General features: G+C 50.5%; 7 protein-coding genes and 4 long non-coding RNA genes across 35 annotated transcripts in view; 5 read left to right on the plus strand and 6 right to left on the minus strand.

Moving 5' to 3' along the window:
• The window catches only part of FCHSD2 (FCH and double SH3 domains 2), a 118,245-nt gene extending 99,095 nt beyond the window's left edge, over positions 1-19,150 (minus strand). The window contains exons 1-2 of one of the 3 annotated variants that reach the window (XM_064728403.1): positions 19,063-19,150; positions 15,478-15,575 (exon numbers count right to left, since the gene is read on the minus strand). In XM_064728403.1, coding sequence (XP_064584473.1) covers positions 15,478-15,533 — 56 coding nt within the window. In that variant the 5' untranslated portion in view covers positions 15,534-15,575; positions 19,063-19,150. Of the gene's footprint in view, positions 1-15,477; positions 15,576-17,756; positions 17,945-19,062 lie in introns of those variants that run through there. The other 2 variants (XM_064728395.1, XM_064728413.1) reach the window with 2 other exon arrangements.
• A 696-nt stretch (positions 19,151-19,846) lies between these two features.
• LOC135443604 (uncharacterized) lies at positions 19,847-27,082 on the minus strand. 2 transcript variants are annotated; one of them, XR_010439080.1, is made up of 4 exons: positions 27,010-27,082; positions 23,011-23,144; positions 22,328-22,509; positions 19,848-20,514 (listed from the first exon to the last, which is right to left on the minus strand). It is a non-coding gene; the product is annotated as an uncharacterized LOC135443604 (long non-coding RNA). The 2 variants fall into 2 exon arrangements; XR_010439079.1 differs by lacking the exon at positions 27,010-27,082 and having other exon boundaries at positions 19,847-20,514; positions 23,011-23,276.
• Positions 27,083-30,915: 3,833 nt separating this feature from the next.
• On the minus strand, positions 30,916-39,188 carry LOC135455310 (uncharacterized). Of its 2 annotated transcripts, none has more exons than XR_010442306.1 (3): positions 39,046-39,188; positions 36,440-37,756; positions 30,916-35,049 (listed from the first exon to the last, which is right to left on the minus strand). It is a non-coding gene; the product is annotated as an uncharacterized LOC135455310 (long non-coding RNA). The 2 variants fall into 2 exon arrangements; XR_010442305.1 differs by having other exon boundaries at positions 36,436-37,756.
• On the plus strand, positions 35,909-45,803 carry P2RY2 (purinergic receptor P2Y2). Its single transcript, XM_064728424.1, has 2 exons — positions 35,909-36,100; positions 42,651-45,803. The coding sequence occupies exon 2, from the start codon at positions 42,655-42,657 to the stop codon at positions 43,732-43,734; it is 1,080 nt and encodes a 359-aa protein (XP_064584494.1). The 5' UTR covers positions 35,909-36,100; positions 42,651-42,654; the 3' UTR covers positions 43,735-45,803.
• Positions 45,804-56,650: 10,847 nt separating this feature from the next.
• On the minus strand, positions 56,651-68,802 carry LOC135455345 (uncharacterized). 3 transcript variants are annotated; one of them, XR_010442311.1, is made up of 6 exons: positions 68,723-68,802; positions 67,032-67,132; positions 64,550-64,677; positions 62,641-63,158; positions 61,258-61,932; positions 56,651-58,214 (listed from the first exon to the last, which is right to left on the minus strand). It is a non-coding gene; the product is annotated as an uncharacterized LOC135455345 (long non-coding RNA). The 3 variants fall into 3 exon arrangements; XR_010442312.1 differs by having other exon boundaries at positions 56,651-57,378; positions 58,010-58,214; positions 61,258-63,158; XR_010442310.1 differs by having other exon boundaries at positions 61,258-63,158.
• Positions 63,687-71,675, plus strand: P2RY6 (pyrimidinergic receptor P2Y6). Of its 5 annotated transcripts, none has more exons than XM_064728457.1 (2): positions 63,687-63,737; positions 69,430-71,675. In XM_064728457.1, exon 2 carries the CDS (start codon positions 69,488-69,490, stop codon positions 70,475-70,477), a length of 990 nt encoding a protein of 329 aa, XP_064584527.1. In that variant the 5' UTR covers positions 63,687-63,737; positions 69,430-69,487; the 3' UTR covers positions 70,478-71,675. The 5 variants fall into 5 exon arrangements, with proteins under 5 accessions (XP_064584527.1, XP_064584553.1, XP_064584536.1 ...); XM_064728483.1 differs by lacking the exon at positions 63,687-63,737 and adding an exon at positions 63,768-63,815 and having other exon boundaries at positions 69,430-71,646; XM_064728466.1 differs by lacking the exon at positions 63,687-63,737 and adding an exon at positions 63,882-63,945 and having other exon boundaries at positions 69,430-71,646.
• A 2,536-nt stretch (positions 71,676-74,211) lies between these two features.
• ARHGEF17 (Rho guanine nucleotide exchange factor 17) lies at positions 74,212-103,703 on the plus strand. 4 transcript variants are annotated; one of them, XM_064728528.1, is made up of 21 exons: positions 74,212-77,149; positions 93,905-93,982; positions 96,145-96,327; positions 96,695-96,811; positions 97,070-97,162; positions 97,495-97,671; positions 97,932-97,982; positions 98,210-98,319; positions 98,428-98,513; positions 98,624-98,742; positions 98,969-99,182; positions 99,284-99,357; positions 99,464-99,657; positions 99,761-100,017; positions 100,337-100,583; positions 100,665-100,751; positions 100,835-100,902; positions 101,196-101,344; positions 101,425-101,599; positions 102,225-102,467; positions 102,906-103,703. In XM_064728528.1, exons 1-21 carry the CDS (start codon positions 74,219-74,221, stop codon positions 103,130-103,132), a joined length of 5,880 nt encoding a protein of 1,959 aa, XP_064584598.1. In that variant the 5' UTR covers positions 74,212-74,218; the 3' UTR covers positions 103,133-103,703. The 4 variants fall into 4 exon arrangements, with proteins under 4 accessions (XP_064584598.1, XP_064584613.1, XP_064584605.1 ...); XM_064728543.1 differs by having other exon boundaries at positions 102,942-103,703; XM_064728535.1 differs by having other exon boundaries at positions 99,764-100,017.
• On the minus strand, positions 78,258-86,964 carry LOC135455446 (uncharacterized). Of its 2 annotated transcripts, XR_010442323.1 has the most exons (5): positions 86,907-86,964; positions 86,430-86,651; positions 86,047-86,308; positions 82,490-82,654; positions 78,258-79,926 (listed from the first exon to the last, which is right to left on the minus strand). It is a non-coding gene; the product is annotated as an uncharacterized LOC135455446 (long non-coding RNA). The 2 variants fall into 2 exon arrangements; XR_010442322.1 differs by having other exon boundaries at positions 78,258-82,654.
• Positions 103,704-104,904: 1,201 nt separating the features above from the next.
• RELT (RELT TNF receptor) lies at positions 104,905-117,152 on the plus strand. 4 transcript variants are annotated; one of them, XM_064728583.1, is made up of 11 exons: positions 104,905-105,090; positions 107,183-107,258; positions 107,469-107,558; positions 107,643-107,797; positions 107,871-107,956; positions 108,125-108,358; positions 108,498-108,578; positions 108,661-108,742; positions 108,812-108,997; positions 109,066-109,186; positions 110,056-113,762. In XM_064728583.1, exons 2-10 carry the CDS (start codon positions 107,214-107,216, stop codon positions 109,151-109,153), a joined length of 1,047 nt encoding a protein of 348 aa, XP_064584653.1. In that variant the 5' UTR covers positions 104,905-105,090; positions 107,183-107,213; the 3' UTR covers positions 109,154-109,186; positions 110,056-113,762. The 4 variants fall into 4 exon arrangements, with proteins under 4 accessions (XP_064584653.1, XP_064584633.1, XP_064584643.1 ...); XM_064728573.1 differs by lacking the exons at positions 104,905-105,090; positions 109,066-109,186; positions 110,056-113,762 and adding an exon at positions 116,720-117,152 and having other exon boundaries at positions 107,089-107,258; XM_064728563.1 differs by lacking the exons at positions 104,905-105,090; positions 109,066-109,186; positions 110,056-113,762 and adding an exon at positions 116,720-117,152 and having other exon boundaries at positions 107,086-107,558.
• Positions 110,825-231,459, minus strand: FAM168A (family with sequence similarity 168 member A). Of its 7 annotated transcripts, none has more exons than XM_064728602.1 (9): positions 231,354-231,459; positions 195,203-195,286; positions 170,829-170,916; positions 126,622-126,702; positions 121,734-121,859; positions 119,352-119,494; positions 118,130-118,304; positions 116,298-116,427; positions 110,825-115,647 (listed from the first exon to the last, which is right to left on the minus strand). In XM_064728602.1, the coding sequence occupies exons 3-8, from the start codon at positions 170,896-170,898 to the stop codon at positions 116,315-116,317; spliced, it is 708 nt and encodes a 235-aa protein (XP_064584672.1). In that variant the 5' UTR covers positions 170,899-170,916; positions 195,203-195,286; positions 231,354-231,459; the 3' UTR covers positions 110,825-115,647; positions 116,298-116,314. The 7 variants fall into 7 exon arrangements, with proteins under 7 accessions (XP_064584672.1, XP_064584680.1, XP_064584689.1 ...); XM_064728610.1 differs by lacking the exon at positions 231,354-231,459 and adding an exon at positions 202,348-202,438; XM_064728619.1 differs by lacking the exon at positions 231,354-231,459 and adding an exon at positions 195,383-195,509.
• A 2,377-nt stretch (positions 231,460-233,836) lies between these two features.
• On the plus strand, positions 233,837-239,489 carry PLEKHB1 (pleckstrin homology domain containing B1). 2 transcript variants are annotated; one of them, XM_064728509.1, is made up of 7 exons: positions 233,837-233,931; positions 234,895-234,957; positions 235,399-235,551; positions 236,423-236,525; positions 237,314-237,353; positions 238,086-238,191; positions 238,265-239,489. In XM_064728509.1, exons 2-7 carry the CDS (start codon positions 234,921-234,923, stop codon positions 238,399-238,401), a joined length of 576 nt encoding a protein of 191 aa, XP_064584579.1. In that variant the 5' UTR covers positions 233,837-233,931; positions 234,895-234,920; the 3' UTR covers positions 238,402-239,489. The 2 variants fall into 2 exon arrangements, with proteins under 2 accessions (XP_064584579.1, XP_064584587.1); XM_064728517.1 differs by having other exon boundaries at positions 233,853-233,931; positions 234,898-234,957.
• The last annotated feature ends 5,760 nt before the right edge of the window (positions 239,490-245,249 follow it).

Below are 245,249 nucleotides of genomic sequence, written 5' to 3' on the forward strand. Positions count from 1 at the left end.
GATACAAACATGGAACTCTACCCCAGCTCTTGTTAATGAACATATTCCTACATCAGAGCATCACCTTGGCTCTTCTTTCCAAATTACATGTTAAGGTTTTCCTTGAGATGAGTAAAGGGAAGGATTTCCCTGGAAAAGGTTGAGTGGGGGAAATAAAGCTGCTGAGCACTGCAACCCTTCCCTAGAGCCCATCCCTTGGAAGAGCCTTCATGCAGAAGATGTCGTGCTGCTCCCATTCCCAGAGCATCCCTCTTTCCACCCCTCCTGTCCCTGCTCAGGTGGAGGTGTCACTGATACTATCCTGGAGCAGCCAAGCAAAGCCTTCACACTCCTCCCTTGCTGCCCAGGGACCTTGCAAGCTTTCCCTGCTCCAACTCCTGACCTTCCCACACACCGGGATTGGGTGCTCCTTGGCTCTCTGCCAGTCCTGCTCAGGAAAACAAAGCTGAACCCATCACTCCTGGCTGCCTCCCAGGAGACTCTGCCCACCACTGAACTCTGCTCTGATGACAGTGCATCTCCAGGTCCTGAAGGCCATTTGTGGTCACAGAAGCCCAAGCCACCACCAGGCTGGACAGGATTCCAACACCAGCCTCCCCTCCCACGGCAAGCACGGACAACGTGGAGCTCTCACACCACAAACATCCCAACGTGGGGCGAACGTGGCCTCCAGGCCAAGATTTTTAACAAGAACCTTGCTGGGCAGGCCGAGGTCCCACCAGCTGTGAAAGCACACGAGGCAGCAGAACAAACTCAAACCACCCTGGCGAGGTCACCCACAGCCTCAAGCTCTGCCCACAAAGAAGCTCTCTGAGAAGCCAGGGACGTTTCCTGCTTGTGCACCCACTTGAGGTCTGCCTGATCTCAGCAGACGTGTGAAGGGCATCTTTACAGCTCGGGAAGCACAAATATTTGTAACATCAGGAAACTCTCTCTGCTTGCTGAGTCAAGGAATTCAGCTCTCCTTCCTGCAGCTCGCTGGCAGCCCTCGCTTTCTGCTTACCTCAGTGCACTGCTCCAGTTCCCTGGCATGCACAAAAGAAACAAAGAAGTGGCCTGTTTTTAAACTTGACTTTAATGTACATACTCTGTACTGTCTCCTCTTTAGTCTTAAAATAGTTCTGAACAGAGCTTCATAAATTCCTGCAGAAAGGGAGTAGCTGGCCATTCAAACATCCTGTACCACAGCAGAGCTCTTCTCTCCTCTACAAATTTCTTTCCACTACACATTTCACAAATTTCTAGCAGTTTTTCCCCGAGCAAACAGCAGCTCAAATATCCACCTTTTATAGCCAAGCACACAGCAATCCCTTGTTGATTCAGCTACTACAGAACATTTTACCACCCTGAGGAGCCCTGCTCCATCCTCCTGCTGCACTGAGATTTTACACTAACTCACACCTGCACTGGATTCTCCATCTCTGCCCTGCAATTAGAAGCCTGCTCGTCTCACACCTAAAACTAATCAGCTGTGACAGCTTTGCTACCATTTGTCCTTTGGAATGCTTACCCTTTAAATCTCCACTTATCCTCAACGAAGATAAAAGTACACGGAAGGGAAATTCTCCTGAGTGTAAACAGAGGTATTAAAGCTGAAAATATTTCAACCAATATTTCAGTGTATCAGGATACAGCCAGCTATACAATCAAGGAGTCAAAGCTGGGCACAATATTTTTGGGACAAAAGGAGTCTCCTGCCTGTCCTGCCAGCATCCATCCACCTACAATTGTTTTTACTCCAGTTTTCATACAATTTTCAGAACCTGGATCATCCCCCCAGCAAGTGAAGGCACTACTGCTCAACTCAAAGGAGTAATAACTCTGCCTTCCATGCCCACAGAGAGCAGATAAATGAGCTCCTGCTTTGAAAAACAAAAGCCACAAAGTCTAACTTTGAACATCTTGACTTCACAAGTTCTCACACAGAGAACAGTTCGGGTGGGAAAAGACCTTGATGATCATCAGGGCCAACCATGAATGATTTCCTGCTTTTAGAAAATGTCCCTTCCTAAAAAGCCCATTTGGGTTTTCAAGACAGCATTGCTTACAGTGCTCACAGTAGTTTAAAAGATGCACTTCAAACCTGAAACTTCCCCACACAGTGTGTCATAAATTCACTATTTTTTTAAGCAGGATATTTAGAGGTCAGTCCCAACTGGCACGGGCCAATTTAAAAGCTCTTTACAACATACAGAACATATTAGAACATACATATCTTGGCAACATTTCTAACTGAAGCATTTTAATGCTCAGTAAAATTTATTTGATTTAAACAAAAAATGTTAACATGTATGCAAAATTCTTGGTGTGAAAGTACCCACAAGCAAATTTGGCCTTCAACAGGAGATAGCTGTGATTTTTATCAGCACAAGCTCCCAATTAATACGAAATTTCTTCTCCATAAATCCATCAAAAACAACAAAGCGGTTTCTCCCCAAATGCACTTGTGAGCTATAAATTTATTCATAATTTTAAATGTTTTCTAATGCCCACAGCCTATGATAAACCATGAAATACCTTCACCTCATGCCTGAACAGTGGCCCTGTAGCAATGCACAGAGAAAAAAATTCCAGACAACATTCACTAGCGAGCAATGTACTCTCCATAAATCACATTACTGTACAGTTTGGGATTAGGATGAGTTGCCACTAGCAACAGAGCCAAAAAAATCAATTCTGTCACTATATATAGAGAATTCTTGCAAGCTCAAACGTAGGCAATGTTTTCAGCAATTTGTCTCAGAGAAGTATTAGCAGTCCTGCATGTGATCAGAGGAACATGACACCCAGACACAAAACAATGCTAAAACAATCGTTTTTCCTTCAGTAGAATAAAAAAAGAAAACAAAAAAGAACCGCCAGAAAGCTGCTGGTGAGTGTGAGCATTTCATTCACCCTTTTCAAAATAAAAGCGTGCCCTCTTTAGAGCATTAACATTCACAACAAATACAAGGATTGGTTTCAGAGCTTAAGTGTATTTAAAATGATCACTAATGAGTTTTTGTTTTAAAATGGGAAACTAAGCAAACATTAGGGAGAGATACAATTTATACAAATACAAGGGTATTTTTCTATAGCTTCCCCAGACCTGATTCATCATATCCAAGGCATTTCCCTTTGAGAAAAAAAACCAACAACCTAGGATGTTATAATTCAGACTGTCTATGTCTACCAGGAGCTTTTAGAAAACAGGAATATGAGGAGTTTCTTTGATCCCCGTTTGCTTAACAGCAAGAAGCCAAGGCACATTTCATCATCCACGCTTCTTATTTCATCCTGGATCTGCAAAAGGTTTTGTAGCAGGCAACAACCACCTTGGAGCTCTTACTTTCCTCCTCTGTCACATTTTAGGAATCTTGACAGTGCCACCCAGGTTTATCACAAAGACTTCTCTCCTTTCTTTTCCTACAGTCTTAATATGAGCATTTCAATTTTAAATGATGCCCTTCACAAGGTTTCATTGTCACTAACACTGACGTAAGTCAAATTCTGTGTTCTAATGGATTCCACAGGTAATAATAATTACTATAATGGATTTTTTCCTCAAAGCACAAGCACCCTGTTTTAGAAGAGTTCAGTACTGTTATTTTTTTAAGTCAGTAAAATGTAACAGTTCACTGAAAACATGTGGCACAATTTCTGAAATCCATCTGTAGATATGTGTCAGAATCACAGAATCATTTAGGTTGGAGAAGACCTCTGAGATCACTGAGCCCAAGTTCTGACTGATTACTACCTTGCCACCACTGAGTGCCATGTCCAGTCATTCCCTGAACACCAATATTCCTCACAAGCTTTTCCCCAAAAGGAGAAATTTCAGTCTATTGCCAACCAAAAAAAGATAGGGAAAAGATTTCTGAAATGGATCAAGGCATCCTGTCTTCTTGCCACTGACAAGAATATTGATCTTGCTTACTACCTGCAGCACCACTGCCTGCTCCAATCACATACAGGACTACAATGCAGTTAAAACCATTGTTCCTGAGCTCCAGCCAAACCAGAACAGGGGTGTCAATGAAGGTTTGTCATAGAATCACAGGCTTGCAGCATGGTTTGGGTGGGAAGGGACTTGAAACATCATTAGTCCCATGGGCAGGGACACAGGGACACCTTCCACTTTCCCAGGGTGCTCCAAGCCCCATCCAACCTGGCCTTGGACACTTCAGGGATGCAGGGGCAGCCACAGCTGCTCTGGGAACCTGTGCCAGGGCCTGCCCACCCTCCCAGGGAAGAACTTGCCCCCAAAACCCAAGTACCCCTGCTCTTTAGCAGCCAGAATCATGCCCCTTATCCTGGCGTTCCATGCCCTTGTCTCAGGTCCCTCTCCATCTTTTTATGGGCTCCTTTCAAGGCCTGCAAGGGGCAATTAGGTCACCCCAAATCTTCTCTTTTCCAGGCTGAACAACCCCAACTCTCCCAGCCTTTCCCATACTGCCAGTTCAGCAGCACAGCTGGGTGCAGAGAAGGCAAAAGGCATTTCAAACATCCACTGAGCTGTGTCAACAAAAGGGCCCAGCCCTCCTCTAGCACAGTATCGAGCTAACCTGCTAAATTTAGAACAAAAAAAAAAAAAAAAATCACAACTCCGATGGACAAACTCCTCCAGCAGAGAGACCCATTTGCTCCCTGAGAGTAAAGAAGCGTTGGATGCATGGAGAGATGAGGTCTTGGTTCTTAACTGGACAGCATCTCTGGGCTGCACCTCCAGCAGAAGGAGCTGGCAGCGAGCAGAGAACATCAAAGCACCCCCACCAACTCAAAGGAACTTCTCAGGGCAGATCAAAGCTCCAGGCACTTCACAAGCCGGGCCTGGGGTGCTCCAAGCACCCCCGAAGGAGCCGGGAACAAAGAGCAGCGAGGCCGTGCGGCCGCATTCCTGCAGAGCCCCGGGGACGGACAGACAGACAGCCAGCCAGCCCCAGGGCCAGGACCCCCCAGGAAAGGGGAATAACAACACGGCCATGCTCGGTTCCAGGGAAAAGAAACGTGCCTTTGCTCCTCCTTGTGCTGCTCTTTGTTAGGATGGACAGAAGGAGAGCAGGCGCTTGCCAAAAGGAGAGGGAGCGCACAGGGAAGCAAGTGCAGACAAGCAAAGGACATTTTCATCAGGGACACATTAGAGGATGATCGAAGTCTTTACACAGGTTTTTAAAACTATTTCTTGGGGACCTGAGGCCAAATGCCCAACAGACAGAAGATTCAGCTCCTCAGGCATCAGGGATCAAGTTCAGCTTCCTTCCACCAACAACAGGCAGACTGCATCACCTCAGACTGCACTTCAACCATTCTTTGGATACTACAACCAAAATTCTGCATATTTCCAAATGAAAAACTCCTGTAATCACAAAGATTACCTTCACCTCCTCAGCAGAAAAGCCTAAGCTCCAAATGCTTAGAAAAGCTAGAATATAGGGCCTTCTTTGTTTTCTATGCAGCTGATTAGCTCATAACAATTAGCTTTCACATCAATTAGTATAAATATGGATGAACAATGTCTACAAAAATTTTGTTTGCACTTTTAACCTATTTGAACATAATGCACATCATTCAAGCTCTGCATATATTCAGCCAGATCAGAAGGTTTCAGGCAGATGCTCCCCTGAAAGCCTGTACATGACAGGGGAAGAGAAATGAGATTCCCAAGGAGAACTAGTGCACTTCCCAAGCTTCCCCAAGTCCTCTCAAGTCTGCCACTATTTATAGTGATTCGAGAGACTCAACACCTCCCACACTGTTACAATTCTGAGCCATTGCTTTGATTTGAAACACACAGAAAAGAGCTAAGAAGGAGGTACAAACCAGTCTTACTGCAACTGCAGAAATTACTTTTCTCTCATCTCTCTCCTACTACTGTGTGGGAAATGTGGGATACAAGGAATAGCTGCAATCCCAAAGACACTAGTCGTACAAGTACCCCAAAAATACAAATGTTTGCTAATACTACAGAGAACTGATGTTCTTTTAACTGCAAAGAAAAGATGAGATTGCTCAGAGATCCAGAGGAAATCACATCATGAGCCTTGAACCTTCTGCTCCCAAATTGCCACATTTTAGAAAGAGCATTAGTCTCTGGAACAAACTCCCAAGAGATGCATGGAGTCCCCATTGTGGAGGTTTTCAAAATACAGATGTGAGGTCACTTTTGAGGTGTGCCCTGGAGGCAAATTTACTTCTAGAGAGCATCCTGGTATTGTTGGTACAGTGAGGTATCTTAAGCTTACCACCTTCAACCAATGCCACAGGAGACAGTTCAATAAACAGCTCTGAGAAGGTTCTCTGTCATCTCACAGCAGTTTTTCCCCTCATATCCAAGGGGAACTTCCTGCATTCCAGTTGGTGCCCGTTGCCCCTTGTCCTGTCACTGGACAGAGTCTGGCCCCATCCCCTTGGCAGCTGGCCTGAAATGCTTGCATGCATTGATAAGATCCTCTCTCAGCTGTCTGTTCTCCAGGCTGAACAGCCCAGTTCCCTCAGCCTTTCCCCAGAACCGAGGTGCTCCTGCTCATCATCTTTGTATCCTCTGCTGGATGCTCTCCAGTCATTCCCTGTCCTGGCTCTCTTCGCACAACTCTGGCTCAACAGCGTTGAGAAGAACAGAGGAAGAACGAGAAGACAAAGAGGAATTTCAAAAGCAGGACCTCTTTCTTAATTAGGCAGTGATATGTACTTGTCCTCTTAGCCAGCTCAGATCACAGAGAGATAATTAGAAACAATCACACAAAATCAATTAACATGAAAGAAAACTTCATAAACAACAAGCACATTAAAATAACATGGGAAACCACTGCCATCTACTCCCTTTCTCACCAGTGGCAACACAGCTGAAAACGAGCAAAGTACATTTAGAGATAAGACAGGCTAAAACCAGCCTGGGAACACACCAGGACTATGAAAAGCAGGTGCTAGAAATAAAGACACTGTAACACGGCCTATTATTGCTTTTCTGAATATTCTTTTTAATTCACAAGGCAATCTAGCCTGCTTTAGGATGGGAATGCAATGCTTTTCAGGTCAAACATTTACAGAAATTCAGCAGCCCAACACATGGCAATGTTTCAAGACAGAAATTCCCAATTATGTCAGGAGATCACAACCACTTCACTCCCTGCTGAAAGACTGAAAAATAGAGGTCAATTTTACTTCATTCTTCAAGAACTTCAGCCCCTCATCTCTGCCACTCTGAAATAAGAGCAAAGTAATTCCACCTTTCACACAGTTAAGTGATTTCTCAAATTCCCAGTTTGCAGGCGATGCCAAGCTGAGCAGCGCAGTTGACACAAGGGAAGGATGGAGCCATCCAGAGGGAAGGAATAAATGGGATATTGGGAAGGAATAAATGGGATATTGGGAAGGAATTCCTCCCTGTGAGGGTGGGCAGGCCCTGGCACAGGGTGCCCAGAGCAGCTGTGGCTGCCCCTGGATCCCTGGCAGTGCCCAAGGCCAGGCTGGAAGGGGCTTGGAGCAGCCTGGGACAGTGAAGGTGTCCCTGCCATGGCAAGAGGGTGGGAATGGATGAGTTTTAACATCCCCCTCCCACCCAAAACCATTGCACAAATCTATGATTCATTCTTGCATTCAAAGCTCTTTAAAGGCACTTCTGATCTGAGCTCATCTCAGAGTATCATACCCTCAAGAAAAATTGTGGCTTGCTCAGTTTTTTTGCCTCCTCCCTTTTTTTTTTTTTTTCCCTTTCTCCTTCAAAAATGCAAACAGAACACAGCAGAGCCCCCTCAAAAAAAAAATCTTATTTGTGCTCAGGATTGTATGTATTTAAACATGGCCTAAGTGCCAACATTTTCCCCACTAAGATTGGCCTGCATCTGGCTAGAAATAACTCAGCTCAGTGGCTCTACCACCATAAATCTTCGAAAGTCTTCTGCGTGGCTGAGCCCTGCTCATAAACTCAGACACCGGCGCGTTTTGTGTGTCCCACTAAAGGGATGTTTGGTGGAGGAAGGAGGAGTGTGTGAACAACCTTCCCAGAGCCACTGGGGATCGGCCCAAACCGCTCTCACAGCGCCACAAAGAAAGGAACGCTCAAAATAACCCCAAAGGCTCTCACAGGAGCGGCTCCCAAGGTTAGGAATCGTTTCAGAAGTCTGAGAATGGAATCTCCGTGCTTACAGTAGCACACAGCAAAAAAAAAAAAATACCAACCCTAGATTTCAACAGATTATTTTCGTAGTTACTCTCTTTCCTCAAGTTTCAATTGGAAATATTCCATTTGCTTCCTAAATAAACACAAGCCAAGGCTTACAGCCATTAATTCCCTACTTTCCCTTCTCTTTCCTCAAGTTTTAATTGGAAATATTGCATTTACTCCATAAATAAATATAATCCAACACTTACAAGCTTAAAGTCAATAACAAGCCCCCAACTTAATATAGTCCTACTGTGCATTTAGGAAAAATGTTATTAAATTTTAAAACCTACTATAAAAACCAGTCAGAAAAGTACCACATTGAGCCATTATAAACCAGTTTATACTGCAAACATTTGACCAGAGCAGCTTGGGTTTGATAAGGTTTTAGCCTTTTTTTAACTGCCAGTGTTTAAAAGTATAAATGCAGTGTAAGTATCTATTTTCTGTGCGCTTTCATATGCAAAAAGCAATCAAGATGATTAAACAAGGTCAATGATTTTACTAAGCAAAAAAAAAAAAGTTTAAAAATCAGATGCATATTCATCAGAAAACCAAATTCACCACATGTAAGATAAGATATTAGTTGGGTCAAAAGTTCACTGGGAGCAGGAGAGGCTGATTTCAAGGACCAGCTGGGAATGAAAAATAAGGACACCAAGTTCTCTGCAGCCAAGATAACCATGGTACATCAGCCCTTTTCAGGGAAAAAAAAAAAAAAAAAAAACCAATAAAACAAACCCACAATGTCTTTTTTACCTCTGCCACCCCTACAGGAATATTTACACGGTGTAGGATTTGGTAATCCCACTCCCATCATTTTCAGGATGCTGGAATTGCCAAGGCACAAGGTTTCTGAGCTCTCCTGATGGGATACTGGCAAAGGCAGCAAAACCTGCAAAATAAACCTTTGGGCACCAAACTAAACAGAGCCAGAGGGTGAGGCTGGGGGTGGGCAGGCACCGGCCAGGGAATGGTGACAGCACCAAGCCTGACTTCAGGAACCTTCTGGACAATGCTCTAAGGCACAAGAGGGGTTTTGGGGTGTTTGTGCAGGGCCAGGAGTTGGACTGGATGATCCTGATGGGCCCATTCCATATCCACCAGGATATTCCATGACTCTAACACAGCACCACCACAGGAAATCAGGCCAGGCCACCCTGATTGTGCCTGGAATGGGAAGAATGCTCTTCCTCTCTCCAGCACAGCCCATCCTGACCTCTGTGGGATGTCCCCTGCAATTCCCCTTACACAGGGATTTCCAACAAGAGCTGGGATGAAAAGCCTCGAGGGAAAGCCTTCACCACACAAGTGATGTGATGGAGAAGAAAGCAAACCCAAGAAGCACCTGGAGTTTGAACAAGTGGATCAAAAGAATAAATTGCTGTTCCTTGAGAACCACCCTGTGCCATGTATTTTAACACACATTGCAATTGTCCCCATGAAAATCTGTACCAAAGGCAACTCTGCAGAACTCCATGGCAGCTGCTGGTTGCCCAGAGCTCTGCCAAGGAACACCGTGGTGAAAAACAAGAGCTGGGTCCAGGAAAAGCCATGCTCGGATGAAATTCAGGGAAAAACAAGAAATCAAACCCACAGGACTTTCTGCAAACTAAAGAGTTCCTTCTTGAAAAACGGGGCATGAGTCAAAAGTGAAAATGCAATTTTTGGCAAGGAGTACTCAAAACCCAAATCCTCTTGTTATGTCTTGGAAGGCAAACTCACACGAAAGCCACAGCTTAACAGAACAAGCCCAGGGTCTCCTGAAAGTCCTTAAAAATCAGATTTCCAGAGCGTGTGTTGGAATTGCTTGAAGAAAAAAAAAACAAAACACTCATTCAAATGCAAACCTCAGAGAAAAAAAAATGGGGAAAAAAAAGAATTTTTGTTCTGATATGAGAAACGGTTTTTTGGGCCTTTTTTGCACTATTCTGCTATAAAAAAGCAAACAAAAAAAATCTTTTGATTATTTAACTTTCATCAGTTGAAAGCTACTCAGAAATACTAAACCAGGAGATCCATTAATTTTTGTCTGTCATGGATGAAAAAAGCAGAAGGAATGTGGTCCATTCCTCAATTCCACTGTGCCAAGACAGGCCTGAATCATTACACTGTGGCCATGTTTATATAAAACTCTTCTTTTTTTGCTCAGAACTTGGATTTCCACACCCAGTAGGCAACAGCTTTTTTCAAAGTACATTCCAAGCTTCCCTCAAACAGTTCCAGTCAAAACATCACCAGATTTTAATTCCGTCAAGAATGTGAGCATCTCATTAAAGCCCTGCCTAATTATAGGTAACGTGCCCAGACCACAGATTCTGTGGTATCTTTGTATGGAATATTATTCCAAAGTAACTGCACCAACTTCTCTCAAAATTTCTGAAATTTCTGCTTATTTAGTGTTACAGCAAAGAATTGTGTGTCCTCAACTAATTAGCAGAGCCTGGGAAAAAAAAAAAAGAAAGTACAAAACAAAGTCACAATAATCACTAGTGGTGAGAAAGATCAACCCAGGAGGAAAGAAATGTCATCAGCTCGTAAGAAGATTGGAAGTTTTAAAGAAATAAATATTCCAGTCACACAAAGGAAAGCCTCAAGTGTGAGTCAAACCCAGGAAAAATAACGTTCTGCACATTGTTTTGGGGAATTTTTCTGATTTTTCTGCTGCCTTCCTCTTTGGCAGGTTGCAGGCTTCAGAACCTGTAAGCACAGCAAATCACTCTGCTCCTACTGAAATAAAGCCCCGAACACCAGAGGCAAGGATTGCATCTGCTGAATGCAGGGAATGACCTTGAGGGGAAAAGGAAGGACACATTTCTCAGCAGGATAAAGGGAAAAGAGAGGTGGAGCTGCTCGTGGAGAGATGAATTTTTTAAAAAGGGGCTTTATCAGACACCACTGGCCAGAGGCAAACATGCTCTGCAGCCCAGGTTCAGGAATACCCAAATAAATTGCATTCCCTGCAGCTGGAGACTGGAAAGAACAGGAAGAAAGGTAAACTCCTCACCACCACCATGCCTGGGGGCAGGAAAAGCAGAGATTTCTCCAAATTATTCAGAATCTCCTACGGATTCTAATACACATGGCTGCACACACATGTAAATACGTATTATTTGACAGCTTTTTTTCTCCATCTGCTCCTCCTTGCACAGCTCCACAAGGCTCTTCCCTAACACAGAATCTTTTAAGGGATCTCGTGGATTTGCAGTATTTAAAATGGAAGTGCTGCTGGTCTCTGCTCCAGACTCAGCCCCAGCTGCCATAAACCTTATCAGGAACCTGCCAACACAGCCAGCCAGATTCCAGGAGCACAAATTCCACCGGGGAGTACAAAGTGTATCCAACAGCAAAAGCTTCCACGGAGCATAATTGAGCACAGAAAACGACATGTTAAAACGAGCAGGAACTGGCTGGCTACAGATGTAAATTCATTCATACTTTTACTTTCTTTTTTTAAAGATCCGTGCTGCTCGCTCTGGCTTGTTATGACAGGCTGAGGAGTTAAAGGAGTTCTCTGTCCTCATCCTGGGCACAGGAACACAAATCCTGCCCTGGAATTGCTGCTTCCCTCCCAGCCTGCAGCAGGGACAGCCCAGCGACAGCATCCAAAACAGGGAAGGGCCACAACATCTCCCCACTTGGCTTAACACATCTTCAGTGGCCCTGCTGCTCATTAAACAGCAAAGAATCTCAGGAATAGAGAACTAATTAAAATTCACAAGGTCAGAACTGGATAAAGAAAGGGAGGAGATGAAGCACCTGGGAGGAAAAAAAGCAGAAAAAAAAAGAAGTTGACGAATTGGAAGGGAGAAGGAATTGTCAGGAGGCAGAGCTTTGGAGGAGAGGGTGGAAGGTAGAAAATCACAGAATATTCTGAGCTGGAAGGGACCCACAAGGACACCCCACAAAAGCAAGGCAGCAGCAGAAGAAAGGTGAAAAACACAGAGAAATGCAGCTTTATCAGAAAGAACGTGTCAGGAGGCAGGAACCACAAGCACAGAAGAGGGAAGGAAGCAGAAGGAAGTATTTGTACATAGAATCTCATCTCTGTCAGTTGCACAAGTGGATGGTGAGCCTCTCTTTTTGGCAATTCCTTTTCAATAATGAATGAGGAAAAAAAAAACCTGAAAAAAACTAAAATCAGGAGCCAACAAATGAAAGGACTGTATTGTTACTCCTTCTCAGCCAGAAATCAGGCAATCTTTACATCTCATTTCAAATGACTTAAAAGGATGAGGCAACGTAGATCAGCACATGCAGACAGCCAAAACGAGTTAAGACTTAAATGAGGTGAATTTTCCAGAGCTGTAACTCACAAAGCAGCAGCTGTGCCTTCCACAGGGGCATCAGGCCGGGCTTACACGGTGACTTTAAACCCGTGTGAAGCTGGGCTGCTGCTGAGCAGCTTTGCCTTCCCTCTGCTCCCTCAGGTGCTCACCATCCCTGCCACACTGGACAGGGACTGGGTTTATCCAAAAACCTGGGAGAAAAGCCAGGGAAGGCTTGATTTCAGGTGAGGGAGCTCCCTGATCCACAGAATTCACCCACCCTGTGCTGAATCAGCTGGGCCAGCAGACCCAGCCCTACGTCTTTAGTCCAGACTAAAATTAAAACAGGCACGTAAACCCAACTTCATTCTCTCCAGCAAAACACAAACGTGAACAAGTTTTAGAAAGGACATCTTAGGATACCTCAGCAAAAGCTGAAAAGGCACCACAAGTGCTTTGGAAAAGCAGACCCCAAGCCTTTGAAAAAGCAAGGCCCGGTGTTTAATGTAAAGCAATTACCACTTAATGAGTTTATAAAGTCTGTAGCACATAAATACCTCACAGAAATGCCAAGTTGAATTAAAATGTGAATCATACAGAGTTCTTTGCAATTCTGCAGGCACTGGTACACACACAAAAGGAAAGCATCCCTGTGTCCCAGCAAACCAAGAGCATTTGCAGACCCTGGCTGTGACTTAGTTACTACCATCAGTCAAATAAGGCAATCTTAAAACCAAAACAAAATACATGAATATTGCTTATACCTCTGATAAATTCAGCCATTCACAGGCCAGCAAAATAATTAATTCACTGCCTAAAAGCAGCCAGTGTGGATGGAGCGAAGGACTCCTTGCCATAAATGCTGAAGGGTTTCTAGATCACAGCAACAAAACCTACATTTACCTGTCAAGGAAAAACCCCTTTTTCTCCATCCCAGTGGCAGAAAGACAACCTTTTTTATGGTAATGCCAACATAGATGTCCCACATGAAGGCAGGAGATAGCTTTAGTGAGCTACAGAAGATAAACACATGTCATGCCTGAAAGTAAGCCAAAGACCCTAAAAGCATCCTGTATCACTTGTTCCCCTAATTCTCCAGTCACTGAGCATGAAGAAATGTAACAGAAGAGCCAAACAGAGATTGTAAACACAGAAATGTATTTTTAAATCTATTTGCTAACACATTTCAAACACAATCTTTATCAGAGTCTTGTCAAGTCATGGAAAGAGACTTCAGCTTTAGTGCTACTGAGCTTCCACAGAGGAACAACACAGTTTGTTAAGAATGAAATGGATATTTGGTATTTTTTAAAATAAATACTAGAATTTTACATAGTGTCAAAAGCCATCCAAAAAAAAAAAAGTAGTTACACACATAAACCTCAACCCTGACCAAGAATCCTCAGTTTTGCATAAAGATATCAAAGCTGCTGGTACTGCAAGCATGCTTTATGGGCTGGTAGGCTGCCAAAAATCATCTGCTAATACACCAGACAATAGATGTATTCTGCTGGAGAACTTTCTGATCTTTTCCTCCTATCACTTCTCTTTAGCTGCACGATACAAAAAATGTGATTTGAATGCTTGCGTTTGTGTGCCAACAAACCAAGCAATTATTCACAATAAAGTTACTTTTTCAAACATGCATTTTCAATCACTGGACTGCAAGCCCTGATTCAGTGTTTCCTGTTGCCATTGCAGCACTCCAGTTTCTGGAATTCCGAGCACAAATCTGCGTTCCTGCAGTGCCCAAAAGCTCCAAAAACGCCACCAAATGAAAGATCTGTAAATCCACACAGCAGTTCTGCAACCAGAGTGCTGCACACACTCAGTGACCACGGGAGTGAATTAAACATATTAACCCAGCCTCCTAATCCCCAACATTAAAATTCAGAAATTTAATTAACTGCAGAAATTAAATTACGTTAAAAGAAGATATTTTAAGCTGGCATTTTCACGTTTTCCTGGGTTTGTATCCACAGGCTTATGACATCTTTCAGCAGAATACAGGCTGAAGTGATCATAAGCTCCTGAAAAACAGCAAATGCTAACAAAACCTGGGCTATGGCAGCAGTACCCAGCCTAGATGCTCTAAAAATAAGTTTCCATCTAAGGGGGAGAAATTCCTTGGATCAGTCTGTTACTTATTACTCAGCATTTGCGTGTTACGCACTCCCCAGAATAATCTTAATCTGAGGAAACGAACGCTGTGATCTTTCCCATAGGGAGAAAAAAAGTGTTTCAACACCCAAAAACACAAGGGGGAGAAAAGGCTCCGGCCTTGACACTCTGATTTATGGAGGACACTGATAAACAGAACTTCATCTGTCAAAGCCAAACACTTGCATTCAATACACAAACATCAAGCAGGAAATCTCATTTAAATAATTAACATGTGGACCATCCACTGCCAAAAAGAGCAGGGCAGCCATGGACTTCTGCTGAATATTTTACAGGAAATGGAATGATTAATCCTCCATATAATGCCAGGTACCCACTCCCACCATATTTTGTTAAAAGCAAACCCTTAATTTCAGAAGAAGCAAATCCCATTAAGTAAAAGGAAAAATGAAACCCCCACAACCGATGTTGTGTGGATTTTCTCTATTGTTTTGAACCCATGCAGAGTTTTAAATTATAAATGCAGATATCTTCTTGTAACTTTCTGGTAAAAAAATGCAATCTGCTTGAAAGTGCTTTTCAAAGCTATCTCCAGAGAGACATAAATCATCAGTGGCTTTAAAATATTTTAGTAATTTTAGCAGCCTTTTACAACTGGCAAATCAAAGTCTCAGTATATTATGTAAATAAATATTGCTGAAAAGACCAATGCTTTTTGGATGTTGTTTGTGAGTTTCTTTTAACATTTCCCCCATTGAAGAGAAGAAAAAAAGGGTTTGCATTGTGTTAGCTCCAGTTATAATTTCCAGCTGTGTCAAAACTTTAACAGCCTAAAAGCAGGAAATCCAAAGAGGAAATTCCATCGTCAGTTCCTGAATTTTGTAACTCAAATGTTCTTCCAAAAACTGGACCTTAAAGGAATTTTGGTAACATTTTCTGTAGCCTTACCTGATATCTTCCAGTAGGTCGCATTCTGCCTGATGCTTGGCCTGAAGTTTTGTCATCTGCTCCACCTGAATGTTTTTCAGCTCTTGTGTAACTTTCACCTACAAAAAACCCAAACAAACCCAAGGACCACTTATATTTTCTGCAGTTCAAGTCACATTTCAGCAAGAAAACAAACAAACAAGCCCAAGGACCACTTATATTTCCTGTCGTTTAAGTCACATTTCATCCGGGAAACAAACAAACCAACCCAATGACCATGTATATTTTCTGTAGTTTAAGTCACATTTCAACAAGAAAACAAACAAACAAAGTGGTAAAGGCTTAGAAGGTGGGCTTTACATTTTTTAGTACTGTTATAGCTTTCCTTTCAGCCTTGGGATCCTGCACAGCCAAAATTCCAGTACTTTGGGAACCTGCTTGGTAATTGGCAAGGAGCACCAATGGCCCAGGTATTGGGAAGGATTTGATTTTGGAAGGGAACCTTGGAATGGTTTTGTTCTTGTTTTTTATTCAAAAAGAGGTCTTGGTATTTAAGCCCTCTAGTGATCACAGGGAATCCACATATCGGCCTAAAAAATGATCACCAATATCTCTGAGCACATTATGCATTCATGAGGACAGAAATGCCAAACTGTTACTGCAGAGGGAAGAGAAATTCACAGAGGTAGAGGGCACCCATCTCTTCTTCACTAGCCAGGCAAAAAAAAAATAAAATTCTAGATCTTATCAGCTTCCCTATTTTAACTCTGAAAACCATGCCCCAGCAACAAGCACCCTTTAATCACAACATCACATAAAGACAAGTTTTTCACATGACACCAGAAAAATAAATCACAGGTACGCCCCTGAATTCAAGCAGAAAAAGTGACTATTTTTAACGTGAACTTCCAGCATTTTTGGTTTTACCTGTATATTAAAAAAGCCCAACTCAAAATAAATAAACCCATGCGACACAATGGAAATAAGCTCAAATGAAATAGTACAGGCAAAGAAAATGAATAAAGTATAAGTGAAATAATTGAAATGAAATTGGTTTTGTTTGACAAAAGCAGAGTCAGCCCCTGAAATAAGAGGCCGGGAGGCAGGAATGGGAGCCCTTCACTGCAGCTGCCTGCCAGGGCTGCTGGGGAGCTCTGGGCATGGCAAGGGAATCCTGGAATGCTGCTCCTCTCCCGCTCACTGTGGCACGGCTTTGCCAGGGGCAGAGCTGGGCACCCTCCTCTCCCCACGGAGAAATCCCACATCCAAAATCTCCATCACAGCCAGAGCAGGACAGGGAGCAGGCACAGCTCTCACTCAGCCCCACAGAACTGCTGCCCGCCCAGGAGCAGCCTCTCCATCCTCCGTACAACCCCCAGAAGGTGCCCAAAACCACCGCGGAGCAGCTGCAGGCAGCTCAGCTCTCAGATACCAACCTGCCTAGCCAGACAAGCCACACGGGGCACCGCGTTTATCCCAAATTTCCATCCCCGCTTGCCTCCAAGGCCACGCCAGTCCCCCCGGCGGGCAGCGCCCCACATGCCCACGGAGCGCAGGGTCGCCCGAAGAGCCCTCCCGGCGCATCTGCAGCTCGTTCCCATCGCACGTGGGAACCGGTGGGAAAACGCCGCACAATTCCCGCTGCCCCTGCTCATGTCTGTGCTCCTGTGTGCTCCTGGCACACGCCGGGACAGGCTGCGTCCCTGGATCAACTCCAGACGTGACCTTCTTCCCCAAGACAACCAACCCCTCGCTGCTGGCACCGACGCGCCGCACGAACCCCCAAATTTCCAGTGGCAGCCCCCCACAAGCAGCACGACCTCCGCGCCGCCGTGCAGCCGAGCCCGCCGCAGCCAGGGCCCCCCTCCCAGCCCTCGGTCTCCCTTTGGAGAGCCCCCGCTGGAGATGGGGGTCCCTCACGGAGCGCTGCCCCCCTGCGCCTCCATCCGCGCCACCGCGTCCCCATCGCTGCCCGGTTCTACCTCCCATCCCACCGCACCCCTCCGTGCCCCGTCCCCAGCACCCCCCGGCATCTCCGCAGGACCCACCTTGCAGGGCCACCCTGGCCAAAGCCCCCCCGGCCCCCAGCTCGCCGTGCACCCCCCGCTCCCTTCCCAACACTCGCGTTCCCTCTCCGAACCTCCCGCAGCCTCCCCCAGCGCACAGCCCACCCTGCGCCCCCTCCCCGGGCCTCGGAGCCCCGCATCCCCCCGGAGCCCACACCCAGCCCCCCCAGACCCCCGCTGAGCCGCCCCCCGGCCCCTCCGGCACAGCCCCCCTGCGCCGGGCGGGGGTCGCACCTTCCTCGGCGGCGGCTGCATGGTGGTGGCGGTGGTGCTGCGCTGGGTATCCACATCAATTCCCTCCCCCCCGGCAGCAGGATGCGGCCCCCGCTGCAGGAGGAGGAGCGGCGGGAGGAGGAGGAGCGGGCAGCGACCGTCTCCCTGCCGGTTCGGGGCGAGTCCCGGTCGGCGGGAGGAGCGGGGAAGGAAGGGAGGGAGGGAGGCGGGGAGGGGCGGTGGGGGGAGGCCGCCTCTTCCTCACGGGCAGCGGAGCGGCGTCCCGGCGCTGGGCAGCGGCGAGGGAAACGAGGCGGCGGAGGGAGAGACTTCGGGAAAAGACGCGGTGGGGAGGGGGAGAAAAAGAGAAAAATAAAAGGAGGAAGGAAAAAAAAAAAAAAAAAAAAAAGCAGAGAAAAAAAAAAATCCCGACGCAGCGAGAGGAGCGCGGCGGCCGCGGGCGCCCCCCAGCGGCCTCCCCGGGGCCTGCGCCGCCCCCGGCGGCCGCCATGGGCAGAGGCGGGGCGGGAACGCCCCCGGCGCGCGCGGCGGCCGCGAGGGGGCGCCAGGGGGCGGCGGCGGGAGCGGAGGGAGGGGGCGCAAGGGGGACACAATGGGGGCGTTTGGGGTGTGCGAGGGTGTGCACAATGGGATTTGTATCGGGTGTGTATGGGTGTGCAAAGCTGGGCACAATGGGGTGTTCTAAGGGGGGTTGTGCGGTGTGGAAGGGTCTGCACAATGGGATGTGTATGGGGGTTATGGGGTGCACAAGGGTGTGCACAATGGGGTGTGTAAGGGGGGTTGTGGTGTGTACGCAGTGGGGGTGTGTATGGGTGCACACAATGGGGTTTGCACAACAGGGATGTAAAGGGGGTTATGGGGTGTCCACAATGGGATGTGTCTGGGGTGCACAAGGGCGTACACAAAAGATCTGGGGTTTGCACAGTGGGGTACATGAAGAATTTGGGGGTTGCACAAGGGAATACACACAAGGGGTTTAGGGTTTGCAGAAGGGGTGCACAGGGGTGAAGGGGTTTGCCCAGAAGGGGTGCAGGGTGTGCATGGGGCAGTGAAGGGGGGTGCACAGGGGCTGTGGTTGGGATGCTGTTGGGGTGCCCAGAGGAGTGCAGTGCCCTCCCTGCCCCATCCAGTGCAGGATCCACACACCAGGATTGGGATGCAGGAGGCAGCTGGTGGCACTCCAAGGGTGCTCCCCAGCACAAAGCAGCCATCCCCTCCCTTCCCAGACTGCCCTTGTTGTTATCCTGTTGTATTCCATATTTTTAGCGTCCCACACTGTCACAATCATATTTCTAAAGTCCCGTACCTTCTCAGCGATATTTCTTGGGGGCAATTCTTCACAGCACAGACTCCTTCCTCTGCCTGTTGCTGCTTCTTGGTCAGAACTCCTTCCAGGCTGTCCCTAACTGGCCAAGCCCACCCCCTTTTATCCCAATTATCTTCACTAGCTACAGCTGCAGCCCAATGAAGGCCATCACAGCTGCAGCCCATCTAGAACAACCGGGGCTCATCAGGGCAAGGCCTAGACACAGATATTATACAGATATTCAATGTACAATACAGATATTTTACTGGGACTCCTCCTATAGGTCCTAACAAACCTGGGCAGAAAGAGCTGGGCTTGAGCTGAAGCACGTGAGGGAGCATCACCCCTGACAGCAGCTGGAGAATCCCTTGATGGAGAATCCCAGATCCTGGTGCATCCCAAGGGCAGCACATGGAGAGCAGAGCACCCGGACACGAGCCTTTGCAGGGGGTTGGTTTTAACCAAAGGAAAATAAAACAAAGCTGAACCCTTGAGCATTGCGGATGCAGAGGGCCCACGAGGCAGAAGTGATGCTCCCAGCCCTGTCATGTTTTGCTGGGTGTGAATTAAACACCTCTGATCAGAAGCACTTTTGGCATTGTAACCCCTGTCCCCAGCACTGAAATAAATTCCTGGCCTTTGCTTATTCTGCTACAACAAAATCTTTGAAATATTAATGTGCATTTGGCTGCTTCCCTTAAGCAAATTACCGGGGCAGTTTGCAGAGCATCAGGCAATTCCCATAATTGCATTTTCCCAAGTGCTCCAGCGGTGCTGCCGCTGCTCCATCGCCGGCTCCTTCATTATTGATGAGCTGCTTTGCTCCAGCTCCCAGAAAGTGACCCCTCGCCTTTAAAGATGCTTTAACCACCTTTAAAACTGAAATGCAACTTCAATTCTGCTTTCCCCCTCCAGCTACTAGTTTATCTAGTGCTTCTAATTAGTCTTAACTCTTTTCTCCCTGGGAAATTTGAAATTATTAGTGAGACCTGGTGCAGCAGCAGATGCTGTGAAAAAATATTTCATCTCTCTATTAGGGCTGCAAGGGGACGGAATCTGCATGTGCAGCCCTTCATGGAATCATGGAAAGGGACCATTAAAACTCATCCAGTTCCACCCCCTGCCATGGGCAAGGACACCTTCCACCAGCCCAGGTTTTTAAAAAAATCCTGCCCAGACTTCTGCATGCAGAACTGAGAAGCATTTTAGGCACCAGGCCTGCAGGCAGATGTATCATCCTCCCTTATGATGCAGTTGTTTTCCCACTATTTGCTTGTATTCTTGCATGAATAATTATGTTTTATCTGTTTGACCACAGATTCCCTGAAGGCTGACTCATGGAGTGCTGCAGGTTCGACGTGAATCCTGGAGGGTTTTGCATCTGGGATGATAAATCCTGATGGAGCTGCCTCTTGTAGCTGCCCATGGCTCTTCCACATCTTAATAACAGTGCTGATAACAGGGGAGAAAAAGGATGTGAAATAAAGATTATCAAAAAGTCAATAGCATAAGTGTCTGAGTGTTGTATATTTTATCAAAATACTTGTTTTCACAGCATAATTGTAGTTCAGCTTATGCTGAACCTTTATCCCTTGATTTCTCCTTTCTTATTGCAGGACCTGAAGGCAGTTGAGTCTCATGGAACTGCAGAATGGTTTGGGTTGGAAGGGACTCTTAAGGATCATCCAGTTCCATCCCCTGCCATGGGCAGAAACACCTTCCACTAGACCAGTTATTATTTTATATTTTATTGACCTTTATTTTATCTCGTTTCATTTCATTTTTGCTTCATTTAATTTCATTTATTTTTATTTCATTTCATTCTATTTCACTTTAATTCATTTTGTATGAAGGAGGGTGCAGAATACAGCCCCAGAGCAACACACACCTCTCAGGGAACCCCAACAGAGATGAGACATCAAGGCTGGAAACCCCAAGAGCCAAATTCCAGCTGATGGTGACAACCCACAGCTGAAAACAGCAGCTTATTCCCTCACCCAGAAGAAAAAAAATTCAATAAATAAAGAAGAATTTAGCCATAAAAGCAAAATTTGGAGAGGAACCTTAGGGAACGGAGCTCCCTTGATTCCCATCCTCAGGCGAAGGCAGCGCGTTGGATCGCGGCTCCCAAGCGGCTGCTGCCTGCTCATTCTTCACACCTGAATTTAATCCCTGCAGGGCTTTAGACCTTTTCAAGCACAAAACCACGATGTGTTGGAGGGTTCTTGGCTGCCAGGACAAGCGGAATCCAGCGAGCTGGAACCTGCACTGGGCCCGTGATTAACGCGCGAGGCAGCTCCGGCTGCCGGGGCCTTGGCACAGCGGCTCCTCCACACATGGATTTTGGCCTCTGGGCTGGCAGGAGCGCTCCTGGCACAAGGGTTTGCTCCCTGATATTCTGGATTTTGCCCACTGGACTCACAGGAGTCTCCTGGCAGAAAGGTTTGCTCCCTGATATTGTGAATTTTGCCCACTGGGCTCATTGGAGTGCTCCTGGCAGAAGGGTTTGCTCACCAGTAGAGAATGTGGAGGGAGGGGACTGACAGCACAGGAGCTTTCTCCAGGGAAATCCAGGAATCTATGATACTTAATTGCAGAAAATATGGATGTTCAGGAATGTCCTAGAATCCCAGAATGGTTTAGTTGGAAGGAATCTGAAAAAAATATCTTGTTCCACCCCTGCCCATGGGCAGAGACACTTTCCACTAGCCCAGGCTGCTCCAAGACCTCATGTCCAACCTAGCCTTGGACACTTCCAGGGATCCACAACATCCCTGGACACCCCGTGCCAGGGCCTCCCCACCCTCATAGCCAGGAATCCCTTCCCAATATCCCATCCATTTCCTCTGGCAGTGGGAAGCCATTTCCCCTTGTCCTGTCCCTCCATCCCTTGTCCAAAGTCCCTCCCCAGCTCTCTTGTATAGGAATATTTATTTTGTGTTGTGTGTGGAAATATATAAATGTATAAAAACCTATTTTATACTTAAATGGATGTATAAGTAATGAAAAGCTTAATGGATATAATGATTGGGAGAGACACACACATAGAGATATTGAGAGAGAGACACACATAGAATCAAATTCAATTCTATTGGAAAATTCGTCTAAGATCATATCTAGATAAGAATAAAAAAATGAAAAGGAAAAAGTGAATAAAAGTATTAAAAAAATAAAGAAAGGACAAAATTATCTGGAAAAATTAACCATAATGTCACAATGTTTCAAATCACTGCCAGGAGCAGGCAAAGCCAAAAATTGAGTTTACCATTATCTGACATCCACAATTCTGTTCTGAGTGTTTCTTCAGGGCCTTCAAAGCTCATGGTGGCACTGAGGAGGTGTTTCCAGCCTTCCTTCCCTCCATGGAAAGGAGAACATCAGGCTGGGTCCGGAGGCTCCAGGCTTTCCCCACGTGGGGGTGCCATGGGGATGCAGATCACACTGATCCTACAGCCAGGGAATGGGGACAGGTGACAGCTCAGAGACTGGCATTGCTCACTGCCTTTTGCCAGGAAATAAACATTAAAAAGTATTAAAACATAAAGAGAAAGAGGAAAGAAAACACATGGGGGGGAAGGACAAGATTCATAAAGCATGCAGGAGTTCTATGGATGGGGGAGAATAAGTTTGACAGGGCACGATGGATGCATTTCCCCCCACGCACAGAATTCCTTGCTCCATGGGGCTTGCTTCATTCAACAGGCTGAGGAGCCCTGGAGGGAGCTGTCGGGGAGCCCAGGGGATGGATCAGCCTCCTCCAGGGGTGGGAGCACCCCTCGGGATGGCTGCGGGGGGCTGGATGCCCACCCAGGCTGGAAGGGAGCCCTGCCAACCCTGCCAGGGCCTGTTCCACCGCATTTCGGGAAGGCTGGTACACCCAGCCAGCTCTGTTCCCCTCTCCCTGCTGCCCTGGCCTCTCCCCATTCCTCATCCCCGTGTTTACCATACCTGCAGGGGTGAGCCTGGGATTAATTTCCATGAGAACACGTTGCGAGTGTAAATATCTCTGAGCAGGGACGCTTGGCAGCTTTATGGGCTTTGTCTTCCTCCAGGAACCGGCAGCTCTCCTGCTCTCTCCCTGGCTGCATGTGACCAGATGTGAGCACATCTGGAGCAGGACTCGGTGTCTGCCCTCTGTCCCATCCCAGTGGGGCTGTGTTTCCAAGGCTATCCAGGGGCTTCTTGGTGCTTTGAAGTGGATGTGATGATATAAAACTGCTGATATAAAACCATCCACTGTCCCAGGCTGCTCCAAGCCCCATCCAGCCTGGCTTGGGCACTGCCAGGGATCCAGGGGCAGCCACAGCTTCTCTGGGCACCCTGTGCCAGAACCTCTTCACCCTTTTTATCAAAACTTCTACCTGGTATCTAAACCAAATCTCCTCTCTTTTAGTTTAAAACCATCACAACAGGCCTTGCTTAAAGTTTGTCCCCATCTTTCTTACAGTCCCCATTTGATTTCCCACACTTTCCTTGGGAGTACAAGCTTGCCATGCTGACAAATCCTACTGCTAATTGGCTCTGGCCTTTTGGAGATGGCTCTGACCCCAAAATTCTCAGTGTGCCAGGTCCCAGAGAGCAGCTGCTGCTGCCAGGAGCACGTCAGGATGAGGCTGTCCACTGGGCAGCCCTGCTATAAATCCCCTGCCTGCGTCACCTTCAGCATTTTGCTCCCCCTTCTGTGTTAATGTGTAACCCAAAACTGGCCAGGGCACATTGCTGTGATCCCAGCATTATCTGTCCCCAGTTAGGGCCATCCCTGCCTGCTCCCATTTTTATCTGCAGGTGGATGGTATCGTGTGGAGGGCAGGATGGGGAGGGCTGAGTATCCTGGGTCCTTCCATTGGATCTCCTATAAGGTCTCCTCAATCTCCAGCCTGGAGAGGAGAAGGCTCCAGGGACACTTGAGAGCTTGTTCCAGTGCCTAAAGGGGCTCCAAGGGTGCTCCAGAGGGACTTTGGACAAGATTTGTAGTGATGGGACATGAGGGGATTGTTTCCCATTGCCAGAGGACAGGGATAGATGGGATTTTGGGCAGGAATTCCTCCCTGTGAGGGTGGTGAGACCCTGGCACAGAGTGCCCAGAGAAGCTGTGGCTGCCCCTGGATCCCTGGAAGTGTTCAGAGATGTGTAGATGTGGCACTTGGGGATGTGGTTTAAAGGTGAAAATGTGGTGCTGGGTAATGGCTGGACTTGTGGTCTAGCAGGTCCTTCCCAACCTTAGAAATTTTATATTTCTGAGGTCTCTTCCAGCATGACCCATTTTGTGATTCTGTGATCCCTCCAGGGCAGCTGAGAAAAAGTCTGCCTTGGACAGAGAGTGAACAAGCACCTGAAGGGAGTTCATTTTCCACAAAGATGTGTCTGAGAGCAGCTTTGGGGACCAGGAGTTTCACAGGGCTCAAGGCTCTTGTGTGGCTGGGAGAAAAGGTGGGGAGGGAAAGGGATTGCTGGATTGCTTTCTGCACCCATGCAGGATGTCAGCAAGGACAGGGCACATCCAGAGCAGCTGTGTGTGGGTCAGGAATGCTGTGGGAAGAGCTGGCTGAGCTCCAGGGCGGGAGGAGGATGGAGATGGAGTCCCTGGCTGCTCCCTGCCCTTATCAGAGCCCCTCTCTCCCTGGGGCTCAGCTGCACAGGGGCTGTATCAGCCCCCAGCTGCTGGGCTGGACAGGGATGGCTCCTTCCCTGTGCCACATCCCCACCAGCCCTGGTTATCAGCACCAGCCATCCCCTCCACCCTGGCACTGGGTTCCTCTGGGTGCTTCCTCATGCAGGCACCTCCATTCACCCCGGCCAGCCTCAAAAATCCCCTTTCCATCTCTCTCCCTGCAGCCAGGGGGGCAGCAGCTGAAGAAAAGCCCTTTCCAACCTCAAACACTCCCAGCTTTGGGGGCTGGTAGCTTTGCTATTGTTCTGCCAAGGGGAATTGCAAACCTCGGGATGTGGATGCAGCCTCAAACCATGGAATCACAAAATGCTTTGTGGAAAAGACCTTAAACCCCATCCAGTTCCACTCCCTTCCACTAAACCAAATTCCTCCAACCTGGCTGGCCTTGGAAACTTCCAGGGATCCAGGGCCAGGCACAGCTTCTATGTGCCATTCATGGTGAAGAATAAAGGTAAAAATCCTACACAGATTCCCTTTTCCCAAACAAAAGGTGTCTCTGTCAAGTCTTCCCTGACAATGGGTGCCTTTAAAGGGAACAGAGAGGAAGCTCCTGAGAAATCTCCTTTGGAAGGAGGCTGGACCTGGATGAGGAGGGAGCTCCTTGATGCAGACAGAAGGAGTTTTGTCCTACATCAGGAGATGAATGTGTGGCCTTAGAGGTCACCAGCCATGCAGATCTGGGAGTCACCCATCCTCTGCCAAGGCCAGGAAGGAAGTGAGACTGGACACAGTGTGGCATAAGCCAATTTCAGCACTTTTTTGCCCATTCTGTGCGTGGCCTGGCACGTTCCAGGGGGTGGGTGTGGGAGAAACGTGGGTTCAGAGCTGGATCTTCACCCACAAAGGGGAACCAAAACTTCCTGAATGAAGGAGAAGTGGTGGGGGCGATGTGCTGATGTAATTCCTATTCCTCTCTGTTTCCCAGAGATGATGCCCTGGGCTGCAGCATCCTGCTTGCTGAAGCAAGGTGACCACAGAGCTCCATCCTGAGGGCAGAACTGCTTTATCCCTGCTGTAAATGAGCAAAGGCACAAAAATGAGCCCCACTCCTGCCAGCTTGCCTCTTCTGATGCTTGTTTGTGCCAGTGAAATGATGTTATTTTGGAGGGTGGGGCTTTGAGAGGTGAAAAGCCCAAAATGTGAAAGAGAATAAGAAAGGGCCCCAGAGATTTTTATTCTGCTGGAGCATTATGGCTGTAATTACCACTCAAAGCATTTTAGCAACAAGTAATCCCCTAATTTAATATCCCAATGTAAAAATGGAGATCTGTTGAGTGGTTTGAGTTTCCTATGAGCCTGGATTGCTGTTTTCAGCCTGAGCACCAGAAAGCAGCAACAAGCCCCTCACAAATACAAATTCAGCGCTGATTTCTCATCAAAAGGCAGAGAAGAGCCTCATGATGCCCTCCCAAAAATGAATTTGTTCAACCCTAGCACATTATCAGCACTGAATTAGGGCACAAAACTTAGAGGTGAACACAAGAGGGTAAGGGTTAATGGTTGGCACGATGACCTTAGAGGGCTTTTCCAACATTAATGATTCCATGATTCTAAATAATCAGCTGATTATTTAGAATCACAGAATTATTTAGAATCTGCTGATTATTTAATCTAAATAATTCTAAATAATCTCACATGGGCTCGGCTGAGCTGGCAGCTAGGCTTATACATCACCTGCATAAAACCAGCCCCTCTCCATTATGGAGACCTGTGATTTTCCAGCCAAAATTGCTTTTCCTGCTTTGAGGGCATTGCTCCTGCCCTGGGAAAGGCTTCTTTTCCCCAGGAACAGCTGATGGGGAACAATGGCAAACACAAGAGCCATGCCAGGGAGTGAGTGTTCATCTCTGAGTCACAGGGGAAATGAAACAAGAATTTGTGCCGGCTTTGAACTCCATGAAATACTTAATCCTTTTGCTTTGCCCATCCACACAAATGCAGATCTCAAATCTGGAAAGTCCCAGCACTTGGAGGCATAAACATGAGCTTGGTTGAGCTTTATGCTGGCCCTTCAGAGAGAAGATGGCTATCTGGGAATGTGTGGCTTAAAAATGCTCAGGAGAAGGGCTCTGGAGCCAGGCTAGGAGAGAGCAGAAGGTTCTGGGGAGAGCTCAGAGCCCTTGCAGGGCCTAAAGGGGCTCCAGGAGAGCTGCAGAGGGACAAGGCCTGGAGGGACAGGACACAGGGAAGGGCTTCCCACTGGCAGAGAGCAGAGTTAACCGGGATATTGGGCAGGAATTGTTCCCTGTTGTTATCATATTTCTGAAGTCCCATACCTTCTCAGGGATATTCCTTGGGGGCAGTTCTTCACAACACAGACTTCTCCTTCTGCCTGTTGCTGCTTCTCAGCCAGGGCTCCTTCCAGGCTGTCCCCGACTGGCCAAGCCCACCCCCTTTTATCCCAGTTACCTTCACTGGCCACAGCTGCAGCCCAATGAAGGACATCACAGCTGCAGCCCATCAAGAGCAACCGGGGCTCATCAAGGCAAGGCCTATGCAGATATTCAAGCACAATACACATATTTTACTAGGAATCCTACTATAGTTCCCTGTGAGGATGTACAGGCCTGGCACAGGGTGCCCAGAGCAGCTGTGGCTGCCCCTGGATCCCTGGAATGTCCAAGGCCAGGCTGAACAGGGCTTGGAGCAGCCTGGGACAGTGGAAGGTGTCCCTGCTGTGGCAGGGGTGGCACTGGATGGGCTTTGAGGTCCCTTCCCACCCAAACCATTCCACGATTCCATGATCTGGCCAGCATTTGCAGGACCCAACCCACAGCACCAAGCCCCAGCTCTCCCAGGCGTGCCCTGGATGCACCTAAACCGTGCAAAACATGGATTTTCCACCCTTGCTGCTGCTGCTGGCTTGGCAGGCAGGCTGTGCTGCCCACATTAGCTGCTCTGCATGCCCAGACTGCCCGCAGTGCCAGGCAGGGCCGGCCGTGCTGCAGAGCCCTCTGAGTCACCGGCAGTGCCACGCTTGGCTGCCGGCCATGGCGTGCCCGGCTCGGGCTGGAACGCGGCACCACGCGGAGCCCTCGGAGCCGGGAACGCCCTGGGCAGCCCTGGGACAGCACCTGGGGGCACAGCAGGGTGGGCAGGATGGGGTAACCCCACAGCTGCAAAGCTGAGGGGAGCTTTGCTGGCACAGAGCGGCTCCGTGCCCCGGCTGAGACGGATCCGGCACCAAGGAAGCACTGTGCGGGAGTGCAGGATGTGGGAACATCTTTTGTCTCCTGAGCATCCCTTTTCCCTTACAAAAGGCATTTCCCAGGGGTAGGCTGTCCCTTGGGCCACCCTGCTTCTGATCTCGCTGAGCCCTTTGCCTTACCCATGTTTCTGTCAGCCCCCTGTGGCATCCCCTCATCCCACCTCTCCCTGAGGGTCTGCTCACTCCTCACTGGCATCCCGGGCACACCAGGTGACACCAGGATGTCGCAGGGACACGGCCCAAGTGCTGTCCTCACCCAGCAGGAGGTGACTGGCAGCTGGAGGAGGAGGGATGTGAAGGGTTAACCCCGGGCCTGGCTCTGGCCTGCTGGTCCCGCACAGGCCATGTCCCACTGAGGGAGATCCTCTCCTGCACGCTCCAGGGAGTCCTGCAGGGCCAGGGCAGGCTCAAGAGCTCCTTGAACAGCCCCCATCACTCCTGTAGCCACCTGCACGATGGAATGGGAGTGCTCAGGGAGTCTGGGAGCAGAACAAGCTTGGGGAACATGGATTGAGAGAGGCAGGGCTGGTGGAGGAGCTGGGAGGAGCAGGAAAATCTCCATCCTTGGAGGCCGCCAAACCTGTACTAGACAAAACCTGACCTCACTGAAGGTCAGGCTTGGAGCAGAGACTTCCCAGCCTCAGTTATTCTGAGGAGGCCAGGATGTGGTGCAGAGCTCATGCCCCAGCTCCTGTGGATGCTGGTGCCACAATCCTGCCCTGTATCCCCTGTCTGCCATGGGCAGGGACACCTTCCACCATCCCAGGCTGCTCCAAGCCCTGTCCTGGGCACTGCCAGGCATCCAGGGGCAGCCACAGCTGCTCTGGGCACCCTGTGCCCACTTTTCCCCCTGCTCCCAGCAGCTGCCATGGCTGCATAGCCACGGTGGGGCAGCAATCACAGAGCCAGGGTGCTGAGGAGGGTCCCCATTGTGCTGGGGATGCCCCAGCCCTCGCTGCTGGCCCTGAGGGACACGGGAAGAAGCAGAGCATTGTAGCATTGTATCCCAAAATAGAGGCCTCCTTACAAGGGAGAGGTCCATGGAGTGCCAATGCAGCCACAGGAAGGTGAGTGACTCACGGCTGCATGAGCTGGAGGCAATCCCTCTCCCTGGTGATTATCTATCTGCAGAGAAATCTCCATCCACTTCCCTTGGAAAATACCTGCTCCCGAAATTATCCCTGCCTGGGGTTTTCTTATCAGGTGATCTGTTTGTTCTAAAAATCCCCCAGAGCCCTGGGGGTTCCATCTGTGCCTCCAAACCTTGCTGTGGACACCCCACGGCTGACTCATGGAAAGGGACAGCTTGGGCTGTCCCCACGCTCGGAATCATCAGGAAACACCTGCAGGCTCTTGGCTGAGGGAAAGGTCCTCCTCAGAGGGTTCCCTAACCAAAGAAAAGGTAAATCCCAGTGACAGTGAGCTTCTCTTGGTGCTGCATGAGCCTGTGGTTCTGTTTTAACGACAGCTGCCATTAAATGTCACCAGCTGGAGGGTTCTGAGCCCAGACACACTGGATTTCATGGAATGTCTTGTGGAAGCCAAAACAAAGGGATCTGACCTTCTGCTGGCCCCATGACTCCCCCAGTCTGTGACAGAGACCCACAGCTCAGGGCACAGAGCCACAGGAGCCAGGCTGTGATGCTGCTCCATCACTGAAGTGTTTGGGATCCTTGGATCAGAGTAGGACAGGATAAGCTGGGCTGGAAAGGACCTCAGAAGGTCTCAGTCCAACCTCCTGGTCATGGCAGGGGCAGCTCAGGTTGTACAGGGCTTTATTCAGCATGGCCTTGAAAAGCCCTGAGGACAGAGGTCACACAAGCTGCCTGTGGTGGGACATTTTCCCTTCTCCCCAGCCTGGAATGTCAGTGCTGTCCGTGCCAGCAGTGCTGCCAGGATAGCCAAGGCTTCCTCAAAGAGGTGTCCCCACCACGAGGAGAGAACCAAGGCAGCAGTTCAGGGAGCAGCACCATCACCTCTCCTGGAAAACCCAGGAGCAGCCCTGGGAGATGGGACAGGAACCCTTGTGTTGTCCTGAGCTGCTCTGTGCACATTTGGATGCTGAGGTTTGCTCCATTTTCCAGCTGGGAAATGATGCTGGTGTGAGGGTTGGTCTCTGCAGAGGGAGGACACACAGCAGGTCTGTCTGTCCTTCCATCTCCTGGGCCACAGACTGATCCCCTCTGTCCCTGGGGATCATGGCATTCCTGTTCCCCTTGCCTCTCTCCTTGCCCACACATCTCTGCTCCTTAGGCACAACTTATCCTTCATTTAGAGAGAGCCTCACTGATTTCATCAAGCACCCAATCACTCTCCTCTTGTATTTAACTTGGAAACCCTTTCCTGTCATTCCAGGACTTGTTTGGACAAAAACCAAGTGCAGGACCAGCTGTGAGATCTGTCAAGCAAACTGGATGCCTCCAAAGCTTGTTGTGCAAACTTGGACTTCCCAGGAGGGCTGGGAGCACATTTTCATGGAATTAACCACTGGACGTGGGGAATTGGGTTCTGTTGAGCTCAGAACTGTCCACAGCTCCATGCCCAGCTCCTGGGGGACGTGCTGGTGCCAGGGGATGTCCAGGCCTGGAGTGCACACCCAGCATCCCAAGGCTTTCACTCCCAGCAGGGATCCCAAGCCAAGGAGGCGGCCTGGGAGACTCCGGATTAATCTCTGGAACGTGACCTTTCCATGCTGGGAGTGGTGGGAGAGATATTCTAACTGCAGTGGCACAGGTCCAGGGGAGCAACACCAGCCAGAACCTAGATAACAATATTGGCCTCCTGACAAGGACTCCTCAGGGCTGGGCTCCCTTTTCGGGCTGGGACAAATCCATGTGGGCACAATCATCTCCCACCTTCCCTCGCTGCTCCAGCCAGGAAAACTGGGGTTGGTCACAGAACTCTGCACTCCTGAGCCCACTTTGGGTCTAATTGGTGTGTTAAAAAAAATACAGGAAAACGCTATTTTAAAATAATGATGATGGAGGGGATTTTAAAACAGAGAAGATGAATTGCATCCATCCCGTGCAGGGAGGTTTTCCTGCCCAAGGCAGTGCTGGAATTCCCATCCCTGGAGGGATTTAAAGCCGTGTGGATGTGGCACCTGGGGACATGGGTCAGTGGTGGCCTTGGCAGTGCTGGGGGAATGGTGGCACCTGATGATCTTTAAGGTCTTTTCCAGCCTCTATGATTCCATTATTTGTATTGACAGTCAAAGCAGATCTAATGCTGTTTTTCTTCCAACAGGGTTTGTATCCATGGGGAAGCTGCTAAAGGATGGGCTGACCATAGGAGGATGTCACCAACCTTCTCCCAAAAGGCAAAAAGCAGGATGGGCGACCCAGAGACATTGGGACGGTGTGATGGTGCCCTCTCCATCCCCACCCATCCCTCCAATCCCCACATGATCAGTCTGGGCTCTGAGGAGACACTTGGTGTGATTCTTTCACCCATTTGAAGTGAATTTTGAATAAAATTGATGTGAATTTAATTTAGATGGACATCCAGGGGGCTCCAGGCAGGACTGGCCTCATGGGGCTGAGCTGGATAGGGATCTAAGGATCACCCCCCTTGTGTGGCGCTGAGGCTTTCTGGGGCCCAGGGCCATCCCTGGGGTGTCTCTGAGGGAATCTCCCCGAGGACACAAAGGTTCTTTGGAGCAGAAGGGGAAGGAAGTGATGTCAAAAGTCCCGTAGTGAGGACAAGTTTGTGTTTTGTTTTTTTTTTTAAACAAAGAGGCTCCAGGGTGGGACCCTGTGCTGGTCTCACTGCTGGGAGCTGGGAGCAAAAATAACAGCCCACAGAACTACTGGGAGATGGGTTTTTCTCCAGCACCAATGGGAACTTGCTCCTGAACCCTCTGGGGCTTTTCTTTGCTGTGGATGCCATGAGGATCAGGTGGAAAATGGGAGCCATGGGATGCCATGGGGGCCCTGCCACTCCATCCCTTGAAGCAATCTGCAGCTGGAGTTAACCCATCATGGGTTTGACCCCAGGCTGAGCTGCTGGTGGGTCAGCCAAGCTGTAACCCCACAAAATTTGGGGGTGATTGGACCCCAAATCCAGCTGCCCATGCCCATTGAATCCCAAGCTGCTGCCAGGGGTCCGGGCACAGCTGGGGCCACCCCTGCACAGCTCCCCAGCAGCTCTGCAAATAGAGAAAGGAGGAGAAAGGAGCCTTCTTTGGGAACCCCCAGCACTATTTTAGGCCAGGACCATTATGTGGATGCTGCTGGTTTTGGGAGGATTTGATTTGAGGAAATTTGTTTACTTGTGTTATTGAATGCCAGAATCACTGCAAAACCTCCCCCAGCAGCAAGTTCTGTCCTCCAGGACACCTCTTCCAGCAGCTCCTGCTGCTTCAGCTTGCTCAAACCCTCTTGAATGAGACCTTGAATGGGTTTGTTTGCCTTTTTTTTTTTTTTTTTAAATCTGCCTTATTTACTATTTTCAAGGCAGTCCCAGGGGAAGAGGAAGTGTCATGAAATCTGGCAGAAAACTCAGCATCTCTGCTCCTAAGAAAGCCATCAATGAGGCCAGCAAAAGCAGAGGTGACCCTGCCACAGCTGTCCTTGTTGAGTTTTGTGTCTTTTTTGTGACACCCCCTGTACAGGCTGCAGAGCAGAACCAAACCTGGGAACCCACAGCACACCCAGCCCCAGCCTATGGGTTAATTTTAATTTTAACACACCTGCCCTGGTGTGAGGTGCTTTATTTATTTATGGTCTTCCTAAAAGCACAAACACTTCTGGCCACAACAGGATGCTTGTGTTTAGGGCCTGGCAGGCAGCTCCTAATGCCTTGCCTCTTTGCAAGCATCATCTTGATGGGGGAAAATGCACTTGGAGCCTGAAAACCCCTCCAAAAACCTGGGTTGTGCAGGAGCTGGGAGGAAAAGTGAGTGGCAGCTCCATCACCTTCCTGATGGGGAGGAGGAGGAGGAGGAGGGGAGAGGCACCACATGCGCTCGGTGGGGAGGAAACGAAAGCTGGGCTGAAATAAAAAGCCCCAACCGCCGGTGGAGAAGAGAAAGTCCCCACCCAGATGGGCACAGCCACAGAGCAAAGCCCTCCCTGCACTGAGCAATGTGCTCAAGGCTCTCTGCCTGCGGCTGCTGGCCCCAGAGAGCCCCTTGCGCCTCAGGGCTCCCCCAATTCCCTGTTCCTCACGGAGCACCAGCCCCACACAGCAAAGGTTCCTCCCCCAGCTGCCTGGGCCTTTGCTGCCCCTATAAAATTGGTGGTCCTGAGTAGGAACATCCTGGAGGGACAATCCAGGCACCCTGGGAAGCTGCAAGGTCACATCAGCTCCCATGGATGTCCCTCCTGCCAGCCCAGTCACACAGGGCAGGGCTGCAGGCTCAGCCCAACACACCCCAACTGCCTTGCTTGCTGCACCTAAGGCTTTAAAAACAAAATAAAGCACAGAAAAGAAGGAGATTTGACACATGCCAGCACTCCCGCCGGTGTCTCTGTGTGTTTGAGCTGCACCCATGGGTGCAGTGCAGGCTCTGCTGTGGCCAGCCTGACCTCCCCGGTCCACCCATTCCTGTAGCACATTCCTGCCTGCTAGTCAACATGGGAATGTTTTGAAAGTGTCTTAGAAACCTGCTGGGCTGCCAAAAGGGTTGAAAAATGAAGCTGCAAAGGGAAACGTGGGGCTGCTTTCCAGGTCGGCTCGCCGCGTATTGCCTCTGTCTTCTGCATGCAGCTGCACAAACCAGTGGCTTTTCAACAGGATTTAAAACATCTGCCTCCTCCTTGGGCTGCTGTGGAGCTGGGAAAGGGAGATTTGGGGCAGGGGAGGCTCTGGTTTTGGGTGCCCTGGGTGATAGGACAGAAATGAGTAAGGTGGGTTAGGGTTGATGCCCTCCTTCCATCTCCCTCACGCCCAAACGAGAGGAGAAAAAGTAAAAAAGGGAAAGGAGAGGATTTTCCTTGCAGTGGGCAGTGAAGCTGGGAAGCTCCTGCCTGCTGGGACTTCAACCAGGCTGGGGAAAGGTCTGATGGGAAGAGGGCTCTCCAGGGGACACCTCCCTGCTCCAAAGAAGCTTTTAGAGAAACATCTCCTCAAGCAGCCCTCGCAGCCAGCCTGGCCATCAGTAATCACCCCTGCAGATGAGCCTGCCTCTTGTTTTTGAGCTGTTTGGCTCCATCCTGCAGAGGAAGAGCTGCAGGTGCTCAGACCTTGGAGGAGCAGGCTGGGGGAGATGGTGCCAGGCAAGGGATGCTGAGAGCAGCAGCATCATCCCACGGGTCACAGCTCCTGCACGGACAGCAACAGCTCCCTGGGCATCGTCCATCCCCTCTGGGCATCGTCCATCACCCCTGGGCATCGTCCATCCCCTCTGGGCATCGTCCATCCCCTCTGGGCATCGTCCACCACCCCTGGGCATCATCCATCCCTGGCAGGGGAAGGATTTGGAGGGCGAAACCAAGGTGCTGTGGCTGGGTGAGCCCAGCCTTTGCCCAGGAAGCGTTTCCAAACCCGGGAGGGATGGGCTGGGCAGGGCTCAGCAGCCAGGGCACCCGGCTGAGCCTCACTCAGGCATGTCCCTCCCTCTGGGCAGGCAGCAAGCCTGTCCTTCCTCCCTTATCAGCCCCAAATAGCTGCGATGTGATGTATTGTTTTCCCTCCTCAAACAAATTACATCAGAAGAAGGAAACAGGAATTTTTTTTTTTTTGCTCTTTTCTGGCATGGAGGTCCGTGAGCAAAAGCTCTGCAGCAGCGCTGTGTCCATGCCAGGAGTTCATATCCTCTCAAAGCCTCCTGAGCCAGCTGCCACCTTCTGCTGCTGAGTAATAGATGCCATTGGTGTCCTTCCCCTCCTCATCAGGGGCTTTGTGCCCTCCCAGCACAGCCAGGGGGCCCAAGGACCCCCAGATGGAATTAATCCAGCAGGGGAAGGAGGACCTGGCTGTCACCCAGGGACACAGATGGGGAATGCTCGGGGGAGCACTGGGGCTCGTGGTGGTGGAAAACAGCTGGGCCACCTGCACGTCATCCCCTGGGGCTGTGCCTGCTCCCCCAGCCCCAAAATCTCAAAGTTTCTCACCCAGATGAAGGAGGAAAGTTGGTCTGGACCTGGCCACTGCTTCCCTCGGGCACCTGCAGGAGAGGACAGGGTGTGAAGGTGCTGCTGGTGCTGGTGGCTCTCCTCAGCTTCCTGCAGGGCTCTGTGGGGACAGCAGGGCAAAGAGGGCACAGCAAGGAGCAAACCTCGAGCAAAGCTTCTGCCGTGTCCTCCTGGACACAGCAATGATGAAATGCCCCAACATCCCAGCCCTGGCATCAGTGGAAGTGAGTCCGGTCTCAGCCCCAGCTCCAGACCCATCCATGGTCCCATTCCCGGGCAGGAGGTAGGAGGGGTCCTGTCCTTGTCCTAACTCCGGCCCCATCCCCGGGGGAGGATTTGGGGGGCAATCACCTGTCTCCAATGTCAGTCCCAGTTCTGATGCTATCCATGCTCCCATTTCTGAAGGATTTGGGGGGCAATCACCTGTCTCCAGTGTCAGTCTCAGCTCTGATGCCATCCATGCTCCCATTTCTGGAGGATGGAGGGAGGGATATCTCCTATCCCAGCCCTAATCCCGGTCCCATTCCCGGGTGAGAAAGGGGAGAGCGGTCGGTGCCCAGCCCCGATCCCATCCACACTCTCACTCCGGGGCAGGGAGGGGGATCCCGCTCTGACCCGAATCCCGATCCCATCCACACTCCGGGCCAGGGAAGGGGATCCCGCTCTGTCCCTAATACCGCTCCCATCCACACTCCGGGGCAGGGAGGGGGATCCCGCTCGGACCCGAATCCCGACCCCATCCACAGCGCCATCCGGAGGGGAACAGAGGGGCGGCCGCACTGCGGTCCCGGTCCCACGCACGTTCCCATCCAGGGAGAAGAGAGCGCTCCTGTCCCGTCCCCGGGGGAAGGGGCGGTCCCGGCCCGGGCGGGGCAGCTCTGGCCCCGGTCCTGCCCCGTTCCAGCCCGGTTCCCAGCGCCGGGAGGGCGGCGCGGCCTCGGCCGGGCTCACACGCGGCACGGGCGGCACCGGGACAGGCGGCACCGGGGCGGGGGAAGGAGCAAAGCCGGGCATGGCACGGCCTCCCGAGCGGGGCCATCGGCGCTGAACCCCGGCACGGAGCCCCCGGCTCGGCATCGCCCGGTGAGCGCGGCTGCGGCGGGCGGGGGACAGCGGGGGGACCATGGTGGGGAGCATGGGGGGCATCCTGGGGGGATGCGGGGGTGCCCGCGACAAGGAAGGACGGGAGGCGACCTCCAGGGTGGTGTGGGAAACTCGTGAATGGGGTGGGAATGGGGACACGCACATGGGGGAGACGCGACACGCACGGGAGGTGGAAGGGGACACGCACACACATGGGTAGGGGACACCCACACACATGAATAGGGACACGCACACACATGAATAGGGACATGCTCACACGTGAACAGAGGACATGCACATACACGAATAGGGGGCACACACACACACGCACGTACTCACGGAGGTGGCGGTGGCACTTGTTGCTGTCTGGGTGACACAGCGCACCCAGCGCAGGGCGTGGGGCACGGCATGGACCGAGCCCAACCCCGGCTCTCCTCCTGTCACCCCCAGGTTCTGCCCGGAGTGCCACTAAAAAAGCCCCAAAGTGCCCCAAATGGGGCAGTGGGACCCGCAGCCGGCAGGGAGACGCTGGCCTGGGCGGGTGCTGGCACGAACGGGCATGCAGGGAAACCTCCTGCTCCTCTTCGCCTGAATTGTTGGGTTTTTTATGCATTAATTCACAATAATGTCTTTGCTGCTGAGTTTCTCCCTTCCCCGGGGAGTTCTCTGGCTGTTTGTCCGTGATTTCCTGCAGCTCAGGTTAAACCATGGAGCTGACTCCCTGCTTTGCTCCGTGTTTTTCCACCTCTTTGCATGCTGGGCTCCCTATGTAATTTCTCTGGGAGTGTTTTAATTTACACTGCAATGGTGACACTCTCATTTCAAACTGTTTGACTCCTTCTAGCAGCTCCTAACACCCCAAACACCCGTCTTCCCTGAGCTGGGCACTGGCTGACACCGCTGCAGGAACAACTTTTGGGGCAAAACATCCCATTTCTCTTTCTGTTCCAGTTTGCTTATCAGTTTATTGCAAAAGCCACTTGGCAACCCGCTGCCTTCCTGTGCACGAGGTGAGGAGCAGCAAACCCAGCTCTGGGGGCCACCAGCACTGGGGGATGGTCATTGCTGCCAAATTTGGGCCGTATCATTACTACCAAATTACTCTTGTTTTCCCTCAAACAACAGGTGGCTGATAGTTTGGGGGGCTCCATGCAAAGGGAGAGACCCCAAAACTCTCCGTTCCCCAAAGCACAGCCACATCCCGGGGCTTAGAGGGTTATAAAGGCCCCAAAAGGATTTCTGACGGGTCGTGGCACTGAGTGACTTTATCCTGTCTCTGCCCAGCGCGATTTTTATCTTGGGTTGTTGACAGGGAGCCAAAGCCACGAATAGTTCTCTGGCAGCCGAGCGTGCTGCCGGGCAGCCCCCACCAAAACCTGGCTGGGAACCACCCATGCAGCAAAGACGCTCCTGCCTCCATGGGACAAAAAATGCATCCCCCAAAGTCCTTTTTCTGCTGGTGCCACGGTGATTGCGTTGTCCTGGTTGTCCCCTGAGCGCCTTTGGTTTCTCCAGGGTGGTTGTGACTCCCTTGGTGTGGGCAGCAGGATGGGAGGTCTCCATGGAAATGTCCTTTCTCCCACATACGGAGCTTGTAGGGTCACCAAATCGGCCAGAAACTGGTGCCACACTCTTCCCTCTGACTGTTGCTTCCTCCTGTGGGCATTTAAAGGTCATGGAGGGCAAAACCAAAGTCAAACTCCTGACACAAACACCGCCTTGTACCTCCAGGAAGCCTAAAGGAGCCTAAGTGCTCAGGTTCCCCCATGGAATTAGTAAAACTGGAAGTTTGAGGGGTCAAATGGGATCTGCCCCTATCCCACAGCAGGGAAAAACAGGCAGGGAGCATCACCCTTGCTGAAGCAGGAAGGGAAGTGTTGGTGAAGGGATTAAATATTAAATATTGGCCAGGGTTGCTGTTTGCTTCCAGCAGGACCCATCCCCAGAGCTCTGCCGTGCTGGGAATTGAGTCAGGTTCTACTGAGTGAAGGTGGCCTTAATTACCATTGTCACTGCTGGTTTTAATGCTTTCTCAATTCACTGTAAAGCCACAGATTTGATTAATCTCAATTGGTTCCCCGTGGTGTGGAGCAAGGCAGGAGGCTTTGGTACCCCCAGGGAAGCAAAAGCTGGAAGGGAGATGGATTCAGGGAGGAATTCAGGGAGTTCCTTGGGGGAAACCAGAAATTCCCAGAGGAAGGGATTTCTCTCAAAGCAAAACCTTTTATTTGACCTTCAAACAAAGTCATGAAGTTCTTTTAAACTCGTTACATTTTTTTCTCCAGACTTTCTCTTCCCTTTTTAGCTTGGATCAAGTTACTGAAAAACCCTCTAGGAAACCAAAACACCCCCAGAAAAATATTTTTCACAGAGAAAACAAATTCAACTCTGCTGTTTCTCAGCCTGCTGACAAGAGGGGAAACTGAGGCAGCATTCCTGGAGTGGAGCTGCCCTCCAAAGCTGCTTTTTTGTAGGGACAGAAACAGAGATTCTTTGCAAGGTTTTGCTTTAATTGAGGCATTCTGGCTATTTTGGGGATGGAAGAAGGGGTAAACAGGGATAAAGGAGGGATGTTACCTGGCAGGGAGATGGACAAAGCCCCTTAAAGCTGGAAATGAATTTTGGGGTGCCTTGCCTTGGGATTGCGGGGGAGAAGCGCTGGGGATGATCCTCAGCCCACACTGGTGGATGGGGCCAGCCTGGAGGAGAAGGGCTCTGAAGGTCACTGTGGCAGAAAGGATCCAAGGGAAAGGGCAGATGGAAAGCAGCAGTTTGGGCAGGCTCAGATTTCGGATCCCATCTCACAGCTCCAAGCAGACAGGCTCGGGAGCACCCAAACACCTTCCCTGTTAGCTTTTGGTCACAAAGGCTCGGAACCACAGCCCCAGAGCAGTGAAAAACTGTTATTATCCTATTTTTGTTATCATATTTCTAGAGTCCCATACCTTCTGGGTGGTTTCCTCACACACAGCTCCTCACAGTAGTCCAGTTCCTGCTTCTCCATCAGGGCTCCTCCAAGACTCTCCCTGACCAGCCAACCACCCCCTTTTATCCCAGTTATCTTCACTGGCCACAGCTGCAGCCCATCTAGAACAACTAGGATTGGGGCAAGGCCACTTACACAATACAGAGATTTTACTGAGACTCATAGGCCACCTATACAATACATAGATTTCGCTATAACTCAAAGGCCACCTATACAATACATACTAAGATTCAATGGCCACCTACAATAAACGATCCCAGGTCGTTTTGCTTGCCAGAGTCTCGAGTGGTTCCTGGTCCTGAGCGAGGATTTTGATGAGTCCAGGCAATGCCTCAGAATGAGGGCAGGGAAAACACCCACATTCTCCACATGTCCTTTGGAAGGGAGTCAGGGAGAAGATGTGCTGAATGAAGGGATCGTGGTTTCAGCCTCAGCATTAAACAGTGGGAGCTGTGGCACCACCAAGGGCTGCTTCTGTGAGGTCCTGCTGGGAAATTAATCCACATTAATTATTTGGGAAGGCCAATTAAACCTCATCAGCCCCCTGTGAAAACGTATTAATCGCAGCCGTGACTTGGTTGCTCTTTGCTGTGTTCAGTGACTTTGCTGCTGCCTGGCAAATTCCAGCTGGGATGGCACTGGGAATGCTGGAAAATGGGGCAGAAATCAGGAGCCAAGGCCTTTACTTGGGATTTCAGTGCCCATCCCGTGGGCTCCCTGTGGAGTGCTGCCCATCCCTCAGCTGCCCGTGACCTTCTCCCATGACAGCCCCCTCCTCTCCCCTGCTGCCTGATCCAAGTATCCCTGCAGATCCAGTTACAGGAGCGTTTTGGGATGCTGACTTCACGTGCACGTGCCTGTGGGTGCTGTATTTGAGGGCAGTGATCTGCCCAGGCTGCTCTCCTGTGCTGCCCTCATCCTCTGGCACTGAGGTTTTCTGGGAATAAACTCATGGGATAAACGGGTCCACACTGCAGAGGGAGGGATGGCCCAGCCACTGCAGCCTGCACGTGGTTCAACACGGAGGAAACTGTGAGTGGATGGCACCCAAAAAGCTGTGCCTGGTCAATGCCAGAGGAAAAGCCTCCCACTGTGACCTCAGAAGGGGCCAGGAGATGAAGTGATGGGGCAGATGCAGGTGGTTCTCACCAAAGCATCGTGGTTTGTTTGCTTTTGGGCATCACAGAAGTGTTCATCCCGCTTGGCATGCTCAGGGATTGCTGGTTCCTCTCCCTCCCCTCATCCTGGGGCTGGGGGAGTCACAGCTGGCATTTGTGGCACCCGTGGGCACAGCAAAGGGCAGTGCCAGCTGCCAGCCCTTGTTCCCTCACGTGCCTTGGCTGGCCTGGCCTCTCCAGCTCGCTGCGGATGCAGTGATGGGGTGGACTGCAGCCACGGGCCCTGCACACACAGCACGTTTTGTCCTAGGGATTCTGGGCAAAACGAGGCTAAAAGAGAGAGAAAGAAAGGCTTTTGCATTGCCAGAAGGGAAAGGAGGGAGAGCACAGCAGCAAGGACAAGGCTGCATTCAAACTAAGCAGCAAACACCGTTTGCTCCTTGTCCGGAAGGTGGAGATGAGGGACCAGGCACAGGAGATTCCCCACCTTGGCTTAGGGATGGAGCATGGCTGGGTTTTCTCCCTGGGGTCTCAGGAGCCTGTGGGAAGCTGAGCTGGAATTCAGGGTGATCTCCCCCCATCAGTGCTCCGGAACCCTTCCCTGAGCCTTTGGGGCATCTTGTGTGGCTTCCCTCGGTCACGGTGGCCTGCCCAGCCTGTTTCATCAGCTGCCAGCTCTGTGGGCAACCTCTGTCTGCTTGGCCACAGAGCTGCACAGCTCAGAGGGAAGGAAGGAAGAAATTGCAGAGAACAGCAGCTGGAAAATGTTTTCCCATCTTCCAGAGCTCTGTTAACCCTCTCCATCCACAGCCACGCTGCTGAGGGCTCGGGGGGAGCAGGATGGGAGCAAAGCTGAGCTGAGTGCAGGAGAAGCAAAACCCCGAGGCCAGGACAGTGCTGGCTCCTGATTTTCATCACAGAGTGGTTCCCAAAGTTGTACTGGGGTTTTTCAGATATTGCAGATTAGCTGGGGGGTGAGTGTGGTTTCCACTCCTGTCCTTGGGAAGTGTGAGCCTCAGTCAGCCCTGTTCCTGCTCTGCTCCAAGGGGAAAGCAGCAGGATGGGGAAACATCATCAGGGATGGTGTCAGTGCACTTCTGGACAGGTTGTTTGATCCAGTCCCTGCAGCAAGGACTGAAATTATCCCCTGGTGATGGGCTGGAAGCATCACTTCATCCCCTCTCCCTCAGCAAGCAGTTGTCAAGGTGCTTTTTAGTACCAAAGTGCTTTACTTTGGTGAGAGACCACCCAGGCTGGCAGCTTTGCCTCCTTCCCTACAGCATCTGGGTTGGGATAGCTCTGGATGTGGTGTTTATTCTGCCAGAAAGGGCATGGCCACACTGTCCCTCAGCATGGTGGCACCAAGTTAGAGCTGAGCCCTTCACCCGAAAAGGCCAGGATTGCTCTTTCCCACCTGAAATCCTGGTGAGGTTTGGGCCAGGGTACATCCCACACGCTCATTCCAAGGGCACCTTTCCTCAGAGCCTTTCTCCTGCAGGAGCTTTTGCCTCCCTGTGACCCCCCATTCCCACGGGCTTCCCGTAAGGCAGGGAACAGCAGGGACACCAATCCGGCTCCTCTTACGGGAAGGGAGGAAATGCATTTTAATTTGATTCCTGACCCATGGGCTCGCTCAGAGATCGTGTGTCAGCAGAGCCCAGGGCACAAAAGGGCCCTTGTCCCTCCTCTCAGACAGGCCAGGCTCTGTGTGTCTGCAGAGACCCTTTCAAGGCCATTTTTCTCCTCCCAGCTAATCAGTCCCGTGCAGAAACCAGCTCTGCACAAGCAGGGCTCAAGGCCAGCGAGCAGGACTGTGACCTGGCCACTGTCAGCCCAACACTAAACCCATTAAAGACCCCTCGTCCTCATCAGCAGCCAAGCCAGAGCCCCTATGGTGGAGACCCTGCTCCTTTTGGCAAGGTTTGATTACAGGGTGTGATGAGGTTTGCCCTACCAGAAGGAGCTGAAGACCTCTGAAACGGTCACGAGGTTTGCGCGCTGAAATTCCACTTTCTAATCCTCTCTGCCTGGAATTTAGCAGGATGCATTTCTAGTGGTGCTCAGCTGAGTCACCCCTTGTGGCTGGTTAAACACAGAATGGAGCATCTTTCCTGTTCTGAGATGCAGGAGAGCAAATTTCTGTGTGAACCTGGTGGGAAGGGAGGTTTGGGACATTGTGCTGGGCTGCAGGAGCTCTGAGGTGGAGTCCCACATCTGGCCTGGGGTTTGTTGGTGCCTTTCAAGCAGCTCAGTTCTTCCTCTGTGCTCCAGATGCAAAAAGAGGTGGAATAAAACTCACCTCATCCACCTGACTGTAATTCCTCCATGCCAGGATCTGCTCAGTTGTGTCACCAACACCGTGAGGCCGTGGTGTCTGTGGCCAGTGATGTGCTGCCCTCTTGAGCCATTGTCTCCGTGTGCTTACAGCCTCTTTGCTTTCCCCCAGGGTGATGGAGAACCTGACAACTCCTCCAGCCTGGACCAGGGTCACCAACAGCTCCTTGGAGCCGGGTGGCACGGACGACAACCCCTACAAGTGCGTGTTTGACGAGGACTTCAAATACGTCCTGCTGCCCGTCTCCTACGGCATCGTGTGCGTGGTGGGGCTCTTCCTCAACCTGCTGGCCCTCTACGCCTTCATCTTCAGGATCAAGACCTGGAACGCCTCCACCACCTACATGTTCAACCTGGCCATAAGCGACACGCTCTACGTGGTGTCCCTGCCCCTCCTGGTCTACTACTACGCCATGGGGGACAACTGGCCCTTCAGCGCGGGGCTGTGCAAGCTCGTGCGCTTCCTCTTCTACACCAACCTCTACTGCAGCATCCTCTTCCTGCTGTGCATCAGCATCCACCGCTTCCTGGGCATCTGCTACCCGCTCAAGTCGCTGCGCTGGGGCCACGTGCGCCACGCGCGCAAGGTCTCGGTGGCCGTGTGGCTGGTGACCGTGGTGTGCCAGTGCCCCGTGCTCTTCTTCGTCACCACCAGCGCCAAGGGCGACGCCATCACCTGCCACGACACCTCCAGCAAGGAGCTCTTCGGGCAGTTCGTCATTTACAGCTCGGTGATGCTGGTGCTGCTCTTCTGCATCCCCTTCCTCGTCATCATCGTCTGCTACTGCCTGATGGCCCGGCGGCTGCTCCAGCCCACCCGGGGCATTTCCCGCCTGTCCCGCTCCAAGAAGAAGTCGGTGAAGATGATCATCATCGTCCTGGTGGTCTTCATTGTTTGTTTTCTTCCTTTCCACGTCACCCGTACCTTGTACTACTCCTTCCGGAGCTGGGACCTGAGCTGCCAGACCCTCAACGCCATCAACCTGGCCTACAAGGTGACTCGTCCCCTGGCCAGCACCAACAGCTGCTTGGATCCCATTTTGTATTTCTTAGCAGGGCAACGATTTATGAGGTTTGCGGGCAACAAAGTGCCGTGGAAGCCTCAGAACGAGGTGGCTCTGGGCATCGTGCCCAACAGTCACCTGGGAACCAGCAGCGACACGGACACACAGCTCTCCAAGGATCTGAAATCCTAGCTCTGCCCCGCAGCAGCAGGGTTGGTCCTGGCTGTGAAGGGAGGACAGGATGCTCTGGGGCCCGAGGCTTTGGGTGTTTGGGGTGCCTGGGCTTGCCCCCGCTCCGGCGTGGTCTGTGTCAAGCGCGCTGCTCTGCTTGTTTTGCTGTACTTTTTTCAGGAAGGTGCAGCTGTGGTTGCACACATGAACCCTGGTCTGTGGCTCTGCATCCCAGGCTGCCCCTCTGATCAACGCTGAGGTGACCAAATCTGGGGAACAAATCGTGCCCTGAGTGCCCTGAGTCATTTTCCCAAGCAAGAACACCGTGTGCAGAAAGTGCCCCTAAAGAATTCTGTTTGCAGATTGCCTGGCACACGGGGAGTTGGAGTTCCTCTGTGCCTTGGCAAGGCAGGAAGGGCTTTGGGGGGATGAGGAGAGGCAGCTGCAGTTCTGCTGAGCAGCTTGATGCAAATGTCAAGGACGAGTAGCACCCACAGAGGAAAGGGTCTCTCCCACAGCTTTGCATCCCTGCAGAAATGCTCTCCCAGCTTCAAGCTGGCAGAGCAGGGATGGGATTCCCAGCTCCTGTCCAAGGGCTGCCTTCCCACTAACCTGATGGACATTCCATCCCACTGGAGTGCCCTGGTAGCAGCCCACTGGAGTTTACTGGTACCATCCAGCAGGTCCCCTGTAGGTTTCTCCAGTGAGGCCAACATCTTCCAAAAAACCCATTAGTGCTTCCCAACAGCAGCAGTCACCCTTTAAAAGCTTTCAGGAACCTGCAGCTTCCAGCTGCTGGCTGTTAATAATCATCTCCAGCTCATTAAAATTTAAGGTGAGCTCTTCATGTATTTTTTTTTAACCCCCTTCCTGGTGACTCATGTTTCCAGCCCAGCAGCAAAGACCTGAGTTCATCCCCTTGGCTGAGCGCTGCCATGTCCCCATTGCTGTCCCTCAGAGGTGACAAAATTTGCCAGCACCAAACCCCGAGTTGAGGAGCTGCAGGTGGTGCTGAGCTTCAGCCCATTCTGCCTGGATTTGTAAAAAATGTCCACAGAACATTTCACCTGAAGGTGCTCTTGGTGTTTTTCCCTGCAGTTGTTGGGTTGGAGAGCCCAGAGCCCAGGTCCGTGGTTTCCCTGCCAGGAGGACGCTGATTCCTCCCCCCAAAAATGAAAATTGCTGGAGCTGCAGCACTGGACGAGTCACATTTTGTAGAAGCTCTGTTTCAGGACTAGGCAAACACATCTGATGTTGGCTTAGACCCAGGCCTTAGCTTCTCCCATCCTTCCTTCTTGACAAGTTTGGTGGAGACAAAGGCACACGGTGCTGTCACCAGGTGTGTTCAGTCACGGGTGACTGGGACCGTTCAGGGCTAACTGGGAGTTCCTGTGCTCCCACCCCAAAGGGGAGCTCTTGTCCCAACCAGCACTGTCACAACCACAGCAGGCAAAGGCAAACAGGACATCTGCAGGGTGGTTCATGCCACCCTCGAGTGTGTTTGGGATAGGATTGGGTAAAGAGTGGCCTTGCACCATGGCAGCAGCTTTATTCCTTTGTTCTTGTGGAGGGAGCTTGGCCTGATGGGGAGGGTCATGGCACAGTCACTGGGGCGAGACAAACAGCTGGGAGAAATGAATTCAGCCAGGGCACTGAGCTGGTACAAACATCACTCCAGGCCAGGCCTTGCCCACCTCCCACCCTTGCCAAAAAGCAGCGGGGACACGCTCCGTGCTCTGAATAATTCAACAAAAACATACCCAAAGTTTCCTCCTCTGGTCCTGCTTGGACATCCCAGCTCCCTCTGAGCTGGCCACCACCCTGGCAGCACTGGCAGTGCCATCAGGGGTGTCCCTCATCCTGTGGTCCCCATCCCAAGTGATCCCACTGGCCAATGCAGAGCACTTGGAGAGGTACCAGCTGGAAATCTGGCTCTAGACTCTTTTTTGTTTTTGTTTGTAAAAGCACTAACTTATACTAGAGAGAAAAAAAAAGAAGGTGAGTTTTATGACAGTGACTGTACATTTTTATTTTTGTAACATGCAAACACCTCAGATTTCTGACAGTAAATGAGTTTATTTCTACTACAAGCACTTCTCTGCTGTCTCCTCTGGTATGTACAAAGATGGGTATTGTGGGTAGACACTGGGTTGTTGAGTACCATGGAAATATTTTAAGCTCCAGGTACAGCTGTCCACTCCTTTGTATATCTAATTCAATGAATTCAATCTCCACTTGAATTCAAGATTTTCATGCCACCAGTTCTGGAAAAATCCAGAGACAGCTCTGAGGTCATGGCAGGACAAAACTCCTTGGAGTGTGACAAATTCAATAGCCAACCTTTTTTGTTTGTGTGCCCATGGTCTTGGTAGATTCTCCTAGGCTGCTCTTGCTGAAGACTAGAATAAATTGTTAGATTAAGTAATTAATTAACAAATCTCAAAATAATTAGTCTCCCATCCCATATAACTTATTTTGTTTTTCTGGCTCTCCCAGCCACTCAGAAGCCACCAAAACAAGATGTTGGAAACCTCTGGTTCTCAGAGGGGTTCCTCTCTGGGGACACTGCCCAGGGACCAAGGGCTCACACGTGAATAGGTTTCACTTCTGGGATTTAGAGCATCCTTCCCAAATCTTTCCTGCAATGACTCTGCACAGCTCATAGCAGCCCTGAGTCACCCAAACCCAAGAATGAGAATTAAGGAAGAGAAGCAGCCACTGATGGGGAGCACAGAGGCTGTGCAGAGGAACGAGCAGAAAAAAGCCACCCAGCCACGCCAAGTGGTCACAAACCACTTTTCCTAAATATCCCTTAGCACAGGCAGCAGGAAGGGAAAGTTGAGAGCACTGATGCTTTCCTGCCAAGGCAACAAATCTGCCACACGGGCTGGAGGGAAATGCACACTTGTGCTGGGCCTTCCCAGCATCCCATGAGAGCTTTTCCTTCCTGATCGTGCCTTCCTAGGAAGCAGGCCCTTAATGGGACAGTGGCAGGCAATGGGCCATGCTGTTACTGTAAACACTTGGTGCTTCCACCTCTTCTTCCAAGCCCTGTCTCCATTTTTATTCGGCTTTTCTGCCTTGGGGGTTGATTATCCAGAGGAACAAGTCTGTCTGCCCCTCCAAGTCATCCCTGGCCAGTTTGATTCAGGGACAAGGTTGCCACACTGCTGAGCTCCTAATAATTTAATTGTGACATGAAGGAGTTGTCACCCAACAGCTCAAAATCTGTTTTTGACACCAGAGAAACCTCCCCCATGCCAGAGCCTGAGGTGGCTTTGGGAGAGTGATATGAGAGGCCCAAAGCCACCACCCAGCAGGCCAAAGCTGTGTTCAAACAGGGGGCAATTCCCAAATCCCACAGCCCAATATTATTGCAGAAATTCCCCCAGTATGGATGGGCCAAGGCAGCAGTTGCTCAGGGAGAAACCAAGCCAGTGGGTGTTTGAAATAACACATCAATCACCCAGCTTTGTGAGGAGTTTATTTGAAGACTTTCACAGCTTCAATACCAATATTTGCAGACTCTGACAAATAAACGCTCATGGAAACCTGGAAGTTTAAAATAACCCTTTAAAAAAATGATTTCTCCTCAAATACCTGCAGTTTTAAGCCCTGGCTAAGCACCAACATTTTGGGGGTATTTTGGGGAGCAGCTGGGTTGTGCACATGTAGGCACACATGCATGTGTTGTATATAAGTACACAGATCCCCACAACCTCACTTATCCATACTTTGGGATTGGGGAAGTGTTTGAATCCTCAATCCTTTTGCCTGACCTCCCAAGGACAGAGGAAAACACTCAGAAACAAAACCCAAAAAATTCAGAAAAAAATCAGCCAGAAAAACCCCAAAACCTAATTTATACAAGAGCAGCAATTCCACAAATCCTCCCAGCCAGCTGAAACCTTCCTGGCTGTGGCTCCTCACTCCTGAGATGAGCTGCAAGGTCTCAGCTCGGTGCTGGAGGCTCCCATTTTTGCAGCCCCCTTTGATGCTGCTGGTGGGAGAGCAGGAGATTCTCCCACCAGACCCTTCTCCTCTGCTTTTGCCCCTCACTGTGGGAAGGCACCGTGTCAAAACCCCATTCCCAACCCCACTTAAATCCTGGGGGAGCCTTGAGATGCCCTCAAACCACCAAGCTCCCACCTTTGAACTTGGACAGAAAGGGGTGAGGGGTTTTCAGCAGAGATCTCAGCCTGTGGGGGCCTTGGGAGATGGTGGGAGGTACGTGGAGGATGCTGGGCCCAGCCGTGCAAAATCCATCCTGATTTTTAATGGAGTTCCTCTGAATAGGCTGAACCTGCAGCAGCAGAGTCCTCTGCTGGTGCCAAGGGGATGTGCCAGCAGCAGGGGCCTTGTCCCAGGCTGGCACTGGGCACTCACAGCCACTCCAGGCACGGTCCTGACTTTCATCCATGGCACTTTCCAGGGAATGGGGAAGTTTTCTGTTCACTTTCAAGTTTTCCTTGTGTGGTTTCTCCTCCTGTGATCTGTGGTTTTAATGACGGGGGAAGAGCCTGGTCACCATCAAATCACCATCCAGTCTCCCACCTGCTGTTCCAGCTCCATTCCTTCCCCCTGATGCTCATTTAACATGCTGCCATCCTTTTCCTCAGCTGGGTTGGAAAAAAGTGGGTTGGAAACTGGCTGGACACCTTTGGGAAAGGATGGATGTGTATGGATGGAGGTGGAGGCCGCTTGGCACCCATGTTGGGAATGTCCTTGGTATGTGGTGGGGCTTCCCCACAGCACTGCCTTTGGAAATAAGCTTATTTCAGATAAATCCCTGATCAGTCATTCATCTGGGCCCTGAAACTCCCTGCAAAGCTCCTCTGCTGAGAAGCAGGAGGATGGGAAGTGGTTCCTGAGCTTGTCCAGGTGAGCAGCTCCACCACCCTGAGCCGGATGTGGTCCTTGCCCTGCTCCTGCTCCATGCCTTGGGTGCCTTTTGCAGCCTGGCAGCAGGACAAGGTGCCACGTGGGTGCCAGCACAGCCTGTTTGCAAACAGGGTGCGGGTTCGTGGCCTGTGGAACGAGTCCATCTGGTCCCAAAGGAGCCCTGGGATGGGGCTGCAGAGCAGGCTGGGAGCTCCTGTGGGGTGTCCGGCTCCTTGGTGCCATCCTCTCGCTGCAGGAAGGGGAGGTGCTCAGGGAATCCATTCTTCTGGTCCTCCCTGGGCAAACCAGCTCAGCTGGGAGTTGCTGAATGACCCAAATCATCCCTAAATAGCTCCTGCATCCCTATGTTCAGCAAGATGCCGATACTCCAAAGCCTCACCCTCCAGCATCCTCCCAGGCTGAGCTCACAGGGCTGGCACACAAAAATAACTCCCTGGGGGCAGAGGGTGGGTGGGCATCGCTGTCACTGCGCCGTCACCAGCGTCAGCATTCCCAAGCCCGTGTTTCCAAGCCCATCTGCACTCCCATTCCAGCCCCAAACCCCTCTGGCACATGGCATCCGAGGAGCCCCGAGGAGAAGGAGGTCTCTAAAGCCCTGGAGCAGCTGCCCAGCTCGTGCCTCCCCCTCAGCTCCTCCTCAGGCAAATGGGCCCCCAGCAGGGTGGTCTGGGCTCAGGGACTCCTCAGTGCTCAGCTTCTGGTGTGGGGAGCAGCAGCAGTGCCAGGGGGGTGGAACCTTTGGGATGGTTTGGGCCTGCATTGAACAACGTGAGGATGATGCCTCAAGCCAGGGCTGTGGGCAGCGCTGAGGGCCCCTGTCCCAGGATGCCAATTCCATGTGGTGATTAATACCCCACTGTCCTGACCCTCATCCAAACTTTATGAGGTCATTTCCTCGAAATCCACCATCCCTCCCCAGGCAATGCTTCCCAGATGTTGCAACCCATGCCTGCACTTCAGCATCTGGCTGGTGATGTGAGGCAGCACGGGGTCTGGAGCAACAGCAGCACGTTCCAGCAATCCCACGAAGCATCAAAATCCCCCTCATCACCAAAATATTTCCCATTTTTTGTCCCAATTATGGTAACTCTTGGAGCATCCCCAGAAGGCAGCTGCATTGAAATGTGCTGCAGATTTGGATTTGTGGCAGCTGCTCTTCCTCCTGGCTGCCCATAGATGGAGGAAGAGCACTGCCCCCCTCTGGGTTCCACCTTCAGCTGCCTGCTTGATGGGGGCACGCGGTGTCTGGGGGTGTGTGGTGTTTTGGGGGTCTCCTCCCCCCTGCTTTAGCCCATCAGGTGCTTGGTTTGGGTAATTGCAGCCTATTCTGGGAGAGATGTTGGCACAAGATCCCATTATGAGCCCACAAGACAGAGATGAGCCCCCCAGGACCCTCTTGAGGCACTCAAGATGCCCAGGTGGCCACATCCAGATGGGCATCCACCCAAAAACCAGGAGCTGCTTTGGAGGAGTCTGGGTCCAAGCCGTGCCAGTGGTGGTGCAATGATTAATGTGGACATTCCCAGCCCAGGGCTATGGATCCAGCTGGTGACGTCCAAGGAGGGTGAATCATTCCTCACAAAGATTTACCACCAAGGTGCTGCTCTGCTGATCAGAGGCTGATCTTTAGCTCAGGGTGGAGATAGTTTGGGGGGGAACAGAGAAGATGGGGATGGAAGCGTCCAAGGCCAGGTTGGGTGGAGCTTGCAGCAACCTGGGATAGTGGGAGGTGTTCTTTCCTGTGGCAGGGGGTGGAACTGGTTGATCTTTAAGGTCCCTTGCCACCCAAATTATTCTGTGATTTCTATGAATAACTCCCAGAGAAACATCATAATTTTGGGAGAGAAAATGATTCCCCTTCCTGCTTTTCTGATACAAAGCACTTGACTTTTCATTTCAAAAAGACACCTTTTTTTCAACAACAAAAACCCCAAACAAACATACAAAAAACCTCCACTAATTTATTCTACCAAAATAGGCAAGGGTTAAGAGAAATCAACAGAAACTGCTGCCTTTGACCTCCCTCTGACCGGAATCATGTTTTCCTCCCAAATTTTGGTTCAGCCACCCAGTCACAAAGTGCCTCCTGCCCCAGCCTTGCCCAGGGCTGGCTCTGTGGGTTCTGGCCGGTTTCAAGTTAATGGGATTATTGTGAAACTGCTGGACGCACACTTGACGTCGACCCTGTGTGGGAGGAGAGGATCAGTCTGAAGACTGTAAGAAACCCAGTTTAGTAGGAAAAAAGGCAAGAGAAAGACTCAGTTCCCTCATTACCCTGCAGATAAAGCGCTCACAAAAGCAGGGAGGGATAAAAAAAAAAAAATCCTTTTGCAGTAAGAGCAAATGTTTGCCATGCATAGTACCGAGTGACCCCAGGTAATCTCAGGTTTAATGACATGGTTTAGTACCACTGAAAAGGCCTCTTTTGTGTTTCTCAGGCTGTCACTGAGATGTCTCCACTGGGGAATTTCCTGCAGATACCTGGAGATATCCTGGTAACAGCAGGTGACACTTTTCAAAAGTGCCTTGTGAAACCTGTTAGGTATATAAATATATATTTATGTATTTTGAGATGTGCTGTGCATTTTTTTTCATGCCTATTTGCATAAGCCCCAGTGCCCCATTGCTGGCAGAGGTCACTGGGAAAGGGACAGGGGGAAGGAATTAGCAATGTGATACCTGCTCTGAATCACACCCTGCTTTTGTGGCTGCAGGATTTTGTGAGAAGGAGGTGGGGTAAGTTAGATAATCTCCAGAAAATGTCCCTGCTTTGGAAACTTCCCTGCTTTTATAACCTCCACACATCACTGCCTCCTCCAGGTGGGTGCTGCAGGATGGGTCTTTGTGGCTGGAACCCCCCTGTTCCATCCAGGTGGTTTTGGATCTTGATCCTGGGTCTTGGCAGGTCTTTTATAACCATTAATGTGTGTTTGAGGTCTCCATTGCTCCTTGGGGCCTGTCACAGCTCCAGCCCATCTCCCTGAGGAACAGCAGGGCAGGGACAGCTCGCAGGAGATGCTGCCTCCTCCTCAGCACTGTGCAATTCAGCACAATTAATTTTATCCACCACCACCACCACCACGAAGCTCTGCAGATCTGCACTGTGGGCTCTGCTTCCTGTTAACTCCTTTGGCAGCTCGCAGTGAGCTGTTCCTCAAAATCTTCCACACGCTCCAGTGGATTTCGCATTCAACTTTTCACATTCCACTTGTGCCCATCACCTGTCCCGTGCCTCCCATTTGGACGTGCCATGGATCTTCTGCAGGAGATTTTCTTTCCCTGGTGGCATTTCTCAGCCTGGATGCCCTGGGCCTTTTTGAATCAGTGCTTTGCACTTGCATCCTCAGCCCACTTCCACTCCCTCTGCAAACATTTCATCCTGTTCAGCTGCTTAATTCTCAGGAGCTTCCTCATTTCTCTGTCATTTCCCTTTTTGCAGTCAAATACTGCAGCACCAGGAATTTTTTCCCACTGAAAATATTTTGCAGCAATACTGAACCTTCTCTGCTAAATAAAAAAAAGTTTAACTATGGCCAGGCAGGGGTTTATCTGGGACAAATCAAACCCATCAAGATAACATCCAAGGATGGTCAACCCTATGGGTTGGCCAGAATTTGTCCTCTCCGAGGATGGAGCACTAATTCATGGCTAAATTAGGAAGGATCCCAGGATGTGAGAGCTTTAAAGTCTTTACAGGCTGTGGGCTTTTACAAAGAAAAATCCAGAGCATCTTGCAGCAGAAGCATAGCTTGGATGGTCACAGTAAAGGAGAGAAAAGTAAAATACCACTGTCCTTCAGGGACAGCCTCTCTGGACCTCTGCTCTGGCCAGCAGACTCGGGGCTGGCAGTGACTCTCCAGACATGTAGCCTCAGTCTGATGAGCCTAAAAGGAATATTTGTTCTGGCCATGGGCCAGGACACTTTAACTTCCCAGCCTGAGCCCTGGAGAGTTGCTGGTCAGTGCTGTGGCACAGCAAATGCCTCCTCCTGGCTCTGCCTGACACAGCTTGGCCACCCAGAGCTCGGGGACAGCACCCTGAGCTTGTGCATGGATCCTCCAGAAGAAGAGAAAAAGCTGAGGAAAAGCATCCCCAACTTGTAACAGTGCAAAACCTGCAGATTTACTTGGCTGGATGGCGTCTCTACACCCCTAAAACAAGACACAGCATTTTTTTCTTGCCCAAGAAAGCTCAAAATCTGTGAATTCACACAAGGGTGTGAAAGTGCTGTCTCGTGCAAAGTCCCTCTTGGTGTTGCTGAAATGTTATGGGCACAGCAGATGTCCTTGATATGCAGCCAGATCCTTTCTCCAGGTGTGCAACTCCTTGCTTGGCTGAGCACACACGAAGAGATGAAAATCCCCTGTGGATATTTTGGGGGTCATCAGAGATGAACCCCTTTCCTAACCTTTCCATCTTCGTGGAGAGCAGGGATGGGGACATCTCCTTTGTCCCCTAAATGCCATTCCCCTACACCAGCTCGCTTCCTTGCTGTTGTTCTGTGTGGCCTGAGGGTTTGAACATCATCCAGAGAGCAAAAATGGAAATTCCCCAGAGCCCGGAGGGAAGGAGGATGGAGAGGGAGCAGTTCCTGCTCTTGCAGCAGCAGCGAGGGAGCTCTGTGTCCCTGGTTAGGGACCAGGCCGTGCCAGCTGGGGAGCCACAGGGACGGCTGGGACACAAAGTCCAGGGCAGGCTGACCTGGGGTCACCTCCTGCCAGGCTTTGCTCCTCACCAGGAAGGGCCTGGAGAGATGGGCCTGAGCTCAGAGAGAGCAGATGAAACCCTGGGTCCTTCATCCAGAATCCCTGGAAGTGTTCAAGGCCAGGCTGGACAGGGCTTGGGGGCCTAGTGGGAGGTGTCCTTGCCCATGGTGTGGGGTTGGAACAAGATGGTCCTTAAAAGTTCCTTCCAACTCAAATAATTCCATGATTCTCTGAAACACACCCCAGTGTGCTCATGAACAGCTGCTGTCTTAGAGAAGCCACCTTCAGCCCATCCAAAATCAAATACAACCTGCTCTGGGAACACAAGAGTAACACATCTTCTGCTATTGCATTCTCTCTATTTATCTTCTTATCACAGGGTTTTCCCAGGATTTTCTAGCATTCCTTGTCCCCACAGGGGTCAGAAAGTGAAACTTCAGGAGCTGTCACTTCCCAGTCTCCAAACTGAGCCAAGCAGCTCCTCTGCACCCAGTGGATGGATACCCATCGTTAGAGACAGTGCTGAAGCACCAGCGCTTCTTTCCAAGCGCCTTGGGGTTTCTGATCTCTATTTTATCACCCCTTTTGCACTTCCCTGGCATTGTGTCCCAAGTGCAAATACACAAATATCATCACCCCTTTTGCACTTCCCTGGCATTGTGTCCCAAGTGCAAACACAGGGGACAAAGGAGATGACAAATTGCCACTGGATGTGGTGAGAAGTATCAGCAGCACACATTAATTCCTGCTTAAAACAATCCATTAACACTAGCAGGGAAGAAGATTTGGTGTCCTAGGAAACATCACGAAGAGGAGGTGAGTTCACTGTCCAGGCTCTGGCTCAAATTCTGGTGCTGCTTGTTTGCTTCTGTTATTATTTCCCCTCCTGCCTCTCTTCCCCTCCACATTTTCCCCTCTCTTTCATCCCAGTCTGGGGCCAGGAGAGCTCTGCAGAAGGAACCCTCATGGGGAGTGAGAAAGGACAAATATTTGGCTTTTGGTGCTGTTAGTGTGCAGTATTTCTGGGGCACTGGTATTTCCCTGGTGCTCCCACTGTGGCTGCTCGTGGGAGGTCACTGTAATTCAGAGGTAGGCAGCAAACAGCTCTGCATAATCCCAAGCCTTGTCCCCAAATATTCAGAAACTGCTGGTTTGTGGCACTAAGGGCTTGCATTGTCCTTTGAAAATGAGCTTTTCTGTTGGGTGAAGGGATAAAAGAAGCAAGATCCTTTCCAGAGCATAAAGGAAAGGGAATCAGGCAAATCCTCTGGGATGCTTAGACCTGCTTAGTGCACACCAACCTTTAAGCAAAGAACAGTGTGGAAATCAAAGTAGATGGATTTGGAGGTGAGAAAAGATTGCAGCACATTATAGAATTATAGAATCATTAAGGTTGGAAAAGACCTTGAAGATCATCATCATCATTAATGTCGGACCAAGCAGAAGGACCTGGAGTATCTGACCTCCACCCAAAGCCAGGATTATTTCCCAAAGAAAACAACCCTGAGCATGGTATTGCATCCAGCCACGGTGCCACAGAGAGCTGGAGAAGCAGCCAGAGGCTGGATCAAGGTGCTGGGGGATGCTCAGTTACAATTATTCATAGCTGGGATTTGTAACCCCAGGAATGCAAAGGGCAGCAGAGCAAAGGAATCCAGCTGGAACATCCATGGTTTTGGACTGAGTCCCACAGGGGCAGGGTTTGTCCATACCCCCAGGGCTGGCAGAAAGTGTCCCTCTCCTATCTCTGGTGCAGCCCAGGGTGGCTTGGCCCTGGATGCAGAGACCATTCTGTGCTCTGCAGCTCAGCCAGTGGCCGTTCTTATCTCAGCCCAGCTCCTGCGTCTGTACCAGCCCTTATCTCCCCCCAGACACTCTCCCTGTGCTTACAAACTGGGAGCACTTGGAAATTAGGAGAACATCCCTCCCCTGCCAGCTGGGTTTGCAGGCTGGCTGAGCATGCAGGGGTGGTTTGGAACACTGAATACCTGGTTGTGCCCGTTTCCCCCCTGGTTTTTTTCACCATTTCTCTCTACATTTTCCATCGCCAAACCAGGAGGCTGGGTGCCCTGGGAGGAATGTGAGGCGTGTGCTGGGAAGCCTCGCTGGAAGAGAGGGTGTTGTTATCATATTTCTAGAGTCCCATACCTTCTGGGTGGTTTTCTCACAAGCAGCTCCTCACAGCAGTGTTGTTCCTGTTTCTTCACCAGAGCTCCTCCAAGGCTCTCCCTGAGCAGCCAACCCACCCCCTTTTATCCCAGTTATCTTCACTGGCCACAGCTGCCACCCAGTGAAGGACATCACAGCTGCAGCCCATCTAGAACAACCAGGATTGGGGCAAGGCCACTGGTACAATACATAGGTTTTACCAGGACTCCTGCTGTACATGCTGTGAACATCTGCACTTAGGCACCTGCTCCAGAGGGCACAAGTTCATCCACTGCAGCCAGAGCCATTGTCTCTGATCTAATGTGGTGCTCATCCTTCCAAGGAACATCTGGAGGATGTCTGGGATGTAATGGGGAGGGAGCAGGAGCAGCAGGAGGATGAGCTGTGTGTCCTTGCAGAGCCACTCCATGAGTCAAGGCAGGGCACTGCACTGCTGCTGTGCCCTGTGGTGTGGGGGAGAAAGCTTCCCAAAAAGGCTTGGAAAGGGCTGGAACCAGCAGCCCCTCCATCATGCACAAGCGTGGGTCAGACACCCCCTCATCACACCCATCTGTGGCTTCAGGGACTTCCCTGGTCACCTCCCAGGCACGGGACAAACTCCCCCCTTCCCACAGAGCTTCTTTCTGAGGGGTGTCCTCTCCTTCCTTCCCTTCCAGAGGCCCTGAGGCTGGCAGGGACCTCTGGAGACCATTTAGCCAGTGCTGAACTGGGGGGACAGGGACTGGGCTGCTCAGGGTCATGTCCAGGCACATTTTGAGCATCTCCACAACCTCAGCTGACCACCCTCACAGTTGCACAATCATTTTCTTACATCTAAACAGGATTTCTCATGTTCATCACGCGGGTACCACTCCAAAGACTCTGTCTCCGTTTTCTTATCATCTCATCCATTGCCTCTGGATTTTTGCCTTGCAAACAGCTGGAGGAGACAGTCCCCCTCCTTAGCCCATCAAAGAAAGGATCTGCCTGAGCCAGAACCTTGGGGAGGTCTCAGCCTCCCTGCCCTACATCTGTGACCCCTGAGAGGGCTCTGGGCAGGCTCTGAGGGATGAAAGGGGTCTGGCTCTCCTTTGTCCTTGTATGGGAATTTGCATGGAAGCAAACGTGTAAGGAGCTGGCCAAAAGGAAATACTCAGCGTGACATGTCAAAGCAGATTTTAATAAATGTTTACAAACCTCCCAGCAGCCAAGAGGGGGAATAAAGAGGGAAATAACTATAGGAAAGGACAGGTTTACTATTTAAAACTTCTTTGATTCATTCTTACCCAAAAGAACAATCAACTCTTACTCATTTTCCTCAAAAATACAGCCCTCTGGGAGTCTGCAGGACAGGGCTGCATCATCCCCTGCAGGAGCAGGCAGCCCTGTGGGGTGTGGGAGAGGCGCCTTCCCAAATCCAGGATCTGTGTCACTGTGGGAGCCGGGTGGCCCTCAGGGACAAGGTTTGTCTCTGCATGGATGGTTCTGCTGACTCTGAGCTGGCTGAGGAGCAGAGTTCCTGAGAAGGGGAGAAGCTTTTCACCTGTCCCAGGTGGATTTAGTGAGAGGACCCATCTGGTGTGTTCTCCAGGAGCACGTGGGCTGGAGCAGGGAACAATTCCCAAGGCTCTGCCGAGGCCTCTGCTTTGTGCTTGCCTTGGCACGGGGCCATGGCGTGAGTCACAAGCCACTTGCTTTTTGTTTAATGTCCCCATTCCGGCTCTGCAGACTCGCTCAGAGGGAAGTTAATTCATAAACCCCACCAATATTAACTGCCCCAGCAGGAGGAGGAGGAGGAAGAGAAGAAGCCAGGCTGTTTGCCTTCACCACTATACCACTGACACGTTTTATATCACCTACTGGTGTGGCTGCGTCTTCCTCACTGGTCCTAGGGTGATGATGTGACAATCTAGGACAATGTGACAATCACAGCAAATACGTGACAGTCCTGGGACAATGTGGCAGTCACAGCACCTCTGTGATAGTCTAAGACCTAGGTGACAGTCCTAGAAGCAATGAGGACATGGTTGATTTCTCCCCGGGGTGGGTGCAGGCCTCAGTGCAGGCCCTGCACGCCAACAAAGAGTCCCCATAACATAAAGGGAATACAAATCCCATTGTCCTTGTATGGGAACATAAAGGAGGAGGAGCATAACCCCCTGGACATGGAAGATGCCCAGAGGAGCCAGCACACAGGTCCCCATCTCCTGGGGATGCCTCTGACACCTGGGACCTCTCCCATGTTAGTGCCTGGCAAGGGACGAGCACAGAGAGGAGGAGGAGCATGGCTGCTGGGACACGGAAAAAGGGAGAAGAGCCAGTGGAGGAACACATCCAGGAGCTAGCAGAGTGGGAGCCAAGCCCTTGAGCTGTACTGGTTGTTTGCAGACTGAAAGCCCTGTGCACACACACACACACAGAGAAGTGCTCTCTTTGGAGGTTCCCAGTCTGGGAATGGCCAAACCAGGCCATTGCTGTGGTGGCTCATGGGCCACATGGAGCCTCTAAAATCCCAGAGACTGGGACATTTGGACACTCACCCAGCAGGAGATGGGATGCAGCTCAGCCCAGGCTCTGGAACCCAGCAGAGAGGCACGTCCAGGTGTGCCAGGGCGAGAGGAGACCACGAAGTGTGTCGTGCTCAGAGATCCTGCTTAGCCAAGGGTGGTTTGCACCTGCTCTCATCCTGAGGGGGAAACCAGCCTTTCCTCTCGTGGCTGGGTTAAAAACCAGATGTCCAAGTGCCTGGAAAACAGAGATTTAATTATGTGCTTAATTACAGCCGCCTGGTCTCAGCCCATCTTGGCCTCTGGATGACAAGGATGGAAATAATACTCAGAGCCACATGTCAGGGACAGAGCCCTCCACAGCACATTCCAGAGAACATCCCAGGGCTCTGTCTCCAGCCACCCTGCTGAGATGAGCCCCTTTGGACCAAGGACACCCAAGCCCAGCAGTTGATCCTGAGGGGAACACAGCACCTTCACCTCCCCCTCCGGCAGGGATTTGAAGCAAGGCACAGTCACATCCCTGCACAGGAGATTCCCTTGAACCTTCCTGGAAACCCAGCCATTTTCTTGTCTGCCATTCCCGTTATTTTTCTGGTTTTATTTTAATCTCCTGTCTGTTATTGTTCGGTTTTCCTTTGAGCAAATTTCTCTGAGTGTCCAAGAATAGAAGACACATCAGATAATACTGGGAAGGAAGTGAGAGTGCCTAGAATTACTGGATATATTAAATCAAACCCATCTCATATTTTCTCTGTTTATGCCAGATTTGTCTGGGTATTTATCCCTTAAGTTGGAGTCACCACTGCTGAGATCAGGACTCTTGGTTTGACGTGCATGGAGAGAGAGCGACCCAGGCACTGGCAGCTCCCGGCCCAAATAAAGGGATTTAAAAATAATAACTTGGAATAGGAAAGAATAGACTAGAACCTTGTTTGCAGGAAAATTACTTAAAAAACAAATTCAAGAGGCTGAAACACTGTGAAAGGTGCTGTGAGTGAGGTCACCCACTGCTCCTGAGCCTGCCAGCACACGCAGGCTCCAGGGCAACGAGCTGATCTTGTTTCCCATCAGATTCCCCTCCTCCCTCCCTCTCTGCTGAGGTGCAGAGCTCAGCCCCTGCCTTGGTTTTGCAACACATCCCCAACGGGATGGACCTGCTTGAACATTTTTGGCTGGGGCAGGTCTCAGGTGTCCCAGATGGCACACGATGGGCGGGTTGAGGGGAGGAGGGCCCTGCCTGCCAGGTGTTACCTGTGACAGATGTGGAATACAACCTCCCAATGCTCTGTGTGAGGATTTTATAGCTGTTACCCGGAAGCTGAAAGCTGGGTGTTCATTCTTTTGTGCAACTGGAGAAACTGAGGCAGGGATTGAGGTCATCACAGGATCTCCCCAGTCCACCCTGTCATTCCCAGCAGCAACAGGAACAGACCTCCTTGCTCAGAATGGTCTTACAACCCCCCAGAGCTACACCTGACATATCAACGTCTCCTGAGATGAGCATCTCCGGGCCACACTCCTGTGCTGGACAGGCACTCAAATCCCACCCACCCAAACCCCCAAGCTTGTGCAAGCCACCACATCAAAAGAGAAGGTTCAGCAGCCATGCCTGGTTCTGCCCAAACGCAGACAATTGATGGCCAGGACCCCCCAGGATTGTATTTTCCGTGTTATGGTTTCCCCCCGGTGTTTGGATGAAGTGTCTGGGCACTGGCTCTGCTCTGAGCTTTGTTTAGGAGGTGCTGCCAAGGTAATGCTGCTCTCAGCACTGCTGCACGAGCACCACGTCCCTGCAACACCCCAGCCCATCCTGGGAAGCTGCTCCTGTCCCCCTCCTTGTCCTGGGCACTGAGCTGGCCCCAGACCCCTCATTCCTGCTCCTAATGTTGCCCATAACACCAAGCAAACACTACAACAAGCCCTGAGTGGGTTTGCTGGAGCTTTGAGCCCTTCTCTGCTTGCACAGCAGCACATCCAAGGGATTTTCTGGTATATTAGGTGGGGGAAGAAATGGAAATAATTCCCATTTGGGAATGGAGGACATGGAACCATCCTCTGTGGGGCTGCTCCTGGTGAAACCTCCAACAAGTGGTGGTTCAGTCATCTCCCAGCAAGCAGAGCAGAAAAACCTCTTATACCTGAATCAAGGGGTGTTATTACCTGGGATATCTCCAAAATCTTCCTATAAAATATTCCCATCACATTTGGTTTAGCTGAGTGCGAACCTCAAGCACCAGTGGAGGGTTTTTTTGCCCACTCATGAATGACGGAAGAGAAAACTGTGACTCAATTCTGCCTTGTCTTTGTAATTCTGCTCTTCCACAGAAAAAGGAAAAAAAAAAAAAAAGTCTTTTCCTTCTTATCAGAAAGAGACCAATTCTTGGAATTAAAAAAATAAATCACTTGAGACATGCCTTCCCCTTTCATCTTCTTCAAGGGCACAGCACGATCTTCTGAGAAGCAGAATCGAAAGGGAGAAGTAAAGACATCTGAGTAGCCCCCACAGAAAGCATCATCAGTGATGCCAGGCATGAAACAGAGCTTTTTTTCCTCCCCAAAATAAATGTCCAGTTTGGTTTCCTCTGCAGTGGAAGGAACAGGGAAGTGTGGTTTCAATATTTGCTGTGGTGGCTGGGTGTGATGGACCCACCTGCAGAAAAGGGAGAACCAGCCCAAGACTTGAGCACATCCCTGCATTCTCCTGGGAAGCAAATGGTCCATGCTCTGAGTTTGAATTTCTGGAAGGCTTTGCTCCCTCTGGGAGATGCCTCATGCCTTGAAGCTGCCTTGAGATGCCTCATGCCTTGAGTTATTTTGGGTTCTCAGGAATCCCCAAGGCCCCATTTCTACAGCCCTTGGCAAGGGGATTGACAAACTGAGTCAACAGTGCTGCATTAAATGGTATTAATGAGGAAATAACTTCAACTGACCTGAAAAATCACTTAAGAAAATGCATAAATTTCCCATTATGGAAATACACCGACTTGTTGCACAGACTAAAAATTGCACATAGGGGTGAAAACCTAAGGGTTTTCAGCATGGAGGGCAAGGAGCCAAAGCAGGGATTGTGGCCAACCTGGAGGCATTTGATTTCCACTCAACCATGAAAGGTTTGGAGACATCCCCATCCCAGACCCCAGCTCTGCCCTTGAAGAGAGAAAGCTGACCACAAATTGTGAAGGTTCAAATTGTGGAGGTCTGAATTGTGAAGGTCCCCTCATAGCACTGGAGGGTGACCAGTTTCTCCACCTCAAAAGTCCAGCAGTGAGAGAACTTGCCTGATTTCACCCCAGCTGGGTGCACTGCTCTGGCTGTGGTGAGCTCTGGTTGCAGCAAGAAGGTGCAGGGCTCCATCAGAGTAGACCTCAGGAGATGAGACTTTCTGCAACAAACACCTTCTCTGCCAAAAATCCAGGGTTTCAAAAGGCGCTGGGATAGCAGATGTCCATGGAGGAGTTTGGGGTGACCATCCTCTGAGCTGGTTTAAAAAGACAAAGTTGTCATCAAATGTGACCTCCTCACGAGCAAGCTCAACCAGATCCACCACCCTAGCAGGCTGGAGTTGTCAGGACATGAGAAATGAACTCCATTTCCGTTATAAACAGCTTTTAGATGTAATGAAATTCTTCATGCAAGACGTCTCCGGTCTGGTGAGACGCGGCGGAGCCCGAGGCAGAAGGGACCCAGCCTGATCCCTGCATGTCTGTGCTGGGGAACAACCTGAGAGCTCTGAGGAACCTCTCCATGGGGACAGCCAGTGTCTGGTGATGGGAACATCCCAGCCCCGAGGCCCTCACAAAGATTCAGCATTTGAAAAATGCTGCTTTTCACCTCCAGGAGGTTTTGCAGCCGTTGAAAGACCACGGTCCCAGTTCCAAAGTGCCTCCCTGGCCTTGACCACAGGGGATCCTGCCCACATCCAGCCACGCTGGGTTCTGCTGGCAGCTGGAAGCCTGGATAGCAGAGGGAAGGTGGAATTACCCCTGGGAGCAGCAGTGGCAAAGGTCACCTGCACTCAGGAGCTAATGCAGTTACTGGCAGCATCCAGCCAGAGGAACAGAAACCAGGGAAACTCAAACCCAGCCACCGTGCCAGCCCTTTCTGCCAAGGATCAATTCACTCAGCCAGACCCCAAGAGGAACCCAGGCTTGTCCCTTTCCCCACTCATTTTTCCCAATGATCCTTTGGTATGAATAAAAAGAGGTTTAAAAACAACGCTTTGCTTGAAATCTCATTTTTAGAGCCAGCTACTGCTTCCAAATTTGCCTCTCTTATCCCTGATCAGCCCTCAAAATGTCATTTTTGGGGATTTCCCTCCAAATTTGCCTCTCTTATCCCTGATCAGCACTCCAAATGTCATTTTTGGGGATTTCCCAATAATTCCAGGTGCTCTAGGGCTGGGCTTGTGGCTCAGTGGAGGTGCTTGGAGCTGGCAGGCAGCCAGGAGCCACTATTATATTTTCTGTTTTTTAACACTCCCACCACTATTTACAGTGTCCCCACAGCGAGACAGCCGGCTGTTCACCTTGGGGACCTGCAAGGACACTGCCACGCTGGGAGGGAGGAGAACCTCAGCCTTCCCAAAGCCAGGGGCAGCACCGGAGCTGGGATTGGTGCCCTCACTGTCAGTTCACGGGGGGAACGAGTTTATCCATCCTCACCTGCATTCCCCGGATGCTTGCGGGAAGTCCTGGGCTCCCCATGCACGGATGTTGGGCTTGTTTGCACAAGGTGTGCGTTTTCCGGGGAAAAGCACATTTCCCCCCCATTTTGCTCTCCCTGTGTGGAGGCTGAGGGAGCGGGGAATTTCACAAGGGCACCGAGCCACCGCCAACCCAGCCCCACAAGCCCGGGCAGCCCCGGGATGCGAGGGATGGCTCCAGCCTGGCTGTGGTTGCAAATATTCGAGTCAGATCCTGCCAGAGCCCATCTCTCCCGTGGCCACGCTGCCCGGCTTGGCCGTGGGCTCATGCCAGGATCAATGAAAGCCTGGGCTGTCCACTGCAGCAGGATGCACATCCCTCCATCCATTCTGTACAACCCAAACCCTCTCCCAGCATATTCGGGTGCCTGCTCAGTGAGGTGACACTGGGGAGCCCCCGCTGTGGTGTTGCATCATCTGGGTAATGCCTTCAGCACCTCCTTCACTTCCACATCCACCGAGACCCATCACAAGCCCCTAAAAAGAAAGCAGGGAATAATTCTTTAGGGATTCCCAGGCAAAGGAAGGGCCAAGCCCATCATGCAGCGGAATTTCAGCATCCCAGGGCTGTTTATGCATCTGCCATTCCATACCCAGCCCGTGCCCCCGGGGTTCTTTGCCTTATTGCTCTTTAATTGCCCTGCTCAGGAAGCGCGGAGCTTTGACCGCCTGGTTAATGAGTACGGGAGGCATCGACCCCTTGGGCTGCAGGGAGACCCTGTCCCCGACACCCAGGGCCAGGACAACCCGGCTGGTCCCTATGCGTGGGGACCCCACGCTGCAAATCCATCCCACTTTTGGGGCCGTTGGAATTCCCCCGGTACAGATGCTCGCCCAAGAAAGACCTTGAGCCAGATGTTTGCCTGGGAGCCCCCCGTGCTGGCCCAGCTGTTTCTGCCCCTTGCCTCGCCCCAGTCCAGCTGTGACCCCTCCCCAGCCGCTCCGGGCGCCGCCGCAGGTGCCGGGGCCGGAGCGGGGCGGAGCGGGGCGGCCCCGGGGCGGAGCGGCGGCGGCTCCGAGCGCTCCGTGCCCGGCTCCCGGCGCATCCCGCTGCCGGTAAGTGCCGCGAACGGCGGGAACGGGACCGACCCAGCCGGGCCGGGATGGGAACCGGGCAGCCTGGGACCCTAAAGGGTCAGAACAAAGCGGGCAGGGTGGGATCTTGGTGAACTGGGCAGGATGGGGTGGGACGGGGCTGGAAGGGGCAGGATGGAACCCTGAGGGGTCAGAGTGAAGCCGCTGCCTCCCGGCGCATCCCGCTCCGGTAAGTGCCGCGTACCGGGGGTATGGGACAAGCTGAACCGGGAAAGGATGGAATTCAAGTGAGTGAAGCGGGCAGGATAGGACGGGATGGGACTGGACAGGACGGAACGGAACCCAGCAGGGCTAGACCCAACTGGGTAAAATGGGACTGGACCGGACCGGGTAGGAAGGGACTCGACAGTGTCGGACCCACCCAGGCAGGATGGGACCTTTTAGGGTGAGAGGGAATCCGCTCCTTCCCGGCACATCCCGCTCTGGAAAGTGCCGCCAGTGGGGAGGGGGAACGGGACGAGCCGAACCGGGAAAGGACCGGATCCGACGCGAGTGCGAGGTCAGACTGACAGGGCACGGTCAGGTCCCGTAGGGAACAAGGTCTGAAACCCCTCAGGATGGGATCCAGCGGGGTGAAACCAAACTGGGCAGGACGGGGCCAGACTGGGCAGGACTGGACCCCAACAGATGGAATTGAGCTGGGCAGGATGAGGCAGAACAGCAGAGAATGGGGACGGATCCAGGGAATAGCCGCGCTTCGGCTGGGGTTTGGGGTGATCCCAGAGCCACTCCAAATGGAAGCTCTGCCCTTGGGGAGGTTCGGCAGCTCTTACCATGGAGCAGGGCTCAAAATCCCACCGTGATCCCCCTGGCAGGGCTGGTGCAGGCTGGATTCTCCCTTCTCCCTCTGCTCCCATGGTCTGGAGTGCCTGCATCCCTCAGGCATCCACAGCGATTAGCCCTGTGCCAGAAGTTGTATTGCGCATAAATAGAGTTTAAATCTGCTCGAGGGACCTGGTTTTCCTTGGCACCTCTGCCATGGGTGCCAGTAGCCTGGCATCTACCTTTTATATATAAATATATTTACCTTTTATATATAAATATATTTGTGCATGTATACATCCAGAGGGATAAATATACTCCTATATATGAGCACGTGTGCATAGACGTGTGTATAGATGTAGAAATATATTTCCCTATATATGGGTGGAGTTATGTATCAACACGAGTGTGACTCCATGTGCTCAGGGACATATATTTGTGTGTAGCGGTGGAGAAGTTTCTATATGTGTGTGTGTGAGTAGAGAGATATACATTAATATTTATAAAATATTGAAATAGTATGTATTTACATATAATTTTTATAGAATATAAATAATATATATTTTATATGTTAATATTTTTCTATATATTAATATAATCTATTACTCTATTAATATTATATTAAATTATATTACTATATTATAATTATATTATAGATAATTATATATAATATATAATGTATAATATATAAATATATTATATTTCATATTTTACATAATTATTTATACATAATATGTTATATATATGATTATATAATTATAGAAAGCAATATAAATAAATAATTAAAATATACGGATATAATATTATTATATATTAATATAATATGAATATATTATTATATTAATAGAAATGATAATAAATAAATGTTTGGAGAGCCATAGATAGGCTCTCCACACATTTATTTATTACCATTTCTATTAATATAATAATAGATTATATTATTACATAATATATTGAATATAGCGAGATACATATGTAGAGAGGTGTGCAGAGGTGTACTTACGTATAGAGATATAGGTTTATATTTGTATTTATATTTATATGCATAGAGGAATAGGGCAGTGAGATTGGGAAAGCTCATTGCACCTTCCCTGTCCCCATCATACCCTTTCCAGCAGGGAATCACAGTCCAGGTTGCCCAGAGCCTCCTTGAAGCGCTGATTTATGATGGGGCACCAAACTGTGGGAAGATGAATGTGCTCACCCAAGGACAGAGTGGCTCTGCCACCACCCTGTGCCCAACAATCCCAATTTAGTACCCCAAAATTCCCAAATTTGCCCCATTTTTCCACATTGTTACACCCTGAGGCTTCACTAAATGGAAATTTCCCTTTAAACATCCAAGCCTGGCTCCCCCACTGGGCAGATGGGCACCTGAGGATATCTTGGCACCAGCCAGGAGATGTTTGGGGATAAGGATGTGGTGGCTTTGGCCGAGTGACATGCAGGATGGAGCATCTCCCTTTTCAAGCTCTTTGAAATGTGCTGAGCTGGAGCTTTCACTTCCCCCCAGCCCAGACTTCCAGCCCCGCCAGCCAGCCACAAAGACCAGGCTGGGAAAGATAAACCACGGAGCAAGATTTCCAAGGGACAAAGCCTTCCCCACATCCTATTCCAGGGCAGCAACGTCCAAAAGCTTTCCCCACCACATCCAGCTCGCAGAATCCCCCTCCCAATCAATAGCAGGGTGTTAATTAAAGCTAATTCCACTGGAGAAGGGCTTGGTTTGAAAGCAGAGAGGTTGGAGGGGGCACGTGCAGGGGGAAGCTCATGGCTGCGGGTGATTATTTTTAATCTCTTCCCCATCTGGCCACAGAGCAGCCCCACTTCTCTTTCCTGATCCTTGTTCCTCCTCTGTAGGCACCTTAAACCTCTGGGATGAGGGTGACCCTATCCTGACCCTTCTCAACACCACAGGCACCCCCTTTTTTTCCCCTAAAATTCTCATTTCCCTATGGATTTCAGCCAGAGGTGGCAGGGCACCAGGTGCTATAGATGTGGGGGGTGCCAGCCCCATCACCCCAAGAGCTGGCAGGGATTCCCATGATGGGGTTTTGGGGTGAGAAAAGGGACTTTTGGGATAATCCACCTTGATAGACAATGAGGTGGGAGCATGCCCTGGGCACAGAAAGTGGCTGAGGGTCTCAGCGTGGTTTCATTAATTGATTTCATTAACTGGGGGGACACTGGCAGACTGGGATTGGGGCTTCTGGGTTTTCCTACTCTCCTCCAATTTTGCCATCCCTCCAAACCCAGCAGCAAGGGGTTCAGTGCTGTTTCCCTCTTACAAAAAGGGTTTTTTCCTCATTTGCCATTTTTTGGAGGGATCCCTTCTTTTTTTGGCTGCTCCTCCTTTTTTCGGATAACTGAAGACCTAGGTAGCCTTGGGCATGGTCCTTAGCAGGCCCCTGCCAACTTCTCCAAGGGGTATTTTGGGGGAAAAATATGTTGAAAAGGGGTGTAGACCACACTGGTTCACGTCAAACTCAGTACCTGTGCCTCAGTTTCCCTCGTTTTACTGCAGCATCCGCACAGCTGGAGCATCTTCTTCCTCTTGGTGCCACAGCGCCAGGGGACTTGCCTGTCCCTAACATCTGTGCAAAATTAGAAGGAGCCAAATATGAGGGAAATGAGGCAAAAATGGAGGAAAGGCTCAAAAATGAGGGAAAGCAGCCAAAAAACGAGGGGGAAAATTTAAAAAAAAAATTACAGAAAAAAACAAATAATGGTGAGCCAGCCACAGCCTGGCACCCAGAGGCAGGAGCATCCCCTCCCCTGGTGGCATCTGTGCCCTGCCAGCTGGTTTCTGTTCCCCAATTCCCCGGGGTGAAAGAGGAAAGGGAAGTGTTGCTCAATGGGGTGAGCACAGCACCCACAGATGTGCCAAGGGCTGGCACAGCCGTGCCTCCAGCACCCTGGAGCACCCCAAGAGGTAAGGGGCACTCCCAGGACCCCTCTTCCCAGCCACCTTGTCCCCTGTGTCCTCGGTGGGGACACTGAGGGGGTGGCAGAGGGTCCTGTGGGTGCTGCTCTGACCTTGGGTCCTGGGGGAGGTTTGGGGGGAGCCAGGGGAGAGGGAAGTTCACAGCCCTGGAGCGTTTATTGGCTTGGAGGTGGGTGCTGGGACTGCCTGGAGCTGGGGGGACAGTGGGGTGACACTGGGGGATGATGAGGGCTCAGTGAGGTGACAGAGGGACTCAAATAGGGTGTGAGGGCATGAATGGGGGTGCAGGGGGACTCAGCAGGGTACCCGGGGGATGGGAGACATGCAGCAGCCAGGGGACTGATTCACAAACCCCAAAATCGTGTCCCCCACACGGACACCATGGCTGGGCTGTGCAGTGGGGACTGCTGAATCCCCAGACACCCGAAATTGAGGTGTACAAGCTGACGGGGTGATCCCTGGACTGGTTTGTCTCTCCCTCCCTTGTGCTCCATGCTCCTGGCTGGAGCTGGGGCACCTCCTCCCTGCCTCAGTTTCCCCTTCCCTGTGGGCACCCCCTTGCAGGCAGGTTTGCACCCAGGGCAGCAGGGGAAGCGGGGGCCGTGTCTCCGGCCAGGGCTGCATCCCGGGCCGGGCAGGGAGGAGGGGAGGCAGGAGAAGCGGCTCTGGGACCCACGGGGGACAGACCCTGCCCCAGGACGGGGGGCTCATGGGCTGTGCCACGCTGCTCTGAGCCCCCGAGGAAAGCAGATCTCCTCCTCCGCTGCGCAGAGCTGGGTGGGCTGGACCGGACAGCTCTGGGCTCGCTGTCACCGTGCCGATTACGGGCTGGCAGTGCCCGCGAGGGTCGCGCTGGGCTGGGCGCGGTGGCATCGCCCCGGCTGAGCCCGGCCGGCTGCGGGGCTTTGGCACCCCCTGCAGAGGCGCAGGGAGCCGCGCCGGCGGCCAGCGCAGCATCTGCCGCCATCTCCTCCGCCGGAGGACCCCGGCAGCCCCTCGGCCCCGGGCAAACCTTCCCGGGCAGGAAAAGTGCCGTGGGACGGTGGCAAGCGTGGCCACCACGCTGCCCTGCGCCGTCCCACTCGCTCTGCCTAAACCCATCAGTGTGCCTTAGCATTGTGGAATCACAGCAGGATCTGGGATGGAAGTGGCCTTAAAGGTTCACTCCAGCCCCCTGCCATGAGCAGAGACACCTCGCACTAGCCCAGGGTGTTGTTATCATATTTCTAGAGTCCCATACCTTCTTTGGGTGGTTTTCTCACAAGCAGCTCTTCACAGCAGCATGGTTCCTGCTTCTTCACCACAGCTCCTCCAAGGCTCACCCTAACTGGCCAAGCCCACCCCCTTTTATCCCAGTTACCTTCACTGGCCACAGCTGCAGCCCAATGAAGGACATCACAGCTGCAGCCCATCAAGAACAACCGGGGCTCATCAGGGCAAGGCCTATGTACAGATATTCAAGTACTATATTTCCCCCTTTTCTTTTACTTACAGATGTTCAAGTACTGTACAGAGACACCTCACACTAGCCCAGGGTGCTCCAAACCCTGTCCAACCTGGCCTTGGACACTTCCAGGGGTGCCACAGCTTCTCTGGGTAGCCCAGCCCTCCCAGAGCACAGGGGATCCCTTGGAGCAGCTCAGGGCCTCCTCTGGGCTCTCTCCAGCAGCTCCACATCCTGCTGCTGTGTCCCCAGGGCTGGGGCAGCTCTGCAGGTGAGATCTCACCTGAGCTCAGGGGCAGAATCCCCCTCCCCTGCTGCCCATGCTGGGGGATCAGCCCAGGGCACGGGGGTTGCACATGGTTGGGTCATGTCCAGCTTCCCATCCACCAAATTGTCCTCAGGGCTGCTCTCCATCCCTTCACTTCCAGCCTGCAGATCACCAGTCCAGGTTCATCCTTTGAGGAGGCAGACAAGTCACCAGCTGTCCCCTCTGACATTCACAGGTGCTACCAAGGGGCCACACCAGCAGCAGAGAGGACACTGACAGCTGGGAACGCCACCATGGCCAACGTGACAGCCACGAGCAGCGGGAGGAACTCGTGCACCTACCACGAGGAGTTCAAGCAGGTGCTGCTGCCCCTGGTGTACTCGGTGGTGTTCGTGGTGGGGCTGCCCCTCAACGCCGTGGTCATCGGGCAGATCTGGCTGGCGCGGCAGGCGCTGAGCCGCACCACCATCTACATGCTCAACCTGGCCGTGGCCGACCTGCTCTACGTCTGCTCCCTGCCCCTGCTCATCTACAACTACACCCAGAAGGACTACTGGCCTTTCGGGGACTTCACCTGCAAATTCGTGCGCTTCCAGTTCTACACCAACCTGCACAGCAGCATCTTCTTCCTCACCTGCATCAGCGTCCAGCGCTACCTGGGCATCTGCCACCCCCTGGCCTCGTGGCACAAGAAGAAGGGCAAGAAGCTGACGTGGCTGGTGTGCGCAGCCGTGTGGTTCATCGTCATCGCCCAGTGCCTGCCCACCTTCGTCTTCGCCTCCACGGGCACGCAGAGGAACCGCACGGTGTGCTACGACCTGAGCGCGCCCGACCGCTCGGCCGCCTACTTCCCCTACGGCATCACCCTCACCTTCACCGGCTTCCTGCTGCCCTTCGCGGCCATCCTGGCCTGCTACTGCAGCATGGCGCGCATCCTGTGCCAGAAGGACGAGCTCATCGGCCTGGCCGTGCACAAGAGGAAGGACAAGGCCGTGCGCATGGTCATCATCGTGGTCATCGTCTTCTCCATCAGCTTCTTGCCCTTCCACCTGACCAAGACCATCTACCTGATCGTGCGCTCCTCGCCCACGCTGCCCTGCCCGGCCCTGCAGGCCTTCGCCATCGCCTACAAGTGCACGCGGCCCTTCGCCAGCATGAACAGCGTGCTCGACCCCATCCTCTTCTACTTCACGCAGCGCAAGTTCCGCGAGAGCACGCGCTACCTCCTCGACAAGGTGAGCTCCAAGTGGCGCCACGACCACTGCGTCACCTACGGCTCCTAGGCGAGGACGAGGCCACCTCGGTGCCACCAAGGCACGGAGCAATTTCAGCTCTGAGCTCCACGGAGCAGAGATGGCTTCACCAGGGACATGCTGGAGGGGAGGAGGATGGCATCTCCCAAGCTGTCAGCCTGGTGGTGGATCCGTGGTGATCCACCTCCATCCAGTGGTGCAGTGTTAACCCCATCACAGATCCAGTGTTCTCTCCCTTGCTCGCCTGGAGCAGCTCAGCACCTTGGTGGTCAAGCCATCAACGCAATAAAAATCCACTGGGACCGTGGAGAGCAAGATGGAGCTCCATGGAGGACACATCCCTGGCTCAGCTGCTGGTGGATGGTTTGTCCCCATACTCAATTAAAAATTCCCTGATGGGGACAGCATGAAGGCTGGGGAGGGTTTGGTTCAGCCCAGCTCAAGATCAGTGTCACAGGTGGTTTTAGTGAAACATCCTTTTTGGGACATCCCTATCCCCCAGTGCCCGGAATGAGGCCACACCAGCTAGTGATACAAGATCACTGGTGCTGCAAAATGTTGGAGGAGCACCCTGGATGGACTGGGAACAGGAAAAGGAGACATCAGGGCAACTGGAACACTCATGCTGGATTTCCCACTGAAGCCATGACCATGGGCTGGGTTAGACAGCATTGTCACCTGCCTGGGGACCTCCATAAATCCAGCTCCCTGCTTAGCTCAGCATCCCAAGTCTGGCCCACGCTGGTGCCAGTGGTGCCCTGCTGTCACCTCCTAACAGGGTCCACCACAATCACAGCCAGCACACCTGGACACAACACCCAGAGTTGGAAAATGCATTCCACAGAGAGCCACTCAATGTCCTGACCACGTCACCATACATCCCGCAGCTGGCTTGGCCTCTCCACAGGGCTGGGGCTTGAGCTTTTCTCCCCCAGCCTCTGTTGGGATGCTGCTCCCTCACAGCAAGGAGGGATTTGCAAGGTGGATGCAACACTCATTGCTCTGTGAGTCTTCTCCAATGTATAGGATGTATAGAATTAACTCCCTGCTCTCTCTCAGATGGGTGTATACACCCACTGTGTGTACAGACATAGAATATATCCCAGCAGAGGGAGGTTTGTGGCCCAGCCCAGGCTCTGCAGTGCAGAAAATCTCTGCCTGAACACGGTATATGTATCTATACAGTGTGTGTGTATATATATATATAAATATATATGTGGATGACAGCATTTTTCATGTCTGCTTATAATAATCACACCTAAGTGGATTGAAGTGATTTGCTTCCAATCTCCAGGGCTGAGCACCCCTCCAGCTTGGCTGCCTGCAGCTGGCCAAGGGTGCAGCTCCATCCTGACTGCTCCCTGCAGGTACACAGCGTCTCCTCAGGCACCTGGGCACCCAAGCACCCAGGGCTGGCAGTCCCAGGGTGTCTCCTTGCTGTCATGAGGATGAGGAGGGTGTCCAGAGTGGTCACAGGCTCTTGGATGATGCTCAGAGATCCCAGCATCACGGCTGTGCTGCAGCATTAGCTCAAACCACCTGGTTTTGCAGGAGCTGTGTCCCTGTCCTGACAGTGACAGTGACTCTGGGCTGGGGCACAGAATGTGATGGAGGAGGCAAAGGCAGCCCCGTGCTTTCCCTTGGCCTGAGCTCATCCTCGCCAAAATCCCCTTTGATGCATTTTTGGGGTCCTGCAATGGAAGGGCAAAGTGCTGGGGGGCTGCGAGAGCGGTGGCTGCGGGGACAACCCCAGCCTGATGTCCCCATCTCTTCCCAGAGCGGAGGGAGGTGACGGAGTGGGAGGGCCGGGCCACGCCATCCGGACCCAGGAGAGGGCGCAAAATATTTAGATTTGGAGAAATCCGGCCGATCTGTGGGTGTCCACCTGGCTCCAGGGAGGGAGGAGTCCTGCAGCACCAGAGTGCCCAGCGCATGGATAGGACCCATGGGAGGAGGTGGCAGAAAATATCGATCCACAATAAAGCTCTGAGGGGGGGGGAAATATTTAATCAGCTTCCAAAAAGTCTGGTGGTGGCTGCAAGGGCTGCATGGACTCGGGTGGTCACATCCAACAGGCTCAGGATGGTGTTCCTGATACTGGAATCACTAATTTGGAATGTTTTTGAAGAGCTCTCTTTGGATCTCACCTTGCCCTGCCCTGTCAGCAGTTCCCTTGGCACCACCAGGCCTGGAAGTGATGGGAATAAAGGGATGCCTTAGAAATGGAGTGAACACCTCAACAAATCTCCTTTGCTTGCCAGATGCTCAAAGGCAGCAGCTGAGAACCAAGCGGGGATGAAATGCATAATTTCATCATTTTAATAAAATCTTCCCAAAATGCCATCTGGGGGGGACATCGTGGGGACAGGAGACACCCAGGCCTGGGGGAAGCAGGGAGGAGGGTGGGAAGGGAGAGCCAGGGAAGGAAGACTTGCTGGGGTGGAGCACCTCACAGCATTGCTGCAGGCGCTTTTTAGGCCCCGAAAAATTCACTTACAGAAGGTGTTGGATTTTTTTTCTCCCCTTTGTTGTGCCTTTGGGTCAGAGCCAGAAATATCTTCTACATGGCCAGAACACCTCTGCAGCCCCATCCATGTCTCCAAGGCCACAGCTCACCCACCAGCCGTCCCAGCCACCTTCATTTGTCACATCCCCAGCGATAAATCTGCTGTCTTGGGGGGGAAAAAAGGGTTATAGGCTTCAAATAGCAAGCGCTGACAAGCGCTGCTAAAACCCACGAGAAAGTCTGTTCACGGGGCAGTGCTTCCCTGCAGAGCTGTGCAAGATGGGAACAAGGTGTTCTCTCCTCCCTGAGAGGAGCAGCAAAGCAGGGTCTGGAGGAATCTGCTGCAATGGGAAGAATCTTTCACTGGCACTCACATTTTTGGCTATTTGTCCTGTTTCCCTCTAAAAGGAAAAAGGTGGGAAGGGATGGAGGGAATCACAGAGTGGTTTGGGTTGGGAGGGATCCTAAAGACCACCTAATTCCAACACCCTGCCATGGGTAAGGACACATTCCACTATCCCATGTTAATCCAAGCCCTGGCTTTGGACACTGCCAGGATCCAGAGGCAGCCACAGCTGCTCTGGGCACCCTGTGCCAGGGCCTCAGCACCCTCACAGGGAACAATTCCTTCCCAATATGCCGCTGAAATCTCCCCTATTTCAGTTTAAAGCTGTCCCCCCTCATCCTATCACTATGTGCCCATGTAAAAAGTTGCTCTCCCAGTTTTTTATAAGCCACTTTATAAAAGGGAAGGGGGATGAAGGATGCTGGGGGATGTGGAAGAAAGGATGCAGGGGGTAAGGAAGGATGCGGGAGGGGGGTGAAAGATGCAGGGGGGTGCGAGGTGCTCCTGCTTAGCCCTGGAGTGAGAGGGCAGCTGTAAAGCCGCCTTCCTCTCCCTCCTCATCCTCTCCAAAGGAAAAAAGAAAAATTAAATAAATAATTTTTAAAAGGGAGCAAAACTTCAACCCTCCCCCTCTGCGGGAGCAAACCCCGCCTCCGGGGAGGAAAGTTTATTTGAATGCAACAAATAAAAAAGCAGGGGGTGAGGGAGGAGGAAAAGCCAAAAAAAAAAAAAAAAGAAGGGGGGGGGGGGGGGGGGGAGAGAGAGAGAGAGAAAACAAAGCGGGAGGGATGCAGCCCGCCGGCAGCCCGGAGGAGGAGCGGGGCCGGGCGGTGCCTGCGGCGGGGCCGGGGCCGGGGCGCGGCGGCGGCGGGGCCGGGGGGCGGGCGGAGGCGGCGGCGGCGCCGGGGGGGCACCGACAATGGCGGAGGGGGGCAGCGGCCGGGGGGTAGCGGCGGCTCGGTGCCTGCTGCCCGCCTCCTCCCCGCCTTCCTCCTCCTCCTCCTCCTCCTCCTTCTTCTTCCCGGCTAGGAAAGTTTCAGCGCCGAGCGCGGAGCAACAACCGGGCCGGGCTTTTGGCAGCCTGGCCCCGTCGGTACGGCAGCTTTCGCTTCGTTTCACCGAGCCGGAGCCGACGGGCCCGGTTCATGCCGGGGCTCAGCCGCCGTCCCCGGCTCCACCGCCGCCCCCGCCGCCGCCGCCGTCGCCGCCGGGCCCGGGGTTAAACGCGGAGCCGCCGCGCTGGCCCAGCGTCCCGGCGATGCGGAAACTCTTCGGGGAAAGCTGCCGGCAGCCCGCGGCGGCCACCGGGAATGGGATGGGCAACGGGAGCGGCAGCGGGAGCGGGAGCGCCCGCGGAGCTCCCCCGCCGCCTCCGCCCCGCAGCCGCGTCCCGCACCCGGCGCTCCGCTCTCCCCGCGGAGCTCCGCCGGAGCCCGGCCCGCATTCCTGGCATAACTCGGCTCGACCGCAACCACCCTCCTCCTCCCCATCACCCCGCTCCAACGGGGACGATGAAGCCGCGGCGGCCCGTTCTCCCCGCGCCTCATCGGGCAGCGAGGGCGAGGGGCAGAGCGCTGCCCTCCGGCCCCGCTCCGCGCGGAAGAAGAAGAAGGAGGGCACGGAGGATGGCGATGCCGAGGCCGAAGGCTGCGCTCGGGTGGTCCCCCGGCACCCGCTGCCCATGGTGGCCCGCGTCTCCAAGGTGAACATCCTGCCCTTCGGCAGCCCCGGCGGGTCACGCAGCAGCAGTCGCTATTCCAGCACGGAGACGCTGAAGGAAGAGGAGCAGTTTGGAGTCTGCTGGCCCGGCCAAGGACGGGCTCTCCAGGCGGGTTACGGTATCTATCGATCGCCCAGTTTTGGGGCCAGCGATGGCCTGGCCTGGGGACAGCCGGGCATCCGCGTCCGGCCCAAGCTGCCCCAGAGCGTGGCCAAGGCAAAACCGGACTATGGGAGCGAGAGCCTGCACCAGCCGGGGCTGGAAGGGGAGCGGGCCAAGCACCGCAAGTCCTTGTCCAACCCTGACATCGCCACCGAGACCCTGACTCTGCTCAGCTTCCTCAAATCGGACCTCTCAGAGCTGAAGGTGAAGAAGAAGGGGGTGAGGATCGGCCTTGACGTGGGCTCTGATGGATGCTCCAGCGGTGCCAGCCCTTCCCCAGGCGGCTGCGGTGCCGCTCATCCCCAAACCCGCTGGGCGCCGGGCGAGCGGCCAACCCTCAAGGACCTGACGGCCACTTTGCGTCGCGCCAAGTCCTTCACCTGCTCCGAAAAATCCGGGACACGGCGGCTCTTCCTGCAGAGCACCATGAAGCAGAGCTCCTCCGAGCTCCTCCTGGCCTCTACGGACAGCCAGGACCGGGTGGCTCCAGGTGGGGGACAGCAGGGCGACGAGGATCCTCTCCCCATGGTCATCCAGGACCAGTACATCCAGGAGGCGAGGCAGGTGTTTGAGAAGATCAGCAGGATGGGTTCCCAGCAGGACTACGGCTTTGCCGCCGAGCAGAAGGACAGCGGAGGTGTGGAGGGCGCTGAGGTGGTGGCACCGACGACGGGGACGACGGACACGACCCTTCGGGGACAGGTGGAGAGCACGCGGTGTTTGAAGGACGTGGAGCTGGAGGAGAACCTCCCTCACAGTAAATCCGTGGAGGAGCTGTCGGGTCACGAGTCGAGCGTGACGGACGAGGGCATCGTCACGGAGCCGGAGCCCGTGGGGATGCCCTTCCAAGGCCGGCACGAGGCTGTGGACGCCTGGATGCTGCCCAGTGCTGGGCCGGCAGCGGGCGGCTCTGAAACGCCGCTGCCCGCTCACCCAGTGGCGGTGGCTGAAGACCTTCCAGCTGGCAAAGCCGAGACGCCGAGCACCCCTGGCAGCCTGCGGCGCCGACGTAAGTTCCCGTCAGCGGGCGCCAATGGGATGGAGGGCGGCAGCGAGGGTGGCACCGAGCCCTACCGCTCCCTCAGCGACCCCATGCCTCACCGGAGGCGCTCGGTGGCGGAGGAGGCCAAGAATTTCTCCGTGGACAGCAACCTGCTGGGCTCGCTGAGCGCCAAGGCGGGCATCCCCCAGCCGGCCGCCATCGCGGGCAGCGCGGGCAGCGCGGGCAGCGACCTGTCCCTGGGCAGCGATGGGCCCCGCGACTACAGCAGCCTCATCCGCACCATCGTCAGCCAGCCCGGCGCCATGGCCAAGCTGGGCGACGACAAGGCCAACGGCAAGACCATCAAGAAGAAGTCGCTGAGCGACCCCAGCCGCCGTGGCGAGCTGGCACCTGGCGCCTTCGAGGGTCCCGGTGAGGCCATCAGCGAGCTGGAGGCCAGCATTCCCCCGTCCAGCAGCGAGCCCATCCTCTCCGCCCAGCCCGCGGCACCGGGCGCCGGCCGCGGCTACGGCTTCGACCCCAAGCTGGCCGAGGTGCTGTCCCCTCGCGTGGCCCGCCGCAGCTCCAAGAAGCGCTCCAACCGCGCCGCTCACCAGGAGAACCAGCCGCCCCCCGCGCCCGCCGTCCTCGCCAAGGGCCGCCCGGCCGCCAAGCACGTGCGGCACACCAGCGAGCCCGCCACCTTCGTCCCCATCGCCGTCCCCGAGCCGCTCGTCCCCTCCGGCCACCACGGCCACCACCTCCCTGCGCCGGCCGCCGGCCGCTCGCCCGGGAAATCCTTGCCGAGCCTGCAGCCTCCTTCGCTGGAGGATGTCACCAAGCGGTACATGCTGGCCCTCAACTCAGGTGACACGTCCCCCGCTGCCGGGGATGGCCCCCGCTCGCCACCCGCTGCCCCACCGCCCCGGCTGCCCCGCTGCTCGCGGCTGCCCGACGAACACGGCCCCAGGAGCAAGCCGCAGGTGGTAAGTGCCCATCCATCCTAAAAGCACCTTTGTTTCATGGGGTGCACCACCCAGCCAGAGCACTGGTGGCCTTGGGGTCTGTCACGTGTCCCTTGTGGCGGATGGACAAATTCCCATCTGCAGAGGCACTGCTGGATGGCCCAGAGCCCTCCCAGCCCTTTCTGCTGCTCCCCAGGGGATGAGCTCTTGTTTGTTGGGGCAACCTCCCTAGTGAAAAGGTGACTTTTGGATGGGAAAAAGCAGTTTTCAGGTTAAACAGCACCACGTTTTGGTGGAAGAGGGTTTTAGAAATGTATTATGTTTATGTATAAAATCTCTCCGTGGTGCTAAGGTACTGATAAATACTGATAAATATACTGACCATCACTGAGATGCTGAACCAAAAATTGCCTTTTCCTTGGCTGGGAAGGCTGAGCAACAATCCTTCTGCTTGGGAATCCAAATGCTACGCCCCTAATTGAGCAAAACTGCATTTTCCCCCCCAAAAAAACACCATCCCTCTACTTGGGATCATGAGCATTGCCATGCTGGTGCGTAGGAAAAAAGGGGAAAAATATTTTTGTGCGTGCACTGAATATTTGATTGATAGGTGAAAGTTTGATCCTCTCTGGGGAGGAGTTGGCGCAGTCTGGGGGATGTGGAGGTGCTCTGCTCACCCTGGAGCACAGCTGCGTGCTTTGGGATCTCTCCTGGGATGGGTTTTTGGCATCGCTGGCCCCTTGGCTGAAGGTAGCCTTGGGTTCCCATCACGCTGGGTGTTTGTGCCGGGAAGGGCTTGGAAGCATCACCTCCTGCTGCGGCACGGCAGTGCCAGCACCCACGGGGCTTTTAATAGCTCTGGGAGAAGCCCAGAAATACCCATTCCCGTGGGGGATCTGCCGAGAGCTCGCAGGAATGACGCTGCCAGGGCTCTCTCCCGTGCTCCAAACCGATTTCAGAGGATGGGCTGGACCATTCCCTTCCAGCAGCAGCCAAGCGCGAAGTCCTCAGGGCTGAGCCTGGCGGTGTAACCCTTGCTGGCCAGGGCAGAGCCGTGTGGAGAGAGGCTGCTTTTCTTTGGATCCTCCCAAAACCCCTCAGCATCTTCCCCCCAGCGTGTTCTCTTGGGATCTGGCATCCTCCTCACAGGATATTCTCGTGGGATCCAGCAGCCCTGCAGCAGCATTGCTCCCAGGAGGTTCTCCTGCAGTCTGGCATCCCCACAGCATCATTCCCTCAGGTTATTCTCTTGGAATCCGTAATCCCTGCAGCAACATTCCCCTCAAAATGTTCTCCAGGGATTTCTGCTCCCCATCCAGCTCCTTCTCCTGCCAGACAGCAACCGTGGGTGGCTGAGAACAGGATGGCCACTCTTGGCCACTGTGTGAAACATCCTCGAGGATGTTTTGGGTGAGTTTTTGGGCAGAATTTTTTGCCTGATGGACCAGTTTAGGTTTAGGTTTTTGTCTTCTTCCATTGTGGGCTGAAAAGTGCTATGAAACCATCGAGCATTATAATTAAAATGGGTTAATGAGGAACCTCCTGGAGCTCTGGCTGCTGCCGCCGTGGGGACATTGGCAGGTCCCCAAGATGAGGCTGTGGCACCTAGTGGCATTTCTAAATAATTAATATGTTTAGTTTATATAATATATGGTTTATCTCAATAATTTATAGAGAGATATTTCTTACTCAGGCAGGTCTCTGTGGTGTCCTGGGGCTGGGACATGATGGCCCCAATATCAGGGATGCTCTGCTGACCCCACACCCCAATACACCCCTGGTCTGATCCCAGCTTTGGGATGATTTTGGGTGGATTTTTGCCAGCTGGGAGCCCTGTTTGGAAAGCATGTCCCCAGGTGGACAGGCCACCCTGTGGAGCAGACCCTGGGGATGCTGCTCCTCACCTTGCCTGAACCCTCCGGCCCCGGGGAACAGGGTGCGAATTTTCCCTTTTAAGGGCAACACCACAGCTGTATCTTCAAATCTCTCTCCTGCCCTGGGATTTCTTTGTGCTCCAGCCATATCCTAACTGAAACCAGGATTTTTATTTCTCCTTTTGATTTATTAGATGGTGGAGCTGGGATGTTTTATTTCAGATGGCATCAGCTTTGCCTGGGGGGGGCCAAGGGGGTTGCTTTAATCGTAAGTGAGAGCACCAAGGACCGGATATAACTTGGCACTGGGATGGTTGGCTTGGATCATGGATTTATCCCTGATCAGCAGAGAAGAAATCTCCTTTATTTTTTACTTTTACATTCTTTTCCCCTCCCTAACTCAATGGGAAGGGCCAGCGTTGCAAGGTAGTGAGTCTGTATGGGGAAATGGCCACATCCACTTGGGAATTTTGTGGGATGGGAGCATCCATCTCCTATCATGCTGGTGATGGTGAGATGGTGCCCATCTCCAGCAGACTGTACTGGGAAGGGATTCCTAATGGGGTCTGGCACCTCTGGGGTGATGCTCCCTTAAAATATCCTCTCCCAAAATCTTTCACCTCAAGGTATTCCCTCGGGGTTGAGCATCCCTGCAGCACCATTCCCCCAGGATATTTTCCTAGCTCCATGGTTTGGTAGTGGCTTTTGCAGAGGTGCATCTGGCACATCCCACCCAGAGAGGCAATGGTGTGTTCTCCCTCAGGGGCAGCACTGTTTGTACTGGGTGCTTTCCAGCAATTCTCCATGGGGCTGGAGCCATCCAGTTCATCCTGGGGGCAGAACCCCTTCACCTTGTGCCTGATGATGGGCACCAGGCTTTTAATTCCTTGGGGGTTGTTAGCTGCACATCCCACTCTGGTGGATCTGGAGAATAAAACCCCAAAACTCAAGATAAAGACTTTTCCCTTCTTCCAGCATCCCAAAAGCTGCTGGAATGGGCAGCACAATGTGTGTGCACCTAGCCTAGCAGCAAGCCAGGATGCATTTAGGACACTTTTGGGATGGATTTGGGGTCCACTTGCTGCTCGGGATGCCAGACTGGCAACCCCTCGGATCTCTGTTCCCCCCACGGCCGAATCCATCTGAGGATGGAAAATGAGGTATGCTCGCTGTCCTGCTGTGTTTGTTGACCTAGCAGCGCTTGGATTAAACAGGAAAATATTGATTTAAATATAGCACCTCTGGGGAGCAGGGCAGTCGTGGGAACGCGGCCTTCCCCACCTGCGGGTCCCGAGCGGGGCGGCCGCACCCCGGAAAAGCCATCGGGGACGGAGGGGATCCCGCAGGGAGCGGCGGGGTCACGTTCCCAGGGAAGCTTGTGGACATTTCCTCCCCTGCATCCTCCCTCCCGGCTCATCCCCCTCCTCCAGAGGCTCCTCCTCGCTGTGGGGACAGCTCAGAGCCGGATCCATGCACTGGCCGTATATTCCTGCAGTTTGTCATCTTTGGGCTCAGTTTCCCTCTGTTCCATTTGTGTGAATCCCCACGTTGGGGGCTGTGGCTGGGAGTTATCTCGGTTTTTTTGGTGTTACTGGGAATCTCTGATTAATTAAAGCAGCTACAGGGGCGAGGTGGGAATGGGCAAATCTTGGCTCTCCTCTCCCTGCTCCAATGGTTTGCCCGGGTTTTGTGTCCCTGGATCTGCTGTGCTCAGTGAAATGCTGGACTGGGGGGAAACTGAGGCAGCCCTTCAGAGAGGTGGGATGTGGGATGGAGTGGGGGGAAACTGAGGCAGCCCTTCATAGAGGTGGGATGTGGGATGGAGTGGGGGGAAACTGAGGCTGGGATCAGGGGATGCTGCCTGCCAGTGGCATGGATTGACCCTGGCATCAGGGGGGTGACACAGCCCAAATCCCCCTAACTCTGCCCATTTTTGTCTCTTTCTTTCCTCACTGCCAAAATCCCTTATCTTAGCCCATTTCTTATTCTTTCCTTCCCCTGTGCCAAAATCCCTTATCTTTGCCCATTTTTTACCTCTTTCCTTCCCCGGTGCCAAAATTCACTTAACTCTGCCCATTTTTACCTCTTTTCTTTCCCTGCTGACAAAACCCCCTAAACTCTGCCCAATTTTTACTCTTCCCCAGTGCCCAAAATCACCTTAACTCTGCCCATTTCTGCCCCTCCCCTTCCTCACTGCCAGCTCTTTGGACAGGACCGCTTTGTCCCTTGTCCCTCCACTTTAATTAAAAGCCTCTAATTAATTAGGCAGCGAGCTCCACTGGGGGAAGGAGGATGATCCACAAGGGATGTGCATCCTTTGAGGCCTGTGCTGGTGGTGTGGGGCAGGATTCAGCCTTGGAATGACAGGGTTATCCCTGGGCTGAGCTGGTGCTGGGGGCTGGCCTTGGCCTGATCCAAAGGTCAGGCTCTGGGCAGGATCCAGGCCCTGGAGCCAGGGTGGGAGGCTGGAATGGGCTCCCAGCCTCTGGAGGGACCCACAGTGCTGCAGCTGGGATGCACCAGCAGCTCCCTGGGGATGGGGTGGGCACGGAGGGAGAGGATGGATCTGGAGCCTGTGCATCCAGGGAAATCCCTGGGATTTGTGTGCATGTCCAGTCCCGGAGTGCAGGGATACACATACAGGGGGTATGGAGACAGGGACACTCACTAAGGGAATCTAGGGGGAATATGGCAGCATTTTTTGCCTGATGGACCAGTTTAGGTTTAGTTTTTTATCTTCTCTGATCGTGGGCTGGAAAGTGCTATGAAACCATTGAGCATTGTAATTAAAATGGGTTAATGAGGAACCTCCTGGAGCGTTGGCTGGTGCTGCCTTGGGGACATTGGCAGGTCCCCAAGATGAGGCTGTGGCACCTAGTGGCATTTCTAAATAATTAATGTTATTAAGGGAAGGGGTCCCTGGTGCAGGGATGCACACATGGGGTATGGAGAGGCCCTGGTGCAGGGATGGATTCTCAGAGATGCACTGGGCAGCCTGCCTGCACCCTGCCTGCATCTGTGCACAGATGCCTGGGCTTTTCCATGGAAAATCACATGCCTGCAAAGCCCCTGGGAGGAGGTGGCCTCCTTCTTCCATCTGCTCTTGCCAAGGAAGCAGCAGGTCGGCATCCCTGTGATGTAACCTCCAGGTAACCTCCTGCCAAACCCAGCTGGGATGGAAGCTCAGAGCTGTTCCTGCAGCCCTAATCCATCATTGCAAGGGTTGTGGGATCCTTGGAAGTGTTCAAGGGCAGACTGGGTGGGCTTGGAGCAACCTGTTCTATTGGGACGTGTCCCTGCCCATGGCAGGGGGTAGGAACAAGATGAACTTAAGGTGCCATCTGGTCCAAACCACTCTGTGATTCTCCCACTGATTTAGAGCCTTTCCCAGGGATATTTCTGATACTCCCCTGGATAATGATCCCTATGTGATGGGAGTGTCCAGACAGGTGATGTGCTGAGGTCTCCCCTTGCTGAGCTCCCTCACCTGGTCACAGCAGCTCCCATGGGGCATCCCACAGCTTTCAGAGCTGCAGCAGGAGCTTCTCCCAAATCCAGGATGGAGATGGAGGTGCCCTCACATGAAGGAAAGGTGCAGCCAGGCAGCACTGGGGTTTGGCCTCTACAGCTTCCTCTTCTCTCAGAGCATGCCCTGAAAAACAGGGAAAAGGACAATCTCATACTCCTGGAAAACAGGGAAGGAGACTCCGATCTATCCATCCATCCCTATCAACCTCCATCTATGTCCATTCTCCCATCCAGCCATCCCTCTCCACCCATTCCCACCACCTATCCTGGACAACAGTCTCCAGGCATGATTTTCCAGGAGAACATGGTCCATCTTCCAGGATGTCCATGATTTTCCAAGAGAACATGGTCCATGTTCCAGGATGTCTCCTCCTGAAGGCTTGCACAGACAGAGCCCTCTAAAACAAAAGCCTTGCCATTTCCACCATGGTGCTTCCAGGTCAGGATGTGTCCAGTGAGGAAAAGTCAGCCACTTCCACCCCCTCTCCCTCAGTGTGGCTCTTTTTAAAGCTCTGGTGGTTGGTCCCGGTGGGGTTGTTTCTCCGGACTCCCTTGGTTTCCATGGAGAGGATGAGTGAGGAATTTCAAAGGGAATGGCTCCAGTAAATGAACTCTTCTCTAAAAATAGTGTGTTTGCTTTTGGTTCTTTGGGAACTGCAGCCTGGCCAATGGGAAGGAGAAGGAAAATCAGCATCTGGGTAAAAGTATTCCAGTAACTCCCTCTTGGTGCGAATTCCCGTTGGAGCTGCTCGGCTTCCGGGGGACAGGAGGCTGATCCCAGCTCCTGCCCTCCTCACCAGGGCCGATCCCAGCTCCTGCCCTGATCACCAGGGCCCATCCCAGCTCCTGCCCTGAGCACCAGGGCCCATCCCAAGCCTGCTGCTCCCCCGTACATTGCGCAGAGTATTGTGAGTAGAATCCCTTTAATCCCAGTGGTGGAAGGAGCAGATGTTGGGCTTGTGTGACCCCATGTCCTGCATTATCCCAGAAACCCCAGGCACATCCCTTTTTGGGAACCAGGAGATGGCCACCACCACCTTCCACCCACCAGTGACATCCAGGACACCAGTGAGCCCCAGCAGGACATCCCTGCATGGATGTGCTGGGAAAAGGACACCCGTGCCAGTAGCCACCACCAGGTTTCCTCTGGAGGAGTCACCATCCCAGGGAGGGGACAGCCACCACCAGGTGCCCCTGGAGAAGCCACCATCCTGCTGTGGGGTCACCAGCATCCCTGCACAGGGCTGGAGAAGGTTTCCTGGTGGTGCCGTGGAGTTGCTATTTGTGACTGGCCGTTCCTGAGCCCTCTGATACTCTCCAAAAAAAACAAAAAGGGAGTTGTTTGCATGGGAAGATTGGCATCTCCGAGCCTGGGATATGGTTTCCTGCTTTTTTTAGCTGGAGTAGCAGCAGACTCGCTGGCCTGCCCTGATTTGGCATCCCTCTTCTTACTCTTTTTTTTTTTGGAAGAGTTTCATCCTGACCCCTCGGCAGAAACACCGTCGCTAGCGGTAGGGGATCGGGTTTGGTCCTTTCGGTGCTCTTTGGGCTGCCCAAAACCCCGGTGAGATGGGATGTAGATGGCTCAGAGCCTCGGTGAGCGCAGAGGGAGCTCGTCCCTGCATCGGCCAAACGTGGCGCAGGTCAGTGGATGCTGAACCCCCTGCTCCCCTCTCCCCAGGGTGGGACAGTGACAGGGAAGCTGTCACCTCTCGCCCTGGCTGCGACGTGACGTGGGCTGTGGGCGTTCCTGGCGAGCTCTGTGCTTCCCCCATCCCCAGATCCCTGCTTGCAGCAGGGTGAGGGGAGCTCCAGGAGCTGGGGGGCTGTGGGGCACTGCTGGGTGAGGGCTGGTGGCTGTACCTCAGCTGCTTCCAGGCATGGATCCAGGCGAGGTCCTGGCAGGGGCATGGAACGGGGTGGTCAGGTCTCCTGCCTCCTCTGGGTGTCCACTGTGGATTTGTGGGGGCCCATGGACTCCTAGCACCTGTTTGATGCTAGGAATCCATCTGTCAGCTCCTGGCTATCTGTCTGCAGCTAGATGACATTTCTGGGTGCCCATGGCACCTGGGGGACCATCAGCTCATGGGGGCCTGTGATTATTTCTGGATTTGTGAGTGTCCATGGACTCCTGACACCTGTTGGATCCTAGGAATCCATCAGCTCCTGCATCCCCATCCCGTCCGGGTGCCCGGGTGCTTCTGGGTGTCCATGGACTGCTGGGTACCTGTTGGATGCTGGAATCCACCAGTTCCTGGGTGCCCATGGCCTCTGGATGCCTGTGAGTGTCTGTTGGCTCCTGGGTGTCCTTCAGCTCCTTTGTGCTTGTGGATCTGTGGGTGCCCAGAGTCTCCTTGGAATGCTGGGCATCCATCAGCTCCTGGGTACCCAGGGAGTCTCCATTGGCTTCTGGGTGCCCGTGGACTCCAGAGCAGCTCCTGAGCAGCCATCAGCTTCTGAGCATCCATCATCTTTGACTCCTGGACACCTCTTGGCTTTGGGTGTGCCTGGAATTCTGGCTCCACGTGGAGACCTGCATCCCCATCATCTCCTGGGTACCCAACACCTCCTGTGCCCATCACTCCCTGCATGCCAGGCTGGCTCCCTCCTGCCTGTCCCGAGGCTTCTGGCCCCATTCCAGCAGGCAGCCAGGGCACCTCCCACCCTCCTGTGCCAGGCTGGCATCCAGCAGTGATGCCAGGGAGTGCCAGCATCGGGTACCCCTCTCCCTGGCTTCCTTGTCCCCCCAAATCCTCATAACCATTGCTTTTGGGGTGATGTGGGATGTGGGGTCAGGATTGTGCCAGCAGCAGAGGATGCGGGTGGGGGATCCAGGGATGGAATTGCTCCTGTCCTGGTGGGTGCAGGGCCAAGCCCACTGGGAGGCAGCAGGGAAGGAGCAGGGGGAGGGAAGAGGAGCTGGGCTGACCTCAGCATCTGGAAAGCTGCGCTCTTGGGCCGCGGCCTGCGTGCCGAAAACCGGAGGCAAAAAAAACCTTCCATATTTGGTGAAAGTTGCTCCAGGACTCGGCAAAGGCTGGCAGCAAACGGGGGGCCACAAGCCCCCAGCTCTGCCCTGGACCACTGCTCTTGTCAGGGCTCTGCAGATGGGCCAGGGGATGGATGGTCGCTGGGGAGGGTTAAACTGGGGTGAGCATCTCCAGCCGGGTGGGAAGGGGGGCATGGAGAGGGGGGATCCAGGGAAGGATGCAGGAGATGCACCAGCACAATCCTGAGCTCTGAGTTTTGGCAGAGGGGTGAACCCCTCACCCCAGTGCCATTGGTGAAAATTTCTACTGAAAATCCCACAGAAAAGCCCCACTGTGCATTTAGAGGAGGAGATTTTGTTGCTTTGGGAGATGAGTCTCCTACAGCTCCCCTTTTCCCCATCCCACTGGCACTGCCCCAGCACTGCTGCTCCCCTGGGCAGCACAGGGATGCCCAGCATCCTTCCACCCTGCCTTGGGAAACTTGCCCCAACTCCTTTATTTTTTATCCCCCCCTTTTTTTTCTCACACTTGAAAAGCAGAATTGCAGCCAGGCCGTGTCCTCCCGGGATGAATCACCGCGGCCGAGAAGTCCAAGAAGGGAAAACAACTGAATTCCCGTGCGCTGGGGCTGAGGCTGCCCTGCTCCTCCTCCTCCTCCTCATCCCAGAGGAGTGGTGCTGCTGGGTTTCTCCATGGGAGCATCCCTGACCAAATCAATGCTCCTCTGTGAGCTGCGAGCCTGGGAAAAACCACGGCCGAGGGAAAAGCAAACATCTCCAGCCCCGGGCCTGCGAATAAACACGGGAATATTATTAGTAACTGAAGCAGGGCTGAATCAGAGCTGCTGATTTATGCTCTGATTTCCTTTCAAGAAGTTACTCTGTGGAGAGCAGCTCGGACTTTGCTTACCCGTGGGAGAGCAGGGAGAGGCTGGGCAGGGAGGGAAAGCAGCCCCGGATGTGATTCCCTGCGGCGCCGGGCAGGCTCCCTCTGCTGTGCCACAGGTCCTCCTCTTCCCATGGCACTGGCTTCCCCAGCACCTGGTGGTCCCAGGGATGGGCTGGCTGTGATTCAGAGATGATAGGCTGGCAGCAGGGAGGGAGGCATTGGAAGCCAGGGATGGGGTGACACCTGGAAAAAGAGATGACTTGTGCTCAGGGATGGGCATGGTTGGCACCCAGGGATGGGCTGACATGCCCCAAAAAGGTGACTGGCACCATGGAATGGAGGTGGTTGATACCCAGGGATGGCACTGGCTTATGGCACTTGTGGGGCTTAGGGCAGAGCATCACTGATCCCAAGGGAAAGGCTGCTTAGGTTTGAAACCCTACAAAACCCAGTTTGCTGTTATCCTATTGCTGTTATCCTAATTCTAGAGTCCCATACCTTCTGGGTGGTTTGCTCACAAACAGCTCTTCACAACAGTATTACTTCTTCTGCATCAGCACTCCTCCAAGGCTCACCTTGAGCAGCCAACCACCCCCTTTTATCCCAGTTATCTTCACTGGCCACAGCTGCCACCCAGTGAAGGACATCACAGCTGCAGCCCATCTAGAACAACCAGGATTGGGGCAAGGCCGCTTGTACAATACATAGATTTCACTATAACTCAAAGGCCACCTATACAATACATAGATTTTACTATAACTCAAAGTACAATACATACTAAGATTCAATGGCCACCTATATTTCCCCCTTTTCTTTTAACAATTATGCAATTACAATACATATAACCCACCGTGACTCAAAGGCCACTTGTACAATACAAAGATTTTACTATAACTCAAAGGCCACCTATACAGTACATACTAAGATTCAATGGCCACCTATACCAATCCAACATCCTGCTTTAATGCTTCCCAAGAGGACAGAATGTGATTTTTTTTTCCCCTCGAGTGATTTCCTGCCAGAGGCTGAGTGATGGAGGCAATACAGGATTGGATGGAATAGCACCATCCTGTTTTGGGAGATGGTGCCAGCCAGGGGCAGGAAGTTTGAGATGCCAGGATGATGCTGTTTGTTGCAGAGGTGTTTGCTCATTGCATTGGGATGGATGAGAGCAGGTCCAGGTTATTTCCAAGCCTTTTCTTTCTGGAGTTTTGGTAGAAATAGAGCTGAGGATGTGTTGAAATTGTCAAGCTGTCCCCGTGGACCAGTGGCTCCCACTATGTCCCAGCTCCCTCTAGTGGGATCTACCTTGGGAACAAGCATGCAGGGAAAGAAAAGGTGCAGAAATTCCAGATTCTTTCAGGCTGGGAATGCTGGGTTCAAGGAGGTGCCAGGATTCAGGCAGCTCCGAGCACAACCCTGCTGTGACACCCTAGAGGATCTCCCATCAGGAGCTGGCAGCAGGAACGAGCTGTAATTAAGGGAAAAACAACTTGTATTTACTTACTCTCAAAATTTTGGCGTGTTTTGGAGGGGTGGGAATCATTTTGCTTGAGGCAGGGTTAGCTCCTCCTTCAGCAGCTGCAGGAGGGCCCTGAGCAGCAAATCCCACTCCCAAAGTGGTCTGAAACATTCCATTCCCCCCCTCAATCTGGATATTTTTGCCCCAGAACAGGATCTCAGGGACAAAATCCCTGCTGCAGCTCGCTCAGGCTGCGGCTGGGTGAGTGTGCACCAAAGAGAGGGACAAACCCTGAGTGCTGTGGGAATTTTGGGATGATCTCTGGGGATGCAGAGATCCTCCTTGCCATGGGATGTGATTTTAGCATCCCAGAGGTGGGGTGACAGCAGGAGGAACATCCTCCCACACCAACCCAATCCCCAGGGTTTGGGACAGTGGGGGGGAGCGCTCAGAGTGGCTGGAATCATCATCATTCCATGCACTGATGTGTGCAGGGGCTCAGGGGCCACAATCTGTGTGATCCCTCCTGGAATGTACATTCCTACTCTCCCTTTGGCCTTTGTTTGTTTTAAAAATGGATGTTTTAGGACTTTCCTCCATCCATGGCTCTTTGTTTGCGGGGGTGGAGGCAGGGCACAATATGCCATGGCCTTTTCCAAATGTTTCAGGGTGTTTTCAAATCCCTGGGGATGCTCAGACTCCTCCTGCATCGATATTCCTGCTCAGGGAAAAGTGAAATGATGGGGTTGCTCGCTGAACCTAGTTTAAAAAATAAAATAAATCAAGATGGGGGAGTTCCCATCCTTCTTCAGGGCTGTATTTCCAGTGTCAGAGGGAAAGCTGGGGGAAAAGGCTTTTCCTTGGCCCCCATGCCTGGTTTGGGGTGCTGCTGAATCACCCCCAAACCCTGGTGCCGGATCCTCTCCACCTTTGGGTTTTCAGGAGCATTTTGCCACGCTGGCACAAGCCTTGGGAAGGGGGATGAGTCCCTTGGCTCCATCCCAAGGAACTGGCGTTTCCCAGGAGGGTTTGGGCTTTTGGGAGAGGAAACGCTCAGGTTGGGAATAAAAAAAAACCAACAGGGGCCGGTCCGAAAGGAAATCTAAAGGTGTTTACAAAGAGCCGCGCTGCTAAAAATAACCGGCTCATATTTTAGACAGCCCTAAAAATAGGCAGCGCTGTTGGAGTGGCCAAACACTCCCAGGAATTTCCTGTGGGCTGCGGGCCGCCTGCAGGGGGGTCCGGGCTCGGCCGGCCGGCATCGCTGCGGGCTCGCATCCCGGGGGGATGGAGAGGGGACCCCGAAGGAACAGCGGGATTGGATTCGGCCTGGATCCTTCCCTGCGCCGGGCAGGACGGGTTTAACCCTTCCGCAGCCAGCCCGGGTCACATCCCCAGGGGTCCGGACCCGCGGGAGGGAGGCGCGGCAGGAATGCGAGTCCCCTTGCAGTGATCCCGGGACACGCCGGGAGGGATGAAGGCATGGATGAGCCAAGGGGAGCGGGAAAGGCTCTGCTGGGATGGAGGGGCCGGGCGGTACCGGGGGAGGGCTCGGGGAGCGGCTGCGGGCGGAGCCGGCGGGGCCAGCGGGGGCCGGACCGGGCAGGGACCGGGACAGGAACGGGATGGGGACTGCAGAGGAACGGGATGGGACTGCCCCAGGAGTGGGAATGGCATTGCAAACCAGAGGGATTGGGGATTGCAATGCGGTGGGACCCGGGTTTGCATCCCTGGTGGGTCCAGGATTGCAAGAGGAATGGGATTGGGATTGCAGCTCAAATGAACCTGGGATTGCAGGAGAAATGGGATTGGGACTGCAAGCCAAATGAACCTGGGATTGTGAAAGGAATGGGATTGGGATTGCAACCCAAATGAATCTGGGATTGCAATGCAGGTGGACCCAGGTTTTCATCCCTGCTGGGTGCAGCATTTCAAGAGGAATGGGATTGGGATTGCAGCTCAAATGAATCTGGGATTGCAATGCAGTTGGACCCAGGTTTGCACCCCTGTTGGGTGCAGGACTGCAAGACGAGTGGGATTGGGATTGCATCCCTGATGGATCTGTGGTTACAGCCCAAACAGGTCCAGGATTCCCAGGAGTGGGTCTGGGATTGCAGCCCAAATGGATCTGGCATTGCCATGCAGATGGACCCAGGCTGGCTTCCCTGCTGGGTCTGAGATTGCAGCAGGAATGGGGTTGGGATTACAAAAGGAATGGGATTGGGGTTGCAGCACAGATGGGTTTGGGATTGCAGTGCGGCTGAAGCCAGGTTTGAATTCTTGGTGGGTCTGTGATTGCAACCCAAATGGTTCTGGAATTGCAAAGGTATGGGGTTGGGATTACAGCTAGATGGGTCTGGGGTTGGAACCCAAATGGCCCCAGGATGGCAAATAAATGGGTCTGGGATTGCAACCCGGAATGTTGCAGCCCAGCTGGGCCTGGATCTGCAGCCAAGGTGGGTTTGGGACTACAACCCCAAAACACCCAGGACTGCAAGCAGAAGGGCCTGGAACTGGTATCCAGACAGACCCAGATTAACAAGGCATTTTGTTCTGGGATTGGAACCCAAATGGATCTGGAATTGCAACAGAAATTAGTCTGAAATTGGAGCCCTAATAAAACAGAGGTTGCAACAGAAGCATGTTTGCAATAGGATTCTAGCAGAGCCCAGGATTTTGTCCCTATTGGATCCCAGATTACAATGCAGATATGCTCAGGATTGCAACTGAGATGGGTTTGGAATTGCAGCCCAAATGTGTCTGGGGTTACCACCAAAATGAATCTGGAGCTCAGAGCAACCCAGGTTTTCAATCCAGATGGCTCTGGAATTGCAATGCAGATGGATCCAAGCTTGCAACAAAACTGGTTCTAGGATGGCAGCCTAAAGGAATCTGAGAGTACAGCAGAAATGGGTCTGGGGTTGGATCCCAGAAGAGCTCAGGTCTGGGACTGCAAACCAGATAAACCCAGCATTCCAACAGCTGGGATGACCAGGGCACTGCAGTTGTGGGAGCAGGAGCTGCTGCTGCCCTGAGAGCAGCCTCGTTACCTGGGTGCCATTCGCATTCCCTGCCCCGATCCCGGGGTGCACTGGCAGCTCCTGCCGCTCCCATTGCCTGCCCCGAGGGTCCTTTCTCTGCCACGACCCCTTCCCGGGGTGGGGTGCTCACCATCCTCACTTCCAAGAGGAAATTTACTGGCTGCCATGCGAGGATGCAGCCCTGCTGCACGCCGTTGCTGTGGAAACGGGGTGAGCGGCTAATTAGATTTAATTAACGAAGCAGGAGGGGAGCGTTACAAACAGATCTGGGCAGGATGCATCACCCGGCCAGCAGGGATGTGGGTGCCGAGGCGGTGATGCCGTGGGGGGGGGAAAGGGGGCGTGCCTCAGTTTCCCTGCCTGCAAGGTCAGGGAGGGGGACGGAGTCCCTGAGGATGCCGAGCATCCCCGCATCACCGTGCGTCCCCCATCCCTAAAAATCCCATGCCCCAAGAAAGCATCGTCTCCCCCGCAGCATCCTCGCTGGGCGAAGCCTTCCCAGCCGCATCCCTGGGCGGGATCCGGCCCTGCCCGCATCCCTGTGTGTCTGTGTGGGCTCGGCTCAGCCTCCCGCCCGTGCCTGGCCCGCTCCGGGGGCCGGGGACCCTGGCGTGGCCGCGGACGCAGGCGCAGCCTGTCAGCCCGCTGCCGCTCTGCGGGAGGGCTTTCCATCTTTCCATCTTTCCATACATCCCCCCGGTTCCACATCCACGGCGATATAAATAGCGCCCCGCTCCTATTCCCCTCCCCGCCGCATCCCGGCGCAGCCATCCCGCTCGGGGCGGACACCTGGGGATCGCGGCAGGGAGGTGAGGCACACGCAGGGATTTCTGCGCCATTCCTCGGGCCGCGAGGGACGGACCGACCCCCGGGAGCCGCATGCTGCAGATGGTGAGGACCCTGGCGCAGTTCACCATCGCGCTGGAGGACATGCGGGACATCGGCGACGGCATCGACGCGGCCTTCGCCACCTCCGGGCTCAGCGGCGCGGCCGAGGAGCTGCCGGACAAGGGCTGCGGCGGCCGCGGCGGCACCGAGGTGATGGCCCGGGGGTCCCGGGGGGGCGCCGGGGGGATGCGGGGCCGAGGCGGGGGCGCGGGGATGCGTCACGATCGGACACGTGTGCGGTACCCGGCACCTGTGGGGTCTGCGCCGCCATGGCAACCGCGCCTCCATCCTCATCCTCATCCCCATCCCCGTGCCTCCATCCCCATCCCCGTGCCTCCATCCTCATCCTCGCCCTCGGCTCCACAGCCCCGGGATGCTCCCGCCCGGAGGGGGCGATGGGGGGGCCGGAGCCGGGGCTGGTTTACACCGCGGAGGTGTTGGATGGTGGGGAATACCCGATTCCAGGGGCTGATCCCGAGGGTGCTGAGCAGGATGAGGCCGGGATGAGGTGGGGGTGTCCCCGGGGAGAGCAGATGGAGGCTGAAGCATCCTCAGCCCCCCAGCGGAGAGGCTTGGCTGGGGTGAGGAATGCAGTGGGGCACATCCTGCCTTTCCCCCAGCTCTGCTCGTCCCAGTGGGAATTTGCCCCTGCCGGGGTAACGCTGGTGCTGTAAGGGTGGAAAAAATCCCCCTGCCAACAGTTGGGCCTCATCCTGCGTGTCCCCAGTGCTGCTGGTGCAGCTGAGCCTGGGCAGCTCCTGGGTCTGACCCTGGGACAGCTCCAGGGAAAACAGGAGCAGCAGGGAGCTACAGGCTGGGTGAGGGTTGGGGAAACTGAGGCAGTTTGGGGGGTCAGATTCCCCTAAGCTCCATCCTCCAGTGAGCACCCATCCATCCGTAATTACAGCTAATTAATCCAGCAGTGAGAGCGTTCTCTATGCAAGTGGGGAGGTCTCAGCTGGTGTTCCCAATATCTCCATGGTTTCCTGGTTCCTGGAGGGCCTTGGACCCGTCACCAGTATTTGGCTCTAGAGAAGAGGTTCCTCCATGCTTGGTTCCATCAGCAGCCCGGTGGGGAGCAGGGAAACTGAGGCACAGCTCTGTCCTGGAGCGGGATCTGGCCAGGATCCCTCTCCGTTGCTCCCTGGGCACCATGAGGGGCATGGTGGGCTCTCTCCATGGTGAGGATGGCCAAACTTCTTCCTGTGGCTGCAGAGCAGCGTCACAGCTCATTGTGTCCCACTGGGGAGGACACAGCCCCACGTGTCCAGGGGCCCATCCCACAAGACTGAGGACATCTGGGGTGTCTCACATCCAGGGTCTCTGGAGATTCTGCACATGCAAAACTTCTGGGGTATCTGTGCATCCAGGGCATCTCTGCAGCAAAAGCTTTTGGGATGTCTCTGCACCTGGAGTCTCTCTTTCCCATGCAAAACCTTTGGGGTGTCTCTGCACCCAGAATCTCTGGGGTGTATCCAAACACAAAACTTCTGGGGTATCAGTGCACCTCTGGAGCATTTCTGCATCTCAGGGCCTTTGGGGCATTTCCCACCGAAATCTCTTGGGGTGTCTCCCACCCAGCAGCCTCGAAGCGTTTCACACCCAGAACCTCTGGGGTGTCTCTGCTCCCAGAGCCTTCGGAACATCCCACTCCCAACACCTTTGGGGTGTCTCACTCCCTGGGCCCTGGAGCACTGCCCCCAGGCTGAGCTGCACACAGGAGGGGTCCCCGAGCCCCACGGCAAGGAGACCCCGGCCCATGTGCCCCCCGGGCTCCCAGCCCCGCACCGCCGGTCCTGCCCCAGGGTGCCCGGGGCGCGGGGCGGGAGGCGAATTCCTGCGGGTCCGCTCGCAGCCGCTCCAGAGGGCTCCGGCTCCGACCCATGTAGGGCTGTGAGCTCCAGGGCGGGCTCCTGACGCGGCCGCGGAGCAAAGCAGGCGTCTGTGCGCTCGGTGTCATGTACTTCCTAATCCTCCCGGATTCCTCCATCGGGCTGCAGAGGCAGCGCAGGGGAGCTGGACGCCAGCCGGGCTCTCCGGCGCTCAGCCTCCCCAGCCGGGCCCCGCTCACCCCAAAACCTGCCGTGTGTGTTCTCCCCCGGCAGGACATGAGGAAACACGTCATCATGACCCTGCTGGACACCGAGCAGTCCTACGTGGAGTCCCTGCGCACCTTGATGCAGGTAAGGGGGCACGGCCGCGGTGTGACACCCCAGAGCTCCCCCAGGATCCGCCCTGTCACCCCAAATCCTGGCTCTGGGATGTGCCACGAGCTGGGTGCCGCCGGGGGGATGTTGGGGACAGCGGGAGCACAGCTGTGACAGCGGTGCCAAGAACGGGGTGTAGGATTTACCTCCATGCCCAAAGCGAGCCTGTGGCATTCCCAGTGTGCTGTCACCTGGCAGGTAGCTGTCCCCAAGCCTCTTCCCGTGCTTGCTTTCCAAAATCTCCTCCTCGTGCTGCCTGCCACGGTGGGGGACCCTTGAAATTCCCCATTCCCCCGTGCTCCCGTTTCCTGCTGGGATCGTCACCTGCAGAGCTGAGCCAAAGGTTTTTCTCAGGCTTTTTTTGCTGAGCTGGTTCCAAACCCCCTGGAGCAGCCTGGCCCGAGGGCCCACCCCACATTTACCATTTCAGATGCTAATGAAGGTGTTTCAGCAGGTTAATGACTGTCAACGCCCTGGAGACGTCACCTGGCCGAGGTGTGGCTTGTCCAGCCACATCCCTGCAGGGGGGGAAACACCAAAAACTGAGCTCTGCAAAAGCAGCAGGGCCTGTGGGATCTGTGACAGTCCCAAAGGGCATGGGGCACTCCATCCCACCCTGAGCAGGGCCTGTGGGATCTGTGACAGTCCCCAGGGGTATGGGGCACTCCATCCCAAACTGCAGCCGGGCCTGTGGGATCTGTGACAGTCCCAAAGGGCATGGGGCACTTCATCCCAAACTGCAGCAGGGCCTGTGGGATCTGTGACAGTCCCAAAGGGCATGGGGCACTCCATCCCAAACTGCAGCCGGGCCTGTGGGATCTGTGACAGTCCCCAGGGGTATGGGGCACTCCATCCCACCCTGAGCAGGGCCTGTGGGATCTGTGACAGTCCCCAGGGGCATGGGGCACTCCATCCCACACTGCAGCAGGGCCTGTGGGATCTGTGACAGTCCCAAAGGGCATGGGGCACTCCATCCCACCCTGAGCAGGGCCTGTGGGATCTGTGACAGTCCCCAGGGGCATGGGGCACTCCATCCCACCCTGCCTGGGCTGTTCCATTAAGTCCCCAAGGATGCCTCCCAGGGGGCACTGATTGTGCATGCAGGGAGGGGGACCCATCCCTGCCGGCAATCCATTGGCTTAGAGGGGCCAGAGGGCTCTGGGGCTGCAGCAAGGGCTGTCTCCATGCTCCTCTGCCCAATGTGGGAATGCCTGGCACTGTCCATCCCAGCTCCTGCTGCAGGTGCTGGACTCAGCAGGACAGGTGAAGGGAGTTAGGAGCCTCAGGATGGATTTGGTCCTTCTAACTTGGACCAAATCTTTCCACGAGATATCTGGCATCAGCTTGAGGAAAGTGATCCCTGGGGAATGACTCCTCCTTGACCAGCTTGGTTGGAGAGCTCTGAAGCCACTGGAGATGGGTCCTGTCCTCACTGCTCAGCTCCATGGTCCTCCACACATCCTGACAGCCACCAGCACCCTGAACTGGTCAGACTGAGTGGGTGGCAAGGCTTGAGACACCTTCCACATCCTGCTGCATCCCCTGCAAATCCATGTCTCCCATTCCAGGGGTGCTCTGCAGCTCTGCCCCATCCATGGACAATGTCCACATCCTCCATGGATGGAGGAGAGGGGTTTCATAGCAGAGCCACCCACCAGCCCTGCTGGGGACCTGCTGGCCCTGAGTATTGCTCCTTGGCCATTGTGTGGTGGTTGTCCAGGGCGTGACCCAGTGGGTGCATCCTGCTGGTCCAGCCCCTCCTGGTGCCAAACACCCTAAATCCCAGCAGGAACACTCTGGCATTTGGATCCTGGTGTTGCTGTGATTTCCAAGCTAGGTCAGGCAGATGGAGGTGGTGAAGGCTCATGGCAGCAAAGATGGCTCTGGAGGCCCTGGGACAGAGGATCCTGTGCCATGCAGGTTCCTGGTGCAGAGCTGTCCCTCTCCCCACACAGCTCTGGGGATTCACTGAGGAGGGCTGGGCTACAAAACCACTCTGGTCCTGCCGATGGGTCCCTGGAGGAAGCCCCTGCTGCAGGGTGCCATCCATGCCCGTGTTTACATGGGCTGAGGGACCCAGACTGGCTGGGGAGGGACAGGGAACCCCCATGGGTGCCAGTGCCTGTGCCTGCCCACAGGGGTACATGAAGCCGCTGAAGCAGCCGGAGAACTCCCTGCTCTGCGACCCCTCGCTGGTGGACGAGATCTTCGACCAGATCCCCGAGCTGCTGGAGCACCACGAGCAGTTCCTGGAGCAGATCCACGACTGCGTGCAGAACTGGCACGAGAAGCAGAAAGTGGGCGACCTCCTGGTGCAGTCGGTGGGTCCTGGCGGGGCGATTCCCCCGGGAATGCGGGCGTGCCCGCTGCTGGGCACGGCCCCAGAGCAGAGGTTTGGGAGCAGGAGGCAGGGCAGGGATGAAAGGATGGGCCAGGCAGGCCTGGGATGCAGAGCAGGAGACGATCTCCAGGCCTGCTGTCTGCTTAGCATAAGGGTGGGAGCTGCTGCTCCCGGCTGGCTCTGCAGCTCCGCGTTTCTGCCTCGGGAGCACAAACGTCAGGGCTGAAAAATCGAGGTGGGCGGACGGCGGGTGAGCCCTCCCTGCGCCAGCCCAGAGCCACAGTTAACCCTTGGGGCAGCTTCTCCCATGATCCATGATGCTGGATCCCTGTTTTCCCCCCACCCAGTTCTCCAAGGATGTGCTGGTGAACATCTACTCTGCCTACATCGATAACTTCCTCAACGCCAAGGACGCCGTCAGGATTGCCAAGGAAGCCCGGCCGGCTTTCATGAAGTTCCTGGAGGTGGGTCTGGTTCCTGCCTCCAGAAATCCTGGCCACCATCTAGAGCCAGGCAGAATGGGAGCAAATTTATTGCCAGACTTGGAATTTCCTCCCCACACACCTTGGTTTTGTTGCAAAGAGGGGTGAACTGGAATCAGTGTGGGTGGTGTGGAGGTTTGGACTCCACACCAAAATGGGTGATCCTGGCTCAGTGGGAGGCTGTGTCCCTGCTGTGTCCCACCGGGGGGCCCATCCCTGTCCCTCCTGGCTGTTTTGCAGCAAAGCATGCGGGAGAACAAGGAGAAGCAGGCCCTGTCAGACCTGATGATCAAGCCTGTGCAGAGGATCCCGCGATACGAGCTGCTGGTGAAGGTGGGTGACACCGGGGGGGTGGCAGTGTCACACCAGCAGCGGGGAGGCCACGGCTCCTCCTCTCCTCCACGCAGCTTTCAGGGCTCTCAGATCTCTCCTGACCCCTTTTCCCACCCTCTCTCACAAAGTTGGTGTCCCCAGGTGTGCTCTGGAGATGGTCACTCTGAGGACACTCCCCCTGCTGTCCCCTTACCCTCAGCCTTTCTGCTGGACATGTCCACCCCTCCTTGGGGCTGCTTCCACCCCCAGCACTCAGAGCAGCATGTGAGGGGCTGGGGCAGTGACCCTGGTGCTGCCAGAGGTGACAGCCTGGCCGTGTCCCCCCCTGGCAGGACCTGCTGAAGCACACGCCCGAGGACCACCCCGACCACCCGTTCCTCATCGACGCCCAGCGCAACATCAAGCAGGTGGCAGAGAGGATCAACAAGGGCATGAAGAGCGCCGAGGAGGTGGAGAGGAACGCCCGCATCGTGCAGGAGATCGAGTCCCACATCGAAGGGATGGAGGATGTATGTTTGGGGGGGGGGGCTTGAATGCGGTCACGCTTTCCTTCTCCACCAAATGTCCTCATTTCTGCTGTCTTGGGTCACCCCGGGCTGGGTCACTTGTTTGCTCCTCCAGGTGCAGCTTTCCCCATCATCATTTGGTCTTTGTGGGCCCCTGGGGGTTTGGGAAGGGACTGGGGTTCCATTTCTGAGCTGGGGGATGCAAGAAGGCCACAAAGCTCCCCACAGTGCCTTCCCAACCGTGGCTGTCCTTGTCCCCACAGCTCCAGGCTCCGCTCCGCAGGTTCCTGCGCCAGGAGATGGTGGTGGAAGTGGTAAGAGTGGGATCTGAGGGGAAATGGGACCCTCTGGGTGGGCAGTGGGAGGCTGTGAGTGCAGGTCATGGGGTGCCTGTGTGCCCATGGGAGGCTATGGATGGATGGATGAATGGATGGATGGATGGAGCAGACAGATGGCAAGGCAGCACATGGGGAAACTGAGGCAGGGCCGTCTCCCAGCACAGATGATCACTAACCCCCCGGTGTCTCCCACTGCTCCACAGAAGGCGGTGGGTGGGAAGAAGGACCGCTCCTTCTTCCTCTTCTCGGACCTGCTGGTGTGCACCACGCTGAAGCGCAAGTCGGGCTCGCTCCGCCGCAGCTCCATGAGCCTGTGAGTACCCCCAGGCTTGGGGACACCCCCTGGGTGTCCCTGCCAGCTGGCCTGGCTTTGGGGGCTGTGGCTGTGGGTGCAGCTCGGCCATCCCCCACAACCTCCCAGGTACACGGCAGCCAGCGTGATCGACACCGCCAGCAAGTACAAGCTGCTCTGGAAGCTGCCCCTGGAGGATGTGGACATTGTCAAAGGTCTGTCACCGCCTGCTGGGGTGTCCCATCTCACCCCAAAACCCATGGCTGCCCCTGGCTGGCAGTGCCAGGGAGGAAGGGGTTAATGCCGTGCGTGTGTCCCCACACAGGTGCCTCGCAGGCCACCAACAGGGAGAGCATCCAGAAGAGCATCAGCCGCCTGGATGAAGACCTCAACACACTGGGGCAAGTCAGCAAGCTGTCAGAGACCCTCAGCTTCCCCCACCAGGTATGGGGATGGCTGTCCCCTGGTTGGATATGTCCCAGTGGAACACACAGCATGTCCTCAGCCAGAGGGGACAGCTTGTGGCAAGGCTGGTGGCCATAAGCACCCTGAAGCCACAGAAGAGGCTGGGGCAGCCTCTGAAGGATGCCAGGGGATGGACCGGGGGTTATCAAGCCTGTGCCTTGTGGTGGCCTGTCCCTGAGAGCTGAAGCATTGTCCCCGTCCCAAGGGCCTGGATGACGTGATCAAGGACCTGATGGCCGCCATCCACCGGGAGCTGTCGGAGAAGCAGTCCCTGTCCTTCAGCATGGCCTTCCCCCCCAACAAGGTGGAGCTCAGCACCACCAAGGCTGACGGCACCGAGTCCTTCATCTTCGAGTTCCCCAACCCCGACGCCCGGCTTGGCTTCGAGCAAGCCTTCGAGGACGCCAAGAAAAAGCTGGGTAACAGCAGGGAGGGGGCAGCTGGACGTGGTGCTGGGCTTGGCATCCCCCCCACCCCACTTTTACAGACCCCTTTTGATCCCCCAATCTGATCTTCCCAGCCTCCAGCAAAAACTGCCTGGACCCAGAGTTCCTCAAAGCCATCCCCATCATGAAGACGCGGAGTGGGATGCAGGTACTCAAAGTCTGGGCTCAGGCACCCCACAGGTCCCCCCCATTCCAATGCTGCCAGGCAGCTCCTGCATCCCCCCTGAATCACCCAACCTTGTGCTCCCCCGCAGTTCTCCTGCGCCTCTCCCAGCCACGGCAGCCCGGAGAGCTCGCACGAGGTTTGGGTTTGCAACAGCGACGGCTACGTGGGGCAGGTTTGCCTGCTGAGCATCCGCAAGGAGCCCACGGTGGAGGCCTGCATCGCCGTCTGCTCCGCCAGGATCCTCTGCATCGCCTCCGTGCCCGGCCTCAAGCGCGCCTACAGGTACGGCATGCCGGCCCCGAGGTGCTGCGGGCTCAGGGCGATGTCAGGGCGATGCTGGAGCTGTTCCTCTCCCTTTTGTCCCTCTCTCCCTCCCCGGTGGCAGCAGGGAGCGGGCGGAGCAGCTGGGCAGCCCCTCGGCGGAGCTGGGCCCGGCGCCGCAGCCCGAGGACGCGGGGCCGCAGCCCTGCCTGCACATCTCCATCTCGGGCTCCTCGCTGGAGCTCTCGGAGCCCGTGGAGGGCGGCAACAGGGAGCTGGTGCCCTTTGACAGCGATGACACGGACGATGAGTCCTCGCCCAGCCCCTCCGGGACGCTGCAGAGCCAAGCCAGCCACTCCACCATCTCCTCCAGCTTCGGCAGTGAGTCCTCCCCTGCCCCTGCTTAGGGAGAAATGCGCTTTTTAGCCCCAAAATTATGGGCAGCTGCATTGTTTTGTCCTCTCTGCCTTGTATTCCTTGGGGGAATCTGCAGGTGGAGGCTTTTGGGCCTGGGAAAAGAGATGTTGAGAGGCATCGGCCCAACAGCGTGGTTCTGAGATGGGGGGGACTTTGGGTGAAGCCTCGTGGGTTTTGGGGCTCAGCATCCCTGGGCTTGACATCACCCATGATGGTCTCTTCCCCATGACTTTGGAGGTCGTGGTCTGACCCATTCCATCCTCCTCCTCTTCCTCCTCCGCAGATGAGGAGATTCCCAGCTGCAAGGAGGCAGCGGTGGAGACGACGAGCTCGGAGGAGGAGCAGGAGCCTGGCTTCATGCCCATCCCTGGCACCTTCGGGCAGAGCCGGCGCGGCGAGAGCCCCACGGACGGGCGCGCCCTGCGCCGCTCCAGCCGCGGCTCCTTCACCCGCGGCAGCCTCGAGGACCTGCTCAGCCTCGACCCCGAGGCCCACCAGAGCTCCATGTGGCTGGGCACCGAGGATGGCTGGTAGGTCCCCGGGGTGGGAATTCCTGCCTGGAATTCACGCCAGGCCCTGGGGGAGCCTCAAGCTTGGCTCTCCTCCTGCAGCATCCACGTGTACCAGTCCTCGGACAACATCCGGAACAGGAAGAACAGCATGAAGATGCAGCACGCTGCTGCCGTCATGTGCATCCTGTGAGTGGGGAAGGAGGGGGATTTTCAGCTCTGGGGATTTTGGGCTTCTGCAGCTGGATGTCAAAGGTGGTTTGTGCCCACAGGTACCTGGATAACCAGGTTTTTGTGTCACTGGCCAACGGGGAGCTCGTTGTATACCAGCGGGAAGCAGGTGAGGTTGGATTTGGGATGTCAAAAATGCTCCAAATTGGTGGCTGTGGGAGGGTGGCTTGGGCAGCCCCTGGGGAGGGATGCTCGGGGTGGCATCCCTGGAGGGATGCTGGAGACACCACTTCAGAGGCAGGTGAAGGTGGGCATTCTTCTGCCACTGGAACCCCATGGTGGCACCAGTTTATGTCCCCTCTGAGGGGTGACCTGGAGAAAGTTGTCTTCAGCCACCACACCCCATTGTACGTTGAGCTGGATTTGGTTTTGGGAACACTTTAACTCTCCCCACCCTCTCAGGTCGCTTCTGGGACCCCCAAAACTCCAAGTCCCTGTCGCTGGGCTCACCGGGCAGCCCCATCACCAAGATGGTGGCGGTGGCAGGGAAGCTGTGGTGCGGCTGCCAAAACCGAGTCATCGTCCTCAACACCACCACACTGGCACAGGAGGTATGGGGAGCGGCAATGGGAGGTGTGATGGGTGCTGGTGGCATCACTGGTGGCATCACTGGTGGCGTCTGTCCCCTCAGCACACGCTGCAGGTGGGGCAGGACGGCGGGCGCAGCGTCACCTGCATGGTGAGCGCGGGCAGCGGCGTGTGGGTGGCCCTGCAGGGCAGCGCCCAGGTCAGGCTGTACCACGCCACCACCTACGAGCAGCTGGCAGAGGCAGACATCACCCCCCCGGTGCACAAGATGCTCGCAGGTCAGTGACACCCGGGACGGGACATGGCTCCAGAGGGTGCCAGCGCCCCTGGGAAATGCCCTGAGGGACCCAGTGCTGGCAGAGTGAGGATGCTGCCTTTGGGGAAGGAGATGCAAGGCCTTGTGCTCGTGTTGGGCAGCTGGGTAATCCCATGTGGGAATAGGGATTCCCATTCTGGGGGAATGGATAATTTCATGTTGAAGCAGGGCGGTAATCCAACAGTCACAGAATTGGGGAATTCCTGAATGGTTTCGGTTGGAAGGGACTTTAAAGATCATCTAATTCCAACCCCCTGCCATGGCAGACACCTTCCACTATCCCAGGCTGCTTCAAGCCCTGTCCAGCCTGGCCTTGGGCACTGCCAGGGATCCAGGGCAGCCACAGCTGCTCTGGGCACCCTGTGCCAGGGCCTGCCCACCCTCACAGGGAGCAATTCCTTCCTGACATCCTCTGGCAGTGGGAAGCCATTCCCCCTTGTCCTGTCACCCCACTGTGATGCCACCAACCAGGGGGATGTGAGCTCCCTTCCCCACGTCCCCTGTGCCACACAGAGTGGATCCCTGTGGGAGGGGGGTTCCCAGCCCCGTGGGGCGGGAGCAGGCACTGACAGGGACATGCCCGGCAGGCTCGGATGCCATCATCCGGCAGCACAAGGCCGCCTGCCTGCGGATCACGGCCCTGCTGGCCTGCAAGGAGCTGCTGTGGATCGGGACCAGCGCCGGCGTGGTGCTCACGCTGGCCGTGCCCCCCAAGGCGGCGCCCACGCTGGTGGGGCTGTCCCAGGGCCACACGGGCCACGTGCGCTTCCTGACGGCCATCGAGCTGCCCGACGGCTTGGACGTGCTCTTCCCTCTGCCCAGGGACACCGGTACGTGGCGTGGCTGCTGTGTCCCAGTGCTGGCACTGCCCGGGAGCAGGGCACGGCCTTTGTGGGGCTGGGAATGAAATACCGGAGTCCCTGTTCCATTCCTGCCTGAAAAACTAGCAGTGGAGGGTGAGGGAAACTGGGTGCTCAACTGCCCTCTGCCAGCATGGGCAACCCCAAATTTCCCAGGGAGACCCAAATCCCCAGCTCTGAAGCAGGGCTGGGATGGGGAGGAGGAGGAGATGGGATGGGAGCTGGCAGTTTTGATGGCGGAGCTGATTTGGGTTACAGGGGCCAGTTTGGGCTGGGAGGGGCTGTTGGGATGAGAGGAGGTTTTTGGGGCCGGGATGTGGTGCCTGGGAAGGCGGTGGAGGGCTGATGCTGAGGAGTCCTGGTGGGGACCAGGGCAGCTGTGGGCACACAGAAGCTGTGGGCACACAGGTGACAGCAGCGTTTGGGGGGCTCTGCGCTGTGCAGGGGCCGAGAAGCCGAGCGAGGCGGAGAAGCGAGACCCGTCCCGTCCCCGCGCCCCCGCCCTGGCGCTGTCCAAGCCCAAGATGTTGGTGATCAGCGGCGGTGATGGCTACGAGGATTTCCGGCTGACCAGCAGCAGCGAGACCGTGGGCAGGGACGACAGCACCAACCACCTGCTGCTCTGGAGAGCGTGACCTGCCCGGGCCAGGATCGGGGGGCGCCGGCCCCCCCTGTGTGCAGAGGGGGGTCCCGGCCCCCTCCCCAGCGCCCCCCGCCCCAGCACCTCTCATCTCCGACCCGGCTGCTCTCTGTGTGCTCGGGGCTGGGGGATGAGCCCCGCTGCCCCCGCCGCCCCCGGCACTCGGGGGGGACCCGCAGCGCTTGGGGGGCTCCAGAGGATGGGGAGGGGGCGGGGGTTCGCTCGGGAAGGCGCTGCGGAGGAGGATGAGGAGGGTACCGAGCATCCCTGGGGAGCGGCCGGAGGATGCCCGACAGCCAGGATCCTGCCTTGCTCTCCGGTTTTGTGTGTGCCTGCTTCACGGGGCGGGGGGCGCCGCCCCCCCGGCCCCCGGGACCCCCGGCCACGCCGCGGGACCAGCCCAGGGACAATCCCGATCCCAATCCCGATCCCGATCCCAGTCTGCCCGCGGTGTCCCCCCCGGCCCGGGCCTCCCGCTAACCCGCTCGCTCCATCGCCAGCACCCAGACAGCTCTGTTCGTTTGTTCGTTTGTTTTAAATATATATATATATTATATATATATAAACATCCTTATTTATTTGGGGGTTGGGGAGGGCTCAGGGGCCTCATCACCGCGCTGCCAGCCCCTGAGGGGTTAAACCTTCCCGGAGTGAGCATCGCCCCGAGGGAGAGCCCGACCCCGCTGGAGGGGGGAGCTGATGGAGGGGAGGAGGGAAGGAAATTTGGGTGTCCCCCCCTCCTTCTCTGTGATTCCCAGTGGGATTGTGCTGCCTGGAAGGCGCTGCTGCCGCGTGAAGCGTCTCTGGATGAGAACAATCATCTCCAGCCACCAGGGCTGGCCCCCCGCCCTTACAATGTGGGGCACCCTAAAAACGAGACTGTGCTGGACCAGCCCTGCCCCCTGTGCCCTTTCCCTCCCCGATTTTCCTGCTTTCACCCCAGGATCCAGGCGAGATCCGTGCTCCCCGATTGGGACACGCTGTTGTCCCCATGGGAGACGTGACAAGCGTGGTGGCAGGGATGAATCAGGGTGTCCCCAGTCCCACACAGCTGGGTGAGTGACAGCAATGCTGCCATCCCACATGGAGCCGTCCGTCTGTCCGTCAGCGGGGTGAGTGGGCGTGGGCTATATTTGGGACCATGAGGATATTTTGGGAAAGGGGTGGGGGCGGGATTTCGGTCACTTGGGGGCTCTTTGTTATTAAAGGTCACCCGTGGCAGAACGATCCCAGCGTGGTCTCGTCCTTCACCTCGGGACGGGGTGGCAGGGACGGGGTGAGGAGGGGCGCGGCTCCCACCTCCCACCGGTGTCACTGGTGATGAAGACTCCGGTGGGAGTTTCCACCGTTTCCACCACCAGGGTGCAGTTATTCTGTCCTGGAAAACCCTGAGTGGGATATCAGGATATCCATCCCTTGTGCCGTGGCATTCCCCGGGTGGACAAACAGCCCAACAGGGGACACCAGGTCGTCCTGGGGAAAACCGAGAGGAACAGAAGGGGGCCTGACGGAAACCAGGTGTCCCCACAGTGTCCCCTAGGGAACAGGACAAGGTGCGCTGTAGGACAGGTAGGAAAGCGGGTCGCAGCCCTCAGGGACGCCCCATGCGAGCCCACATGGAGAAGAAAACAAAACCAACCCTTTTTCTTGTTAATTTAAGTTCCTGCTGGGCCGGTAACACTCACCGCGCTCCGGTCCTTCCCGTTTTCCCCGCGGGTGGGACAAAGCCCATCCCAAATCCCGCAGTCCACGGCCGCGATCCGGAATTCCTGCAGTCCCCGCCGCGGCCGGGAGGTGGCGCTGCTGCGAGGGCAGAGGGGCGTGGCCTCTCTGCGTGACGTCACGGAGCGGGGCGGGGCTAGCCAGCCGCGCGCCCGCGGGTTCATTCATACGGAGGAGGCGGGAGCGACGGGGCCGCCCGGGGGGAGCCCGGGGGCTCCGCGGCGGGGACAGGTAGGGGACACCCCCGGGGACACCCCCGGGACAGGGACCCCCCTCTGCCCGGGGGAAAGCTCGGGGTATTCCCCTTTAAAGGCCAATCCCCCATGCGGGCTCTGGGGTTGGGGTTCCCGCACCTTTGGGCTGTGCCAGGACGGGGGTGCGGTGCCTTTTGGGGTGCTCGAGTCCCGCTTTGCGCGGTGTTTTTGTCTCGTTTTATCCCTAAGGCATTTGGGGAGCCCCGCCGGGAGTGGGGGAGCCCCGCGGGTCCGGAGGCTGCGGCTGCTGCAGCGCCAAAGTAGGTTAAAATAAGGAGTGGGGAGGAGGAAAAGTAGGTTAAGGAATACTCAGCTGGGAAAAAAGGTAGCAGCCGTGTCGGGTCTCTCTCTTCTTTTTTCCCCCGTTTTTTATTTTTTGCCGGAGCTGGAAAATGCCAGGGCTCGGAGCCAAGGGGCCGGGATGCTGCGGGATGCTGCGGAGCCGGGACGTGCCGCTGCCGGGGCCGAGCGCCGCCCCAGCGCTCCCTGGGGATGCTTTGACTTTAATTCTGGAATTTCGTGGCGTCCCGGTCGTTGCCACCGCTCCCCCGGGAGTGCGATATGCCGAGTTTCGCTCCATCTGCCGGCCAATCCCTCCTTGTCCCGGGCAGTCTCCAGCAGCTGCTCCCCGAAGTTTTCCCGAACAGTTGCTCCTTTTTCCCTCCGTTTGTTGCAGGAGCCTCGGCTGAAACCCTGTTCCCCCTCGGGGAGGGGAAGCCCTGGCTGGAATCCCGGCGGGCAGCTTTGGGTTACAGATTCTATTACGGGGAGCTGGGAATGCACGGCTCATGTGATCCGGAGGGATCTGGGGAGGTTTCCAACACCGAGTGGCCTCTCCTGCTGTGTTGGCATTGGTGCAGAGGTCAGGTGGGGTTCGGGGCCTGGAGTGTCCCCAAAAACAGCCGGCTCTGGCACTGTGGGGTTATATTCTGTCGGTTTGAGGAGTGCGTCAGGGCAGCTGGGGATTTGTGCCTGCATACCCCATCCCCACTTGGGATGGCCCCAAAAAGCGGGTGCTGAGCCCTTGGCAAAGCTCCAGTGCCAAGCAGGAGCTGGCACCCTCTGCTCCCTGCAGCTCCTGCGTCCCTATGGCAGCGTTTTGTTCATCTGAGGGATGCCCTTAATCCCTGGATTAAGCTTGGCCTCAAATCAGCCTGGTGGTGGTTAGATCCAGTTATGCTGATCTGGAATGCTCGTGGTCCCTCAGCCACCGTGGGACCTTCCTGTCCCCTCCTGAGGCCATTTCTTCCCCAGACATCTCAGTCTGGGAGGAAACTGGAGCACAGAGGATGCTCATTTTTGGGTCCTGCTCATTCTGGGTGTGCCAACCCACATCCTATAAACACCCAGCTCACCCCCAGGACCCCCCTCATGTGGGATTAGCTGCATCTCAGCGTGGTGCTGGCCACTAATTAGGAGAAACTCGTCAGGCCCAGGCTGTAATGAGGCTCCGCCAGGGCTCTCACAGGACCGTGACGACCTGGGGGGAATTTCCATGCAGGCAGCAGGATTTCCATGCGGGCGGCAGGATTTCCATGCGGAGGCTGGATCCGGGTTTGGGTTATTATTTACTTTTCCTTCCTTCCTCTGTGCTGTCAGCATAGATTTTAATTTTAGCAACCAATTGCTGAGCTCGAAGAGGGGGGGATGAGGCTCTGGAAAACACCTCTTGCTTTGTTCATGTTGTTATTTAAATATTTTAAAATTGTTTTTAGTGACTTCATTTCCTTGTGACAGATGCAAAAGGATTTCCTCCGGAGCAGGAAAAAAACCTTTCTTTAACTTGGTTTAGCATCATCTGCTCCTTGCGTGAATGGTGTGAGGTTGGTCCCTCTCCAGTTTGAGACAGAGCTGGGATCTCCGAGCGAAGGGTGATGCTGGCCATTCCATAAAATCTCTGAGATAACTTTCTGGGGGATGGTTCAGGAGTGGTATTTAGGCAGCATCCCTAAATACCCCTACATCAGCAGTAGGGGTATTTAGGGATGAAAGGGAGAAAAGGGGCCCCCAAATTACTTCTCCAGTGGGGCTTTCCCTGGATGATGACTCTGTTGCTCCTCCTTGGGCAGGTCTCTCCAAGGTGATGAAGAGGAGCAGGTGATGAAGAGGAGTGGGATGCACTGGTGGCTTGTCGCCGTCCTGGGGGTGAGTCTGGCCTCGTCTGTCGCATCTCATCCCATCCCTCTGTTTCTCTGGTGCTCCACCGCCACCCCATCACCACACAGGACATGGGGATGGGTTTGCATCTGTCCTGGTGCATCCTGTGAGTTCATATCCTCACCCCTCACCCCTCATGTGTCACCGTGCCACTGGAGCCACATCAGGGGCTGCTCTGAGCGCTCTGATCCCCCGCAGGTGCTGAGCGGACCTGCCCGGGGAACCGGGAGCTGCAGTGCCCCGGAGCCGGGTACTGCGGGATGCCCGCCCGGAGCGGAGCCCAGCGGGGTGAGCCGAGCCCGGCGGGGTTGAACCGAGCCCGGCTGTGGCTGTGGGATGCACGGCTCACCCCCTGTCTCTCCCCCACCGCAGGATCCATCGGGGTCGTGCCGAGCCTGTCCCCCCGGCACCTTCTCTCTGGGAGACGCGTCCTGCGCCGCTCACACGCAGTGCCGCGCCGGGAACAGGGTGCTGCTGGCAGCGGGGACGGCGGCGAGCGACAGCCGCTGCGGAGCCTGCCTGCCGGGGTGAGCCCAGCCCGGACACCGAGCCCAGCCCGGGCTCCGGGCCGTGCCCTGACCGTCCCGTCCCGCCCCGCAGGTTCCACAGCCCCGGAGGGGAGAGGGAGCCCCGGGGCCGGTGCCTGCCCTGCGCCGCCGCTCCCCGCAGCACCCCGGGCTGCCCAGGTGGGTGCTGCAGCCGGGGATGTCACCCGAGGATGTGTGTCCCCCTTGGGATGTCCTGGCAGCTGAGGACACCTCTGCTCCCAACACAGGCGGATTCTGCTTCCCGGTGGAAATGGGGTTTAATCCCAGCAAAGCCCCTGTGTGAGGCTGATCCCTGTTTCCCCGCAGGCCGGCGGCGAGCCCGCAGCCCCGAAATGCCGGGCAGGACACCGGGCACCAACGGGACACGCGTGACCCTGCTGGGTGAGGAGGAGGAGGAGGCGGCAGCAGCGCAGGCGGCCGTGCTGACCATCGTGCCGGTCTTCTGTGCCATGGGGTTGCTGGGAATCCTGGTGTGCAACCTGCTGAAGAAGAAGGGTTATCACTGCACCGCCAGCAAGGAGCCCCAGCCCGGCGGCACCGGTGAGCCCTGGTGATCCCACACCCATCTCATCCTGCTCAAACCACTCCTGTGGTTTCTTGTCCTTGTCCCAGGGCATCCTGCGTGTCCTTGGGGTGCCTCATCCCCCATCACCGAGTATTCCCTAACTTCTGCTTCCAGGTGCCAGCTCCATCTACCAGCTGGAGGATGCCAACGAGGACACCATCGGGGTGCTGGTGCGGCTGATCACTGAGAAGAAAGGTCAGGGGGTCCCGGGAAGGGGGAGGAGGGGGTGACCTGGGCCAGAGCCCCGTGACCCCCAGCTCCTTGGTGTCACACGCAGAAAATGCAGCGGCGCTGGAGGAGCTGCTGAAGGAGCACCAGAGGCAGCAGCTGATGCCACCGAGCTGTGCCCCCCTCAATAAGTAAGAGTCTGCCCTGAGCACCCCCCATGGTGGGGCCACCCCCATGCTGATGGCATTCCCCCTCCCCAGGCTGCACCTCCTGCCTCAGTTTCCCCCCGCCTGCCACCACCAGCAGCACCTGCACACAGTGCAGGGCCCGGCCCCGTGTGCCCGCTGTGACCAGAAGTGGCCCGAGGTGCTGCCACCGCTCGGTGCCACCAAAGCCCCCAAACCCGGAGCTCATCCCAGCGAGGTGACCATCCTCTCCATCGGCAGGTAGGCAGGGACAGCCCCTGGTGTGTCCCCTCTGCAGGGGGACAGGCTGATGTGGTGCTCCCCGACAGGTTCCGGGTGTCCCGGATCCCGGAGCTGAGGAGCGAGGCCGGGGGGGAGCCCCTCCGTGGTGCCCTCCCCGCTGGCAGCGGGATGTGAGCCCACGTGGAACAGCACCAAGGGCCCCAGCAGGTGAGGGGACAAAGGGGCTCTGAAGGCTGGGAAATGCAGCATTAACAGTGTGGGGACACAGTGTGGGGACAGCGAGGCAGGCGGGAGGGCGTCCCTGGCTGCAGGGTGCTGGCAGGGCCTGGCACGGGCTGGCACGGCACGGCCGGGGGCTGCTCCCTGACTCATGGGCAGCTGCGGGGGCTCACGTGCCCTCGCTCACGTCCCCGTGTCCCTCCTCCAGCAGCGCTGCTGCTGCTGCTGTGACCATCCAGCCCTGAATGCCTCCCGACATGGACATGCAGGGGCTGGAGCGTGGCCAGGGCGGGGAATGGAGCTCCAGGAGAGGCTGAGGGAGCTGGGAAAGGGCTCAGCCTGGAGGAGAGGAGGCTCAGGGGGAACTTGTGCTCTGCTCCCAGGGAACACAGACAGGACAAGGGGAAACAGCCCCATCAAACAGTGCCAGGGGAGGTTCGGGTTGGGTAGTGACAGCCATGGATGGGTGACCGGGGTGGTGCAGAGGGGCCAATCCAGGCTCACCTGTGGTCCATCCCTTGTCCTCCACAGCAGGCACCTGGCCTGGGGGCTGCCTCGGGGGTCGGTGGCTGTTGTATTTCATATTTCTATAGTCCAGTACCTTCTCGGTGATATTTCTTGGGGGCAGCTCTTCACAGCACAGACTCCTTCCCCTGCCTGTTGCTGCTTCTCAGCCAGGGCTCCTTCCAGACTGTCCCTGCCTGGCCAAGCCCACCCCCTTTTATCCCAGTTACCTTCACTGGCCACAGCTGCAGCCCATCTAGAACAACCGGGGCTCATCAGGGCAAGGCCTATATACAGATATTATACAGATATTCAAATACAATACAGATATTTTACTAGGACTCCTACTGTAGGTGACAGCCACAAAGACCCCGTGGAGGGGTGGAGGACACGGGTGCTGTGTGAAAGCCAGTCCTGCCCAGAGCTGCCAAGTGCTGGAGGTGGCAGCTCAGCTCCTGCTCCTGCCACCGACGTGTCCAAGGGCAGCACAGCAAATCCAGCGTCTCGCTCGGCTGCTGAGAAGGGTTCTCTGTCCCTGAGGCCTGGTGGTGGCCACAGCGTGGTGGCCTCATAGAAGGTGACTCCAGGAGCTGCGATGCCAGGGGTGGTGGCCACAGGAATCATCATCTCTGGGAACCATGATGCCACCACACAGCTCCACTGGAAGCACAGAGGGCACTGGATGCCATTTCGTGGTCACCTTCTGGGTGTGTTGAGCTCTCCAGGACCATCATGAACTCCTGATTTCCCTCCATCACCTGGTGCCAGTGCTCAGCATCGCAGGATCATGAATCACTGGATCACAGAGTGATTCCTCCCTTCCCAAAGCCCAGCTGGGGCATGGATTGCTGGTCTCCTGCATCCATCCATCCTCTCTCCAAAGTCCCAGTTCAGGAGCACACAGTGGTGATGCTCACCATGCAGATGACACATTTCACTTTCCATAGGAATTGCTTCTGTGGGATCACGCTGGCTTGGCTGTGTTGGGATCACAGGGATAACCCACCCAATGTTGGGCTGGAGACCATCAGCCTCAACCATCAACCCAAAAAAGGGTTTATGGCTGGTCCCATTCACCTCCCCACGACACCACCGTGCCAAAAAACCAACCACCAAACCCTCTCGGGCTCTTTTATTTATTTATTTAATTTTTTTTGGAAACATTTTAATAGTTATCGAATGTTCTACATCTTACAGTAAATATCGTACAGTTACAAACTCTTGGCTGAAATCTGTCAGGGAGATCACGACCTGATCTTCAGAACCAAAACCAGAACAGAAAACAAACGGGAAAACAACCCCAAATTTACACTTCAGATGGACAAACTGAGGCTGTGGGGCTCTCCAGGGCATCAGTCCAAGGCCATGTTCCCTACACACCTGTGAGATGTAGACTTGGAAGACGTGGTTACTCTTGGGTTTAAATTGTTTTTTGTTGCTGTTCTTTCAAGGAATAATTTCTTTTTTGGTATTTATTTTTATTTAAGAGGTCAAATAATACTTAAAAATGAGCTGGTCTGGTGGTTGAAATCAATTTAAAATTAATTACATAGAAAGAGGGGTGGGAACCCGGTGTGGGTCGAGGCCATGTTGTGGGAATGGGAGGGTTTGGGTGTGATCCTGCACCTTGCAATGCTTCCCTACAACTCCCTCCCCTGACCCTGAACCCCTCTTCCCCCTGTAAAATTCCATCTCTTGCAGGAGGATGCAGGAAGGCTGCAGGTGGCCATGTTGCATCAAGATTATTCCCTACAAGCAGCACAGTCGAGCGTTTCCAAATGGGAATCGCTCCTGTCAAACCACAAATTCTGCTTTTCCTGCCCTGCAAACATTCCCACAAGTTCTTTCACCTGATTGCCAGAGAATCTCCAAGTGCCATGGTGCAACATGCCACAGGAATGCCTTTTCCAAGGATTTCCTCCCTCCCAAGCTCCCTCACAGGCTTTATTTTCTTTTTTTTTTTTCCCCAAAGGGAATGCTAACACATAGCAGAGAAAATATTTGGAGGCTGATCCTGGCTTGGGAGCAAAGTGAAGGGAAGACGGGCAGAGGGTCACCACAGCTGGAGGGCCTGAAAATATTGGCAATTAAAAACAAAAAAAAGCCCAAATCAAAAATACCTGGATTTATGGGTATCCAGCAGCTCTTATTGCTATTGTTGGCTGGTTGGATTTTACCAAAAATAAAGCCTCAAATGTTGTTTTCCACCCTGCTGAAAAGCCAGGATCCCATTTGATGCCCTCTAGCTGGGAACCACATCATCCCCACATTCCCAGAGGGGATGGCAAAGAGTCAGGGGGTCTCTCTGGGAAGGACCAGATTCAGTGGGATGCTGGGGGCTGGAGGAAAACCTGATGCTCTGAACATCCCTCATTAAAACAAACCCCTTAAATAACATTTCCTGGGAATTACATCCCAAAACTGAAACCATGCTGAACTGAGTGATTTATTATTCATAAAATGCAGTAGCAAATCCTTGCCTGGAGGGTTCAGCCACTTGGAGGCACGATGGCCTCAGGCTTCAAGGGGCTCCTGGGCTTTGGGGGTCACCACCACCACTAAAATCCTATTTCCCCCCCCAAATCTTGCATTGCAGATTGTGTTTTGAAGTAAAGGTAAGGTCTGGGATGGGTTAATGGTTTAGAGTTATTTTTCCTTCCTCTTTAGCTGGAATTTTAATCTCAGACACTTCAGTGGCTGCTGAGGATGGTTTAACCCCTCCTGCTCTTTCCCACTGATGCCCGGTGTGATCCTTCACTGTGGAAATCCCTTTTCCTTAACCAACATCAGCAAAGCTTTGCTGGAATGACATATCTGAGAAGCTGGTGGCCCCATCAGTGTCCTCCATTGTGACCTGCCCAGGACCCTCAGTTAAGCCAAGACTTGACCAAGGAAGGCCTTGGGACCAAGGGAAGGGCAGGGAGCATCTCCCCACCTTGGGAAGGAGCCACCCAAGCCTGGCACTGTGTGGTGGCCCTGGTTCCTCACAGTGGCTCAAGGCTGGTTACCAAATGTCCTCACTAAAGCCTCTGGCCCAACAGGTGGCAAATATTTCACCACTCCACGCTTTGGTTAATGAGTATTTCTGCCTGGGAATAACGGGATGAGGAGCTCTGGATCTGCTATTGATCCAAGCAAAGGAATCAAAACCCAACTGCCCTGTGTCAGTGGGAACACTGGGTGATCCACCACGCTCCACTCCTAGGGCTTTCTCCCCACCTTTAATGTTTCTTTTCCTTGCAGGAGAAAGCCCAACATCTCCTTTCCACACCCAGGTCAGAATTTTAGGAGTGGTTCCTAAAGTGGTGTCTGGGACAGTGGTGGGATGGTGTCTGCTGGTCCAGGTTGTTTGCAGAGCCCAGGCTGGGATCCCAAAGCTCACTGGGACCCCACAAACCAGACTGCCATTGTGTTGGGAGACCTGGCTCAATGCTGACAGACAGCTCCTGGTGTGTAACACAAACATGAGAGGGGAAAAAGGGATCTCAGAACTCTTCAATTCTTAGGATCTGGGGATTTTTTGGCCCAGGTTTAACTGCAATGTGCTACAAACAGTGCAAGGATGATGTGTTGGTGTTATTTCCCAAGGTCCTGTTGCTCTTTACTAATCAAGCCAAATAGGGAACCTACTGATGATTGGCTCCTTTGCTCTTTTTTCCTTCTCCTTTCCCTCAATACCACCCCAAAGTGCAGCCCAAGGGTGCCCCTTCCCCACCCCACCACACAGTCTTCCCCCACTTTGTTCCTCTCGAGGCTGAGGAGATCAACCAGAGCTTTGCTCTAGATTTCCTTCAAACCCAGCAGAATCAACCAAATCGCGCCCAAACAGAAGTGCCAACACCCAACCTGACAAACTCCTGGGACCAGCCAGTGGGAGGGAAAGTCCTCCTGGGATCCCTAGGCCTGTTACTCCCCACCTGCCCCATGCCCAAGGGAAGGAGCTCCAGGAGCAGGAGCCAAGCTGGGAGACTCCACCGAGAGCATGGAACACTTTTGGCACACTTGAGGCAAAAAACAAAACCCAACCAAGCCTTTGTCTTTAAAAAAAAAAAAAAAACAACCCAAAAAAGTCCCAAAAACCTTGTTTCTATGCTGGGTTTAGTGACAAGGATTTAAAAACAAACTGGCCGCAAGCATTGTCTGCAAATCCAAACTGCCTCTGCTGCCCTCAAGATAACTTATTGCTCTACTTGGACACCCCAAGGGGGGATGTCACCAGCTCCCTGTCCCCACGTCCCAGGTAAGCCAAGCCCCCCCAAATGACCCTGATGCCCACAGCCCCTGTGTGCCTGGTGTCCCCCATCCTGCTCCATGCCAACTGTGGATCACCTTCCCTGCTGTCACCTCTTCTCAGGTGCCTTCCCGTGAAGGAGGCGACGTGTTTATTGCTATTGCTTCCTCCTCTGCCACCCCTCCAAGCAGAGCAGCCAGACATCCTCCCCCTCCCCGGCCTTTCTCTCTGGTGCTGGTATTTGTGCTTGGATGAACATTCCTCCTGGAAGTCTTGGAGCTGCAACCCAAAGAATGGGAGGGGGACACCTCAACTGCCATGGAGGCAGTGCAGTTTGGTTTTACCCTGCCAACACCATGGCTGCAAGCTGAAGCCACCCATCCTGCCCTCGCCCTGCCTTGAAGACTCATCTCCATCAACCAGACGCCCTCTTTTCCCACACCACCATACTCTGGAGAAGCTCCTCAGACCAAACCCTAAACCTGGATGAGCTCCTCAGACCAAACCCTAAAGCTGGAGAAGCTCTTGACCAAACCCTAAACTGAGAGAAGTTCCTCAGACCAAACCCTAAACCTGGATGAGCTCCTCAGACCAAACCTTGAACCTGGAGGAGCTCCTCAGACCAAACCTTGAACCTGGAGGAGCTCCTCACACCAAACCCTGAACCTGGAGGAGCTCTTCAGACCAAACCCTAAATTGAGAGAAGCTCCCCAGATCAACCCTTGGACCTGGAGAAGCTCTCCAGATCAATCCTTGGACGTGGAGAAGCTCTCCAGCCCAACCTTTGGACATCTCCTTGCTTGCCTCAGCAGCTGCCCAGCACATCTGTGCCTGCAAACAGCAGCCACGCAAGGAAGGAGCCTCCTTCTCCCCCACACTGCCCCAGGACGTGGCTGAGGGGAGCATCCCGTTCTCCCAAGGGGTTCCAGATGCTCCCAGGGCATGCATCTTCCTGCTGCTCCCTTCCCATCACCCATGATCCGTGTGCCCAGTTGGAAAAAGCAGACCAAAGACCCGCTGGTGACCAGTCCTCGTGCTTCCTAAGACAAGTGTGTTACGTCGCTAATTATATTTATATTCTCTTACTCCTACAAAAAGAAGGGATGAGTTCAGAATTCCACTGCAGATAATGCATTTATAATCTATCACGACAGCTATCTGGAAGACACCAATTTTCTTGTAATATGTTATGAAAGATTGAATAATTTATATTCTTCAACTAAAAATACCCAAACCAAATCGGAATAAGCCTGCCTACCAGCGCTGTGCTTTTCACATAGTACCCTGAACATCAACCACTCTTACTAGCCAAAAAAAATCTAGGCTCTTGTCAACAACAACGACAACAGAAAAAGAACAGAAAGAACCCAAACGAACAAGAAGTGGGGGGATCTTTGCACCACTCAGCTGGGCAATGCTGGAAAAGTGAAGATTCTGAGCTTTCAAATGATAGGACCGAAGAGAGAACTCGACTATTGCTCAGTGTCAGTATGTGTGTTACACAATTCATGTGGGAGGGGGAGGAAGGGGGGAAAAAAAAGAGGCAGAAGATTAGAAAAAGCAGCTTTTACAAAAACCACTAAAGAATGCATAAAGTGACCCTTGCACTTTTTTTTTTTTCTTTTGTTCTTGCAAACAGACGAGGCGCTGCAGCCCAGCGGCCGCAGCACCGATGTAAGACTTGTGTAGTTGCATACAATGTTTGACTCCGGATCTGGAAGACAGCAAATACATTAAGAACAGGGAGTTAGAAGGATGTTTTCCTCTCCTCTGCACCCCTGCACCACGTGGAGCTGATCCATATGGAATTTAACCATCCCTGTGGGCAATTAGGCAGGGAGCAGGGAAAGCAGCAGCTCACCCATGCTATCCAACGCAGAGGATTACAAATATGCAGATGAGCTGCTCCCTGCTAATTGCACACCAATTTGGGAGGGGCAGGATTAGCCCGGCGTAATTTGTGTGGCACAGAGAGATTTCAGATAACCCCGGGGCTGGATGGGCTCTCCACGGGCAGCATCGTGTTCCCATCAGCTGCCTGTGCTGGTAATTGGGCATGATGGGCCAAGGGCTGCAGGAACGAGCAGCTGGGATTTCTGGGATCCCAGGCATGACAGGAACACACAGGCAGTGCACGCAACCCCGGTGCTAATGAACAGCCTGATCTCCCAGCAGGGGAAAGGAAATATTCCAGGGACACAAAGATGGGGAGGGACTCTCTCAGGGGATGCAGTGAGAATGGTTTCAAACTGCCACAGGGCAGGGTTGGATGGGATACCGGGAAAGAATTCCTCCCTGTGAGCCCAGAGAAGCCCCTGGAAGTGCCCAAGGTGGGGCTGGATGGGGTTTGGAGGCAGCACTCACATGGATTGGCCAGTGGTTTACCAGTGTGGAGGTACGTAGCTGTAGGTGGGGGTTCCTTGAGCCCTGTACGTTGGCACGGACACTGGATGTGCTCCGATGGCGGTGTGTTGGGGGGTGGTCAACAAGGTTCCTGCAGGGAAGGGAAACACTTGGCACGGAGCAGAGGAGCTGGCATCCGTGCCTGCAGTGGGGCAGGGACAGCACCAGCTGCCTCCCTTTCCTTTCTCCCTTTTTTCCCTTCTCCCTTTCCCCTTTTTTCCCTGATAATTCTTCTGCCCGCCAGACCCGATTCAAAGGTGTTGGACCCACACGAGTGGGATCAGCCAGCACCACAAACAGAATAAGAACACCTAAAGCCCCAGCAGATTTTCCATGCTAGCTCTGGCTCTTAACCTTAAGGGTTTTCCTTGGTTTTTTTCCAGTGTCCCTAAAGACAGGAAGCAAAGCTGGCCACAACCTGCTGACATCTACCTGCTGAAAGCACTGCGACAGCAAATCACTGCACAGATCTGAAACAAACTGGAAGGGATGAGGGAGGCAAAGGGAGATGAGGAAAAAACCTCAACAAATCTCCAGGGAAAACTGAGATGAGCCTTTTTTTAAGTCTGCAGCCGGTCAATCAGTCAGATCAGAGGGATTTTAGGTCAGAATTTGCACAGTGCCTTCACGGGGAGGGAGGACACAGCCCTGGACTACCCTGTTCTGGGAGCAAATGGGTGCTCAAACCAAACTCTCAGTTTCTGGGTATCTCTCTACAAATGTTATTAATGAAATTCTAACTCATCCCACGTGCATTAATTACATTTATCCACTTCTTAATATAAGCAACAGTAAATCTCTCAGAGTGGTTCTTGTCACATCCAGGCTGCAATATCTCTGCTTGGAATAGGGATTGTGTCCCATTACAGACTCCTATTTCACAGCTAATGCAGATGCAAAAGGATGAATGATGCTTTTTTGGGCATAATTCAATATACAATCCCAATAATTGTTAAGGAGAAAAATACAGGCTTTGGGAAAAAAAAAAAACAAAACCAAAATCCCTATCTTACTTAATGTGCTATTAATTGCAGTTAGAATCTGCATGTGAAATTTAGAGGAACAGGGATAGATAAAACAAGGTTAACATTCATTTTGTCAAACAAAAACATTCATTTTGTCAAACAAAAACATGACCATAAGTGTCTTTGAAAAAAGAGCTTGAGGGAAATACAACTACTTGAGGATGAACCAACGTGGTTATTCCTTCAGTTAAGGAACAGACAGAGGAAGGGACAATATATTTAAGGACATAGAAAAATCTACCTAAGGATGCAGGAGTGAGCCAAACCAAAGGTCTCCTCCTCCAAATTGTTAAGGAGAAAAATACAGGCTTTGGAAAAAATAAAACCAGCCCGTATCTTACTTAATGTGCTATTAATTGCAGTTAGAATCTGCATGTGAAATTTAGAGGAACAGGGATAGTTAAAACAAGGTTAACATTCATTTTGTCAAACAAAAACATGACCAAAAGTGTCTTTGAGAAAAGAGCTTGAGGGAAATACAACTACTTGAGGATGGACCAGCCTGGTTATTCCTTCACTTACAGAACAGAGAGAGGAATATATATATAATATAATATATACAATATATTTAAGGATACAGAATAATGTATCTAAGGACGCAGGAGTGAGCCAAACTGAAGGTCTCCTCTGCTGAGTCAGATGAGGATTTGGGGTAAATGACTGCATTTCTGCCTGCACACGAGCAGCGCCCAGCAAGCAAACCCAGCAGGTGAAGCGGGGCAGCACCTGGGACACAGGGGGAGGTTTTGCCCCCGTTTGTTTCCTTACCTGCTGACATGGCCATGGTGGTGCCAGCCACCATGCCCATGGCCACGCCGTTGGTGCGCGGCGCGGCCACGGGCGCGGGGTAGATGGCCGAGGGGATGCTGTTGGGCTGCACCACCGTGGTGTGGTGGATGACGTGAGGCTGGGCCGCGTACACGGGCTGGGTGTAATAAGCTCCCTGGTGGAGAGGGGGAAATAAAAAAAAAAAAAATCCCATCATTATTCCAGGTTTTTTCCAACCTAAGGAGTTCTCGGCTCTGTAACTCGAGCGCTGCACAAGGGCTGGTGGGTGGTGGTCCCATGGATGAGCTCCTGTGCCTGGGATGCCTTGAGGAGGCTGCCCTAGAACAGAGCTAAAGAATAAAGCAGGGATTTATTAAAAGGATCTCCTCAATGGGTTTGTCCTGGATGGATTCACTCCTTGACCCTGCTGCCTCCCTTTGATGGGATGAAACAGGGCCTGGACACAAACGTCTGCTGGTGTAGAAAAGGAACAAGAGATGGAAGGAAAGGACAAGCCATGGTTCTTGGGTCCAGGTATTGTGTCATCTTATTGGGTTTCACACAGGGCTCCAAAATCCAGGCTGCAGGGTTTTGAAACAGAGGGAGAAGGATGCATGGGAATAAAAGGAGCCAACAGAAAAAGAAGAAAAAGCTTCACATGCTAAGTAGTGAAGGGCCTGAAATGAGGAGATGCACAAGGGAGAGAACTGCTGTCCCCAGGGCAGGCAGCAACACTGTCAGGACCTGCAAACCAGGCATGGGAGGAAAGAAAACATGAATTTGAATCAGCAAAAGGGAGATTTTATTGTGCATTAGTGAAAGCCCCATTAGAGAACCTCTGAAGGTCTGGATTAAAGGGAGAAGGAGGCGCAGGGCAACTACTCCATCACTTATTTCTTTTAGGAGCTACAAAGGTTTACAGGACAAATGGCAAATTCTGTGGCTGGGATTGGAGAGGAACCAGTGTGCAGGGGTGGGTTGGACTCCAGTGGACTCAGGTGTGTTGGGGCATGGCTGAGGGCACAGGAGGTGGCACCTAGCTGGGTGTACAGGTTCTGCTGTGGGTAGGCACTTCTGATGGGGCACAGGAGGTGGCACCTACCTGGGTGTACAGGTTCTGCTGTGGGTGGGCACTGTGATGGGCACAGGAGGTGGCACCTACCTGGGTGTACAGGTTCTGCTGTGGGTGGGCACTGTGATGGGCACAGGAGGTGGCACCTACCTGGGTGTACAGGTTCTGCTGTGGGTAGGCACTTCTGATGGGGTACATCGCGGTCTGGTACGGGTTCGGAGACGGCGAGTAGGGAGGAGGGGCGTTGTTACTCTGGGTTGGTGGCACCTTGTAGGGAGTCCCCGCAGTGTACCCTGCCACAGACACAAGAGGGTGCCAGTCAGGGCCTGGCATGGCTGCTCAGGGCTGGCAGGAGGGCTGGGAGGAACCATCCCCTGAGCAAACGGGCCCCAAAGACTGCGCGGGATGGAGAGGAGAAGGCAAGGCTCAGCCCAGCCAAAACACTCAAATATATTTCACTTATTTCCTCAAATATATTTAACTCAAATATGTTTCACTTATTTACTCCACCAGTGCTCAGCAATTAGAGATGACCAAGATTTCAAGTCTAATATCCCACATCATCCTCCAGGCACTGAAACAGGGCGAAGAACACACGGAGCTTTTAGGAGCTCCCAAACAGCATCTCACCCCCTCCTGATTACTGCAGATTGGAAAAATAGGTGTTAATTAACAAGGGGAATAGCTGTGACTCTTTTCCTCACTCACATTAGCAGGAGAGCAACCATCTTCCAATGAGAAGTGGAAAAGGTTTGAAATATTGATCAGAGCAGAAGTGCAGCTTCCTCCATCAGGACTCCTCCAGGAACCCAGTCAGCCACAGACCAACCAACCTCCTGGTTTTACATCTAATGGATTTTCTTCTCTATTCTGAACTCATTTTTTCAAACAAATACCTCAGAGGCTGCCAGTTCTCAGTGTCACACTTCATTTCTGAGGGGTGTCTAGAGGTATGGACCTGCTCAAGTCTGTGAGGTTTCACCACTTTGAATACCAAGACCTGCAGTGTTTCCTGATTGATGAATCACAGACAGTTTATCTCCTATATTAAAAAGGTATTAAAACACAATAACCCAGGCAGAGGTAATCTGCTGTGCTTATAAACTGGGGAAAAAACAGAACAACCTGCAGGTAAAACAATGTGAAAACAAGGTTTAATGACACAAGATGATGGAGGCTCCTCTCAGTCTGGCAGATAATTTTAAAACCTAATTATGACTAACACCTTATTAGGATTAGGCTGGCGCGGCCCGTGCTGCTGCCGCTTTGTGGTTCAGCTGCAGCGAGCCTTTAAGCTCCAGCTTCTATTAAAATTGCTGATTAAATCCCTCATGTCACTCCAGAAATCTCAGCCTTATTGATCCTGCAGCTCACAAGTGCACAGAAATGGTTTTCTATAAAAGGCTTCTTGTGGGGGGGGGGAAGAGCTCAGTGGGGAATTTTCTGTTGCTGCTTGTTTCCAGGGTTCACCACAAGCAGGATTCCTCAGCTGGGCAAGGAACTGACAGGATGTCCACAATTCTATCTCTCTGCCTCCCTCAGGTGAGAGCCCACCTGCAGAGCTGCCTCCAGCCCTGGGGACACAGCAGAAGGACCTGGAGCTGCTGGGCAGAGTCCAGAGGAGGCACCAGAGCTGCTCCAGGGCTGGACCGTGCCCATCGTACAGCCCCTACCCCAAGGAATGATAGGGACATCCTTTTTCCAAGAGAAAGTCTCCTAAAGACTTTTAAAATATTTATTTTTAATAATTCTTTTAATAAAAAGAAATTACATTTCTTCCTCTCACCTTGTTGTGTAATTGATTGGATTTAGAAGGAAAAAGGAGCCTGGAGTAGCTGTAAGGTGAGGAACCCTCTGACCCCATAGCACTCATGGCCCAGATTAAGCAGGGGCCAGAGGACACCCCACATACCAGGGAAAGCATCCCAGGGTTTATCAGGGAGCTTATCAGCCCTGCTGGAGGCACTACTTATCCTCTCCAGGGCTGAGATGACAAGGCTGCACTGGAAAAGCCTGTTTGACTGTGATCCCTCAATGGCATCTCCTCCCCCTGCTCCTGCTCAGCCAGCCTGGCTTACAAGGGGGGAGTTTCAGCAGTGCTCCTTGAAAATCAGCCTTTATTTTGGAATTCTTTCATTTTTAAGGGAATGGGGAATAATGTCCCTTTGGAGATAAACACCTGTGAACAACCCCGGGTTGCTCCCAGGGATCAAACACTCAGCTAAGAGAGAGGTTTCACCTTCTCCACTGGAATTCCTCCTCTGCAGCAGCAGCAGGAGGGTCAGCGGTCTCCTTTTCATGATCCTTCGTGGTTTTAATCCATCAAAGCCAGGCTGGATGGGGCTTGGAGCAATCTGATCCAGTGCAAGGTGCCCATGAGGGTTGGAGCAAGACGATGTTTAATTCCCTCCCAACCCAAACCAGTCTTTAATTCTGTGATCCCAAATCACCCTGTCCACACATCACCCTCCAGCAGGGGAGGCAGACAGGCACACACCACCCCAGTAAGCCCAGAAGGAAAGGTTTATTTACTGAATGCTGCAGAAGAAGCCTGGTAGGTCCTGTTCTCCGTGCCGGTGTCCACAGGGAGGTGGAAGGTGCCCTCGGTGGCACAGGACGAGGAGGTCTGGGGCCAGGCCTGCTTCATCAGAAGTGTGGCTGGAGTGGGGACAGAGAGGTGTCACACAGAGCACTGAGGGACAGCTTCCCACACTTAGAATCACCTGGTTCATCTCTTCCCTCCAGGTTCCTAGCCCTGAGGTGCTGAGCCCCACGGAAGGGACTTCACCTCTCAGTCAGGGCTTGGAAATCTTCCTGGAGCAAGGATGTTCCACACCCTGCACATCTGCTGAGACTCTGAATTAGCCCTCTCTGAAGGTACAGCTGTAAATCTGAGTGTCACAGGGCTGCAAGCTGGGAATGATTGGGATCAATCCTCTGGACTGGGGGGGCTGAGGAGGAATTGGCACTGGGGCCACAGCCCGCAGCAGCACAGCACATCCCAGAGGATGGAAATCCACCTCCCAGAGAGTGCAGGGAAGCACTGCTGCAGGTCTGCTGGGCCACCAAACCCCCTGAGACTCTCCTGGACTCAGACAGGAATGGGGAGCACAGAGGACACCCAGCACTGCTGCTCTGCTGGCCATCAGCAGCTGTGGGAGACACGGGTGTGAGATCCACCCAGATGCTGCTCCACAGCTGGAGATGTGGAACCCTGCTCCTCCCTCCTCCAAGAGAAAACCAGGAGCTTTGTGAGAAGTCAGAGATTCAAGCCCAATTTCTCCTGCACGCAGTCACTGATCATTTTCTGCTCCAAGTGTCTGCCCTCTCCCAAAGGTTTGGGAGTTATTAAGGATTTCCAGGCTGCCTTGCTTTATTTTCCATGCTAGGCTGCACTCAGGAACATCACACTGGAGAGCAACTCCCAGTGCTGCCACAGAAACACTCCCTCACTTCTGCTTTTACTCAGAATCAGATTCACTTTTTCTCTGGATTTCACAGAGGTTTTAATCTCTGAGACTGATGAGACAATTCATTGCAACGTTACACAAATCCTTCCTCTGTGGTTTTCCCTCTCCACATTAAACCTGCCACAAAATCAAGGCAATTTGGGTTGGAGACGGCTGGGAGATTGCCACAGCTCTGCATTTTTTTTATTAAATCACAGATCCTTGGAGAATCCATCACTTAAAACTACACAAAAGGTGGACCAAGGAGGTTTCAGGAACATAAATACCTCCTGCTCCTTTGCAATAATTCACAGGGATCACAATCCAGCCATGACTATCTTATGCCATTTAAGGGACACTCCAACCAGTGTCTTCTGGATTTGGTTTATCCTCTCACATAAATAGAAATAAAATAAGGAGTTTTTGTTAATTATCAGTTTAAGCCCCGGCAAATCAGCCAGTGGGAACTGAGCAAACAATGTGAGCTGTGGGTCTCTGCAGCACTGGGACTGCTCTGTTTTCCTGGCAGGACCTTTAGATGACATGGGAATGTTCAGGATATATTTTAAGTGGAAAACACAAAATTATGAACCCTTTCAAAGCATTGTAGGCTATCCTGCTTCCCTCTAACAACCTCATTTGGGATGGATACAGCCTCCAGCCCTGAACAAAGTTTGCAAGAAGCTTAATTCCCCAGGCAGCCCCGTGCCTGAGTGCCTCAAAATGATGAGAGCATTTATTCCTGGAAAGCTACAGGACAGGATGTTCACCTCTCCAGAGCCCAAGATACCCCTTAGGGCACCCACGGGTGTCCCCAAGGAGTGGGTGGGCACCTCTAGAGGATGGCTCAGAGCTCTGCTGATGCTCCAGCTCCCTTCTGCAAAGCAGCATTTCCTCCAGCAGGATGCAGGAGCAGGAATGGGGGATTGGAGCCTCCATCCTGCCCCACAACATTCCCACACAGATCCCTCATTTCTGGGGCTGATTTCAGTCCTGCTCTGTGAGGGCACTGCTGCAGAGCCATTACTTCTGCCCTGCATTATTAATAAACACAGCTCCAGCCTCCACCAGCAAAGTGTGTGTCCTACTTTCAGGAAAATAAAAAAAGGGAGGCTTTAATGAAGGAAGTTAAAACAAAACAACCACGAGCAAGACAGAATGCCTGTGAGGGAACATGCACCAGGCTTAATGAAGACATACATAATTTTATATTTTTTTAATTGTGCCTCTTGCAGCAGAGTGATTTTAGATGCTCATTACTGCATACTTAAAAGGGATTTTTTAAGAACAGTGTCCTAAAACAACAGGCTTATTGCAAGCATGAGTTTGCAATGCTGTGTTTTGCCTTGTGTCTCTCCCTTTAAAAACTGTGGAAAAATACAGCAGGAAAATCACACAGGGCAGGAATTGAAGTGGAATGGAAAGGAATTGATAGAATCACAGAAAATCCTGAGTTGGGAGGGATCAATGAGGATTATCCAGTCCAACTCATGCCCTTGCTCGTAGGGCTCCTTTGGAATAATCTGGGGAATAATTTAACACCTTTTGGGCTCAAACACCAGCAAATATCTACTAGAAACTTGGCATTGGGAGAGGGAGAAATCAAGACTGGCTCCAATCACCATTTCCCTTTCCTCACTGGAGGAAACAAGAGGACTCCAGACCTCTACAAGTTCCTGTCCTTGTTTCCCTCTGATGCTGTTGCAAAGCTTAGGTCATTACATCATTGAATTTCCCATGTGGATCCCAGGACTTTGGGAACCACGAGGTCAAGAGAAGAGCATGAGCATGGCTGACTTCCAGTGAAGCTTCAGGGAGTGCTTGGAGAACATCAGGGACAAAAGCAGGTGGGATTTGAAAACTGCAATTATCTTTGCTCAGGGGTTGATCTCCTGTCAAGACTCTGCATGGAATTCACCAAAATTCATAAGGTTTGAGGCAAGAGACACCTGAGAGGGATCAGGAGATTTTCAGGGTGGAGCAGAGAGGGTGGTCAAGCTGGGACAGAATGGTTCTGCTCAAGAGACCTTGCTTGCAGGTACCTCCCAAGAACTCAGAAACCACAACCTCTGTTCCAAGCAGTATTGAGGGGCACCTTTCCCTGGGCAATCTCCACATGGAGAATCAGATGAACTCTAGGTTTGTGATTAGTTTTTAGTGAGCTGGAGGGATTTCTGCCAGCAGGAACCACCCCCTGCCCAGCCTGGGAGCTTTGGAACAGGACTTGTCCATGGATGGGATGTTCAGGAGCAGTTATTCTGCTGGGAACATGCAGCATCTCTTTCTTTTTTAGACTCAATGTCTAAAATCCCTTATTTAATCCCTGATTTAGAATTAGTCTGCTGTTTGACAAATCCAAGATTTTGGCCCCAAGCTGATTTCTGAAGGACACCAGGACCACATTGCTCTCCAGGCTTTTTCCAGCCTCCTGTGTGACAGCAGCTCCTTCAATCTGAGGAAACACTCTCAGTACTGATGGAGGTTTTAGCTCAGCCACTGAGCCACAGAATTAGCTCAGCCCAATTCCATTTAGCACAGTTGAGGATGCTGTCACTCTGTCACATGTCCCCACTGCTAGGAGATTTTATGGCACTTCTTTTCCATCAGTTAGCTCTCTGAATCCCTTATTTTTTTCCTCCTGCAAGTCTGCTTTCCATTGAGAAGGGACCACTGAGTGTGGTGCTGGGAAGTCCCGAGCAGCACAGCCTGCTCCTGCCTCCCAGAGTGGTTAAAATGGTTTAAAATCCTGCTGTGATATTAAATGGTATTGATTTCAAGAGCTGCAAAAATTGTTTGTAACAGAACCATAGAATGGTTTGGGTTGGAAGGGACCTTAAGGACAATCCAGTTCCAGCCCTGTGCCTTGGGCAGGGACCCCTTTACCTAAACCAGGTCTCTTCAACTTGCCCTCATGATTTATGGGAAACTATAAAAGTTTCAGCATTTTCATTCCAATTTTAATTTCTGAATTTTAATCTTCATAGTTTCCTTGCTAGTTTAGAGCTTAGCTGTGTTACCCACTGGTAGGTTTTTGTTCTCCATAAAAATTGACCTGTCAGCTCTCTGGACATCAGGAGATTTCCAAGATGGAAATTATTAAATGGTGTCTAGGATGTACAAGAAGCAATTCAGACCCCCCCAAAAATCCCTATCCTTCAGTGATTTGGGGTTTCCTCTCCCTTGGGTGTTCCCTTGGCCATGTGCCCACTGAGTGGAGGAGCTGCTGCCTGCACAACTGGGGACATTTTGTAATATCCAGGCCAAAATGCCAGAATGCTGCAGTATTTACATTCCTGGCTGAGCAGGGAGGACATTGCCAGCCTCTGGCAGGACAAGCTACTAATAAATTTATGGGCTTTTTCTTATTCTATGGAGTTGTTTTCATTTAATTCCTCCAGTGTTTTATCCTTCAGGGGAAAGGAGGGTGGCCAGCACAAATCCAGGGGAACAAAAATTGTTTCATGTTCCATGTTAAGGCTTTAATGGGAAAAAACTCAGCTAAAGACCTTATTAAAAGCACATAAACCCAAACAAAACACAACAGATCCCTTCCAGAATCATCCACAATAAACAGCTTTACGGAATATGTGTAAACTGTGATGTGGAGAAGACAAAACCAAAAGATTTTGGCAACAAACCGCTCATTCCTGTTTCATCAGCCTTGGAAAGCGCCTGAGCCTGGGGAGCCACTGATTTTATGGCAACTGGGGGACTGAAAACTTGGCAATTTAGGGGAAGAGAGGGCTTAGCAAGACTGGCACAAAGTCCAGCTCTTCTGCTGCACACCGAGCTCCAAAGGCAGCTTCATTTGGAAGGGCTAAAATCCTGCAGCTCTTTTGAGGCAAACCCACTCAGAATAAACATCTCAAGCAACCAAAAGTCAAATTGAAGGGTGAGATGTTATTTTTTATCTGCAGTGCTTGGGAATGGATGAGCAAGGAATGTTTTGAGGCCTTTGTGAGGATTCTTACCTGGGGCGTAGCCAGGGCTGCTGGTTGGATACATGCTGGGATTGTAGGCTGGGGCAGCAGTGGGATAGCCTGTTGGATAACCTGAAAGGAGAGGAAAACACCATTAGGATTTTATCAATCCAGCAAGGATGGCAGCCCTGAAAAGCAATAAACAACCTGTGAGAGCACAGAGGCCACTGAGGGAAAACACAAGTAGATTCCCTGGGGATAGGAAGGACCATGAATGTGCTCCATGTGTGACATCATCAATATTTCATCCTTATTTCTGCAGGAAACAAGGATCAGAACACAGAATGCAGGTGTGCTCACTGTGCTTTGGAGAAAACTGCTGGGAAAATCCATACTCTGAACATGGAATTCCTGTACAAAACCCCACCAGCACAGCAATATTGGAAAGGATTTCCTGGGCTGTGTAGCAGCCCTTTGGAGAGCTCAGCACTCCCATTGAGCAGAGTTCCTTGCTGAAGGGAAGGCAGGGATCCTGCAGGAAAACATGCCAGCCTTGGATTCACCCATGGCTGCACAGTGCTGTTCCCAGGAGGGACCTGATTACCTGCCAGGCCACCTGGAAGGGCCCTCTGGAGCCAGGCAGGGTTTAATGGGCACTTTGGGCAGGGCTGCAGAGCACCCTCAGCTTGCATCAGCCTCACTGGCAGGGGTCAGAGGGAGTTCAGGGCAGCTGTGTGAGGGAAGTGAGGGGCTGGAAATCCTGGCACAGCCCAGAGCCTGTGTGCACCCACACAGTGCACGTTGGTAGCTGATTTCTAGAGTCCCATACTGTCACAGTCATATTTCCGAAGTCCCATACCTTCCCAGTGATATTTCTTGGGAGCAGTTCTTCACAGCACAGACTCCTTCCTCTGCCTGGTGCTGCTTCTCAAACAGAGCTCCTTCCAGGCTGTCCCTACCTGGCCAAGCCCACCCCCTTTTATCCCAGTTACCTTCACTGGCCACAGCTGCAGCTCAATGAAGGCCATCACAGCTGCAGCCCATCTACAACAACCGGGGCTCATCAAGGCAAGGCCTATATAATGATATTATACAGATATTCAATATACAATACAGATATTTTACTGGGACTCCTACTACAGTGCAGGTGTCCAGCATCCAGTTCCTACCTCACTGGAAATCCCTGTCCTCTGTGGACAGCACAGCCACAACCTCTGCTCCTTTTCCACAGAATCACACCATGTCCTGAGCTGGAAGGGACCCCAAGGATCACCCAGCCCAGCTCCTGTTCCTGTACAGATATCCCAAATCCCACTCTGTGCATCCCTGGAGTGATCTCCAAATGCTCCTGGAGCTCTGTGGAGCCGTGCCCATTCCCTGCCCAGCACCTCTGGGGGAAGAACCTTTCCCTAAAATCCAACCTGAGCATCCCCTGGCACAGCTCCAGCCCTTCCCTGGGGTGCTGTCACTGCTCACCATTTTGCTTTTCATTTCCCTCAATTTCTTGCAGGTTTTCCCTACAGAAAAGAGCAACACCTGAGCAACTCCATCCTCCTTAGGTGCTGCTGAGCAAACCCCCCTGGCAGAGGGAGCAGGGCACGGTAACCCTGCTTTGCTGGTGGACAGTTTGGCTCTGTGTGTGTCACCTCTCGGGTTATCTGGGTGTCCCCTTGGCCAGCATCGAGTGTTTCCATGCCAAGCCCCACTGATGCTGCCTGCTGGCTGCCAGCTAAGGCTGGAAGGAGGTAATTAGCAGTGGATTTACACCCATCTTTTTTAATATTTCATTTTATTAAATAAAAGCCAGCATGGGTCTGTATTTCCCTCTTCTGAGCACCAAAAGAGCCACAGCCCAAATCCCAGTGCTCCCAAAGCCTGGCACCACTGGCTTCTGTGGCAAAATGTTGAGGTTCATTTGAATAAATCTAATTCAACAATCATGGCCACTGTACTGGAATAAATGACTGGATGTTCTACCCTCTCATTTTCATCAGTGATATATTTGGCTTCTAAATCAGGTTAATTAAAAATTGCTGTAGTTAATGTTGGATAAGCAGCAGTTTAACAGATTTTTTTTTGGTTGTTTTTTAGGCTACACAGAACTGTGTTTTCATCGTACCCAGGAATATCTAAACCCTTCCAGCAATCAAGAAGCTCCTTAGAAAGTTATTTGCAGATGCAGTGATTGCAAGCAGAGCATTAATGATGAGGATCTTCAATCAGAAACATCCCTTCTCTCCCTCTGAGATGCCACCAATACTCACCCACTGCCAAAATCATGAAAAAACCTTTACTCAGATCAAAAATTATAAGGGGTTATACCTTAAAAAAAAAAGCCTGAAATAAGTCAAAGCACAAGAAAATTGAGGTTTGGGGTAAGATTTTCCATCCAGCTGAGTTTTGAAGGATTTATTTCAGGCAGATGGAGGCAACTGTGCATTTATGGAATCACAGAATTGTTCACTTGGAAAGGACCTTCAGGACCATCAGGTCCAAGCTCACCCCAGCACTGCCAGGGCCACCACTGACCCATGTCCCCAAATGCCACATCTACACCTATTTTAAAACCCTCCAGTGCTGGGGATTTAACTGGTTTTCCTCCTTTTTTTGGATTTATTTTATGCTCGGCAGGACTCTTCCTTCCTGTGGTATCTTTTGTTGTTCTGAAGGTAAGTTATGGCTGGGTTTGCATTCATTTCAGCTCAAATAAATATGGTTTCTATCAAGGAAGCTTTAATAGCTTTGGATGCCAAGAGAAGCCCTGCTCTGCACTATCTTCCACTCTGATCTCATAAACTTTGATAAGTGCTGACCTCCAGCAAGAAAACTTGTCCTTTCTATTTTAAGGCAAAGCAGAGATGGGAAAGGTACAGGAAAATTAGTGTGGATTGCTCCTTTTTTTGGACATAGTGAAAAATAAGAAAGCAGCAGAATCTGGGGCAATTTGTGCCAGAAGAAACATGCCTGGCAATTCCCAGCACTCAAAATCCAGCAGGTTTAAAAATACATGAGGCATTTTTTATTTAGCAGGGCCTGTTGTGATTGGACAAAGGGAAAGGTTGCAAACTGCAGGAGGGTTGATTTAGATTAGATATGAGGGTGACATTTCTTACAATGAGGGTGATAAAACATTGGCACAGCGTGGCCAGAGCAGCTGTGGCTGCCCCTGGATCCCTGGAAGTGTCCAAGACCAGATTGGATAGAGCAGCCTGGAATAATGGAAGGTGTCCCTGCCCATAGACACTGGATGACCTTTAAAATGTCCCTTCTGACCCAAAACTACTCCATAATATTTTAATTTTTATATCTTCTTGGTTTTGCACCTTTTGTTTGTTGGCTCTTCCTCACCCCCCAAATAATCCCAAATCAGCTCCCATATGGAAGAAAAAGCTGAGCTCCCCATGATGGTCCCCATGCCTTACATCCCCTTGGGTACCAAACAAAATCAGGATCCAGCAACCAGGAATGATCTCAGGAGAGGTGACACCACCAAAGCCTGCAGCATCCTGCTCTGGTTTTCCCCCTGGAAAACCCAAGACACCTCCTGTAAACTCCTGCTCCTGCTGCTGACAGCGCTCCCCTCCTGCCATTCTGTCCTGCCCCGTCACCTTGAATGAAAAACAACAGCAAGAGGCTCAAACCCACTTGACATATAATGTCAGGAACAGAAAGAAAATATCCTTTACTTCCTATGGATCTGCACATGACAGGACTCTGTCTCTGCTGGGCTTGAGGCCTTGCGCTGGTGCAGAAGGGGAGAAAATGAGATGAAAAATATTGAACAAATCTTATTAGATTCCTCGTAGAAGAAATCCAAAGTTGTTTTGTGGCTTATTTTAATTTAATATCATCTCCACAATCAATAGGAGTAAGAAAGGCAGTGTTCATTTAATCTCCTCCCCAGGGAAAACACACAGCACTCCAGCTCTGGGAAGCACTGGCTGAGCAGCTTTAAAAATCACCACACAAAAACTGTGCAAAGCAAAAAGCACATGGGGCTGCTTCAAGCAGGTATTTAAAAGCCATCTTTAAGTTTTCATGTACTTTAAATGTTTCTGTAGCAAAATCACCTAAATAACACGCAATACATAAGTGCTAAGGCTATGAAGGTTCTCTTGAAATTCTTGAAAGAGAATTTGCTTCTCTTTGGCTACAGAGCCCATGCTTGGTCCATGGTCTCAGCCTCCCAGCCACTGGGAATTGTCACTTCCAACACTGAATTCCAGAATGTGCCATTTCACTTTTTCAAGAGTAGTTTCATTGACCATTATCTGATCAAGGCCTTAATTGCTACGAGCAGCTGACATGAATTTACAAGACAAAATATTCTCCTTTTTTCTTTTCCTTCACCACTCTCAAGCAGCACAGACTCCTCAAAGTGGCCATGTCACAAGGATTTTTACAGGATGATAAAGTCCCTTATCTAAGGGCAGGACAAAGCACCATAAACCCACACTTCAGCTCCTTGAGCTGCCAAGGACTCCAGCTCCACACTCGCTGCAATGAAGAGCTCAATTAACCACCAGCAATCCCTGCAAGGAGAGGGCAGGCAGCCACACAAAACTGTCCCTCTTGTGGCATCCACTGCACTTTGAGATAAATGAGATAAATTTGAGCTAATATGAGGTAAAGTTGCTGCCCAGGGCACAGGTGAGTCCCCATACCTGAATGGGGTGGATGTGGTGCTTGGGGACGTGGGTCAGTAGTGTCTTGGGCAGTTCTGGGGCAATGGCTGCACTCAGTGGTCCTGAAGGGCTTTTCCAACCCAATCCTGTGCTTCTGTTTCACCAATCCCCCCTCTAAACGCTGTTAGCCACTGTCCAGCCCTTTGTTTGTGCTGAGTGACAGCTTTGAAGCTGCAGCAGCCCCAGGAACATTCCTGCTTCATGATCACCTCCCCGGGTCAGCCAGATGGAGCCAAAGCATTTTCCCCTGCAAAACACTTTCATGTTCTATTTTAAGCCCATCCAGCATTTCTCATTCTTTAGTGCCCAGCCCTCAGAAATTCTTCAAAAACAGGATTTGCAAGCACCTTCTCAGGACAAAAACATGAGAAGCCTCATGCCTTCAACTACTCACAGATGTAAATCCATTCCCTTTCGAGCTATTGGGAATTCATTCCTGCAGAGAATCCCACGTGGGGAAATGAATGATGTGCAGCTTTGGTACTTGAGGAATTACCCCAGAAGTGAGAAATGAGAGAGCAGACACCATGTAGGCTCCCTGGCACGGCTCCACCAAGCCTCCAGCAGCCAGACTGGCAGGAAAGGCTCCTGAAGGTTGATTTGGGAGCAGTGACAGCGGAAAGAACCTGCCTGGAGGTGGGATGGAGAGGGGACACGGGGAAAGGGGCTGAGGAGGACGTGTGGGAGCTCCTCCTGCAGTGGAAACCAGCCTGCAGAGAGGGAGAGCTGCAGCATTTCCCGAAGGACTCGCAGCAGGGCTGTCACCAAAGCCTGCTCTCCTATGCCATGAATCAATCTCATTCCAGAAGGATCTTCCCAGCCTGCCTGGCTCCTCACACAGCTGCAGAGCTCCAGGCTGAGGCTGTGCATCTCCTCCTGCCTTTTGGAATGTCCCTCAGCACATGGGACTTAGGGAGGGACCTCTGAGCAGCCTCTCACACAGGGCAGGGCCAGACCTTCCCTGCTCTGTTTAAAGCATCTCTGGGTGAATCCTGCTCTGCCAGCTCAGGGCAGGGAGGATGGGACAACCTCTCCTTCCTTCCCTCATCACACAGATCCATTTGGCACATTTCCATGGCAAGTTCTTCCCAAACCTCTCCCTACAAGCAGCCAGGTGAATGCACCTGGATGCTGCAGGAGCCCAGGGGCAGGAGCAGGTTTCATTTCCCACTGATCATCCCACACAAGCACGGCTACCCCATCACTCACTCACCTCCCTGCCATGAAACTATTCCAGCCCACTCATGCTAAATGCATGTAAAAATAGAGGAAAAGCTGAAAGCAAGGGTGGGACTGTTCTGAAGAGCAAGTTAATGGATGGTTGAGAATCCAGCACTTCTGAAGGCTCTGAGGATAATAAATGCATTTGTTCCCATGAAAAAATGCCACCCCCTTATTACTGTTTCAAGCCTCATCAGCCCAAGAGTGGAGCAGTCAAATGAATGTGGATGCACCAGACACAGCAAGGGCTTTAAAAAAGGATTTGCGCTCACATTTGACAATCTCACTCCTGGAGACCTTTTACAGTTGATTTTTTTCCCTGAAAGGTCCTTCCCTTTAAATAAACAGCAACCATTGCCTGCTCATTACACAGCGCCATGCAAAACCAACTATGGATTCCCTCCGCCCTGTAAATATTTTGCTCAAATTCCACTGGTGTGAAAGCACAGCTCCTCAAGGAATTTTCCTCAGGGCTTATCCACATTTTACCTGGTGAGCACAAGGCTTGGAGGCCAAGGATGGGAACTCCACAGGTACCACACAGAGAAACCCAACCGCCCCAAAATCCCCACAGGGATCTGGCAGGAAATATTGCCTTTTATGCCCATTTCCTTTCTGAAGCACTGCTGCCAGGGCTGGCAGTGGCACAGGGGTGCTGGGGACAAAAGCTCCAGCCCTGGCAGGACAGCTGAGCCACGAGGCACTGTCTGTTTGTCCCCATCCCACAGGGTGACAGTGGGGACACAGTGGGGTCCTGCCTGCCTGGAGGAGCTTTTCCCAGCTGGAGCTCACAGGCAAGGGATGGATGGATGGATGGATGGATGGATGGATGGATGGATGGATGGATGGATGGATGGAAGCACTGTTGTGAACACACATTGCACTGATTTTCTCTTGCTCAAACCACATTTGCTTTCAGACCAGTTTTTTAAGGCTCAATACAGTGGCAAGCTGTAGGACAACAGAGATGGTTCCATTCTTATTTCAATTCCACCTCAGTTTTACTTCCCACCTACATCCAAAACAAACCTCCCAGGCCTTACTGCAGCTGTCTGGGTATGGGATGTGTTTGGATGAGCAAAACTCATCCTGAAAACTGGGAGCAACTGTCCAAAAATATTAGAGAGATTGTTGCCTGCTTAGTGCACACGCTATAAATAAACCAGAGTGATAGAACTTGTCAGACTGTCAATCAATATCACTTCTGGGCCACAGACATGTGTCACATCCTCTCCTGTGCTCAGACAAGGCTCTGTGGGAAAGAACTTCTGGAAAAGGCTTTAAGTTGTGCAATATTGATTCTCCTTGCAATGATTTGCTTCGTTCTGTACGTGAAGAATCCCAAACAGGGTATGAACAGCCCCTACTGATAAAATAAAAGGCTTTGTTGCTCCACAGAAAGTGGAAGCCTGAGATAAAGAAGCTCCTTTGCAGTTTTTCTTAAATACTCAATTGTGGCTCAAGCTTATCCAATAATGCTCCCCAGGGAAATATTCAGCTGGAAAGATTTAAAATAAATTAAGAAGGCAGAAGAGTGCTCAGCTTGAAACAGACCATGTGGTATTGGAACCCCAGGATGGTTTGAGTTGGGAGGGACCTTAAAGCCCACCCAGTTCCACCATGTCCTTCCAGTGTCCCAGGTTGCTCCAAGCCCTGTCCAACCTGGCCCTGGACACTGCCAGGAATGCCTTCATTTGCTTTTCAATCATGAATTTGCCATTCCCTGAATTTGTGGAGGGTGAGGAGAGCTGCGAGCTCTGGGTGCCTGGGAGGGGCTCCAGGGGAGAGTGGAGATGGAATGCAGGCAGGACTCCGTGCTCTCCATGCCCTCAGGTTATAGGTTACAGCAAGGCATTTACAATAATATTTACAGTATTTACAATAGCCCTTTGTGATGTCCAAAATGCACTTGTTCATCTGGCTAATTCTCAATCCATCCTTTTCAGCTCTGCTCCCAAGCCAGGAGCCAAAAAGACAATCAGTTAAAAACTCAGTTTTCTGCTCCAGCTGTAATTCCTGCTCCGTCACAGAGTGTGGTGCATGCAAAACCCCTGTGCTTCCAGCTAGGGAAAGGCAACTGCTCCACATTCCTGATGCCTTCCTGGATCCTGGATATGGGAATTTGTCCCTGTTTTCTGTCTATTGTCGTTTATTTTTTCTGCCAAGCTGGTGTTTGCAACAACTGGGTACAAAACAGAATCCTGGAATGGCTTGGATTGAAAGGTGATGGCACAAAGCTCCTGCCTTTTAGTTTTTCTTATTCCAAATGCTTGGATTGAATTTGCCAGGTTTGGAACTGCCTTAAAAAATGGTATTCCAAGTGTGTGGCCAAAGCCAAGGTGCCCAGCAATGCCCTGAGCATGATCAATGATTAACACAACAGCAACTGCCTGGTAATTAATCAATTAAACAGTAACCCATCAATTAATTGACTAATTAAGTCTCTCTGTAGCACAACACAGTCCTGGCTCCCATCTCTGCTTTTTACACTCCACTTTGTCCTCTGGCACTGGCAGCATCCTCCTGATTTCATCCTTGATTCACACCCTTGAACAACATCTCTGGGGACACCACATTTCCTTTTTCAGCTCATTTTAGTCATAGGCAGCTCCAGAACAGTCAAAACAATGCTACAAATCAAATTACTGCCCCAAAGGGCCAGTTTCAAAGTACAAACGTCATGATTTTCATTTGCAAAGCTAAAAATTCAAAATGATAAAATATTTAGTGTTACAAGAAGAGGCCAAACTCTAGGAAGACTCAGGTTTAGGGATCACAACAGCCTTAGATATTGAAATTTTGAAATGCTCATTAACTTTCAAATGTCCATATGGTATTTTGGACATTTTGGCCTCAGACCAGAGAAGTGAATTGCTCTCGAATCCATTGGCTATGGACAAACACAGCAGCAGATGGAGCACACAGAGAATATTAACAAAAGCAGGTTTTGGGTGTTAAAAGGCTTAATGGGTCTCTCACACGTATTTGGGCCAGGAGATGGGATTCAAATTATGCTTGGGGGAAGCTGAGAATCCCTAATATTTGAACTGGCAAAACTCCACAGTGCTGTTTGACAAACGGCTCTGGTGGAAATAAAATCTGATTTCACCAGCTTGGAAGTGCAAAGGTTCTGCCAGAAAGGCAGCAGGGATACAGTGATCCCACACAGATCCCTTATCTCAAGGTTTTTGTTACTGATTTTCCAGCCAAGAGCTGGGATGAGATTCCCTGACCCTTGAAAATCCTACCAGCTCCTGCCCAACTCACCAAAATCCAGGGAGGAAGAACAGCACTGGAATCATGGGGCTGTGCAGAATTTATTACTTCTGGTTCATAAACTGAATTTTCAACCCCTAAAGAAGTGTTATAAACCATGCTCATGGCCTATAATCCCTCTTCTAAGAAAAAAAAAAAAAACAAAACCACAAACCCAAGCAATTTCTGGGAATACTTGAATTAGAGTTATGTTTTTGCACCTGGTGTTCTGGTAGAGAGTGTCTCTTCAGAAAGCTTAGGAAGAAAAAAAATAGATACAAAAAAGAAAATAGAAATTCTTCCCCTCCATCCTGTAAATATTTTATTCCTTACAAAAAGCCCAGAAGAAACTTCAAACATAATAAACCCCACAGCTGAGGGATGTTTTAGCACAGTTTTCATTTGCTTGTTTTAAAACAAGGATTTCTACACTGGCCTAACTCAGCAAAGCAATTACTAATGAAGTAAATTACATTTTATGGTTGAGGTGCATCCTCCTGGTTGCTCAAGCAGGTAAAAAGTGATAAATTAGTGGCAGCTCTTTTTTTCCTTGTTTTTAACACAGGGAAGCAGGCAGGCTTGTTTAAAAAAAAAAAAAAAAATCCCAAGATTTGTGTGGGGCAATTATTTCACATGGATAACTGGGAGAGCCCTGTGACTCTCAGGGTGGATGGCAGATGGGGAGCGAGGCAGGAGGATGGAAAATGATTTCATGGAAAGGATTGTCCAGGCTGCCCAGGGAAGTGGTGGAGTCCCCATCCCCAGAGGGATTTAAAAAATGAGGTTGCTCAAAGCTCCATCCAAGCTGGCCCTGGAGACTTCCAGAGACAGGGGAATTAAAGACCCTCTGCACCCTCATTTTAGAAGGGCACTGCTGGGTTGTGTTTAGGGAATAGCTGTGACTTTCACATCCTCCAGGATTTGGGGATTCTCTGCTGTGATCCCAGCAATCCTCTCAGGAATTCAGTCCAGGAGCCGATTTCTGGGCAGGAACGTGGGGACCTGGCAAACCCAAAATGAGTCACTGTACTGCAGGTAGGGAGGCTGCCTTAAAAATAGCACATCCAGCGTGGCTGGGAAACAGCAAAAAGGATCAGCAGCTCCCTCCAGGAATAGCAAATTGGAGTAATGGACTGGGATGGAAAAGGGAGAGGGGAAAAGAGAAAAGCTCAGGAGTGAAAGGAGTGAAAGGCACGATCTCGAGCACAATAAAACCAGAGGGTTCACATCAGCCCCCTCCTGTACTGGGGGCTGCTGGGCTGAAAAAATCAGCTTAAAAAAGACAAGATGACTAATTATGGTTTGGGACTCAGAATATCAGCAGGCTTTGGTTTTACCAGCAGAACCTGAGGGATGATTTAAGTGAGGAGTGAAGGGGCACCCAGAGGAATCTCTCAGACAGACTTAAAAATTGTTACCAAAAAAACATACAACAGTATAAAACTGACATTAATTCATGGCATCAAGTATACTTCATAAAATACCATTTGGGGCATTTGAAACTGAAAATAGCAATATATACACACAGGTATGGATTATGGAGAGAATCACTGAATGCTTGGTGGAAAAGGACATTAAAGCTCATGCAGTTCCCCCCACCATGGGCAGGGACAGCTTCCCCTGTCCCAGCTTGCTCCAAGCCTCATCCAACCAGGCCTTGGACAATTCCAGGCATCCAGGGGCAGCCACAGCTTCTCTGGGCAACCTGTTTCCCCTACAGAGCCAAAACTCCTGGCAGGTTTTGTCTTCTGCCTAAAAACATTAACAGGAACAGCTGAGAAATAAAGGATCGGCCCAGGCCGTGTCTACATTCAGAAATAACTAAAATAGGAAAAATAAACCAAGTTTGTATTTATCCTGGCACAACATGACTGGCAGCACAAGGTCCCTCCCCAGTTCTTCTGTAGGCAGTGGTGCTGCTCTCCCTTCAGATGCCCTGGAATCCTCCTCTGCCTGGATTTGTGCCTCCCACTCCATCTCAGCACGGCTCAGACCTCCTGTCATCCACAAAGTCCTGGTCTACTTCCAAGCAGGGCAAGCAGAAGCAGCATCTATTTGATTGGATGGGGCTCTTTTAAAAGCTCTATGGAAAGAATGCACTGAAATGATTCTAAATCCTCAGCTACAAAACACTGAGACAACTCCTCATCTCTGAGCTCTTTATGGAGTCACACATTGCAGCTGGGGCTGCCCCTGGATCCCTGGCAGTGTCCCAGGCCAGGCTGGACAGGGCTTGGAGCAGCTGGGACAGTGAAGGTGTCCCTGCCTGTGATGGCAAAGGAGGCTCTGAGGAAGCTTTCCCATGGCCTAAAGAGATGAGCAATTTCCTCCAGGAATCTGGTTTTAACAGACTGATGGGAAATGGAGCAGCCTTAGGAATCACTCCTGAAGATTTTGCTGCTTGTTTTAAGCACAAGCAAGCGCCAGCTCCAGGTCGCCTGGCAAACATCAGGCGGGTCACAGGCAGTTTGGTGTCACCTCAGTGACATCCTGGGCGTCCTTGCTGGCACAAAGTGACTCTTTTGGGTCAAATACCCACAGGCAGCTGCTCAGGCAGTGCTCCTGCTCAATGCCAATGGACTTCTGCACATTTCCAGGGCAAGATCAATGCCTTGCAATTAACTTATCCCAGGATAAATTGCAGGATCTCCTCACAGCAATAAATTGAGGGAAACCACGACAGAACAGCAGCTTCATTTCCCAGGTGGATTTCTACCATGTGGCACTCACCCCCTGCCTCCCCAGGTCACCCATGGCTCAAATCCAAGCTGTTATCCTTAAATAAAGTGAAATGAGACCTGAGATCCAAAATCCAGCTGAAGTCAAGCAGTGCCCCAGCACTCCCATCAAGAACTGGGCTTTCTGCCCCAACCCTTCTCAAAAATTACAGCACCAACAGCAAAGAAATTGGGAAATATAACAAGAATCGAAAGACTCAGTTTTAGCATTAAATTTCCAGTAAAACAAATTAATTAGAAACCTGGAATTCTCTACATTTACTTTGGAAGCATTTCAGGAAATATATACTAGTTGGAAGTACCAGAGAGTCACAGACAGGTTGGGTTAGAAGGGATCTGAAAGCTCATCCAATTCCAAGCCCTGAGTGGGCAGGGACTCCTTCCACCACCCCAGGCTGCTCCAAGCCCCAGCCAGCCTGGACACTTCAGAGATGGGGCAGCCACAGCTTGGGAAATGTATCACACTTGCAAATGTCACAGAGAAAAAATGACCTGAGGCCAGTTTGTCACTGTCACAGCTCTGGCTGAATAAGGTTTAAAAATGCACAAAGACAATCATCTCCTTTTGCAGCAGGTTTTCCTCCCTATCAAAAATAAGCTAACACACAAACCACTTAAAACAGATTTGTAAAGGGCCCTCACAGGCTGTAAGTCACAATTAAAATACTTTCAATGCCATAAAATAGGAAGCAAAGTTTTACAGCCAAATATTTTGCATAAAATTTTTGACTGGTTTGAGTTGTTAGAGACTTTAAAAAAGATCTAATTCCAATCATCAGCCAAGGGCAGGGACACCTTCCACCATCCCAGCTTGCTCCAAGCCCCATCCAAGCTGGCCTTGGACACTTCCAGGGATGCAGCCACAGCTGCTCTGGGCACCCTGGGCCAGACCTTACCACCCTCACAGGGAGGAATTTTTCCCAATATCCCATCTAATTATAGTCATTCCATGATCATATTCTTGTGAGTTGTAGTGCATGGGGAAAGCAGGAGAAAAAGTTGAGTGTTGAGAGCTGTCATCAGTCCCATGGCAAGCTGCTGGAGGAGTTTATTGCAATAAATACAGGCCTTTGGGATCCAAAGTCTGACCACAGTGCCTTGGACTGGTCCAGGGTTATCAGCCAAGTGGAGGAAAGGAATTTCCAGAATGGGCCTATTTAGCAGCAGAAGTATTTCAGGAAGGGAATTATTGTGGGTATGATGTCACACATTCCAGAGAACACTTAGATGTGCTCACTAAAAGGAAAGAATGGAATGGAAGGAACAGAAGAGATTAGAAAGGAATTGTTCAGTTGGAAGGGATCTACAACCATCAGTCCAGCTGCAAACTGGGTTCAGTTCAAAGGCTCAGTCAGTAAAAATTGATATCTGCAGCTTCAGTGCTCACCCTGTAGGAACCTGAAAAACTGGAGAATAAAAAATGTTGAGGAGAACAGCTCAAGGAATGAGCTTTGGAGAATGGATCAAGGAATACCCATCTCTGCAGACAGAGCCATGGATAGTCACTCACCTCCCAGCTGCAAATTCCAGGCTCTCCACAGCCAATCCTCACCCCCCTTAAATGTCTCTTCTCATCACTGTAACCCTCTCAGCCTGCTCACAGCCCAGTGTTTTAATCTTGCCATATTAAAGATGATTCTAGCAGGCACTTCAAAAGAAAAGGAGCCAATAAGAAACAAACAGTTGGAGGTCAGGGGCTTTCCCTGCTCGGCTCACAAAATAAAGAGGTGAGATTCCTTCCCCCCTCGGTTCCTCTGTGCAGATTTTAATTGCTTTTCTGACATCTACAGAATGTAATCTTCTTCCTGTGTTGTTCCTAGGATTAGGGCAGGACGAAGGTAAAGCTATTTTTGATTAATATGGAAATCAGAAATTACTTTCCAGAGAAAACTGGGGACTGTTCCTAATGCTGCTTTATCTTTGGGGAATTACAAATCTGAAGAGTAACAAGAGTGAGATGGCAGCTCGCTCAGTCTTCCAACCTGTGCAAAATATGCTTAAAGACTTTCAAAAATCTCTTCTGATGGAAATATGTGATTAATATAGTTAAGGGAGTGTTCAAGCTGAAGACAAAGAGAGTTAAATCCCCACAGAACAGAGAATATCAGTTTATCTGGGGGGAAAAAAAGGTGGGGAGGCCACAGGGTGCAAAAAAATCTTCCTGTGTTTGAGGAGAAATGTAGTAGCTAATGTAATGGTTAAATTTGTTCCCAATTCAATGCTGTTCTTGCTGAAGTGCAAATATTCCTCATGACCATTCAGCTGAATTTCTAATGGGTGAAAACGTAAAGAATTCGGTGGCACTGAGCTCCTCCTATTTGTGTGAAGGGAAGAATTTGGAGGGAAATTAATAAACAGGAGGGGATGGAGCGAAAGGACAAAAGGGGATGACTTTAAACTGAAGGAAGGCAGGGATGGATGGGACATTGGGAAGGAATTGTTCCCCGTGAGGGTGGGCAGGCCCTGGCACAGCTGTGGCTGCCCTGGATCCCTGGCAGTGCCCAAGGCCAGGCTGGATGGGGCTTGGAGCAGCTGGGACAGTGGGAGGTGTCCCTGCCATGGCAGGGGTGGCACTGGATGGGATTTAAGTCCCTCCTAACTCAAACCAGTCTGGGATTCTGTACCTGGAGATAAAGACTCAAAGCCATGTCAGCATCCTCATCTTCCTGCCAGCAGTGCCTGCAGGAGCAGGAGACTGGAGATGATCTAGGAGTGAAACAGGGACATCCTGAGCCTGGGGAATTTCCCTTGAGATCCCTGTGAAGTTCTCCCCAAACCCTGTTCCCACAGAGCCGTGTGTGTTCACTGAACAATGGCAAACCAACCATATACTGCTCTGCTTTTTAATGTTATCACTGGATGCATGAGATTTAATGGGATTTTCAAATGGAATGGCAGCACTTCAGCTTTGCCTGGAAACAAAGGCATTGACTCTGCCTACCAGAGAGGAGTGAAAAGGAGACAACTGCATTTTATCTTGAAAGCCCTCAGACACTTTCAAACAGATCCAGGAATCAAAAGCTCTGTGTAAAGAGAAGAAAAGCCCTTCAGGACCTCTTGGGCCACGCTTCTGTTTTTAAAAATGACAAGATGTGGGAGTAGGATATTTAGTGTAAAGATACAATGTGGGAGCACAAGGCTTGGCATGTCCAAAATTGATTTAGATGTGGGAAAACCCTGAAGCCTGCAAACTCAGAGGTTCAGCTTTGTGTGCTGGAGAGAAAAAATACCCAGTGACATTGTCACGTTCTGTGGGGATCCAGCAGCACAATGAGGATATTTATATATATAGATATAAAGTAATTCCCCATTGGCCTGTCCCTCCATGCCTGTCCCCAGTCCCTCTCAGCTCTCCTGGAGCCCCTTCAGGCCCTGCCAGGGCTCTGAGCTCTGCCTGGAGCTGCTCCTCTCCAGGTGAGCCCCCCCAGCTCTGCCAGCCTGGCTCCAGCCCCTCTGGGCTCTCTGCTGTTCCTGCTGTGTCCCCAGGGCTGCAGGTGGGCTCTCACCTGGGCTCAGGGACTGAATCCTCCTTTTCCTGCTGCCCACACTGAGGGATCAGCCCAGGGGATCGGGGCTGATGGAGCACAGGGCCGGATTCTCCCGCAGGAATACAAATTCCACAATTACAATATTATTTTAGCAGTTGGCCATGGTGACATTTCCTGCTGTTAGGTGGCACTGGTCCTGCCAGGATAGATTAGCAAGGCTCACCAAACATTTTGTTTGGCTGAGGAGCTGCTGAAGGGCACTGCCTCCTTATTCCGTTAAAAGCGCCGCAGGAGCCCGCTAACATTTTCCTGTTGATCTCCACTGCTCTGATAAATGGAAAGCTCATCCCTTCCTCCAGGAGGAGAGGAGACATTTTTAGGAAGGGAAGCCAATTTCCCCTCAGTGTTATTGAGTTAGAGCAGGTAGTTGAGTTTCTAAAGGTGTTAAGGTTGTTTTGTTGGTCTCCTACTGAGCACTGGCCAAGCTCTTGGAATGGAGACAGAGGAGCTTCAGCTCTGCAGGCAAATTCCCACAGAGCAGGGAGGGAAGGGTCAGTACATCCATCCTGACACTGATGGAACACATCTGAATGCACAGAGCTTAGAACAAGTACTGCTGAGCAGCCCTCAGCACACCAGGGGCGAGAGAAAGGAGAAAAACCCAACCATCTTTGGAGAGATGAACAATCCTTCTCGTTATCAACACTTCATTTAGTATCTCAGTTGCTTAAACCCAATTATATCCAGAAAAGACAACTGTGAATGAAGAGGATCTGAGCAACCCCAGATAATGGCAGAAGATAAAAACCCACTCCAAGAGTAATGACCTGATTTGGCATTCATCAGTCGCTGGGTAATGAGCAAATGCTGATTTCAAATCTAAATTCATGTCAAATGCTTCTGGATAAAATTAACTCCCAGCATATTTCAAAACACCCATTCCAAGTGTCGCTGCTGCTTCCTCCCTTCCCCTCCAGCAGACCAGAGTCTCTCCTCTTCCACAGCTCCTGCTCTTCCTCCTTCCACCACTTGCCACATTCTTCCAGGCCCTGGTCCTGGCAATGTCCAAGGCCAGGTTGGAAGGGGCCTGGAGCAGCCTGGGATAGGGGAAGGAAGGTGTCCCTGCCCATGGTGGCCTGCTTGGATGAGATGACCTTTAAAGATCCCTCCCATCCCAATCTGTCCTGTGATTTTATGACTCTGAAATATCCCTAAGGATATTTCCCACCCTCTGCCATTTCCCAGTGCCCTGACCCTCTGATCAGCACTCTGAGTGTGCCTCCGCACAGGAACACCCTTGGCACATCACACATACAGAGAGTTTGCATTCCATGCAGGAAGAGACACCCTTGTGTCCTGGTTCTGTATTAAACAATAAATTCAGGGCTTTAAAAGTGCAGCACAAGTGGAGACAGGCAGGGGTGTCTCCCAAGCAGGTGTGTGTCAGCAGGAGACTGAAAAAAGAGGGAAAATCTCCCCTGTATCCTGCAGCACCAACTCCTGGTGCGAGCCTCAGCTCCCCCTGATCCATCGCTGCTTTCCTCTTTGGCCTTACCCGTGTTTTTCACACAGGCTGTGCAATCTGTGACTGGCACCCATCTGATTTAAACCACTGATTATTTATTTCCCAAGAAACTGGCACTGCAGGAGATTTGTTGTCACTGGTAGCAGTGAACACATCCAAACACACTGCTTCTGCTTTGGAAATGTTTAGGTTGGGAACGACCTCAAAGATCATCAAGTCCCACCATTCCCCCAGCACTGACAAAGCCACCACTGCCCCATGTCCTCAAATGTCACATCCACAAGGCTTTAAATCCCTAACAGGGATGGGGACTCCACCATTTCCCTGGGCAGTGACTGCTAGGGCTGGAAAACACTTTTCATGTGGAAATTTTCTCAGTATCCAATTTAACCTCCCCTGCCCAGCCTGAGGCCGTTCCCTCTCCTCCTGTCCCTGTTCCCCCTGGCTGTCCCCTCCTGTCAGGAGCTGTGCAGAGCCACAAGGTCCCCCCTGAGCCTCCTTTGCTCCAGCTGAGCCCCTGCCCAGCTCCCTCAGCCCCTCCTGGGGCTCCAGCTCCATTGCCATCCCTGGATAAATATGGCCAGATGTGCACAAACTGATGCCAACAGATTTCGATTAAAAAAGCCCTGGCATCATCCTGCAGGGTGATGGAGAATTGTGGTAAAAGCTCTCACCACCACCCCAGACCATCAAAGTGTTTGCAAAGACCACAGAACACCATTTAGACAGCAAATTCTCTTAATTCTGGCTGTGTGAAAAGAGTGGCACAAAGAAAAAAAATCCTCTAAGCCTGCAAAGTGTTGGTGGGAAGGGATTATAAGAACAAAAATGTTGTGGGCCATGGGTGGAGGACAGGACTCCCACCCAGCAGCCTCCAGAGGAGGCCTCAGGGCCCTTGTTGCCTGCTGCTCCCTACAATTTAACCACTTTTTGACCTTAAAGAACCCTGAAGCTGGTGGGTAATCCAGCTGTGATGAGATTTCCTACTCCTTGATGAAACATCTGAAGCTGCTGTTCAGTCTGTTGATGGATCCTTTTAAATGTCTGAAGCTGCTTTTTTCCTGGGTTTTTTTTGAGGATGAAGGGCACCCAGTGGACACCCAGCAGGGACTGCACAAGGTCAGAATAATGGTTCTGCAAAAGCAGGAAAAATCTGACAACAAAGCCTGTTTCTCTCTCCTCCTTGAGCCATTCCTCTACTGACTTGTTGTACTCTGGACAACCAGGCTCTGAATCAAGGAGTGGCTTCTCCAGCTCCAGCTTTTCCTGAAGGGGAATTTAAAGCTCTTTACTCCCTAAGGGACAACTCAGGTGGTGTCTCCTACAGACCATGCTGTCCAAACAATATTTCAGCTTCTGTTCATCCCTTCATGGTGTTGCTCTGTGCTTGGGGTGCTGACTGAAGCAGATGTTGAAAAACAACCCCAAATCCCAAAGTCCCACTAAAAATACAGGAGAGCTGCTATTTCCAGAACCTTCCTCACCCTTTGGTCAGCTCTGCAGGAAACAGTGAAGGAGGGGAAAACCACAGCTTGTAAGCACAGAGCCTGTGCTGTGTCAATGTTCCTGCACAGGCACTGCCAGTTCTGGGGGGGTCAGAACATCCCTGTGAGTCAAACACCAATTAAATCCATCCAGGGAAGGTTTGGAGGGGTAAAATCCATCCAGGGCAGGTCTGGAGGGGTAAAACCCATCCAGGGCAGGTTTGGAGGGGTAAAGTGATCTGCAAAAGCTCATTCAGCAGCCACAACCAAAGCCCTGAGCAGAACTTTAATCCATCACCCACCCCCACCTGCCACAAACAAGATCCTCTTATCAGCCTGGCCTTTTAATACACCAGCTAAGATATTGACTGTGAAACATTTCTTTCTCTTCCCAGCCCCAAACTGCTGCAGCAAAAGCAATAATCCACCTGCAGCCCCAGCAGCCAGGAGGAAGCACTCCTGAGATCCATTGGTTTGTACATGAGTGTGGGACTGACTGTTCAGTGATGCCCAGGAGGGAGCTGGGGTCATGAACACCAAAAAAAAAAAGGAAAAAAAGCAAAAAGTAAAGAAAAGAAAAGTAGGTCAAGCAATTCACATTTGCTGAAAAGGACAAAGAACGCTGCAGATTTTATATTACCTTATGCAATTGCTACCAAATATCTGAAGCATCCTTTTTATCTGATTCAAATCCCACATGAGTAATCCATGATTAAATTTAGTGGGTGTGAAATTTCATTAGGTCGTTCAATTTTAAGCAGATTGGATAATGAAGTTCCGTCGTCCTTCAGAATTAAGGGGGAAAAAATTAATACTGTAATTTTTATCTCACTCCCAGCCTTCCCCCATCTGTGAGATTATTCTCATTCATGTAAGACATCCATGTCCTGCTGCTCCATCCTTGAGCCACGTGACCTTGGAGATGGAGAGAGGGAACTGCCTGGAAATGCTGGCAAAAGCCAAACCCAAACCAGACTTTATCTGGTGCTTTTCTGGGATAAACACAGACCAGATATTTGAGTTTCCTTGCAAGAGACACGGAGCAGATTCCAGCAGGGATGTCTTCTAAAATACTGTGATTTCTCAAAAAAATCCCTTTGGACTAACTCAGTGATATCACAATGGGAAAAATGTGAATAGGTAGCAGATGCTGCTTTAAGTCTTAATTCCCTACTCCAAAGAGCAAGATAATTCAAGGGGAAGCAACCAGCTTCCTTCATGCAAAAAGGCTCCATGTTAAGACAAAATGAGAGGTTTGGAGTTTTTCTTGGGTTTTAAACTCTGCTTTTTTAAAACAAATAATGGTTTGAATTCAGACTTTACATGGAATTCCTGATGGGTTTTTAGAAGAGCATTGGTGCAGTGGAGTGTGCAATCCATGAGCCTCTCATTTCACTGTACATCATCCTGTCTTTCCCACTTAGGACCAATAAACTTTGTTCATCCACCCCCTACAGCTAATAAATCCAATTAAATTTCCACTTTAATCCAAAATTTAATTGTATAATCCTTGGGAAGAGCCTGGCTGAGAAGGAGTTAAACAACAGGCCTGATTCATCTTGCTGTGTTTTCAGGCAGCTGAAGGCACTCTGTGCCAGTACAAATAAATAATATCTCTATCCACATCACAACCAAGTATTTTCCTCTTGATGTTGTTCACCAAAGCATGATGACAAATGATGGCTGGAGAAACGGGAGTTGTCAATTCTGCCTTAATCTTGTTTCCTTTTGGGCTTGACAGAAGTTTATCCCTTTCTCTAAATGGCCACCAGGTGCTTCCAGCAAATGAACTGAACACAGCAAACACCAACCTGCCTTCCACAGCCTTCTGTGCTCTATTACTGGGGAGTTTTCTCAGGAAAGAAGAAAAAAACTCTCAAAACTTCAGTGGAGAAGCTGAAGCTTCGCACATCCCGAGAACTCTCAAGGAAAATACACGTCAGGTAAGACGATGATATTTGATGGGACAAATCAACACATGTCAGCCTCAACATTTATTAAAAGTGCATCCCAACATCACCCATCCATGATAAACTGTTGTTATCATGTTGTTGTTATCATATTTCTAGAGTCCCATACCTTCTGGGTGGTTTTCTCACAAGCAGCTCCTCACAGCAGTGCTGCTTCTGTATCAGGGCATCTCCAAGGCTCTCCCTGAGCAGCCAACCCACCCCTTTTATCCCAGTTATCTTCATTAAGGACATTAAGGACCCACTGAAGGACATCACAGCTGCAGCCCATCTAGAACAACTGGGACTGGGGCAAGGCCGCTTGTACAATGCATAGATTTTACTATAACTCAAAGGCCACCTATACAATGCATACTAAGATTCAATGGCCACCTATAAAAAACAGCATGAGAAGGATGTGGAGCTGCTGGAGAGAGCCCAGAGGGGGCCCCAGAGCTGCTCCAAGGTTGGAGCCAATTTGGGAGAGCTGGGGGTGCTCACCTGGAGAGGAGAAGGCTCCAGGGAGAGCTCAGAGCCCCTGCAGGGCCTGAATGGCTCCAGGAGAGCTGAGAGGGACTGGGGACAAGGATGGAGGGACAGGACACAGGGAATGGCTTCCCAGTGCCAGAGGGCAGGGATGGATGGGAGATTGGGAATTGTTCCCTGTGAGGGTGGGCAGGCCCTGGCACAGCTGTGGCTGCCCCTGGATCCCTGGCAGTGCCCCAGGCCAGGCTGGATGGAGCTTGGAGCACCTGGGACAGTGGAGGTGTCCCTGCCATGGCAGGGGTGGCACTGGATGGCTTTAAGGTCCCTCCCAGCCCAAACCAGTCTGTGATTCTGTGAAACAAATCCTAGTAGGAATTAATTTGAGAGTCTCTGGAGTGGGCGTTGTGAGACATCAGTCAGGCATCAACAGCAAAACAAATTAACACCACAAAATAGTGAAAAACAGAGGAGCCAAACCTGCATCTTTAAATAGCCCAGAGAGCTTTTCCTGTCAGTAGCAATTTTCTGGCCAAGCTCCACCACATCCTCTCCCTACTTCCCCCAAACCTGCATTTTTCACATGACTAAAATGCTCATCCAAGTCTGGATCAGAGAACCCTCAGGCTGTTTATCCCCCCTGCAGTTTCACGTTCACCTTCTCCTCCCCTCTCACCTTCTCTGCCTGTCCTGGATGCTTTCCCTGACCTCCCCTCCCATAGAACCTCCCCACCCACAGCACTGGATGTCTCCAGAGCTCAAAGGGCAGAACTGGCACCACAGGGAACTGGAAATGCAGTGACTCCAGGTAATCCATGTGGCTACACCAGGCTTGCTCCTGGGCCAGGAGTGCAGCTCCTGTCACACTTCAGTGTCCAGAGGGTGACACATGCAGGATGCCTTGGATCTGGAGGAGAACCCAGAGGAGAACATGCAGGAGAAGCAGGGGAGGGAGGTTATTTGGTGGTGCAGGGAATGTTATAGGACTGGCTCTGGGAAAAAGGAGGAGTGCCATGCTACCACGGAAGGAGAGAGAGGAACAAAAATGAGGAATTTATGAATGTCCAGTTCAGACTTTGCCTTATTCAGGGGATCAGTGGGATCCTGTGGAAAGCTGTGGTAGATCAGAGTCCGGAGAGTGAGATAACTGTTGATAAAGGACGGATGAGTTACAGACCAATTAAACAATGTGCACAAACACAATCCACAGTGCCAGATGAGATGGGCCTGGGGGTGCCAAGGGAGCTGGCTGCTGTCACTGCCACCGTCACCTCCCAGTGGTCACAGGGATGGGGAATGTCCCTGGTCATTGGGAAAAGGGCAACATCACAGCCACCTTCAGAAAAGGAAATGCCAGCCCAGCAGCCTCACTCCCTGCCCAGAGATTCACCAGCAAATCCTTCTGGAAACCAAAACCTTCCAAACCAAATGATTCTGGTACTTACTACCCAGAGAGTGTCTGACACAGAATTATTCAATAATTGCTATTTCATGTTTCCTCTACTCCTCTTCTGCACTTCAGATCCTGCTGCTTCTGCCTTCTCTCCCCTGGATTGGTGTCTTTTTGTTCCATATTTGCAATTACAACAAGCACAGGTTCACAAATAGGAGATAGAAATATATTTTCCACCTGAATTTGGGCACTCAGAGGTGCTGGATTCATTCTGGGCACTGTGCTCTCAGTGGAGTCAAGGAAGCGACACTGGGAATGAAGAGTGTGGTGGAGGAAGAGCATGGAGTCAGCATGTGCTCATTTGTCTGCTAACAGGGATAAATTAGAACTTGGGAATAGCTTTAATCATTCCTGTTGAAGCTAATTCCCTCTTGATGGTTTGTTTATGTGGGCAGTTCTGCCCTTAAGCTTAATGAAAAAGGTAAATAAAGCAGAGTGCAGTCATGAGAGAGGGACTGAGCTGTCAGAGCCAGAGCTTCTGTATCCTTTCCTAATGATTTATAAGAAAGAGCCAAACCCCAAACCCAATTCCCACAGTGAGTTACAGCTGCCAGAAAATGCCACAAAATGGAGCTTTATGATTTAATGCAAGACTCGTACATCAGAAGAGCTTTTCTCCCTGTCCAAGAAGCTCCCTGTACTCTGGAAAATGAACTGGGAATAGAGCACAGACAGTCTGGCAGGAAAAAAAAAATAAAAAAGAGTGCAACGAGAATGCATTTAAATTAATATTTGGCAGGAGATAAAGGAGTAAGAGGTAAAACAAGGGGAGAAGAATTAAATTCCAAATTGACGGAATTCCTTCCCGTGGGATCCGGCCACCAAATGTTCCAGACATGTCTGCTGCTATCCCTGGGTACTTCCATGGAGAGATATCAGCTCCCTGCTGGTACAAACAGGGGAAAGGCTCCTTGCCTGAGCTGACCCGGGCTCAGTGTCCTGGACAGGCTGTTCTGGCTCATTTGTGCTGCTCTGCTGCTGTGATATCAGCCAGCCCTTGGCTTGGGGAGGGCTCTCCATAAATCCTGAATTCATCCAGGGTAGCACTGCTTCTCTATTAACTTATGGAAGAAAAGCAAACCCATCACAATTGTTTTGACATATGGATTAATAATGAAAAGTGAGGAGGAAAGTAGGAAAGCAGCCAGTTCAATATATTAATAACACCAGCCAGGCCAGACAGAGCACAAGAATAGAAGGGGGAAAAACACCTGCACAAAGTTGGTGAATAAGCAAAAAATCTACTTGTGACAGGTGTAAAATAATAAATATTATGGGGAAAAAAAAAAAAAAAACAAAGAGAACTGGAGAGGGACTGGGGACAAGGAAGGGAGGGACAGGACAAGGAGCAATGGCTCCCACTGCCAGAGGGCAGGGTTAGATGGGATGATGGGAATTAGGAATTCTTCCCTGTGAGGGTGGGCAGGCCCTGGCACAGGGCACCCAGAGCAGCTGTGGCTGCCCCTGGATCCCTGGAAGTGTCCAAGGCCAGGCTGGATGGGCTTGGAGCAGCCTGGGACAGTGGAAATGGTCCCTGCCCATGGAATGGGTGGGACTGGATGAGCATTAAGGTCCCTTCCAACCCAAACCAGTCTGGGATGGACTTGGGACACTTCCAGGCTCCTGCCACAGACAGAAGGAACCAGGTGGACTCTGAGGACCTGCACCAGGCCGGTAATTCATCAGCTCTCAGCCTGTCCCATGCTTGAAAGACAAATGTTTATAATAACATAGGATGTGAAATGAGGAAAACATCTGAAAAATCGAAGTTCGGTCTCCAGCTTTCAAGTAGAGGTCAATAAACAGAGCAACTTCTTTCTTTATGGTTTCAAACAGCTTGGCAGGATCCTTTTGGTGTTGGTAAATCAAAAGATAAAGAGATTATGAAAAAGAACATGAAAGTGAAGATCTGAAGGGCTTCAGCAGAATCAAAAAGTCCTCCTGAAGCTTCTGCAGCAGCACAGAAGTTTTATAAACGGCACAAATTACCTCATTTAGCTTTTTGCAACTTCAGTGCTTTATCTTCCTTCCAAACTTCCACCTCCTGTTTTACCTCTCTTCATCCTCACACCGCCCTCCTAAGATCCCTCTCAGCAGCCTGTTGACTTTTCTTAATGATTCTCCTTGCACTTTATCAACAAACATCCCCTTCTGCATGCCCCACCCTGAATTCTTTGTGTCCATAAACCCCCGGCTTGCTCGGGGTGTTTGTGTTCCAGAACAGCCACCTCAGGCGACAGCAGCTCCTTCCATGGCATTTATCCTTCCCTAGCTCAAGGAATCCCTGCCTTTTCCAGCAGAAATTCACAACTGGTCACTGCCTGGCGGTGTCATCTCTTGGAATGAGGTACAACACTGTCAGGATTACAGGCAAGATCCCATGATTATTTTCTAGAGAAGAGGAGATGCTCCCAACATGGAGCAACAAATCTCTGCCTCCACATCATCCCATCTCAGCCGAGCAACAAGGTACACACATTCAGGGCTGTTCTCACAACTGAGGCACCAAAAAGTGACTCCAGTTTCCCATTTCCACTCAGGAGAGTGCAAAAGAGGGAAGTGCTGCAGTTCCTGCAGTGCCTGGGTAAGTCAATAACCTGTTTTATTGGAGTGGATAATCACATCAGTGTCAGGGCTGAATTCATTCTCCAAGACAGAGAGACCTTGCCTGAAGTAGGCTGAGATGTGGCATTTCTAGTCCAAATCTTATCATGCACCAATCATTCCACAACTACTTTGTCTCCTGTTTGTATTTTTGCTGGCTTTTTTTTATTTATTATATTTATTTACTAAAATGAATGTAGTGGGATGGTAATGGGGTGATCAGCCTGAAGAAGAGAAGCTCCATGGAGACCTGAGAACCCCCTCCAGTGCCCAAAGGGGCTCCAGGAGAGCTGGAAATGGACTTGGGACAAGGCATGGAGGGACAGGACACAGGGAATGGCTCCCACTGCCAGAGGGCAGGGATGGATGGGGGATTGGGAATTGGGAATTGTGGTTGCCCCTGGATCCCTGAAGTGGCCAAGGCCAGGCTGGACAGAGCTTGGAGGTGGCACTGGGTGAGCTTTAAGGTCCTTCCCAATTCAACCCATTCTGTGATAATAAATATGGTATTAGGGATGTCCAGGGAAACTACTGGAACAATCTCTCAATATTTCAAAAATATTTACAAGAAAGAGCTCCAAAAGATGTGTGATTGACAGCTGGTCTCTTACCTGTCAGAAAAGACTTTAAAGCCATTTTCTGTCACTCTTTGGGTGCAATTTGTGCAGGCTTTGGATTGAATTGAAAAATGCAGATGCAGGTTCCTTTCAAAGGAAACAGAGAGGAGCTAAAACTAATTTATTAATGGTCAAGGGCACAGCACAGCCAAGTGAGATTTAAGATTGAAGATTTTTTTCCCAGAAACTTTGGGAAGAGGCACTGCAATTACTGTAAGAGGAATCAGCTGGATCTCCTACCCAGTGCTGAAGTAGATGCTTTCAAATTGTCTCATTTACATAGGGAAGAAGGTCAGGAGGGATTAAGAAGGTAAATATATCACCTGATTAGGTATGCAAGTTCAGGGTGTTCCAAGGACTAATTCCATGAATATTCAAGAAGCTCTTTGCTTCCCAAAGGTTCAGTCATGAGCAGTAAGTTGAATATGCAGAAGGAATCTGGTCAGAAAACCAAAGATGCCACCTGTGTGCATCAGTATCACCTGTTCCAGTGAAATCAGGATCAAAATTTGCTTATTCCCCTTTCCATTTCACCTTGGGAAAATAAAGAATAAGGAGAATAGACACAGTGAGGAAGGAAAAGCTGGGAGCTGACAGGGACACATTCACCACTCCCTGGAGGTGCATTTTTAACAGGAGCACACAGCACTTGTCATGATTCCTAATTTGGGCAGAATTTCACACAAGAAAATATCACAGTGCACTGATGCAGCCTTCCCTGTCCTATTTTGGACAGACAGCACATGGGACAAGATATGGCCATCATCTGTTTCCTTGGATTTGTACTCTGCTTCCTAGGAAGAAGATCATTAATTAGGAAATTAAAGTCCAGATGAGCTCAATGCAGGACCAAGCCAGCTTTCCAGGAAGCTCAAATTGAGCTGAGCTTTTGCTGAGTGATGCCCTGATTCCCCCTGATAACCAGAAAATGTGCCCTGGGCTGAGTTAAGGCAGGAAAATGTTGGGCAGTGCTCTTGGGAGAGAGCACAGATGGGTCCCAACCAAAGAGCTGAGGTGGCTCTGGGAGGAAATCCTGCTATTCAGAATATTGCAGAATAGCAAGAATTTTCTTCCTTTCTTTATTCCCTGCAGCACAGAACCACCCAGTCCTGGGCTGATCCCCCAGTGTGGGCAGAGGAAAAGGGGGATTCTGTCCCTGTGCCCAGGTGAGACCCCACTGCAGAGCTGGGACACAGCAGCAGCACCTGGAGCTGCTGGAGAGAGCCCAGAGAGGGAAAGGCCTCAAAGTGACACAGAGTGGGTTTAAATTGGATTTCAGCACGGGATTGTTCCCTGGCAGGTGGGCAGGCCTTGGCACAGGTGCCCAGAGCAGCCTGGGACAGTGGAAGCTGTGCCTGCCATGGCAGAGGTGGAATGAGATGAGCTTTAAATGTCCCTTCCTACCCAAACAGTTCCACAACCACAATTCCCACCTTCTCTCAGCTGTTACTCCTTGATTTGCTGTCCCAGGAACTGTGAGCAGCACCAGCTCTTTGTATCCTCACTAATTGCACATCCTTGGCAAACAAACCCAGCAAATGCTCCCCACACCCAGCGTGCAGCCCCCCAAGGCACTGCTGTGAATGGGGATGTGTTGGGATGAGCCAGCACTGCTGCTCCTTCCCTCTTCCTGCCAGGTGACTCATCCCCTGAATTTGGGAGGATGTGCAAACCCATTGAAAAAGTGGCACCAGCTGCAAAGGCTTTGTGTCCACAGAGTCTGCAAACTTTGGGGAAATAAAAATAAAAATTAAAAAAAAAAAATCAAGCAACCCAGTGTGCAGATTGCTATTGCAGCAAAGGATAATGAGTCTGCCCATTAAAGCCATACAATTTTCCAAGGAAATTTGTAAGGATGAAAAGGAAGAACTGTGTATTTGCAAGGACTAAAAGGAAGCTTTTGGTCCTGCCATGAAGGAGATGGGGCCAGTTTTAAAGTGCTGCATTTGGTTATCAGAACTCCCCACTATTCCTGCTCTGTGTTCCCCCTTTTCTTGTCCCTCCATCCTTGTTCCCAGTCCCTCTGCAGCTCTCCTGGAGCCCCTTTAGGCCCTGGAGCTTCTCCTCTGCAGCTGAGCACCCCCAGCTCTGCCAGCCTGGCTCCAGAGCAGAACTGCTCACATAAAATTGCAAATATCCATCTACAACATCCTGGATGCTCTGGAAATCCTGTGCTTTCAAAACCTGGCAGCGGAGCCAGGAGAACTTCCTTCAGCCAAACCTGAAAACCTGCCAAAAAAATGGAAAACTTCCTTGAGTTCTGTTCACTGGAAAAACTCTGACCAACCTGAGCCCAGCTGGACCTGAGCATTTCCAGAGATCCTTTCCAGCCTGAATTATCCAGGGACTCTGATTCAAATTTATGGTACAAAAACCCCCAATATCCTGAGGACTGAACTTTCTGCACATTCATTTGGGCTTTGGTCCTGTTCCAGGGTTAACCCAAAATGGAGCAGGCACCATCCTGGGAATCTGTGATTTTATGAAAATTAGCAACTCTCTTCCCTCTTCACTTCCTTTAATTTGCTCATAAATGAATGAAATGAAACATTTGGAGTTGAATGAAATCATTTGTATTAAACTCAAGCAGACTGGCTGGCAGGCAAATGGGGTGTTGAGACAAGAATAAACATTAATTATTCCTTAAATAGAATGGAATTGTTATTATGTTTGCAGTTTATTTGCCAAATGAAATGTAACATCACTGTCACATCCTGGGCTGAATAGGCAGGAAAAAAATGGGCTGAACTGGGACAAAATGGGAGCTGCAGGAACCCCAGGCCAGAGCTAAAACCTCAGGGAAGGCCTGGAAAAGCTGCAGAAGCAGCTCAAGGAGGTGGAGAGGGATTTTCCTAATCCCTCTGGGGTTTAGGAACAGCTACAGACACCAGTTATTCAATACCCAGCCTGGAATTAAAACAGATTTATTTACCCATTAAAAATATCTCTCTTTTTCCTCCCAAAATCATCAGGACCACAAAGATTTCTATTTCTTTTTTACTCTATGATGTATTTTCCTTGGTTTTTTTCTACATCCTGCTGAACACACCTGAAACGCTTTTAAAGGACAAAAAGCCAATTTTCAATGCTCTATTTCAATTTCAAAATTATGTTTTCAGAGAATCCTGTTCTTTAGAGAATCCTATTTGCTCACACAGAAAAATAATGTGTTTTATACAATATTTATAACAGGTGATGTAAATCCACAAGCAGGAAAAAATGGGGAAAAAAAAATCAGTCAATGGGATTGAAAGATAAGGAGAATGTCAGTGTGGAACTGGAGGGAATAAAACCAGCAAGGCTGAGCCCACTGAAAGTGCTGCAGAGGAGCATGAGGAAGGAACAGGAATGTACATATCACCCCAATAACAGCTCCTTCTGATTTTCCTGTATTGCCTGCCAAGGCAAACTCCTGCCAACTCACCTGATCCATCAGGATCAGCACCCAGGGCAGCCCTGCTGTCCTTTGGGGTTGTTTGCCACCAGAGGTGCTGGTTTATCTCCTGACAAAGCCCAGGATGGAGCAGGGCAGGAGCTGTGGGTGCCAGCCCTGCCAGCTCCCCCCAGACAATAACAACCATTCCCAACAGTTCCTTATCTTATCCCAGCAGCATCCCTGCAGGAGATTAGCCAGGCATCCTGCTGTCAGGTTTTATCTCTAAAGCCTTGGCTTTAGGCATAGCATGGGTCTAGTCCCAAAAGCCAGGTGTATTCCAGGCAAACAGATGGCAATCCAGAAACATGGACATTTTTTGATGCTATGCACCAAGTTCAAGCCTGCTTTAGATCAGACCCAGTCCTGACATTCTGACATAAATCGGCCAATGATCAAAAAAAGGGGGAAATGCTCAAAATCAGGGAAATGTTTCCAGAAAATAATTTCATAGGGTTCATGTGCCTGCAGGTTTTGTGGAGGGCACACATTAATGCCAAAGATCTCACCTGATCCGTGCCTGCCACCACTGAGTGCTGGAACAGCACAAAGCAAGGCCTGAGGCTTAAAAATGAGGTTTTTTAGGAATGTACAGTCACAAAATAACCTGAGTTTGAGGGGACCTACAACAATCCCTCCAGGGATGGGCACTCCACCACTGCCAGGAACAGAGAGCCCTTTCCATGAAGAAATTTGCTTTAATATCCACCCTGAGCCTCCCCTGGCCCAGCTTGAGGCTGCTCCCTCTCCTCCTGTCCCTGCTCCCTGGGAGCAGAGCCCAGCCTGCTGTCCATGAGGAAAACCCTGCTGGTGGGGATGGGAAAAGGCAAAGATGAGCTCTCAAAGCAGCCTCAGAGCCAGAAGGAGTCGAGGAGGGGAACCTGTGCTGGCAAAGCCCTGGGGATGAGCAGACCATGACCAAAATGTAATTTATATGAAGATGTTTTGAATTTCTTCCAGCTACTTCCAAGCCAGCAATGCAGAACAGCTCCTCACAGCTTCCACACGAAGCTTTCTGCCGGGAATATGGCTGGATTCTAATTACAGGCCAGCATTTAACAGTAATTACTGCAATAGCTCATGTGCAGGTGCACTGTGCAATGCAATTATGGCACCCCTCGCTGTCCACAGCACCTTCCTCATCCTGCAGCCTGGAGAATCCCCACCCTGGCAAGATGTGCAATGTTTTGGGGGTTGTCTGGGGGGTTTTTAATATGAGCACTCAAAACTGCTGCTGGCTGCTCCATCCAGGATGAGCAAGGACATCCTGCACCAATGTAGGACGTGGAGACTCCCAGTGGGGTTAATGGCAAAGCAATGGCACCAATGCAGCACCATTTCTTTAAACACTTCCTCTGGGTGTGCAGCACCATTTGTCTCAAAACAGCTTTTGGAGGTGTCATTTTTGTTGATCAACCTAACTGTGATGGTCACGTGCCACTCAGCAAGGCTGAAATCCCATATAGGAAAAGAAATTTCAATGAACCTACAGAGAAATTCATTTCAAAGCCCCCCCAAAGGTTTTCTTCTTTTAAAGAGTAACAAGGGATAACAGGTGAAAAAAAACTATTTTGAAGGTTGTTGAACAACAAGAAAGAAATGCATAGAAATGCCAAGAAGTTCCTGGTTTAATGATTTCACAGCAAAGCTGAGTCCTGCCACTTTGTCCCACCTCAAGGACTAACAAGGCAGTTTGATGGGAACCTCAGGGAAACCTGGTGGGTTTTCCAGCCATGTGTGTCCTTCACTTCCACATCAGTGGGATCCCAAAGAAAAAGGCACTGCAAGCCTCAATAAAGATGCAAATAACTTCAAAAGGAGATTAAAGCCTTTGTCCTGTTTATGGAAGCGATGAGTTTGTGCACCGGTAACCAAAGGGACGTCGGCTTTCTTATTTTAACCATTCCTTGAAGGTCATTTCTGCTCAGAAATGGGGTTTTTTTGAAGACCTAAAAACTTGTTATATAACAAAGGCAGAGCTAAACATCAAGCCTGTGGCTGGCTGGAATTAGTTCACCTGTATCCCCCGTGTTCCATCAATAGGCACTGGGCTTCCTGGCTGGAATGTTAATTATTCCCCTCCACTTCCAGGGACAGAAAGAGATTCCTTTCTCCTCCTCTCATTAACCAGTTCCACTTGCTCAGCACATTAATGCAGGGCTAAGGATGATTATTCAGGGGCTCACAGGAGCTGAATAAATCTGCTTCCCTACAGATGAGCCCAAGGCATTCACTGGGAATAACGAGGGTGATGCTGGAAGGAAACCCAGGGGTTCCTGCTGGAGCATCCTCCCAGCCCCACACAGCCAAACCTGTGGGTGCTTTTGGGGTCAGGGCTTTGCCTTATTTCTAAAAATAACCTCACTCCCAGTATTGATTTTAAACTGTGGGCAGGTCCTTCCTTCAACTGAGGGACTGAAACGACCTTGGTTTCACTGGAAAAATGTGTTGGGATTGACAGCAGGGCAGGCAAGGCTCGTGGTTAGTGACTGGATCAGAAACTGGGGATGTGGAATGTGTGCCATGCATGGAAATATCTGCACACCTCCCTGTGGAGGCTCTTGATTTACACCAGGAGCGAGAGCAAACTGAAAGATTCCTCTAAAAATAAGGAATAATAAAATAAAAGACTCTAACACTGCCAAATCCTATGGAACCTGCACTGCTTGCCAACAACATTACAAGTCCTGCCATCCATCAAATCTCCCCGTTCCAGAGAATGCCAAGTCCTCCCGCTTGGCAGAGGTGGAGAGAGAAATGCAGGGTGACATTGCCTCCCTTTTGAAGGTGACTGGCTTTGCATTTACTCTGGAAAGCTGCTCTGAAGGAACAAGTGAGAAGCCTGAACATCCACATTTCCTAAATACCCAGGAGTCAGGCTTTTCCAGCAGGGAATATTTATTCCTGTTGTTCCTTGTGCATGTGCTCACAGTCAGACTGCAGAGTGACAGGAATTCCTGGTCATGGCTGTACCTCACTTTGCCCCTTAAACACTTCTGAAAGCCAGGATTTTGGGATGAACTTCCCAGGAGAGCTTCTCCAAGGCCAGATGGGCTGGAGCTGGTGCCAGATGGAGCACCTGGAGCACCTTGAGCGGTCAATTAGTCAAGGGAGCCCCAGGGATGATTTAACCATTGCTTAATGGGAGAGCTGGAAGGCAAACAAGGGGATGGATCGATGGCACTTGAGTCAGTGCCCAGCAGGGTTTGATCCTGAGCTTAATAAAAAGGCCTCCAGAATTTCTTGCACACCAGTTCTTCCTGCTCCTTTCCAGCAGGATACCATCCTGAAGAATTTTTTTCACAGGAAAAACAGAAGTGAAAATGATGCCACTCATTCTGAGCTTCTGCAGGAAGCCCTGGGAGAGCTGATCCCAAATTGAGTTAAAACCAAAGATGGGAAACATCTCCTGAAGCTGGAAATTTGATGCAGAGTAATTTTGCTAAAATATCAAAATAGGCTGTGGAAACCAAGCCTGCTTTTGGCGTGTGTCATCACAGAGAGAAAATCTCCTGCGTGTGTAAAAATTTTGCAGAGATTTCTTTTGTTCCTATGTCTTTGTTTACTCCTAAAGGCATTGGAACAGGATCTGCACTTAGGAGAAGTTACAAAATCCTGGAATGGTTTGGATTAGAAGGGATCTTCTACTGGGTCAGGTTGCTTTGAGCTGTGTCCAACATGGCCTTGAACATTCCCAGGGATGGGCAGCCACAGTTCCCTGGACAATTCCCATAGGAAAATCTGAAAAAAGTCCCCCTTCCTTCAAAATCACATTACCTCCTGAATTTGCTGCTACATTTAAGTGGAAGGAAGCTCCATTTTTCCATGCCTGGAGATTTCTCAGTGCACCTCCCTGTAGCTGCTGCTCCCAAAGTTGGAGAAAGCAGATCATGGTGGATTTCATAACCAACATTGTCTCATGAAATTAATTCACTGGTCACAGACATGCAAATAAAAACCAAATAATAAAATGTCTTTAATAACATGATCAGTCCTGAATTAGACAGGCAGATGGATGAGATGATTGCTGGAGATCCCTTCCAACAGTAATGGTCTGTTCTGTTCTATTCTATTCCTTGCAATCCCAAATAATGTGAAAAGAACAAAAATCCAAGGAACAAAACCCACTCCATCCCAAAAACATAAGCAGTGTTATCAATACCTTACCTATATTATATTACCATAACCTTTATTACCAATTAACAGCCATTAGAATAAAATAGTGATTGAGGAAAGCTCAATGGCCTCTTAACCACACATGGAAAGGGCAAAGGAATTATTCTGGGAACAGCACTTGGCCAGAATTCTGTGGGAACACTTAAACACAGCCACACACCTTGCAATCAACACCAACATCACATCAGGGTAATTATGCCATGTCCTCTACAAGTGGCAGAAAAACAACAACAACAAAAATTAAAGGCATTTATAGATTATTATTTCAATTAAGTTCTCCAGCCTCAGCATCAGGATTTATCTTCCTTGCATCTCACAGGATGCTGAGCAACATCCTGATAAAAATCTTACCACCACTGTTAGTGCTACAAAAATCCACCATATTTCATACTCTCCCTCGTATCTGCAGAGTAGAACTGAGCCATCAACCCTCCCAGGAAATCCTGCTGCCAAAATAACCTTTCAATCACAGAGATGAGGGCTGTGTTATACAGAATTGATGTTTTATTTGGATTCTGCATGGAAAAGGCAAACTCAGGCACAGCAGAGAGCAAAAGGACTCTGATGAGCACTGAGATTCTGCAAGCAAGAGGCATTAAAAACTCTTCTGACTGCTCTTACCAGCTGTAAAAAGATTCAGAGTCACCTGAACAGCAAAAGGATTTCATTATCCCAGAGAGAGAAAGATTTTACACCATTTAAAGAGGTTTTTACCATCAATGATAAGCTCCTGAGCCTCTCTAGAGGTTTGAAACTATTGATAGAAATATTATCTGTATGAGAGGCTGGGGCTGCCCCTGGATCCCTGAAGTGCCCAAGGCCAGGCTGGATGGGCTTGGAGCAGCCTGGGACAGTGGAAGGCTGAGTGGAGCTCAGAGATCAGCTGGAATTAATGACACAACAATTTAAGATGTCTAAGAAACTACACACAACAGTTCAAAAAATTCCCCAGTTCAGTGAAAACCCTCATTCAGGGTCTGGTGGATACAAATAAAAAGCCTACACAGTCACAGACTTGGGGAAAAATCAAAACCCATGGACAAGGGAGGATCACAAAGTAGTTTTATTTCCCTTTTTAAAGATTTTACTGATTTGTAATATATTAATTATAAGCCAATAAACGTTCAGCTGATTGAGCAAATGTCACTTCAGTAAAACTCCTTGGCAAATTGACAGACAGAAAAGTTAATTTCTGTGGGTTTTTTTTTTTCAAAAAAAACCCAGCAACTAAAAAATTATCACTTTTTGTGTCCTGTTCAAACTCCTCTATAGTTTTTCATTTTCCTTTGTAGTTTCTTTTCCCCAGTGGCCTGTACATAATGTTAAGTTTTCAGACAGAATTTAATGCAAAAAATAGGGTCATATGCAAAGAATACAATAAAAAACAGGGTCACAGGCAAAGAATGCAAGAGCTCAGGCACGACAGGAAATGTAAATGTTAAAAATCACACGAGAGAAGATAATAACAATAAAAAAGAAGTGCCCACAATACAACAAAAGCAGTGGCAAAGGCAGTGCACAGAGCATCCCTCAAGGCTGGCGGAGGGATGGGCTGACCTCAGAGGCCTCTGCCTTTCCTGACTTCCACACTTCTGTGGGGCTCATTAAAGGCTCCAAGCACAAAGCATCAAACACTTCAAGGAAAAGTTGGTCTCCATGGGAATAGAGGACAAACTAAAAATAACCATAAGCCAGCATTTTAACAATTTTGCAGGAGATTGTCATGGCAATGGAGAGAGTTGTAACCTGTTGTCATGATAACCCAAGTTTGAAATTAATGGGAAAGCATTCCACTTCCACTTCATCTTTATTCATAATGGATCCAGCACCTTCCACAGGAGAATTCCATGTTAGTGCCTGCAAGGAACCAGAGAGCCTGGGAGCAGCAAGGGAGGGATAAAGGACTGGGGGGATTAGAAGAAAAATTTAAAACTCCACAGCCAAAGTGAAGCAACAAAAGGAGGGGAAAAAACCCAGGGAGGAAAATCCTTTGATGGATGAAGGAATTTGGGTAGGAATTCTTGGGCAGACCCTGGCACAGGTGCCCAGAGCAGCTGTGGCTGCCCCTGGATCCCTGGAAATGTCCAAGCTCAGGATGGGGCAGTGGAAGGTGTCCCTGCCATGGCAGGGGCGGCACTGGATGGGATTTAAGGTCCCTTCCAACCCAAACCCATCTGGGATTTTATGACTCAAGTCCCATCTGGACAATCTCTTCTCAAACCAGAGTTCACATTAAACATTACAGAATGTCCAGTTTTTCAAGACACCCCAACTAGGGGGAAATAATCTGCATTTGCAGCCCAGAGGAGGCTCCAGGGGCTGCAGTGCCTCTGCTCTGGGGCCAGGCTGGGAGAGCTGGGGGTGTTGGGTGTCAGTGACCAACCTGCTGCTCGTGCATTCAGTGAGACCCTCAATTATATTAACGGGCTCAGAGCAAAGCATGCCTTGTTGGATGACAACATAATTGTTATTTTGGTGGGAAACTGCTCTGCTCACCCTGAAATTACTACGGTAGTCCATTATACTACTGTTTCCTTAACTGTTTTAAGGGGAAAGAAAAATTATTCTGACAACAGAGTGCCTGCACAGAACACACCTTTCTTCACCTTCAGAGCAGCACAGAATGCTCTTCACCTCAACAGAGCTCCTAATTTGAAATAAAAGCAACTAGAGGTAAACAGAAGTTCAGATGCCCAAACACATTCTTACACATTCACCTTCATCTTTCTGAATGAAACTCTTCATTGTTCAGCTGTAAAAATCCAGGTTTTCCCCTGTGTGATTTCATGTACAGTCACCATGCGCTTTGCATCCCCTGGGAGTGCCACAGGATCACCTCTTCTCCCAGGAGATGGATGCTCTTTGCTGCCAGACATGAGCTCTCTAATGATGAGGCACAGAGATGTCATTTTTAAGTGTAAACAGCTGGCAACAAATCAAGCAAAGAGTGGACATTTCCTTTGGTTGCTTACTGAAGTGAATTCTGTATCTATGAGCTCCAAAGTTTCACCTGTTACTACTCCAGGGTTTCTTCTTTGACTGCTCCCAGTCTTCTGAGAGCTCATCTTTTCAGCCCAAATTCTTTATTCCATTAGTGCCTGAAGATTATTGTGCAGATGAACTGAAATGCCCCAGAGCTGCTCCAGGAAGGGCTGGCAGCTCTCTGCAAGGATGGGCTGGGGGCAGAGAGGAGAATCTTTAAGGTTCTTTCCAACCCAAACCATGCTGGAATTCCATGACCTTCTCTCTGCACCACCAGGAGCCCAAGCCTTGCACCCTGCCACAAAAGCTGATTTTTTTTTTCCCCCCCAGATGAAGGATAGCAGCTCATTCTGGGAATTCAAAGGGCTTTACATGACGAGGCTGTTGACAAATCCATTCCTGTAAAAAGACCTGGAGATGGCAATTCCCACAAGGGAAGGAGCACTTCCCACCATCAGCAGAAACGCAGGGGTCGGGCAGGGGGGAAGAAGGGAAAAAGGCTGCAGCACTAAAGAGTCTTTCAGGACTCATTTATTCGAGCAGTGCCAAGGCAGCTCACTGCTGCAATATTTTCTTCCTGCACTCAGAGCCAGGGCTTTGGGATCTAATAAATCATGGCTGGCCGCAGAGACATTAAAATTCTAGCCCAGTACTGCATCAGATGAAACGGGGCCGAGTGCCAGCGAGCGCAGGGAGAGGGAAGGGCAGCCACACACACTTTCAAATAAGTGTATGAATGCATTTGCATATAAGCAACACCTGATTTGGGCCTCACACCAGGCTAAGTCTAATGAAATGGAACAGCAAAACACATCTGCAACTGGAGGATCTTTAAGGTCCCTCCCAGCCCAAACCATCCTGGGATTCTGTGATTAATAAACTCAAGCGCTCCGCTTCGGGAAAGCTGATCCCCACTAAATTAGAAATAAGATATTAGGTATAAAGCACAGTAGGAAAACAGAGCCAGTAATTAACAGATCTGCTACAAACCAGGGAATTATTTCTGAAGCTCATAAAAGCCTTTTCCAAGCCTGGGCCAGCTCACGTTTCTGTCTGTACAAACCTCTGTGCTGGATCACATTGACTGTGCCCAGTGTGAGAAATAATTGTGCACCAGGAGGGAAGAAAAACTCAATATTTAATCTAAAAACATTTTTGCAGAAGTCAAGCCACTAAATTTTAATTTATTACCTTCGGCCTGAAAAAACAGAACAAGGATCTGACCACTTATTTGCTGTGCAAGATGAAAAAAAAATAGGTGTGGGGGGAAGGAAAGGCAGCAAATATTAAGGGTTTTCAACAGATCCAAGGCAGCCTTGGAGCTTATTTGCAATCATTTAATTGAAGCACCTGGGGATTTAAGAGGTATTGAATGTGCGGGGTGCAAACATGCACAGAGAAAAACAAGCCAGCATATGAATTGGAACTGCAAGTGGCAGAAAGAAATATGCAGGAAAAGGCCTTTATTTTGGAGTGGCTGAGATTTTAACTCTGGGTGAGAGATTCCCTGAAGTGTGGGGTGCCAGGGCCAGGAGCTGTTTCCATGCTGGGTTAGGAACCCCCATCTCCAACCTGCAGAATGACAAGGGCACACTCCAGCTCCATGGAGCCTGTGGCAAAGGTTCCCAAATCCCCCGTCCCTGGAGGGACTGGAAAGCCACGTGGATGTGGCACCTGGGGACATGGGGCAGTGGTGGCAGGGCTGGGGAACATCTGCACCTGGATCATATTAAAGCTCTTTTCCAGCTTCAATGATTCAATGAAATGCCAATGTGATTTTGACTTGCTACACTGAGGCTCCTTGTTCAGGAGCAGAGCAAGAGGAACTTAGGAAAAGATATGGAAGTGAAGGGAACATGCAGAAAAAGAAGTTTAAATGGAAAACAACTGATCATGGCTAAAACAAGGAAAAAGGAGATGGCTCAGAAACAGACTAGAAATTGATAAGCCAGCCAAACCTAGTTTCATTCTCTGATATACACCCACTAAGAAAGAAGACAACAAAAACCCCTTCAGTTATCAATTTTAATACTGAATGTGTACTTAAAAGCCAAAAGCACTGGTTAGAGTTTGTCTGTATGCAATTTGAGGCAGAAATCTGGGAGGGCTCATGGTTAAAAATAAAGCTTCTCTTTTCCCCAGGTGAGTGAAGAACTTCACAAGATGTGCCTGTACTCTATAAAAGCAATTGAGACACAAGAAAATTCTCTGTTCACCTTTTATTTTCTTTAAATGGAGCACTTTTCTCTTCAAAACATGTTCCCAAGGCCATTCTTTTTCTTTTTCCCACCTATGCTTTTTGCTTCTCTGCCTCACCATTTTTCCCCAGCCCTCTTCAAGCGTGGCCATTTAATCTTTTTATTTCTTTTCCACCGCGAGGAAAACCAAAATCAATATTGCAGCCAAGAAATGAGGCAGAAATAAAGCAGTTGCATGGACTCACCCGAGCCTGGAGGAGGAGGAGGCCCACAATGAGGTCATTTGGGAAAACAGAACATGAGTTTTGTTTGCTTTTAAGATCTGAGACTACTCTGCTTCTTCACAACACAGGGGGACTCAAAAGCCTGTAAAACCTCCAGACAGTTATAAAACAGGGGGTGAGGGATGTTTCCCAAAGTTTCTATGAACTCCTTGGAAGGCTGGCATCAGTTGGAGCAGTGTCCAAAGGAGCTGAGTGGATGTCATGAATGATTTCAGAACCACAGAGTCATTAAGGATGGAAAAGCCCTCCAAGACCATCGAGCCCAATTGTTCCCCAGCGCTGCCAAGGCCACCACTGCCCCATGTCCCCAAGTGCCACATCCACGTGGCTTTGGAACAATCCCAGGGATGATGATTCCACCAGAGCCCTGAGCAACCTCTGCCACTCACAAACATCCCTAATCTGACCCAAACCCCTCTGCTTCCTTCTCCCAAACTCCTCCCTCCTTCCCTTAGTGGCTTTATGCTTTTTAAAACTTACAAAAAGTCCCTGAGCGGATTCATTGGGAAGATGGTGATTTATCCACTGTTGATGTCAATGCTGAAACTCAGCAGCTCCCAGCACTGAGGAATTCAGCAAGCTGTTTGGAAGCGTTCCCGTACGAAAATCACGCGTTTAAACATGAAAACAATGAGAGCCTACACAAGTCACAGCTCATTCTTCTCCCAGTCAAGTAGGATTTTCCTGTCTGCTCTATACACACCAATTAATAAACATGAAGAAACGCCAGAGGAAAAATATTCACTGTATCCACTTCATACATTTTTAATCACCCTGAAATCAATTCAACACCCTGAACACGGTTTAGAATTCCTGTTTTACAGAGCCGGTAAGCGATGGATCACCTAATTAAATCCAGGAGTGGCATTTCCCAATCAATGGAAGGGGCTGATGTGCAGGCACATCTTAGAGCAGAAGGAGTAGTAAGGAGAGAGCACCTCAACCCTGCCATTTACCCTGTGTTCCTCAGTGCTCCCCTTGAAAATGCTGAGGAATGCCAAAAAGAAAGAGAAAAAATATAAAGTTCATCCCTTTCACAGAGTACTCTGAAAGAACATGGTTTGTGTGGCCTAAGAGCTGATCTGCCACCAAAGGCCCAGCATTTCCAGAGAAGAATATAGCCAAACTTTAATTGTAAGTTAATAAGGGAGGCTGAAATCATGTCTAGAATTATCTTTGTCCCACAGAGAGTATGCAAAGGAGGATTACAAAACAGCAGAAATCCTATGGGAACATCCTTGAGTCACCTGCAACATCGAGGGCCACTGCCTTCCAACATCACAATAAATTAAGGGAACAGTCAGGAGTAAATGAGGTCACTCCTCACATGTGCAGTTGTGTCTGAGGCTCAACAATGAACACAAATGACAGGGATTAGGGCAGGAGCACACGTGAGAATCCTTCACCTCCTGTCCTGCCAACAGAACCAAGCGCCCGAGGGCACAGATTCCCTCTGCTCATCATTATGTCCCAACAAATGTTGTGGTTTCACCTTGGGGAAGAAAAAATGACAAAACTTGGGAATTTTCAACTTGGGAGTGCAGCAAACAGCCCAGCTCAGGGATGTGTCCTGCTCCTCAGGAGCATGAAGGGCTCCCATGCAGGGAAAGCCTCTCTGCTCTGTGCCAGGCTGGCAGAGCTGGGGGTGCTCACCTGGAGAGGAGAAGCTCCAGGGAGAGCTCAAAGCCCTGGCAGGGCCTGAAGGGGCTCCAGGAGAGCTGCAGAGGGACTGGGGACAGGCATGGAGGGACAGGACAGAGGGAATGGCTTCCCAGAGGGCAGGGATGGATGGGAGATTGGCATGGAATTTTCCCAGAGCAGCTGTGGCTGCCCCTGCATCCCTGGCAGTGCCCAAGGCCAGGCTGGACACTGGGGCTTGGAGCAGCTGGGACAGTGGGAGGTGTCCCTGCCCAAGGCTGGGGACTGCAATGAGATGTTCTCCAGGTCCCTTGCAAGGGACACAAACTCCCTGGAGATTCCCCAGCCAGCTCTGCATCCTTGGCCTCTTGGATTTTATTGCCATTTATTATTTAGGAATAACAGCACCGAACGCAGAGCCAGCCTAGCGGAGGTTCATGAATCACAGCATCTTATCAGCATATTAATCAGCTCCTGGGAGGGAGAGGGAAACGGTGTGAGCTATCACAAACACTTGATAGTTTCACGCTTGAAGTCAAAGCAGCTCCAGGAGAGACTGATTCTTCATCCCTGATTCCACACCAATGGGCTAATCTATTTACTGCAGCACTGGTGCCTTCCTGCAGTGCAGGGGTGCAAGGGAATGGGAAGGGTAATGTGCCAAAGGAAAAGCAGGTGCTTTGGCAGGCCCCGCTTGGGGCAGGTAAAGTGAATTGTACCAAGAACAAAAAAAAGCAAATTGGAGGCCTTAAATAAATTAGCCTCAATTAAAACAACAGCTTACATGAAGATCCAACTTAATTACAGGCTGGTTTAATTAAATAGTAAACAAGGCTGAAACCCTGCTGCTGATGCTCCAAAATCCGCGGAATTAGCGGAGTGGAAGCCGTCACCAGGCGGGCACGAGGAGCCAGGGCTTGGAGCTCAGAGCTGGCACTGGGCAGACGCAGCTCTGTCTGCAGCCAGAACATTCTCCCTGTGCCACCTTCCCTCGGCGCCACAGCCGCTCATCCAGAGCAGCAAACACTGCCAGCACAAGTTTTCTCCTCCTCTTTCAACAAAGAGGACCCCTTTGGTCTAAGGACCCCAAAAATGGGACACAGGAGAAGCCACAAGTGCTTAATAAATCCCTTAGTTCAAACACATGGATTGTTTTCATAAAGATTTCTCCTATGAGTTGAACAATTCTGATTTTATCTCCCCAAGGAACAGTATTTTAAAACTTCCTTTTTTAAATGTAATTGTTATTTCCCATAAAAAGTCAGCCAACCCAGGCCACACTTGAAAAATGATTTAGGAAATAACTGTCCTTCACACTTCCATTAAGGAAGATCAAACTGGAAAAATCAAGAATCTGAATAAACGGATGCTTCATCAAGTACTTGAGTATATGCCAAGGATTTCCCATTCTCCCTAACTCAAGGATTTCCTATTTTCCCTAACAGCCAATCTGGCAGAAAAAACTGGATTATTTATCTTGCAATAGACCTCTCTCCCTGCTCTGCCAGGAAACAACACAGAAGTCAGAATGAAAAGAAAACCATTAAAACTCATTATTTCAGACTAAAGGTACCATATAGATAAAAACAAAATATTAAGCAGTATAAAGCATTCACATTTAGCATGAAAAATCCCCCACAAAAGCACAGAATTCAACCTGCCAGTGTCCTGATTACCATCCCTGCTTTCCTCCTGCCTCTACCCCACCTGAGTTTTATTCCACAGCTCTTTTCATAGCTGCTCAGACCACCCTCAGGAGTTGCCTGTCTTTTCTCTACAGAGGCTAAAATTTACATTTTCTCCTCCTCATTCGCTATAGAACTTTGAGGCTTTCATTACATATTCAAACAAATTCAGATTTAAAAGAGTTTGCAATACTATTTGCCCAGGAAAAAAAAAAAAGAAGCTCTTCTGTTAAGTGCTTTCTGACTTCTATTTTGGGACTTCACTGTAAGAGTTCAGCCCACTGACTCCTCACCTTCCACCTGGGCATAGAACAATCCAGCAGGAATATTCCTGCTGTGCCGTCCCACATTTCTTTGTTTTACCACTGACATAACTGAGGACCTTGTTTTAATTTTCTCAGTCTGATCTGCCTCCAACTTTTCCCTCCAAGATTATCCTGCACATGCACCACTGATTGCAGTGCATTTACCACAAATTCTGGAAGACAAATGCTTGAAGGATGGTTTGGGATGAAACCACGGGGGCCACATCCTCCTGATCCCTGCATGGATCAAAGCTGGCACAAGTTGGCCAAGTCAAATTTCACAGAGTTAAGGGCACAGTAGGAAGTTCACAGTCATCAACCAGCAGGTTACTTCAGAAGATAACATCCCATTGATGTTGGCACTTGATTAATTCCAAATGGAGTCCTGCAGAATTCGTGTGCTCAAGCCCAGGCTGGACAGGGCTTGGAGCAGCCTGGTCTTTGCAAGGAGTCTCTGCCCATTGCAGAGGGTGGAATCAGATGAGCTCAAAGATCCAACCTAAACCATTCTGGAATTCCATTAATCCCTTCATCTAAAGCAGAATTCTCCCTCTAAAAGTCTTCTAGAAAAGGTCAAGGTCCAAATTCTGACCAATCTGCACCTCAATATTTAAATTAAATTGTCTCATCAAGTGCCAGAAAGCAGCTGCTAAGACACCCAGGATTGTCCGAAAGCAGATACAGAAATGTACACTGAATGGATATTAGGATGGAGCTTTAAGCAGATGCAAAAAAAAAAAAAAATCCAAGTAAAGTGGGAGAGAAGTAGCCTCTTGTGCTGGAAAGCCACAAAATTCCTGTTATTTCCAGAGCAGGAAAATAACTGTGCACTTATGAGCTCGTTCTATCACCCAGGCACTGCTGGAGTCCACAGTCCTCTCACAATGGGCAGATTTGTGAAGAGACTTTTTCACAGAGATTGTTGGTTTTTTTCAAGCCTCTCGTGCTTTGACTGTGAGACCAAAGTTCCCCCAAGCTACAGTATCTCCAACAAAGCAGCTGCATAAATTGGAACGAGAAAAAGAAAGGATGAATAAAAATGGGGCACCACGCCTTTGAGGAGCTCTCTGCTCTGCAGAGTCTCAGACTGGGCTCCTCACAGCCCCAGTGATCCACCAGCTGCAAGGGCGGCCAAACCCAACCACAATATCCATGCACAAAGCAGCTCAGAGTGTTTGATGCTCATTCCCATCTGCTGGTGACCACTCTCCTCATCAAAAGCACATTCCCAAATAATTCCACACATGAGGTGAAAGCCAACGCAAATAGAAAGCAGGAAGCTCTAACACAACATGACACCCAAGAGCTGATTGCATTCCCCAAAATGGCATAAAAAGGAGTTTTCCAGGGCTGATTTTGTACGGGGGTTCAAGATCATAGCAAGTCAAGGTGAACATAATCCACAGGGAAAACCAGATACACCTGAACTGGGATTTTCTTATTCCAAAGCACCATTTCTGTCCCAAATGAATTCTTTCCATATCAGTACACTTTAAGTTCCCCACTAGTTATGTAATGATGGTAAACATCTTTATCAAGTAATAAGGACGACATTTTTAGACAACTCAGTTCTAAAGAAGGTTTCAAACAGAAAACAGACTTGCTCTTCCACATAAAATTAACTCTACCAAAACACAACTTGAAATATAAAAAGAAAATCAGTCAATACTTTAGCTTAAGTCACCACTTATCACAATACCTGGGTGTTCTCCAAACAAGGGGATCTTGGCTGTGGGATCCTCATTTCCACAGCTGGATTATTCCAGCACGTGCACCCCAGTGGTTCAGGGGAACCCTCTCCTGCTGGACTGTCCCAGCACCTACTGGCATGTTTGTTAATGTAAAGAAAAAAGCCCTTTGCATCCTTTTCCTTAGGATTTCCAGGGCATCCTCTCTGCATGAATTCAGCTCCAATTCTTCTCACCAGCCTTGCTGAAGGGCTTCTCCTGCCAGTCACGTTCCCATCCGGCTCCCTGATGGGAAACCTTTCTCCCTCATTGAGGGATCAGCCACACCACACACAGAGATCAGGAACAGCCCCAGCCCCTGTCCTACCTGTGTAGGCCATGTTCTTCGGGTTTCCGTAGGGAGCCCCAGGTTGGACGGGGCTGTAAACAGGATTCATGCTGGAAGACCGGGAACTCTGAGGACAAAAGAAAAGCAGAGTTGAGACGGTTGCCTTGGGTTGGCTCCCGAGTCGCTGTCTGTGTGCAGAGCCCTGATAGCATCACCCTGTTAGAATTCCAGACACAGACAGCTGTGAAGGAAGGGATTTACAACCAGACGTTCCAACCAGATAGCATATTTAATAATTCAAGTTTTGGATCTCTCCGCTAATTCCCACAACTTCTCCGGCGCTGCATATTCTGCCTACAAATGCACCCGGAGCAGATTCATCTTCCACATCCCTGGGCTCAGGACTCATGACCCCACTTCCAGCGTGAGATGAACAAAGAGGAGGAGCCACAAAGTCAGGCAAGGGATTGTCCCCCTTGGAAGAGCGAGCAGTTCTTGGGTGATCAAACCAAGCGCACCGAAGGCCTGACCTTTCAGAGAGCAGCAGATCAGAGATCATTCGCCGCTGGCCAGATGGAGAAGGGCAGGTCTTGGTGAGCTTCCAGCGTGAGCTGACTGTGAAAACCTGGAGGCCAAGGCTTGGCTGCTGTGTGGGGCTGGGCAGGGCCACCCCCTGGTCCCACCGTTGGAGTTTCCATGAGCGAGGAGATTTCAGCAGCCCTCGTGCTCCCCTCGCCGATAAAATCCACACAGCAGGGTCAGCTTCTTGTGGGTTTTATTAGGAGGAAAGCAAGTGACTTGGGAATTTGTGTCTCCTAACTGTCAGTTAAGCAACTGGCTCAGTTAATTATCTTAATGAAGCACATTCTCAGTTCTGATTAATGGGAAAATCAGTCATTAAGCTTTATTAGGCGACGCATTTGTCTCCGCAGCTATCTAGTGGTAATTTCACACCAGAACCAAACCCATCTCGCCTCAAAATCTGGGGGTTTTGTTAAAATGTGTTATTTTACAGTTCATAAATAACACCATTCTCTCCAAACAAGTCCCTCATGATAGGGGACACAATTTGTTACATCATTAACTCCTTTCACTTTATCTCGGGAGAGTAAACAAGTCAAACGTTACACGTTAGCACCGATTGACTTGACAACAATTAGTGCTTAATTAATTAGCTGTCCCCTCCACCCCCAAGTTAGCACTGAAGGAGCCATTCTCTAAGGAAAGGAAATCAGGGTTATAAGCAAGTGGGAAGAGAGAGGGAGACTCAGAATTCCATCAGTGGCTTCACTGACACACAGCATTAAGAGCATTAAGAAGATCTTGAATAAAATCAGTGCAAACCCAGGCTGCCCAGAGAGGCTGTGGCTGCCCCATCCCTGGAACTGCCCAAAGCCAGGTTGGATGGGGCTTGGAGCATCTGATCTAGTAGTGGAAGCTGTCCCTGCCCATGGGACTGGATGAGCTTTAAGGTCCCTTCCAACCCAAACCATTCTGTGATTTTATGGAACAAAATTTAGGATGGTAACTCTTCACCTTTCCATTGTTCCTCCCCAAAAACCACCCAGTGACAGCTGGACCTGCTCCCAGGCAGGGCTGGAATCACAGCTGCTTTTCTAAAGTGCCTTTTCAATGCCAGCACCATTTCATTTGTACTCTTGTGTGTGTGAAGAGTATAAAAAAATCATAATTCAGGGGAAAAAAATGACAGAGTATGTGCGGCTTGCATTAGGTGTTGTACCAAATGGTAAAAGCAAAACACTCTTATTGAGAAGGATGAAAGAAAACGCTTTTTATCCCAGATAAAAAGGTTGTAATCGTGGTGGGGGCTTGAGAGCTTGTGAGGAAGAGGTCTGTGCTTCCTCCCTGCTTTGTATGCAGGGTGGGATTTCCAGCCAGCAGGAAAGAGCCCCTGCAAACGGCATTTGGGAGGGATGATTTTCTCTCCCATTCTGCAAGACAATGCCATCCGAAAATACATTTCAAATTCATTGCAGGCACCATGTTGTGGCATTGAAACAGCTACACTGAAATGGGAATAAAACAGGATTAGCAAAATTAAACCTTCTGCACCGCCAGAACCTGCAGAGTTCGCTTGTGGCCATGAATGCCCAACAAAAAGACTACTAAAAATTAATTATAAACAGACAAACACCAGCGCTGCTCTATTGCAGGAGCTCCCAGCGCTCCCTAATCCCTGAGCCAGCCACGCTCAGTTGCTCTGAGAGACTCCAGCAAGGAGTAACTCCAGCAGGAATGCCATGGGAATAAGCTGCTAGCAAACAGTCCCGGGATACTTGGTGCCTGTAACCTGGTTACCTTTTCATCCATTTCATCCTTCCTGTGAAAGCGCAGGGCAGGCTCCCATCACACCAGGGAGGGCAAACAGAGCCACAGGGGAGGGCGGGAATGGTCACTGTGGCCTGGGCAGAGATGGGGAATGGCTGGAGTCCATGAACTTGGAGGGTTTTCCCAACCTTGGAAGGCTTTTCCAACCTTAATGACTCTGATTCTATGAGTGTGCCCCCTGGGAATCAGGAACATCTCATCCCACTGTTTCCCCTTCACTTGGTGCCTTGGGAAGCACTGTGCCCAGATCCCTCCATCTCCACAGTGGAGTTTGCAACCTCCATCACTGTGGCTGGAAAAGATCTCCAAGATCATCAGGTCCAATCTCTGGCCCAATCTAAAAGCTAAAAGAATAAAGAATAAAGAAAATCCAGGAGGTTACCGAAGTTATTATCATTATCTTTTCAGAACAAAGGAATGAAATCTTTACAGAGAAATAAATAGATTTTGCAGGGTTTTTAAAACAGTGACACGGACAGGTTAATCTTTCAGGCTCTCCAAAAATTAAATAGCAGCTCTGAATTGAAAAGAAAAGAGTAAACAATGGGAAAGTGAGCTGTTCTGAACAACAGACATTTTTCCATTTTGTTTCAAGTCATTTCTTGTGTCAAGGTGATTTTCCCTTTAAACTCCCATTGCCTTGTTTTTTGTGCCACTGGGATGCAATGCCTTTTGAGAGCCCCATTCCTCACACTCTGGAGAGAGGGTACTATTTTCTCTATGTGCCAAAAGTAATTTATTTCACATCAGGTGGCACAGAACCAACATGAGAGAGTATGAACAAAGAAAAGAGATACTTTTCTTCCTTGACCCGCACATCACCTCTTTAAATGAATTTTACACAAATTGCATGCTAATAATATTCAGCCAAAGTCTCCTTGAACATGAAAAGGCCTCCTGACCTTACACTCCATGCAAATTCCACTAATTTTCTGACAATTTTTCCCTTAAGTCGTTTGAAGCTTGACCCTCACATGGGATCCACCAAACAATAATTAAATTACCTTCCAATTCATCTGGTAAAGGTTAATTTAGGCAAGTTACAAGGGTATATCCCACCTTCCCCCAAAAAAGGCTGGGACAGTGGGCACAAGCTCAGAGATTTGTTTCTACAATGAGCAGCTTCTTCTTTAATTTATTCTTTTTTTAGGGACACCTTAACTTAAGACTTGATTGAACATCTCACGTGGGAAACAAAATATTGAACCTGTTATAGAAATGTAACTGTGTTTTATATTATATATATATATTATATGTATATATAATAGGGGTATATATATATATGTATGTATTTTATATATATATATATATATATATATATATATATATAATGTAATATATAATGTGAACCCATCAGATTGACACATGGAAACCCAGACTGGTTTGGGTGGGAAAGACCTTAAAGATCATCCAGCTCCAAACCCTGCCATGGGCAGGGACACCTCCCGCTACCCCAGGTTGCTTTCTCCTCTCCAGGTGAATTCCTCCAGCTCCCAAAAATTTACATCCTACAGCATCTTCTGTCAGATCCACCTCCAAACCAGGGCAGGAGCACTCAGAGCTTCACTGAGGAGACTCAAGAAAATGTCCTGGGAGACAAAACTCCAGGGAGCCACATCCTTATCACTGCTGTTTCCTCTGAGATGAAGAACTAAATAATCAGGCTTTTCCAATCAACCAAGAAAAACCTGACATCTCTAACAGCAACAAGCCCTTTTGTCCTCATTGTATGAAAAATTAAATAGATCATTTATAAGCACAAAGCAGCTCTTGACTTTGGAATTTGCTGACCTCAGACCGACCAAAAAAATAAACGCTGAGGCAGGAAAAATCTCGACATTTCGTTTGCTGAAGTTTATGATCTGCTTAAAAGCCAGAGGATCAAAAAATGATAATTCAGTTATTAATTCAATTGAATATTATAGACTGCATATTGAAATATTGTAAAGGAAATCCCTGCCCTCCCTGAAAAGGACTAGGAAGGTGGGATCACTTGTTGCACAGGTGAATCTGAATGTGATGGCAAAATACCTGCACACTGTGTTTGCCTATTTGAATTAGGCAGAGCTGACACAAACACCCCTCTGAGCCTAAATAAATGAGAAATGATTGAATCATAAACTCACAAACTGGTTTGGATTGGGAGGAACCTTAGCAGGGACACCTTCCACCAGACCTGCTTATTCCAAGTTGAACCAGTTCCCCCACAAGAAATTTCAGAATGAGAAAAACCAAAATATTCTGGCACAGCTGGGGTTATATTAACTTGTTTCCAGAGAAGAAAATGTCTTAATGCAGATGAATTCTGTGCTGCAAATTCCCAGCCTTTTATCTGCAAGTCTGATGGGTTTCACCAGCAGGTAACCAATAAATACATGTATTTTTTAAAAGATCTAACATATCTGCCCCAGTGAGTCCCAAACCATTCTCAGCAGTTCTCAAACGACTTCCTTGATACATTGCTATTAATTTCTCTAACTTGAGGCCTTGCTGACTTTCCCTTTGGAGATGAACCCTGCTGCACTCTTGTACTTGGTGCTCCCCGACTGAGCCACGGCCTCCTCCGGCTGATTATCTCCCTCCTTTTGTCTTCCCTGCCCTACTTCATTATGTTCTGCTGAAAAGGCTGCTTGGAACACACAGCTTGAGGACACTTCTCTCTGCTCCTTCCTTTCCACAAGCACTGCCTTGGGAGATTTGGGCTGGCCACCAGGAAAAGCCTGGATTATAAACATCCATACCACAACATCACCCAGGCACTGCAAAAACAAACCAAAATATTCTTAGTTATCTTTCTTATCTGAGCTGCTTCAGACCTTTCTCCCAGCCAACCACTGCTCCCTCTCCTAAGAGAAGCTGCACTGCAGGAGTCACCCAGAACAACCAGACACAAGAGTAAAACCCATGAAAATACAATTTCTGACACTAATAAATACAATCTTCCCTCCTCCAAGCTCTTTAAAAATATGAAATAATTGATCACCTCTTTGGCTTTGTTTTACAGATGCAGAGAAGATGCAGGAGGGCAATGGGCTCAAGGGTGGGTTCACTGGGAGGGTTGGAATAGGTGGAATAACCATCCCTGGAAGCGTTCAGGGAACACAGGGCAGTGGTGGCCTTCCCTGAGTTCACAGGTGGACTCAGTGGTCTCAGAGGGCTTTTCCAATCTCAATGATTCCATGATTCTAGGGTAAACCAGACCATACTGGCAGGGCCAGGATTCAGGTGTAATACCCATTTTCCATCACATTATCCTCAAAGACAAGCTTTAATTTATGTTTTGCGCCAAATTTCCAACCACTACCACTAGTTAACCTTCCTCAATTTTTATAATTACTCCCCCCAAGATGGGAGAATCCCTTTGAAGCCATATCCCAAATACTGAAAACATGACTCCTTCCCATGGATCACAAAGGATAAACATTTAAATTTGTCTGGGAGTCAACCACACTGTACAAAGCTGGCACATCAGCAATACAATATTCCTGGAATTAAAATCAGATGAGGGCAGAGATATCCTTTTAATAACAGATGGGTCAGACTCCCCTGGGCTTCATTTGGTCAAATCCACTGTGCTGCAGGTTTTGGCTGTAATTTGTCACTTCCAGCCAGGTTGTTCCTCATTGCTCTCTAACAATCTTCACCCAGCTCCTGTTTTCTGGGATTTGTTCTCTGGTCAAGACTGGAAACCCCAGGCAGGGTGGAGGAGCAGCTCCAGCCCCACTTTTCCATCAAACAGCAAAGCAAATCTCTCCCTGTCCTCTTTTCTTCCTCTCCTCATGCTGACGGATGCACCCAGATGGGTTTAGAGACTGGGAAACAGGAGGATGAGCAGTGCAAACAGAGGGGATCAATCCTCCCTAACAGTCCTTTCTTCCTTAAATATTTTGGAATCTTGGTTCTGAAACAAAGCAGTACCAGGGAAGATGAAGGAGGGCCCAGGCTAAATCTGTCAGCAGGAAGGGAGCTTTGGCAAGAAGTTTGTTTATCGTCGTCTTTTTGTAATTTTGTGTTGGCAAGAGGCTCTGTGCTAACAAGCCCAGGAGCCTGAAAGTCTTTCCCCTCCATAGGACAGGCAGACAGTGGCATTCCCTCACTGCATTGGGAAAGCAAGCTACGAGGAAGGAGAAAAACAGACTCCAGATTTATGCTGGGCTTGATGTGCCCCACCAAAGGCCAGAAAATATACAGGGCAACTCAGTACCACTTGAAAAGTAAGCAAAAGGAGTTGGTGATGTTTTGGGGGAAAGCTGCCAAGGGATGAACAAACAGAACTCAAATTAAGAAATGAAGAAAATCATAACAATCATAGGCAGAGCGCAATAGAACAACACATAACCAGCACAACAGAAAGCAAGCTTACACAGATGACCACAATGGAAACCTTTCAATGAAAGCTACAGATGTCTGTAAAGCTGTCCCAGGCCTCAAACCCAAGTCAAACATTCCATACAGGAATTACCAGAGGTTAGTGGCAGACACTGTATGAGGGACAGCAGCCAATAATCAGTGCATGTACAGCACGATCCCTAACACATGCAATACGCACTCAGTTAGCATATCCATATTTCACAACCACTGGAAAAGCCAAGAATTTTCCAGCCTGCCATTCCAGAAGATTTGGAAGTGCTTTTATTCACCTAAACACTCGTTCAGGTTTCCAGTGAATACACCCAGCCCAGGAGGCCAAAACCAGGAATGCTTTTGCAGCAGCACAAAGGAAAGGGCTGAAAGGCCACAGCAAGTCAACAATTAACACTTTTCACAGATTTCTGGACATACCTTCCCGAACTAAAGAGTGGGAAAAGAAGTTTGAAGGAGCTCACAGCTTGCAGTTTATATCAGGAAAAAAAAAGAACTACTAAATCCCCAGCCTGTGATGGCTGCAAAACTCAGCTTTGCTTCCTTGCTTCCCATCAGGGGGATAAGATTGGTTTGGGGAATGAATGGCATGGCAGAAATTACAGATCAGCCATTCCCTTCTTCCTTTAAATAATAGTGAGTGCTGAAAGAAAAAAAAAAAATTAAAGTCCTGGAAGTGTCTTGGAAATATTAAAAAGGACAAGATTAGTGTGAAGCAGCCAAGCAAATTTCTGCCTTCCCATGTGAACATCTGTACTCATCTCTGATCCCTCCTGGCTGCAAGGCCAAGGAGCCGCTTAAAAAACCAGGGCTTCAGCATCTGTGTAGGTTAAACAGCACAAAATCTCAGAATGCTTTGGGTTGGGAGCTACCTAGAAAATCCTATTCCATGGGCAGGGCCACCTTCCACTGTCCCAGGTGGCTCCCAGCCCGGCCTGGGGCACTGCCAGGGATCCAGGGCAGTCACAGCTGTGCCAGGGCCTGCCCACCCTCCCAGGGAACAATTCCCAATTCCCAATATCCCATCCATCCCTACCCTCTGGCAGCAGGAGCCATTCCCTGGGTCCTGTCCCTCCATCCCCTCTCCAGCTCTCGTGGTGCAGTGCCAGGGGAACATTTGGACTCCATGTCCTCAGAGGCTGTTTCCAAGTTTAACAATTCCATATCTGCACCTATGACTGATAATTTAATTATTCTTAGAATTCAGTGTTGGTTTTGCAACACTCAGGTGTAGCCAGAATAAACCCACCTGGTTTAAGCACACAGAGCTATCTGTAGCCTCACAGCTTCATATTATAAACTCCACAGAGAAAAAAGCCTTTTTATATTTCACAAAAGATCCCAGCACACATTACACAGCAATTCCATGATTTACAGTGCACACCCTTATTTGTGCCTTTTTGAAAAAGAAGGAAAAAAATCAGGCCTTTGATTTGCAACCAATTTGTGACACATTTCTTTTCATGCTGATAAGCCTCATCTCTGCACATAATAAGGCTTTTTTCTGCCATCATTTCTCCCTAACAATTCAATTTTCATCTTAAATGAACTCTATCAATCATACAACAGGTGCACATCACCTACTCAAGAGACAGATTTCCTTTCTCCAGATTTCTCTGTCCTCTGACAATGCCTAAATTGATAATAACTGTGATAAAACCCCCAGTCTGGGAAGGGACTAATTTTGGTAAGATTCTCTCTATTTTTTAATGAATTCACAAGTTTTTTTGCCATGCCTGGAAAATAAACTCAGCATTCCCAAAAGATGTTTTGTGAAATACTGGTGGCATGTTTTTCATTTCCTTAATAAACAACAGCAACTGAGTTCCTGGTTTCTGTTCAATGATTAATTCAGCTTTAAGAGATGAATCCAACAGCAAGGAAGAGCTAACAGGGGATCTAGAAGGAATTAAATACATAATAAGCAGCCCAGGAGGCAGCACACACTGTGGGCAGGAGAGAAGCCAGACTGGATGTGCATCCTCTGCAAGTGCAGAGATATTGGACAATGTGACCAGCACAGGGAACACAGGCAAAGCACAGGGCAGGGCCTGGGCAATCTTCACAGGAATTGCCAGGCAACAGCAGGGAAAAAATGTCCTTGAGGGGAAGAAAAGGAGGGCAAATTATGAGAGCAGCCACGACCTCTACGATCTGGAGAGCCTGGGAATACACACTTCAGAAAGAACAAATGTTACACAGCAAGGCACTTCCCAAGGTCCTCCTTTCCTCTATATGCTTTTCCCAAACTGACTTCTTTCAATAACTATAGAATGATCTGGCTATTCCTTTTCAATTAATAATATGCCTTTAATCACATTTGTAATACATATTTTATGTTTTCACTCCTTTACCTACGTGAATTTAAACACAATGGTGCCTGCATTTAGAATTAGAGCACAGTGAATGACACTCCATAAAGTATTTCCACACAAATTTCCCAGGGCACAGGTGTCACTCATTGCCATTTCTGGGGCTGTGCCATCCCACCAGCATCCCCCAACCTGCAGAACATGCCTAGTGCAATGCCAGAGGAAGATGGAAGGTACACAAAACAAGGAGAGGAAGATGCACTTCACACCCCTCTGTTTTCTCTGGAAATTAAAACCCAGCTGTGCCCAGATTTCAGCATCAGCACAACAGTGTCAGATTTGTACTCCCAGTGTGGCTGAGGGCTATGGAAATGTAATTACAAAGGCTTTTAGGGTGGCACTTGTCATTTCCCCCTCAGGCAGCCTGTTTGCCACAGGCAGCAGCTCATCTGTGTGTTCTGTGGGTGTTTGAGCCCCTGGCAGAGGAAGCCCAGGTTTCCCCTGCTCTCACTTTCAGTTTTTAAGTGAACATGAGCCCACAGGTATTTCCAGCTCGGTGTGGACGAGCTGCCATTGATGTTCTCACATGCCTCCTTTGTTCAGCTCAGCCAACACTAAAAGCAGCTCTAAAAACACCAAATGTGTGCCTGCTCCTCTCCTGGTCTCTTATCTGATGTAAAATACCTGTCCACTGGCTGGAAAGAGAAAGGGAGGTCTGATACTGAAGGACAGGAGCACCATTTTGGAAGGATTTTATTCTGCATTTTCACAGGAGAACACAACCTGTTGGCAGAAGCTAAATGTTATTATTAGCAAAAGGTTCTTCACCCAAATGGAGCACTGGGATGGGCTGGGAGAGCTCCAGGAGTGTTTGGACACTGCTCTGAGGCACAGGGTGGGATTGTTGGGTGTCTGTGCAGGATTTTGATGCTCAGGATATTCCATGATTCTATGATCTGTCAAGGCAGCCTTGTGGAAGGAGCAGAGCAGAATTCCCATCCCCACCACAGCAGCAGCTCCATAGCTACACTCCTGAGCTCTTGCTGACCCAGGACTTGTAATCTCCTTCTGCTGGAGCATATTTGATACAAATGCTAATCCTCCTGATTTGCAATTCGCTGCTGCCATCTGATCCTGCAAATCTTCTGCAGACATCAGAGCAGGCAAACAGAGAACTGAACCAGACAGAACTGCTCAGGCTGTGCTGCCAATTACCAGCAATTAAGAGGGCACTCAAAAAAAAAACCTCATCAGCCCCTGAACCACCTTGGAACTCGGAGCTGGCATCACTGCCAAGCTTCCTGTGCCTCTCCAGCCTCCTGCTCCCCTCTGTGTGAGCCCAATCCTGGGCAAGGTGTGCATGGGTGACTGATTCCAGCCAGGCCACAGCCCCACCACAGCTCCAGCAGAGCACAGCCCCTGCTGGGGAGCAATCTTCCAAGGATCTTTGCTCCATGTGGAGGAACAGCATCTCCCCAGAGCTGCAGAAGAACCCTGCAGCTCCAGATCTGTCACTGGCACATGAAAACGCCAGCTGAAGGCTTTGGGACAGTCTGACAGCCTGGATATGGTGCATTATGGAATCCCAGGCTTTGGGTTGGAAGGGACCTTAAAAACCATCCAGTGCCACCCCTGCCATGGCAGGGACACCTCCCACTGTCCCAGCTGCTCCAAGCCCTGTCCAGCCTGGCCTTGGGCACTGCCAGGGATCCAGGGGCAGCCACAGCTGTGCCAGGGCCTGCCCACCCTCACAGACAGGAATTCCTTCCCAATATTTAACCTAAATTCATCCTTGTTCAGTTTAAAACCATTCCACCTTGTCCTATGCCCTGTGCTGAATTCTTCTGCTGCTGCCCTTTTATAAAATATTGTGACAATCCTGAAAATCCTGAGGTCAATAGGAAAGCCATGTAAACTGAAGGAAGCTCCTGGAGGAATGCAGGGGGACCAGATTAGAAACTTAGAGGGGGAAATTACAGAGGCAGAGGGAATGCAAAAGCAGCAAGTGCATCCCTGAGTCCAAAACCAGGAACAGAGGCTGAGTCATGGCTGCTATATTTGGTATAAATCCAGAGAAATCATTCCTAAAATAGGTTAACAAAATACTAAGAAGCAGAAAAGGGAAATTCCATCTTGAATATCTTGAATATAGAATGAAAAACTCCATCTCAGAGAGTTTAACACGGTAAGGAAAGCCCTGGGGTCACCAGCATCCAAAGGGAATGAAATACTGGTGTAGCTGAAGAGGAGCTTTGTTAGACATAATCCTGCAATTACAAAAGAGCCCCATAAAAATACAGCTCCATTTCCCATCTTGTAATCCAGTCCTTAACACTTGCTTTCACCAGCAAAGAAAAAGCATCCTGTTCTGTTGGGCTTTCTAAGGCTGTGCAGTGTTTGCTCAAAAAACAAAGTAGGGCTTCAGATGAGCAGCAGGAACTCTGGGTTTACTTTCCCAGGGGTGATGAGAACAGTGAGAATGTGCAGCCCTGCAAAGGTTTGGGAACTCTCAACATAACCAAAAAAAAGGCTCACAGCTGCTCCAGCAGCTTCTGCCCACGACCTCGGATCACTTCCTGCAAAGCTCAAACCCCCTTGGCTGGGTGTTCACACATCCTGCTCTGTATCCCACACAGCCTGGGCAAATCACTCAATTAAGTGGCTGTTAATTAGGGCTGCACATCACTTTTTTTCTCAGCATCAGCCTTAGGGCAATGCCACATCTCACCCTGCTCTGCCTGGGTGGGACCTGATGTCTGTGCCCATATCCATGTCCCAGAGAGGGCTGAAGCTGCAGCTGGGCTGGGTTTGGCTCCCTCCTGGCCAGCATTTTGGGGTGACTGGGTTAATGAGGTGACCTGCTGGTCCATATCCCACATATCCTACATGTTCCTGACATGAGCTGGAGACTTCATACGGGTCTGTGCATCTCCTGACAGAGCCATCAGCAATCAATCCAAAGACAGCAACTAACAGAGGATTCAAATTAATCCAAAGCTGCTCCACAGAATCAAGCTTGCCCAGATTTCTAAACTATTCCATGACTGCTTTACTGGGGAAAACCCATGCAATATGGAATATGGATCTCCGTGAAGCACAAGCACTGGTTTAACTGGAAGCTACAGACCTGAAGGTGACATTATACATCAAGTCCCACATCTGCTTGAGAGGAAGTCAGGAGAGATGCACTCAACAGGCTCTTCAAGCATCTAAAAACTTATTCTCTCTTCAGCAGGGAGGCTGAGGAAAGCCTTCCAGCCAGGGAATGCAGGCAATGCCACTGCCTGTGCCTTGGCAGCTCCCCTGCTCTCACCATCAGCAGCTGCTGGGCCTTGCTCTGCTCCCTCAGCTGCAAACAGCCTGAAGATGAATCACTGTGGGTCCCTGAACTTGCAGAACAAGGCATCATTTTTCCAGCTCCAGCCTTCCATAGCTTTTGGCTGGCTGGATCAGCAGCGCCATGCCAACAGCAGCTATTTCACCCAAAGATGCTACAAACACATTGCCAGGTTTGGACACAGCAAGAGGACAAGCAAAGATACAGAATCCCAGAATTTGGGTTGGGAGGGCCTCAGAGTTCATCCAGTGCCACCCCTGCCATGGCAGGGACACCTTCCACTATCCCAGGTTGCTCCAAACCCTGTCCAACCTGGCCTGGAACACTTCCAGGGATCCAGGGGCAGCCACAGCTGCTCTGGGCACCCTGTGCCAGGGCCTGCCCACCCTCACAGGGAACAGTTTGTTCTCAGTATCTGGTCAGATAAATCCACACTCTATCAGGATACGTGTGATTTACTTTCCTTTTCACACCTCTGTCAATGATCAGTGCAAATTCACAGATAAGCAAGTCAAAAGTTTCTGTTCACCGCATTGGAACCTCATTAAAAATATCCATAAAGCAAAACTCAAGGGAAATTACAGTGATCTGCCTTGAAAATGAAAGGAATTTGGCTATTCCTAAATGATAGGAAGAGGCCATGGGGATGCTCTGAGGGCTGGGGGCGCTCACCTGGAGAGGAGAAGGCTCCAGGGAGAGCTCAGAGCCCCTGCAGGGCCTGAAGGGGCTCCAGGAGAGAACACCCTCAATCAGCCAACTCCACCACTTGGAGCTCCCTGGCCCAGAAATCAGCTACAATTTGAGAAGGGGCTCGTGGCTGGCATGGCTTTGTTGGAATTCCCTCTGCCTGGCCCCTCAGATTTCTACATCACATCCAAGGCACCCTGGACAGGGTAAAGTTGCTTTGGGCCCCACTGAGGAGCCACTCTGGGACAGCTGCAAGAGCTGCCCTGTTCCAGAAGTGCTCCAGTGCTTGAGCAGCATAAACAGCTGATGTTTCCTGGGATGAGCAGTAAACACTGTCCCTTTTAACTGCTGCCAACATGTGTTTCAGCCTCCCCTTCTGAATGGAGCAGCACAACCTGAACTCGCAGCAACACAAAACACATGGGGGAATTTTCCGCTGGGTTTTATGGCCAGCCCTGCCCACGTCACACAAAGGAGCAGGAAAACAGACAGCACTGCCCAAATCCATCCTTCATTCACTCATCCATAGAAGGGCACCGTGAACTCACGGCTCATTTCAAAGCCAAAGCTGCTCTTTAGAACTCAGATGAGAACCTGGCAAACACCCCTTTTTCCAAAGCATGAATCCTACTTTTCCACTGCAGGCTCATCATAGATAGGGCCAGCTGGGGGAGAGCTAATTAATTTTTTTTTCTCTGAAAGACAGGACCTCCATTCTATGCAAATTCATGTTTAAAATACAGTTTTAGGCTGGAATCTGCAGTTTAGTGATGCCAGCTCAGAGAATGTTCCTTCCCAACCTGTTGCCACCAGGTGAGTTCTGGCAGCTCATTTAATGCAGAACTAGAAGAAAATTGGATTCTTTAACCTGAATTTAATATTCATAATTAGGTTTTAACTTCAAAACCAGTTAAATATGAAAACCAATTTTAAAATGTAATTCCAAGAACATATTTACTTATGGCTTTTGAGCTATTCTGAGGCCAGAGCTGGCTGGGTACCTATACCAGGAGCATATCCTACAGGGTATTTACCAAGAAATTCCAGGGGATTTCTAGTTAATAAAGAAAGACCATCTGACCTGACAACTCCCTTTCCAAAGGCTTCCTGAAACACAGGTGAAAGAGCAGGGAATTATTGTGGGACAGGGATTTAGCACTGGTACAGTTACAAAAGGCATCCCCTCACACTGGGGTTCAGAATCCAACTGGCACTAAGAGGCTTTGCCAGCCCCAAATAAAAACAACAATACAGCAGCACCCCCACCAGTGGCACAGTGTCTTCCCCACTTATTCTCACCACAGGCACCCCCAAAAAAAGAGGAATTTTCAGGCTAAGTCAGAACACACAGTCGAGCAGCTTAAGGCACTTCATATTCTCAGGTTTTTTCCCCAACTTCCCGCAGATTTCTCTCATTTTGCCCTTCCCAGCCAAGAACAGCAAATGGAAATCTGCTCCACATCCCTGTGAGATAATGATCTAATACAAGTGGAAAGTATTTCCTTATACCAGGAGAAAACAGCCATCAACAAGACAAAGAGGTGGAATTGCTCGTTCCTAAGTGTTTCCGGATGAGTAGGAAAAAGAAAAAAAATATGTTCTGGCTCTCCCTGGAACACATCTGAAAGATTTCACTTCTCCTACATCTCAGAATCAAACCAACTGCCACCAAGAGCTGCACGTGGTGCTCCTAACTTGGGAATTCTGTACATTCCCTGCTTTATTTTGGGGTTTCTGATGTGTTTTTCCAATAGCAAGAGCTGTGTTTACCGTGAGGACTCCGAGGGCTGAGCATGCCGTCAGTCATCCGGAAATTCTGCAAACAAACAGCACTTCAGCTCTTCCCTGCCAAGAATAAAATCTTATTTGGGACAGGGAAAAAGCCAGTGCTCTCCAAAGTGTGCAGGGTGACACACAAATTTGCATCTGTTCACAGGAGGGTTTAAAACATGGATCAATTCATGTAAAAAGAGTCCAAAGGTGGGGAAATGAAAGGCATCAGACTCTGCCTGTGGTCTGCTTGAGGAATGTGAGAGAACCTCCAAAAAACGGGGGAAGGAACAGGACAGCAGGGAGGAGGATGCTCAGTGAAAAACAGTCATGGGAAGCAAATGAGTCAAAATCCAAACCAAGAAAAGCTTAAACAAAACTAGAGAACACCTTAAACAAGCTAGAAAGTAAAAATAGCACATACCGATCTGATCCACGTTTATTCCAAGTATGGAAGGATTGGGAATTTCCAGACAACTCCATGAGGGAAGAGAAAGCAAATATAGGCTAAAGTCAACAAAATCAAATATTGTTTACTTGAAAAGTCAGGGGAAACTCAGAATGCCCTGTCCATGATGTGTTTGAAAATCCTTTATCACATTCACATCTCTCACTATGTAACAGCACAAGACTTGTCCTTCTCGTTAACAAGTGTCCTAAGGATTACCATGGAATTAGCCAATGTCCTCTCCCATGAAGCAAAGTGGCTGCAATGCTGCAGTGCCCTCACTCAGATAAACAGACACAGCATGGGAAGCAAAATAACTCAGCCCAAATCCTTCAATTGTGGCTAAAGAGTCCAGGACTGGGGAATAAACCACCTCAAAAAGCTGCTTACAAAAGCCCCAGCGAGACACTATTAAAAAATTAAAGTAATGGGACAATAGGAAAAGGGAATGTTATGGATTAGGGAGCAGTTAAGCAATAGGAAACAGCCTGTATGAAACATGGGATTTCAGACTTCCAAAAGGATGACAGCAAGGTGCTCCCAGAGCCTTTAGAGGGACCAGCAGTGGAAACTGGGAAAGAGACAGAAGAGACAAAGCAATGTTTGTGGAGAGTAAATTATTCATAATAGTCATAATTAAGTTGGGAGATTCAGAGAGCCCTGAGAGAAGTGCAGAGAGTGAAATCATCTGCTGAGACATGCAAGGTAACGTGTGTGTGCTGAATAAAACAATAAATCCTGCTCCTATTGCTGTGGCTGATGCTTTAGAAAGATCCCCTAGAGGCAATTTTTGCCTATCCAAAAATCACTTATAATGGAGCTTCTGAAACTCTTGATTGAATGCTGCAATATTTCTATCCATGCAATGAAAATGAAATTGCCAAATGATTAAAAAATGCATTAAATGCTGCATTTCTTTTTTTGAATTCCAGTACCTAAAGCGGCTCCAGGAGAGCTGGAGAGGGACTTGGGACAAGGGATGGAGGGACAGGACCAGGGGGAATGCCTCCCCACTGCCATTGCTACTCTTTCCCAGATGCACCTTGACATTTTAATTCCCTCTGCTTCAACTTCATCAGCCTGCAAAAGCATTCAAGAGCCACTAAAACTCATTTGTGTCTGTTCTGAGGCCGACCCTCATTTGTGAGCCACGGGAGAGCAACACAAAAATGGGATGATAAACCTGGCATTTGGGGTTTCTGTTTTTAAACCACACCTATTTCACAGGTGGGACTGGAAAGGGATAAAGAAAATGGCACAGAAGATGGCAATGGTGAGGAGAACTGAAGGTTCAGCTCTGTGTGTGGCCTTCTGAGGAAACAGCAGAATCAAAGGAGCAGACAAGAGCAGGAACTCTATAAAAACACACACAGGGGAAGGCAGAGCCACAGGGAATCCTGCAATGCTCTCCCTGCACTGGCAGCGAGCCCTGAGGCAGGGGGATGAGAACAAGGACAATCCAAGTGTAAGGATGATTTTCTCCTCTCATTTTACCAACAGCTACTCCTGCTACAACTGATAATGGAGTTAAATTATCAGGAGAAGGGTGATGATCTTACACTGCCCACTCTGCTCACATTATTGCCCATCCCATGCCTCAGTCAGGTGTTGAAGGCAGCACATTACAACAATTTCTCTAAGCAGGATTTGACTGATAACCTCCCATGTCCAAGGAATTCCTTTTTTTTTTTTTAATCAACACTAGCACTACTTAATTCCTACATGGCATTCAGCTGGGATCCTGCAGACACAAACCCCTCATAAAACAAAAAGCTTTCTTTTTCCCCAATGAATTATTTTAAGACTGTGAAAGGAATTTTTTTTTCCTTGTAAAGCAAGTTGTCTTTTTGTTTGAGGAAAAAGAATACACGTTTCCTCTTGTGTAGAAGATATTCTGATTGCATTACAGAGATCCTGCTGACGCACTTGCAGTGCCAAATAACCCTCAGGAAAATGAATTTTTCTAACAATAAAATATATGGATTAACAGTTTAGAGCACGAGCACCCACACCCACTCTGTAATCCTCCGTAATCCTTCCTGAACTAACAGGAGAACTGGCTTCTCATTCCAAAACCCCACTTTATTTCAACGTTAAATGCACAATGTTTAGGGGCTGCAGCCCGAGTCCACCAGGGGAACCAAAGCTATCAGCTGGTAAATCCCCATCCAAGCTTTAATGAACTGGCAAAACACTCCTTGAGCAGTGCCTGGGACCAACAGCAAACCCCTTTGCTGGTAGCTTCTGATGAATAATCAGCAAACCCCTTTGCTGGTAGCTTCTGATGAATAATCAGCTCTTTTCAGGCACTTTTGCTGAAGAAACACCTTTCAAACCCGACCTACCCAAAGACAAGGCAACAGCAGCTCCACAAATGTAGAGTGCTGCTTGTTTCCACAGAATCCCACAGTGGTTTGGGTTGGAAGGGGGTTTAAAGCCCATCTCATTCCCATCCCTTTCCATGAACAGGGACACCTACTAGACCAAGCTGAAAGAGATTTTAAATGCCTAGAGAAGAAACAAGGAACTTCATTTTTAGGTGGCCTCACAAGTTCTAAGTAATTAATTTTCCCCCAGTTACCATGGCCCTCAGCCCAAGACACCTTCTGTGGATGAATGACTTTTAGGGGAGAGAATCCTGGACAGAAATCCTGCTGATAATGCCTCACATAAATATAGAACAAACTGCAAGTGCAGCTACTGACTCCCAGCCCCGTTCTGCTTTTTGAACTTTGCAATCTTGACATTAAAGATGTCTTATTTTTAACTTGAAATGCCACACTCAGCTGTATAGAACACACAAAACACAACCATTCTCCTGACAGACAGGCACAAGGAGCACCCTGAAGTGCCAAGGAATTATCAGCCACAGTGTCCTGACAGGAGGGGGCTGCTGGGGGAGTCAGGTTCTGCTCCCAGGGAAAATTTCTTCCCCAAAAGGGTTGTAAGGAGCTCCAAAATGAGAAAGAACTCTGGGCAGCAAGAATTTGTGAATTTTCCCTGCTCTCAGTTGGTCTTCAGTTCTCCTAATTTTTTTGTACCTAACCTCTCCATTACACACCCAGACACATCCAAAGCTAAACAGGATCCTAATGATCTCCCATTAGCTAAACTTCCCAGCAGAACACTTCCAAAGCAAGGAGAGGTCAAAGCCTGCCATCACTAGAAGGAAAATTTCAAAGGACCAGGAAACCAGCTGAATTGTTACTTTTCCTACTCCAAATCTGTAGCTTGCAAGGACCCACTCCCCCATGGAAAAGCTGCAAAATGTTGACCCAAAGAAAGACATTAAATAACCATAAAAGAAATATAAAAGTTTAAGAACAGCTGCTGTGTAATATCTCCTGGCTGGATACAGCATGAATATGGGGAAAAAAGAGATTTTAAATGCTTGGTCTGTACAGCAGCAAGAACTCACTCATCCTGTTTTTCTGACTGCTCCAAAGGGGCACAGACCACCTACTCCCAAATTGGACACATCCAACCCAAATTGCATGGGGGATTTCACCCACTGAGCAATGGCAGATTAGGAGGCTTTGAGGACAATTGTGTGGGATGAAAAGGAGAGAGGGGGAACCCTCAGCCCTGAATGAGCACATGGAACACCAATGTCTAGACAGTGCTGACACCTTTGTCTTTGGGAAGAGGGATTAGGGAAGCAATCTGGCTGTGCTGTCCCTTGTTTGATATGAAACCAGAGGACACTTTGGGCTAAAGGCCTGGCCCTGCTCCAAAAACCACTTTATTATGAAGGAGCTGAAGAAAAGGAGGTCTGTAAGAGTGAGAGAGAGGTTTCTGCCTGGCAGTCACAGCAATTAAACGAGATGCCTTGATGAGGAGGAAAAAACCATCTGAATAAAAGCCAACGCCTCAAAAGAACAGGAGAAAGTAATTTGAAGAGTAGGTCAAGCCTCCTGAGGGGATTACCTTTCCAGTTTGAGACTTAATGCTGCAGACAAGCTTGGAAAAGCTGACCAGTGAGATCCTGCTGATCCCAGGATCACCCTGCAATGTCTGGATGCTCCAGCACAAGTCAAGTGTTAAAAGGGAATGTGGAAAATGTGAGTTAGGATCAGAACTGGCAGAGCTAGAAGGTTCCTTCTCTTCCTTCCTCACTGTGAGATTGCTGGGTTAAAATGTGTCTCATCAAACCCCAGATCACATAAGAAACTTGAAAGATCCACTTCAAAGAGCTACTTTGGCAAACAAAGCATTTAAGTCAATTTAATGCTTCTTATACTGGAAAGAACCACTTCCTTCAATGGGAAAGGAAAACAAATAATGGAGAGACAAAGCTGGGAACATTTGTGGGAGCTGGGAATAACCCAGCCCAGGCTGTGGATGTGAAAAGATGGGGAGCTCACACCTCCCTGGCTGTTCCAGTGCTTCCAACATGATGGACTTCTCTCCAAGGATGTGCTGGCTGAGAGGGAAAAAGCAAAGAGCAGCTCAAGGGCTTTCACTCTTACCCAAAAATCCATCTGCCAAACATGGCAGACACTGGAAACTCACTGCCCCGAGGACTTGGATGGTTCAGGGAAGGGAATACAGCTCTTAAATACCCCCATGCCTCTAAAGACATTTGTCATTTCAGATCTGTGCTGCGGTTAGGAACCAGTTTTTGCTAAAAATGCATTTTAAAGGCAGTTCCCATCTCCCTGAATATCCAGAGGATATTTCCAGTTCAGTACTCCAAAGTCCTACAGTACGACCATCATCTCTCCAGGCATGCAGGGAGAAGGAAGGGAGAAGGAACCCTCTAGTGCTGCCAGGAAAATAAGGCAGAGCTGGAGGATCCAACTGCTGGCTCCTTAAGGACAAGTTGGGATGGAAGCCCAATCCAACCTTCTTTTTATGGAGAAGTTAACGTGATAATATCTGAGAGAGCAGGAAACTTTATACAGACAGAGGGAAATCTTAATACTCAAACGGACCAGAGGCAATTACCAAAATTATAGCAATGGAATTGTTTTTTTGCAGTCAAGCATAATTATGGAAAGTCTATTGGAAAGAAAGCTTAGGCTATCATTTGCATTTCAATTAATTTTCAAACTTTTGTGTGTAGAATTGGTGGCCAGAATTGAGAAATACATGAACTACCAGACACTGAAACACACTCATCAATATAATACAGGATTTCCAAGGATACAACTCAGACAATGTTCCAGCATTTAGGGCTTTTTGGCTTTTTTCCAATTAACCTGTAGAAAATGGAAAAAGATGTAGAGGGAAAGAAAAAACCACCAGTGCTACCACCTGGCTCTGCTGGGTGGTACAATGGGACAAGAGGCAATGGGAAGAAACTGGAATGATGAAGTTCCTCCTGAAGGGGAGGAAGAACTTTGCTGTGAGGTGACCATGCGCTGGACCAGGCTGCCCAGAGGGGTGTGCAGTCTCCTTCCCTGGGGACAGTCAAAGCCCACAACCCCAAGGATGGTGGACACAATCCTGGGTTACCTGCTCCTGGGGATCCTTCCTTCCTGCCAACCTGACAGTCCCAAGTCATCACTTCCACATGTTAAAAAGGAACATTTCTGTATTAAACTATCTGCAAAGTTCTGCCCAATTGCCTCACAACTTTATTGATTATAATTGGCTCTTCCTCCATCAGCCCAAGAATTTCACACAAAATTCCAATTATACAATCCAGCATGACACAGCCAGAGATACAGACCCTCTAACAAGCTTAGGCAAAAATCAAAGGGCTAAATCAAAAACTGGCTCACACCAAGTCTATTCTTTGTGCAGTCAACCAAGACTAATTAATGCTTTTAATGGCAGTTTACCCCTTTTGGCGCCATAAATCAGAGCAGGCAGCTTTTCTGAATTAACAAAAGAATCTGTGAAAGGTGTAGCTCATTAAGCACACTCCCAAATTCAAATGCACTTAATCAGAAGCAGGTACATTGAGCAGGACTGCAGTCCAGGAGCAGAGCAATCTGCAGGCTGTACACAGGGAACATTCATTCATCAACACAAACAAGGCTGGCACGCTGGGAACAGGGGCTGAATTATACATCTGAGAGAAAGGCCCCTGCTTCCAGCACGGCCTTTGTGAGGGCAGGAATGTGGAGAACACTGCAGGAAGGCGCTGTGGAAAGGTGGGGGGACAGGGAGGGTGTTTCCCATCAGCTCACCTCAGCCCCAGAGCCTTGAGCAGAGCACAGTGCTGCTGCTGAGCTGCTGGAGCAGAGCCAGACAAGGCACTGAGGGATCAGAGGGATGGAGCAGCTCTGCTGGGAGAATTGGGACGGTTCAGCCTGGAAAAGAGAAGCTTTGGGGTGACCTAATGGTGATCTTCCAGGACCTGAAGGGAAGGATGGAGACAGACACTTCACTAACTGACAGAGAGGCTTAGACTGGATCTTAGGAAAAATCCTTCCCTGGGAGGGTGGGGAAGCCCTGAGAAGCTGTCCTAATCCCTGGGAGCATTCCAGACCAGGTTGGAGCAACCTGGGATAGTGGAAGGTGTCCTGGTGGCACTGGATGGGCTTTAAGGTCCATTCCAACCCAAACCATTTGGGGCTTTTATGATAAATGTAAATATGCTATAATAGATCACACAGGGAAACTTCCTCCTTGTATAAGGTGATGAAATATAAGGATTAATGACCCAGCATTTCATCCTAGGCAACACCCTTGATTATACTTTCCTGAGTCAGATCCACTCCTCTAAAAAATCCCCTTTTAAAAGGTTTTTGCCACAGTTCCTGCCCAATATCCCATCCATCCCTGCCCTCTGGCAGTGGGAGCCATTCCCTGTGTCCTGTCCCTCCATCCCTTGTCCCAAGTCCATTTCCTGCTCTCCTGGAGCCCCTTTGGGCCCTGAGCTCTCCCAGGATCCTTCTCCTCTCCAGGTGAGCACCCCCAGCCCTGGGGCCTCCTCTGGAGCCTTTCCAGCAGCTCCAGGTCCTGCTGCTGATGTTGGGGCCCCAGAGCTGGATGCAGCACAAAACTTGGCTTGACAGAAATCATTTTCCATATCACATGTTCTCTGAAAGGAATTTTGTTCTCCAAAACAGAGCTGGCAGTGCAGGAAAACTTCAGATCTGTGAACAAAAGGATTAGCTCCTGCTCTAAAAAAATTCACTAAATTTGTTCCCAACAGCATCAAAGTGTCCAAGAGCTGCTGGCAAAGTGCTCCCCAGTGAAGTCCCCACCAAAGTGGCAGAAATGCTCAGGAGACTTAAAGTCCAGAAATTTTCCACATGAGTTCAGAAATGTTGAGGAGCAGAAGTATAAAGTCAGGCCCAGTTCCAAATTCCACTCACACACACTGGATAAAAACCAGCCTAATGTAAAAGCACATTTAAAAATATTTACATCAAACCAAAGCATTACAGAGATAAGAGAGGTATTTATAGAAACACATGGATTTTACAGACACACCATGTTTAACTATTTAATTGCTGGAATTTCAATTAGAATGGGAAGAGTGGGGTATTTCCCAAGCAGGAAACAACCTAAGTAAGCTAAGGCATGGAGCACTCACACCTACCTTCAAGTTTAACTCAATTTCCTCCACCTTTTGATTTCTGAATGAACACTGAGTCTAACAGGGAGGGGTTCAACCCAAGATAAAGCCACCCAGAAGGAAATATTTGCTGGAGATCCCCAGCAGGACAATCACAGCCTGGAGAGCAACCTCGATCTGCCTGGACAGCCAAATCTCCACAGGCTCCATCAACTTCACTCTTGAGCTTCACCTTCCTTAATCTGGAGCTGGATTCGATCAGGAGCTTTTTTATGCAAAGCCAACACTCCACATATTCCCACTTCAAGCACAATGTGGTTCCCTGGATCTCCCACCCATCACTTCCAGCCTTACTTGGTGTCCCTTCTCCCATCTCACCACCCACCAAACCCACCCTTGGCTTTGCCTCTCCCCTTCCACAGCTCTGCATTTCTTTTGTTTCTTCATTTATCCTTTTTTCTAGCATGAAGAGGGGAAAAAGGGGACACTGTTGTTGCCTCAAACAAGGAAAAGCTTTTCTGAAATCCTTGGCATTTTCTGTCCCATCCCACCTAAGCAGGGGTGGCAGGAGAGAAAGAAATCCCCAGATTTTGTCTGTATCTATAAAGGAGGCATTGATTTAGGGCAGCTTGTCCCAAAGCAGGGCTGCAGTGCTAAATTATTGTGAGGATAAGGGTCAGAGCATGCCCAAAGGTTTGATCCCAACGCAGTGCAGCAGACCCAAGAGCAGCTGACATTTAAAGTTCATGTCATTAAGTGAGCAGCAAAACACATAAAATGGAAAAAACCAGAGTCAAGCCTGGTTTTTCCATATTCCTGCACAAGAACAGCTGGATGGGGTCAGACAGACACTTCAGCCACCCCTGTGTCTTCTCTGCCCAACAGGGAAGTGTGAATCCCTAAGGGAAAACTGAAGGGCAGGCACACAGGAATATTTTCCCAGCATACTTTCCAGAGGGATTTCCTGAGGGGATATGTTCCTGTTTCACAGCTCCTGTAGATTATGCTGTCCCACTGTTATATTAAATTCTCTTACACATATATATAAAAAAATACACACATATATAAAAATATATGTACATGCTCAAACGGCTTGACCTGCTCAGGTCTCATCAAGCTGGACTCTATCAACTAAAATAAGGAGTTAAGATAGAAACTGCTCCAACCAAATGACATTGCAAAGTTTCTATTTGAAAACACTGTTTCCAGCTTTCTTCTCCCAAGAAATAGAAGCTATCAGAAAACCATTTGCCTGTCTCCAGGCAAATGACAGAAGTTTATATCAGGAATGGTGTCTGTGCCAACCTGGGGATTTTGACCCAGCTAATGAACACAAGTCTCCTTTTTAATATAGAACAAAAATGTATTACTTACTAGGAAGATATTAAGACCAATAAACACTAAAAAAAAACCCCTCTCACAATTCTTAACAGGAGCAGCACATAAGTACTGTGTGTTTTACTCAGGCTGCTGAAGACCTGATGTTTATTAACTTTCTAAATCAACACAATAAAACACACCAGGCACACAGTGTTGCTGGAGCTTCAGCTTATGCATTTCTTGACCCAGAAATTCTCCACAGCACCCAAGGCTCTCCTGTCTGGAGGGAGCAGGGAAAGGGCTTTGGGAGGAGCAGCTAAAACTGAAGGGCACAAAGACAGGAAGAACTGGTACCTCTTGGATACGAGCTTCCTTGGGATGGAGATAATCCGCAGAGGAGTGTGCCTGGGCTGGGAGTCTTCACAGCATTCCAGAGCTCTGCAGCAGCAAGAGAGACAGAGAAACACCCGTGAGGCTCTGTGGAAAACCTGCTGGAAGGAAACACAGCTCTTCCCAGCTCAGAGTGGCCTTCACCTCCACTGGAGCAGAAGGAGAAATGGGACATGTAAGAAATGTGGGCAAAGAGAGGAGGAGCACTGGAGCCGCAGGGTACGAGGAGAGGGAAGGGACACCAGAGCTGGCAATAAGAGCAAGGCCTTCCCAGCTTCCCAGAGGGAGAAAACAAAGTCCAAGCTTGCATTTAAATACTTGTTTACCAGCTATTTGTCAGGATTTGGGACTAAACAGGTTTTAGCCTGAGTTTTACATGTTACTCCTACATCCTCCCTTCCCAGCTGACACAAAAGCTCCGAGAACTGAAAATGAAATCCCTCAAAATGAAGTGCAGCACCCAAAAAAAGCTCTCGAGGCACTCCACATGCTTTATGCATTATAGGGAGGAACAGAAACCCCACTGTTCCCAAAGCAGGACCAGCTCCTCGGAACAGTTGTTTATTTTAATCAACCCAGCACCGAAAGGTTTCCATTAAATATTTTTTCATGGTTTCTAACCACTGATCCTGTATTAGTTTACATTCACTCAAAAAACACTCTGGGGGAGAAAGCAGGAGGCAGAAAACATTGAATCCAGGAAAATAACTGAGGTTTTTCTAAGGAGTGCTGGTACATCCCACTTTTCCCTGTAGAACTACACCACCAGACCCTTCCAGCCAGCTAATGAAACAGCATGAATTTGTAAGTGAACAGAAAACAGTAAAATCTCCATTTTTACTGAATCTTTCCTCTTCCTGCCTCCTGCAGGAAGCCACCACCTGCCATCAGAGATGGCATCCTTGGAAACAACTCAAAACCCACCCTGCTGATGCTCCAATGGGCCAATAATCCCAACCCTGGTGCCAGCAGGAGCATGAGCACACTCGGGAAAACAGGTCAGGAACATCTCCACCTGTTGCTTCCACGGGTGCTTGGCTTCAGCATTTCTACATTATAAGAAGCATATTCATTGCTTGGAATTTAATTCTGGCTTCAGGCTTTTTGACTTGTTTTTATGGCCCTTCAATTCAGAGATAGAGCCCTAAAATATCTTCAGGAGAGAGAAGAAAGCATAAATGAATTTCAGCAGAGACAAGGACTTGACAAATCTCATCCCATCAAGCTCTGCAGTGGCAAATGAGTCTTTCTGAGAGCACATTCTGTACTCAAAGTAGCCTCAGTACTTCAGGAGGTACCAAATATAACACAGCCCCATTTTAACTTCCTTCCAGGAATACACACACTCATTTATTAAGAAGACGTGGGCTGCAGCTCCACTTCCAACAGCTTCAGTAACATTTTGCAAAATTAAACAAATTACTCCTTTTGTGGCAAGAAAGAAGCTGAAAATAAGTGTTCAAGCAAATGGGGGAGAAAACCACCTCCCTCACATCTTCCTCCCCCCTTGGATTTTGGGAAAGCAAGCCTTGCCTGCTGCACCAGGCTCAGCATCAACCACAGGATCACCAAGCACTCCTTTGCTGCTTTCACACCTCAATCCCCACACTTCCACCATCATTATTTCATTGCAGAGCTGCTCTGATGCCTCAGTTTGCTCCAAGTCCCCACTCTGGGGTATTTTCACATCCTCATGCGTGCATAAACCAAGCAAGTCCACAGCTCTTGCTGACAAGCACTAAAGGTGAGTGTGCAGTGGTGCTGAACATCCAGAGGGTTCCCAGGATCTGGCAGGAGGACAGCACTGCCACAACCTTCAATGCTGAGGGATTCTCCAAACATTCCCCCTTTTGTTCTGCTCTGGCTGCTGCAGAGAGGGAGAACAACAGTGCCCACCTCTCATTAACCTTGGTGCTGCATCTTTCACCATCAATCCCTGCTTGCATTGTGCTGCCACTCAGCAGATTTACCCTTTTTTGGATTTTTTTTTGGCTCTTTTTCTGTCTTTTCCTGACCAGAAGTCAAAATGATTCAGTTCAGAGGGAGTGGATGCTGCTGCTGCAGAGAGAAGCTGTGAAAAGCTGCAGAGAAGGAATTGCCAGCACACATCCCTGCCCTCTGCCACTGCTCAAAAAGCAGCAGGCAACAGGCAGGATTGACCAAATTTGGACGTATTTACAGAAAAACAATCACTCCCAATCAGTGTGTTTGAGTGGAAGCGCAAAGACGTGCATTAAAGGAGGAGAAAAACCAGGTGAATTTGTGAGAATGTAAGTCTTTGGAAAATCTAGAGAAATAGCACAGTGCTGAGAGGTCCTGTTGGCACAGCCTGGTTCATGAAGAGTGAGATCTGGGGTTTAGTCAGGGAAAACTTCAAGAACATTGAAAAAAATCAGTATTTTTTCAGTGGCTGCCTGTGGGGCACTCTGTGCCAGGGTTCAGCACTCTGACAGCCAAGAATTCCCAATATCCCACCTGACCCTGCCCTCTGGCAGTGGGACACCATCCCCTGTGCCCTGGCACTACAAGCTCCCATCACAAGTCCCTCTCCATCCCTCTCATCAAGTCAAGCAAAGACACCAAGGCAGGTTCCTGCAGCCCAGAATTCCTCCTTCCATTCCCACTTTCTTCTTGCTAAGAAATAGATTAAATCCCTTCATATTTCCCAAGATTACCACAGCTACTAAGTAGGGAAGATCATTCCCTAACATCTCCCTCAGCTCCATGTGCTCCTGTGCAGCAAAACAAGATTTTTAATTTTATCCTCCCTCCTATGCCCCAAATTTAGTTTTCTTCTTTTGTTTTATTAGCTATATTTCAATCACAATCTGATTACAATTATTCTTCTATATTTCTCTTTGAATCCATTATTTTCCTTCTTCTTTCTACAAAACTGGACTCCAGTGGTAGGAGCTGGGTGGATGGATTATAAAATAGATTGAGTTAATTAGGATGTGGTGATTAAAACACCTGCTTTGGTAGATTGCAGAGGGTTCTCATAAAAGAGAGGTAGCATAAAAACATACTCCACAACTGCTTATCAAATGAAGATAAAAACATTCAGCAAATGTCTGACATTCTGCAGGGTTAAATCCCATTGCACAACATTTTGGGTTCAGCCTTCTGAGCAACCAAAGCCCTCAAAATGGGGAAGGGGAAAATTCCCCCAAATGTCAACGTTCACTTTCTTTACTCCCTGTTTTCAACAATTTTCCCAAACTTCTTCTAGAATTGACTCTGCAATAATTATTTTCACTTGTGCAAGTTATATTATATAAGGCACCTCCAGGTTTCTAAGTCACAAATGACTTTGTAATGAAAAGACAACAATTTCATTATCTAAGATTATTGTTAATTGAAGGAAATATTGACTGTGCTACCAACAGCAGTCAACCTCCAGAAAGGACAGCATTAAAAACTATATGCAGCCATTGTCTTAGAAATAAAAATAAACCTTTCAGTGAGAGCAGCCTCAGTGTGGCCTTTTCCTCTATTTAAAAATAAAAATAATAAAATCAAAGCAAAACACTCCAGCACAAGCCTTCCCTGCATTACAAAAGAGGGATTAATGAGAATCTATTTGGGCACTGGGAAAAGCCCTGGCAGGTTCATTGTGAAGGTTAATTCAGACACCTCTACTCACACAGGGAATGGAATTAAAGAAACAGAATTTAAAGGCAATAATGTTACACCATGAGCAGGGAGACACCACAGAGAGGATACCAGAGACATTTGTCATGGAGCCTAATGCACTTAGGACCCAAATTGTGGAAAAACAGGGCAAAATGTTAATGAATGTATACAAATTATCCAGAATGGATCTGAATCTAAGAATGGACCTGGAGCAACTGGAAGGGAAAACATCTGTGCAAACACCTAGCAGGAAATAAAGGCATGGAAAGAAATAATTTTGGGAGGCAGAGAACATTGCAGGAAACCACAGGGTCATTCCTGGCTGGAAGCACCTTCCTGTCTTTCCTCTCCTTAAAAACTGGCAGCTGCCTTGGGGCCACCAGGAGCTGGCTTTGGCCACTCAGGAGGGGAAGGAGTTTTTAATGAAAAGGGTTAAAAGGGCCTGTGGTTCAGCAGCACCTTGCACACATCCACCAGGGGAAAACATCCCTCCAGGAAAACTCCATGGAACAACAAAAAATGACTCAACATTTCCAGGTGTGCAATGAGCTTCTAAAATTAGATGGTTCTTGAAACTCCAGAGTATTTAATATCCCAGGATCCTTCTTCATTTTTTACATGCAGGATCAAAGTGAGGACTCAAGAGGCAAGAAAAGGGAGGAAAGCATTAAACTGGCAAAGTTGGGCATTGCCCTTTTCCAGGAACATCCTGTTGGCTCAGCCCCCAAGAAGCACAAGTGACACACATCAGGGTTCTGAATGTCACCCCTGACATCACTTCCACGGTATCCTTAGAATAACTTTCCCACTTGGAGGATGCCAGCAGCAGGCCAGAAGGGCAGAGCGAGCTTAGGAAAAGCAGCAAATCCCATCCGCATTTTTACTTACTCACAGTTACTGATTAAAACAAAAAAAAAGAGTCTAATCCCCTGGAAAACTGGAGAGGTTGCTTTTGGAGCCAAAGAGCAGGAAAAGGACAACTGCTACTGAAATATCAGCACTGGGCTCCTGCTCCTGTCCAGCCCTGCATTTCAGGTGCTGAGCTGGGAGTCAATGCAACAGCAGGATGGGTGGGTTCAAGATATTTAAATCAGACACTCTAATCTGAACTCCTACCAGCAGATAAGAGAGACTTAAACAGAGTGAGAGCTGGTTTGCATTTATATTTAGCTCTATTTAAAAGAGACTCATTTCTCTAAGGCCAGTCTTTCAAACATGCCAGTTTGCCAAGAAATATCGCTCTGCACCACATCTGCCAAAGTTTGTAATCCAGAAAAATACACACTCAAGATAAATGCCCTCATTCTTGATTTTCACTTCATTGTGTTTAGAAAAGCAAAGGGCAGTAAATTCTAGCCTGGTTTAATAATCCACTTCAATTTACATGGGCCATCTTTTGGGGAGGGCTGTCCTTCAATCTGCAAACTCAGAATAACTGGAATATCAGAACCATTCAGCTCAGTGCATTGCTGAGAAGCAGAGTTTGGGGAGACAGATCCAACTGCTAATAGAGCACAGAAAATAAGCACTGAGAGCCCCTTCCAGTACCTAAAGGGGCTCCCTGGATCCTGCTCCTCTCCAGGTGAGCACCCCCAGATGTCCCAGCCTGGCTGCAGCTCTGGTGCCTCCTGTGGGCTCTCTCCAGCAGCTCCACATTGTCCTGCTGTGTCCCCAGGGCTGGGGCAGCTCTGCAGGTGGGGTCTCACCTGGGCTCGGGGGCATTTCCTCTCTCCCACCCTGAATTCCAGGCTAAGCACAGCCCTTGATCCCTTCAGGATGTTTTCCCACTGCATCTGCACAAGGCAGCGTTGAAATCTTCTCTGCGCCGTCCTCAATGGGAACATGACAACAAAATCAATTTGGAGATTGTTGTATCGACAGAGACACTTCCTGCTGGAGTTATTTCCATCTGAAAAACCAGCTGAGCCACACTGATGAAAACATTGCTTAAACTGTGATTCTGCAAGGAAACCTTGCAGCTCTAGAAAATTCACCCATTCCAGTTCTTATGGGAAAAGGAGTCCTGGTCAAAAAAGGGCTTCACAAAACTGACTGGTGTTTTTTAATTTATCTATAAAGTTCCTCAAAACAACAATTGATTGTTTATCAGGTGTTGTGCTTTCCATTATTCCCAAAGCACACACATTCTGCCATACCTGAGCAGCATCCCTGGGCTGAACCACACTTCATTAAGTAATTAATTGAGTGATTCAGACAGATTAGGTAGCAGTAAAAATTATTTTAAGGTGAGTAACTGCCTTTCCATAGAGGTGTTCCCAAAGTTCCCCACAATCTTTCAAGGCCTTTAATTACTTTCAATACCAAACTCACTTAAGAGCTTAAAAGCAATTAAAAATTAGTTAAGTCAACATCTCTTTCACTGGGGTTTATTAAGCACTTGTTTGAAGCAGTCCCAGTCTCTCCTTCCTTTAGAAGTCATTGGCAATTTCTGTCATTGTAGCCTTAATTTTTGTTCACTTAATTCCCTAGGCCACACAGAGACAGGTATTACAATGCTGGTGGAAAACTCACCAAAATTTAGAGTAACATTCCCCATTTTTTAAAAAGATCATAGTGGGGAGCCCCCCAACACTCAACTACTTCACCTTCCTGCACATGGATTATAAAAATTCCTGATAATATTAGAGCAAAACAACAAGCTTTCCTCCAGCTTTTGCAAAGGGCTTTAATCATTTCCTGTTCCAATCCCAGCACGGCCCTTGCCTAAGGCACATTAATCCTCACCCCACACATTTCGTTCCTGCAGTTGGGTCAGGTCACAGAGCAGGCCAGAAATGGTCCCTTATTAATTATTTAGTCACTGCAGAGCGTGGATTTCCTCATTTCCCAAGTTTCTGGTGTGTTGTGGTGCTCCTGGACTTTCCCACTGGCTCCAACAAATCCACCTTCTCATTCCAAACCCTTCTCTGTGCCAGCATCTCCCTGATGTTGTCCTCCTCCATCCCACCCCAGACCTATATATTCCACACACTCCTCTATTTATTTCCTAGTGTTACTTGAAAACTACTTTTATTTGCACAAAAACCCAGAATTTAGCTCCAAACAACTCCTAAAAGTGTGTATTTTTCCATTCTCCTTCATAAAACAGGCAGTGTTTCAACTCTCACATTATACAACAAGGGGGAATGGCTTTAAACTGACAGAGGGCAGGGTCAGATGGGATATGGGGAACAAATTCTTCCCTGGGAGGGTGGGGAGGCCTGGCACAGATTTTCCAGAGCAGCTGTGGCTTCCCCTGGATCCCTGGAAGTGTCCAAGGCCAGGCTGGAGCACCCTGGGACAGTGGAAGGTGTCCCTGCCATGGTACTGGATGGGCTTTAAGGTCCCTCTCAACCCAAGCCATTCCATGATTCCATGAACTTCTCATTGTTTTATCTTCTTCCATGGAAAATGCAGCTTCCCTAGGAAAACACCATGTCAGATTTTATTGTTATCATATTTCTAAAGTCCCATACCTTCTCAGTGATATTTCTTGGGGACAGTTCTTCACAGCACAGACTCCTTCCTCTGCTTGGTGCTGCTTCTTGGTCAGAACTCCTTCCAGGCTGTCCCTGCCTGGCCAAGCCCACCCCCTTTTATCCCAGTTATCTTCACTGGCCACAGCTGCAGCCCAATGAAGGCCATCACAGCTGCAGCCCATCTACAACAACCGGGGCTCATCAGGGCAAGGCCCATACACAGATATTCAAATACAACACAGATATTCAAATACAATACAGATATTTTACTAGGACTCCTACTCTAAGATTTAGTGCAGAATGCACATCAAAATTAAGTAACACATGACAGATCCTCTTTTTGCCTCTCCACTGGCTACACTGAGAAATATTCCACAGCAAAGTGCAGCACCTGAGCTTGTCTTCAAGTGCCCTTGCTGTACCATTCCTCTGAGAGCCATGGAATCCTTCAGGCTGGAAAAGACAGCCAAGATCATCAAGCACAACCTTGAAAAGCTAGAAAAGCCTGAGAAGCATCAATTCCTCTTCAAACAGCCCTGAAAATGTGCTGGGGGAACCACAAGAGAGAATGGTAGCAGTGCCCCTCCTGCAGAGATAACAAATAAACCAAATTCTACAGACCACAGTCCAATCTCATGGAGATACTGAGGAGCTCAGCTCCCCCTGAACCAACAAAGTGAAATTCCAAAATTCCTCTGCAGATCCAGGCACCAGAGAAGCACAGTTCTTTCAGCTGGCTATTTCACATTTAATGTTTGTTGTGTGTTCTGAAGACATCCAAATGTTCCAAAACCTCCAAACACGCCACAGTCACCAAACATTTGCTTCTACAATTCCTTTGCTGCTGCTGTTTCCACAGGAATTCCAGTCCAGGCTGTTCTGGTAGGGGTGACAGGTTCAGCCATTTTATGCTTTCAGCAATCAGAACACAGCTCCATTTTCTTTCATGCACTGCAATCAGAGTTTTGCCCTCAGTTTGGCAGCTTTTTATACCATGCAATAACAATTAACTCCCTTTGGCATAATTTATATGAATCATTGATTTAATACAGATAGTAAGGAAAAAGAAAAGACCTATTAAGTCATCTAAATGACCCAAGCAGCACTGCTGGATTGTTCTCAGCAGCACATTTGCTGTGCTTGTTTGAAATGTGCTTGCACAGCACAAGTACAAAAACTGTCTGCAGAGCAGACATGTTTCACTAACAGATGCTCTAAGTCAACATAGCTTGGAAATCTTCAGTTTAGAACTAAATGTTGTACTGCACTTTCACTCCTCCAAACAGGCTTTAATGTTTCTTGAGGGGGTGAGAAGGGGATATTTGTGTTTCAGTGGAAAATAGTTCCCTGACAATTTCCAAGTTAGATCTAAGGCTTGCACATCCAAAGCAGGACCTGAAAAATCCTGAGACCATCTCTTGAGAGGATTTGGATGCACTGCAAGAGGATGTCCAATTCTAGGCATATAAATAATACAGCAGACAGGCAATGTATTTTCAGGATGGGTTTTGGTGGATTTGTTTGTTTGTTTTTTAATCTCTAGAAGAAAATAAGGTGGGACTTCCCTGATGAAATTCCAAGAGCCAAACTCCTGGCAGATGTGTTTTCTAATCTAAATATTTCCAATGGGGATTCCCATGTTTCCTCAGGCAATAGCTCAGGTTTGGGGGTTTTTTCCTGTCTCACCACAAGCTTGCCTTCCAATTCATCTGTGGGTTTACAGATCGTGCATGCTAATCCTTGAGAGAGAGAGTTTAGAAGTGTTGGTCTCGCTGTGAACCCCTTGGGGTGGGATTCATGCTGGGACCCTTGGGGTTGTCCTGAGCACGGCCAGGATTTGGACACAATGATCCTCGGGGTTCCTTTCCAGCTCAGGATATTCTGTGATTCCATGATTACATCCTGTAATAAGCAGCCCTCTGGGAACATCAAACCACTGACCTTTACTCATCCATCTCACAACACAGCACTCCTGGGGATGTGGAAAACCTTCCTAAGCCCAAGGGAATGACATCCACCCTCAAAGCTGCTCAGCTCCCTACTGGGAGCAATCAGGAACCACCAGGAGTGCTGTGGCAGGAGGAGAGGCGTTTGTAATTAAGCACCTCTGCACAAATGCAAATTATATTTGAGTTTAGCAGAGCCTGACTCTGCTTTTGCTGGCACAGCTTGGAAAGCTGTGACCCAAGGGGAGGGAGCAGAGGTTTGTGCAAGGAGTGCTAAAACAAAGCTAAGCAGAATCATTTCACAGGCCACTCCAGAAGCTCCCCTCTGTGTGCTTCCTTGACCCACTAAAAGCCTTCTGCAATAAACAGCCAAACACACAGATGTCCAGGGCCCTCCTGCAGAAACCATTTGCACTGTAAACAGGACATAAAGTGGGGGGGAAAGCAGTGCTGGGAACGTGCAAGAATTACAAGTCCTAAATTTCACTGTGTACCTCACAGTGCAGTCTCCGTTCTTCCACAGAAAGGTTCCTGAGTGGAGATCTGTGATTTGGCAGGACCTTGAGAAGCACCGTGGGAAGAGAGACCAAAAACCAGAAAAGTGGCTAAAAACAAGTGGGACATTAGAACAACAGCAAAGACCAAAGGAATAATCAGGAAAATGCTGTCAGGAATACTGAAGAAGGATCACTGTCATGAGAGCTGAGATCACCAGATGACTGCCAAGACAAGGACTTATTGGGAATAAATCACCTCAGAGCCACATAATCAATGTCTGTCTCCTTACAACAGTGACAACCTACAAGGCCTTAGAACCAAACCTCTGGGACAACAAATTCCAGATAACACTCACTGTGCAGACCATATCCAGGAGAAACTGGACACAATGCAATCCTGCACTGGATAATGGAAGGAAAATATCAACAACCACCAAATGTAGACTGCAAGCCCAGAACAGCAAGAACAAAGAGCATCACAGAAGTGTCCATGAACACCAGTGGTTCCACAGCATCAGCATGTGCCCACCTCTGCATCAGGACCAGGACACCCACCACAATTCCCCAAGCATGGACCAACACCTCATCCCACTCCATGGGTCAGCTCCTGCCTTCCTCAGCATCCTCAGACCATCACCACCAGCACACTGACAGGGCCTGGCACGTCACATTCTGTCACATGTCACCAAATTGCTCTCACTGGGCCATTAATGTGATTATCACCATGGGTCCTACTGCAGGTTTGGGGTTTTTTCCCCAAAGGAAAACAAGTTCTTTGCAGTCACTCTGGAGACACTGAGAGAAACAGATTGTTGGTCCCCTGAGTATAAATCATTGTCCTTGTCACGATCGTGACCACTGCTGTGTCAGAATGCACAAGAATTAGCTCTAGAAAGTGTCTGTGCTGTAAATTTTAACACTGAGAAAAGCCTCAGATCCTTAAAAACCTCTTTGCTCAGCTACAGTAAGGAAGAAGACACAGAGAAAAAACTTGTCTGAGTAATAGGAGAGATGTTCAGTGCTACAGATAATGCAGGAAAATTTATCCTCCCCCCTTATACATGGCCCAAAAATGAGTAATTATGTGCCAGGAGATATCATCTACTCCACAAATCAAGTCACTGAAACTACAGACTAAAAATTGTTTTTAAGAAAGTCAATTTATTAGCGATTACTGTGCAGACAGACATATGAGTGCTCTTGTGTACTTGCTGCATTAACAACCTCTCAAAAGCCACAGGAAAAGGAAAATCAATACTGTGTATTTTTTCTCACATCAATTTATCTACTGCTGAAAAAAAATAACTCACTTCTGTGTATGCCACACATGACATATCCCAGGTTTCCTCTGAGCAAGGAAAATAAAACAAGCTTTTGCTGGTTTCAACCAACCAAACCCTGCCTTGCTGGACTCAGATTTTGCTTTTGATAAAACCTGAAATAAGACTTGAACAAACTCAGAGCAGTCCCAGGCAGCTTGGCAGTGGTACACAGAGCCTTTTGTTACTGATCCTGTGGTGCTGGCGCAGGGCTGGAGCCCATTAGCAGTGAACGGTCCACTAAATATTTCATGATTCTGGATTTCAGACGTTTCCCAGGACAGGTTCTATCACCACAGATCCTACAAACGGGCATGACAGTTGCTAAATAAAGGATATCATGCAGAGTAGCCTCTCCAAAGCACTCCCAGAGCCTCCAGCCGGGAACCAAGCTCTATATTTTTTACATATATATATGTGTGTGTCTCAAAAGTATGTATTTTTTTTCTCTCCAATTACAAAACACAAATTTTCTCTGCATAAAGTCTTTCAGGCTGCTTCTTTGACAGGAATCAAAATAAATCCCAGGATGGCATTCCCTGTCGAGCAGACTAATCTTGTTTCCTTCATTTTCTTTTTCCAGGTCACCAGTTTACTTCCCTCAGCCGAGAGCTCCCCACAGACTCTGGGAGGGCGCCTTAAAGAGCTCTGCAGCCACAGCATTTCCCTATCACTAAACCCTAAAACATTTCTAAAAGGGGGCAAAGTGCTCTCCAAAAGGAAAGCTGCAGCTTTTACTGTCCAGGCTGGTGCAATTCCCAAAGATACGGCCTTGCTGCTTTCCTGATGGGAACACACAGCCTCAAAGCCTGCCCAGCAGAACGTGGCCTTCACCAGCCATGCTCCAGCAATGCTGGGACAAATCCACCCAAATGCCTGGAGAGGAGTGGCTGGAGAGCCCTGCAGGCAGGAATTGGGGGTGCACGGCAGGGAGGACAAACCACGGCCTGGGATGCACCCGAGGGCCGCCCAAGGGAGGCCTGTCCCTCTGGCCTGTCCCACACAGGCTGGACATTTGGAAGCATTTCTTTACCAACAGGGTGGTCAAATGTTGGAAATGGCTTCCTGCAGAGGTGGCCAATGCCTCAAGCCTGTCAGCTGCTCCCTTAAAGAGCATGCTTTGTGAATTTGGTCAGTCTGGGGTGTGGGTGATCCCTCAGGGCCCCTTCCAACCGAGCGAGCCTGTTGGATTCTGACGCAGGAGAGAAACTTCAAGCACTCAAACCAAAAAGTTCAATATCTAACCTTTGCTCAGGCAATGAGGGGCATACTCAGGTGCTGATCCTCCTCCCAGAGACACTTCCATGCCCACTTGGAAGCATGGCACTGTCCCAGGCAGCCGGATAATCCTTGAGGCAAAGCAGCTTTGTGGGCCGGCGGGAGCCATGGCGCCTCAGACAGGCCGGCCCTCACTCTCCCGGCCGCCTTAAGCTCATCTGAGCTCAGAGAACACGGCCAAAAACGTTCCCTGAGCCCCAGTGATCCACAAATGGTCGTGGCAGCACAAGGAGAGGGGGGAACAGAGCAGGAGAAGACATCCCCTGGTGGGAGCCTGCCTAGGGACACAGGGTAGGCTGTTCTTGGAGAAGGGAGCTACTGGAACATGGTTTTACCATGATTTTATTCTCTGCCCTCATATCAGAGCTCACACACCAGCACTTCTCCTCCTCTCTTGCTCCTGTGCTTCGTATGACCCACTCTCCCTCCTCCCCTGCCCTGCAGCCACGTGGTCAAAAAGAAATCACCACTGAGCTCAAAATGTCCCCATTCATCAAACGTCAAAAGCTGGAGCAAAACTTGGTTTTTAATCAAAATTTGGCTGAAGTTGACCCCTGCACTCAGAACCTGTGAGGAAGCAGCCGACGAGCAGATGTCACTGCTGGATAAGCCTCGTTTCTTTAGGTAGCTAAAAATGGAACCAGCCATCACCCTCATCTATGTTTAGACCCAATATTCCAAACAATTCCTCTATTTGCAGTTCTTTTTTTTCCTCCCCCTCCTGAAGCTATCTCTGGCAGAAGAATGAACCAGCTGCCAGGGAGAGCAGAAGTGAGTTAAAAGCTGAAGAAATGCAGCGCTGGTAGCAGAGGTGACGCACCAGCTGGATGCATTCCAGGTCACTGCAGCCTGGCAGGCTCTCCACGAGGACATCCCAGCGGATCTCGGCGGCACAGTTGGATTTTTCCCCCACGTATGCAAAAGCCATAACTCCTATGGAGCCAATCATTTCACGCTGGAAGCCCTGCAATTCATTTTTTAAATGCTTTGCCAATCAGGTTATTATGTTCAAGCTAAGGGAGGAAAAAAACCCTACAGAAAGACTTTTCATGGGGAAAGCATTCCGCTTGGGATTTTCCTTGTCTTCCTGTGCCAAATTGGCAGGAGAGCTGTATAATTACAGAGCTTTTACAAACAAAATTAATGTACAGCAAGTCTGTACATGGCCACCCTCCCATCCATGGATTTTATGGAGAACAGAGCAAAAGGATGCCAGTTTTATTTCACTGTGAAACCACTCTCCCAAATCAGGAGTATTTTTAAGTAAAATCCCTGTGTGGTACCACAGACTGTAGTCCTCCCTTCCATTTTACAAGGCAGGCAAACTTCACAACACAAGAGCCACAGAGAACAGGGACAGCATCCCTCAGATCTGTGTTCCCACACAGGGATCAGGATGCAGGATGCCCAGGGGTGGCATCAACATTGTGACAGAGACAGAAGGGCAGTTATGGATGTTGTTAAACATAAAACCTTATTTTCTAATCAGCCTGACCAGGAGACCCTATTTTTTAGACTGAAATATAACCAAATACACGTGTCAAAAACCAGTTCTCAAAACAAGACACCTTATTATATATTAAAGGTTTATTTCTCTTTATTATAGCAGCACATCAGTCCCCCTAAGATCCAGAAGCAGCTTCCAAGAATCCTCTGCTGCTGTCACAAATGTTCATTCTGTGGATCCTAATTTCTCTTTGTTTCCCCTGTCACATTCAATATATCTCCAGCTCATGAATTATAGACTTGCCTGATTTCCCTAACCTCACCCAGGAGTCTACAGTAATTCAGGAACCCAGCAGACACTGGGGAGGCCCAAGTCCTGGATGCTGAGACTCCTTCAGGATGAGAACAGACTGAGGCACGTCATCCCCCCCTGACTGAGCTGAGCACATTCCTTTCCCTTCATTTCCCTCCAAAATTCCACTGCTAGCAATTCCCCCTGGAGGTGCTGAGGAGATGAGGATGACACACGTGTGTGGATCCCTGGCAGTGTCCCAGACCAGGCTGGACAAGGCTTAGACCAACCTGGGATAGTGGAAGGTGTCCCTGACCCTGGCAAGGGTGGCACTGGATGGTTTTTAAGGTCCCTCTCAAACCAAACCATTCTGGTTTCTGTGACATGATTCAATGATTCCCTATTTCCCAGCAACATGAGACACATCCCCACTTGCTCCGGAGTCCCTATCCAGATTTTTTTTTTTTTGGAAACAGAACAAGAGCTGTCATTTTAGCAGCACCCCCACAACACTGGGATCATTGAAGAATTTAAATTTACTCAGTGACCTTTCAGCAGCAGATAAGCACATACACTCCTTCAACATTAACTCCTTCCAAACCCATATTCATTTCAGCATTTTTTGGACACTCACACAACTTCAATTGAGAGCAATAAATGTCAAAAACATTCCACTGCTTTCTTCAGCCTGTGAGAAGCTCAGCACAGCAATTAAACCACATGCATGGAGTTAAACACAAGCTCTAGAGGTGCTGTACTGACAGCTTCTCTCCAGCTCTTCATGGTCCTTTACCACTGCAAGAGGCTTTGTTTTTATTGTTTTGGGTGGTTTAAGTCATCTTATATACACACTTCCTTGGCAGTTCTCTTGGGGGGAGGGAAACAAATTTTTAAGAGGATTTAAAATTATTTTAATCTGAACAGCATTTATAAACATTTCCCAGTATACAGCAAGAACAATCTGTTGTTGGTGGTACATTAATCCTGGCGAGCACTTGAAGGGCAGAAACACAATGGGGTGAAATTGTTACAGATGGCCTCAGGGCTATTCCAATACTTGAACAACTGGAATAATGGGGTGGAATTAAAAACATGGGCCCAAGCTTAGGAAACGCCTCACGATAAGATCACGGTGCCCAAAAAGAGGAACACAAAACTGTTGAAGAGGAGACACTTGTGGAAATTCAAAATGAGCCTTGTAGAAGCACAAGAAGTGCTTCTAGCCCAGATAGAAAAACCATCCATCCTTTTCCACTCAAAAGAAATAATAACCAGCAGGAAAAATTATCTTTCTTCCATTTGGACAAGTAAAATTTCACAAGGTTACTGTATAGAACAACCAAGAACTGGCAAAATGGAAGAGAGGAGAGATAATCTAATAGGCCTTTTCTATCTAATTTTTATGATTCTTAAGAAAAATGACCTGAATAAGTGAAGTTATTTGCCCTTGTCCTCTTTGTTCATATTGGATTTAGTCATGAGGGAAATCCTGCCAAGGATAGTATGTTTTACTCAATTTACTACCCTTTGTGATTGCTCTATAAAATATTGGATACATGATGGGAAAGGTTATGGAGGTTTGGGGCGGGGGTTTTTGCAATGGAAAAAGAAGGAACACATTGAGCACTTGCTGGCAGCAAAAATGAAGACAACAAGAACTGGTGGAATTTTCTGGGGAGAATGTTTATCTCTGAGTCCACGTTCAAAGGATTGTATTTAACCCGAATAGGTTATAACTTTTAAAAAACAGCAATTGAGTATTAAACAAACAGCCTCTTGCAACATTTCAGTTCCAAGTAGGTCACAAATAACACCGGAGTCAGAAGCTCCATCTCCCTGCTGCACACACTCTGTAATTGCCAGGAGCTGAGGTTTCCTTTGAATTCCCAGTATTTATAATCCTGCTACTCGGACTCTCGCCGTTAATCACACGGGTGCCCCGCTCCTGCTATTACAGCAGAAGGCAAGAAACCAGAACCTGCTCCTCCAGGCTTTGCATTTGTGGAGCTGACACTGAGCTGTGGGAGCCACCCCCAGCCCCAGCATCTGTGCTGACAGAACCTGGGTCACGCTCAGTGCAGCCTGTGAGCCATAAATAACACGGAGAACTCTGGCAAATCCCAGGTGCAGCCGCTCACCAGCAGCACCAGCCCCTGCCCGGGGACTCCAGCACACTGAGGCTGTTTTCCTAAAGCTGTACAGGCCAGCCATAATGGTGCAGGATCTGTTCAGTCCTGGGAATGCGCTGTGTTGTAAGATTCCAGGCAGAAGCTGGGGCATTCCTCCCTTACCGTTCAATCCTACCCCAAAACCGAGAGCCTGGGAATTGCAGCCGCGCTGGATTGCAATAAGTGGTGTCAAAAATTCCAAGCAAATGAGTACCACATGTCTGGGAAGCAGGCCCTTTTCCTGGGCTGACCTTGGAGCTGAAGGGCTGCCCCTTTCCTGACAAAAGGATTGCAGGAAGAAAAACATCCCAAGTGCTGCCGTGTAACCACGCGGGTGAGATCCTGTGCCACAGAGAGCACGAGTCCAGGGTTTGGGATGAGATCAATGAGAGCAGATCCCATTGCTCAGGAGCATCCCCAAAAGCTGAAGGGACAGAGTGGGCCTTGTTCCCTCACAGACTTTGGGTTTTTATGGAGGATTCCATAAATCACTGCTGCTGTAGCATCCATCCCCCATGGGTTTATGAAGGCTGCTCTTGGAATGGGCGCTGGGAGACAGAGGCAGAACAGAAGCCCTGACTCACCTCGTGGAGGGTGGGTTTTGTGCTGCCTTTGGAAAGATGGACATGCTCCTCTCCAGCTGTGTCAGACATGAGCATCACAAGGCCTGCAAATTATACATGTTACTCCTTAACCTCGTTCACAGCAAGGTCCTCCTGACCCTCTACTTGGGATTAAATTACACACATTTACAAAAACTAATTGTCTACAACGCATTCCAATTACAAGTCTAATTATACTTATCTAACTGCTGCCTGACCGACTTGGTCTGGAATCAAACCATGCTTTTTTGCTTTATTCCATATTAAATTGGGCTGAAAGGCTTTCTGGAGCTCTGGAAGTTCAGAAATAGATAAAATAGAAGCATCTGAAGACTGAGCAGATAAAAGGCCAGGCCAACACAGAAGAGCTTTCCAAGTGCACATCAGAAGGATCCATCAGGATTTAATAAATCTTGGACTCAATATCTTTACTTTTGTTTCCAAAAGACCAAAAGAAAAAAATGCTCAGTCCCAAGCTGCAGGAGGATCTTTCATCCAAACAGAGGATTGTGTCAGTCCCTCCTGATCTTGGAACATATAAATTCATTTTGCACTACTTTCCTTTTTGGAGGCTCTGAACAAGTTATCAAAACCTTGCAGTTACAATAATAATTACAATCAAACAAACATGTCTCAGTGGATTTAAGGCAATATGGAGCACTGTGCTCAAAGGACAGCAATCAATGGCTCCACATCCAGCTGGCAGCCAGAAACAAGGAAAACAGGGCTGGTACTTGGGCTTGTCTTGTCCAAAACCACCATGGATTACTTGAGTAACAGCACAGGCTGATGTTAAGAGGAATCACAGGATGGTTTGGGTTGGGAGGGACCCTAAAGACTGTTAGAACTCCAGCCTGGCCTTGGGCACTGCCAGGGATCCAGGGGCAGCCCCAGCTTCTCTGGACACCCTGTGCCAGGGCCTGCCCACCCTCCCAGCCAGGAATTCCTTCCCAACATCCCACCTAACCCTGCCCTCTGGCAGTGGGAGCCATTCCCTGTGTCCTGTCCCTCCATCCCTTGTCCCAAGTCCCTCTCCAGCTCTCCTGGAGCCCTTTGGGCAGTAGAAGGCTGTGGCTGGCCAGCCAAGGGAAGTCATTAGTGCCCCAAACTGCACACAGCACAGGACTTGGAAAAATCAGGTGAGGGAGCTGAACTTTGGTCTGGCAAGCAGGAGACCAGAGGCAATCCAAGCCCAGCCTGCAGCCCCCTAAGCAGCAGCTACAGAGGTGCCAGTCAGAGACTGTGAGCTCTGCAGGAGCTTCTCAGGCAGCCCTGAGCATCCTGCCCGGGCATCAGCTTAATTCCAGGGAGGCAGGGATGGCACTCCCTCCTCGTGTGGTGCATGGACCGTGCCCAAGCGAGCATCAGCCATGCCCATGAGAGCAGCCTCAGCAATTAACACCCTCTTCTCACCCCTCAGCTCCCTGTGACAGAGTTCATCCTGTGAGGAATCACAGCCTGCGTTTCGTTTTCTGCTCGGAATTTGCACCATCTCATTTACTCACCATTAGCATAGATGATCTAATATTCCTCTCTGATCTTAATTCCCAGCAAACCCATCAAATTCAATCTCCCTTTTTTGTACACACACTACAAAAGCTCGAGTCATTACAATTCCTAGCCGGTTCCACGCTGGTGTAAACGAGAGAATGAGACCCTTAAATTTCCAAAGAGCTTGAAGGCAGCGTTGCATTAATGAACCTCCTGGAACAACCATGTGTCTGTGCAGAAGAATGCCAGCTCCTTGTACGGCAGCCTTTGAAGGTCTCTCCAAGGAGGAAACGAGCCATCAGCCAGGACAAATTCCCCAGCTGGCTTTTGATGGATCACAAGACAAACAGATCCCTACAAAGAGAGGCTGAGATGGTTTTACAGGGCCTGGTACCCCTGACCTCAGCGCTGCTCTGTCCTGCCCCACTCACACAGCCTGAGCAAAACCCCTTCAGGTGGGCACACACAGACTGGGGGATGCAGAGTGGTTGTGACAAAACCCAAGCACCAAGAGAGCACTTCAGTATCGGGGTAGAAAAGGGGAGGGAAAAGCAACATTGTTCATGTGAGTGATTTAATGTTTATCTTCCAGCAAACAAGCTGAGACACACCTTAAACTTAAGATTCACATCTTCTACTTTCTGAAACAGTCTGAAAGAGGGACTAGGGATGGACAGGGAAGGGCTTCCTAGTGCCAGAAGGCAGGCGTGGATGGGATATTGAACAGGAATTGTCCCCTGTGAGGATGGAAAAGCCCTGGCACAGCTGGGGCTGCCCCTGCATCCCTGGAATGTCCAAGGCCAGGCTGGATGGGCTTGGAGCACCCTGGGACAGTGGGAGGTGTCCCTGCCATGGCAGGGGTGGCACTGAATAAACTTTAAAGTCCCTTCCAACCCAAACCATTCTGGATTCTGTGAGAACACCATCAGATCCATCCTGCTGCTGACATCCCAGCCTGCTCTGGGAGAAATCTGTTCCTTTCCACAGGAATTCATCAAGTGGGAAGCTGTTCTTTGAACACAAACACTTGTGCACCCCACTCTGGATTAATCTGAATTCCAGTTTCCAAGGGGAGCTTGACTTTAGTTCCTAGCACACATCACCACTGAAATGTATCATTCTTTGTTTGTTACACAATAAAAAATTAAACAGACTCTCAAATTACTAATTAGATGCCATTACTTAAATAAGTGTGCACAGAAGCAGTGGCCAAAATAAAGGAGGTCTAATTTTAATGAAAGGACAGCAATGTACAACTGATATTTGACCAAGCAGGGAGCAGAAATTTCTTTCAGGAGAACAAAAGCATTACTTAAAAAAACCCCAAAACTTTATAATCAAATGTTTTAAATCAGCAAGCTGGGAATTCTTGACTTAAATACAAATAAAATCAGCAATAGATTTAAAATATAGATTTAAAACCAGAAGTAGCTACATGAAATTACCATTTCTTCTGGCAGACAAAGCTCCAGGATCCCTTTGGCAAGAAAATAGGAAATTTTTAGAGAAATTGAGTATTTAAAATAAATCATACCTATTGCAGCCCTTCCTCATACAAAATACAATAATAATCCAAAATATTGTTTAAGGAAAGCAATAAAAGGAAGGCAAAAACTACCTTAAATAGGATGGTAAATGGTAAAATGCAGCTCTCCCACCCTTCCCCACCGGGAATGCAGTCACACACAGGCTGTGGCTAAACACAGGAATACAACAGGAAAAATTAAACTGGGTGTAACAACAACAAACAGAATGGAAATGGAATCCATTCAGATCCTCCCTCCCACTATCAAATTCCTTGCATGATGACTGTTGAAGGGGCATAAATTGAAAATGCAAACATGCAGAAGATAAAAGGTGTTGGTTCACTGCCACTCTGCCTTTGCAGGGCTGTGTGAGGCACTCGAGGAGTTCAGAGCATGATAAAAACCAGCTTTTTCTCCAGCTCTCACCATTACTTTGAGTGGCACCAATGCCAAACCCCCGAGCTACAAGGGATTCTGTGCCATATCATCAACTCCTGGAAAATTTCGATCCAAGAATCCTGAAAACAGCTTTGCAGGGGAAATATCAATAATTCCTTTCCAGGAATAGGGAAAACAAAAATCCAGACAAAGCACAAATCTTGCTCCAAGTCACACAAGAACTCAGCTCCTGTGTCATGCACAGTCCCTGGCCTTGATGGCAAAGCATCTCTTGCCATCTCTTCCCCTTAAACCGAAAAAAATACCTTGGCAGGCTGCAAAAGAGTTCATTTCCAAGAGAGAAAAACATAACTTCGCCTTTGACAACTGTTTTTCAGACTGAAATATCCCCCTGAACAAGAGAATTTCCCATCCTGGAAAGGTGTGAAAGCTCTCCAGCTTCCCCTTGCCAAGTTTTAATCAGTGTAATCCAGGACTAACTTCCCAAGCCCAGAAAATGGGAAGGTTTTGGCTTTTCCCAGTCCCACAGTGAGTGCTGCTGAGGGATGAATAAAACAGGTCAATTCCACTGTGGATCTGCAGCATTCCAGCAGCTCCATTCATAATTCATGGTTTGGACACATCTACCTGCTGCTTGGGAAAGATGAGCACACACAAACATGACATGGGCAAGAGCTTTCTCCTTCTTTCACTCTCCCCCCCAGAAAAAAAAATAAAATAAAATAAAAAAGGAATAGGCTGAAGAAGCAGAGTAGGGATTAATCCCAGAAGAATAAATTTATTGCTTGCACACAAGCCCCTGGCTGTCCAGAAGCACATGTGTACACTCACAGAAAGCAAGTCTTACATATTATTTTCTGAAGTTCAATATGGTCGTTTACCTTTGTAATTATCAGTTTGAAACTGCAGGGAAACAGACATCCCTGAGAAATGGACAGACATCCCTGGGAAATGTAAACAGCCAAGATGTTTGGGTGGTTCCAAAGTGAATGTTGTCAAACAAGGAAAACTTCCTAAATCTGCTAAGTGGGGGAAATTGAAATGGGGAAGTGTTTAATTTATACAGTCCCAGAATGGCTTGGGTGGGAAGGGACCTTAAAGATCACCCAGCTCCATCCCCTGCCATGGCAGGGACACCTTCCAACACATCAGGCTGTCCCAATCCCTGTCCAGCCTGGCCTTGGGCACTGCCAGGGATCCAGGGGCAGCCACAGCTGCTCTGGGCAGTGCCAGGGCCTGCCCACCCTCACAGGGAACGATTCCTTATTCCCAATATGCCATCCATCCCTGCCCTCTGGCAATGGTAAGCCATTCCCCCTTGTCCCCAGTCCCTCTCAGCTCTCCTGGAGCTCTTCAGGCCCTGCCAGGGCTCTGAGCTCTCCCTGGAGCTTCTCCTCTCCAGGTGAGCACCCCCAGCCCTCAGAGCATCCCCATGGCCTCCTCTGGGCTCTCTCCTGTTCCTGCTGTGTCCCCAGGGCTGCAGGTGGGCTCTCCCCCGGGCTCAGGGACACAATCCCCCTCAGCCCAAGGGCATGGAGGTTTCCAGGTGCCAGTACCCACGGGCAGGCCTTGCCCAGCTCTTCCTCCCTCAGCACCCCAAACGCTGCTCCCCAGCCCAGCCTGGCTGTGTGGCGCACGCTGAGTTAATTCCATGGCGGCTCCCTCTCCCCTGAGGGCACCATGGCTGGCAGCACACGGTGACAAGCTGGGGTCACGTCGTGGAACACTCCAGCGTGTGGAGTGCCATGCTTTTAGCTTGGCTGCAATTAAGACCGTTTCATTGTCTCATCAGGTTCCCTGTGATACCCAATTAAGTAATAACACAAGGAAAGTGCTCTTAATTAATGAGGAAAATGCTCTACAAGCTAGACACAGGTGTGTGTATCTCAAGCAGGGCCTGAAACAGTTGAACAGATCATTTAATCTTTATTAAAAAAATCCCCACTCAAATTTGTATCTAATTACCTCAATGGCAGGAATCTTCCTGATTTCTTCCAAGGGGGTTAAATTTCTTTGCAATATTCAACAACCAAGTGGTTTATAAAAGACTCAAATTAAAACTGACACTTGAAATGCAGGAGTGATCACAATTTACACATGGTTATTCTGGGCATGGAGCAAATGGGTTTAAACCACCTTTCTCCTTGCAGTGTTTTTACAAAATCAATCTCCTCTATCGATATTGAATTCATGTTTATTCCTATACCAGCTCTGCTATTTGGGTTGAGCTAAATGAAAGCCCATCCCCACTGTTAGATTAGTCAGGGTAACATCTTTTAAAGAAAGATACTGAAAAAAGGCAGAATATCATTCTAAGTCTCAAGTCTTTAAGTCCGAAATTCTGACTTCAGGAGCAGCAATTGCAAGGAGCATTATTTGCAGGGAGTGAGGCACATGAAAATCTGCCCTTGCCTTTCTGCCCAGATCCTCAGGCACAGTCACCTTCCCTGGGAGAGCAGCCTTCCTCCCCTTCAGCTCTTTCCTCCCTGGAGAGCACAAGGAGCCAGCTTTCTAGAAACCCAAATCTTATTCACAGCACAATGAAAGTCTTTGATTTTTAAAAAATACTGTAAAAAAAAATTTCAAAGTACCTATCCAGGCTACAGCAGCCTGTCCAAAATCTTCTACAGCAGATCCCTATGGGGAAAGGTTGATAAAGAGGACAGAGCTGTCAACCTGTACTTTCATAACCTCCCACCCTAGTTTTTCATCACAAGCTTCTTCCCTAAGCTCTGCATTTCTTCCTTCAGCTGCTCATTTTCAGCTCTTGAAAGTTTTGGTACAAAGGAGGCACAGAGACAATTTTTTCCCTTTGATCAATCACGTCCCACTGTTCAGAAAACAGGCTCCAAACCATTAATCTTGCTTATGTTACCCAAACGCTTGCTAGGATCTCATCTCTCCTATCATTTATTTAGCACTGAGCCCCCTGACAATACATCTGAGGTATTCTTAGATCACTTCAAACATCAGTCAGGCCAGGATGGCGAGGCAGAACTGGCAGGGACGAGTGTGAGATGCAGACAAAGGCTGAGCAGTGCACGTGGCACTTGTGGAAATGCCAGGGACAGTGCCCAGGGAGCACAGGGATCACTGGACACATCCAGGCACCACAGACATCACCTGGAGCCACAGCATTCCAACACAGGCTTTGTCTTGCTGCTCAGAGCATTCTTGCTGTATTGTTTTACCTGGTGCTGACACCCATTAAAACTCCATTATATTCAGTTCCCTAAATTAGGATGCAGTAGCCAGAGGTGAACACTTGGGATGGGATTGATTTGGGGAGAATCAATTAATAATATATAATAAATAATAATTGCAGAGTAATTACAGGGGTGGTGCAGTGCATCAATCCCTCCCTTAACTGCTCCTGTGTGGAGTCCCACCAGACAATGATCACATTGCCAGCCCAGGCTCCCACAGGCATTCTACAGCTTTGAGACATTCTCCCATATAATGAGGAAGCTGAGGAGCAAAGGAGGCTCAGGGGGGACCTGCTGGCTCTGCACAATCCCTGACAGCAGAGTGGAGCCAGGTGGGGTCAGGCTGTGCTCCCAGAGAACAGGGACAGTATGAAAGGAAACAGCCCCAGGTTGAGCCAGGGGAGGTTTAGATTGGATATTGTGAATATTCCATCCTGGAAAAGGGTCCAGCCCTGGCACAGCTGCCCAGGACAGTGAGGCCTCATCCCTGGAGGGATTTATAGCTGTGTGGATGTGGCCCTTGGGGACATGGGGCAGTGGTGGCCTTGGCAGTGCTGAGGAATGGTTGGATTTGATGGGCTTGGAGGGCTTTTCCAACCTTAACAAATCTGTGATTCTATATAGGGAAATACATTTATCATATAAACAGAAAGCTTTATAACCTTCACTCCCAGCAAACCAATTGCATTCCCATGTTCCCCATGTGCTCCACAACATTTCTGGGCTTGTCTCCAGCTCCAGTTAATTTGAACTGTATCCCAAACCCACCCTTCCCCCTGTGCCATCCTCCACAGAAACGCTGGACTAGAAGGAGGCGGTGATTTTAATGTTTAATGATTTTAATGTGAAGTTTGGCCCATGAAATAAAACCTGATGTTCCAATCAGCAAACTCCATCACCCCTGTGCCACAGCCAGGGGGTAACAGTGCCTGGTGCCCTCCTGCAATCCTTCCTGCCTGGGAAGTAAACCCTGGCCACACTTTCATCATTTAAATGTCACCAACCACCAACCTAATCATGACAAGAACATGCCCTGCACTGGTCTGTACAGTTTTAAAGATCAATTTTAGAGATGGGAAGTGCTCTTTTCCTTGGATCATTCACCCCAAAAGGCAGTTCACCTTTAAAGGGTTCTCCCTTTAAAACTTCCTAGGATGCATGGCAGGGCACTCAGTGCCTGGAATTTTCTCTGGGATGCTCCTGCAGTCAGACTCTGCCTCTGGCAAGCCAAGCAGACCCAGCTCTGGCCTTCTCTGTGTGTTTTTCTAGTCCTCAGACTATTTTTGCGTTTCCTCCGTTCCCCTACAACTTATCCAGGAGCTATTTCAGGATGCTGAAATGGAAATCACGCTCAGGAAAGTCACAAGCACCAAATACAGAAATGAATTCTGTTCTCTTCTAAATATTTTCTTGTTCATACACCTAAAAACTAAAAAAAAAAAAAAAAAAAATTAAAATATTCAATTTAAAATTGCGTTTTTTGTTGCAGCATCGCTGCTGGTGTTTACACCCACCTGCTCTGCAATCCCTTTGAACACCACTGCCCATAAAACAACTTTCTCAGAGCCCCTTTAGGCACTGGAAGGTGCTCTTAGATCTCCCTGGAGCCTTCTCCTCTCCAGCCTCCCAAAATCCTGCTGCATCCACTGCTGGATCATTGGAACCCTTCTAAAACCCATCCACTTGACCACAAGAACCCATTTTTAATGTGATGAATACAGTATTTATTTGCTAACATCCTGCCAGTTCTCTCCATCAGAATATCACTTGGTTCTAAAATCCTCCCAGGCCAGAATTTAAACAAAAGCTTCCCTGGATCCATCCCAGAGGTTCCAGCAGGACCAGGGTGAGTTCTCAGTGCTGCTGCTCTCCTTTGAGCCACTTAATTGAAAACAGTAATTTAAGCACAGGCAACTCCATTTGATTTAATTTCCTAGTGATGACAAAAACTAGCAACCTATTTAGGCATTATTAACTTCAAATCAAGTTGAAATTAACTTGGCTCTAAGTAGGAGGCAGATCTGAGGTAGCAGGACTGAGTTCAAGCCTTTAAGCTTTCCTTTATTCATTGGGGTCTGGCTGTCTCTGGGTGTTCTTTCATTTTTAAGAGATGTTTATTGTAGACAGAATCCTGAGTGGGTAAATTGAAATCAGTAACCTTTGGAAAATGGATTTCCACAACTTTCCTGATTTATGGATTTAAAGAGACACAAGTTTTGAGAAAGTAAACAAGCCAAAGTGAAAATCCACATGAGAACACAAAGGTGCCTTTAACCTCCAGTGATGGCTTCTCACCATTCTGTATTCAGACTGTATTCAGAAATAAAGCTCAGGTAATCTGGGATGATGGACATGAAACAAAATCTTTTAATTTTCCTCTTTATTTTAGCATGCGAGAACGAAATTGTGAGAGTTTGCTAATAATGTGCTTTATGGACACAGTGCCAAGCAGGAATAAATTATCCCTGTGTAGAAGAATCCCTCTAAGATGAAACCCTGAAGGAAAAGCAATTTTAATGGATCAGCTCGATTTTTCAAGGCATTTTGGGAAACAAAACTGGCTTTAAAAATAATGTACCTACACACATTTTTCTTCTGAAATTAGAGTGACACAGTTATCTTGAAAAAAACTATTTTTAAAGGCTTCCAGCTCTCTTCATTCCCTGAGTTATCTGATAACACCCTGCCTTCACTTCCCAGTGTTAATTGGGTTTGTTCCTGCACTCCTGTGTGCTGCCTACAAACACAAAAATGAACCAAATCAGGCAGAAAGCATCAGGGTTAATTACAATCAGCACCAAAATCTCGAGTGCTATTTGTGGCAGCAGTGGATTTTTATCTGCTCTGCGAGTAGGAGCCACTCAGTAAAACAAACACAGAAGGGAGCTCAGGAACTGTGTCCCTATGGATTCAGGTGCTTTTTGGGAAGGCTTTAAAAGCAGTCTCTGAATCCTCTGTGCAGAGACTCTGTTTGCCCAATTTTGGGGTTTTTTTACTTGAAATGAATGTGAAATGCCTGGGGGTTTTATAACCCCTCATGCTGCTGATCCTTCCCACTGTTCGGGCTCTGGCAGGAAACACAACTCCCAGCAAAGCGCTCCAATTAAAGCAGATTTCCGCTCCCAGCACCAGGAATAGACTCTGGATACTCCCCAGTAACTCTAAAATGGATACTCCCATTCAATTATTTCAATGTAAAAAGGTTTGCAGACAGCACTGATACCCAGCGAAGCATCTTCATGGGAACACAGCTCAAGTAAATTTAATATCTGGGGTTTTTTCTTCTCTCTCTTTACCTAATGGCAATATCCCTAAAAGTACAGCAGCTCCTGGTGTCTACCTTGAGGCAGGAAAAGGAACACTGCCCTGTTTTCTCCTCCCTCCATGTTCCTGGAATCTGGTATCTCCAGAGGGCAGGAGGAAACCAAAAGGCAAAAACTAAGAGATTCTTTTACCCAATGCTCTTCCCACTATATTTGGGTAAATATAAACACCCACAGAAAGCAAGAAATATGAAAAAAAAAATCATAAGAAGATAAAAATCATTGGAAGGTCAGGTAAAACCTAACCTAAACTGAAGGCACAACTTCCTGCAGGAAGAAAACTCCATGACCCATAAGCCTCATGGCTTATCCTGACAGCCAGAAAATCCTGATAACACCGAGAGAAACATATTCCAGAATGAGCTCCCTCCCTGCCCCAGGAGAGAACTCTGCTGAGGTCCTTTCAGATTTAAAAACAAGATTGTCAAGGAAGCAAAGCCCAGCTAATCCTGGCTGCCAGCACAGTCCTGGCGAGAGAGGTCTCACACGCAGAGAAGATCCAAATCGAGATTATTTGCACAGATCAAAGGCCTCAAGTGCAAACCTGAGCAAGGGTGACACCAGAGCTGTCCCCACAGCCCTGGTGTCACACAGGCACATTTCCATGTGGCAGGGATCAACTGGCTCTGAAACCTGTCTAGGACTTTAAATAAAGGAGCCCAAGCACAACCTTCCCATTCCTGCATGTGGCAGAGAAATAGGGGGAATTTGTCACTGCAGCATCTTCCAATGTTTGATTTATCAATCTCACTAACTACAGACATTGCCAATCCTTTTTGCCCCATTCCAAATGGGAAGCTGAGGCACTGCCTATGCACTTTGGGAGCTGGAGGGAAATTTGGGACATGGAAAGAATCAGGTGCCAGTCTTCCACCATTGGATCACAAGAGCATTGTTCATCCCCAGCAAATTATGAGCCACAATACAAAAAGTTGGAAATTTGCGTTTTCTGGCAGGGAGATCTCCCCTGAATTACGAAGTCGAGCCTGAGGCTGAAATTTCATCCCAAAAATCTTCACTGAAGACAATTCTGTTATGTGGAATTTGGTTAAAGCCTGAAACTCTGGCCACAAACAGAGGGGGAAAAGACAAACATGAGGGTTTGTGTCAGGAGAAGGGGAAAATCCACAAGCTGCAGGGAACAGGATGGAACACTCAAGTCAAGTGCCAGGAACGTCAGTGAAGAGCATCAGGGAAACAGGAGAAAGTCAAGGACATCCAGGGAGACACCCATGGTGAAAGTCCCACTAAACCCCACGTGTGGATTCAGTGCTGGCAGGGAAAAAGGAGCTTGCATTAGGGAGAAAAATGGTTTCCTGCTGCTTTCTCCAGGCTGTGCTCAGAAATCCAGCCTCTGCAAGCCTGCTTTGTGGATCAGCACCGTGGCCTCCAAGAAATCCTGCCTGCCATGGCTTTCCTCTGCAACACTGGCTGATCACTGCTCAGGGATCCTGGAAAGGAGCTCCAGGGAAAGCCCAAGCCGAGGTTTGGCAATCCTCACTCGCTGCCACGCCAGGCTCTTCCCTGCCACTGTGCAGGGTGCCAGGAGAGGAGCTGCCTCCCAAAGCAGCAGGAACCTGCTTCCAAGCAGGACAGAGGCTGGTGCTGAGCCTGGAGCTCGGGGCAGGCAGGAGCTGCCAGCTGCAAATTCCTCTTGCAGGCCAGTGCCTCCAAATGCAACGCTGCCTGCTCCACGCTGCATCCCCAGGCTCCTTGCACCTGGATCCCCCAGCTAAAAGGTGCAAGGGAAAGCCCCAAAAAATCCTGGAATTGAACAGGGCTGCACAAGGGATGAGAGAAATGTTTGGGTTGGAGTGATGGAGCAATATTGGAGGGAAGGGAGAGAGCACAAATTGCAGAGCCAGCACCTTCCCAGCTAATAAGACACCTTCCCAGATGAAAGTGCTGATGCATCCAGGAAAGGCACGAGCTGAACACAGGAGAAGGACACTTAGAGGGGGAAATGAGGCACAAAGTCAGACAAAAAAAAAAAAAAATTTCTGTTGCTATATATGGATGTAGGGAGTCTGGATAACAAGCAGGAACAAATGAAATCCTGGCCAGCAGGAAAGAAAAAAATGAGCATGTGACTGGACTTGAAAATTATTAGTGCCTGTTCAGATGTGAAAGGAAGAGATGGCTGCAATGCATCCCTAGAAAAAGGTGGGAAGGCTCACCTCTCGGACAGCCATCAACACTACAGGAAAACTGCATTTCCAGGGCAGAAAATTGCTGTGTTTCAATGGGGGAAGCTCTGGGAAGCACCAAGACAGGTGAGTTCATACTGGGGAAAAAACCCATGTGGGGTTTGGGAGGGGACAGGAGGGATACAGAAACTCTGATGCAGAAAGTAATTACAAGAGATTAGCTCTCTAAATCACGGGTGACAATTTGTAACACCAAGTAACTGATTTGGGCCTTGTTACAAGCAATAAAGCTGCAGGAATCACTGGACTGGAAGCCTTGACAGAGCAGGAAAAGAACAGATTTGTATTTAAATATATCTCAGTTTAGTAATTCAATCAGGACTGCAAAATGTTCTTGATTTCAGTAATTGATTTTAACCTGTATGACATTTGTGCTTTTCAGTTATCATCTTAACAAAATATCAACATAATCACGGGCTCACAGAATCATCTGGGTTGGAAAAGACCTTTAAGATATTGTGAGTCCAACTGCAATGAAAACTGGCATCACTTGATTTTCCACAAATGCAACACAGCAGAGGGAAAATGAAGGAATTTGCATATAGATGATCCACTCACTGAGTTTCAAAGTGCTTTTGGGATCAGAAAGGAAACAGCTCCAGAGCGAAGTTTGGAAAAGCTTCTGGGGCAAATCAGAGATTGAACTCCCCTCACCCTCAATGGGAGGACACCAGAAAGATGATTTAACAATTTACATAAAAGCAATTACAGGACACAGCCAAAATGAAACCACATGGATGAGTCAGGACCAAGCTGTGTCAAACCAAAAGAGCCTGGTGAAACCCAATAATGACAAATGGAAGGGCAGGGTACAATGTGCAGGTGGAGAAGTCCCAGCTGGGCTGATGGACAGGAGAAAACAACCCTGAGGGGATATTGGATCACAAGGAAAATGTTAACAACACAATGGAATTGCAAAAAAAAAAAAAGAAAAATTTAAAAAAAGGCAGTTCAGATTGTTTTAAGAGTGCCATGTGGAAAGCAGCATTATTTTGTTTTATACAATGCTGACAAGGCCACGCAGTGCCAAGTCTGAGGAGAGAGAGAAGTAAACACACCAGAGCACAGAGGAAAGCTGAGGGAATAATGAAGGGATTTGGATACAAACTGATCCATAAGAACACAGTAAAGGGCTGTGCCAGCCCAGGAACACAAACTGGAGGAGGATGTGACATGCTCCCATCAGGGACAGCAGGAACAAGGGGTTAGGTTATAAATAAATAAATAAAATAGCAAATAAATGAATAAAAAGCAAAGCATCTTCATTTCTCAGAGATCTCAGCATCTCTGGATGGCTTGGACTGGAAGGGACCTGAAAGATCACCCAATTCCATCCCTGCCATGGACAGGGACACCTTCCACCATCCCAGGCTGCTCCAAGCTCCATCCAACCCGGCCTGGAAAAATTCCAGGGATGCAGGGGCAGCCACAGCTGCTCTGGGCACCCTGTGCCAGGGCCTGCCCACCCTGGCAGCCAAGAATTGCTTCCTAAAAGATCTAAGACACTGGAAAAGCTTTTAACCAAATTGGTTAAGGGTTCCCTGCCAGCTTCCTGAGCAGGCTGGCACCTCTGAGACGGGAAGACTTTAAGGAAAAATTAGAAATACATTTGTTAAGGATGCTCTAGGGACACTTCAGCTTGCCTGGAGGAGTGAATGGACTGGAAGGTATGCCAAGGTCTCCACCAGCTCTGCATTCCACTGTGGAATGATCCCCAAAGCCCAGGATGTTTAACCATGGAGTCCTGCAATATTCCAGAGACCACAAGGGCTCACTTGCAATATTTTTCAGAACGCAGGAGAAAATTTGGAAGACAAACATTTCTAACACAACTGCATCAGGAGAGGGCAAAATGACTCAAGTAAACACCAGCCTGTTTGCCAGACACGAGCTCTGGACAAAACAAGGGAAAACTGAATCAGGCTGGGTCTGGGCTTTAAAGAACAGGAGTGAAACCAGTGAGAGGCAAGGCAATGTTACGGAAAATAGGGATTGTCAGGCAAAGCTGTTTGCTTTTCCAAAGGATCCAATTTGAAACATTTCTTACACAAAGGAATATTTCCTTCAGCTCCCAAATCCGTATTAGAAGACCCAGCTATCCAAGAAAGTTCAACAGCTGGGATTTGGTAGAGAAAAAGAACCCAGCTCTCCAATTTATGGCACTGCATTGTAAGGCTTGAAAACTTGTGTTGTGAATGCAAGGCAATACAAGAGCAAACTGGAAAAATATGTGGAAAGCCATAATTTTGTAAAAGCCATTAAAAGTCTCATTAAGTGACACCATACACAGAAAACTGAAGAAAATGATTTGTAGAATAAACTGCTACAGAACCAAATGTTTACACAGGGACCTATTCCAAAGTAATTGCATTTTAAATGCTCACGAGCTTCACACAAAATACTTTTCAGCAGGGAAAAGCCTCTAGAACCTGTCTGTCCAAGGACTCTTAGAACCTTGTTTAAAATAACCCCAAAAATCCCCTTGTCCATTAAAAAGCGAGTTATTATTGGCTATAAATCCAAATATAAAGAACTGAATGGAAAATGGGGATAAAGAAGACCATGCTCAAAACTTCTCCCCGCTCCTCAGGATGTATTTTGCAAACTCAGGATGGTAAAACCCACTCGTTATCAAATTTAGGGAGCTGCTATCTAAGAGCAGAGAAAGCAGCAGCTCGAGCACTGGGCTTTAATTTGTGGCAGATAAAGAGCCTGATGCCATAAAAGAGGCAAATCTTTTTTATTAAGCTCTACAGCAAATTAGAAGGAAAAACCCTGCGGACCCCGAGATGTTATGGTCTATTTTAACTTCTGCTGCAGTCTGCAATCTTTATCCATTTTATCAAAGAATTAGACATGCCTAGCAGGCATGATGCCATCTATTCTTTTTTCTTTTTTTTTTTTTGCCAGTTTAGTACTTTTCCTCTCATAAAATACTCTAAGCTTGTCTCCAATAATCCTCCCAAATCTCTAACCCTTGCTGAGACAAGGAAGGCAAAACCCATCAGCCTACAAACACACTTCAGCTTCAGCCTTCCTATTGAGAAATTATTGCACCAACCCCAGTTTTCTGTTCTAAATTCTCATTTTTCCACAGGACCCTTTCAGCCAAGGAGAGGAAGAGGAGACAGGGTGAAGCACAAACACAAACCAGAGGAGGGGAATGGGCTGTGTTTTATTCAGCTTTTATAAATCCTGTGACGATAATCTCCTGAATGGTTTGCTGGGGAGCGTCAGCAGGCCCACATTTTATTATTTTTGCCTCCCAGAAAGCACAGTCACTTGAAATTCCTGTGCAGTGCTCAGGGTTTTCTGCACATCCATAGTAAACAAAACCCAGAGGAGCTCTGGAAAATTTATCCGAGTCCCACTCACGCTGTAAAAAATCTGTGAGTCTCCGTCATCATCAACAGAAGCTCCTTCCCTACGTGGGTCTTAAAAATAAAGAGCTCCCACAAATTTCAGATCTGCAAATGCTGGATATGCCTTTGTGGAATTGCCAAAAAGATCCAAAAGCTGCATCTTTGCTGCCTGGGATCCCAGTTACGGGTCTGGGATTGCTGCTTCACACGCCCATGGCACACCTGTCCTCAGCAAAAGAAAATCCCAGAAATCCCCAACTGTTGCTGCCCAAAACAAACATAAAACCCCACCTCAGGATTATCCACCCAACAAAGCACTGTTAAAGCAGAGCATAACATGATATATAGATCATAGGCATGTTTGTACATTGATTTTACACGGATTTTACTCTCTCTCTGCTCAGGTGGGCAAGTAGGAAGTGCAATCACATCCTGACTTTCTCCAAAAATCAGGTTTACACAAATTTTACTGGGAAAAAGTTCCCCCAGGGAGGGTGCCCAGGGAAGCTGTGGCTGCCCTTGGATCCCTGGAATGTCCAAGGCCAGGCTGGACATTGGGGCTTGGAGCAACCTGGGACAGTGGAAGGTGTCCCTGCCCATGGCAAGGGTGACACTGGATGGGCTTTAAGGTCCCTCCCAATCCAAATCCTCCTGGGATTCCATGAATTTCCATAAATAAACACAGCCCTGCCACTGACATTTAGGGATATCAGTGTTTGTGACACAAAAGTAGGAACAAAGTGATTCAGCTGAGTGGAAGGAACAAGAAAGTGACACAATATAAACAGCTCTGGAGAACTCTGCCTGTCCAGCTGGCATTTGGATCTCATGGAAATAATTCCTAAAAATTCATTCCCACTTTTAAACAGTCACAGATCAAGAATCAGTTTTTTTTTTTAATTCAGAGATTTAGAAGGCCATCAACAGGTAAAGAAGCAGACAGGTGGATTTTATTTGTTGTCACTGAAACAGAAATCTTCTGCACGGCACGAGAACCCAGCAGCATCCAGAGGGACCAAGGGGTTGGAATTTGGAAGCAGCAGGAAGAAAATACCACAGAGCATGCCAGGAGCTGTTTCCCAGTCAGTCATTCCACACTGAATATTCCTGCAGGTGAGCAGTGATGGGTTTTGAGCAGCAAATATTCCTGTGGACTGAATACTGACTGAATATTGCTATGGACTGAAGGTGAGCAGTGATGGGTTTTGAGCAGCAGAAGTGAGCCCAGCAGATGAGGAGGAGGAGGGAGGAGGGAGCAGGAGCACAGGGAGAGGCTCTGGGAATCGCAGAGGAAACACAAAGTACACGGAGCACTCGTGCTCTGCGGAAAGGGAAGCCGGGGCCTCTGCAGATGCCATCAGCCCCAGAGGCAGGGCTGGGACACAAACGGAGCTGCTGAGGGAGCAGAGAGCTCTCCGAGGGGACAGCAAAGCCGTGCTGCCCTCCTGACAGCGCCGGGAATGCGCTCAGGGCTCCTGGAGGGAGCAGCAAGGTGCGGAGTGCCAGCACAGCTGGAGCCAGGCAGTGACACCCCAGTGTCCCCCACGGGCAGGCAGTGCCCCGGGTCCCACACACACCTCGGGCTGGGCACGGCACAGGATCCACTTCACCCAATTCAATGATCACCCCAATTGTGCCCCCAGCGCGGGTACTGCAGCCTTCCACTGAGCTGCTGCTCCAGAGCATCCTTGCCTGCCCTGCTCCTCCCCGTTATCCCTCGGATCATGGGAACTTCACTTGATCCAGCGGATTTTCACCCCTGGGTCGTTCCCCTGCTGCAGCGCAGGCTCAGCACGGAGTTTGACAGGTGGCAGAGAGCAGCTCCACAGATCTCTCCCTAAATCACTGTATCCACGTTATTCCATGTCCATTTTTCTGCAATTCAGCTGTTGCATTCCTTACTCCAGGAGATTACTTCCTCAAACTCCAAACACATTTTGCTCCCAGTCCCTTTGTTCCAGAGGATATATATCCACCTGTCCTAATATACCTGAGAGTGTACTCCCTTTGTGACAGCCAGCAATTTTAATCAGCTGAAGAATATACCCCAAACCCCCTAGAACTGGACAATAACATCTGGAACAATTATCCCACCTTCCCTAAAGTAAAGCACAGGGTTTGGGATGGAAAAAATCCTTCTAAAAACCGTCAACATTTGCTTTGGTAAATAAAAAGTTGGGATGCACAGCAGGGTAAGTTGGTATTTGCAACTTAGAGAACAAAAGTTAATCAGATTTAACACAAATTTAATGGAAAATACACAATGCTGGCAGATATCAGTCCTTTTAATAACTATGTATGTATAACAAGAATAAATATACACATCATAATTGTTGTTTGGGTTGTTTTTTTTCAAACAGACTCAACCATAAGGGTCAGGAGAATCCACGAAATAGTTAAAATTCAGAATCAGAAAGAACAGGAGAAAAAAAAAATAAAATAAGCATTTGGCCTCTTCATACTAATTTCCTTTTTCTTTACATTGCTCAACATCGCTCCTCAATTTGAGTTCTAATCAACAACCACTTCACAGCTCACATTTTATGAAATAATGCAGTTGATGCAATCAAGTCCAGCAAAATGTTTCCCTAAAGATGTTTCCATCATTCACATTCCTTTAAAAAAAAACACACACACACACAAAAAAAAAGGCTCTGACTTCCTCCATCACTATTTAGCAGCAAAAATAAACACACCACTGCATCTTAAATCATATTCTGATTAAAACAGAAATAGAATCTTTCTGGGGTTTCTTTCTGCTTAGCACAACATGTCTTTGTCCAGGAGAGGGGGGAAAAAATACCCTCAACCTGCTCATTTTTCTGCACTTGACAATAGTGAGCACCAAATAAATAAAATTCAGCCTATGGAAATACAGACCATAACCCAAAATCCCATCACCATGTGCAGTGAGGGGGCAAAAACGCCCCCAAAAACCCAACCCGGTGCAAACCTCTTTCTGCTAATGAATATTTATTTCATTTCCATACTTGCAGGCTCCCCTGCTTTCTATAAAGGACTGGAACCGAGCTCCTTTTTGGCATTATTCCCCCACAATATAGCGATGGACTTCGCTGCCCTCAACGCCACAATGCCAACAACAGAGCGTGCGAGCAATCATTATTAAAAAAAAAAAAAGGGAATGGGGGGGAACAATCCACATTTTCATATAAAAACCCGACCGGAACAGGCATTTTATCCAGGCAGAGAATCTCAACGCCGCCTTGCATTTCCCAACCTGGACGTCCCTGCTTTCATTCCTGTGGATGCTGCGCGCCGGCATCCCCCCGCTCCGCGCAGCCTTTAACCATTTTATCCCCGTTTTATCCCGTTTTATCCCATTTTATCCCATTTTATCCCCGTTTCCCCCCGCAGGGCTGCGGGACGGGCTCAGCCCGGAGTTGCCGGCGATGTGCCCGCACCTCCCGGCCCCACGTGCCCCGGGCACATTTCGGGGGGTTCGCCCATGCCGGGGGCACCCCCAGCGCGGGCATCCCGTGCGGGGCTCCCGGGCACGGGCTGAGCCTGGAGCGGGGGCACAGCCCTGGAACGGGGGACAGGGACTGTGCCAAGGGGGCACAGCGGGTTCGGGGGCAACAGGCTGGGCTGGGGGCAGCGCCGGGGCATGGACGGGGACACACGGCGCGGTCCGGGGATAGGACAGGGGGACACCCGGCAGAGCCCCGGGCAGATCGGGCTCTGCAGGGACACGGCGGCAGCAGCAGCCCGGGGGGACTCGGGGGACACGGGGGACACGGGGATCAGGGGCTCCCCCCGCCCCGGGGCTCCGCTCCGCGCTGCCCCCGCCCGCGGCTGCGGGATGCTGCCCCGCCGCCCCCTCCCTGCGCAGCCCCCTCCATCCCCGCCGTGCCCGCACGCCGCCACCCCGTTCCCGCCGCTGTCACCCGCCGCTGTCCCCCCTCGCCTTCCCCTCGCCTTACCTGCGGCTGCTCGGGCGGCGGCGGCCCCTGTGCCGGTGCAGCAGCTCTCCCTCTCCCTCTCCTCCTCCTCCTCCTCTTCCCGCTGCTCCCGCAGCCGCCAGCCGGGAATGGGGGGGGTAGGGGGGGCAGTACCACCAGCGGGACCGTTACAGCCGCCGGCGCTGCGGGGACTACAGCTCCCGGCACGCTCCGCGCCCCGCCGCCGCGGCCTGCCGCTGGCCGCTCCGCGCGGGGGGTCATGGGTAGTGTAGTCCATGCGGCCGGCGGGGGAAGGACATAAGGCGACAGGGCCCGGACGGGCGCGGGGCGTGCTGGGAGGTGTAGTACGACAGGGGTAGGGCCACCGGGCATGGCGGGAGTTGTAGTTCAGCGATGCATGATGGGAGCTGTAGTGCGCAAAGGCTGATGGGAGGCAGAAGGCCGCGACGAGAATCCCACCGGGATGTGCCGGGCGGGGCACCATGGCCATCCGCGAGCTGATCCCGGCTCCGGGACACCCTTCCCGGGTCGCCTGGGGAGCGCAGGGCCGCGGGCCGGGAGCGGAGGGGACCGGGGAGCGGCGGGGCCCGGCCGTGCCCGCCGCCCTCACGGAGCGCTAGCTCCCTGCCCTCACGGCCCAGCCGCCCCTCACGCTGCTCAGGGCAGGACAGGAGTGTTTGGGAAGGGATGGAGAAACCCGTGGGTCTCACTCAGGGACTGACATTCACCAGATCCCTCACAACAGCGGTTACGTGTGTGCTGCTGCTGGTTTTGGGGGCGATGTGAGCTGCGGGTGTGGGACGCCTCCCCTGGGAACCGGGGAATGGGGACCGGGGTACCCAGGGTCTGATCCCTGCCCTGGGACGGGATGAACATGCCGGAGGGAACCCCTGTCCTTGTGCATTTCTCCCGCAGGATTCCAAAGGGACACGCTCAGCTACAGGAAAAGGAGGCTCCGCAGGGATTTTGGGGTGTTTAACCAGGTGCACACCCGTCCCCATGGTGGGGATGACAGGAACAGCAAATTCTGTCCCCACGTTCAGCTCTGAACCCCCCGAGCTCCCGTCTCCACAGCTCCCTGGAACCTGGGGAGACCCCCTGTGGAAGACAGGGATTTCCTGAGACGTGGGAAGAGTTTGGGGAATTCCTAAAACGGCAGGCTGTGGCTGGGATGGGGGAGATCCCCAGCAGGCAGAGCTGGAGAAAAAACAAACCAGAGGCATCGAAGTTCATGGATTTTATTAAACAACCCCCAATTGCTATGGAAAATGGCGGGGGGAATCCAGGATCTGGCTCTTCTGAGAGTGTATTCCCACGTGGAATCCTCTCCTTTCACTGGCTGGAAAACATTTCCTGGCTCTTTGGGTCATCATTTCCACCCAAATTTATCCTATTTAACATTTTAAAAAATCACACCCTAGTTGACAAAAAATAATAGACAAAGCCCCCCCAAAATCCCAAAACAGCACTGTTTCCTTCCCAAGAGGAAAACCATAATGGAAAAGTTTTACAACAATTAATTCCAATTAATGTCTGTATGGAGAGGCAGCCCAAGCCAGTGGATAAATCCAAATTTCAGCCCAAATCCCTTCCTCAGGGAACTTTTTTCTGGACTTGTGGCAGGACAAAATCTCTGTCCCAGCCAGATTTCCAAACAATTTCCCTGATTTTGGGAATATTCAGCAGCACCAGGATGTTTTGCAGCCCCGCAGCCATGCACTAGGCTGTGAGTGTGGGCTGGCTGAGGAGGTGATTCCCTTTTGACTCCTTTGGGATCATCCAGCAGGCTGCTGGATTAATTTAATTCCTTCTAAAAAAGGAAATAAAGCCAGCAATGGTGGGAGAGGAGGGGAAAGGGCTTCACACTGAAAAACGTGCTGGAATAGAAAACATATATATATATATATATATATATAAAAATAAATAAAGTGTTCAATGTGCTCAATAAACATCTTTTATTTACAGCTGTCACCTGATTTGTGTCTTGACTTCCCCAAATAATCCAACCTCGTGTCCCACAGCCCAAGACAGTTCTAATTCCAGCAGAACCCAGGACAAGCTTTGATTTTAACCCAGAGGATTCCTCACTCCACTCGGAAGTTTATTTCAGACGAGCGCTTGGGTGCTTAAAACTTTTCCTGGTTTATTTCGGCATGAAACACCTCCTCAGAGCCATCCTCAGGAAAAAACTGAGAATTTTGGGCATCGCTCCCTGTGCCCAGCTCGGCGCGGGGCAGCAGCTCCACCACGGATTCCCAAATTCGGGCTGGGCACCCGCACTGCTGGATGGAAAGGGGGCAAAGGGGGGATTGGAGGAGAGAGGATGGGAGCGGCTGGATAAACCCGGACATCGCCGGCGGGCAGCGGCTTTTTGGGGCTAAATGGAGGGAAAGCGGGGCTAGATCTGTGCAAAGCGGGAATAAACCTGTGCAAAGCGGGGCTAGATGCGCGCACAGCGGGCTTTGGGCGGCGGGCAGCGCCGGGATGGCCGTGCCGGACTACAGCTCCCGGCGAGCCGCGCGGGCGGGCGGGCAGAGCCGAGCCCGGCGGCGGGAGCGGAGCGCAGCGCATCCCGCAGCGGCACCGCCGCCTCCGCCCGGTGAGGGATGCGCGGGGGGACCGGGATGGGGAGCGGGGATGGGCAACGGGGCAGGGACACTGCCGCGGGGACGGGGCTCGGAGCTCAGGGAGCTGAGGGGGGAGGAACGGTGCCGCGAAATTTGGCCACAAAATTTGGGTCTGGAGGGGGGAAGATGTCAGGGATGCGGGATGAGGGCAGCAGATGTGGGTACCGATGGTTGTGAGCACAGTGCGATGAGGGTGAGTGAACAGGGGGGTGCCAAGGGATGGGGGTATGGGGTATCCACGCGCTGGGATTTCCCGGGGATGTGGCAGTACGGGCGATGGCAGCAGGGCTGCGAACTCCACGGGGAGCTGGATGCTCAGGGGTTCAGGCACAGATTGCTGGGGGGTGTTTGTGCCTTGCCGTGCCCCCGGAGCTGGTGGGGAGGTCCTGGAGGCCATGCCAGGGTGCCAAGCTCCCGTCACTGGGAGCTGGGATTCCCAGTGGATACGGGGGATACAGGGGCCACGGCCAGGGAATTGCTCCTGCCTGCCCCTCGGGTGTTGGCTCTGCTTGGGGACCTGGGGAGCGATGACTTCATGGCCTTATTAAGGACTAATTTCCATCCAGGCAGGGAAAATAAACAAGTGGAGGTGTCGTTCAGCATGGAAAGTTACTGGGGCTGTGGGGAGGCACTGCCTGCTTTCCTACACGGCCCGGATTTCTGCCCTTACCTCCAGGCCGATAATCCCTAAATCCCAATGAGATTAAGGCAGGAGGCAAGGTGGCCGCAGTGCCTCCCTACCACGTTTCCCACATGACGAAACCCCGCGTCTGCCTAACCCCGATTAACCCGGGCGCTGAGCTCATCCCCCAGAAATACCGGGAGCAGCGAGGGTGAATGCCAGCCCCAGAGGCTGTGGGGAGGTGGGAGCCATGGCCAGAGGCGGGGGCGAGGCAGGAGCTGCTGTTTCACCCCCGTTGTTGTTCCCATCCCAGCAGATCCGGAGAAGCCCGCGGCAGCCATGGCGCTGGTGAAGAGCGGTTGGCTTTGGCGCCAGAGTAAGTGCCACCCTTGAGCTTCCCGGGTTGGGAGCCCCCCAGAAACACCTGGGGAGGTTTGCTGGGAAGAGGTGGGGTGTGGGGGACACCCAGAGCCCCGAGCTGAGCGGGTAATCCACAGGGAGATTGTGGCTCGGCCGCTCACGGATTTGCGTCAGCGCAGAGAGAGAGGGGCTGCCTGCCATGAGAGCACACACGGCTCCGTGTCCGGGGCTGGATCCGCTCCCGAGCCTCGGCAGGGCAGCACCCAGCGCCCTGATGGCTTTTTTGGCAGCCCTTTCCCACTTAGAGCCACCTGCTCACGCTGCCCTGGCTGCTCGTGCCAGGCACAGGTGTCCCAGGAGGGATCCAAGTGTGGGGAAGGAGATGGAGTCTTGTGAGTGTGCTGGCCGCGTCCCACTGGCACTGCTGGGCTCCTGCAGCTGCTCCCTGTCCCACCAGGCTCCATCCTGCGCCGCTGGAAGAGGAACTGGTTCGTGCTCTACCTGGACGGCAGCCTGGTTTACTACCACGACGAGACGCAGCGGGACATGGACGGCCGGATCCACATCAAGTACAGCTGCCGGGACGTGCGGATCGGCCGCGAGTGCAAAGGTGAGCCGAGCCCCCGCTCCCACCCCTGCCTTCCCAGCCCCATCCCACGTGTGGCTGCACCCCTCTTCAACGAGGCTCCAGCTCTGCACATCCAGCAGACCCCCCAAAATAACCCATTAATAACCCAGGCTGCCCCATTCACCCCTCCTCACTCCCAGCCACGAGATGCTGGATGGTCTCTGCCATTGCTTTTCCTGGGGGAAGGAGGGAAGGAAGGAAGGAGGAAGGAACTCTCCTCCTGGTTAGTGCTTGTAACAAACAGGATCCCACGGCCCTGACTCATCGCTCACGTCTCGCACAAACAAGGGAACAAAGCAGCAGCTCGGCGGGCCCCGCAGCCCACGCCGCCGCACAAAGCGCCTTTCTGGGGCTGGGAGCAGCCGTGGGAGCACAATCCCACAGCTCTGTGCTCTCCACACGCTCCTGCCAAGCCTCAGAGGGGGAACACACACAAACCTCAGGGAATGAAGATTTTGCTCTTGCTGGAGCCCAGGATTCCAGTCCAGCAATGAGCATCTCCCATCCCTACACAATTTGGGAGCGCTCCGGCAAGTTCAAAGCAAAGGCAGCTCGGCCTCGTGGCCTCGAGCAGATTTTTGGCAGTTTGCTGCCCTTCCATGTTCCTTCTGCCATGGGGGCGGAGGTTTCTGCCCATCAGCTCATTCCTTGTGCTGGCTTTCACCCTGTGAGACCCTGACAGCATCCTCCACGTGGAGAGGGAGCCAAAACAAAACGCAGCGCTAATTTCCATCCAGGCAGGGAACGGCACATTCCTCTTGTGCCAGGAGGGAGGTGCAGCCCGGGAAGCTCTGTGGGACTGCTCCTGGCCCAGGCTGGATCCCACCCCATCCCTCCATCCCTTCCCTCGCAGACGTGCAGCCGCCCGAGGGGAGGGGCCGCGAGTGCCTGCTGACCGTGGTGCTGCGGGACGGCTCCAAGACCACGCTGTGTGCCGAGAGCGAGGACGACGCCGTGTAAGCGACTCCTCCATGCCAATTATCCCAGCCTGGAAGGGACCCGGGCCGCAGGAGAGCCCCGGCCTGCTCCCCTTGGCCAAACCGGCCCCCTGTTCTCAAACACACTTGCAGGGCAAAAGGTGCAGGAGGAGATTGGGGGCTCTCACTGAATAATCCACAGCCAAAAGCAGCTGGTTTTGAGCAGTCCATCTCCTGATGGGGGAGTCTCCTCGTGGATAAGAAATCCCCTCTTGGCCTGACTGAGGAGAAGGGTTTCATCATTATTTGGAAATAAGAAGTCTGAATGTGAAGCCCTCACTGGCTAGAGGCAAATTGCTCATTTTAGCACTGTTCCACTTCTATTTATTTCTAAAAAACACTTATAAATTAATTTTTTTTAAAAATTATAAAATTTGATGTTTTTTAAAATAAGAATTTTAAAAGTTAGCAGTGGCAAACATTCAGCTGAACTTGGATGGAGGGACACATGCCAAGCAGAACTTCATCAACTGAGCTTGATCTCAGCTGAGTGGAAATTCATCCATTATGTGTTCTTCCCCCCAAATTTAGGTGTCATTTTCCTGCCTGCCCTTGTTTTAGCCAGGCCCACCCCCAGGGACTGCCCCGTGCCCATCCCTGTGGTGTCAGGTACCTCCCAGCACATCCCCAATCCCAGCTGTTGGCCCAGCACTCATTTAACAGGGAATTAAAGACCAGTGCCACATCCAGGTCCCCGTGGGGAGGAAAGGGACAATTGCCACCAGTCCAGCACCCACCAAAAATAAGTAACTCTGTTTTATTTGCAGTGCTTGGAAGATGGCCGTGCTGGAGGCTAAATCCACCCCGGTGAGGCTTTGTCCCCTGAGCAGGGACACCGTCCTGGCACGGGATTTGGGATTCAGGAATTGGGCAGAGAGAGGGTACCCCAACCCTGAGCTTGGGGGGCTCCCCAACACCCACAGTGCAGCCTCAGGGCACAGGGAAGAAGGAGGGGAGGGGTTGGATGCCACCACTGATGGCAGGTGACAGAGCACGGGTGGAGGGTGACGGCAGGAGAGTTAAGGTGACAGGGACACAGGGTTATGGGGACACAGGTCAGGACATTGTTAAGGTGACAGGGACACCATTAAGGGGGCCGAGTTGATGTGGTGGGACATGGGTAGGTGACAAGGGCACACAGTTAAGGTGACAGGGACAGTTAGAGGCAATAGGAGCAGAGTTGAGGTGACAGGGACACAGCTAAGATGACAGGGACGATGTTCTGGTTATAGGGACACAGTTAAGGGGAATTGGGGCAGAGTTAAGGTCACAGAGGCACAGTTAAGGTGACAGGGACAGGTGAAGGGAATGGGAGCAGAGTTAAGGTGGCAGGGACACCATTAAGGTGATGGGAACACTGTCAAAGTGGCAGGGACACTGTTAAGGTAATAGGGACACCGTCGAGGTGACAAGGAAGGGGCAGAGTCAGGCTGGCCCGAGCACAGGCTGTCCCCAGCCCTTGGGGCCGCTGTGATTGCCCACCCCAGAGCCCCAATCCCCCCCAGAGGGAGCTGAGCCCACCGTCCCCACCCGCTGCAGGTGCACGTGTACGACCCCTACGACGACGACTACTACCAGACGGTGCCCCTGGACTCGCACCAGGCCGCCTACATCAGCTCCGGCCACTACGGCCCCCAGTACGGAGGTGGGTGGCCTGCTGGCCCTGGGGAGGGGTGGCTGAGGCCATCCCCACTGCTGACACCCCCTTTTCCCCGCAGCTCCCGGGGTGACCCACGTCATCGTGCGCGAGGATCCCTACCGCGTCTCCGGGGACCAGATGGCGCTGGGGCTGCTGGCCGGGGCCGCCACCGGCGCCGCCCTGGGCTCCTTCATGTGGATGCCCTGCTGGTTTTAGTGGCTGCCAAACCGAGCCACGGCCCCCCTTCCCTCCCCAGCCCTGCCTTGGACCCTGCCCTGAGCGCCCTCAGCCTTCCCAGAGGGACACACTCCCACACACGCCCTGCTCCCCGCCCCAGCTTCTGCATTAAACAGCCCCCACGTGCTTCAGAGCCCCCAAAACCCACTCCAGAACCCCACAGCACCCAATTCCCATCAGCAAAGGTTCCCTGGGCCATTGGCAGAGCTTCCCCAGCCCAAATCTCCACAGGGAGCTGGCTGCAGAAATTCCGGGTTTGGGAGAAGGGGAAAGTTTAATTCTTTTAATTTAATTTGGGGGGAAGTGGCTGGATCTTTTTTGACTGGGTGAACCCCACAATGCAGAGGCTTTTTAAGGGCATTTTTGGCACCAGAGGGCACCACAGGGATACTCAAGAGGTGGGTAAAAGATGAGGGAGGATGAAAACCTTTGCAGGATTTCTACCCCTTTCCAACATGCACAGGTCCCCTGGGCCTGGCCCAGTTGGAGAAATGGTGCAAAACCCTCAGGAATTGGAGTTCAACCCTTGGGAATGAGGCAGAGAAGAGCCCAGGGAGTGGGAGGGACACCCAGCATCCTCAGTTTCACCCTGATTTTTGGGATGAGCAGAAGAGCAGCTCTCCATGGGGACCAGGGAGCCTTTCTGGCAGCCAAGCCGGGATCTTGACAGCAGGGATTTGGGATTGAGGGGACACAGCAGGGACAAAGCCCTGGTCAGGCCAGGGGACAAGCAGCAGCTCAGGGTTTTGGTTGGGCGATGGAAGAGGTGAGGAACAGCTGCCCAGTGTCACCCCTAGAGCCAGGATGGGATCCTGGAACCACGACTGACATTGAGTTTAGGAATTACAGCCCCACAGCTGGATGGAAAACCACCAGTGACACCAGCACCCCAGCCTGCTCCTGCCTTTAGGTCAGTTCCTGTGCCCATCAGGGGATTGGGGTATCCCACACACCATCCTCATCCTCTCCTGCATTCCCTGCCTCCCTCCTGCTGCGCACCCACTCCCGGAAAGGGGAAAAAATACAAAAAAACCTCTTTGAATTCTAATAAAGGCACTGAAAAACCAGCCTGGCCTGAGGGTGAGTGAGGATGAGGAGGGAACGCTCTGGGGGTGGGAAGGATTGTGTCCCCATGCAGAGCTGCCCAGGGCTGTCACCAGCTCCTCTTGTCCTCCCTGCCTTTCCAGCAGGACAGGGGGGTTCTGTCCCTGAGCCCAGGTGAGAGCCCACCTGCAGCCCTGGGGACACAGCAGGAACAGCAGAGAGCCCAGAGGGGCTGGAGCCAGGCTGGGAGGGCTGGGGGTGCTCACCTGGAGAGGAGCAGCTCCAGGGAGAGCTCAGAGCCCCTGCAGGGCCTGAAGGGGCTCCAGGAGAGCTGAGAGGGACTGGGGACAAGGGGGAATGGCTCCCACTGCCAGAGGGCAGGGATGGATGGGGTATTGGGAAGCTTTTCTGGTCAACCTGTGCCAGGGCCTCACCACCCTCACAGAGAAGAATTTTACTCTATTTACCAATCCAATATCCATTTTATGGTTCGTGGGCCAAGGTGAGACACACTGGGAGATGGAAAGATCTGGAAACTTGTTACCAATAGCAACATGACCTAGAAATTGTCTGTCCTTCCCATGCCACGTCCAGCTGCTGACTGTAAAGCTCCTTTTCCCAAGCTCACAGAATTTCTAGGTCTAGAATTTCTAGAATTTCTTTAAGCTCAAACCACATGCTCCTCCTCCCTGCAGTACCTGGACATCCTGGAAGTGCTCCTGCTTCTCTCCTGCTGTGCTGCTCTCCCACAGATCCAGGAACATGGAGCAATTCAGGCTGGAGCAGCCTCCAGCAGCAATTCCCAGGGTCTTCATGCAGGCCCTGCACTAGGGAGCTAAATGAAGGAGCAATTCAATATAAATAATTTTGGAAGCACAAACAACAGATGCACAGCCCACAAAAGCCTCAGCAGGGGCTTCCCAGGAGCTCGTGGTGCCTGAGCATGGTGCTGGGTAGGAGCAGAGGGACAAGGAGTGCTGAGGGAAAGGCTCAGGGCTGACCTGCTCCATCCCCAGCTCCATCCCCAGCTCGCAGCACTCCTCTCTCCCAGCAGGGAGAGCTGCTGAAGCTCCAAAGCCCAGAACAACTCCAGAGCCCCTCGGAAAAACGGGACCCGCAGTAAGGAGCAGGCACGAGCCATTACAGCCCACCATGGCCACAAACTGCCTGGAAAATGAATCCCACAATTTCCCATGGAACAGGAGGCAGCTGGGGGCCACACTGGGCTCCAAACCCACCTCTCTGGAAATGGAGCAGCTCAGGAAATGTCAGGATCAAACCTCCAGTTTCCACACAGCCCCCCTTCCCAAGCTGGGATAAACACAGTGCCAAACCACCAGTGCTGGGAGCATGGATAAATCCCATTTTCTCCCTTCCCTGCCCTGTACCCGAGGAGCCACTGGCTGTGGGAGAAACACTTCAGTGCTTTAATTAGCAGTAACTTTAATCAAGCCTTTAATAACATCCTCGTTGCAGCCGTGCTCTCCGGGTGGCCCACAGCGAGCACTCACAATGGCTCTAATCTATACCCAAACCCTCAGAAACAGGTGGCAAGGCTGGAAAATTCCATTTGGAAACAGCAGCAGCAGGGCAGGGCTGTGGGGCAGCAGGAGCATCATCACCTGCAGCCCTTCCCTACCCCTCATCCTCCCGGGAAGGGCAGAGCTGCAGTTCCACAGGAGTTCCATTCCCAACATTAACGGGAGCCCAGAGTTTCCAGCATCCATCTGGGCAGTCAGCTCCATTCTGCTCCTACAAGAGGATCCTGAATATTTTATAAAAATCCACGTTTGACTTCACCACACGCTCGGATCAGGGTGGGGAAGGGGAAAATAAAATCAGTATTTTTGCCAATTGATGAAAAATCCCTTGAGTTGATGAAACAACAATTGCACTGGTGAAAGCCCCAAGGCCAGCACGCCTGGAAAGGCAGAGGGAGAGCAGCAGAGGAGGAGGAGGCAGCGCAGATGGGAGGAGAGGCCGCTCCGAGGTCCGGCTGTGCGCAGCTGCCTCCGTGCCTGCCGGCAGCCCTGCCGCAGCCCGCCCGCCCCATTTATCTTCCTCCGGGGCTGGGACATGCCCAGCATGGCAAAGGGGCGGCTGCGGCAGCCAGGGAGAGCCCTTGCACTTTGGATTGCCGGGATTGGGGAGCTGGCAGCACGGCTGCAGCCAGGGGATGCTCGGCTCGGCTGCCGCAGCAGCTCTGCAGATGCTGCCAGGTGGATGCTGAGGCTCCTCCAGCCTGGGAAAAGCAGGGCTGATCCCACCAGCCAGCAAAGGAGCCATCAGCACCTTCCAATCTAAACCAGACAATCCCTCCTGGGTTTTGGAGCCGGGCTGGAGAGGGAGCTCGACTCAGTGCAGCCATGAGTGAGCGGCCAGGAGCTCCCTCTGAGCTGTGGGTGCTCCCCACCCATTCCCTGCTCCGCAGCAGCTCAACCCAGACCCCTCCACCAGAGGGAAGCCGGGAATTGGGACAGCAGTGCGAGGTGGGGGTCCCAAGGTTCCCCACAGCAGCAGCCATGGGAACTGAGGAGGTGAAGGTGGGGTTTGCAGAGGCTCCCAGCCAGGACAGCACCTGCAGGCACCAGCTACAGGGAACAGAAATTCCCCCAGTGACAAAAACCTTCAGGAACCCAGCACTGTTCCCATATCCCTAATTCCAGCACTACCTTCCAATTTCACAACCTATTTATTAATTTGAACAGTGAAGAGCTTGACCGAGAGACCGAGGTTTGGGTGCACACCAAACCCAGGTAATTCCCCTTCCCTACTGGATGGGGCCTGGAGCAACCCCTGCCCTTGGATGCTCTTCAAGGTCCCTTCCCAGCCACCCAAGCTGTATTGCAGGATTCTCTCTGTCCCTCAGGAAAGCAGAGGGTCACTCACCCATGTGTCACTCACCTCCCGGCCCCGCAGAGCCGCCTGCAGGAGGATCCTCCCCAGGGAAGCCGGGCTGGGTGCACCGTGTGCCAGGGAGCTGAGGCAGGGCTGGGGCCGCACAAGGTGCCCTCGGCAGGGCAGCAGAGGCAGCAGCTGGATGCACGGAGCAGGAAGGGAGCAGAAAGGCACAGCTCAGCCGGCACGGGCCGGGCTCCGTCCCTGGGGCGTGGAAACAATGGCAGAGACACGGCAGCAACAGCAAACACAGCCCTGCAGCACCCCTGTACGCCTTCCCTGTGCCAGAGCCCCCCAAAGCTCCTCCTGCAGCACCCCTGCACACCTTCCCTGTGCCAGAGCCCCCCAAAGCTCCTCCTGCACGCCTTCCTGTGCCACAGAGCCCCCAAAGCTCCTCCTGCACACCTTCCTGTGCCACAGAGCCCCCAAAGCTCCTCCTGCACACCTTCCCCATGCCAGAGCCCCCCAAAGCTCCTCCTGCACACCTTCTGTGCACAGGCCCCAAGCTCCTGCACCTCCGCAGAGCCCCCCAAAGCTCCTCCTGCACGCCTTCCTGTGCCAGAGCCCCCAAAGCTCCTCCTGCACGCCCTTCCTGTGCCAGAGCCCCCAAAGTTCCTCCTGCACCCTCCTGCCACAGAGCCCCCAAAGCTCCTCCTGCACACCTTCCATGGCCAGAGCCCCCCAAAGCTCTCCGACCCTTCCAGCAGAGCCCCGAGCTCCCAGGCTGCTCCTCCTGCCCGCGCTGTGCTGAGAGAAGAGAGGCAGAGCTTTCCAATGAGACAGGTATTTATTTAGTTCAAGCACTAAGGATTTGTTCTCTTGTCGTTGTTGGTTCATATTATCAAACAGAGCTGAGGTACCAGTGACATTCCAACATGAAGAAAAGGAACCTTTTTTTTTTTCCCCCCCTTACACAATTTCTTCAACTACTTTTATCGAGACAAAACGTGAGGCATGGAATAGCTGCATGATGGACTGTACAACGAGCAAGCCAGAGCAGGGAGGAGAAAAGAAACAGAGCCGAGACCTTCGCTCAGAAAATGGCACAAAAATCAGCATTAAGAACATCTGTTCCCATGGCTCCACTGGCCACACCCACAGAGTGAAAGAAAATCAGAATCTAAAACCTGACAGACGGATGGTGCAAAAAAACCCAAACCAAAGCAAAAAACGAATCTCAAGACCACGCTGCTCCTGTGCTCACCTTGGCAGTGTGCTTTCTCTGGAGAGCTGCAGTGAGCCCTGTCACAGCACAGGCCACCAGCAAGGACATGCACTGAACGTACCTGGCTGTGCTCCTGCAGCCCCCTGGCCGTGCTGAACACGGAGCTGTGGGAATGCTGCTCTCCACACCTTTGTTCCCAGCGAGTTCTGGACAAACCCGCCCTCAGGTCTCCCAGGAAAAGCGTCCAGGCTGCTGGTCCATCACAGCCCCTATGGGCTAAGCCAGCTCCTTAAATCCAGGGCTTAAAGCTTGGGACTGTGGGAAGCAGAGGGGGCTGGTTCTAGCAGAAGCAAGGAAATAAAAAAAGGATGTGCTCGTGGGGAACAGCCAAATGAGGACCAACAGAAGCCGCACGGAGAACCAAAGGAGAAAAAAGCAAACCAAAGCAAAGGAAGAAGCAGCAGGATGAAGCATTTCAGCACGGTTAAGAACAGTACAACAAAGGAAAAGCAGCCAGGTTTCCTTCCCCCAGAGAGTTTCTTTTAAATAAAGAATGATCCTTTGTCACATATCATTGATGTTTATTTCAAGACATGCCACGTCAAAAAAATTCGCCTTTAATATTGCATTAGAAAAGCACTTTTACATCTCGTTCTGCCTTTAAGTTATTGTTGTGCAGAGTTGCTAGAAACCCAGGGCAGGGCATGAGCCTGGCATTCACCTCAGGAATGAACAATTCCAACTCTTTTATGCCCGCTTCCTGGGAAAAGTGGTGGTGAGGACGATTCCCTTCCTCTCCCCCAGGTGGTTATTTTAGATGGTAGAGAGAGGGGCAGAAGAGAACCAAGGAGGAGCCTGAATATTCCCTTGCAATTGTCCATTTAATCCACAATCGCAACACAGACTCGAGAATTCCTTCCTGCACTGTAACTCGGCCAGAGTCGCCCAGCAAACAATGTATTTACAATTGTGTTTATTAACTTACACAGCAACTTCACAATGACTAGTAAAGATTAAAAGGGTGCACTTCTAGTGTGTTTCATTCCGTGTTTCTCAGGTAGCTACATCTCGCAACATCAGCAAAGCTCTACACAGATTCCTCAGCCAAAGGAAAAACAATAAAATCAGCATTGGAAAGAGTAAAAAAAAAATTAAAGCCGAGAAATAAATATCAAAGAAAAAAAAAATAGGGTTAATTGTGAGCCTAATTCCATAGAAAACTAAATTACGAATTATTTAACCAAACTATACAGCTCTAGAGAACCAAACTAAACCAACTTGGAAGACTGAACATAATAATAATAAAAAAAAAAGCTAAAAAATAAAGGCATAAATCTGCATAATCAGAAGTTGGTTTCCATCCTACTCAAGTCCCTCCCTTTCCATCTAAGATGCCTCAACTAGGATTCTGCAGGTTCAAAGTAAACACCCCCTCCCCATGGACCTATGCCCACGCTCTGGAAGGTGCCATTCCCCCTCTGCTGGGGCAGCCAGCTGCTCTTCCCTCTTCCTCCCAAATTTCCAAGGTTCCAATCAGCTTTGGCAGGTTTTAGTGCCAGTCCTGATTTCAATATTTCCCCTAAAAAAGGAAAGCAGCAAAATGCTTTCTCTTCCAAACAGCTGAACTGTTACGTTCCCATCTCTTGGGCAGTAATAATTCACTTCATTGGTGTTCTACTTAAAAAGGACTATAAAAAAAAAAAAAAAAAAAGCTCTGAAA

The sequence above is a fragment of the Zonotrichia leucophrys genome, chromosome 1 (assembly GCF_028769735.1).
Source record: "Zonotrichia leucophrys gambelii isolate GWCS_2022_RI chromosome 1, RI_Zleu_2.0, whole genome shotgun sequence".
Taxonomy (NCBI): domain Eukaryota; kingdom Metazoa; phylum Chordata; class Aves; order Passeriformes; family Passerellidae; genus Zonotrichia; species Zonotrichia leucophrys.

Coding starts and splice junctions, on each gene's coding strand:
- P2RY2 (XM_064728424.1), top strand. CDS start 42,655: ATGGAGAACCTGACAACTCCTCCAGCCTGGACCAGGGTCACCAACAGC.
- P2RY6 (XM_064728447.1), top strand. CDS start 68,977: ATGTTCAAGTACTGTACAGAGACACCTCACACTAGCCCAGGGTGCTCC. Junction 69,198..69,429: donor GGGCTGGGGCAGCTCTGCAG/GTGAGATCTCAC, acceptor TGACATTCACAG/GTGCTACCAAGGGGCCACAC.
- ARHGEF17 (XM_064728528.1), top strand. CDS start 74,219: ATGGCGGAGGGGGGCAGCGGCCGGGGGGTAGCGGCGGCTCGGTGCCTG. Junction 96,328..96,694: donor GCGACCTCCTGGTGCAGTCG/GTGGGTCCTGGC, acceptor CCCCCCACCCAG/TTCTCCAAGGATGTGCTGGT. Junction 99,358..99,463: donor AGACGCGGAGTGGGATGCAG/GTACTCAAAGTC, acceptor GCTCCCCCGCAG/TTCTCCTGCGCCTCTCCCAG.
- RELT (XM_064728563.1), top strand. CDS start 107,214: ATGAAGAGGAGTGGGATGCACTGGTGGCTTGTCGCCGTCCTGGGGGTG. Junction 107,559..107,642: donor CCGGAGCGGAGCCCAGCGGG/GTGAGCCGAGCC, acceptor CCCCCACCGCAG/GATCCATCGGGGTCGTGCCG. Junction 108,743..108,811: donor AGCTGTGCCCCCCTCAATAA/GTAAGAGTCTGC, acceptor CCCCCTCCCCAG/GCTGCACCTCCTGCCTCAGT.
- FAM168A (XM_064728602.1), bottom strand. CDS start 170,898: ATGAATCCTGTTTACAGCCCCGTCCAACCTGGGGCTCCCTACGGAAAC. Junction 126,703..170,828: donor GAAGAACATGGCCTACACAG/GTAGGACAGGGG, acceptor CTCTCCTTTCAG/GTTATCCAACAGGCTATCCC. Junction 121,860..126,621: donor CAGCCCTGGCTACGCCCCAG/GTAAGAATCCTC, acceptor TCCCCACTCCAG/CCACACTTCTGATGAAGCAG.
- PLEKHB1 (XM_064728509.1), top strand. CDS start 234,921: ATGGCGCTGGTGAAGAGCGGTTGGCTTTGGCGCCAGA. Junction 234,958..235,398: donor CGGTTGGCTTTGGCGCCAGA/GTAAGTGCCACC, acceptor CTGTCCCACCAG/GCTCCATCCTGCGCCGCTGG. Junction 235,552..236,422: donor GATCGGCCGCGAGTGCAAAG/GTGAGCCGAGCC, acceptor CTTCCCTCGCAG/ACGTGCAGCCGCCCGAGGGG.